The sequence below is a fragment of the Daucus carota genome, chromosome 7 (genome assembly GCF_001625215.2).
Source record: "Daucus carota subsp. sativus chromosome 7, DH1 v3.0, whole genome shotgun sequence".
NCBI lineage: Eukaryota > Viridiplantae > Streptophyta > Magnoliopsida > Apiales > Apiaceae > Daucus > Daucus carota.
The window spans coordinates 1,402,218-1,620,902 of record NC_030387.2 but is presented as its reverse complement, the minus strand read 5'-3'; the positions used below and the strand labels follow the sequence as shown (position 1 = coordinate 1,620,902).

The window sequence follows — 218,685 nt, the reverse complement described above, 5'->3', positions numbered from 1 at the left end:
GTTCTAGAATCGATGCGAGTCTTATAAATCATCCAAAATACCGTATGAATCCTTTTTAGAGAAATCTTCGACAATGATACGAAAACACACACAAAACTCAAAACATGACATACTAACATCCCAAAAATATGGGCACGACAAACAATCTTGATAACAAGATACTCAACAAGATCTCACAGATCTTGGTTTATTGGAAAACTGAAATACGGGAGAGCGAAAATGATTTAATCGGTGAAGGGATGAAGATATAGAAGATGGAGAAGGGGTGGCTAGAACCCTAATTACCGGAGTCGACTTTCAAAAACAGGAGAGGCGGAGGAACCCCCTAACAACTTTTGCATTTAAGTGAAATAAAAGAAAATTAATTTTACCAAATACTAGGGTTGAGCATTCGGTAAAAACCGAACCGAATTTAAATTCGGTTAACCGAAACCGAAATAGCAGAAAAAATGCTACCGAAAACCGAAGCAAAATTAATTCGGTTTTCAAACCGAACGAAATTGATATTTCGGTTATTACCGAAAATCGAAAATTAAAACCGAAATTTGCAATCTTCTGAATAAACAAACACATAAATAATAAGTTTGCAGTTCATGAATACGATTAGTGAATTAGAAAATTCAAATACATACCGGCTTTAAAAACCAAAACAACAAGTTTACAAGTCTAAACTTGTTTATCATTGCTTCACAGAATCACATACTCCACTCTTGTATACTGCATTCCTGCTCAGTGCTAACTGCTAAACTTCTGGCTGGTGAATGGACTAATTGGAGAAACACAGGCTATTGGTTAGATTCACGAATTAGGGCTTCGAATGGTAGATTTGCAGGCTCGAATCGGGAGACGTAATCCCGGATCTCGTTCAAGAGATGTAATATCCACTTCAATTTGTTGAGTATCCGGAGTGTGAACATAAGTTGTTTGATTATTACTTGCAACATTACTTGTTTCTTGCTCATTTCTTGATGATGTAGGTGTATCCGGAGTAACATGACTTGGCTGAGCCTGATCATTCTTTGACTTAAAAAACAAAAACAATGTTTTTTTTTTCTTTCGATCCTGACTCCTGCAATAAATTAAACAAGCAATGAATGTAAGCTCTGAAAGTAATATGCTTGCTAAAACAAACACAGAAAACCAGCAATCAACAAACAATCAAAATCATCCACATCGTCCAATTAATTACAAATAAGCTGAATTATCTAAAGGTTGCTCTGTGTTTCAAATTGAACTGCCTAAAATTGGGATCACAAAATAAATTCATCTGACAAATTATTTAAACTATACAATCGATGACTTCTATATAAATTATACAATATAGTATAATTAGAAAGCATAAAACATAAAACCCTTTAAACTTTTAAATTTAGCTAATTCACTGAGAATTTCGTATGAAAATTAAACCTAAAACCTGTGCTGCTGCACATTGAATGATTTCTACTTCTATAGGCTCGTGGTTGCAATTTCATATACATAAAAATTATAAAAATCAAATTATTGAGAAATAGCCATTACATTTCGGAATGCAGAGCAAGTCAGCAAGCGCCAGGACTTGGAGGCTGGAGCAGGGGCGCAGGGCGGTGGAGGTGTGCAGCGGCGAAGCCAGGCAGCGGAGCGGCGGCGGAGCAGCAGGATGGGAAGCAGAGGCAAGACGCAAGACAAGAGCACTGAGTGTTTGAGTGTGTATACGCCAGTTTAGATATTGGAGATGTATAGTATAATTAGGTTTTGTTTTTTTTACTGACCGGGCTGAAATTCTGTTGGGCCGGAAGATACATATAAATATTTTATAAATTTTTTTTTTGGGCTGGGCTACAGCCCACCCCAGCCTTGGGCTGGTTACACCCCTGATCGTCACCATAACATTCTCCATATAACCATTATCATATAACGTTTTATTATTATCAAAAGATCTGTAAATCTATAATTTTATAATGCTATTATAATGTATACAATAATAAATCTTTACATGCTTTATAACTATTATGTTTCTAGAGTTACTGAAATCATCAGTGATTCGGTAATATGCATGTAAATTTCTAGAGTTACTAAAATCATCAGTGAATCGGTAATATGCATGCTGCAGCTATGTTGACCAGTTGACATCACTTAACACATCCGATGGAGAATTAAGTTCCCGGACATAAGGATGTGGTCACCGGTGTCATCTGGATCAAATATACAAAGTAGTACAGTAAAAATCAAATGTGAAATGATAGTAATCAGGATATATGAAACAAGAAATATGCAATTAATATAATGACAACTAGATATTTAAATCTCTAACCAGTATCTTCTTCTCAGCAGCTACATAGATTTTTTCAGCTTTTGTCTTAGAGAATCCTGTGATCGCAGTCAATTCCTGGAAGATTGTATTACAACAATTAGTGGGATTATAAAAATTTAAAGAGAATGAAGTTCTGATCCCAAAATTCTCATTTAAACCTTTTCCCAATGGGTCATGAGGCAAGAGCAGGTATAGATCCCTGCATCCTGAAGCTTCTTGACATCCTCAGCATCAATTCCATGTTTAGTCACTACAAAAACAAAAAAAATGCTTAGCTAAAACAGAAAAAAAAATAAAAAGAAAGAGCACAATGTGCCGAAAAACTTTCAGTTCAAAAACTAACTATGAAATTAGCACTTGTCATAGACAACATGTACTTGCACAGACAACATGTACTTAATATCTGAAATCCAAACACCGAAGAGGAAGATAAAAATCCTATGCATATTGGAAACATTCTAATGTAAAGTTGACATTGAACTGTAAACTAAGAGGAATGTTTCCATAACAAATTGAGTACTGAAGTTAATTTTCATAAACTCCGATCCAAAAGTTAAAATCAAACTGAATGCAGTTGTCCTCAAGTTTGCGAACTATTAGAATAATGATAATATGAAAATGGCAAAGATTGGCAGACCATATTCAGAATCGATAGCAGAAATAATCAGAGTTGTACAAGTAGCTAGCGCTTCTCAAATCTAGGCATACATAATCTTCAGATATCAATAAATAGTAGCACTATCTGTAAAAATACACAATTAGGAAACAAAAGTCTGAATAAGAATCTGTAAGAACATCAAATTTGTTGCACTTCTCATCAAAACGAATTTGATCAATAAATGATCAACACAACAACCACCTAAACTTCAGATATTAACACAGCAGATCAACGGATCGCTCCCCCCCCCCCTCTCTCTCCTCACACATAAACATTACTAGATCAGTGAATTCCGAACTTAAGTGTACACTTTAGTGCTAGAATTATCAAAAAATTAAAAACGTATCCAGTTTTGGTCAATGATTAATTGACTCGGTACTCAAATCCAGAAGAATAACAGAGAAGTTCAACAAATCTCTCTCTCTCACACACACACAAAATTTCAAACAAAAACTTTCCAATAGAAAGTAGAATAATCATCAGGAAAGTTAAAACAAATTCGAACAACACAGTAACATAAATTTCTGAAGAATATCTCATGAATTCAACCAATCTCTGTCTCTCTAAACACACAAATACTCAATTTCAACCGCAATATTCCAAACAACGCAAAATCATCAAAAAAATTAGTATGAAGTTCGAAACAATAATCTGGAGCACAACAATATCTAATCAACTACACATCTTTAACAAACAAGTCAAATCAACACTCAATCAGAATACAAAGCCTGAAGAACACGGTAACATAAATCTGAAGAATAATCACGAAAACAGTTAAAATAAATCTGAACAACACAGTAACATAAATTTATGAAGAATATCTCTGGAATTTAACAAATCTTTGACGGACTGTTTCTCTTTAAACACACGAACACACAATTTCAACGCAAAATCATTAACAAAAAACATTAATACGAAGTTTGGAACGAAATCTCAAGCACATCAACATCTAATCAACTACACATCTTGATTAAACAAGTTAAGAACAAACTCAATCTGAATACAAAACCTAGCCTGAAATACAGCTTATCATCAAGCTTATACATATAATCACACACAAAATTATTTAGTAAAAGCATAATACACAAAATCAGAGACGAATATATGATTACTTACAGTTGTCAACGAGCTCTAGCTGATAAAGCTCTTCACTAAATTACATACACAACATCAACAAATTATAAAAATTATTAGATAGTATCAGAGATGATGTGGTTAAGTATTTATTGAAACAGTAAAGTGAAATTAAAAATTATTATAACTTACTCGAATGCTGACATTTTGAGCATTGTTGATTGTAGAGAGAGAAGTAGTTTTAGAAAAAAGGAGCAAAGTGATTTGAAATTTTGAAGAGTGATGGTTTGCGTGTGTGCAATTATATATATATATATATATATATATATATATATATATAGAGAGAGAGAGAGAGAGAGAGAGTTTTACTCCAATAGAAACCTCTTTAGTCTAGAAACTAAAAACTAAGCTGAAATATCACTAAATCCTAAAGTAAATACCACTAAATTCTTAAACAACCCCATCTCCACCTCCATCTTCACCAACCCCACCTCCACATCCGCCACTGCCACCACCTCCGTCTCACCTCCTCCATAACCACCACCACCTCTATGCCGCCCGCCCCCTCCATCTCCACCTCCATTATATCTCTAACAACACAATCTCCACCTCCATCTTCACCAACCCCATCTTAGTCGCTGCTTCAACCTTCTTCAGCCCCGTTCATACTTCTTTCTCCACCTCGGCTCAACTTCAAAACGCGGCGGAGCCGCCACTATTCCGGCGACGCTCCAACCTCCTACTTCAAGCCACCCACACCTTCGCTACAATCATCCTTCCTCCATCTCCACCTTCACCTCCATCTCCACCACCGTCACCACCATCTGAATCGAAAACGTGAACAGATCTGGAGATTTGAGCAGTTTTTGGAACATATATGGAGATTCTGGGCTGTTTCTGCAAATTTTCACTAATTTTTGCAATACAGATCACTAAATCCTGAAGAGAATATCACTATATTGTACTGCGAATATCACTAACTTGTATTGGTTTCTAGTTTTTATTTTAAAAATGGTTTCTATTTGATCATGAGCCTATATATATATATATGTATGTATATGTATTTGAGGGCATGTTGTTGCGCGCAAGTAAAAGAATAATGTTTGAAACCATGAAATTACTTGCCGCTGTGTCAAAAAGAGGGGGGTATTCATGTCAGAGGAGTTGTTTCGGTTTTGAGGTCAAAATGAAACAAAATTTCAAAAGTTAAAGTTCTTTTCATTCTGATTAAGACCTAAGCTTCACTACGTGTCTTAGGATATCCCTTGTTTCAATTGAATTGGAGCATCTTTTATCTTCAGAATCTGATACCTAATTACAGCTACACTCCCAATGCGGCATTCCCAATGAGTGTCAGATAATGATCTCAATGTGATTGTATGAAGTTCGACTGATGTTATCAATACACCCTATCGCTTTGTACATGAAGAAAACATGCAATAAACACGACGCAACAATCCAAAAGAAGAAGAAGAAGAAGAGCTAAATCACACGAATTAGCCTTAGCACAAAGAGTCAAGAGTATAACAACAATACGTAATGTAAAATGCTCTAAGATTTATTTCAAGTAACCTTTTCTGCCCGCTTTTGTTTCCCCCTTCATATTTGCTCCATTGTCATATCCTTGCCCCCTCACATCATCGAGATTGTCAATATTAAAGATTAAGCTCATCCAGTGCATTTATAATTACATATAAAAATCATCTCCTGTTGTAAGGTTGCTTTTCATGAATTGTAAAAACAAAATTCTCCTACCCTAATTCTCTGCTTGTTTCTTTTTATTACTGTTTTGACCTCCAAATGCTTGTCTTTTCTTTGAAAACATGAATTTTGTTCCAATCAAATATATAAAAGAAAATCAGACATATAACCAATCAGTCATAACCAATAAGATAAATAAACAAATAATATGGTTGCAAACTATAGTTAGTACTTCAACTCAATAAAAGAACCTATTAATTATGTAAGTTAATCATTTAAACATCAATACATGTAAAAGAAGGACAAATCTTGTGTTGAGTAAGGGAGAATGTGATAAGTAAATCATTGTGACTCGGTATAACTGAAAGTGATTCTTTCTTTTTTGTTTAGTCTTTGTTTAGTTTAACCTGTTTTGTGAAAAGGACAGATCATACCAACAATTTTTTTTAAGAACGATTTAATATATTTCTTGTTTGAAATCTATTAATTTATTTCTCTTTTCATATTTTGAATTTTTGATAATTTTTTTTATTTTGTACTTTTAATTCTTTAAACAATTCTCTAAATTAATTTTCTTTTTTAAATCAACATTTTTAAAATTTTTGCACTTCTAAAATTTTCTCAAAAATATACTTTTCTAGAACTACTTTCAAATTTTTTTTTTTATAAAGAATTTGCCACCTACTAATGGCCGTCTCATACTATAGCTTGTCCAGCTTGCATTTAAAGCTAATCTTGCCCCTCATAAACCAAACTTGAAACAAGTAAAGTCACAGAAGGTTAATCCCATCCGCATAAACCAAACTTGAAACCAGTATTAGTAGTAACGAGAACCAGGTTGCACTTCACTTTATTTTGTATCGTGTTCTGAAAATTTATGATTATTGAGATTTTTCTGATTAATTTGTAAAATATATATTCCCGGTGTACCGTTTTAACGATTATATATTAAAAGTTCTTGATAAATTGAAAAATCTTTGATAAATAGTAGAATAAAAAGTTGGACCAAACTTCTCCTCAGTTTCTGGTATAAATATTGAATCATTATCCAATTAATTTTGATTTCCAGTTTCTACCATCATTTTTTTGTTATGTTTTTATTTCTACGGTTTGGTTGAAAAGTTTTTAGTTTTACCAAAAAAACTTACAAAAAAATGAATACACGTGGGTTAATTTTTCGGTTGGTACAGTATAGCGTGTTTGCTTATTGGGCTAGGGCCCAACACATAACAGTCCCATTTTGTCTTTCTACACGGCCTCATAACATCTCTCTCCAATCTCTCTCTCTCTCTCTCTCTCTCTGTAAATTCGATACAATTTTCGTATCTCTTTCACGCACTCTCCGGTTAATTTTCCGGCCACCTCTTTCCTCCAGAGCAATTCTAATCTCTCCGAGCTTCAGGTCCCGATCGAGTCTCTCAATAGCTTGGTTATCGAAGGTTTTGCAAGGCGCCAATGGCTGGAGGCCGTAGACGAGGAGCGAAAGGTGCGAAAACGAAGAGTGAATTGAACTTAGGCGATCTCGTTCTCGCTAAAGTCAAAGGTCATCCTGCTTGGCCTGCTAAGGTTTGTGTATATATATATCTGTATCTATTCGTTTTCATCATATTTGTAAGTGTTGTTATTGTTTTTGCTTAATTTATATATCTGTGCCTGTTTACAGTTGTATTTGATCACGAGAAATTAGGTTTTGTTTTCTGCTTATTTTGCTTCTAGTTCGTTGCAATTTCTCGGCGGTTTTTAGAATATTGATAAATTTGCGTTTAATGAATTGATGGATTTTGAAGAGGAAGTGGCGCGTTCTCGACGTCATTTACTAATTGAAAAGCTGGGCTGCCTTGTTCCCGTATTTCCTGTATACATTTTTGATATGTTATGCTGCTTATCTAGCACTTAAGGAATGGTTAAAAAAAAATTAGTTAAAAAGGGAAGGCCATGTTTGGTAACGTATTAGCCTACTAGGGTTTACTTACTTTAGAATACAAGAGTACAAAATGACGTTTATTTGGAGGACAAGATGCGGAAATGACCAGAAAAAAGCAAGTTGAAATCTGACGTTGGGATTTGAGGATGAAACTTCTTGTCGTATGTATGAATACATAGAATGGGAAAAATATGCTCTACTTCCAAATGAAATAGATAATGGTTCACCACTGATGCCAAATTCATCTCATCCACAATTCTACTTGACCCGTCCAACTTGAGAAAGTAATATTTAAGATGTACTTTATCTTTGATATTTAAGAAAAGGCTTATGATGTTGGGATTTTTTTTTTATAATATGTAGATTGTAATAGATATATGTAGTACGTTCTGATTTTGTCTTGAAATTTTGTTGTAAGTTTATGTTTTCGCTTGCAAAGAAGAAATGTGGCCTGCTCTATACAAGTCTAAAGGGCCTAAAAATTAATTGCTTCTTTTTGGTTGATTACATAGATCTGAAAATATCTTGTTTGACTGATCATCATCTGCTACATGCACATGACAGCTTTGTACTCAATTTTGTGTGTGTTGATAAGAATAGCAATAGTAATAGTGTCCGTGTAAGTCGTAACTAATAAATGATATATTTTAGCTCAAATGCGTTGATTTACTGTCATTAATTTGTAATTGAATTCTTTAGATTGGCAGACCTGAAGACTGGGATAAAACTCCTGATCCTAAGAAATGTTTCGTACACTTCTTCGGAACAGATGAAATGTAAGTTCCTTTACTGTAAAAAGATTTATATGATCTATGTGCCACATGTTGCTTGATTTTCTGATGCATTCTGTTCTATTTTTGGTATTGAAATTAAACAAAAAAATTATTGGAAGTTGGTTTGATGGTTTTAGCCAGATGACAATATGTGGTTGTGACTGTTACTATCTTCCTATAGATTAAGCTATCATCCTAAGTTTATATATTGACCTATTTTGTTTTTGAAAGTAGTCATTCTTGCAATATTAGTATATATAAGATTCAAATAAAGTCAACTGTGGTCTCCGGGTTTATAGTTTTGTGTAGTCATAAATCTAGAAGTTAGGTGCATAAGAGATTGCATAACCAAAAGTTAGAAGTCTGATTTTACACTCGACCTTGAAGCTGCCACAATGATGTGGAGGAACTTTTTCCTTTAAGTTTGAAGATCTGATATTTTGTTTTTTAATAGATCTAGAGGCTTTAATCAGTTGTGATTGTTATTGATCACGACTACTTGGCCGTTTTTAGTAGTATCTTATGCTATCATATTTTACATTGCATACATGGACCTGAATTTGGCCATGTTCAGTAGTATCTAATGCTATCAAATTGTATCCTTTGTCAAAGCAGTGGATACTTTTCTAATTGAATATTTCCTCGTTTTGTCAGTTATCAAAATTGGGTGCCTTTTCCTTTGTTTTGGCTTTACACGGTTATGGTTTTTAATGTGAATCTAGCTTGCATGTATGATTTTACTACAACATATGATTTAACCAGTTAAAACTAAATTAAACGTCCTACTCAAAAATCTTGATATACAAAATTGCATATCCCCCACTCCCCCATTCTAATTTGTGAAGTAGATGAAACGATATTGCCTACACAGGCACACACAAAATGGTTATGGTAATCAGTGTAAAGGTTTTATTTGCTGGCTTTTGAATGCAGTTTACTTCGTCACATCGACAGGTCAAGTCGAGTGGGGTCCAGCTTGTTGACCAGTCAGTCGAAGACCAGTCTATAAATTAATGATAATTTATTGAATAATATATATATATACACATATATATACATACACACACAAACACACACAAACACACACACAGACACACATATATAATTTAAACATGTGGTTTCTCCTAATATAAGTCCAACATTCCCATTTGTATATTAAATACACGCATCTCCTTTATTTCGTTCCACACATAATATATAAGCTGACTATACATATATATATATATATATATATATATATATATATATATATGTTGGGCGAGCTAAGCGAGCCATAACTCCACAATAGTACGATATACTCACAGACCATACATACATATGTACACGTATTGCAACTGGCCAACATTAGTCTACAAGTTGACCCAACCAGTCTCTCAAGTTGACCAACTTTTCAACAATTTGCAAGTTGACTTCTATAGTGAATGTTCAACAATTTGCAAGTTTTCTCTTCTGTTGTATCGAAATTTGTCAAGAAATAACTTTGTGACTGTTAATTAGAAGTCTAGAATTATTCCTAGTCTGTTATCAAAATTTGTTGTCGAATTTGACCAACATAAAAAAAAGGTAAGACCATCAGGCAATGTCCTCTTGTACATGTAGTCTGTGTTGTTGCTTTGTATTTTAATGATATTACTTAGTTTAATAGGAGATTCTGGATAACTATATACAGTATAAATTTAATGCATACACATGGCAATTATGGTAACTGGGGTGCTCTGCGATCTTTCTATGGTACAACAACAATGTTGCTAACTTGCTATCTCAGTCATTATTTTCTGTTACACTTTTATCGGTAAAGCTTTTTTTTTTTTAATGTGCGGTACACATGGAGTAAGTAGTATCCGGATATGCCTTAAGTATGATATGCATGTTAGGTCGCTAAACCACACCAAACAGAATCATAGTATACTGCTCGTAGAGCATGGTCTGGGAAGGGAGGGTAAGATGTACACAGACCTTGCCTCTACTGATTACTCTGGGAAGGATAACATGAAAATATATCGTGATTTTTCCTAATCCAAAGTTTGAGTAAGATGCTTGCTGACCTTCTTTGAAATGGGTTTTTTGTAGGCTCCGAGTGATTCTGATCGCTGATTCACATTTTTCATTGTGTTTTTTGTTCACAGAGCATTTGTTGCTCCTGCTGATATTCAGGAATTTACCAGTGAGACAAAGAATAAATTGGCAGCTCGATGCAAAGGTAAAACTGTTAAATACTTTGTTACTGCTGTGAGGGAAATATGTGCAGCATTTGAGGAGTTGCAGGATAAAAGTTCAAGCGGCAGAGGAGCTGACACTGATGTAGATGAGCTGCATAGAGACAGGGTGCAGAAAGTCACAGAGGATCACAATTGTGAATTGGATCAATGTTCACACAGACATGGTGAGATGGATTACCAAGACATAAAATCTGATATCTCGAAAAAGAACAAAATTTTCAAAGAGGAAGCTAATTATACGAATAAAGATAAATTACCAGTATCTAGTCCAGGCAATTTAATTGGTCCAAAGAAAGAACCCATGTCTAATGATAGTAGCAAGGAGGACACTGTAGTTCCGTCAAAGCCCTCTAAGATGATGACTGGTACTGAAGGCGGTAGTAAGGATAACAGTTATTCGGAGGCAAAAGGGCACTCTTCGGGTGGAGGTGTACGGGACGGTTCTTCACCTCCGCCTTCATCAGTTCATCCCAAGTACCTTGACAGTGGGCTTAAAGAATCTATAAATGGACACAAGTCAAAGAAGATAATCTCTGGGTCAAGGAGACTGCTACAAGATGATGCTCAAGTGCAAAAAGTTAATAGTTCTGGTGCTGTCAGATCATCTTTACCTATTGTTTCTGGTGGTAATGTTGATATCAACATATCTGGTGAAGGTGTACAAAATAGATCAGGTTCAATTGGTGGCATAAGTCATTCATCTCCAAATAAGTCAAGATCTAATATGGATGCTCCTAAGGATCAGAATAAAAAACAATCATTGAAAGATAAAGTGCATCTTAAAAGGGCTGAAGATTTGCCAGACAGCAAGGGCACATTTAGAAAGCTTGAAACTGGTGACCTTACTGGGGAAACAAAGTCCCATCTTGGTCATGGAAAGCATAAATTGGCAACTGATGAGGTTTCACATCATGCTAAAAGTTTCAAATCTGCAGATATTGATATGACTAAAGGGTCTGTTCAGAAAACCAGGAAAAGTGGCCATCTTGAAAATAAAGCAGGTAGTGCAGAGTTTAAGAGGTCTGTGTTGCAAGGCAATGCTGAAGACTGCTTAGTGCCCCGGGATGAGGACGTTTTGCCGCCTGCCAAGCGGCTTCGTCAGGCACCTGAAATTGTTGTTAGCTCTTCCACAAGGATGTTTGATAACAAATTGGGAAAAGCTTCTGTTCATAGAAATGACCCTTTGTCTTCTGATAAAGCCAAATCACCTGTTGGTCAATATCCCAAAAAGCGGAGAGCTGTTCGCCTATATGACGATGATGATGATAAGCCAAAGACTCCAGTTCATGGTGGATCTATCTTTAAGGGTGATGCACCTTCATGTATCTTGGGTCCTGTAAAAAATGGTTCTGCTCATAGTGGAAAGGCATCAGATACTCTTGATGATGGTGGCTCATCGAAGGTGTCTTTGCCAACTGTCAAACGACTAAATGAGTCGTTGCCTTCAATTTCATATAAACATTCAGAGGTAGGAAAGCGGAGACAATCATCAAACTCACATATTTTCACCAGTCCTGTGAAATCAGAATTTGCTAAGAGATCTTCTGAGGAGGTTAGACCAGTTAGAGTTTCTCCAGTATGTTCTCCCTTGCCGGCTTCTACTGTGAGACCTGTCTTAGAATCTCCAAAACCCAATATACCCTTAGTCAAGGTATCTGATAATACTGTTCATCAGAATTCTCAAGCTGGGTTGGACAAGAACATGGCTGTTGTCCCTGATAGCTTGGATCGTACTATAAATCAAGGAATACTTGACAGAAATAAATCCATTCCTTCTGTAGACAGAAAAAAAGATGCTTCAAAATTAAGCTCAAGAGCAAGCGACTCTGTTTTATTAACGGAGAAAACCCTGGATGTTCTTTTCTCCGATGGTGACAGGTATGCTTAAACTTTTAGATATCCATAGCGTGACATCTGTTTATGGTAGTCTTATGTTTCTGTTTTGTTTTACCATAGGGTGGAGAAAGACAAAGAAGCTAGCCGAGAAGATAAAACTTTTTTACCCTCAGATTTGAAGAGTGAGGACTCTGCTTTGTCTATGAAGCATCTTATTGCAGTTGCTCAGGCGAAAAGAAAAGAAGCTCATTCTCAAAGCTTTTCTCATGGCGATTCTTTTCTGGATGTATCTGGAGGGAGTCCCAGCTTTATGTTTGCTGTTCCACCTGTTCAACCAAGCTCCAGTATTCAAGCTGATATGCAAGGATCTTATAGTTATTCATCATCAACTTCTCCAGCTTCTCACATTCGTAAGCCGTCCTTAGATAATAATCATGACATTGAGAACTTTGACGATCGAAGAATTGGTTCTGGACACCGAGCTGTGGGGGATCCTCTTAGTGGTAGTACTGAGGCCGCTGTTGCTCGTGATGCATTTGAAGGAATGATCGAGACATTGTCACGAACTAAAGAAAGTATTGGACGTGCAACTCGCCTCGCAATTGATTGTGCCAAGCATGGTATTGCCAATGAGGTAGGTACCAGCTTGTATTACTACTTATCATTACTATGGTCTTGTCCAAATCAATTGTTTTTGAAATAAGATGTGGCTGTATCATACTAATAATTTGCATCCCTCGAATCTTCTCGCGGAAATTGAGATTTATGCTGTTACATTGTTACACTCTTATTGATTAGAGTCAAGAACGTGATTTTGTTTAGCAGGAGTTTGTTGAATGTTAAATTCTTTCGTTGTTTTTGTGTTTGTTTGCTTCCCATTAAGTTTTATATTTATTGTCTATTATTTACCACAACCTCATAAAGCATGAAACTTAAATTTCTCTTTTTGTATTATTTACCACTTTTTCTTCATATATATTTAATCAAAAAAATTGTTACTATCATTCATATTATTATTTTTATTGTTATTTTTTTGATGAGGAACCTTTAGAAACCCCGGGTGTGGACCACCCTACTAGACCCAACACCAGGATATCGAGTGCTTGTGCACTAGTAGATGCCCCCAAGAAATGTATGCTGCTCATGGGGATCAAACCCCTAATCACAAATTCTGCATCAATCTCCACAACCACTAGGCCACCTCTTGGGGGTTCGTTGATATTATTATGTTCATGCTATATATATCTTAATAGGCTATGTTATGTTTTGGCTTGGTGTTCTGTTTTATTGAATTTCGGAGAGCTATTTTGCAGTTGCAGGCCTAGCATTTAAAATAGTTACAGTGTCTATAACTGAAAATGATTGCTATGATATTCTCAGGATTTAGACGTCAAATGAGTAACCTTTTATGATAGAGGAGTTTAGAATATTAAAATAATTAAGTGCTTTAGTAATTAACAGTTTTTGCTAAATAATTAGGTGTTGCAGTGTACTTTTATGTTTCTTTCATCAGCTTGCACAATCACTAGCAGTGTTTAGTTATTTGTCTTGCTTCAACATGCATCAGTAAATGGTAGGGGTAAGCAGGGTACAAAATGTGTGTTGTACTCTACCCTCTAATTCTTGTAAGCAAAAGGTATACTAGAAGCCCCAACTGGCTAGTGCGATGGTGACTTCTGGTAAGAACGCTTGACTTGTCGAGTTGAATTTCTTGGGGCTGGTTCTATGTTCAGTTAGTAATAAAAGGGTACACTTAAAAGTTTGAAATTAAAATGTCTCAGTGCTATACTGGAAAAGGCCTGGTGGTAACTGATCACATGGTATGACTGTTGTCCAGTATCTCAGTTTCACATTTTATTTATGTCTAAAATGAATTTGTGTTCCATCTTTGAAGGGGATAGCATTGTGATGTAGGACAATGCTAAGAAAAGGGTTGAAAGTTCACCAATATATAGTTGTCTAACTTGTTTTTGTCCTCTAACTTTAGTCATAAAGTTATCATTGTAATATTCACATAAAATAATTAGTAATACATATAATTCACCAAACAGAAAAAGGTCATTATTTGGTGATTTTGTTAAGGTGTTAGCTAATGAAGGTATAATTGTGTTTTGGCTGATAAATACCGGAATGGTTTGTTCTTCTGTTACATGATTAGTCATTTTCCGCCTTTCATTTGAGCTCCCTCTTGTTACTTGTATTTTTAATCTTCTACTGAATATGGATGTGTCGAAGAAGAAATATGAAATCAAGGATTTAAGGCTTTTTGCCCTTTCAGCTTATGACTCTTTATTCAGTGGGCACTTCTTTAAATTTTTGGCTACTGTTTTCCTGTGATGCACAGAGATGGTTGGATTAGATGCTTGATTTTTCCTTTCTATAGGTTCAGATGTCTTACTGAATACCTAACATTGCAGGTTGTGGAACTTCTAATTCACAAGTTGGAAACCGAGTCTAGTTTGCATCGCAAAATTGACCTATTTTTTCTAGTGGATTCCATTACTCAATGCTCGCATAGTCAGAAAGGTAGGAACCTCAGAATTTTATCGGTTTATGACTGGTAGTACAATTGTCTGATTGTGTAGCAGTGTAATTTTTCCTCTCTCTTTTCTTTTGTATATGTTTTGATATTTTTGCGTATTTACTAGCGATGAATGTTTATAATAGAGCTAACCCTAATAAACTAAATGGCAGTCGGTTCATTGAGAATATTAATACTAATAATTCTTATAAGAATATAGCAGATTCCTTTAAACTTCATGGAAACACTGACTCAGATACAGCGACACTGGACACGGGTATGGGGACACAGGAAGTTGTTAGTTATCAAAGAGTCCTGTATATAGGAATCGGCAAAAAAATTAAAATAATAATAATAAAACATATATGAAAGCACATATCTGAGATGAAAAAGTATATATAGGTGTTCTATATATGTGTGTGTGTGTGTGTGTGTGTGTGTGCTGGTGTATTATAATACTCTCCCTGTCCCAGTGGGTTGTTTACATATGGGACAGAGGGCTTTGACACACATTTTAAGGTTCTTATTAAGTATACTTTCATAAATTATTTTATTTTCTTCTCTTCTGAATAAAAATTCAATGTTTTAAATTTTTGTTAAGAAAAAGAAAATTTTAAAAATAAATTATGAAAGTATACTTTATACACACTTTAAAATGCGTCCCAAGCAGTGAAAAAAACCTCTAAAGAAATGAGTGGGACGGTGGGAGTATATGGTTATATATATGGGCATCGATGAGAGAGAAGATATGAGAAAGAGGCTGCTTGTTCTCTAAGAAAATAAAGGTGAAACTAGGTTAAAAGCAGGTTATCGGGCTGTTTGTAAGGTGGGCCGAGTCTGTGGTTGTGTTGCCCCATGCAGAAGACGAGTCCATTGCCTTATGCGTGTCGACACACCACATTGGAAGTCAGTGCCGAGTTTCTTAGTCGGGCGAGTTAAACACACATATGGCACCCGTTTTGAAGAATCCGTGCTTCCTCGCCCTGACTATAAACATGTCAGGTTAAGATTAGTTTTTTGTTGATGTGTATTTTTGTAGAGTTTTGTTCATAAGGAAAGACCGATATCAATACTAATTTCAAGTACTTCGTTCGTTATAATAATAAAGTGTATAAATAGATTATGGGGTTTTATTATTAACTTATTAATCTAATAAATAAATAAAAGATATATAATAAATATGAGAGAAAACAACCCAGTAATAAGAGTTCTTCAATGGATATCATGATTGTCTAATATGTGTCTTCACTGTCTTGTCTTGCTAAAATCAAGCCTTTTAAAGTTTATAAAGTCCTGTCCCAAGGTGAGTTATAGTGCCTACAAATTATTCCTTGAGCGCTACTCTCTTGGGCAATCAAAAGTACAATTGTAGAACCGACGATTTTTACTCTCACAGTTCTCCTATCAATCTCCTGATCAATACTGTTTGGCCACTTCTAAATTGTTGATACTTCTGTTTTCTTCAAGTGGGCTGTAAAAGCATCTAATTCTGATGTCCTGATGTTATGGCTCAAAGAGTGTTGTGTGCGCTAGCTGTCCAATAAATCCGAATTTCCTTCTAATTCAAGTCCAAATTAAGCTCCAAATGCTCAATTCCTTCCAACTTTAGGATTTTTATATTATATGTCATAGAACATTAAACTCTAATTAATAATACTCGATGAATTACAAAATACTATAAATATGAGAAAAAAATCCTACAGAACGTATATAAATATATACTCTATCAGTTTTTCCCACTATGTAGCTTTTGATGATTATTATTTCTTTTCGATTAATATCATTGCCTTTATTTTATTGTGTTCCAGTGTTTATAGTGCTCTACTCAGATTAACTCACAAGTTTAATCACCCAAACATAAGAGGTGAAATACTTCTTTCTGTAGTTAAACTTGTCATAGATATTTAGTATTTAATCTGAAACAGGCAGTAAAGGTATCACCAGAGGCGGATCTAAGTGGGGGGGGGGGGGGGGGGGCAACTGACCCCCTTTAATTTTTATTTTTTTTAATATTATACATATTTTTAGGTTTTAAAATTGAAATTGACCCCCCTTAATTTTTTTGTGACCCCTCTTAATTTTTTTTACAAAAAAATTGACCCCCCTTAACTTTATAGTTAGATCCGCCACCAGGTATCACCCTTTTGTTAACATGCCGAATGTTATATAAAATATAAATAAATCACAGTAATTTAATTTTCATACTATATTGGATTCCTATCTATATGGGAGTTTGTTTTATTATTAAATGTGAGCTTTTTTTTAGTATGGTATAAACTTAAAAAGTAGGACTACATAAAATTAAATGCATCTGGCGAATGTACCCAAGATACAAGAGGTGGAACCCTAGTTTGCCTTTCTGCTCATAAAATTGGCGATTTTGATGTATTTTCTGACCCTCTTGGTCTGATCTCTTCGTTTCAGGCATTGCTGGAGCTTCATATATTCCTATAGTTCAAGCTTCGTTACCTCGCCTCTTAGGAGCTGCTGCTCCTCCTGGAACTGGTGCGCGTGAGAACCGACGACAGTGTCTGAAGGTATTATTTTACTGTAATATAAGATAATAGGAAAGCTTTTACGTCGTTTTTAGTAATTAATTGCATTTTCTTGCATCAGGTTTTGCGATTGTGGTTTGAGAGGAAGATCTTACCGGAATCTATTCTTCGAAGATTTATGGATGACATTGGAGCTTCAAATAATGATGATATATCTGCTGGATCTTTCTTAAGGCGTCCATCTCGAGCTGAGCGGGCAGTAGATGATCCTATTAGAGAGATGGAAGGCATGCTTGTTGATGAATATGGAAGGTATTGATCAATTTATGTTCTCATTTATGTTTACTTGAATCTGGTTTGTCGGTACTTCTGCAATTGTGTGATATCATATATTACAGTTAGCTATGTTGGTAATTATTTAGATTTTTATTAGGACTTACTAGGCTAATCTTATTATGACTATAATCTGTGTTGCCCACTTCAATGGAAAGATAATTTATCTATCAAATTAGAAAGACCTCAAATATGTATTAACTTTCTCATTAATTTAATGTGACGTTCACTCAGCATAGTATGTGGATCTTCAAGTGTCTGCTGGTTCTATTAAAATTTTTAGTTAGTCAGCTGAGGTCAGATGTAATATGCATTGTCACTATACTTAATACACTATGAAGTTTCCAGTGTTACTGCAAGTTCTTTTAATGCTTGACTATGATTTATCACCTACTATTCATTTGTCAGTCACAATTAAATTTTTCAATCTTGTACTAGTTTGTGTATATTACAGTGTTATTTCTTTATCTTAGCTATTTTTCTGGTGTAAAGTAATTTTACCTGAGTGATGTTTTGCATGGTCGTTTTAGCAATGCGACTTTTCAGTTGCCGGGTTTTGTGACTTCTCATGTTTTCGACGAAGAAGAAGAAGAGGAGGAAGAACTTCAAATTACTCAAAATTCATGTAAAGAACGTGCTGATAGATCACCACCGGAGCGTAATACTCCAGTAGAAGAGGCTGAAAAGTTCTCAATCACCCCTAGTGACAGGCGCCACTGTGTCTTAGAGGATGTGGATGGTGAGCTTGAAATGGAGGATGTCTCAGTCCATCAGAAGGATGAAAAGGTTTTAACCGAGGATGCTCCTTTAGAAACTGTTCCTAAAGAGCAAGGTTTAAACAGAACTTTTGATGCTGGATTGAGCAGTTCTGAACAATTCCCTTTTCCTATGGGTTCTCCACCATCACCTCCTGGTTCTCCTCCTCCAACTCCCCCTTTGCCTGATTCACCAATACCAGTATCACTACCTCCTCCACCTCCATCATCTCCATCACCACCTCCTCCACCTCCACCTCCACTTCCTCCACAGGTACAATCACATCCAACACCCCCTGCAGGCATGCTCCCATCTGTGATTCCTCATCCATCTGTACTGCCCCCACTTCCTGTGTTGCCTCAACATTTGCATTCAATTCAGTCATCAGCACCATCCTCTTCGTCAAATTTGGCATATCAACGTCAGGTACCTATGTTTCGGTTCTATTTAAGAATACTGAATGTCCATTTCACTCTTTTCGTCTTTTAAATAAAATCATTGACTGTAATTTCTTCTTTCTGTTTACAGGATGCTCAGCTTCCCCAGTTGGCTGGAAACAATCCTCATGCAGCTCATTTAGATGTCAATAGCAGGAATGAAATGTATCCTCAGCCACATCCATACACAAATCCTCAAGCTCCTCAACCCAGTCAACAATTTCAAACTGTGCCTTTGTCACAAAGATCTTTCCATCCTGCTCCACCTCCACAAGTCCCTTCAAGTCATTTTTCATATTCAAATCCAATAGTTCAGCAACGTCCTCAGCATCCATACCCTCAACCATACAAATTACCATCACATCCTGATGCACCAAGACAATATCATACTGATGACAAATGGAGGATGCAAGCAAATGAGTTTAGCACTAATAATCAGCATGGTCCATGGATGAATGGAGTGAGAAGTTCATTGTTACCAGTCCCCTCGTATGGTCATGAAGGTACGTCGGGATTTCCCATAGTGAATTATAACTTTTTCCATAACTGACTTTATCTGTCACTTAGCTCTATTGCATATAGTGTTGGTCCCTCAGAAAGAAGGTCTATGGGGTAATTCAGAAATATTATGTCGAACTTCTAGTACATGATTTCACACAACCAATCTAAATATTTTTTAAAAATTCTACTATTTAATTTGAATCAATCCATCCAGGCTCACACCTATTATGTACTTAACATTTTTTTAGTGCGCAATACAATTATGTTTCTCATGTCTTTGGGTGATATCAATCTTTAGAAGTTTTTTTGGTTATGGTTAAGTGTGTGTATGAGGGTTCTAAAGATCCTGAGCGGTGAACCTCAAGTGAGGGGTCTTTTAATGTAACTTTTTGGCACGAGTGCCTAACTGTGGATTGACTCAGATATTAATTTTATTGCTTTTGCTAGTAGTCGTTAATCTTTTAGCTGGCACCCTTAATAGATTTCATAACTTAATGTGAATTCTAGCTAATTGTGAACTTGCCTGCTTTTTGTTTATGCATTTCCTAGTCAAACTACTAGATCTAGGCCTAGATCTTTATTCCGAATTCGGGGATAAAAACCTACAAATATACAAATTTCTATAGGATTTGCATAAACTAACCAAATATGACTAAGATTCAGCAACTCCTTGTAGAAACTAGTAATGTTTATTTGATGGAAACAGGGTGACCAGTACAAAATTAGCATATGAGTATAGATGTCAAGTTATTATTTATATCTAATGGCAATGGTCAATGTGAAGTTCACCATTCCAGGATCAGGGTATATACTATATACTCCCTCTGTACCATTTTAACTGCTTTTTAGAGAGACGCACACAAACCAATTTTTACATTTATTGAGATTTTTATATGAATACTTTTACATAGCTACCCCTAATAAAGTAAAACTAAACTACTATTTATATTGCATGGAAAATATAAGCCGCATCAATGGGGGGCAAAATTGAAATTCACCTACTAAATAATGTATGAAAACAAGGAAGTCACTTATATTGGGACAACAATCAAATTCTAAAAAGGCTGTTAAAATGGGACTGAGGGAGTAACACATAAACTTAAGGTTCATGCAGTTTATGTGTTAAAGAACTTGGTTGGTTCCACTTCCTATATTTTTATTTATTTTTCTCCGCTAATTATCCCATAACTTTCTTTTCTTGTTATAGATATTTGACTTGAAATAACGAAGTTTTGGACCCTTTATAAATTTATTACAATATCTGTTACATTAGGATTTGAAAAATCAGACAGGCATGGATATATTATCTCCCTTGATTTGTAGGGGGATACATGTGAAAGTAATTACATGTAGCATATTTATTTCGTAACTCCAGAACATGTACCTCTTGCTAAACATATTTATTTTTAAACCTTGTGGCTGTCTGTTTCTGTTATAATGCTTAACATGCCCATTTACTGAACTCCGTATTCTTGAGCAGGGCAAGAATTAGTCAGTCTTTACTTGATCATTTGACGAGTGTAAATTGATACAGGCAGTTATGGCTCTTTAACTAATATAACAGAACTAATGTAAAAGATCAACTGTAACAGGTTATTTTCGGCCACCTATGGACAGGCTGCCGCCTCCAATTCCTACAAGTTTCCAACAATCTGCTGTTAATGCAATTCCAGCTGGACCCCCAATTGCAGGTGGTATCTTTAAGTAGGAATTTGTTTTACCTACCTTAAATTGATTCTGGCTACTCAAATTACTTGATATGTGCTTAATTTTGTCTCGGGTTTTCGTCAGGCCATGTTGGTCCCCAGATGATGCCTCCTAGACCAGACTTGAGTTCTCTTGGACCCTGGAAGCCAACTTAAACCAACTTTGAGCTTTGGCGATCTCTTGTAAGTTTCCAGTTCTTCACTGCTTTATTTAGATCTGTACAATTCCTGTGGTCTTGGACAATATAGACCTAAAATAAGGATATTGTGTACCTTAGTTATGTTGACATTGTTAATTTATTTGGGTTTGTGAATTATAAAGGCCGTCCATATCAGTTGCATGTCTGTTACTTGCTCTTCTTTTACGTGTACATATTCTTGTCATTTGATCTCTATAAATATGACAGTTATTTAGTTAATAATTTTCAGTACTTCTAAGGATTGGGGCTCAAGAAGTCAGCTGATTTGTAGTCATTCAATGATATATCTAGCAACAACAGAATGGAGATGTTACAAATTTTCAAGGACCCTTGCAGCACTGTATATTTTGATTTTCCCCTGCACATGATTTCAAAGAGGTTACTTTAAAGTGTAAGCCCATGTTTTTTTAGATACATCTAATACTAGAAGTTGTGTAATTATATCGATAGTAGTTCATTAACATGCATTTTACCCCTTGAATCTTCTCATTGAACGTAACTTTATAAGAACCAAAGATTAACGTTTGTCATTCTGCGCTGATGCACTTCTGTTAAATGTTGAATGAGTGTTGGCATTGTGTTTTATCAAGTCTGCTATTACATGGAAACTGGAAATATGTCTTTTGTCTATATTACATGGTTTATGAATTATGAGAAGGCTGAAGTTTCATTTTTGGTGTTCTGGGTGACGAGTGTAAAGTATATGATATCCTTTGCGAAATGTTAAAACCGGGTAATATGAATGGGTAAAAGCATCTTTTCATGAAATAGAAGTCTCTAATGAGAGTGGAACGATTGTTGTCAAAAATGGATTATAATTGCTTAATTACAGTATTTATTTTGGAATCTGTATATTTTGTTGTGATCGTGTTGAGAGTATTGTGTTTCTGTTAGTATTGTCCAAGAAATTGTCTATTAATGACGGAGGTATATGAACTTCCAATGACTGTTCAGAGTGAGAGATTCCTCTAGTATGAAATAATCTTTCCCATTTCTTTTAGTTCTAATCAGTATTTAGATGCAAACAGGAAAATGTTATATTTGGTGCTAAATTTAATAAGTTTTCTTCTCTCTTTTTTTCCTGTTATAATTGCGTCGGGGAAATGGAAGGTAATGAGTATTTGAAGCGATGATATAATTGTGCTCTCCAGTGTTTAAAATATGACTAAATTTAGATCTATATCGTGTCATTCTAAAAATTATCCATCGGTGAGTGACATATATAATTGTGCTCTCCAGTGTTTACAATATGACTAAATTTAGATCTATATAGTGTCATTTTAAAAATTATCCATCGGTTTATGGGTTATATTCTAACATTAGCCGATCTTACGAATGGCGGAAAACCTTATCAATCCAGGTTTTTTAGTTCTGTTGACGGCTCTTCCGGTACAAATCAAAATCTCAAGTACCGAGTAAATCAAATGGCTCGTATTCTTCCTTCGGGTGATTTGCTCTTATCAGTCTATCTCTTCCTATAGTTTTTATATGACTGCAAAATATGAATTTATAGTAGGCAATACGAATAGCAACTTATATTAGAGGGATCTCCCAGATTATAGTATCGTAGTAGTTCAATATAAACTGCAGTATCGTGTTCTAGCACAAAATAAATCAGATGTTAAGCAGTATACAGGACCAGCTCCAATGGAGTTATCAAATCAAATACATAAATCTCATGCTCCGATTCAAAATGGCTAAACCAATTCCAGTATTCAAGTATAACAAGAACATAGTTCTGTAAATTAATAGCTATACACCGGTGAAACATCATGCTTTCATTTCATTATAATACACTATTTTGCTATCCACATGACCTTTCCAAAATTTGACTTGAATTGCAAATCTTGTAGGAAAATGAGGATACTATAGATGACCAGAACTTACATAACTTATTGCCCGCCTTTGTGTTTTCCGTATATTCCCATCTCATCTGAGCGATGGACAGGCCAATGAATTATATCAAATCAAATTGTAATTGGCTTCTTTTTTCTTTTCTTTTTTATAAAGAATCTTACTAATCGAGTGCTGTTTTGTTCCTTCTGCCCGTAATTGGTTTTGGCAAGCCGTCAAAGATTGGTCTTGTAACAGCTGCAGGGGATGGGGCCTGAAAATCTTGCATCAAGCTCCAATTCATTATTGGCCAGATGGAAGAACTGTTGTCTGAGTCCTGCAAACTTGGTGTACTATATGATTTTTTCACTCCACTGAAACTGTTAGGCAAAGAAGAATCCCCAACAGCTGTAGATACACAATCCTGGGCTACTGTTTCTAGATCAGCTCCAGACACAGTCCTAGCAGCTGATTTGGGTCTCAGCGCTAGACCTTTTCCAGCAAAAACCGAAAATCCATTGTTGGTGGGATCCTCCTTCAGCAATCTTTCAGTGGCACGAGAATTGAAGTCAGTTTCAGATTTTGGACGTCTTCCTGCTAAGTTATCAGATTCTGGAACTAATAGGCCATCAGCTCGACCTCTGTTTTCCAGCTTAAAACCATTAGCTATGCTAGATTTGTCAAATGGTCCATCCTCCAAGTACTGAGATCTTCCTTTTTGATACACAGCCATTTCACATCCTCGAGGACCATTACCATTTTCTTCAGCTGGTGAATTAAGATGATAATAGCCTTGTAAACTTTGCATGGCTCGGGAAACTTCTCGCTTAGGAGATTGCAACTTTAGTGATTGCAAGGATTCAAATAAATCAGAATGCCTTCGTCTAGGAGGAGTTCGTTCAGAGCTTCTTGGCCTACAAAACATTTGTGAAGATAAGCCGAAGAACACAAAGAGGCTTATACTTAAAAGGCAGTTACATGGAAAGACTAAAATAGGGGAACACATTCAAATCCCAACTCCGAATGGTGTAGTTGAACAGCATAAAGCACATCATTCAAGTCTCCTTGTTTAACAATACTCACAGAACAAGATAAAAGTTTGATTAAGGACAACTAACTTTCTCAATGATTATTCTATATTCTGATATGATACAAAAATCAACACCATAAAATGCCTATGGTAAAAAAATGACCATTTCCTGACCTCCATGTTTACACTCTGACCCTGCTATTAAACCAGGAGAAACTCACTGATCAATTTAATGCAACTCAGTTTCCCAATTTATACGCATTTATGTGAAGTTTGTAAGAAAAATTAATTTTTTTGCTGAGAAGAGCCTGGATATACAAGTATAGCAAATAATACAATATTAAAGACTGTAATAACCTCTATTATTTTAGTATCTGCCACAGGACATTGAATCTGGCATATGACATTGTGCTAGACAAAAGTTGCAAGGGTTGGATTAGATTCATGACCTAAAGCATTCATCAGAGATGCCACGAGTCATAAAGACGTGCACCGCCAGGATGGAGATGCCATATAAGTGAAGATAAAAGGACCTACCAGGTTCTCTCTTAAAATTAAATCTCTTAAGCGCAATCTAAAAATTCCGAGTTTCCCCATTAAGCAGCCATAAATATTTATGCTACATCTTTGTTAGCTCTACACAAATACTCAAAATATAAACTTGGTTTTAATGTTTGCCTTGAATAAAATCTGTACATAAAAAATGGCATTAACACAGGTTAATATATATTAACCAATGTCTATAAGCCGTAACCCCTGTAAATATCATGACAGCCTAAATTGTACCAACAATTAATGCTACTCTTCACATCATTGCCTACTTACATGATATCAGTAGCATTTCCATTATCACTTTATATTCTATGCACCATCCCCGATGGCATCATTTTACAGTATCATTCAAGTCCATCTACACCAGCTACATACAAGCCCTGTCCTTACAATTAGACCCCCATCCCAGGCCCCACCATCAACATTTAGTTTATCCTGAGTATCTAGAAACAACACAAAAAGAAGTATATCACAGATGAACTAGGAGATGTGATCTTTATCATACCTCTGTGATTCAGAACCGTTAGTCAAGATAGGAGATGGAGGATGCCTCCCTGGGGGTATGTAAAGAGTCTTCAGTGCAAACATTTGGAGATCCGACACCAAATTATTTACCTTCTTAATGTCAGACACCTAAGATATCATAGTATAATCAAAGTCAAGAACAGTACGGAGCAAAAATGAATAAGTATAATACTCATATATAGTATTTGAGATTTTAAAAACTTTACCACATCTTGTACAATCAAAAATACAAAATCATGGACCAGCTTGCACTTGCATAATTAAATATATAAATCAGCTTGAAGTGTGCGTGAAATGCATTCATAAATATGGTATAGACTGAAAGGCATATAGGCTAGCAGTAATACCTCTACTCCATATTTGATAGCAACTCCAGCTAGCGTATCAAATCTGGACACAGTGTGCTCAATGTAATTCGCACCAATAGAAGAGAAAGGTGAGCAGGAAGAAACTGACACCGGAGAAGAAGAATGCTTCGAAGATGACGACGATGACGATGATGAGGATAATGACGATTCAAACAACCAATGATCTCCAAATCCACTGTTGTTTCTCCACTCCTTTTCCATTGCACGTTTTTTCAACAAATACAAACCCTGGCATATGATGTATGTATACATTACATGAGTCCTGTCATTAATTACACAAAAAGCATATGTATGTTCGAGAATATCATTTAGATACAGACTTGGCTGGTATTCATAGATCTATGTGTAGTACTGGGAGTATTTGTACATATAAAGACAATATCTTTCTATAGCTTAATTAGTGTTACTAAATTAACGCCACTCAAGCTCTACATGACATCCAATTTTTGTAAAAGAGTACTAAAAATTAAATCCCATATAATAAGGCTACTGTTATCTAAAGTACATATATACTTGACCACTACAGAAGATGCAAAGACGATGACACACACACACACAGACACACACACGCACGCACGCACGCACGCACAGAAGTAAATAAAAGACATTGAATAAACAGGAAGAATTCATATATAGCACACACGTGTGTTTTTTATTTTACATAAAATGATTATAAATTGTCCATGTATTTAACAGGTCGTAAGCTAGTATAAAATATAAAACTAAGAATCATAGTATTATTACAAAATATTAGGTACATATATTAAAAAGCAGTCTGATCAGTTTTACTTTTCTAACTCATTTCCCCCACGAGCAATTCTAAGACCTGGCCCAACAGTATTATTAGTACCGGCTTGTGGAGGGGCTGCTCCAGTTTTTCACTACTATTCTGGTGGCTGTAATGTCTTCAGGAAGCTATAAGAAGTTCTTAAGCCATCTCTGGAATCTGTGACAATGCTGAACGTCCTCGTCCCATGTTCAGGTGTCCAACTAAAGTCCTCATCCAATCGTATTTCATCACCACTCCGCCAAAGGTCCTCCTGATTCCCAACTATTCTCATCCTGTTTTCAGTGAAGGCCCTTAGTTTTCTAGTGCACAGTGGTGAAGTCCCAAGCCAAGATGCTTCTATTACCTTTTCACATGCCAATCTAGCAGAATTTACGCTATTGACTAGAGTTTATCCCTTAAACAATTTGTCATCATCATAACAATGTTGGTAATATATAAGAGGCATTTTATTCAATCGTTTCTAACTCTGAAAATATTTTAATGCCGCTTCTATATTACCACAGGTATTAGAATATACTCAACGACACAATGTAGCAATTCATGCGACAAATGTTTAGAGATAACCACTGGTCAATGGCATGGGGTAGAAAGATTTTAGTCACCTCTAGATGATTCGTGATTTGCTCAATGTAGCAATTCATGCAACTCATGTTTAGAGATAAACAGTGGTCAATGGCATGGGGGTCGAAGGATTTTAGTCACATCGAGATGGTTCATGATTTGCTGGGCTGGCATTTGAAAATTTATGAAAACCTTTGCTTGAGACTTCATGATTTAATGCACGGAAGCTGAGAATCTAGCTAGGAATCTGGCAAAATAAGATGAGAAGCAACTTCAAGGGACTTCACAAAAGGGCATGATGGCTTGCATAATGTGTAAAAGACGGGATTAGGACGTTCAGCATCAGCACATGCACTTAAAATGGCGATAACTTCTTTGGAGGCATTACAACCATCTAAACAGTCCTAAAAACTGGTTTAAAATAGCATTACTGAGACAAACAATAGTAAACATCCCAGATGCTATCATCCCCTTGTTTCCTCAATAAACTGAGAGTTCCAAAGATTAATAACACAAAATCGCCCCTAAACTCGAGTGATCCAACTCTAGCCCCACAAAAAAGACAAACACACTTCACACAAAGCCTTTACCAAAAAACCCAAATTATTAATTCATCAATCAACCACACAATTATATTCACACAAAATGCTACCTCACTTGATCTTGCAATACAAAGCTAAAACTGATCAGACTGTCATAAAAAACACAAACAATTACTACTTAAAAGCAATAACAGCAAACCTATAAAAAATCAAGTAAAAATAATAATAGAATCAGCTGCAATAATACCTCTAGTTCATATCTGATAGCAACCCAATTAGCCTTATTTCTCAATCTATTTCACACCACCGACACTCAAGACGATGATGATCGAAACCCTTATATAAGACTACTCTATATAAGACCCAGGTGTGTGTTTCTGTGAGATCTGAAAAACAAAAAACAAAAAAAAATTATAAAATTGGTGTAATAAATGAGCAGAACGTTGAAGAAAGAGACGCGAACTAAGAAACATACATGGGAAAATAGGAGGATAGACAGATAGATCTGTGTGTGTGTGTGTGGAGCTGAGGTTAATGTCGTGTCCTGTGCTGCTTACACTTTGGCTTTGCTTTTTATTAGCAAGACAGAGAGAGAATCTCTAGTCTTTTATTGTCTTTGTTTTTACCCTTTGCTTTGCTGTTTGCTTCCATGTAAGATTTCACAAAATATCCTTGTTCCGATCCAACTACGCGTTTGCAAGTTCTGTGCTGCTTAGGCATGAGCATGGTTCGGTTTGGTGCGGTTTTGAGTCAAAACCGCACCGTAACCATATTTATTCGGTTTCTAAAATCAAAAACCAAAACCAAACCATTCATAAATGGTGCGGTTCGGTTTTTCGAATTCGGTTTCGGTTTTAAATAATGCGGTTTCGGTTTCGAAACCAAATATGTATAAGATTCGTTGGGTCGCGCAACACTCGTTAACTCCGTATAAATACGATATTGTCCAATTATGCTATATTGCTATATCATTTTTCATTCAAAGACTTTCTCTCAATCCTCCACAGTCTCTGATGTTTGCTCATCCATGTGCTGTTCTACAATAATCGGAAAACTTGATCCAGATTCAGTGTAGAAACCGTCAGGCTCCTGCACCGTGATTCAATGAACTAACCCTCCAATCAGGCTCTTGCACCACAACATTATACATACTAGATTTGTATAAAATTATTAGATTAATTATAAACTTAAACTAAAATATTATTATATATATTTACAAAATATATAAAATATTATATAATTAATTTCATTCGGTTCGGTTCGGTTTGTATTCGGTTTTAAAAAATTTAAAACCAAACCGCAACCATATTATTGGTTCGGTTTTTATTCGGTTTGGTTATAAAATGGTTCGGTTTTTAGTGGTGCGGTTTTGTTCGGTTTTTCATGGTTTCGGTTTCGGTTGCGGTTTGTGGTTCGGTTTTGCTCCTCCCTAGTGCTGCTGTTTTCGCGTTTTGTAAAATTTTTAGCTAAGTGCTTTCCGGGTTGGAGATTATGGCGACAATTTCGAGTAACGGGTCGTGTTCGTGTCAATAATTAGATCAATTTCAGCTAAAATCACTTGAAATTGAATGAAACTGAAAAATTGAAGTTACTGGAAACGAAATTCTAATTTCGGGTCCATTTCGGGTCACTTTCGGATTTTGTCTCAGTAAATCGGGTTGTGGGTTCGAGTCGGGTTCGGATCGTGTCTAAATATTTTAATAGTTTTATATGTTTTGTTGAAATATAAAGGTTGAGTTTTTAGTTGTGAAATTTATTCTTTCAAAAGAAAAATTATGAATTATTTTGATTGACCTACATCAATAATTATTTTAAGTTATGAACGTTTTTTGTTCACTCTAATTTTATTAATAATGATAACTCTTCGTACATAAAACGTATCGTCAACAAAAATATTTCATATAAATAAAAAGTAATTGTATAATTAGATTACGAGCCCACACTAAATAGTCTTTATAATCTAGAATGAACACACCTAACTAATGATATAACACATTGAAATTATTAGAAATAATCGTTTTTTCAGAAAAAAATTTCAAAGACATGAATAATCTCTTCTTTAACAATCTGATAATTTTTTAACACATTTATGGGATTCCATTTCCTCATAATTTTTACCGTTATATTTAATTAATTTAAAATAGACTGTTAATGACATTCACACCACAAAGTAGATGGCTTCATTAATGCATCAAAATTAGTTCAGATTTGTGACCAGCCAGGAAAAAAAAATACGTGCTTCTTATTTAATTATAGGGTAAAATGGCTTGATCATAACTAAACTGAACTTGAATTTGCAAGTGGATAACTAAACTCAAAAACCTTGCATTTGACTCACTGAACTAGTTTTTACTTGCAATCAAATAATTAAACTAACTAAAATCTGCACATCCATTAGATGATGTTAATTTTTAACGGAAGATCGTTAACTTTTTACAAGCCAACTGCCACGTAGATTCATCTGACCCAAATTCATCTGACCTGCTCGATTATTTCATAACTCACCCCAATTCAGTTAACCCACTACCCTTAGTTTAGTCGATCCAAAGCACCCCCAACTTAATCATACACGTACGGCTTATACACACGCGAGGGAGAATAACAATCATGAAAGATGAAAGAGAAGGGTGAGCGTAGTATTTAAAGTGGATCAGTGAAAAAAGTACATATGTTGATGAAACTGGACAAATTTTGGGTTCCCCCAGAGGCTGCAGTGACACTTGCTCTCGTTTATGTTGTCCCATGTAGTTTGTTTTTCATTATCACATTCTTTTGCCTTTAAATGTGATTGCAGGATTTAATAATGATTCAAAAGAAGAAGGTAGTATATGCAGATCTGGTTCCGTGGCATTCATATACAATTGTCCGAAAATAAACTAATAATGTTAGGTTTGGATCAGATCCAACTATTCTACACTTTAGACAGTAAACTCAGTGCCATGTCATACTATTTGCTGTTAGTCACGTTAGTTGATTTAACGGAAGTTATCTGATTGCAAGTAAAAGCTGGTTTAGTGAGTTAAATGCAAGGTTTTTGAGTTTAGTTATCCACTTGCAAGTTGAAGTCCAGTTTAGTTATGATCAAGCCATTTTAACCTTTAATTATACTAATTTTCAAGTCAAGTACCTGTCTCTCTCTTACCATGATGCTACTACACAACAAGAAAATAGTCAAATAAATCAATATAGTGGACTTTCCTTGTGTGGTGAGATTATAATAATAATAATATTATGCTTAACATGTAGGGTGGAGTCGGCTTCCACCGACGAAGAAGAATCTCAAACCAGAACCCTGTACCTACAATTTTTCATTACATGTTTTAATAAATAAATTATTGCTTGGTCTACCTTTTTCCGTATTCTATTATATTTATTAAGATATATCAAACCACGTTCTCATTATTAAAGATTTTAGTACTATTGTTCAACGTTGGTTAGAATTCGGAACCAGATTTTATTGTGCAGATACAGTCACACGGAGCATGTATATGTAGCAAAATCTTGAGGGTTTCAAAAAATATTCCAAATTCTCGAATTTTACTACTGTACATGATAATTTAAGATCTGATACATTAAAATTATACAAGATGAATGTCATACATGCATATAAGAATTAAGAATTAAATAATCTATACTGAGGAAACTTTAACATAAAGTTTTATAAAAAATTTATAATTGGATTTTTACCTACTAATCGGTACGATGAAACATGAGATTTTTTTAGAATTTATATAATTGGAATTTTACCAGTAGGAAACATGAGGACATGGAATTTTACCAACTCATGGCTATCAAAATTCAATGCTCTAGATCATACAGCCATACAGGTTCTATCATTTGATTTCACTTGTACTAAACAACAGACCTCAATTCGACATGTATTAAACAGCTTGAATAAGATTTAATTCGCTACCAAATGCCCCGTCTCGAGGATGCTAAATTAAATGCTAACCCAATACTCAGATGCCTTCACCTCCCATTCACAGTGACAGAAACATATCATAAATTTACCTTCGCATCAACTCACAATCCCATCTTGCAAAACCAAAAACTCAGACATCCTAAGCCTATTTGACTTTATTTGCACAAGTATGTTGCATAACAGGACGTGGAGATTTATAGAATTTTTGGTCATTGAACTCATTTCGATATCAATGGAATCAAATTTCTTTTATTTTACTGCTGATACGTTGAAAACAAGATATAAGCCAGGCAACCTAGAAAAATAATTAAGCTAGGTTTTTAAAAGAAACAAAAGTACACCAAGGCATAAAGACTTGTTATTCAATCATCAAATACCGTCTTCTTTCCTGCATCAGTGGAAATTGATATAAGAGAGCATTGAGGGAATAAATGTGCTTGCAACAGGAGAGCAGTCAAGAAAAAGAAAAAAGAGGGAACAATGTTTACCGGAGAGGGACATACCTGTACCAACTGTAGCCATGCTAGGTCTGGCAGGTCCTCCACGTCCTCTACCGCGAGTCCCTCCTCGGACACTTCGACCGCCACGCACACCTCTAGATCTATCACCACCATCATGACTGCCAAACTTGTCGCCGCCACTTCTATTCCCAAACCGACCACCGCTCCTTCCACCTCTAGTTTCACCTCCGCTGTCACCTCTCGGCTTTGCCTCTGCCACAGTCAAGTAACTTTCACCAAATTCAGTATCATTAAGTCCCAGAGCTTTTTTGAAACCATCACTGTCCTTGAAATCCATGTAGGCAATCCTGTTGAATGGGAAAAATAATCTTCAATGCAATATATAGTACATGTTAGTTCTATCATGATGAATGCTTCGACTGGTGAGATCTAGATGCATGCATTAGTCTATAAACACATCGAAAATTAGTTTTGTCATGTCCTGGATATTTTTTTACAAGGCTTTCAGCTTGGTAAGGGCATTAAAACGTATTCACAGTTAACAACATACCTAATATATAGCAACTAAGACTAACAAACAAAAAGAAAAAAACTAATTTATAAGGTCAGGATTATGTTACAAACCCTTTCACAGCACCACTTTCATAATCTTTGGGAACTGAGATTCTTGAAATATCACCACAAGTTTCAAAATGTTGTTTTAGTGCAATGCGGATCTGCCATACAAAATATATCAGCTCAAGATGATGACTACCAGTATGTCAAAAGAAACCTGTACTTCTGGTGCATATAAGGACATATAACATACTTTATTCTCATCACCACTTGTATCAAAACCTCGTACAAATATAGTATGCACTTGCGTTGGACCTCCCTTTTGATAAGAGTTTTCTTTGCTAAATACGAGCATGAGATATACTATATTAGTTCCTGAAATTACAGATTACTGCACTAAAATCATTGATACAAATATTTGAGAAATTTAATATACCCGCTGCTTGGAGTGTAAGCACCCCTTTCCCGAGCAAAGTCCAGTTTAATGGGTCGACCCAATAAAGTTTGACCATTTAACTCCATCGCCTGCAATCAGTAATATCAAAAGGATAGTTATCTGGAGGGATGATGAATGAAACTACTACGGTTCAACTCAAAAGCTGCTACTATTGATTTATCAAGTCAGCAAAATTACATTTGACTAAAAAGCTTATATTATTATGTGCTTACTACTTACTGTCATCAAGTAATCTACATATACAGACAGAAATAAAATTCTCGGGATTTTGACTCAAATATATATCGATGATCATATTACAAGCGAAAATATATAACTCAGATATGCCCAGGTACTAACAAATTCATCATAAAGGTAAAAGATACTATTTATGTAAAACATAGGCATACCTCTTGAGCTACCTCAATTGTGGAAAATTCAACATGACCAAAACCCCTAAAATTTCCATCTCCATCTACAGCAAAACGGACGTCAGCAACTTCACCAACATCTTTAAAGAAATCCTCCCTGTTAAGGTAAACGATGTTAGACAATAAACATTGGTATGTAGGAAAATTCACAAATGATATACATACACATCGGCTCGTTCGACAGAGAATGCTAAATTGCCAACAAAAAGTGTTTTAGTCCCTGAGGCTTTAACTTGTAGAGCGCCGGGGGTCTGAGGCTGCAATGCGTAGGATATTGACTTTCAGCATATGTTATCAATACGGCACATGGATATGGGAGACACAACAGACAAAAAATTATCTTACAGTTTTCTTGGTTTCTGTCTTGACAGATTCTGCATCTACCACGACTTCATCAGCATCCTGTTAAACAATATTTCTAAATTAATCTTGCAGTCATGTAACAGTTATTTAAACTTGATGATTAACATGTACAAACCTTTAACAAAAACTTTCTACTACATATATTTTAATTTTTGGTCTTTACCTTTTGTCTTGGAGTCTTCGGAACTTTTTTCTCTTCATCCTTTGAAGTCCCATCATCTGAAGATTCCTCAGAGCTGCTCTCCTTTTTAACAGATTTTAAAACAGTTGGATACAACTCATATCACAAACTCAGTAACACATATTATGATGAACCATACATATAAGTATGTATATACCTGAACTTTCATCTTTTTCTTCTTAGGCTCCTCTTCCTCACTTTCTGAAGAGCTATCTTCCTCATTGTCAACTTTAGTGCTCAACTTCTGCAGTTCAGGAAAAACATGAACCAATCAAATAGAATTTTAGAATACATGAAAATCAAGAAGAATATCGTACGAAAAATGATGAAATGAATCAGTAACCTAATGTTTACTGATAAAGTGATAGTATGTAGCTTGCAGAGGGAGGCAAAGGATATATACCCTTTTGCTTGCAGTTCTTGAAGATGCCTTTTCTGAGAGAGCTGCATTAGGTACCGGAGACTGCAAAACCATGAACACCATTGTAAATTAATTCATTGAGATAAGATTGTGCATTATGAGACTAACTACTGCTTAAAAGGTCTATCACGGATAGTTCTACACTCACATCATCATCTGAGCTACTGCTATCACTCGACTCAGAATCATCACTTGACTCATCTTTCTTATTACTTGTAGCAGAGTCCTTCTTTAAAAGAGCACCAACAGGGACCTGTTTCCGGCGAGGCTTGGCTTTTAGTTCCTATCAAGGGATAAAATCCGGAAAACTATTGAAAACTTCATAGGCTGTAAAATCCCAGAAGAAAAACACTAGCAACTATGTGAACATCAATATGAACCAGATTATTTACTGACATCATTACTAGACCAGCTCAAGAATACAAATTAATTGGGAATGGGCTAACTGTCATACATGTAAGAGAAATGGAACCTTGAACTGCTAACCATTCACTTTACTAGTAATGCCTTAGCGGCAGTATTAGACAAAAATAATTGCCAAACTAAAAAGGCCCCTAATATATAACACAGTTACACTCACATCATCATCTGAATCGCTGCTATCGTCTGAATCAGATTCCTCACTAGACACGTCCATCTTGGCTGCAACAGCTACCACAGGTGCTTTGTTTTTCGATCCCTATAAAGTTTAGAAAGCTTAGGACAAAAAGAAGAAAATTATAATCACACAGAAAGTGCCCCCCACAACACCCGTCCAGAAACAGAAAGGAAAACATAAGACACAAGGAACCTAGTATACAGAAAGTTCTGCAGCAAAAAGTACAAGTGTAAACAGATAATAATCATTCAGTGTTATTAAACGCGATATGCGCACCGAAGCGCAAAGGCCTTACGGGGCATAAGCGCAACGCGCAATGCGCAAAGCGCGGATTCATCGAAAACACGTAAAATATACATATTTAGACAATATATATTGTAAAACATTATATACTTATAGATAATAAAACATTAATAAGCAAAAGTCAGTCATCAAAAATGATAATGCAACCAGAATACCTAGAAATTCAAAGCCTAGAATAGTTTAAAGGCAGAGTGGCAAAGAAATGCGAAGTTATCCGCTAAATCACTAATCATCTTCTTCGTCTTTATCAATATTCACAAAATCATCTTCTTCACTATTATGATTTGGATCTTCAACATATTCAATTTCTTGTTCGTCATTCTCAATGATATATATACCCTATGTATATGCATGTATATATATGTATCCTATGTATATATATGTATATAGCTTATGTATCTGCTACATATCTATATGTACATATATATATATATATATAGAGTTTTACTCCAATAGAAACCTCCTTATCCTAGAAACTAAAAACCAAACTGAAATATCACTAAATCCTAAAGCAAATACCACTAAATTTTTAAACAACCCCATCTCCACCTCCATCTTCATCAAACCCACCTCCATCTTCACCAACCCCACCTCCACTACCACCACCTCCGTCGTCGCCTCCTTCATAACCACTACCACCTCTATGCCGCCCACCCCCTCCATAACCACCACTTCCATCTCCATCTCCACCTCCACCTCCATTATTTCTTTAACAACACAACCTCCACACCTCCATCTTCACCAGGCCCATCTTAATCGCCGCTTCAACCTCCTTCAGATTCGTTCATACTTCTTTCTCCACCTCGACTCAACTTCAAAGGCGGAGCCGTCACTATTCCGGCAACGCTCCAACCCCCTATTTCAAGCCGCCCAAACCTCCGCTACAATCATCTTTCCTCCATCTCCACCACCTCCACCATCTCCACCACTATCACCACCATCTGAATCGAAAACATGAACAGATCTGGAGATTCTAAGCTGGTTAATATCTGGAGATTGAGTTTTCACTAAATTCTGCAGCACAGATCACTAAATCCTAAAGAGATAATCACTAAATTGTACTGAGAATATCACTAACTTGTATTGGTTTCTAGTTTTTATTTTAAAATTGGTTTCTATTTGATCATGAGCCTATATATATATATATATCATATATGTATGTATATACAAGTATAAGAAGATGAGGTATATGTATGTTTATCGTATGTAATTAAGAGAGAGAGTTCAGAACAAGAAAAAAAGTATAATTAAAAGAGAGTAATTATAAGAGAGAGTCCAGAGGAAAAAATAAGTAGATTTGCCCAGTTATGTTTGTTTCTCGGCTGCTAGGTAGTGTTTTTAGGGTTTTTTTATGACCCGTGTCTATTTAAAGAGCTTAGTCAATGGCCCAGTCAAGTCAGTCAACCTCCTAGTGAATTGTTACAGAAAAGCGCGCTTTTTTTGCGCTTTTCGCATCTCGCTTAATCCCAAGAAGCGCAGAAATGCGCTCGCATCATTGAACTCGCATCGCATATACAAAGCGATGCGCATCAGCTGCGCTTCGATGCGCTTCTCGCTTATGCGCGCGCATATGCGCGCTTTTAACAACACTGAACTAATGTAAGTTGAACAAGTTGACTCACTTTGCCCCCTTCAGAGTCACTACCCGAGTCATCTGAACTGCTATCTGCCACCTTACTAGTAGCATGTTTTCCACTGGTGCCATTTTTTGCAACCACCACCGATGTAACAGTACCGTTCTACCAGAAAAAAATAAACTAAAAGTCAAAGTACTAAACAAAATGTACACAGATCTTGTAACCCGAATTTTATGAATTCACAATTCCGCGGAGGAAGAGCTATCTTCGTCACTACTACTATCATTGGGCTTTTGCACTGCTTGATTGGCAGCAGGATTAACCTGAATTTATAACACAAGTATGCTTAGCCATAGAAAAATCTTAATAGTAACTTATGAAGATGGTGAATACATACGACATATGTTACTAATGATATAATAGTTAGTCATCATCATCCGGGGATGAACCGGATTCCTCTTCTATATAATAGTTAGTCTCACTGTTTTGCTTTGAAACCCTAACCCAGGTTGTTTGGCAACAGGTCTAGCCTAAACTCGTAAGACACATAAGTATCAGAACCAAAAAACACGTATGGCATAGACATTACTGGGAAAGAGTAAAGACGCATATGACTGTAGCTAGTAATACAAAAATACATTTGGTTCATCCTCTGATGAGAATCATCCTCTGAGGTTGAACTAGGTTCCTGTTTGTTACTCTTAGTATCAATTTTTGGCTTCACAGATTCCCTGCCAGCAGGATAACCTAAACTAATGATATACATGTGTATTTAAATTAGCACAACAGAAAAACTCAACCAAGTGTAAAAAAACATACATTTGGTTCATCCTCTGAGGAGGTACTGGACTCCTCTTTCTTACTCAGCTTAGTCTTACTTTCTGAATTTTGTTGTGCAACCTTTGGTAGAGGTTGCTTGGCAGAAGGTTTACCCTGAACCCACAATAAAAAGAAATAATTTATTTTTAAAACAAACATGGAGTCCATGATACTATAGAGTAAAGACACATAAGGTTGCTGCTCATAATAGAAGTTATATACCTTTGGTTCGTCTTCGGAAGAAGAATCATCCTCTGAGGATGAACTAGAAGAACTAGATTCCTGTTTTTTCCTTTTAGTCTCAACTTTTATCTTTGCAGATTGCCTAGCAGCAGGCTTAACCTAAACTTGTGTGATATGTTTTTATTCTAACATAACGTATATACAAAATTTAACTAAGCATAAAAAAGATTAAAAACATACATTTGGTTCGTCCTCTGATGAGGAATCATCATCTGAGGAGGTACTGGACTCCTCTTTTTTACTCTGCACGCTCTTACTTTCTGTCTTTTGTTGTGCAACTTTTGGCACAGGTTGCTGGGCAGCAGGTTTATTCTAAGATCATGAAAAAAACACATTACATTTTGAAAAAGTAAGAAATATAATGGAGTATGATACCATAGTGTACAGAAACATAAAATTGCGGCTAGTAATAAAATTTATACCTTTGGTTCGTCCTCAGATGAAGAATCATCCTCCGAGGATGAACTAGAAGATCTAGATTCCTGTTTTTTACTCCGAGTCTCTATTGTTGTCTTTGCAGATTGCGTCGCAGCAGGCTTAAACTAAAGTCAGTGAAACAAATTTGTACTTACTCTAACAGAACATGAATATGAAATTCAACTAATTGTAAAAAAAAATTAAGACATACATTCGGTTCTTCCTCTGATGAGGAATCAGACTCTGAGGAGGTACTAGAATCCTCTTTCTTACTCTGCTTGGTCTTACTTGCCGTCTTTTGTGGTGCAACCTTCGGCAAAGGTTGCTTGCCAGAAGGTTTAACCTATACTCACGAAACAACACATCTTAATCCTAAAAAAAAACATATATAAAATCCATAATAGTAGAGTGTACAGACACATAATGTTATTGCTAGTAACTAAGGTAATACCTTTCGTTCGTCCTCAGATGATTCATCCTCTGAGGATGAACTAGATTCCGAGGAACTGGTTTCACCTTTCTTACTCCTAACCTTCGGCAAAGGTTGCTTGCCAGTAGGTTTAACCTGAATTCATGAAACAACACGTAACAATATATAGTTTTGGCTTTGCAAATTGCCTAGCAGCAGGCTTAACCTGAACTTGTGTGATATGTTTTTATTCTAACATAACATATATACGAAATTTAACTAAGTACAAAAAAAGGTAGAAACATACATTTGGTTCGTCCTCTGATGAGTAATCATCATCTGAGGAGGTACTGGACTCGTCTTCTTTACTCTGCATGCTCTTACTTTCTGCCTTTCGTTGTGCAACCTTTGGCACAGGTTGCTGGGCCGCAGGTTTATTCTAAAATCATGAAAAAAAACACATTACATTTATAAAAAAAAAACAAATATAATGGAGTATTATACTATAGTGTACAGAAACATAAAATTCAAAATTGTCACTAGTCATATAATTTATACCTTTTGTTCGTCCTCAGATGAAGAATCATCCTCCGAGGATGAACTAGAACTAGATTCCTGTTTTTTACTCCTAGGCTCTATTGTTGGCTTTGCAGATAGCCTCGCAGCAGGCTTGACCTAAAGTTAGTGAAATACATTTGTACTTACTCTTAACAGAACATGAATATGAAATTCAACCAAGTGTAAAAAAAATGTAAAACATACATCTGGTTCTTCCTCTGATGAGGAATCAGACTCTGAGGAGGTACTAGAATCCTCTTTCTTACTCTGCTTGGTCTTACTTGCCGTCTTTTGTTGTGCAACCTTTGGCAAAGGTTGCTTGCCAGAAGATTTAACCTGAACTCATGAAACAACACATCTTAGTCCTAAAAAATTCATATCTAAAATCCATAATACTAGACCATACAAACAAATAATGTTATTGCTAGTAACTGAGGTAATACCTTTTGTTCGTCCTCAGATGACGACTCATCCTCCGAGGATGAACTAGATTCCGAGGAACTGGTTTCGCCTTTCTTATTCCTAACCTTCAGCAAAGGTTGCTTGCCAGAAGGTTTAACCTGAACTCACGAAACAACACATCTTAATCCTAAAAACAATACATATATAAAATCCATAATACTAGAGTGTACTGACACATAATGTTATTGCTAGTAAATGAAGTAATACCTTTCGTTCGTCCTCTGATGAGGATTCATCCTCCGAGGATGAACTAGATTCCGAGGAACTGGTTTCGCCTTTCTTACTCCTAACCTTTGGCAAAGGTTGCTTGCCAGAAAATATAACCTGAATTCACGAAACAATACATCTTCATCCTCAAAAAAATACATACATAAAATTCATAGTACTAGAGTTACAGACACATAATGTTAGTGCTAGTAACTGAGGTAATACCTTTCGTTCGTCCTCAGATGAAGATTCATCCTCCGAGGATGAACTAGACTCCGAGGAACTGGTTTCGTCTTTCTTACTCCTAACCTTCGGCAAAGGTTGCTTGACAGAGGGTTTAACCTGAACTCACAATACAACACATCTTAATCCTAAAAAATATACATATATAAAAGCCATAATACTAAATTGTATAGACACATAATGTTATTGCTAGTAACTGAAGTAAACCTTCTGTTCGTCCTCAGATGACGATTCATCCTCCGAGGATGAACTAGATTCCGAGGAACTGGTTTCACCTTTCTTGCTCCTCTTACTCTTAATTCCATTTGTTTCTTGTGATTTTTTTGGCACAGGTTGCTTAGAAGCAGGCTGACCATAGATTCACGGAAAAGTTAAGTATTAAGCCTCATAAACACAGAAAGCATCGACTCCAAAGATACCGTAAACAACACTTACGAAACAGATACTAGTATAAAGTCTATACCTTCCGTTCTTCCTCTGAAGAATCATCTGACGACGAAGAACTAGATTCCTTCCTTTTACTTCTCTTCACAGTTTTATTCTCGATTATCATTTTGACAGCCTCATTCTTCAATTCCTTTTCCTCTTTCTTCGGTTTTTTGGTAACCACTCGCATCTCTACTTCAGCTCCTCGCTTACCTAATAAATTGTCCGAACATAATTCAATAACAATTTGAACCACCGCAACAACAACTCGAACACTTCAATCAAAAATTTACCTCAACTCAACCACAACCTCAATTCAATACACAAAATCACACACACGTAACGATATATACCTTTCGTCATTGTTTTTGCAGCTACAGATGGAGCTCCGTCCGCCTGACAATCACAATCAATCATAAAAACATAAAATTTCAAATTGCATATATTTATCCACACATACATACACTGACAAGCACATAAATTATCACGATCAGCTAAAAAATCTACCAATCACTATATATACACGTAAATCAATCTACACTACACACACAACACACAATTTACAGAAAAGGCACTATATCATTGTGTGTGTGAAATTATGTTATTGAATTAAATGAAAAAAAGTAGATTTTTTCACTTACTGTAGAGGATGATTTCTTCGTAGATTTGGCCATTTCAGAGTGCTGATTATGGTGCTTACAAGAAGCGGAAAAACCCTAGGAAATGATTTATAGGGGAAGTGAGTGATCTCTCAATCTCATAATCTCATTGCCGCGGTGTTTGCATTGCTAGCTCGGTCACGTGAGATTTATAATATTTATTTTATATTCTTTTTACTGAAAATATTTTTTTTTATAATTTTTTTTTTTGCAAATTACGTTGGCATAATCACAAATTCTACATCTTTTGGGAGTCGAACCTATGAAGCAAGAGGATACTGATTACTCTTTTTAACCAGCTGAAACAATCCTTGCAGGCTATTTTATGTTCTTTACTTCTTTTTATTCGGGTTTAATAATAGTCTAAATATTTTGTTTTTTAAGAAAAACGAGTCTAAGGAGATGTATTCGATTGGGATGTTAAAAGATTTTTTTTCATTCATGAATCTGAGGATATTTAATTAAGATTTTTCATAATTTATAAAAATCTAAAGGCATTCAATTAAGATTTTAAGTTATGCTACAAAATCTGGTAGTATTCGATCAGAATTTATAAATTATGCTTTAAAATCCGATAGTATTCAATTGAGATTGTTTAAAATTCATTAAAATCTCATGGTAAACAAATGTTGATGAATTTTTTTGAATTTCATAAAACAATGGATTTTGTGAGAATTCTCTATGTATTTTAAATTTTTTAGAATCCCACCAAAATCCATGAGAATTTGAAAGCATTGTGCTTAAATCTTAAAAAATCTATATCAACTCTACCATATTTTATCAATAATTCGCACAAAATCAAAATCACATACAATTCATTAAAATTTATCAATAAAAAAATAATCCATTAAAATCCCAATCATTATTTCATAATAATATTATATCGTTTGATGTTGGAGTTAGTTTTGCAAATAATATGATAATAAGAGCATCTCCAATGATAAAAATTTAACTAAAATTATCTAGGTGGCATATATTTGACATCTACGTGTCCCTCTTAAATGTCATGTAAAAAATTTAGAATTCCAACACTCTCCCCACTTAGCGAAAAATATAGCCAATCATGTTCAGTTGGCTATATTTGTCGATCCAAGAAAGTTTTTAGGTATAATTTTACATAAGTATGTACATTGATGATCCCATTAAATGACTATTGATCCTCTTCTTGACAAAAATTTTACATAATCAGTATAGCCAACAAAAATAGCTAACCATTATACATATTATCCTTGGAGATAATGTAAGAATGAGCATTTTTACCATATTCACTAGTAATTAATATACTTGAAATTTGAGAATTATGATAATTATCAAAAATTATAAATCTTATTATTAACTCTCATTTATTACTTTCCATAAATATACATGTATATTAATAGTAACATAAATATATAACAAATAATTAATATCATATCTTGACCACACAATATAGGCTTCTACCGGTAGTATTTTTCAAAACTACCCAACTTCCCCTTAAAAGCTCTACATTAAATACCAGCTTGCAACTGCAGAGTAACTTATGATATAAAAAATTTATTATGCATAATGGGTATTTTTTATTATATATTTTAATATTTAGTTTTAATTAAAATAAATTTTAATTATTTAATAAACTTATTAGAGTTAATATATTTTATTAAATTTGTTAAATAAGTATTCTTGTCATATAAATAAATTTGTATTACTTTTAAATTTTATAATTAGAATATATATATATATGTGTGTATTATTTTTTTAAAATGAAATACATTATCACATATTGATATATTATAAACATGTCCAGCAATAAAAACACCCCCTTATCAACCAGAAACGAGTACCAGACCCTTGAAAATTTGACTTTCTTCGTCCGTTTCTAAAAAGAACTGATATGTACATGCATCATACTATACTGTACGGTTACAAGTGTTTTAATTCTCATCACCTCATGACACTCAGTGTATATCTCTGTATATCCAGTCTTAAATTTTGTGGGTTGGTAGTTGATACCTTGGAAGTATTTAACATCAGCAAGCATTGCATTTTTCTGATAAGAACCAAATTTTCTCTCTTTGATAAGAACCAAATTTTCTCTCTTTGAATTTCCCATACTTTGATAGTTATAAGCCATGTCTCTCCTCAACCATCTTCTTCACATTGATCTTTTCAAGAATCCAAATTCGATCATTGCGGAATATATATGGTATCTAGTTTCGAATACTCCTCTTCTCCCCATGTTGAACTATTATTTCTTGATGTTATCATATTATTATTATTTCTTGATGTTATCATATTATAACATTTGGTTTTGTTATTAATGAAAATAGATGATAGATGCTCTTGTTAGTGGTTGTTATTGATTCTCATGAAACTGATGTTCAATCATTTTTAGTTTTTAAAGTTGTTATCATATTAATTTTAAAATTTTATTATCAATGAAATTTAGATGTCGTTATTATTGATTCTCATGTAACTTTGAGTCATTTATTCTTTTCTTAACAAAACTTCTCGAAAAATAATACTTATTAATTAATATTCTAAAATGATCTGTTCATTGTACAATTGGAGACCAAACTAACTAGAAAAATTAAGGAATAATAATATTCAACAAGTGTTGTATAAGGATTCATTTGAAATAATCAGTCCATTCGAAATGTTCTGCAAGAATGATTGATTAATTGTACAGTTGCCGATTTAATCACCCATTTGAAATAATCTGCTCATTTAAATGTGCTAGAAGAACGATTCATTAATTGTACCGTTGCCGATTAAACCGGCGCAGATATATGTGTATTATCTGAAGGCCAAATAATATTCTAACACTCTTGTTAACAAAGCTATATTTCTTGTAACTGCAGGATTGGAGGTTCTGGAGCAGATTTAAGAAGCAAAGCAAGGGTTAGTATTTTGGAAACATGTTAAATCTTTTTTTTAGCCCAGTTAAAATTTCACTTCTACTTAAGACCAAACTCATTTGTAGTATTTCTCTCGCCGCTAGTTTAATTAGCGATTTTTGTTACTATAACATGCGATAATTTTGTTAATTAGACTTTGGAGGGACCCATATCCGACCCTGCAAAACTACCAAAGTGGAACTATGATGGATCAAGCACAGGCCAAGCTACAGGCAAAGACAGTGAAATTGTCATCTAGTATGCATTTTCTTCACAACTCTTGTGCAAATATATAAATCTTGATTATTTATGATCATTTAGTTAATTTTTTGTCTGTATGAAAAATTTCAGTCCCCAGGCAATATTCAGGGATCCCTTCCGGAAGGGCAAAAATGTGCTGGTAATTAGCTAATTAATTTGAAACAATGTTATCCATCGCGTAGCATTTTTGTTACTTATGATAGAAATAACAAGATTTTGAAATGAAATGATAGGTGATGTGCGATGCCTACTCCCCTGCTGGAGAACCGATACCAACAAACAAAAGATGCAAGGCTGCTGAGATTTTAAGTCACCCTGAGGTGGTTGCTGAAGCCCCATGGTATAACACGAAATTTTTCACTTGGCATTCGTTTGTTTATTGTTATTTTTTGTATTGTAAGGTTGTCATATAACTAAGTAAATGCTGACACTCTCGAGTCTGAAAAATTTGCCAAATGGTGTACTGAAATATGTTGGGACAGTGAAGTATCCTGTTGATGGTTAAAATTGGCTTATTCTTAAATCTTATCAGAGATATAGAGAATAATGTTATGTTCTGTGTTTTGTCATAATGTGAAAAATGAAGACTAATACGTCGTTTTAATGCTTTCAATAGGTATGGGATCGAACAAGAGTACACTCTTCTGCAGAAGGATGTCCACTGGCCTCTTGGATGGCCAGTCGGTGGTTTCCCTAAACCACAGGTGCACCTTCTTATCTATTTTATTACATTTTGATCATTTGTTTTTGCGTTGTTTAGGTAAATGATCTGCAAATTGTAAACGGGTCAGAGAACTATCTTAATACTTGCATATATATACTATAGTACTAATGAATTTAAAACCAATTTTTCCAAAATGCTCGTTATTGATGCAATATAAATTATAGGGACCCTACTATTGTGGAATTGGAGCAGACAAGGCATTTGGTAGGGAAATCGTAGATGCACATTACAAGGCTTGCCTTTATGCTGGAATCAATATCAGTGGCATCAATGCTGAAGTTATGCCTGGTCAAGTCTGTATTGTGATTGCCTCGGTGAATGTTTCATTAGTTATTTGTTTGGATTTTCCAAAATTAACAGGATTTATGTGTTATAATTAGTGGGAATTTCAAATTGGACCTGTTGCTGGAATTGCTGTAGCTGATCAAGTATGGGTTGCTCGTTACATTCTTGAGGTATCTATCCCTGAACCTCAATTTACACTATCCTATCAATATGTGGAACCATATAGTAATGTATATCATGTGTCAAGTGTAAATATTTTTTTGCCTATAACTTTGAAAATGTTTGTTTTTATCAGAGGATCACAGAACTAGCTGGAGTTGTTCTCTCGTTCGACCCAAAACCCATCCCGGTTTGTCCTAATATTCTATCCTGCTACGAGTTTCAGGCTTTCAGCTTCCTAGTACAATTTATATATGTTTTTATATTTGTGCGCGGTCCAATATTTCATGACAACACTGTTTTAAAAACAATTAGCTGCAGTAAATTAAATACTCACACGTCCATTTTCCCACTAATTAAGCCTCAAACTCTATCATCTGTATGACTTTCCAGGGTGATTGGAACGGTGCAGGTGCACATACCAACTTCAGGTACTGCCATGTTTCCAGAATTCTCAATGGATTCTGATTAGATGTTTAAGATATTGATCCATCTTGAATCTTCTTAGCTTAATTTTTATATGAACTTTTCAATATTTTGTATATACCACAGCACCAAATCAATGCGAGAAGATGGTGGGTTTGATGTGATCATGAAGGCGATAGAGAAATTAGGTCTACGTCATAAGGAGCACATGTCAGCATACGGAGATGGCAATGAAAGAAGGTTAACTGGCAAGCACGAGACGTCTAACATGCACACTTTCTCATGGGTAAGTCGCTTATGTAAAATCTTTCAGTTCTAAGTTGATTTCAATTCGAAAATATCTAGACTGTAGGCTAAGTATTTTAAAAGAAAAATAGATTCTGAAAGATTTTGCTGGAAATAACTCGAATTTATTTTATACATCTCAGGGTGTCTTGGACAGGGAAGCTTCTATTCGTGTTGGTCGTGATACAGAAAGGGAACGAAAAGGTTCATCACTTAATCATTTGTATAATAATAATAATATATAAGTTTGAAATAGCGAGACTGAGGGAAATTACATGTCATCGAAGGGAATATTCATACGTTCCCTAAGTTATTTTTAAGAAAACTTAATAACCTCGTAGTTATAAAGTCATTCTCATGTCCGAATTCTTGTTAAGTTAATAGACACACAATTCTTAAATCATTTTCTGCATGATGCATAGTTTTACTGAAACAAAAACTTATGGTGTTTTCAGGCTATTTTGAGGATAGAAGGCCAGCATCTAATATGGATCCATATGTTGTGACTTCCATGATTGCCGAGACTACCATCCTTTGGAAGCCCTGAAATACCGAAGAAGATAACCATTGATGAGAAGTTTGATGGCTGCTTTCTCTTAATTCTAAGAGCTATGATAATAATGTGTTGTTACTATTTTCTTACCTATGTTGTGTTTGGATTGAAAGCATTTCAAACTGTTCTTCAAGACTTAAGTATGTTATTTAGACTTAAATCAAGATTAAATAAACCCCTTTAAGTTTGGTTAATTAGATTGTTGTACTGTCAAATTGTCTTCATGTCTGATGATTTTACAAAAGAATTAGGCCTTTCGAGTTTTTTGAACCAGATAGAGACAACCAGAAAGGAATGGAATGATCGTTCACTGCGGAACAATGTTTTAGTTGTTTATTTGCCAGAAAAATGACCAATTTTTTAGCACATCCTATTGTAATGAAGTGCTTGTATAGTTGTCTGGTTCAAAAATTTTACTGGAATCAGTCAATGCAAGTCTGGTTCAATTAGCAGCATGATCACTAATCGGACACCTTAAAATTGCAGTAAGATCGTGTCGGGTAGTGTTAATGCATTAGACACCACATCTGAGGACAATTCTCCTGTGTTTGAATAATCAAAAAAATTCCATTAGTATCCGGGCTTTTAGGACGCGCAAAAACAAATTCATGCGGGTTCGGCTCTTGGTCCAAAGGTGGACAGTATCAGTTAAGCTTTGCAGATGCTCAGCTATATGCAAGTCCACCTCAGTTGCTCACTTGCTCAGAGAACCAGCATTGTTAACTTGCGTGTTTTTCTGATCAAGTGAGTCACATATACTAAACTCACTAAACAACTCTCTGTCGGTTATACTTATACATATCGGTTACACTTATTTTGATGAATAAAAATATAGATGTTAATTTTTTAATCAGAAAAAAATTTAAAAATAATCTATAAAAGTATGTTTTTTTTACAACTCAAGTTACGTGCACAAATTCAAATCGACTAATCGACTAATGAAAAAGAAGAGAGAGAGTTTACTAGTATGGTTGAGCAGAGAATAGAAAATCTGAATATTTATTATCCACCTGCCGGTGGTAATGCGGTATAACCATAGTTAGTTACAGCGATCAACTGTCGTTTTAGGAGTCTTTATAACCCATTAAATGTGGGGAGTAGCAATAGTGCGTCACTGTAATTAACTACAATGTTCGTATTTGATACTGACTCTTCCTCTGTCTTATTTATTTTTATAGAATATTTTTTTTGAGACGTCCTATTCTATTATATACATTTTAAAAGTAATAAAATTTTATAATATAAAAATATAACTACACTCATTATTTTTTCATTATACTAATTTTATATATTAAATATTAGTTATTCCACCACTTTACTCACACTACACCATTTTATATATTAAATACCTACTTTTATTACTTTTCTTAACTAAATTACAAATTTTTTTTAATCTCCGTGCCACACCGCATATGTATATATCTCATTGGATGGAGGGAGTATAATATAAATAATCCCTTTCTAATCTCTGACCGCCATGAATAACAAAAAATGATAATTACACAATTCTATCAAAAAAATTTGAAATATTTTATATGTGAATGAATATATGTGTTTAAATTTGAAATAAAATGAGTATTATCATATTCAAAATAAATATATATATGAAATAAAATATTATTATATTCGATCCAAAATTTTTAGATATAAATACGAATTTAGATAGACAAAATATCAAATATCAAATATTTTATAATCAATTATTAATCGATTTGTTCATGAGCATATCGTAAACATTAAATTCTATACATTTAATTCATTTTGATTGGTGTATTTTTAATATCTGTTGGGTCCACTGTTATTAAGATGTACAAGCCAATCAAAATATCCTTAGATCTATTCAATTGAGGTTTTAAAAGATTTCTTTCTATCGGTGAAATCCGAGTGTATTCAACTAGGATTTAAAAATGTATCACAATCTTAAATTATACTTATAATCCGATGGTATTCAACTAGTATTGTTTAAGATCTGATATTATTCAAACGGTGATGAATTTTTTGCAATCATAAATGATGGATTTTGTGTGATTGTTCAATATATTTTAAGTTTTTTGAATTCTCACCAAAATCACTAAGATTTTGAATCAATGTACTTAAATTTTAAAGATTATGCGCCATTTAATGTAGATACCGTATAAAATTAAAGGAAAATGATTGGTACCCAAAAAAACTGTTTTCAAATTTTTTCTCAAATCTAATTCGCAAAGTATGATTAGTTCAACTCACATTAATAATAATGGACCCATGTATTCAATAAATTCATTAAAATCTCACTTGAATACATCCCCTCACCTCTAGAATTCTATACATACTAGAAAAACCAATTTAATGAGTATATGCAGTTTTAAGTTTCTTTCAACATAAATTTTGGAGCAAAAGTAGTAAATTTACCAACTTTGACAAATATGGATTGCGTCAATTTGTCAGATACGTTGAAAGCTACATGCATTTGTTACATTAGCAGCATTTAAGATTCACACAACACTCAAGACTTTCGCATTGGCCTAAACTATCAGCCAACAGCGTTGCGTTTCAAAAGCTGTGAATTGAAAACAGAGTATTTTTCATTCCAACTCCACATAAAAAAATTCTTTAACTCTCTTTATATAGTGATACTGATCAAGAAACCTCCTTCCTCAGATCACTAATTTTAATCAAAATGGCTAGCATTCGCGACGATGAGGCCTACCCGGATGGAGCAAGAAAAAATGGACCAGAAAAAGATGATCATGAGAAGAAGGAAGTACTTTCAGTTGAGATGATTTTTAAGGACAAGGAGGTTCCGACATGGAGAAGTCAGCTGACTGTCAGGGCCTTTGTTGTTAGCTTTGTGTTGGGGATTTTGTTTAGTGTCATTGTGATGAAGCTTAATTTGACTACAGGGATCATACCTTCTCTGAACGTCTCCGCGGGGCTGTTGGGATTTTTCTTTATTAAGGTATGGACCGCGTTCTTGGATAAATCAGGATTGTTGAAGGTACCCTTTACCAGGCAGGAAAATACAGTGATTCAGACATGTGTTGTCGCGACATCTGGTATTGCTTTCAGTGGTATGTCTTCGTAAATGCATTGATCCTGTCTGATCAAGAATTTATTTTTTTATAATTTGATATACTTTAGTCTTTCCTATAATGTATTTGTTATGTTTAATTTAGGAGGATTTGGAAGCTACCTTTTTGCAATGAGTGAGACAATTAGCAAACAGGCAACAGAAGCTAATGATTCTCAGAATACGAAGACTCTGAGTTTGGGATGGATCATTGGTTTTCTGTTCGTAGTTAGTTTCATAGGCCTCTTCTCGGTTGTGCCTCTTAGGAAGGTAATTTAGAGAAATATGATATGAAATTATTATACGACTCGTTTCTTTTTTTATTTAACACTGCAGACTTGATTTGCTGTTTCAGATTATGATCATAGACTATAAATTGATATATCCAAGTGGTACTGCAACTGCTCACCTTATCAACAGTTTTCACACACCTCAGGGTGCAAAGCTGGCTAAGTAAGATTCTTATCATTCCCAGCTGTATAGTTAGTCTTTCCTTGGTGTTAAGAACTCTGTTGTTTTCGACTTTGATGAATGCCTAATACATATACTAGGAAACAAGTCAAGGAATTAGGCAAGTTCTTATCCTTCAGCTTCTTGTGGAGTTTCTTTCAGTGGTTCTTTACTGCTGGAAGTGATTGCGGATTTGGAAGTTTCCCCTTTTTAGGGCTTAAAGCATATGAAAACAGGTATGCCTTGGTACTTCTTTTTTTAAGCATAATATAAAAGTTGATTTTGATCTTCTTTGCCATTCGACAGGTTTTACTTCGACTTTTCTGCTACTTATGTTGGGGTGGGAATGATTACTCCGTACATTATAAACATATCCTTGTTAGTGGGAGCTATTCTCTCATGGGGTATCATGTGGCCTCTCATCGAAAATAGAGAAGGAGACTGGTACAAATCTGGCCTCCCTTCCAGCAGCCTTCATGGAATTCAAGGTTACAGGGTAATGCAAGAAAAGAAACTTTTATTGTTTTGTTGCACAAAATCCTGCAAAGGTTTCATTATCATCAAAAACTAATAAATTAAGCTTAAAAACTGCAGGTTTTTATTGCAATTGCCATGATCCTGGGAGATGGACTTTACAACTTTGCTAAAGTTTTGGGCAAAACTACAACAGGATTAGTAAAACAACTTAAAAACAAGGAGCCTAGCACAATTCTCCCCCTCGCGGATAAAGCCTCCCCTGAAGCAGAAGCTGCTTCCTTTGATGACCAGCGCAGAACTCAACTATTTCTCAAGGACCAGATACCATCATGGCTAGCCCTTGGCGGATATGTATCAATTGCCGCCATCTCTACAGCAATCCTTCCTCAAATTTTCCATCAGCTCAAATGGTACCATGTATTGGTCATCTACATCTTCGCTCCTGTACTAGCTTTTTGCAATGCATATGGATGTGGACTGACGGACTGGTCACTTGCTTCAAACTATGGGAAGCTTGCAATTTTCACAATCGGGGCATGGGCAGGGAAAGATCAAGGTGGAGTTCTTGCAGGTCTTGCTGCTTGTGGGGTGATGATGAACATTGTCTCAACAGCTTCGGACTTAACACAGGTACAGAGTTTGTATTATAATTCTTTTCTTCCCACATAATATCAAGCAACCTTCAATTTTTTTCAGAAAATCTTGTTTGATACATGATTATTAAAATCAAACGCGTGCAGGATTTCAAGACAGGGTACATGACCCTTGCTTCACCAAGGTCCATGTTCGTCAGCCAAGTCATTGGAACTGCAATGGGATGCGTAATATCTCCATGTGTATTTTGGCTCTTCTACAAGGCCTTCGACGGTATAGGGACTATAACATCCGACTATCCAGCACCCAATGCACTTATATACAGAAACATGGCAATCTTAGGAGTAGAGGGATTTTCTTCATTACCAAAAAATTGCCTGACAATCTGCTACATAGTCTTTTCTGGAGCAATCATGATCAATGGGGTTCGTGATTTTGCTCCCAAGAGATGGGCCAAGTATGTTCCACTTCCAATGGCAATGGCAATTCCTTTCTATTTAGGATCATACTTTGCTATTGACATGTGTGTTGGGAGCTTGATTCTTTTCGTTTGGGAGAAGATGGACAAAGTTAAGGCCGATGCATTTGGCCCTGCAGTTGCGTCGGGATTGATCTGTGGAGATGGGATATGGACGTTGCCAAGCTCAATACTAGCTTTTGCAGGAGTGAAACCTCCGATTTGCATGAAGTTTCTATCAAGAGGGACAAATGTGAAGGTTGACAAGTTCTTAAATTCCTAACTAATTATCCCTTCATTTTGGTACTTCTGGGAACTCAGGTCACTAAGTACCGTTGCAGTTCCATTTTAGTATGCAGTTGCATTTCGATTTCTTTAAAATTTCAATTTGGATTTCAAGCTTGGTTTTCTCTATATCTGAATTCTGATAAGCAAGTATCCTTTGTTGGAAAAATTATAAATGTACATTGATTTCTTTTAATATCTGTAATTCTGTATAACAATGTCCGAAGACTCAGAAGTTGTGGGTTCATGTGAACCATTAGGCAGGAAAACCTGAAAAATATAATGCAATAACTTTAGTAACACATATAAACACAAACAAAAAGAAAAATAATTTGTTTTCATTTAGAAAACATCTATTTCAAGACTTGATCTTACAGCATTATCAACATGCTGGATTGCTGGTCACTTGCTGGGTCTGTTGGGACACGATTTGGTTCATCTTGATCACCAAGTAGCGGAACATCTTTCTGTTCCATTTTGAGCATGTGAATTTGGAATTCTTGGTCTAGGTAGAAATTTTCAAAGAATCCTTCATCAACAGACTGGGGTACCATGTAGACTTTTACTTGTCCGGGCTGTAGTTTGGCCAAATGATGCTCGTAATCCCCAGCATTCATTCCCGCAATATATGTGTTTCAGGTACTCTTTTTGTCTCTTAATCGGTGGCGGAACCAGGACTAATAGTTGGGGGGGGGGGGGGGTTGAAATATTTTTTTCATCCATACTTGCTTAAATAGCTTTCTCAATAAATATCATCATACTATCATTCAGTCATGCATCTCCCATCCTATTACGCTTATAAGTCTTGATTGTTTTCATAGCGGAAAAAACTCTCTCAACAGTAGCAATGACAACGGGTAAAACCAGAGTTAACTCAACCAGAAGATAAACTAAGGGATAAGCAGTGTGTCTGTGTTTCTTAACAATCATGACATAAAGATTTCATATACTTTGAAATCCATATTAATCTTTATCCGCTCTCACATAGATAAAATTGTCTAACTGATTTGACAACAACTCCAAGTCTAGTAAAGAGAAATCCTTTGGATAAAATTGTGTCAATGTGTGCGTATGACTTATGAGAGCATGTCCAAAAGCTTCTTCATACGGGCTCTTTAGCTAAAATTTGAAGAATACAGAGTAACAGAGATGAAATGAACTCGAACAAGCTCCTAGCGCCTCTTCAAAAACTTAAGAGTGTATAGATAGATAAAGAGCGTATGTAGGGAATATTGTTGGAGATATTGTGCAATTTTACCTCTTAGATAGTTAAAAGTTGATTGCTTATATTTTATTTAGAGAAAAGTTAAGGAGTTTGTTGGAGTTGCTCTTAGTGTATCTATTTGAATGTATTTGTTTATTGGACTCTCTTTACATTAAGTGCCTTCTCTTTACTTCTTTCACAATAAGTCTTTCTCTATGACTTTTAGAATTCAGCGGGGGCTAGAAGAAATTATATTGACACCACTAATTCAGCGGGGGCTGGAAAAAAAATATACACTGTTTTTTCGAGGTTAGGGGGCTCTAGCATCCCCTAGCCCCCCTCTGGTTCCGCCACTGCTCTTAATGGCTGTTACAATGCTTCAATGCATAGCTCCTCTGGTTCATTGTCATCTTTTCTGCATTATACAAGTGTTGGGAAAATAGCTAATCTAGTGAAGGTTTAAATGGGATGAGTATATTATAGATAGGAAAATGTTTGGTGCACATAAATGTGAACAAAATTTTGTATATAATGACATGTGTTGAGTTTTAATTGAAATGGACACAATAATTGTGCACCTAAGGCTACTCATTATAGACATGTCTTGTTTTTAAATTGCCTTTACTGTTCTCTGTACTAAGCTTTGCACACATATAATTTCTAACATTTGTAAATTTATCGTCTACAACACCTTATATATCAAGGAGACCCTTCTGTACTAAGCTTTGCACACATATAATTTATCAAGGAGACCCTTAGAATAATTCCTTCGGATAAAACTCGTCCGACCTAAAAAATAATTAATATTTTGGTTTTAAGTATAGTATAAATAGATAGTATAGATCTATGATATTACTTTTAAAGTGATAATATATATGGAGTAATAGAAAATAACATTAATGTATTTAGTTGAAACATATCATCGGTCATATATTAATAATTATATATAATAATATTATCTTTTTTATATGTATGTTACATGTTTTATTTAAAAAAATCGGTTTTTTAGTTAGGAATCTGAAAAAGATAATGCGTTTTAGTTAAAAAGGATATAGTTGCTATGTTGTCCAATATTATTTTTAGAAAATAAAGTTTTTTTAGTTAGAAAATATTAAATGATAGTAATTATAATTAAAAAAGATAATTGATTATATAAGTAGGTCTATAATTCGGCCCAGGTACCAACCGATCAACCAAATTTTTGATATTTTGATTTAATTATATAATATAGACATGTTGTTATTCTCTGGTGTTGCACTTCAAGAGACTATTAGTAACCTGTGCTTTTATGAGTATGCATTTGTTATATGTAAAGTTATCGGTCACATTTGACCTTACCCTAATTTTCTAGATTAGCAACATGATCGGTATATGAAGCATGAGACTATAGTTTTTTTCTTGCAGTTTGTATAACAGCTAGGTATGTATTTGCATTTATGGCTGCAAGTTGAAAATCTTTTGCATATAACGCATTATTTGATTAAAATATTAGTCTGAATTTCTAATTTTAAATTCACTGTGAAGATTTCAGTGGCGGAATCAAAAGGGGTCTAGGGGATGCTCCCTGTGCCCAATTCCCACAGGCCTGCAACCTACTCTCTCCGACTCTCCCTCTCTAGTTCAATCAGTCCTTTATATTTTGCTTCCAAATTTGAGCTCCCCTAACATTTAGTTCTGGTTCCGTCACCAGGAGATTTAATTCCGCAGCCATGATCATTGCCCTGTTCAATCAAACATTTGTCTTTCTGAGATACCACATTCATTTGTGTACTTGCCTCAGAATAAGTAGTGAATCTCGTCACAACCGAAGGATAATGTAGTACATAAGAGTGATGGGTAACGCTATTAACATTCCGAAGATAACCCTGAAACATTATTCCAAGAACTAAAATGAATTCGACATCACATATAAAAAAATAGAGTAAATGACAAAGTGGTGGTCGTAATTTTCCAAATTTTTCAAAATGTTGGCTGGACTTTAAAAATTACATAAAGGTGGTCGGAGTTTACTTTCGCCTTTTAATAAGGTGGCGGCCGTGAATTTCCGTTAATCTTCATCCGTTAACTCCAAAAATAAAAGTGTAAATGAAAAAGTGGTGAAAATCCAACCAACATTTTGTAAAATTTGGAAAACTACGGCCACCACTTTGTCGTTTACTTTTTTATTTTTTAAAGTTAACGGAGGAAAATTAACGGAGGTTCACGGCCGCCACCTTTTTTAAAGGCGGAAGTAAACTCCGGCCACCAGTTTGTAATTTTTAAAGTCCAGCCAACATCTTGTAAAATTTGGAAAACAACGGCCACCACTTTGTCATTTACTAAAAAAAATATAATTGGAATCATGAATTTAGCTCTTACGCGGTGCTAAGTATGGCTGGATATACATTGTATTCTTTCGCAAACACGAATGGAACAATCCCTTGTGGAAGTGCAGCCTGTCAAATTTGAAGTCACTTAAAAGATTTGAGAAGCATATGGCACCTAACTTGCCGTATCATACATTATGTGAAGGCACTCTACATATCTATTGCTCACCTGCACAATTGCAACACGAAGCAGGGTACCGCGAAGGCCAACAGCGACGGAAGCTGCTGCCATCACCGCAGGGCCTGTGAGAAATCTCACAGCCATAGCATAAGTAGCCACTGAGTTACCACAAGCAATTATCTTGGGCTGAAGGGCCATGAACAAACCTTTAAGAAAACATCGAAAGAAAAGGGAAATTCGTAAGACACGATTCTAGATAGCGTTGGTCCCTTGTGTCGGATCATGATTTAGACATGAAATTGGATTATTGGTGCTTGAAATAAAGATTCTCTGAATGAAGAAAAGATCAAGCATTTTTAAATAGTTACTGATAGTTAATCAATTTTTCACCTAAGCTAAACATAGCCATTCCAAGACCAGCATCAGATATGATCGAGATGGACTTATCCACTATTTTTGGCATCGTAATATCCCACCTACAATAAAAAGACTTACATTTATGAATTTCTGAGAACTCATGATGTAGTTTATATGTATGTGATGTTAATTTTCGACTTTGATAAATCTTGACGTACATCCTTATTCATTACACAAATCATTTACAGAGTGAATGATGTATGCCAAAGTTTATTCTTTCAACTTACCGGTAGGAGACTAGAGCCCAACTCAGACCAATAAGACTGGAGTAAGTATTGGGGTTTCGAATAAGCTTACGCCACACCATAATCAATATTAAACGGGTGACAACGCTTGTCGGAGGCATTATTTTTTCGGTGCCAATACCATGTTCCATAGGGACTTTAGGATGGAGTCCAGAACTAGAGCTTGATACTGATCTCGTGTGCCCCTTCTTTTCTGTCTCCTCGTCGTCGCCTCTACCAGCACGGGTAAGGCTCATAGTATCGCCAATAAACTCCTCATTTTCTAGAGCACGATCAAGAAAACAAATATGAACTCCTTGCATAAGTATTCATTGTACTACATGAACTAATTAAAATTTGTTACTACCAGTTGAGCTAATTTCTGGCTGTGCAGGATGAAACCCTAACCTCGAAGCAGCTACTGGCAGAGCACAATTTTCCTCAACATTCGAGGGTCTCGGAGATGGACCTCTGGAAGATTGCGCCGAATACACTTCACCCGGGCCAAAATTCGTCATCGAGTAAAAATCATTGTCTCCGTCTCTAGTGAGATTTGAAGGCCTTGGAGTCATTCCAGATATCGAACCTAAACCTAAACCTCTTCTCGAAGAATTAGATTTTCTCACCGTAACATGTAGCTTCCCATCATTTCCAATCTCCGCATCAGTCTCCAAAAATTCATGCCCGTCTAATGAAACAACATCTGAATCAACTTTAAATGAGACGATGGAAGCAGCCGTTTCGGGGAACTGTTCCATGATCAGCATCTTAGCGCCCCGAAATTCGAACAAAAAGAGTAGCAATGTGTACCAAACAATGCATTGTAGAACTACTACTTGAACCATCAAACTACCTGAGTAGTCACCATACATAGCAATTAACAGAGGAATTCCCATGACGAGTGTATTAGGAAGTGTCGAAAGAGAGAAAATCGTGATCATCCAGTCCAAATTTCCTTTCTTGCTCAACTTAGCCCAGAGGCCTAGGACAACAAGCATTATAATTTTTTGTAGCGTGTCAGCCGCGATGAAACGGAAGTTCATTTCATAAGGATTGTTGGTGGAGATGAAGTGGAAGGACAGGGAAGGGACTGCGAAAATCGCGACAAAACGGTCAATGCCAGAGCACTGTTCTGGTGTGAAAATCTTCCACCACCGGACCGAGCCGTAGGCCAAAATCATAGCAACATAAAGAGGAAAAACCGCGGTTATGACCGTGTAAAGATCATGCCAAGAAATCATGGTTAGTTAAAAGCGCTATATAGCCACCGTACCAAAGAATTTATACAAGTACTGTTATTGCACAGCTGCATGGCTGAGATTGAGGGAGAGAGTGTTTGTGTTTTTAATTTTATATGAATCTGAGAAAAATAAAAGAAAGTTTGCCAAAGCAAAACAAACAGTTAGAAACCAGGAACTATATTTCTGGGAAAATATAGAGTCTGTGTTTATTATTACATGTCTTCCCTACAATGACGATCCACAACTAAATGACCAGGTCAATAGCTGTTAACTCCTAAAAGCATGCAAATCGAAAAAACAGACATATAGTGCCTGTTTGTTTAACAGACATATCCAACTCCAATCACTACTTCATCTTATAAATAAAGCAATTTTTGCATTTCTTCAAGTTCAACTTCATATATAGAGTAGGATAGTGCATAACTTTATATATAAAGTTAAAAGTGAAGAAATATGAAGTTTAGAGTGATGGTTGGAGATGCCCTTAGGTTGCGGGCTTAGGTACCACCACTCCAATTAGGGCTGTTCACGAACCGAGCTGTTCGCGAACAAGCTCGAGCTGAGCTCGATAAAAGCACGGATCTGTTCGGTTAGTTAAGAACTCGAGCTCGAGCTCGAGCACATAAATGTGTTCGTTAAGAAAACGAGCTTGAGCCGAGCTTTTAGTGTGTTTGGCTCGAGCTCGACTCGTTAAATCTCGAAAAAATGCAATATTTTCAGGATAATTTCGTAATATATATATATGTTATTGAATGCCGAATTCAACATATAATATATCAAATCGATCAGGAGAATATTAACTATAATATGGTACTATCAAAACACACTAAAAATTTTATTTGGCTTGCTATTTTAAGAGTAGGTAGTGGTTTGACCTTATTTTTTCTGGCTCGGCTTGGTTCGACTCGGCTCGTATTTGTTCGTCAACAAGTTCGTGTTCGGCTCATTAGTTAACGAGCTCGAGCTCGAACACAATTTTTTGTTCGATAAGAAAGCTTGGCTCGGTTCGATAGGAAAAAATTTAAAGCTCGGCTTGGTTCGATCAAAACTCGGCTCGGCTCTGTTCGTGAACATCCGTAACTCCAATATTTAAAGTCCATGTTTTGTGTTATATAAATATTGAGATATTATGTTCTCTAGTATAACTCATTAGCATAATAATAATCTTAATGCTCCTTAAAGTTAAAAGGATATTAATAATTAACTGATTATTATGTTTAAGACTACTTATAAATGATACTCATTCCATCCCAAATAAAATGACCTGGTTGACTTTGGGCACAAAATTTAAGATTTATCGACCGCATAGCTACCCGCCTTATTTTTAAAATTTTATTTTTACAAATAAAAATTAAAATATGAAATTTTCATTCACAAACTAGGCAGTCGATGCATCTAATTTGGGATGAAGGTAGTAATTAAATTATATATACACTTGGATAATCAAAGATATTATTTATGATCAAACTAAAAAATTATATTCGAAATTAATATTGAAACTTTTAGATTTTAAATATATTACACCTCATTAAAACTATTTGTAATTTATTGTTAAAAATTATTAAATTAAATTAAAAAAAAAAATTAAATTATTTGATCTAATATAACATGATTTTGATGAAAACTTGTCTTGATATTTGAATTACGATATCCTAAATCTTGATTAGATGAAGATGTGTGGTCCGTGTTATTTTACATTTATTTATTCTTTTTTGAGCGTAAGTTTGCGTAATAGTTAAGTGATATGTTCATGATGGTGTAAAAAGACCCGTACCTTATTTTATTATAAAAGCATTAATTGAATTACTAATCTTATAATTGTACCTAAAAAAATTATGACACTTTTGATGTGGCTTACCCTTTTAATTTTCCTATCAATTATATAGTATTTCAATATCTTAGATTTTTATTGTTAATTTATTATATTAGATGATTATTACTTTGATACAGTATGTTATGATATTGTCTCATTATAAAATTTCAATTTTTTATCATTAGTTTTTTGAGCTTGTTGATTAAGAATTTTAATGATTTATCATGTAATTGTTATAAACCTGATCTCAAAATGATTTTATGGAATTTCAAAATCGCAAAAAGAGAGTGGATATGAGTTAGACCCCATGAAGTTCATGAAAACATGAAATATTTAGTTTAATTAGTTTTGTAATTATTTTTTTAGCTTTGTGCAATCTCACATTTTTAAATATTTTGATACTCGTATTTCTTGGTTGAGCAACGTAGCATATCATGTTAAATTGCTAAAGATCAAATCAGGTATTCGATATTTTCAATTATAGAAAAACTATTCTTGTTCTAGTCCCGTTTAGTCATATATTGGTTTTCACCATATCACGTCGGATTATCCGGTTCATAATTAATTATATTTTATTAATTTAAATTGTAAAATATTAATTAATTTAATTGTAGTTTGAATCATTTTATTTAACTATTATGTTATATATTGATTGATGACATATTAAAATTATAGTTATAAGACTTTAATATATATAACTTATTTCTCTGTGTTATTTTATTTTAACCAAGTAAAATTTATAACTCAATTCTTTTTAGTAGGTCTCATAAATGCTTTTTATTAATATTTAATTGACTTTATATTGATAATATAGAGTTTCCCTCCAATTCACCTTTATATCACAAGTTATAATATTTTGAATTCATATATCATCAAAATTACATCATTTAGATACATATTCTAACACCAAATTTGATGTCTTTGTCACTAATCTTATATCTATAATTTTTTTAAGAAGATTTAGTTACATGTCGAATTCTAAATTAATAAGTTTAAAATAAAAAATATTTTAAGTAAGAATATCCTTTCAGTTACCTTATTCTGTGTTCTTCAAAATATTGCAATCTCTTTATAAATATTCACCTTTTATAATAATAAAAAGTTAATATAACATAGTCCATGTTGAAAGTCCATCATTTTTTCCTTTCAAAGATGCTAACTGAAATCTTAGTTTTTGTGCTTATTTCTCACATTCATGACTTAAAATTTCTATAATATTGTATTGGTACTCGTTTAGACTATTAAGCTGGATTTGAATTCTTTTATGTTTATTTGAATATGAATTATATCTATTTTTAGAAATCTGAATCATGGTTCGAGCCCGATTATTCAGATTCTTTTTCAATTTTAAATTTATTTACATAAATAATTTATTTATAGAAATTAATCTATCATGTAAATAATATATGAGACTTAGCTGAAGTAATAACTTATCTTAATTAAATAAGATATTGAAAAAAATATAAATACAATTGTTAGGAATATGCGATGCTTGATGATACAAATCAATTTCAATTTTGTACTTAGAATAATTTCTATCATAGCTGATCAACGGCTAGCATACTTATGTATTACCAGTTGATCAGATTACCCATCAACGGATGATGTGGTGCTCTAACAAAACTATAGTACCTTAACAGTTGATAGATAAATCTTATGATCTTTAAATTAGCAGTTGATTCTATCAATGGATGAACGGTTGAACTCTTCTAGCAGTTAATGACTACCAATTGGTTCACACGATATTAAATATATTTTTTGAGGGGTGGTCCCGTCATAATAGCTTGCTTTTGGGGGTTTCAAGCGTTGCCTTGGTGTTGCACTATTGCCTTGGCCTGGTACACCCCACCAAATCCAAGTACAGATTTTGCTGCAGTTTTGGTCACTTGGAAGTGGTCTGAGGAGCACATATTGAGCCTGCAATCTTGAGCACAGAACACGCGGCTAATGAATGAATCGAATGAAAAATGAGTGTGGAACGGTAAGATGAGAAAAAAGTAGAGTACAGTCAAATGAAACTTCATAATGTACTGGTATTACATTGTTGCCGATTTCAAGGAGGTGAACAAGTTTAGCTTACAGGGATAAACCAGATTCCTCGTCCTCATTAAGGTCATGGCTTCAGGGCTCGACATATATAGCTGCAGCCATCAATGATGCTCCCATATCCGCCTTAGTGCTGCCCTTTTGCGATCCAGTGTTGGCTTTCATTGAGCATCTCACCTTCCGGCCGACTTTTGGCATGACCGGCAATCCTGCACAAAGAGTACAATACATGGAGCTACATTAGTAAAACTGAAACTAAAACAATCTAGCAATAACAATTACTAAAAAGAAACATGTGCTAGTTAGCTTCATAACTAATTCACTCATTAATTAAGTATGCTAACCAATTTGATATGTGTAGGTAAGTACATCTTATTTGCATGACATAATTTATGAATAATTATGTACCATAAACAGATCAGTTACTTGTACATCTGTTGAATCTTACAAGTTTACACAGTGTGAAATTTGTAAGATAATTAGCCGTAGAACGTTGTACATAAAAGTTTTTCACTTAAGGCTCTATTTGCTTGTCGAAAAATAACTTAATTATGAAAAGGAAAATACTAGATACCCAAAAAATTGTTTGCAATTTTTTTTCTCAAATCCGGTTGATGATATTTGATTGGTTCCACTCACATTATATACTTATATATACGCTTTGATATTGTGGCTAGTGTATGACCCAAAACTCCGAAGTTAAGTGGACTAGCTTAGCTTGCCCAGGCGCTGCAATGCTTGGCCTGTTGCCGCTGATTTCTACAAGTGAGAAGAAGTGAACTTGTACAACCGGGACGTTACTTTTGTATTAAGCAACACTTGAATACATCTCTCCAAACTAGTTTTACCACCATGTCAGCAAATTGTTCACATGATTTTTGTTTGTTATTTTTTACTTATCCTACTAACCTACCCAAAATCAATGTTCATATATGATGACGGGAAGAAATCTAAAAATGGATCAGAAGACCTAACGCATCCCAGCAAAAGTATACTAAGGACATAAATGATAATCAAGTCGAATTAAAACACCATGCCCCAATATATATTTGGTAATCTGTCACCATATATGTTCGTACCAAAACATGTTCCTAGTCGTTCAAAGATTTTCTGAAAAAAAATAATCAAATAGATTTGCGCAGAATATAGCCACCATATATAAGAAGAAAATCCAAGTCAAACATACAAACCAAATAATTTTGCATCACTTCGTCATACTACTTAACAGTTTTGCATAAAATTATCAATAAGATCCCAAAACACAGAATGTTGAGCTGGAAACTATATCAAAATGTGTTGTTGTCTAAGATAGAGGATACAAAAGCATCCACATCATCGATTGCATTGTCATCTGCGGTGGCATCTTGATTCCCTTCCACCATCGCAAACATGATTTTCCTATAAAAATATAACAGTGCATGTTAGTGATAATATAAAAAGAGTAGTGCTAGGTACACAATATTGTGTAAAGAAAATTTGTACATAATGATGTGGCAATTGATGTGGTGGGTTTTAATAGGGGTTGTTGATGTAAATACAGGGGGCCATTCCAATTAAATTTACATGAAAACTAGTACGTATGTCAAGTGAAAAAAAAGGATCGAACTTGAGTTACCTGATGCAAATAAAAGTTGTTTCCATCAAAGAAGTTACTTCTGGTCTGCACCGGCCCAACATCAATTGATTGCTCAGAGTTAAAGCGGATGCTTGAAGGTGCAACAATATTTGTTGGAGTAAATATATTGTTGTTCACTGCTCCAACTAGCCCTCCCATTGTAAAAATGTTTCTTTCTTGGGCCATGGTGTTTTGACTATAATAGCCCATTTGATTACTCCAACATTATCAGCTTTCCGTAAACTGCCTCCAATATTGTACGAGTAATTTGGGTTTTGGGCAAAACTGGTTTATGACAATAATAGCCCATTTGAGTTGTCATATTGCAACAGGCATTATAGACAGAAGATGTCTTGCTTCCAACAGTATCCCCCATGGTTGAATAATTTTGTTTCTCAACCACAGTGTTTTGACGATAATCGCCTATTTGATTGGCATTATGAATAGAGGCTCTACTCCTTCCAAAAGTAATCCCATGTGTGCACTATCATGATTCCGTGAAGTAGCATTGCTCAACCCTGTTGAAGCTGCATTCACAAAAGAAGATGCGTGGTTATTTGGCATCAAGGTTATATACATGCTCATGTTTGAAGACACCTCAAAACAGAGGACAAATAAAAACAAATTCTAAATAAGAATAAAACATCTTTAATTTAGTTTTTGTCTATGAGAACATTTAGCTTACCAGGTAGAGTTAATGGTGGCAACCGTTGGGGGGCATGCTGAATTTGATCCATTAGGAGCTCGAACGTGTGTCCTCGTACTATTTTCTCGCCTTGGTGGTCGTAAAGTATTATGGGGGTCCAACTTCCCCTTTCTATTATCCTCTCTAAGTTGATTAATCAACATTAGGGTTGGATTTCCTGCCACCATACTTGTGTAATAGTTGAGATCTCCCCAATGAGAAATTTCAACATCCGGATCGTCATTCAGTACACGTCGCAGGAATATTTGAAATTTCTGCAATTACACATTATATAATTAAAAATCACAAAAAAAAAATACAAATCTAAAGTAATTACTTGCACATTGTAAAAAATTTAATATTTCATTTTAATCTTTTAATTAATACTTTTTCATTAAAAAAACATTAATGTCCTATTGATGTGACATACAAAATTAATATTTCTCAAAACCAATTCACCTATGAATCAACATTATATTTTTTTTGATTGGTCAATTTTTTGACACTTGAGAGTGGAAAAACTCCTATTTAATCATTGAAAAATGGGGCCAAATGTATGTGGAAGTAAATTTTCTAGTGAACAAGAACTAACTATCAGTACTACTACAATCAAAATCGCATTTTTCATACCGTTGTGTCACATTATTTTTAAGCTGCATCTTGATTCATTGTTATTTATACTATGTGATACCTTTTGTCTTCTATTTTTGAACATATTATATAAGAATTCAATATGGAATAGTATGATTTGGATTTTTTTTTTAAGTCAGCCTCATATAGAAATTTGAATGAAAAGAATCTTCACTTACCAACCATTGAGCAAAGATTTGAGATTTTGTAATTTTGGAGCATCATCTTCATTGCTTGGAGAATTGACCCTTCTGTATTTGTTTATTTAAGTAAGTAATATAAAATTTATATATGTAAGGAAATACAAACTTATATTATATATATTGAATTTGAACAATCCATTGATCATTACTTACCGATCGGAGACAACAAGTCGGATCCAACATCTTGATTTGAGAATACGAAAATAAATTGAAGATAATATCAATTCCAGTACCTGTTATAATATTTTAATAAAAAATATCATATCATAAATTATGGTAAATGATGTACATTACTTTACAAATTTTATACATGCCAGGATACATCATTAATCTCTAACAATGACATTGAATTGTTTAATATGATTGCGTTGAATGTAAATAGATCTATGAATCGTGTTTGATACAAATCTAAATTACATACCTGGGCTTGAAGTCATTTTGTTGAAAAATTTTCTAATTCGGCATCCCGGGCTAAGGTATTACAACTAGTATGCAAGACATGTGATATACAAAGGATGAAACCATATCGGAATGGGGTATATGAGAAGAAGATTTTATGCGTGCGAGGCGGCGGTGTGCGAGGCGGCGGTATGCAGAAGTATTACTATAGGTTTATGATCATAGCTAAAAGGGTTTATAATGATATTTATAAGCTTAATTTAATATCTATGATCAATAAGCCCAAAACCAAAACCCAATCAGCCCAATAACCACACTATAACAAATAAATTTATATTATATATGGGCCTAACTCCTAAGCAACCTTATAGTTACAACATGATCAATTTTGCACGTTTGACTAGAAATGATGATTTTTTTTATCATATAAATATAATTAGTTTTTTAAAATTATCTAACAAAAGGAGTTGTTAGATAATTCTAATCAAAATTACTATGTACAATATATCATTTTTTTTCGAACATTATATTTTTAATATAAAAAAATCATCACAAATTATCATACTTAATCAACTTTTCAGTTTTCATTGATATATTACATTTGTTATTTGCGGTATCTTTCTTTAAAACTCACCGAGTTTCACTTGAAGAGACATCCTTTAAGACGGTCCTTGGTATTTTTAATAATTATATATAGGGCTGAGTATTCGGTCGGTTCGGTCCAGAACTGAAAGAATCAAAAACCGAATTGACATTTTTTTCCGGATCGAACCGAACCAAAATTAACATATGGACCGAACCGGAACCGAACCGAAATAATTCGGTTCGATTCTTTCCCTGAGAACCAAAATTTTTTTAGCAAAAAAATAATAAAAGATAATAAAGCTCAAACTCTTGAATGTTTGTCAAACACATGTCTGTTACAAAACTTAAAATCATCACAGTGGACAGTGGTGTCTAATGAGCTTGTTCAGAAACAAAACACTAAAATAGGCCAGGCAACCACCAGAATTTAAATTCCCATTCAAAGATTTATATATAAACTAAGTCCTTAATTTTATTAATCCCATTAGCTGTCAATGATTCCAAAATGTTCCTAGATATTAGAAGTACTTGTTGAACTTGTACATTAGAAAGAGACAGTATGCGTATGCTGCTTGGTTAGAACTTAGGGTTTAGGCGGCTGAAGAGAAGTGGGAATTGGGTCTGTCATCTGTGGGCTGCGGCTAAAATGTATAAAATATATTATATTTAGTATATTAAATAATTAATATAATTTGTTCGGTCTATTCGGTCCGGAACCAAAATTTATCCAGAAGGACTGGACCGAACGGAAAAACCGAAAAAACCGAATTTTTGAAAGAAAAAAAAGAACCGAGTTGGACCGAATTTTCACGGTTCGGTTCTGGTTCGGTTTTGCTCAGCCCTAATTATATATGTATTGTTTATTAATTAGAAGTCCTAGTTGAACATCAAAATTCTTGTGCTTATTGCTTGTTAATTAGAAGTCCTCATCACTTAAAAAGGTTACTCAAAACTTCTTTCCCACAATGACTAATTTTTTTTTCTACCCTAGACAATAAAATTACTCCAAAACACTTAAAATCGTATCTTACCATCAGTTGTTCATCACCATCAATAAAACAAATTTTGTCGAGACTCTGATATATTTATTTTTTGTTTGTAGAATTTCTTTGAGAAATAAATCTTTGTGAACAAAAATAAAAATTAAAACTTGAAATTGTATACCTAGAGGGGGTGAATAGATGTCTACTTTTGAGTTACAAACAATATTTATCAATCAAGTATACTGATACATGCAAACAACTTTGAATTATTATAACAATTGACTCATACTAAAGCAAGTAAGGTAAGAACACATGATAACCAGGTTTGACCCTTAAACCCCATTTTGTACGTCCTAGTCCCTTACCCACACGACAAGATAATATAATGGCAATTACATGATATAATATATATATATATATATATATATATATATATATATATATATATATATAGTATAACTAAATCACATAGCTTTCAAGAGTTTGTATATAAGAATTAAAATCTTTTCTGTGTTATATCACGTTGTGTTTGAAGGACACAAGCAGATTATAAATATTACACATACAACAATAGTTTTTACAGACACACACTTGCAATGATCTTGAATCGCACATCACCCGTTCAAGCTGTTATGGCAAAAAAATTGTTATGTGCACTGATTTTTCTTTTGATAAAACATAGACGTTTAAGATAAATTATTGAAAATAAAGATGTTTTTGTTTGAGATGAAAACCATTTTTAAAGATATATTCAATCTTCTATAATTAAGGAACTAATTTAAAACGATATTTAAGACTACAAGGTCTGCTGAAATATTCGTGAAACAATTTCCTGTTGATTCCTTGTTTTTAATAATTTAGCAAGCTAATAACAGAGAAATATACATATAGCAAAACAAATTGTAATCATCGGAATCAAAAGAGTTTCAGTATCCCCTTTTTGATGATTACCAATGTTGATCTAGGGAGTGAAAAATTCCCCCTAAATTTCTGCATCCCTTGACTTGGTTCAAACAATTATTCAATCAAACTATTATCATATAGAAAAATCAGTAGATAAAAATAAAGCATGAAGACATCATATAGAATAAATAACAACCAAGTTTTTGATGTTATGGGGCCATCACATCTTTGATTAACTGCTCACCACCAGGAGCACATATGGAGCCTGCAACCTAGAGCACAAAAGGCAATGCCATACATATACCGTAAAATGGCAGGAGCCCAAAGGAAGAATATGGAGAGAAGTAGTTAACAATTTCGTACTTGAGAGAGATAAAAGTGAAGCTAGTTAGTCACATGGAGATAATAAGTTTCATCTTAGATTTATGTTCAGTCAAAATATTTAGTTTTTTGGCATTTGCCAGATAAGTCGAGGAATTGAGCGGACATTGATCAACTGCATTATCATAAAAAGGAGTTACACATGTGTGGCTGATTAAGGGCACATGAGAATAGACTAAAAGAGGACATACATGAAATCAAATCGTCTGTTCATATGAAGACAGACTATACAGAACAGGGTATGCCAACCCAACTTGAAGGAAAACACTCGCTAGGACTCCAAGCTTTAAGGATACAGAATAAAGGATACACATGTTCACAATATCTTTTTCTATTGTGTCGTATATATAACACAAAGCAATCAAGTACAGAATAACACGATGTAAGAAACATTAATGAAGATGGTATTTTGGACTCCTGAAACCAGTACTTTGCATAATTTTGAGATATCAGCATTTGAAAGAAAAATAAAATTGGTGGACAGTTATATCTATTTAACTGTGATGCATTGGACCCTTGATCAGATACTTTTATCCTCAAATGTGTTACTTCTTAACTAGTCGATCAATAGCTCAATTTTGTTCGAACTTATCCTGGTGTATTCCAAATCTAATGTGACAGTGTACTTTAACTTTATCTTCAGTTTCTTGTATTGGCAGATAGCTTCACACATGCCACATTAATATATTTCAGACTGAGTTACAAGCAGGTTCATGCCATTATATGAGCTTGTTATATATTAAACTTATTTTCCATTTATTTGCTAGTTCTAATATTACGTTATAATTTTGTTGACGGCATATCATTGATTTCTGAACTGGAATTGATAGCGTTCTCTGTGAGCAATCACTGTGTAGTGACTATGAAGATTGTTGAAAATAAAAAACACTAGAATGATAAATATAGGATAAACAAGATGGAAGAGGGATATTTATAAGAACAAACTTATCTCAAGTACTACATTGTATTGTCTCTCTTGTTTTTGTGTAGAATGAAAAATACAAGCAATTTAAAGAAAACCCACACAGATTGGCTAAAAACCAACCACTACGTACTTCCTACAAATTCTCTAGCAGTCCACCTTATTCAAAATACTTCCTAAAAACACTCAAACAAACATCTGACTACCTTTATCTAAAACTAACATAGACACAAAAAATCAAATTAGATCAATATAAATAAATAACTAAATAATTAATAGCAACTAAATTTAAGATTATTCTAACAATGACCCCCATAATCTTGAATTTATTTCTGCAAGTCTTTGATCTTTCAAACTTCACTGTTGACAAGATTTCAGCGAGCTAATCTCCCATTTAATTTAAAATTTATGAAGCACTTCTCTTCATCTGTGATGCACTTCTAACCACCATCAATTTGTTGATGCAATTCTCACCAACACCAATTATTTTTGTTGATGCACTTCTCATCAACACCAAATTGTTGATGCACTTCTCATCAATACCAAAACACTTTGGAGCACTTCTCCCCATCGTCTTGAGCAGCCAAAGCTTCCGCTTCTTTCTCTAACTTTAACTTCTTCTGGGCAGTGCAAACAAAATAGAATAGTAGCCCCATATGCATCCCATACTGCACATGATGATACCTCCCACTTGCCCACACTGCATCACATCTTTCTCGGCACCTTGTCAGCTAGAATTGCTTCTTGAAAATCATATTATTATATGCCACAAAGAACCTGGCTCTGATACCATGTTGAAAATAAAAAACACTAGAATGATAAATATAGGATAAACAAGATGGAAGAGAGATATTTATAAGAACAAACTGATCTCAAGTACTACATTGTATTGTCTCTCTTGTTTTTCTGTAGAATAAAAAATACAAGTAATTTAAAGAAAACCCACACAGATTGGCTACAAACCAAACACTACTTCCTACAAATTCTCTAGCTCTCCACCTTATTCAAAATACTTCCTAAAAACACTAAAACAAACATCTGACTACCTTAATCTAAAACTAACATGGACATAAATAATCAAATTACATCAAAATAAATAAATAAATAAATAATTAATAACAACTAAATTTAGGATTATTCCAACAAAGATCTCATCGCTGCAACCAAGATGCTCACACCTGCGACGAATTATCTGTAGAATATAATACATATATTAACCCAAGTTTACAAAGTTTAACTAGAATACAAAATTTTCACTCTAAACTAAACTATGCCGCACAACTTTGTCTTATGCATGTCTTCTGTAAAGTCTTCGTCTTTGACAATATTCTTGATTTGATCCAGATTGCATTGCATGAGATAAAAATATTTCTGGTTCTTCTTTATTGTCCTAATCAGGCTTCCATGTCCATTTTAGTATAATTCGATCCATGTGACTTGTCATAATTGGGCTCTTGTCACTTTCAATGGCTATTTGCTTCATCCGTTGAAAGTTTCCTCATCCATCGAACGAATTACAGACTTTATCGATAGAACATTGTTCCAGTCTCATCAGTTGAAAACTTTGTCTTCATTAGTTGAAACATAGTGCACTCTTCATCAGTTGAATTGCTACAACTCATCTGTTGAATATCATTCACTTAGACAAAATTACATGGTATTGGATATTTACAATTAGCCATCCTATTCTATCCATCTGTTGATAATTCCCAAGACAAGTAACATAACAATTACAACGGATAAAATGATAAGGATTCTAATTTCAACATGTTACAAAATGTTTATGTTATCATCAAAATTATTGATCCTAACGGGAACATTGACACACTTAAACACGTCATGTGAGCATGTATAATGATGCATTATATTATTATTGAAGACGAAGAGATATGCAAGATACATATTGTGATTACGAGACATATGATGAAACACCATCTATTTTACTTTCTTGTGAGTACACATAAATAATGAAGGAATTGAAATTTTATCATTGAATCTGTAATAAAAGTGCTCATATTTAGCTTCAAAACGATCTTGTGGAGCATTTGCGGTAAAAATGATCTTATATATAGAGCACTTGTGGCAAAAATATAGAAGAAAAATGAAAAATTGTTCGAGCAAGTCTAGTAGGATAAACAAAATTAATATTAAGAATGAATTAGAGATCGGTACGTTTGAGTAGCTAGTAGGGATGAGCTGTGGAAATTTGAGATATTTGAAAATTTCATTATTTAATTCTGATTGCGTGAAGAATTGTGAATCAGGATTTGACAAGAAAGTCCAAATGAGGCTTTCTATTTCAATGGTAAAAAAACAAAGGAGGCGACGCGAAAAATAGAGGGAAAAGAAGTGTGGAAAAAGGTGGAACAATAATATTTTATTACTCCCTCCATTTTAAAATAATAGTCACTTTAACTTTTTGCACCTAATTTGAGATGTAAAAAAACATATTTTTACATATTATTTTTCAAATTCTGAATTAAAATTTATGATATACATTTTATTTAGATAAAAAAATTGAAAAATAATATGTACAAATATGTGTTTTTTCCATCTCAAATTACGTGCAACAAGTCAAAGCAGCTATTCTTTTAGAATTGAGGGAGTATTAGAACAAAAATAACACTTGAATAACGAACCTTAAAAATAAGGTTGATGAAATATGTCCCGGCAGTTTAGGACATTTTTAGGACATTGTTGGAGTTTTTAGTTTTGTCCATTGTCCTAAATTTTGATTTAGGACGCCAAATAAAACACTTGTTTGACTTGTTTTTATGATTAATATAATTTATTAATTAATAAACATTTATTAAAATATGGATTTAAGGCAAATTTTAATGGACTCTTTTGGTATTGCTAGCAACTTATTCTATCATTATAGTCATTGATAAATAAAAGAATATCATAAAAAATGAAAAAAATTCTTCTATAGAATATCTTTTGAAATACACGAAAAATAACATTACATAACAAGACACGGAGAAAAAAGTATTGTCCGAAATTAAGAAACCGTCGCTTTTGTCAAAAAAAAACTGCCGCTTGTCTCAGATTTTCAGAAAATATTGTCTAATTTTCTTTTGTGACCATTTACAAAAACTTTTAAATCGAAGTGAATTAGAAAAGTCTTTCCATAGTCCATACTAGTATTGTGCAAATGAGCAAAGATATACAAATATTTGTATCACAAATTGTTTGAATAGTTTCAAATAGTATTTGCATTGATCACCGTAGACATGGGGTTTTGTTAGAAACGTTGTTCAATTATTGTTAAAAAAAACTGAACGAAGAATCATATCATATACCATATCATCAAGAACCATAATCACATGAAGGCGGAACTTGTTACACTCTGTTAAAAACTTGATAGAAAGTTGACTAATCTTGGTGTCTTGACATAAATGCATCCATCATGGCATGTACAGTGGTCTGAAGCAGCATTTTGGTTAGTAACTGACTACAAACTTCCAATAAGGTCATCAAACTGAAAAATTTTTAATTTAGGTCAGTGATCATAATATCTGTTAAGGGTTAGGTATCAAGTTGGTCACCAAAGTGAAGGCAATATTTCATTTCTTTCAATGATCTTTTAGATGTATCATTTTGATCACTAAAGTCGTATAAAATATCAAATGGATACCTCTAAATATGTGTTGAGAAAGTAAAATTTGTTTTTGTTAAGTTATACATATTTTTCTCCAACGCTACTATAACCAAATGAAAAGTGCTGAATTCTAGTATTTTAGATAATATATCTAGATTTTTTAAAAATATTTATTATTTAATTTAAATTTTACACTTATTTAATCATATTTAAATAAAATTATTTAGTAAATATGTTTTTAAAAATCTAGATATATTATCTAAAATACTAGAATTCACCTCTCTTCAACTAGTTATAGTAGCGTTGAAGAAAAATATATGTAACTTAACAAAAAAATATATTTACTTTCTCAACACATATTTAGAGGTATCTATTTGATATTTTATACGATTTTAGTGATTAAAATGATACCTTTGGAAGATCAATGAAAGAAGTAATATATGACCTTCACTGATCAACTGGATACTTAACTCTATCCGTTAATAATTTAAAAACCTCATTAAATTCTTGATGGACTTTTTCATAATGACCGAAAAATATATAAAAAGACAATAGTATAAGGATGAAGTTTTTGTGAGTGAAATCATGATGATAATGTGGGTATTTTGTTATAAAGAGGTGTTGTAGGAGAGCACTTGGCATTGTTGTAGGAAAGCTCTTCCTCCGGTTCTTTTTAATTTTTAACGGATGTAATGGTCACTCACCTGAATGAAAGTTTCATCACTTTAATGACCACATGGTAAATTTCGAGTCAATTAAGTGATCAAAATGCCATTTCAAGTGACTATACATGCCATGGTTGATTTATTGAAGCCAGGTAACAGTTTTAGTTTAATGAGCTTTCCCTCAAATTTTTAACGGTGTATAACAGTTGGTGACCTGAATGAAAATTATTAAAAGTAAAATGACGTAATTGAAAGCATTTTGAATCGGATGACTCAATTACAAGTTTCCGTAGTTGAGTGACATGTCATCATTAGAACTAATACAGTTACAATCTTTTCCTTTTTGATGATTACACACCAATATTCATGAGATAGATGCCCCCTTAATTTACTCTTTCTCTAAAAAAAGATTAGCATTAATCTATGCATGGATATAAGCATTACTTAAATATGTCTGATGGCATGATATATTCTAAGAACATAATATAAACGACACACAGTAGTCATCATAAAAACATCAAACTAATAATCTCCCCCTTTTTTTTAATGATGACATACGTGAATATATCTGGGAGATCATATTGCTACCATTGAAGTTGATTCCCAAAGCTTGAATGTCTCGAGACATGTATATCTCGCTTCTAATTTATGCTTTCAGCATACTGACTTGCTTGAGTAGTACATCATTTCTATTGACAGTGGCTTTATTGATTCCTTCCATTGATGTAACTTAATTCCTAAACTATTGTAGAAGCCCTTGTGAGGTATGGGCTGGTTATTTATAAAATATTTATAATATCGTATATTTGATTAATAATTTAATCTAAATCTTGATTATATGTTTGATTTTATGAAATTTTTAAATATAATTTAATTTTATGAAATAATTAAATATAAATTTTTAACCCAATTAGGACAGGCATACGAACATATTTTGATATAATATTGATTCGAACCGACAAAATATAACATTGGTCGGTCCAGTAAGTTATTTAATCAAAATTCGTTGTATCCTAACTCGATCCATAAAATATATGAATAATTAACTAAACCTCGAAAATTCAAGTACACTATCATGTGTTAGGATGATCAAAAATGATAAAGTACAACGTTAAAGGTCACATGTTACACATACTTATATTTTAGATACACATTACACTTGTCTACTCCTGGCCGCCTCGATACTTATTTTTAAAAGAGTGATTGACACTTTGCACCCCTTATGTTTAGGCGCTTTTTCGGTTTGGTCTCAAACAATTATTTTTGGCACTATGCACCCTAAAGTTTAAAAAACGCTTCACTTTGCACCCCTTTGACCACTCTCCGTTTAATTGACCATTAAAGTTAACAGATGCGGGGTTTACACTTTGCACCCCACACTTTGCACCCCGCATTTGTTAAAATTTTTTCATAAGTATTTTTTCATGAGTATTTATATATAGTTTTATCAATTAATTTAGGCTTATTAAGTTCTTAGAATTAGTTTTCGGGTTCTTAGAATTAGTTTTCGGCTTCTTGGCTATAATTATAGACAAGGGCTTCATGTGGTTGGAGTGCGGTTTTTCGTAGACATTGGCTATAATTTTTAATTATGGTAAACCAGCTGGACTTTTAGCTAAGGGCTTCTGGTGGTTAGAGATGTTCTTACAAAGTAATTTTATTTTATGGAGTATTCTAGGGAAGTCATGATTAATACTTAGTACTTGGTTATAGTTACACTTAGAGAAGGTAGGGATTTTATAGGAGGAAGTACTAAATTTAGTTCTTCCGATCTAGTCATTGAAAAAGTTCTGTTGTAATTGATATATGTAAGAAAGTTAAGAACAAAGGGAAGAACGGGTTAGCCATTGAGGGAGGAAATTTACACCGAATATATATCTTGTTACTTTTGGTGAGGAACTGATGACAAGGCCCAATTTTGTGTTATCAGTTTTTAGGGTCGGGCCGGTCGGCAGATTTGACAATTGACATTTATGGCGTTTCTACTTAATTTGACATTCGTTTTCACTTCTGCAGGTTTTTCTTCTGCAGGGATGATTAATATTTTGTCCAGATATAAGATCGATCTTCATGACTATATTCCTTATAGCCACCCCTGTAGCCATCTTTTGTGGCTTCATTGGCAGAAAACTAATGGCTAAATATTCTGATAGTTTTGGACAGTGGGTTATTGTTGTTGCTGTTTTATTCACGATATATGTAAGTCCTGCTTTTTATTCTCCAGTCCCATCGCATTTCATACATTTTTACTTTGTATTGTAGATATGTATCATGTACTTGCACCGGCATGCTTGTGTATTTACATAGTTTACATTAAGTAGCAAATGCCTGGCTTCTTATCAGATTGTGATTAGAGGTAATTTATTCAGGTTGGTTCCCAGTCAGTTATGCTAGTTGAGGATAATGGGTGGAATGAACTCCTTTGAATATGCCTAGCTCAATAACCATTAGATCTTCATTATAGAGAAACAAGAATGCAGGAACAATATTGACTTGTTAGATCGAAGTGATATTATAGGTTACGGTTATAATATATGAACTGAGACGCTAGTTTCCAGGCACATTATGAAATTTGTGACAGCAAAATTGGAGTTATACTGATTCTCATTTCTAATAGCAGATACAAAATAATGTACTCATGAAAAAAATTAACAGATGTGGGGTGCAAAGTGCAAACTGTGGGGTGCAAAGTGTAAACCCCGCATCTGTTAACTTTAACGGTCAAGTAAACGGAGAGTGGTCAAAGGGGTGCAAAGCGAAGCGCTTTTCAAACTTTAGGGTGCATACTGCCAAAAAAAATTGTTTGAGACCAAATCGAAAAAGCGCCTAAACATAAGGGGTGCAAAGTGTCAATCACTCTACAATTACATGCATCCATTTTCACTTACTTCAACTCCACTAGACGATCATCTAAGCCTTCATATCCGAACAACAAGTAACTGGACATCACAGCTGAAAAAAGTGTTCTCTCAGGTACGTACTTGAACAAATCAAACTCAAACTGCACTTGTTAATTACTCTAAATGTTTGGTTGACTGCTCTACTTCTATTGTGGCCTACACCTGCTTAATTTGTAAGGCTTGTGTAGTACACCTCATTTGCCAGTTTTATTATATCTGCTTGTAGTAATATGTTGTCAAAAAATTCTGATTCAAGATAAAGTAGTCAGCCCCTTTCACCAATATTCACCAACTCTGACTAATATTTCTCGTAAAAATTAGCACTGTTCCAAGAAAGAAAACGTTTTCAGATTTCAAGAGTTGCCAAATAGAAGAAGAGGCTGTGATATCTGCCGTTCGTATTGTTCCTATCGTAAGATAAAAAAACAATCAGCATCACCGCTAATGACAAGAACAGTTTACATTCATGAAAAAAAAATTCAAAATACTCATGAAAAAGAATTAAAATTTTGGGGTGCAAAGTGAAAACCTGAAATCTGTTAACTTTAACCGTCAATTAACGGACAGTGGTCAAAGGGGTGCAAAGCGAAGCGCTTTTCAAACTTTAGGGTGCATACTGCCAAAAAAAATTGTTTGAGACCAAATCGAAAAAGCGCCTGAACATAAGTGATGCAAAGTGTCAATCACTCTACAATTAATTCAAATAACAAATTTGAAGAGTACTATAAGATAAATAAATTTTAAAAAAAATCCCAAATATTGAAATATGGTACATATAAATCAATTTCAATTAAATTTACCTTAATACATTATTTTTTTAAACTCAGTCACATCACTTTCAACAAATACCGTACTATATAATTATGAAGGACAACAAGTGTCAGGTTCATCATCTCATCATTTGATTCATCAACAAAACATCTATTGCCCATATTTGTTTAATTACTTATTATGGAAGATTTCATATAATTATGAAATTGGTAGATCACATCTTAGTTTAAGTATTCTCTCATATTAAAAATAAATGCTAAAGATTATAATCATTATAACCTACACACACTAATCTGTATATGTCAAACAAATCTAATTAAACTTTAGAAAAAATATACGTAAATAGTTAATTAAATAAAAGAACATATATAAGTATATTTCTCACTTGCGGGGAGACCGGCTTACCTTTTCCACTTTTGTAGAGGTAGTTATTCTAATATAAAAAATTATTTTATAATAGAACTAATATAAATAAGACAAATAAAATATTAAAATACGATCACAAATATTACAAATAACACATGTCTCGGACAACCTAAAAATTATTTCATACTCGAACTAATATAAAGTCATTTGATTGACGTTTGGAAATCTGTACATAATTAATTAAGTGAATGCGCTTATTTAGATTATTTTCATAGTTAATATACTATTATATATAAAGAAAAATATAAATATATTATATTTGATTAAATAAAAGCACTATAAAATAAAATTTATTATAAAACTATGAAACATTTATCTAAATATATTTAAAAGAACAATAATAATCCACTTTTATTAATTATTAGACAATATCTATTTTTATTACAATATCTTCATAAAATCTGTGGTTAATCATAGTTATTAGTTAGAAGTAGGATAATTATTTTTGAACTACTTTTGGATATATAAATATTAAAAATCGATAAGTTATATATATATATATATATATATATATATTGTGTAATTGTATTATTGTAACAAATAGTCCCTATTTTCTAATTAAAAACAAGTGTGCCTTATACCCTCGTTAAAATATATTTCAAAAATATCACATATGTCTATAAAAAAATGAGGGATAGGAAATTGTTTTGAAGTTTTTCACATAAATAGCTAATTTATATATTTAACATATATAACAATAAATTGAGTTGGACCTTATTTTTTTTAGAGGCCAACGAAATGACACAAACATACATATATTATATAAACATTGTTAGTTTATTAATAAATATATAAGTAAGCTTTAAATTTGAAACAAAAAATGTCAATATTATTAAAACCCTAGACCCTAACCAGGCCCACCATATATATATCTCATTAGTCCGGTCCCCTTCTTACACATTTCAAATCTGATTGTTTGCGGCCGCCTTCTTACCCATCTCAAATCAACCCCAAACATCTCTTACACATCTCAAATCAGCCCCAAACATCTCTTACACATTACACATTTCAAATCTGATTGTTTGCGGCCGCTTTCTTACCCATCTCAAATCAGCCCCAAACATCTCTTACACATCTCAAATCAGCCCCAAACATCTACACATCTCTAATTCTGGGTTATTAGCTTAGTCACCTCTAGAACAAATCAATTTACAAAATGAGCAACGTCGGTAAAGGTATACTTATTCCTAACATTTCATATGTTGTATCTTTTTATGCAAATATAGTAATATTTTGATGTTGTTTGTATGATGTTTATATCTTATATCACTAAATTTAATCTTCATTTGATATAAATTGTATCTCATTTTATGTAATATATTAGAATTTTGATGTATATACTTGAGTTTCGCAATTGACATGTTCCATATGTTTTATATACGTATAATCATCATTTTTCATTTCATCATATAATTCTTACATCTGCTATGTTGCTGTTTGAGAAAATTTATTAATATAAACAAACTGGTTGAGCCATTTTTTGATAATTATATAGCGAATGAAAGTGAAATATGTTGAATTTCTTTTTGTCAAGAAACTATGTTAGATCTACTAGAATAGCATTTTATGCTTTTTTGGGCCTTTTTGGGTAAGATTAACTTACAACTACCCATTTCTTGTCTTTCTATTATAAGTACTATTATAATAATAAAATATTTAAATGATAATATTTCTTTTGTGATATTCTCAGTTATGAATTATATTTAAAGTAATCTTTCCAATCTTTCATGTACTTTTATAATATAAGCAGATTTCTTAATAATTCTTATTCATGAATAGATTCGTCATTTGGTTATATATCAATTGTATTCATTAATATATATGTGTATATATATATATATATATATATATAAATACTAGTATGTATTTCTGAATTTACGTATAATCTCGTATATTTTATCTTCTCATCCCATAACTAAAATGTATTTTTAAACTTCAAAATAGAATTATAAGCCTTAGATTTATTTTATTATACTAGTATGTTTAGTTAACATATAAGATACTTTTTGTTTAAATTAGGGGCAATTTTTTCATTCATGTTGATTGGTTTATATATAAGAGATAAATTAGGAAATTGGTAATTAAGGACACTGCACAAAAGAAGATGATATATAGAGAATAGTAAAGGAAAATTTATAATATACTAATTTCATTTAAACCTTCACTGGATTATTAGCTATTCTCATAAGAGTTGTGCAATGCAGTAAAAATGACAATCAAGAAGAGTGACTACGCATGGAAGCATTGTACTACAACCATTAAAAGACAGAGAGAGTATGTGAAATGCATATATTGCGGACATGAAATGCTGGGGATTTCGAGGTTGAAACATCATTTGGCCAAAGTAAAGGCCGGGCAAGTAAAAGCCTGCCCTTTGGTACCCCCGTCTGTCCATGAAGGATTCTTTGAAAATTTTTACCTTGACCAAGAATTGCAAGTTTACATGCTCAAAATGGAACAAAAAGATGTTCCCCTGCTAGGTGAAGCGGCTGAACCAAGTGGTGTCCCAACAGACCAAGCGGCTGACCAACATGTCAATAGTACTGATGTAAGATCAAGGCTTAAAAAAGATGATTTTCTAAATGAAAATTAATTCTATTTCTTTTTGTTTGTGTTTATTTATGTTACTAATGTTGTTACAATATTTTTTTCAGGTTTTTCTGCCTAATATATCAGAGGAACCAATCAGTTTCAAGTGTATTAAAACTGATCTCGAGATAATGAAAGATAGGTTGAAAAAGATTCGGGAAGAAGTCGCTCAGATCCGAGAAGAACTTGTCCAAGAAGAAGAAGGCTGAATGATAAATGGATGTGAAGGACCAAAGTATAAGTAGTATACCAGCAGGTCTTTTACTTAGTTATATGTTATTTAAAATCTTCTAAACAGTGGCACTTGTTTGTTTGAGTAAAAGTTATGTCTTTGTTTGGATGATGTTTTTCTAGGTGATGTATTCTAAATTTCATTTGTGATGTGTGATGGAATTATGTGATATGATGGGATTCCAAATCATGTCTTAGGGTATTGTAATAAGAAGTTGTTTGCAAGGTGGAGATGGAATTGAAATGTTGGGGTACCTTATCTAAAATTTAAGACGGTAATCCATTGAAATATAGATATGTTAGACCGACTAATAACACTATATAGATGTATATAGTGAACACAATCAATAATAGAACACACAAATAAGAGAATAAATCAACTAAACTCTTATTCACTCAAACACAGTAGCTTACAAATAATCCCTTAGTGAGCTGCTAGGTTACAAGAATAATTTACTCCATTGCTCAACTCATCTAGAGTAAACCCTAAGCTGTGTTTATATACACAGTTACATGATATCTACTAATTGATTCTATACTGATCTGCTTCCCAAAATAAATCAATCATTAGTTATCTTCTGCTGTCCCGATTTGCACAATCTTCCTTAATCTCTATTTGTCTTGTTTATCCAGATCTTCTCCTAGAAATCAGGCGCCTTTATCCTCTGATCAGCATAAACTCTCATATCGTCTGCAGGCTACAAACTCTGATTTCCAGCTAAACTCTGATCTTCATTTCTGCACACTAAACAAGTCAGTTAGATAGGACATCATCAAATATGTAACAATCTTCCCCAACTTGTTCTTAGGCTCAGTCTCAGACTTTGCTTGAGACCTTGTTCTAGGTCTGTTGATATCAGAATAATTTATTTCTCCAATCACAATCCCCTTTTCTTTTGGTCTGGATTGTTTCTGTATGGGATCAGAAATTGGCTTCTCCTTGTCAGGCTTTAACTTGCTGATCTTCATCTTCTCAGTAGCCAATCTTTCTTCTTCTAGTCTGATGGCTACGATGTTGACACTAGGATTCTCTCTTTGATGAATCTTTCTTGCAACACTTCATCAATAAGCTGAAGAGATGGAGATTTATAAAACAGAGTGGTCTCTTTTCCTTTATATTTCAGAGTTTGGCAAAACTTATGAGATTCCGGATTTCCAGCTTTAATTAATTTCTCTGCCTCATCTGTCAGATTTTGAATCGGAGAAACAACCATTTCCAGAGTTTGCTTTGTTTCTTTATCAGAGTTTACATCCTTATTACTCCTTTGATCAGCATTTGACTTATCAGAATTCACATTTGTGCTGATCTTTAGTAATGCCAGTTGGTTTTTAACAACGGAACCACCAGCTTTCTTTCTTCCATCTTTACCATCATTATCATCTGGCTTCTTCTTCTGTAGTGGCTCGTCAGATGAGCATTTGTCCTTTAAAATTTTCTCCCCTTTTTTAACATCAACAGAGGTGAGAAGTTGAACCAGCTGAGCTACTGAAGTGCTTAATTCTGCCAGAGTAGATTGCATGGACTTCTGAGTGGCTTCTATACCAGCAACTCTGGTTTCGAGAGATGGATGTTGATCTCTGCACATACCCTGATGATATTGCACTTGACAAACCTTGACCTTAGAAGAGGGTCTGGGAGGCTCAGAGTTAGAATCCTTGGCTGGAGACTGAGAAGGATCAGAGATTGCAATTTGAGTAGGAATTGAAGTGACCTCTTCAGCATCATCATCAACAACAACAGAGATGCTCAGAATATGAGAGGCCAGAGCTTCTATAGCTGCATCAGAATTTGCAGCACAAGAGATGCTCAGAGTATGAGAGGCCAGAGCTTCTGCGCGTTACTAATTTTGTGATTTCTAGGGTTTTCTTTAATTTTTGCTTTGAACTAACAATTACTCTTGATATGTTCTTAAATGATTTACTAATTAGAGAGTGTTGAATACCGAAGGAAAAAAAATGGATAAAACTAAAAAAGGTATGTGAATTTAGGGTTTTTGATTTTTTCACAATTATTGTTGTTATGTGGATTATGATTTTAGTGATTATATTCTGTTGGTCATTATATGATTCTGTGATTGTTGATTTTTGTGTTTACTAGATTCTACTGATTAGATCTAATTTTTTTAAAATCTGTTGATTAGTAATATATATTATATTGATTTTTGATATTATGTTATTATCTCACATAAACGGTTAATAGAAGATCCACTCAATCAATTTACAATCAAAAACAGTTAATACGGAGGTCTGAATTTGAAATAAAATATGCTCCCATCAAGTGAACTTGCTTATAATAAATGGTAAATTATATATACTTTTTGGTCACCAAAGACATTTTTTACGAGAAAACTAAAAAGTTATAACTCGTACTCCAAAAAACTTCAATTTAAATGTGGATTCCATAGAATCTATCAAGCAAATATATCCATAATTTTGAAAACTATTGTCTTCAGACCGAGATGACTAGAATTTAAAATATTATGATGATCGTTAACGGGAGAAGTGAATAACAATGATTCTAGAATTTAAAATATTATGATGATCGTTAACGGGAGAAGTGAATAACAATGATTCTAAAAATTTGCTTGAATATTGAAAAGAGATCACGGAACATATGGGATGAAAAGTAATGGAAGATGTAGTTGATTTTGTATTTGATCATGTATTTGATCCTTAAGACGATAAGAGATAATGTTCTCTAAGTACTAGTCGAGAATCATAGAAGTGAAGTGATACAAAAGCTCTACGTACCCTTGATTTATAGAGGTTATTAAAGGTATCACCTAGCTAGTTCTTGGAAAATAAGTTGGCGGGCCGGCTAGGTTTGGTTTGGTCCATCCGGACCTAGGTTCATTGGACTCTAAAATCTACTATCAAGAAGCCCATAACCTTCCTAGCAGAATCCCATTTGGGTGTAGAGCCTCTCATCAATGAGTAACACAAAGTGCATAGTGATCGAAAGAGAATATAGGGACACGTTGGGGATATATTAACAATCGCCCATGAGGAGGTTGGTCACTCAAAGGGACTTTGAACACTTAATTATGGAGGAAAGGAGCCCAAAAAAGGCTTACAGGATCATTAGAATGATGCCTTCACAGCGAAGATGGCCAGCGAGTCCAAATCCCATGTAATGATTCCACTAATGTAAAAAATTTTGGACAAGCCTAATTGAATCTCTTCTTTGGGATAGGCATGTTTAGGACCATTATACATGTTGAACCATAACATGTGGGGATGGTCCATTCTATTCCCTTGGCTCAGACAAATATTTTAAATTTTCATTCTGACAAGAATCATCATTTGGTTCATACCAAAATTCCTTCCATGTGAGGGAGAGAAGAATAAGAAGAATAATGGTTCGTGTTTTGGTGCTAGTAAAGGCATCCTGCATTCAAGGTTTCATCTGAATTTGAAATAGCATATGCTTCCATCAAGTGCAAAGACTCTCCATAATTTCTTAAACAATCTTAATCAAAATGGTTGACATTTGTGATGAATTGAGAACACTGGTAAATGGCTAGCTACCTCGACAGAGCTAGCCTAGTTGGTCCTCAGAAAGGTACATGCACTGTACAGAGATAGAATGAGATTAATTGCATAAATCAGTGTGTGGTGTAGTTTTGATGCTGCAGGGGTGATATATGACATTTTTCGTATAACACACACATCAAGATGCATAGTTTTTATGCATCAGCTAGCAGGGATTTCTTACAAAGGCTACTCACTGGTGGGTGTTTCTAAAAGCACATGTTTTAGTAAGGGATTTGTACTGCAATTATCGAAAGTATGTATACTAAAGTGCATTTTACCCTAAGTGTTGGGATGCAATTTGCGAATAATCCTATTTTTCCACAAGTGGATATCAGTCTCTAAATATATAGATTCAGTGAGGCCCCTCCTTCCTCATCTTCTCCATAATTTCTTAACCATTTATTAATCAAAATGGCTTCCATTCGAGAGGATGAGGCCACTGGAAATGGCTACTTCGAAGGCCTTCGACAGCCAGAAGAACAAGTTTTGAACCAGAGGATGAAGGGGATGGTGCAACAAAAAAATGGACTAGAAGATGAATATGGTAGTGAAAAGAAAGAAGTGTTGTCCATTGAGATGATTTTTAAAGACAAGGAAGTTCCTACATGGAGAAGTCAGCTGACTATCAGGGCCTTTGTTGTGAGCTTTGTGTTAGGAATTTTGTTTAGTGTTATAGTGATGAAGCTTAATTTAACCACAGGGATCATACCTTCTCTTAACGTCTCTGCGGGGCTGTTAGGATTTTTCTTTATTAAGGTATGGACCGCGTTCGTGGATAAATCAGGATTGTTGAAAGTACCATTTACCAGGCAGGAAAATACAGTGATTCAAACATGTGTTGTCGCGACCTCTGGTATTCCTTTTAGTGGTATGTCTTTGTATCATATTTTTGCTGTAATGATCCTGTCTGATCAAGACTTATATTGATATATGATTTGTAGTAGTGCAGTAAACCCTAGTACAATGTAATTTGTTATATATTGTTTGTTAACAATGATTTGGAGATTAATCTTAATAGGAGGATTTGGAAGCTACCTTTTAGCAATGACTGAAATAATTAGCAAACAGTCAACAGAAGCTACTGATCCTCAGAATACGAAAAGTCTGAGTTTGGGATGGATCATTGGCTTTCTCTTCATAGTTAGTTTCGTAGGCCTCTTCTCGGTTGTTCCTCTCAGAAAGGTACTATAGTGGGATTATATGAGATGGAATTACAAACTTGATTCATTTCTTTTGAAGATACCTCTGATTCATTTCTTTATCAACATTAAAAACTTGATTTCTTGTCGCAGATTATGATCATAGACTATCCAAGTGGCACTGCAACTGCTCACCTTATCAACAGCTTCCACACACCTCAGGGTGCAAAGCAAGCTAAGTAAAGATTTTAAGCCCTTTGGTTTCGTCAATCACAAGTTTCTGGTAAATTTTCAGGCTAATTTGCAAGTTTAAATATTCAAATTTGATTGACAAATATTGTTTCTGCTAGGAAACAAGTGAAAGAATTGGGCAAGTTCTTATCCTTCAGCTTTTTGTGGGGATTCTTTCAATGGTTCTTTACTGCTGGGAATGATTGTGCAACAGGTTTTACTTTGATTTCTCTGCTACTTATGTTGGGGTAGGAATGATATGTCCATACATAATAAATATATCTTTGTTAGTTGGAGCAATTCTTTCATGGGGTCTCATGTGGCCTCGAATTGAAAATCAAGAAGGTCACTGGTACAAATCCAGACTTTCTTCCAGCAATCTACATGGAATCCAAGGGTACCGGGTAATGCCAGGAAAAAATTAGTTCATTGTAGTTTTTCAATTTTTTATTGTGCTATCAGCAATTCAGCATCAGAATCTTTTTATCAACTTTTTTTAATTAGAGAATAATGTAGCTTACATAAACCGCAGGTCTTCATTGCAATATCCTTGATCCTAGGCGATGGACTTTATAACTTCATAAAAGTTCTAACCAAAACTTCAGTAGAATTAGCTAAACAACTTCAAAACAAAGACCCTGTCACGATTCTTCCTCTGGCAGATAAGGGCTCCCCTGAAGCGAAAGCTGCTTCTTTTGATGATCAGCGCAGGACACAATTATTTCTAAAGGACCAAATACCAACATGGTTAGCCCTTGGCGGCTATGTAATAATTGCTGCCATAGCTGCAGGAACCCTTCCTCAGATATTTAGTCCACTCAAATGGTACCATGTCTTGGTCATCTACATCTTCGCTCCAGTGCTAGCTTTCTGCAATGCATATGGATGTGGACTGACTGACTGTTCACTTGCTTCAACATACGGAAAGCTTGCCATTTTTGCAATTGGAGCATGGGCAGGGAAAGATCACGGTGGAGTACTTGCTGGTCTTGCTGCTTGTGGGGTGATGATGAACATTGTCTCAACAGCTTCAGACCTATCACAGGTACATAATTAGCATTATAATATTATACTCTTCTTCCTAAAATCAGAAAATATGCAAAACTATAAAACGCTGTCCAATGCAGGATTTCAAGACAGGATACTTGACCCTTGCTTCACCAAGATCCATGTTTGTGAGCCAAGTCATTGGCACTGCAATGGGATGTGTCATATCTCCTTGTGTGTTTTGGCTTTTCTACAAGGCCTTCGATGATATAGGCATTCCAGACTCCGAATATTCAGCACCATATGCACTAGTGTACAGAAACATTGCAATCCTAGGAGTAGAGGGATTTTCTTCATTACCAAAAAACTGCTTAACAATCTGCTATATTTTGTTTGCCGGGGCAATTTTTATCAACGCTATCCGAGATTTTGGTCCCCAGAGATGGACCAAGTACATTGCACTCCCAATGGCAATGGCAATTCCTTTCTATTTAGGACCATACTTTGCCATAGACATGTGTGTTGGAAGCTTGATTCTTTTCATCTGGGAGAAGATAGACAAAGTTAAGGCTGATGCGTTTGGCCCGGCTGTCGCATCAGGCTTGATTTGTGGTGATGGGATATGGGCATTGCCAAGTTCAATCCTGGCTTTAGCAGGAGTGAAGCCTCCAATTTGCATGAAGTTTTTGTCAAGGGCCACAAATGTTAAGGTTGACAAGTTCTTGAATTCTTAAGTGCATCTTCATATCAGTTGCTTTTGCTTTTGCGCATCTTTGTCATTGATAGTGGGACTCCAAATATGCAATGGCTTAAAGGGATGGCAAGACAAAGATAATGCATGTACTAAGAATGCTTGTGTTTAATATTCTACTTGAATTCTCCAGAGAAACATGTGGATGTTAAGGATTTATTTTACCAGGTTGTTATTATCTTGTGAAGTTAAAATTGTTATTAGCTTGTTAAGTTAAAATTCTAGTGTGTTGCATGGTTATTTGATAATGCAAGTGTTATAGTATTTATTTCCCCTACATCCGAAATTTACTGTGACTCTGCGAAAAAGTATTAGAATAGATACTCATTTATAAATCACATCAGTCTAAATTGTCAAAAAAAAAAAAAAACTCATTCCAAGAATGTCTAAATTATCAAAAAAAGGAAAAGAAAAAGCTAAGAAATATCTTGAATATTCAATCAAGGATTTTAAGTTTATTCTTATAATTATAGAAGTAGTGGTTAGGCTTTTATAAAAATACTTTAAAATCATATTTAAGCGCTGACGAATTTTTTGTATTTAATATATGGTTCGTGTATTTTACATTTTTCGAAATCGGTCCCAAATCTATAATATTTTAGTGGTTTTATGATAAAGTCTCTACGTCGACTCTATAATATTTTAGATCTACATACCCTGATTATGCGTAAAAATAAGTGATAATTATCAAAAGTACTATCTTCTTAAAAAATGTTACAAATTTACTAATTATTATTAATATTTGCGAAAATACTCTTGGGAACTAAAAAAACTTAGATGTACCTTTTTTCTAATTCAATTTTTAACTAATTAAGCTCACAGCCTCACAAGGCACATCTTTGGTACATTTTATGTACATGTTTCTCAAAAAAATTTATCATTTCATTTTTTACTTAAAATAATAATTAAAAATATAAAAAATGATGAAAAAATATTAATTTAATTATATAAAATAATTAATTAATTTAAATTTTACCATGTCCCCGTACCCTTATCCAAAATTCGGACGGTGTCCCCGTGTCCTAATTTTTCAAGAATATCTAGTCCAACACTCGGATGTGTGTCGGATCCGACACTCCGTACCCGAGTCTGAGTAACATAGTATACAATTGTATATAAATATAAATATATATATATATATATATATATATATATATAGGGTCGAGTTCCAGGGAGACCTCACATCTTGAGAGACCCTAGAGACCCTCTAACAGCCGTTGATTACATCAGTAGAACGTGAGTACACTCAAGGGCACGCTCGTCAGAAACCGTGACAAAATACAGGGCTAAAAACAAATACGAATTTTATACGAATTCTAAAAAGGGAAGTTTCTGAATTGATTATACACCAGCGTCAATCATGCGATACTGTAATATTTGGAAGGTTTGATTTCAGTTGACAACTACATTATTAGAACAAAACGAAAAAAAACTACAGACGCGGAAGAACTCTCCATAGAACCCTAGAAGAGACGACGACTGAAACAGCCATGGATGAAAAAAGGTCCGTTTTTATGAAACAATTCTGCATACTGTTCCTTTTCATGACGACTTGTTTATGGAACCCTAACTAGAATCGCTTATGTTACTTTTCCGTTTTTTCCAATGTACAGGCATTATCGATCGATTGTTAGAGTTAGACCTTGTTTGCTTGCAGACGTTTTGTCCTCTCTGACCCAGGATCAAAAATCATGGATTTGCTCGACGGGTTTTGGTTCTGTACTAAGTTTTGAACTGAAGGAGTATCCCCTTGAGATATCCAGGTTCTTATTAATGGCATTTGAACCAAATCCCCCCTTGTTGAGGTTGGATGAAAGTACTTTCCCTCGAGTAGTAAACTAGGTCTTTATTAAGCGTATGATTTTCAATATGCTAAACATGAACTTAATCAAACACGTAGTATAATGTTTAGACTTGAAACTGAGATACTCTATTTGCTGCAGGCTGAGTGACATGATACAGTTGTTGCTACACGCACTTCAAGAACTGATAACAAAATTCATATTAATGGTTAGTTGACAGTTGACATAGCAACTACAATTCCTCTATCTCAATTACGTTTCATATTCTTTCTAGAACTAGCTACAAGATGCCCATCAGAACTCTTCGCGGCTGCATATCGGGTCTTTTCAGACTAAATCTTGTCTAGTGTTTTGATTGATGTGTTAATTTTTGCTTATACAAATCTTTTATAATGATTATTATGTAAAATGTAATTTATTATAATAGGAAAATCCTTTAACCATGTATAAAGCTATTCTTTCCGGTGTTTAGTGGATTTTTAAATTAGTCATACACAATATCGAACATCTAGTATTATCTCAACCAAAAACCCAATATTCGATTAAACTGGACTGTGTTTGGCCATTATGAAGTTTTCTGTATTCAAATGTAGTTGTAGTCTAATTTTCATATCTTCTAGAGCTTCTTGAATTCTACAATGTTCTGATCTTTTTATTTCCATATCATATTTAGGTACAAGCTCACATATTAATCACAAACATGATATCTAGGTTGCTGTTATCAGTTAATTTTGGCTACTAATTGCTATTATTTGCTGTATTTTCTTGTGAGGGAAAGGTTTTTTATTTGCAAGGTTCAGCACAGGGCTGTTTTTTGCATGTTGATTTGTTGCTGCAGTTGCTTTAATTTTGTTCAAGATATGCTTAATCGGAAGATAAGTTCCAGCACTTGTTTATGCTGAAATATATGTATCTTTATTTTTTTTCCTGCATGATTTCAGTAAAGGGAGGAAATGTTTGTTCTTGGTGGGGCTGTCTTCAGGTGGTGATTTATGCAGGGGAATCAACTGGAGTAAGAGGCCTAATTGGTGGGTCTGTTTTCACAGATTTGTGTGTCCGATGCACCTGTTGGTTTTAATTTGCACTGCAATTGGGAGGGATCATGTTTTTTAGTATTCTGCATATATGCTATATAGGCTGCTGGGCAATTTGAATTCTAGACTAGTTTTATGATTCTCAGCGGTGTTTGAGAAAAGGGAGTAGAATGTGGTTTGTGTAGTGCTTTTATTTGGAAACATCAGGATTACTATTCTTAAATTAATATATATTCATGATATATTCATATTCATATAATTACGATTTTTTTACATGTGTGAATGTCATAGTTCTAAATCTTATTCAAAGTCATTGAATTTATCAAAGCCGGACTTAACATATAGATGATCCTCTCACATCCAAAAAATTATATGTGAACTATATAGAAATTAAAAAACTAAGCAACTAAGATTAATAAAAACAACTTTGATATATAATTTGATTATTGAGAAGAACACAAGTAAAATAAGTGTTTGATCTAATAAGTGTTCTTCTAACTATCTTTATTCTAAGTTTTGTGTATTCGTGTAATTCTTTACGTGTTTGATGTTCTACTAAAATATTGTTTTATTTTAACACTTATTATAAAAAAAAATCAATATTTCATCGTTCTATTAAATTATTTTAAATAATATTCTATTTTTTTGAATAGAACACATAACAGAATCATATATATATGATCGACTAAACGAAACACCTAATAGTTTTTTTAGTAGAATCTTAATGTACTTATTAAATATACTTAATAACCTATTCTTGAAAAATTAGTTGAAATATGAAAATTTCCAAAAATCATATGTTAAAAGTTTGAAATTCCTTAAACATAGATCGTAGTAGGTGTTATCTTGATATTAATAAAAATATACTAGAACAGTCGTTTTACTTTGGCAAATGAGGTGACGGGTTTGGCTTCACTGGTATCATAATTAAAATTTAACATTTTAATTTATACGAAGATTCTATAGCGTGTTCGTAAAAGTGATCTAAGAAAATACTAAGGTTCCAAAAGAGATCTAGAAGCATTTTTTTCTCTTAATATTTAGGTTTATGCATAATATAAAAAATTTTCTAATATAAAATTTAATGTAATTGTTTTGAGTAAATATTTTGAATTTTCAGTTACATTTTTTCAGTTTTGTTTTTATATTCACTTATCTTTTCATGGATTCATTTAGGTGTTCTCGTGTATGATTCAATATTTAACTATTGTATCTGTTGCTTCCTTATTTGTTAAACTATAACATTTGCTCTCTGAGTTAAGAATTTGAAGAGAATCATCAAAGAATGGAAAGAAACTTACCGGCGCCAAGCAAATCAAAGGTTCTAAAAAGAGATCTACTCGTACTATTTAAATTTTTTAAGACATTCTCAATACTGTTCTTTAATGTGAACTATTAATTAGAAATTTAAAATAGAAAAAAAATTCTTCATAATGAAATTAATATAGATAAAAATTCACTTTTCTTAGAATTTATTTTATTTACCACGAGACATCCTATTGATGTAGAATCTTTTTCCACACCTAGTGTTCCACTGTATATTCATGCAACAAATAACAATAGAATATTTTTTTTCTCCAAGATTCTTCAAGGTGTTCCTTACACACAAGTTAATAATTTCATGATAAAATATCTTTATTTTATTAAAAGTTAGATAACAAGGTATAAAAATTTTAAATTATTTCATTTATATTGATCTATGAGTTCTTCATCAATGTAACATATCGTATTGAATAATTATATTTTTTTACTGGTTTTATAAATATTCTTTAAGATGCTACTTACGAAGTTATGCATATGATAAAAGTTGCACCTTTGTGTTTTATTCAATTTTAGATGATAAATTTTAAAATAGAAATTATTCATTAAGTGTCTTGCGTGAAAAGTGTGTGATATCTTTATAAATTATTTTAAATACTAATTTAAAATTTTCAAATATTTATTCAATATGTTCTTCAGTAGAGATTCTTTATGGTGTTACGTACCCATATAATAAAAATATATGATTGTATTTTTAAAAATTTATTAATAGAAATTTATTATTTGATTCATATGGAGATTCATTAAGGTGTGGTTAAAAATATTAAGATCTAATGAGAGATCTAACAACATTTTTTTGATCGTAAATTCGTAATATTGAGGTTTGTGCAGAATATATAAATTATTCAATTTTATGCATTTTTCATATTTGTTTATATTATATAAAATTTAATATAATTTTTTATATTAAATATTGTTTATATTTTCACTTATCTTATCATGGATTAATTTTAGGTGTAAGATTCAATATTTAATTAAACAATATTGTAGTATAAGATTAAATTATATTTTATTATCTTAGAATAAAAATTCTATTAAGCTGTTGTTTCTTTATTTGTTAAACTGTAGCTTGAAGGTAAGAATCCGTAGAGAATCCTGAAAGAATGGAAAGTAAATCGTACTATAAAAATATAAATAAGGAAACTTGTAAAGGAATTATTAAAATAACTTCAATATGGAAATATGTAAATTGTACCATTCAATGCAAGTTTTACATACATCGAAATAAATTGGTTGAAAATCCTTGCACATCTACATGTTCTGTAATGAGATCTTAATAGTGTTCTTGACCGTGCTTAGTATTAGCGAGTTCCATTCACAACACCATTGATGCTTATAAAATAACTACTGGTGATAGTGATAACTCTAAATTCTTCTAATTTATTACACTCCTTAATTAGTTTCAGAGCCAAAAATATGTAATAATGGATGAAGATATAACAAATCAAAGCTGAACAAAATTTTGAGTTGATTATGGGTTCTCCATTAAAGCTCGAAAGGTGAGCAGATGTGTACGATAATAAATGCATGGATGAAACGATTCTCAAGGAAAATAAAGGTTCCTTAATTGCATAGAAGCGTGAATCATGATATATTTGTTTTGATTTACTTATAAAAGGAAGCTTATGTAATCTGATTTGATTAAATACAGTACACGTATGTATACAAGTTTAAATAGTTTTGCATTATTCCTTTATTGTCCTTGTACAGATCTTTAATTAATATATTATTTTAATCAGATGAACTATGACCTTAGGATCAAATCATATCCAATGGTTAGATGTATGGTCTCTCGAGTCTCTCCTGAGCACTGGTCTCTTTTGAACCTCCCCCTATATATATATATATATATATATATATATATATATATATATATATATATATATATCACAAAGATCTTCCATCTCAAATAAGTACTTCACTTACCTTAGGTCCGAGCTTTCTAAAGTTTTGATTGATACACTAATCTTTGTTTCAAGAGTATCTGTATGGTGCACCTAAGATATTATTTTAACGTATTTTCCTTGTGTGGTTACTAAACACGAATATGTATATGTTGTTGCAGTTTTCTAAAAACACGTCATATGAAGTGGATAAGCTGGATGAAAATTCGTATGATGGCACCAGTGATAAATGCTGGATATGCAGGAGCCGTTCTTTCTTTTCGGAAGTCTTTTATCATACCGCATTTGGTTGATCCACCATATAAGACTTCTACTGAGACAAATATTAGCCGTTTTTTACTAAAAACTGAGAGTTTAGTATATTCCCCTTCTCTATCTTATCATTTCAGTAGCGGATCTAGCTCTGAAAGTAAGGGAGGTCGTGTACAATATTTTGTAACGATGATTAACCGGAATAAACACAGGGGAAAAAATTTTAATATTTAATTATGTAATTTTTTACCATTCCACAACATAAATAATTCATGTCCACTTTAATTAGAATGGTGGATACCAAAATGATAAAATAGAAAATAAAAAATTTAATATTCAGATTATGTAATTTTTTACCGTTGCACGACATTATGTAATTATTTAATTATGGACAAAAATTTAAGGGGAGTCGACTGACCCCTCTTGCCCCTATCAGGATCCGCCTCTGTGTCATTTATCAGTTGTCGAGCAAGTTTGCCCTATTGAGCTCTTTTTCAGACGGAAGCTGTCAGATTTTAAATGAACTCCGAGTGTATCATTGGAAAACTTAAAAGAAGAATGGTGGAAATCAATCAGTCATTGCTTTCAGAGAATTTTTTGGTAAGAAGTTTTCACCTTTTCGATTAATAAAATTGTCTTCCCACAACAAATTGGTTTTGTTTTCTTTATCTAGAATTCACCGCATACAAATCTAATGTATGGTAATATTTTGTTAATTATGTGTAGGGGAATACTATGTGGTTTGTTCACGATACATTCGGAACAGAAGATTTGTGGTGATGTAAAAAGTTCCTTATATGTCACAGAAGATGGAGAAGGAAGTATATTCTACGTCAATGGTGAAATGTTTTCAGCACGTGGACCTCAAAAAGATATGGATGATCTGTTGATTGTGATGGAGACAATTTTGGCTTTAATCAAACCAAAACACAGACAAAGACAATGAAATGTGTTTTGGCTCCAAGAGTTAAAGAGAAGAATACAAACTTCCTAGTACTCTGCTGCACTTTTTTAAGAGTTCAAGAGTGAAAAACACGTAAGTTTATAATATAAGTTTCTCATACTTTTCTCTCATTTTCTTCCTTCTATTGAAATTTCGTAAAAAGTGCGTATATGATGATCCAAAATAGTAAAGCGTACAGCCGCTCAAGCGATAATTCAGGCTTCTGGAGGAAACTGTGGAACCTAAAGGTTCAACCTAAAATTAAGAACTTCTTATGGATAGCTGCAACGGGATGTTTATTAACTAAAGATCGTCTGAGAGCTAGAAAGGTTGAGGTAAATGTGTCATGTGTTCAAACTGGAATGATAATCCTGAATCCATAACTCACACGCTGGTAACCTGTTCATTTGCATGAGTGTGCTGGGACAGAGTGAGTATGACAGTAATGGCAGATGAGAATACACCTTTTGCAGAATGGTTAGATGCAGTATTTGCAGAGTACAATAATAGTGAAGCTCGAGAAAAGGTAATGATTTGTTGGGCATTGTGGCGAGCCCGGGATGAGTTAATCTGGAATCAAAAAGGAGGGGAAGTTACTGAGGTTATAGCATCTGGTATATCGGTCCTTAATAACTGGATTAGTGCTCAAGATAAAACTTTTGACCGTTCCATGGGGTTCATGTCTCAGTAGGATGGGGACGAGCATCCAACTGTTATAGTTTCGCAATAGTAGCTCGGAACCACATAGGAGAGTTAAGAGAAGCTTTATCTTGATGTCTGCAGGGTACTGTATCTCCTAACATGGCAGAGATTATGGGAATTCGAGGCCCTTAGCTGGGTTAAGGAGTCAGGTTGAGGCTATGTGATAGAAACAGATTACTTAGTCGCTGTTCAAGCTCTTTGTAGCTCTTGAATTAAGCTGTCGTACCTGGGCAGATTTATTGATGAATGCAAAAGCTTGTTAAATGAGTTGAAATATAGAGATATATCTTTATGGTTTGTTAGTCGATTCGCAAACTCGGTAGCTCACTTTATGGAGAGATACTCGAGTTCTCCTGCTGATCGTAGTTGGCGAGGGGATGTTTCCCGCTCGGAGTTTATTTTGTAGAATATAAAATTGATTTATTTATTAATTCTTGCTCTTCTATAAGAGAGATTATATGTCATATTTAAAAACAAGTGTACTTGACTCCTAACAGTACTCTACTACATCTAATAAATCCCCTAAACGAGATAGACTCAAATAGACTCATACCTCCTACAAATTCTCTAGGACTCCAACAAACATCCAACTACTTCAATCTAAAACTAATTCTCAAAATAAATAACTAAACAAATAATAATAATAACTAAATTTAAGATTATTCCAACAATCACCCCCATAATCTTAAATTTACTTAACAGAGTTTACGAAGCACTTCTCTTACTCTGTGATGCACTTCTCACCACACCAATTTGTTAATGCACTTCTCATTAACACCAATTTGTTGGTGCACTTCTCATCAACGCCAAATTCACTGGAGCACTTCTCTCCAAATTCACATAATCACCCATAATTTTAATGTTCTCTCCAGGTGCACATAATCACCCATAATTCTAAAGGAGAGGTTCTCCCTCTACTCCGTCAAAAAAAACACAAGATCCATCTCGTTCTGCATGGCACTCTCTCTCATTTTCTGCCTTCAACACGCTTCTCCGACATCGCCTTGTCTTTCTCGGCAGCCCCATACAACACTTGCATCCCATACTACACATGTAGCTTTGCCACCATCCTCCCGCAACGCCAACCTAAAACTACCTCGTCGGACACTTATTCCGCGCCTCCACCACCGGCGGCGGCTTCACCACCGCCTGCGGCGGAACAACAAAACCTCGCTCTGATACCAAGTGTAGAATATAAAATTGATTTTTTTATTAATTCTTGTTCTTCTATAAGAGAGATTATATGTCATATTTAAAAACAAGCGTACTTGACTCCTAACAGTACTCTACTACTTCTAATAAATCCCCTAAACGAGATAGACTCAAATAGACTCATACCTCCTACATATTCTCTAGGACTCCAAGAAACATCCAACTACTTCAATTTAAAACTAATTCTCAAAATAAATAACTAAACAAATAATAATAATAACTAAATTTAAGATTATTCCAACATATTTCTGTTCTATGCAAAGATTTGGAGAATTAATGAAGCTTATCTTTACTGGAAAAAATAAAGTAAAATAAATTTAATATGAACTGTAATTGATTCCTCTCTAGTTTAAAAAGTATTTGCATCATAGTTATCTTGTATAATATTGTTAAAGATGGAATATTGAAATTTGCACAAAGAGATAATTGTTGTATTATAATTATAAAATATATTTTTTTTATTACAGAGCAAAGTATCAGATTCCGACTACGTGGACCATTGACCATCCATGGTCCTGGCCAGTTGGACATGGGTCGCATGTTTTGAAGATTCTGAATGAAGCTTTCAGGGAGGGGTTAATCAACTATTAATTTATTAATTTATTAGTTACCGATTTTTTTTCATACTCTCTGTTTAACAGTGATAACCTACCTTTACTTTTGGAAGTTTTGAGAAGGTGCTACAGTTGTGACCATAAAATTTGGTGAGATTCCAAAGTAATATATTCTCTTTCTGATGTTCATGTTTGGAGAAATTGGGGTGATTAAAACAACTATATCAACAAATGATAAAGACTAATTCTACAACAATATATCGGTATAATACACCTAAGATTGACTATTATGTGTAACTAATATAAGATTAAATTGCATTTTGATGGCTTATAACTTAAAATTTTTTCGCACGTTAATGGCTAAAACAAATAACTAGCCAATATGGTAGTTAAATATGGTAGTTATATTTAGATGAACTGTTAGGTATCCTTCTCCAGTTCATTGTATATTTAACATATATAGTGTTCTATATGGATGATGTTCCGCTTTCTGTATATGTATTTTGAGTTTTGGGTTGTGCAGTAATGGGACCTTGGATTCTGTTCTCTTATAGTTTGGTCTTGAATCTCAGGTTGCAAAACTATCTCAAATCTCAATATGTATTAGTGCATGTGCTGTTTTTGTTTTTCTCCTTTTGCTGCTGGTTGGAATGATTAGTGGAGTTCCTGGGACTATAAATTCAAGATCTGATGAAGTACATTACATTACAACATAAGTAATGGATCAATAATCACTTAATCAGTGATAACTGATAAGACAATAACAGTGTATTCAAAGGACGGCTTCAAATTTAGGTTCACGCCTCACGTGTATCCAAAGGACGGCTTCAAATATTAAATTTGAGATCTTCCTATTTAATTGCAATAGATATTATAATATAAAAGCGAGAATATTATATCATAAATAATTAGACAACTATGTCTATATTTTAATAACTGGGATTTTGTTTATAATATTGAAAGTGTATGTGAAATTCTCATGTGTTGAATATAAATTAAAGAACTTTTTTAGATATTGAGCTTGAATCGGAAAGGAATTTTGACAAAAGTGTCAAACGTGAGATGTTGAGTTTGGATTTTTTGACAAACAATAAAATAATATACTTGTAAGTTACATTTGTCTAGAAGATTTATATTTTATCGAAAAGCACTAAAGATAATTGCTGCCAAACAAACGCATCCAAAAGCATCTTTGCATTTTGTGTATAAATTCAGGTCCATTATAAATTTTGATCATGCAATATTGCCAATTCTTCACCAGTGTCTAAAGTAGCTGGGAAGTCTTTTTCAGTTGGTTAGTTGTATGTATACTTCTGCATACTGCTATCAGGACTTACTAATTAACTAGCTTAAGATTCTTCCTCCTTGCATAAATATTCAGCGGCCATATTAGAACGCGACTTATCAAGGATTTTCTTAAATTACTGGATGTAATCAATTTTTTCCCTCCAGTAGTTTAAAAATATTGAACATATTAAAATTTTATTATAATTCTCGCCGTGGGAAGCTAGTACCCCTTATAAGTATACGAATTTAACATTATTTGAAGCCATTTTTTACTTCCTATCATGACAATGATGATACGGAAGAATAGATACTAGAAACTCCCAGATAGATTGTAATATACTCCCTCCGTCCAGCTTCCCAGCAGCTTGAAACTTATATAAAGTGTAGTTTCATAATGTTTTCTATTTTTATTTTTTTAAATAAAAATTTAAAAATCAAACTTTATTTATGGAAAAAAATTTATAGAAATGTTTTGAAGTTATACTTTATATTAGCCTCAAAATATGTGCCAAAACGTAAAGTAGAGAACCTGTTGTAATAAATTATTTGATTTCAACCGCTTAAATAAAACTCATATATTTATTTGAATATTTATATATGGATTTACAGCTACTCGAAAGAGAAGTAGAATCACTACAAATACTTCTATATTAAACCAGAAAAAAAATGGCATAAACCATTAGTTATATTTATATCATACACTGCTATAGTACTGCTTTGAGATGATTAGCTAGCTTTTTAACAAGTTTGCCTACCTTGATGTTTGGTGTAGGAAAATTAAATATTTTCAACAACACGTAGTACTTATTATATGTCACATAATCATTTAATGTCTGAGCAATAATATCCACAAATCCTTCGAACATCAATTTTAATTCTTCCCGTCTTTGTGGAATTATTTTTGGTATCGAAACTTTAATTATGTGGGTCAAGAGGAACTAGCTTCCAGTCTTATTTTTAAAGCGACAAAACGTGTTATGCTAGAATTTTAGACTTTGTTACTTAACTTAGCATTAATTTGAATACTCATGTTCTTAAGTTATAAAATTATGAAAAGCTTTGTACTCTGGAAGGAATGGGTTTAGTAATACTGTTTAAAAAGAGTATGTGATTATTATTTTAATAAATTATAAATTAAATATGAATGAATTGATATAATAATATAAGAAGAGGTGGAATCTATAAAAATCGTGAAATATGACATGATTCACTTCATTTTTAGCTAATGAAAATGTCTGTTAAAATGAAGAATATTTTGCATATACTTTTTTTTTTTGAAACCTTACATATTTTTTATATATAATTGTATTGTATGTATTATAGATTTTCTTAAAATATGTGCAAAATCAAAATGACTATAATTTAAGAAGACATTCTCTCTTTTCGAGTTACCTGTCTTGTTTTGAATTTTATGTTATTAGATTGACTGAAATTTCAACTGAGATTAAAGATTATTCTTATATTATCTAAAAGATCTAGCAAAACTATATATTATAAAATGTTTTTTGTATATTTAGTTAAATTATCCTTTTAATAAAAATAAATCGATTTAAAGTTGGTTCACTTTAATTATAAAATATTCAGATAATTAACAAGAAACACGAACAGACACCAAAACCCTAAAGAAAATCCTCACTTTAATTAAAAATATGATTGTCATTTAATATGACTGTCATCAGTAATATTTAATGGCACTCAAATTTATCTAGTCATATTTAACTTTGACTTGTAAATTTCGTGATTTGACTTTAAATATAACGGTGAGCAATCATATTTGTAGTCGGTCATATTTCGCCGTTCATTTTTATCCGTTTTTCTTGTAGTATTAGTGATATGATCTGATGTTTGTTCGACTCGATTGTTGTTGTAGAAACATAGAAACGTGAGTTAAGATGGTGGAATGGTTGAAAGTAAACTTAGCAATTCGCTGGCTGGCTTGTGCTGTTTACTTTTCGTCTAGGGCAATTTCACGTTTCAATAAAATGTTAATCGAAAGTTGAAACACAGACTCACTTGCGAATTATTATTTACGTTTTTATATTATTATCATTATGTTGTCATGGGACAATGTATAAAAACAAACATGTTAATTAATAACTAATTATATATGCAAAAATATCATATTTTTAATACTTTTTAAATTATGCATTAAATATACATATTAGTATTATATTTATACATAATCGCATACAAAAGAATACATAATTTATCCAAAATATATATTAGCTTTTCAAATATTAATTTGTCTTTATCATATATATTTTATGTCATATATTATTTTTGTCAAGATTTTATGTCATATATTGAAAAACAAATTTATACATAATAGTAAGGCTTGAGTTTAAGTATTATGAATAATATCATACGTTTGGTTTGAAACTTTATGTTCCAAAAAATTTCATAAATAATGTGTGAAAAAATTAATTTATTTTAATTGGACAGTTAGAGATGAGTCTGTAGGTGGAATCAATCAAATAAAATTTGATGAAAAAATGATAATAAGTTTTTAATTACCAGCATTACAAGAAAAACTGTTAAAAATGACCGATAATATATGATGGTTTTAGTTAAAAGTGACCGGATGTGGTCGCTTTGATCAAAAGCGACTAAAAAGATTCGGTAACTTAAAAGATTCGGCAACTTATAAAGAGGTCGCTTTTATCATTTCCGCGACTTTTATGTAAAAGCTGATGTGTTGGTCACTTTTATCAAATTTTAAGCTTGAGAATTTTCACTTGAAAATTGCAAATTTCTCGTTAAGTGACAATAATTTCTATCAACTTTGGTGGAATTTGTAAATCCACCAAATTTCTTCAGATCGCTTTTATATGATTCTGGACAAAAATCTGCTTATTTCAGTTGTCACATTTAGTGCCCGGATAGTCAACAAAAATATTATTTAATCTTAAAATTAACGACCAGAAAACATTTACAAAGGGTCACTTTTATATGATCGCTTTTAACATTTTTTTTCTTATAATGAAAATATTTTTCAATTCTATACTGAAATTTCGGTGCAAATAAATCTTTTTATACACGTAGCAATATCAAATGTCACATAACCACTTAATGTCCAAGTAATCCGCAGAATCTTCAAACATCTCAATTTTATTTCCTCCCATCTTTGTGGAATGACAACTTAATTATGCGTGTCAAAGTGAAACTGATTTGAAAGCGGCAAAACATTTTTGTTTAACTAGAAAAAATAGTTTCCACCGTAGTAGTTTTCACCTTGTCCTGTACTGATGTTGATCCATTCCCATTTGTAATTGTTATTTATAATAATAAATATCACTCCAGTGTTGTAAAAAGCGGGAATCGGACTTAATCGGTGAAATCTCGGAACAGGGATTAATTGGTGATTAATTGAATTGATCAGGGATTAATTGGATTAATCAGTGATTAATCGAAGATTTAATCAGTTCGACGAGCTACGGAACAGAGATTAATCGGTGACTAATCGTGATTAATCACCGACTTTTAGAACAGAGCACCTGTGAGTTAATAACAAGTATGTTAGTTCTTTCAAGTAATAAATTCATTTGTTAAAAATGATTAGCTAAGTTAGACTAAAAGTGATTGGCTAAACTACACTGCAAGACATTATGAATCTTAAAAAGACATTGTATTATTAATGGTTAGTTATATCTTAAAAATAGTATGGTATTATTGTTTTAAGTTGTTAGAACATCTCCGGGTGTTAGCTATAAACGTTGGCTAAATTGGATCTGAAATACATTATGTAAAATTTGTTGAACTTGTAAGAGCATATCCAACGGCGTTGGCTATAATCGTTGGCTAAATTGGACCTGTAAGACATTATGTAAAATTTGCTGAACCTGTAAGACATTTTGCTTCAATGGTATTGGCTATATTGGTTGGTTATAATTTAAAAATAGTATGTTATTAATATTTTAAATTGTTAAAATAGAATATATCAGTTCAATATGGTAATAAATGATGTGCAATCTTCTTACAGATTTTCTTACAGACCCGTAGAGGTTCGACAAATTTAGTCATCCATAGGAGGTTGGCTAAAATTATAAACAACAGCTGAGTGTGGTTGGAGTATGAGTTTTTAGAGAGGTTGGCTTAATTTTTTATTTTTAGTATGTCAACTCACATTTTACCTAAAGGCTTTTGATGGTTGGAGATGCTCTAAGACATATTGTGCTTCAATGGTATTGGCTATATTGGTTGGTTATAATTTAAAAATAGTATGTTATTAATATTTTAGATTGTTAAAATAGAATATATCAGTTCAATATGGTAATAAATGATGTGCAATCTTCTTACAGATTTCTAATTACATACCTGTAGAGGTTCGACAAGATATAGTCATCCATGTGAGGTTGGCTAAAATATAGACAACAGATAGGTACGGTTGGAGTGTGAGTTTTTTGAGAGGTTGGCTAAATTTTTTATTTTTGACATGTCAACTCATGTTTTAGCTAATGAATTTGTATGGTTGGAGATGATTAGCGTTGTAAAAAGCGGGAATCGGACTTAATCTATGAACAAGGATTAATCGGGAATTAATAGGATTAATTGGATGATTAATGGAATAATTGGATATTTAATGAGTTCGGCGAACTACTGAACAAGAATTAATAATCTCACTGGTAGCGAAATATATTATTAACTATATAAAGTAATATATTACGGATATAACCAGCATCAAGAGGAATACTATAATTATCAACAAAATCTTTTTACCATTTATAAAATTCATACATACTTTGGGTAAATTTTATCTTTGATACGTCACTTTGTTTTTTTGTTAAAAGCTTGACAATGTTGCAGATGCTCTGAACAGAATACTGTAATTTTGCCTCAGGCAAACAAACTACAAAGTTGTATGAACTTGTGAACAAACTACAAAGTTGCTAATACAAGATACACTTAATCAATTAAAATCAAATTTTTATTTTGATTTTAATGTAATCCCTTAATGACATACTTAACCAAATCAATTTGACAAGTACATGATTGATTATCATGCAGCTGTAACATTTCTTTGAATCAAGAATCTTGTAATGTAAATTTAGTAAAAAAAAAAACAAGAATCTTTTTCCACAAGAGCATATCAGTCTCTATATATAGATTCACTGAGGCCCCTCCTCCCTCATTTTCTCCATAATTTCTTAACCATTTTTTGCTCAAAATGGCTGCTACTAGAGAGGATGAGGCCACTGGTAATGGCTACTCCGAAGGCCTTCGAGAGCCAGAAGAGCAAGTTTTGAACCAGAGGAAGGGGATGGTGCAACAAAAGAATGGACTAGAAGATGATGAGAGTGAAAAGAAAGAAGTGTTGTCCATTGAGATGATTTTTAAGGACAAGGAGGTTCCGACATGGAGAAGTCAGCTGACTATCAGGGCTTTTGTTGTTAGCTTTGTGTTGGGAATTTTGTTTAGTGTTATAGTGATGAAGCTTAATTTAACCTCTGGGATCATACCTTCTCTTAACGTCTCCGCGGGGCTTCTGGGGTTTTTCTTTATTAAGGTATGGACCGCGTTCTTGGATAGATCAGGATTGTTGAAAGTACCATTTACCAGGCAGGAAAATACAGTGATTCAGACATGTGTTGTCGCGACATCTGGTATTGCTTTCAGTGGTATGTCTTCTTTTCTTCGTATCATATATGATTTGTAGTATTGCTGTAATCTCTAGTACAATAATTTGTTATATGTAGTTTTGTTAACAATGAGTTGGATATTAATCTTAATAGGAGGATTTGGAAGCTACCTTTTCGCAATGAGTGAAACAATTAGCAAACAGGCAACAGAAGCTAATGATTCTCAGAATACGAAGAGTCTGAGTTTGGGATGGATCATTGGTTTTCTGTTCATAGTTAGTTTCATAGGCCTCTTCTCGGTTGTTCCTCTCAGAAAGGTACATATGAGATGAAATTATAAACTTGATTCATTTTTTTTTCAACACTAAAAACTTGATTTTTTTGTCTCAGATTATGATCATAGACTACAAACTGATATATCCGAGTGGCACTGCAACTGCTCACCTTATCAACAGCTTCCACACGCCTCAGGGTGCAAAGCTAGCTAAGTAAAGATTTAAAGCCCTTTGGTTTTGTCAATCACAAGTTTTTAGTAAATTAACATGCTAATTAACATGTCTAACTTTTCAAATTCAATTGACAAATATTGTTTCTGCTAGGAAACAAGTGAAAGAATTGGGCAAGTTCTTATCCTTCAGCTTTTTGTGGGGATTCTTTCAATGGTTCTTTACTGCAGGGGATGACTGTGGATTTATAAGCTTCCCTTCTTTCGGCCTCAAAGCATATAAAAACAAGTATCTCTTAAAATTTCTCTCTCCTACGTTCGAAAACAGGGTCTTGTTATGAGTATTGCAAGGAAAAATAACTTGTTAGCCAGACAGTTTACTTAGCAGACATAAAAATCATAATTTATTTATTAATAATTGTTTTGACTTGCCTCTGCAACAGGTTTTATTTTGATTTCTCTGCTACTTATGTTGGGGTAGGAATGATATGTCCACACATAATAAACATATCTTTGTTAGTTGGAGCAATTCTTTCATGGGGTCTCATGTGGCCTCTGATTGAAACTCAAGAAGGTCACTGGTACAAATCCGGCCTTTCTTCCAGCAATCTTCATGGAATCCAAGGGTACCGGGTAATGCCAGGAAAAATTTAGTTCCTTATAGTTTTTCAGTTTTTTATTGTGCTATCGCCTATCAGCAATTCAGCATCAGTATCTTTTTATCAAATTTTTTTAATTTACAGAATAATATTACATGAACTGCAGGTTTTCATTGCAATCGCTGTGATCCTAGGGGATGGACTTTATAACTTCATAAAAGTTATAACGAAAACTTCAGTAGAATTAGCTAAACAACTTCAAAACAAAGACCCTGCCACAATTCTTCCTCTTGCAGATAAGGGCTCCCCTGAAGCAAAAGCAGCTTCTTTTGATGACCAGCGCAGGACTCAATTATTTCTGAAGGACCAAATACCATCATGGTTAGCCCTTGGCGGCTATGTCATAATTGCTGCCATAGCTGCAGGAACCCTTCCTCAGATATTTAGTCCACTCAAGTGGTACCATGTCCTGGTCATCTACATCTTCGCTCCTGTACTAGCTTTCTGCAATGCATATGGATGTGGACTGACTGACTGGTCACTTGCTTCAACATACGGAAAGCTTGCCATTTTTGCAATTGGAGCATGGGCAGGGAAAGATCAAGGTGGAGTTCTTGCAGGTCTTGCTGCTTGTGGGGTGATGATGAACATAGTCTCAACAGCTTCAGACCTATCACAGGTATATGATTAGCATTATAGTATTATACTCTGTTTCCTAAAATCAGATTACACGAAAAACTATAACATGTTGTGCATGCAGGATTTCAAGACAGGGTACTTGACCCTTGCTTCACCAAGGTCCATGTTTGTCAGCCAAGTCATTGGCACTGCAATGGGATGTGTTATATCTCCTTGTGTGTTTTGGCTCTTCTACAAGGCCTTCGACGATATAGGCACTCCAGACTCCGAATATTCAGCACCCTATGCACTAGTGTACAGAAACATTGCAATCCTAGGAGTAGAGGGATTTTATTCATTACCAAAAAACTGCCTAACAATCTGCTACATATTGTTTGCTGGGGCAATCATTATCAATGCTCTCCGAGATTTTGGTCCCAAGAGATGGACCAAGTACATTCCACTCCCAATGGCAATGGCAATTCCTTTCTATTTAGGACCATATTTTGCCATAGACATGTGTGTTGGAAGCTTGATTCTTTTCATCTGGGAGAAGATGGACAAAGTTAAGGCTGATGCATTTGGCCCGGCTGTCGCATCAGGCTTGATTTGTGGTGATGGGATATGGGCATTGCCAAGTTCAATCCTGGCTTTAGCTGGAGTGAAGCCTCCAATTTGCATGAAGTTTTTGTCAAGGGCCACAAATGTTAAGGTTGACAAGTTCTTGAATCCTTAAGTGCATCTTCATATCAGTTGCTTTTGCTTTTCCACATCTTTGTCATTGATAGTGGGACTCTAAATATGTAATGGCTTAAGCTTAAAGGGATGGCAAGACAAAGACAATGCATGTACTAAGAATGCTTGTGTTTAATAATTTACTTGAATTCTCCCGAGAAACTTGTGGATGTTAAGGATTTATTTTACCAGGTTGTTATTATCTTGTGAAGTTAAAATTGTTATTAGCTTGTAATTTAAAATTCTAGTGTGTTGTATGGTTATTTGATAGTGCAAGTGTTATAGTATTTATTTCCCTTATGTCCGAAATTTACTGTGACTCTGCCAAAAAGTATTAGAATAGATACTCATTTATAAATCACATCAGTCTAAATTGTCAGGAAAAAAAAAATCATTCGAGAATGTCTAAATCATCAACAAAAGAAAAAGAAAAAGCTAAGAAATATCTTGAATATTCAATCAAGGATTTTAAGTTTATTCTTATAATTATAGAAGTAGTGGTTAGGCTTTTATATAAATACCTCACACTCGTATTTAAGCGCTGACGAATTTTTTTGTATTTTATATATGGTTTGTTTATTTTATATTTTTCGAAATCTGTCCCAAATCTATGATATTTTAGTGGTTTTATGATAATGTCTCTACATCGACTCTATAATATTTAGATCTACACACCCTGATTATGCGTAAAAATAAAGGGGTATTTATCAAAAGTACTATCTTTTTAAAAAATATTACAATTTTACTATTTATTATTAATATTTGCGAAAATACTTTTGGGAACTAAAAAGACTTAGATGTACCTTTTTTTTCTAATTCAGTTTTTAACTAAAAGCAGTCCCCGTCAACCCTTTTTTGAAAAAAATGGGGTTTGCTTTCGATTACATTGGATGCTAGTTTTCTGTAAATTTATAAGAAAATCAAAATATCATATTTTTCAAATTTTTAAAAAATCCTACATATCCGGATTATATTTTTTGGGGGAGATTTGATATTCTATTCTTTGAATTCAAGCTGTCATTGAACCTCATGATCCATGCTTTGTGCAAAGATATAATACCGCTGGAATCCCAAGACTATCATCATTTCAAAAATTAACAGCTGCAATGACAACTATTATACAGAGTATCCGCAGGTGTTGTAAATGATTACATTCGTATTGGCAAAAGCACAGTTATCAAAAGTGTTAGTAAATTTGTGATGACAATTGTTTAAATATATTGCGAGAAATATTTAAGCTATACCCAAATAATGTTAATAATCAAAGGTTAATGGATGTGGCTGAACAATAAGGATTTTCTCGAAGGCTTGGCAGTATTGATTGGATACATTGAAAGTGAAAGTCTTATGTAGAATCTGTACCAAATGAAGACCCTACTTGTTCACAAGTAGTTTCATAATAAAGAAACTAGTAAAGCAAAACATATATCTTAAATTTCCAAAAGAGTTAAAACTATTACATCAAAATAGATCACCATTCTACTAGGAATCAAATAGATCAGGGAATATCTCCCGACAAAGCTGAATTACATTTAACAATGGTGCACAAGATAAATATTGTAGCTGCTGAATTTACAGGTAAAAAAAAATTGCATACAAGAGCGTGCTATAAAAGGCAAATAGTTGCCATGTGACAAGAGGATCACTTTTGACATGAGAACATCCCGAAAAAATTGGGGAAACTCATTTATCCTCATCCATGGTAAGAAGTAAGAAAAGTTAAATCGGAGAAAATTATAAAAAGTAACAGTGAAAAATAAACATAATTACACTCAAATCAAACTACATAAATGATATATACAAGAATTTGTATTTAGGTTCAGAAAATGGCGTTGATATGGAGTGTTTTGAGCAGTGAGGTAGCCATCTGCTTCACCAAGACTTGTCCACCAGAACTTTGGCCATCTCGACGCTCCTCAATTAGATTCCGAAGCTTTTGAGGCAAGTCATTCTCCACAATCAATTGTTTTGGATGTGGATGGTGCTCGTATACAGCCTGAAATAATACTCAAGATAAGTAGATTGGACTGGATATAACCATGTGAAGCACTATAATTCAAAAGTAGGAAAACAATGGATAATTAAACAATCCTTTAATTTTAGTGCTGCAAGATGGAAGTGAAAACAATCCTTTCACATTCTCCAGTATTCACAAACAATACGTAACCAACAGCTTCTTTAGTAACTACATTTTCAAGAACATTTGAGGCTTAATTATAACTACTAACCCTTATCCCGATTCAGAGCAGGATGCGGCCAAATTCCTTTTTAAATTATTAGATCTATGATATTTGAAGCAACTATGACCAAAGTAGACTTGCTGCAACAATACCTCAATGTATATGTGGTGCACAATAACAAATGCTAAATATAAAGATATGCGGTACACACTTACTAATCCCATAAAATTGAAAATGTATTTGGTTACTAAAACCTCACTAGATATCAAACCAAAAAGACTCATATATAAAAAATTAAATTTCTGACCTTTATTAGTCTGAGCAAGTTCAGACGAGCGATAGCATCCTGATGATCAAGCCTTGATATGAGTAAAGGTGTTAAGCCGTTAACAGTTAAAGTAATATTTATTTCTCGCGATTTCCTGAAACAGAATAAATGTGGTTTTAGATAATTATGCTGCATCATGTCCACTATTTACCACGAAGAGCTTAGAAACCATATGGACAAATTTATATATGATCTATCCTTGACATATCACAAAAAGAGAATAAACCTCTCCTACAATCAGCTATGCTTATTCTGAACCCCAAACATGAAAGTTCAAAGATACAATTCAAGTTCAAAATAAGTTAACAAAGTTTGTAGCCTTTCATGATACTAGAGTCATGCCCACACAAAAAACTAGTATTGGAACCATATTACAATGTAAACTACTTGTAATAGGATCTGCTATATCATACTTGTAGATTTTAAACCATGCAAGTGATGTATGAAAAATTTGACTGCAGCCATGATGTTAAGCAAAAGCAACACAGGTGTGATTAGGACATACGATATAATTTTCAAGAAAGGCTCCAAAATATGAAGAAAATGCTGTTCTGGGCATGACTTAAAGAAGTTGACCAACTTTTGAACAGCATCCTTTCTCAATATAGCTTGCTCTACTTTTTTGTTGTCATTGTCGTGTGTCAGACATATAGCAATAGAATCTAATGCCGTAACAGACCAAATATCATCTTCAAGTAGGCTCAGGTACACATCTAATCCTCCATGAGCCCTCAACAGCTCCCTTGAGTTACGTGATGCATGTGCCATATCACAAAGCAGAGGCAATGCATATTGTTTTAAAGGAGAACCAGTCATGACAAAATGCATCAAGTGTGGAATAATCCCATTTTCTGCTGCTTGTTCTTGTCTCCTTTTATTTATCTTGCAGAGATTAAATAGTGCATTGAGGACCTTCAACAAATAATTCTAGTCAGAAAGAAATCCATAGTGATTCACATTCATATTGGGCAATTATAGAAATCAGGTTCATTGCACAAGAATTATCACCAAGTTTTATCCACTTGCATTCAGAGACGATATATTGCTCAACAGAATCTCAGTACACACACATACGCAACTCCTGAAATAGAAAAAGTGGTACTTAGTTCAAACACTCACCTCATGGTGGATGCGGTATACAAGAGGGCCTTCCCTGAGATTAAGATTTGGGATCAAATGTTTGATTGCATCTGCTCTCTGAAGATTCTCTAAACAGTGTGGGTCGGTTGAAAGATGATTAATACACTTCAGCAACTACGGAACGATACAAGCAAAAGTGAAAGATAATTAGATTACATTAGAGAGAGAGAGAGAGAGAGAGAGAGAGAGAGAGAGAGAGAGAGAGTTAAACTATTAGGAGCTTAGGCAAAGTATTCTGAAGGTACATTGTACCTTTAAAAGAATAGCTGGTTTTATCTTATTGAACAATTGAAATATACGACTCAGCATGCTTTGACTACACATGTAGGACTTCACCGTTGTGTCGGATAAAGAAAATTCCAGTAGAAGGTCAGCCACTTTTTCAATGTATTCAAGCGCAAGATCTGCATTCCAAGGCGGAATCATATGGTAAAGTAATCCAGATGATGTCGAACTCCCAGGTCTAGCATTTAAGACGCCTGAACCAGAGAGTACACCAGATTCTCTCTGGGATGCCATTCCAGTTGTGGAGGCAGCTCCCTCATTAGATGGAGGTAGTCCTACCTTCTTGTTTGAAACTCTTTGAGTACTTTTCGGCATAGAATCCAACTTTGCATGTTCTCTTCCACGTCCAGAAGCCTCTGTGACATAATGAATTCCTCTCAGAATAATCAAGCAATGTGTTGGAAGATGGATACTATCACATTAGTATTTATTATAGAAATATTTCTCAATCTTGATTTATATTAGTACTGATTTTAGTCTATATAAGGTTATACGACGCAACAGGGTACGAAGATTTTTTTTAACAGGGCACTAAAAGTAAGATGGACAAGGGAGAGAACCAAGAAATCCGCTTCTGCTGCTGTTTTATATTTGGGTTTCCGCTATTCCTAGTTTAATAGGTTCATTTGTCATTTATGCATATAATTTTTAGTTACATTACAGAAATTTAAATACACACGCAACCATGCCCCCACCGGGGTCCAAACAGTTGGTGTATCTGACTAGAATAGAAGACAATATATAAAAAATAAAAGATTTAATAGTAATAGAGTTGCATATTCAAAACTTCCTGCAATGCTCTTCATATAGAGCTTATTAAAACGACTAACAGGTGATATAGTTATCCAATTTTGTTGCAACTTATTCCTAAAACCAAAAATCTGAAAATTTATCTAAATTACACTTAGTTTGATCACTTATCCAACTACTTGGTATTAAAAACACTCCCACTTGATTCAAGGTTTTAGTATATTATGTACTTCTCATCATCACCACATGTAGTTGGAGCACTTCTCTCCACAAATTTCTTATAGGTGCACTTCTCACCAATTTCATATGTTGATGCACTTTTCACAAACTTACAACATTGGACTATAAGCCTCCACTTATAGATTTTTAAATTTTGGAGAGATGAAAGTTTTGCCTCGGATCTTTAGGCAAACTCAGAGCTCTACAATTTTGTTGTCAGGTATATCTTCTTCCAATAGCTTCATTTTGTACATACAGCCGTTTTTATATTTTGACGTATGTACATACAGCCGTTAATTTGTCACAATCTTGCATGGTGTCTTTCCCCATTAAAGGATAAATTCTCAAAATACCTTCTGAGATTTAAGACTTCCATCTTCGTAGTTCTTTCATTGCCTGGATACAATTATTTTAATTTGTCCAAAGCCTCTTTTCATGTTTCACTCGTCATGATTCTCGTGAAAATTGCATCTAAGACATCAGCATGAATTATTGAAAAACTTTAGGAGCCTTAGGTAATTCATCTTTTTGACCCTAATTTGACTTGGCGGTGTATTGTTTCTAAGAGGTTGTATATCCCTTCACAGCTTCAATCCATTTCCATAAACCCAAACCTCTTAAATGAGTGGATTGAGGTCATAGCAATGTTCTCTCAAATTCTCATAGGTTCCCGAAGATCATTGAAGCTCTTGATACCATTTGTTGGTATTTATGACTAAAATAGAAGAAAAAAATTCCTATTTTGTCACAAGTTTTTCCTAGAATCTTAAAACCATCTATAAGTTGACTACTAATCCATGTAACAATTTTGAATTGATTACAACACGAACGCTTAACCTCTTGATACCAAGAGAAAAGGGGCTAAGGCTTGCAAATTGCATTTAATTTACAAAAGCAAGTGCCATAAAATTTGTGGAGATTTGAGTCTCTTCTACTGAGTGTTGTCAAGGAAGTCATGAATTTACTCATTTTTTGGGCTTAATGACCTTTTAGCCCTCAAAGTTTGGATGGATGTTCCGATGCGGCCTCGATATTTAAAGTCGTTCGATTCAACCCTTAAAGTTTCACTATTGTACTTTTTAGCCCTTTTTTCAAATAACGGTATATAACGGAGGGTAAACTTGACAATTCATATTCAGGGTAAAGTTTGGGCGTACCTTTTAACCCCTAAAGTATACATCTCGTTCCTTTTAACCCCTAAAGAATACATTAAAATACATTAGATGTTCCTTTTAACCCTCGATGTTTAATGCCCCTTTTAACCCTCACGTGTGAAATGTCAACTTTGTCCACCCCGTTATATACCAGTATACGCCATAAGGGCTAAAAGTACATTCGGAAATTTTGGAGGGTTGAATCGAACGACTTTAAACATCGAGGCCGCATCGGAAGATTTATCCAAACCTCGAGAGCTAAAAGGTCATTAAGCCTAACTTTTATTAGTAATGGGTGCTCGTAATAACCTTGGGAACTTAATGCACAAGGTTATATATTAAGAGCACACAAATTGCCTTCAAGCGTGATTGTCAAAATTGTATGATTAGTTTTATTCATATATTTTTACATATACATGATTGTTAAAGTTGTTTGCTTAGTTTTATTCATTTATTTTTACATATACGGGGAGAAACACAATTGGAAGGAAGAATTTTAAAGCCATTAAATTATTAAGTTTTAGTAAATGAAACTTTTCAACATGTTTCTAACAAGTTGCAAATCATGACAAGATTTTGAGCTTGACCTCAAGTATTGGTATTGGGACACCATCTTAAAAATTAAAGACACCCAACTTATGTTTCCCATTCGATTTCTAATCAGCTTAGGCTATACCCAAACACAATCTCATATTCTAATTTAATTGGACATAATAATATTAATTTTTAACACAAATGGCCTATGTTACCTACACTCGGTATGATGCCAGACATGGTTGCGGATCCAAGTGCTGAATTAGCAAAATTAGAATTCTTAGATATGGATCCAAAATTGGACACAATGAAGGTGGCATGTAATTTAACACGTAAAATTTTAAATAATTTAAAGACACTGTACATTTTCAAAGACACATGTTCTTGCCAATAAATCATATGCAATCAATTTTATGGAGCTTGTTTTCCATGAAAAAGTTGTCCACAGACCTTACATTACATTCTTAACTGGAACGCTGAGAAATAAAGGATTCAATTTTTTTGTCAAAAAAAAAAAAAATGATTCAGTTTTAGTATAAAGAAACCCCCACAGATCCAAACCCGCACCCATGTCTTGTCCGGTGGAAAGGTCTATGAGGACAAAATGGCAGTCCAGGTATAAGTATATGAGCACACAGCTAAGTATTTAAGAATTGCCATGGAAACAACTACGATAAAACAGATGGGATGTGGCAACAAAAAGTAAAATCAAAATTGAGAAACTAACTAATATACACACCTGCAAATTCAGCCATCAGGAAGTCAAGGCCATTTGTTTTTCTTTCATTAGACGTTTGTAGAAGTGGCAGTATACTTTCATGTTTTTCCAACCCAGTGAAATGACGCACATACTCAAGCTGACCAGAGAAACGTCGAGAAGGGGGCTCCTTATCCAACAAACTAAGAAGAGGTCGTACATGTTCTTGCTGACTTGTAGCAGGCAGTCCATTTTGGGAACCATCTACCGGTTTCATAGCCCTGTCGGTTGAAAGTCTGATACCATTGCTATCTCGTTGCTGCCTCAGATCAAATTCTGCTCGTGTAGGATCACTTTTCCACCTGTCAATAGTTTCTCTCTCTTTCGGATTAGGTGGTGGAGTTTCCAGTGATCTCAGGGAGGCTGTACTTGGTTGGGGTTTAACGGTACTTAAAGAGAATTTTCTTGAATTGGCTAAATTAGAATCTGAATCGCATGACAATTTTTTGGCTACAGACATCATTGAATTGTCAGCTGTTCCATCTTTAACCTTGCCATAATCAGGAAGATTTATTTCGGAAACCATTGCCTCACTTGGAGTAAAAGCAGAATTTCCAGAAATGGAAGCTAGTCTAGTTGCCTCATTCAAACTATATAGAGTGTTGATAAGTCTAAGCAGTATTCCATTTTTTGCAGCAATACGACAAAAGTCATTTCTAGGAGTTGACTGCTGAAGCTTAAAAACCTGCCACATTCCATCAATTGCAAGATGAACCATTTCCCTGCATGTCATTGATGTTTGAGTTATACAGCACAAAATTTATAAGTACAAGCATGTCCGCTATGAACAGCCATTATGCACAGAGGCAGACTTATAGTGGGGGCCATAGCACCACCAAATTTCTACCCGGTATACGTTATGTCGTTATGCATTTATTGTATTTAGTTATTTATTGACATTACTCATATAGTACACAACCTGTAAAAAGAAAATGCTTCTTCGATATATAAAATGACTTCAACTTTTATATTCTCTTCCAATAATTTACCAAAAACTCTACCGACTATAGAAATGATTGTGCGCAAGATTTTAATTGGCTTAAACTCTTAAAATTCAAAATAAAATAGTTGGAAAAAATTGGGCCAACACGCCGTTACCACCAGAGACTGTACTTTCTGCTTAATAGTTGAAATAAAGTTGTGGCCATTGACTACCTATCTTTTTTTAGCATTTAACTTTTTAAAAAAAATGAACCCAGAATCTAAATTTGGCATGTCATAACTTAATTACTTCCACATGCGGCACTGACCTGTGTTTCGCATAATCAGCCTCAAGGAACCCCACAAGAACAGGAATACCACGGCAAGCAATAAACATATGCAAAGTCAAGGAGCTGTAAAAAGTGACGGTAAATTGGTATATAAACTATTTTCGAAGGTGAATATAATCATGTCAATGGAGTCGGTAGCAAAAAATTATATACCTCGACTGACAAAGTTGCTGCAGGAAATAAGCTGCTTCCATACGAATTTCGCGAGGGCGGTCAGGTACAGCGAAGCTCATGACTGATGGAATCTGCAATAATGTAGAAACAGTCTCAATTAATAAATTATGTATATATTTGGAAGAGTGCCAACTAAAGCTTTAAACTATCAAGACATAGCTTTTCTTTGCTCATCAATGTTAAATTCTCATTCAAAACCTAGTCACACTAATCTAGTTCCTTGAGATCCTAGGGTTGTGAACCATTTTATAGGGTTAAATATTGTTGGGAAGATGATGTTCCTTGATGACAAGACAAAACACTTAGCATAATTTTGTTAAGTAAATGTAGTTGATCAACGGATAGCATACTATCTGTAGTATCTGTTGATCAGGTAGCCTATAACAGATGAGGTTTTTGGAACACAATAGGCGCTTTACATGTTAGCAGATGATAGTATAAGTTGATCAATTGATAAAGCTATGATCTATCAATAGATGTGTAATTAGGGTGATAAATTGTAAATATGTTAAGTCATGTAAATCACCTAAGTGAAGTGAAAATCAACAGATAAATCAAAGTTATCAATGGATGAAGAATAAAGGTCCATCAACTGCTATTCAAACCCATCAACGGCTAGTAAAGAATGAGCTATCAATTGATAATCAAGGAAGCTATCAACGGCTAGTCAGAGAAGCTATCACGGCTAGTCAGATGACTTATCAACGGCTAAACTAAAGCTTATCAGTTGCCGGCTACTGCTCAAAATAAGACAAATGTCACATGGGTTGATCAATTAAAGTAAAGCCTATTTTGGGAGCTAAGCACATATTTGACTTAGTACCATATTGGAGCACTTGAAACTTGCCATTTCTAGTTATACAACATGGGAGTATACAATAATACAATTTGTCACAAGACCAATATTTCCAAAAATGTACAAGCTAAAGGAATAAGCATGGAAGCAACTTCTACTATATATAAAAAGCTAGTTTATTTGGTTTCTAGTAAGATGTAAACTTGGGATATTTTACAAGTGTTGTAATTCATTTTAATGTATCTATTGAACTTAGAAAAAAGAGTATTGCTTAGAATTGTTCGAAAAACTTGTACAAGCAATCTCTTCAATCTTTGTAAGCAGCTGTGTTTAAAACACAGAAAAGTTCTTAAATAAAAATCACGCATGACTTACCAGGCCTACTAAACAAGCATTTTCCTGGAATTCAGTGTTATCCTTGATTATTTGATTTAGAACTTGTAGCACAGCGCATGTAACCTGTTTAGAAAACATGGATAACATTACTCTCAAAGCTGTGATAGTGTATCAAGATGAGTTATAACATATGAACAGCCCATATAGAACAACGTACACGATTTTTGGGAACCTCGAGTAACTCCACAAGAGGGAGTAAACCATGCTGGGTAACGAAAACAAACTTTTGCTCAGGACGTTGTTGAAAGAAAGCTGTCAATTTCTGGCAAGCAGATACAATCACATCTTCTGGTTCATCTGGCCTCAGCGACGAAACTAATTTGCTATATTCAACAGCCTACATATGCAGAGGAAAAACCAATCAGGGAACCAAAGTTAACATCGTTAGCAACTGTGATATATTTAATAATACTATGCTTAACATTATAAAGTTTAAGTCATCTTGAATAATAGGTCAAACCAGGCCAAGTTTGTAGAAATAATAATTATGGAGTAGTTTTGAATTGTAGGAGATTAAGTATTATTTGTTAAAATAGTTTGCTCTGTATAAAGCACATTTGCATGATTATGAATAATATGCCCAATCGGATTTTTACATCAGTATTGTGTCTTCTTTTATATATAGATATAAAACAGCAACAATATATCAGCTAACTTTGTAAGGATGAAGCCATGCAAATTCAGAGATGTCATCTAAATTATACATATAGGAAACAAATTAGAATTGGTTTGGGTCCATTTTCTTAAATGTGTAGTTCTTTTTGTAGCAAAAAATTAAAATAATCCAATCTTGTATATTCCCAACAAATGAAAGTATATTAACGATTAGGGGATGTCTCATGTCAAAGTACGTTGCAATTAAGCCCAATCACATAAGATATATCAGTTATAAATTTAAATACAACTGCCTCAGAAATAAGGGCATGTGATCAGTTTTATCACACATAGATCCTGTAGTCTTTTAAATGAGAATTTGTTTATGTTGAGATCAGGCCTAAATCCTCATCATCAAATTATAGTGAGGTTTTATCTAGCCTTCATGTTGGGTCAATCATCACGTCAACCGTCCAAACGATACCTATAAATTACTCATGGAGCCATACAGAGAATGAAGAGTACCTGTATATGAAAAAGATTATCTGTAGGCAATCTATCATCAAAACCCTGCAAACAAAAACATCCAAAGAAAACAAAGAAATTTACTACCCACAGTTAATACATCTGACAATAAATCACTAATTATCCGTATCTTTGCTAGTGGGAAAAAATTACTCCCTGCAATCCAAATCTTTTGGCTTGTTTCAATAAATGATATATATTTTAAAAAATATTTTAATCTCTTTTCGATGTGATTTTAAATAATGAAGTCAAAGTTCAGTCAATTCGACCAAAAAATTCGAAGATAGAACAGACAGTTTGGGATGGAGGAAGTGCTAATATGATAAAGTTCCGAATCCAGTACATATCGAGTTTACCTCAATGGAATCTTCCTTCAAAACACCAATCATTAAATGTATTAAATCCTCATCATTTCTCTTCCCAGACTCAATTTCCGTTTGCTTTTGAATAATAGCATCCCTTAACTGTTTTGCCAGGTCACTCCTACCATCTGTTGCAACTGTGCTCCCATGATTCAAAATTGGGGAGGGTTTAGGTGTAGATGCTTCAGTTACCCGCTCCTCCAGAGTTTTATCCAGTGGATGAAATAAGTCTTCTAAGGAAGCATCACCAGGGGTGTCACTAAATCTACTCAGCTCATTTTCCCCAGATGTCATTGGGGCCTTCAGAGCCTTTATCAAAGAAGATTCCAAGAAACCATATGATCGATGTAGAACAAATTTTCCATCAACAAGATGCTAACTTAACTATATACATTATCAGACTCGGCAGCATTGTGGACAGGTAGAGAATAACTATTATATCATCAGCAAAAGAAGCAAGAAGTTAATCTTTTCCCACTTGCCCCCCAGAATAGTCCTGTGGGTTTATTTAAAAAATCTGAATTTGGAGTTAGATATTAATGTAACTGAGTTTTGAAACAACTCTTTTTTCTTATATGTACCTTTTTCCGAAATTGCATCAACATCATATTTTGAAACAATATATAAAACGATTTGGTAAAACAAACTCTTAATCTTAAGGAGAGCATACAAATTAATGTAGTTCATAAATTAAAAAATCAAATTCAGATGTGTTATGCTACAATTAATATATATAACTTCACCTTTTGAGGACTCTGATCTTGATCTGTTGGTGCAGGAATAGATGGACCATATTTGATAGAGCTATCTCCTACTTCAACTTTTCCACCAGAGATGCTTTCCCTACTAAAATTAAGAGACTCAGCCTCATCATTAACCAACACTTTCTCATGGGCAGTCAAGTGAGATGGCTCACAAAACACTGATGATGCATCAGCTTCATCATTAGAAGATAGTCTAAAAGAAGAAGCATTTATTTCTAATTTTTCATAGATTGCTAACGTCGGAGATTGATCAGGGAAGATATCTTCCTCAGGATCACCAGATATTTCCTCAGAAAGATTATGCTCGGAATCCTTGTCCTTGCTACACTGATTAATATCGGCAGCCTCAACCAAAAGCAAATCTTTAGAATCCTGAAAATTAAATTGGAATATCTAAATCAAATTACCTACTGCAATAGCACAAAACAGTTTTGAAAGAACAGCACGTATTCTGAAAGCTAGATGAACTCCCAGTTGCTTCTTTTTAATCACTCTGTCTTTAATTTAGGGATATGTTCTTGTCAGATGTAAAAGTAAAATAATTAATACAGGAGATGAAAGTATACTCTCACTTTCTGAATGTCCTTAATACAAAAGGCAATATAGGACGCATGTAGCGAGTTTAAAATATTTTTTTAGCAAGGAGTAATTGAGTTGCAGGGCCATCTGTGTCCAACAAAATTCATAGGTATCAGTACTCTCAATTTCAATAGATGAAGCATGCATCCACCCCAGCTCACAATCAAGAAATTAATATGAAACTATTTTTATGGGTGAAATCAAGGGCCTTATGCCGAAACCCAGAATCTTAAGCTCCCTGTAAACTAATAAAATTACTTGCATGTATGATACTAAAAGAAAGTGTAAACTTCAAATGAAACTAAAAGGTTAAAGTTACGAGCAATCACTTCAGCATAATTGACAGGTAGATTTTCAACAGAGCCCTGATCATCTCCATTTGATGTGATCACATCCACCAAACATTCTTCCTCATTTCTGCAAACAAAAGGATTCCTTAGAAAGTAAACAAAAGAATACAGAAACACATGTAATCTTGTTCACTAGAAAATCCATTTTTAACAGGATATTCATTTTATAATGTCATTAAAAGGTAGGCACTAATTGAAAGGGAAAAAATATAAGCACTAGTTAATCAAGTATAAGGGTGTGCTATGTAGTAGTAGACCTTCAAATAAAATCCTCAAACTTAAAAGAATAGCAAGAGACTAATAAAAATCAATAATTACAAGCAAACTCCTAAACTACATTCAAAAATGGAAAGTAAAACTGTAAAGGCAAACAACAAGTATTTTTTCTGTTTTTACAGTAAAATGTGATTGAAGGAAAGTGAAAAGATGAACTTTAAGCCGTCTACCTCAATTTTCCACTATGACGAAGGGAAGAGTGTAAAACGCGTCTTGAGTTTAGTATCCAAGGATGAGAAAGCAGAGATTTCGCATCTGGCCTCTGCCTGTGATCCTGAAAATTAATAAGGTATTACTAGATAGTAGAAAGCCAACATAAAATTTTAAACTGGATCCAGGACAACTTGGTACTCAGAACAGTGTATACATATATATACATAACATGTTACTGGGAGCTCTATATATTATTTCTCACTATCATCATGCATCTTAGATATATAATTACATATAATGTGTGTGTGTGTGTGTGTAAAGAGAGAGGGGGGGGACATGGTCTACACCTTTTAAGTAGCCTAAGCAGACGAATGTCAACACCACCAAACTCAAAGTCCTGGTAATGTATATACTATATTCTGTAGATTTTATTGTACATTCATAAATAATTTGTGGACAAACAAGATAAAATTTCTACTGCTTATGTAGAAGGTGAGTCGCAAACCCAGATCTGACCCCTAACTGGATTGATAAATTGATATTTAAAAGATATATAAGATTTTTATGAATCATAGAAAACTTTATTTTCCCTGTTTGGCTATTTGCACCGATACATCGGTTTCATGAGTCCAACAACTCAGCACACGATCACCCAAATACAACTGTACATGGTCCACAATATTTGAATGTTGAGAATATCCAAGCACTGACGAGTCTAGATTGAACTAATTGTATCTTGACTTTTTCAGTGAGGAGAGCAAGGCAAGGAAATAGATGTTTATCTACAGAGAAAAGGCCCATAGTATCACAGTTTGGAGTCAAGTGATCCAAACTATATAACTCATGAAAATGGCCCTTATCACACAAAAACGCAACTTCCTCTTGGGTTATTGAAAACGCGACTTATTTTTGCGTTCTTTTAAATTTATTTTATAAACAAGAATTTAAAAATAATATAAAATAGAAATTGGAGAAACGTATTTTCAACATGTATTACCAGTGAAAACACATTTTCAACATGCGTTAGCAGTGAAAACACATTTTCAACATGCATTACCGGGGAAAGCGCATGCCAAGACTGCGTTTTGAACACCAAAAATGCATAGCTAACATGCGTTTCTCAAACAAAAATATTTTTTTTTTATAAATAAACAAAAAAACGCATGACGCAGAAGTTAAAGATGCATTTTTGAGAGATAGAAAGGGCCATTTTTAGGGGGTGTGATGTTTTGGGCCATTTCACTTCAAAATGTGATAGTAAGGGCCAACACCCTTATATACATATATACACAGATTAACAAATATATATGGGTAGTCGGTAGATATAGACAGATGGGAAGAGAGGTAAAGAGCAGTATCTCTGGAAAATAGATTCCTGCCTTTTGCCGACTCAAAAACTTATAATTGAATTATTTTAGTAGTACTTCCTTTCCCAGGTTATTGCTGGTCAAATAGATCTATAGTTCCAGTCGATTACTGCTTGGAACATTCAAAACCATATTGGTACTGACGGGTGATCTGGTATCTCGAAAGCTACAAGCATTACATCCTATATTACATAACACAGTTTACACTACTTCAAAAGATATATACTACTCCATATCATCAAGATTTCAATACTGGTCTCAGACGAATATAAGATAATGTAAGGTGCAAAGAAGAACCTTTTTAGTGAACCTATATTTTTGTATCTGACTGATGGTCTCTCTAGACTCTAGAATTACATCCTATCTTACCCCAATATTTCCTACTCCGGTCTCTAGATCATAGATTTCCAGGTAACACCGTGTCAGTACTGCTAGTACAAAGAAAGTTTTACAATGTCTAAATAGCCGGCTTTATAAAAATTGACATTATGAGAGCAACAATATGAATTTGATTAACTTTTTCTTAGTCCCTCGCATTGTAGTCTAGTCATCTTTTCTTAGTAATAAATGGTCTATGGTACGAGCCTTAGTGGAGGCATGTGTGCATTAGTCCATAAATTTCTGAAATAGACCATATGCAGAAATCAAAAGGAAAAAACTTAACCTTTTTAAAACACTGTCGCAGAAAATCAGTTATAGCTGGAGAAAGACTATCTGGTATAGGTGGCTGCTCATCCTGAAAGGATTTAAAGGAAAACTAGATAATGTTCGCCATCCAGAACTGATAGATAAACGTCAAAGAAATTCCACTTAAACAGTCGTTATTACTTAATGATAATTCTGAAAAGGCAGCATTACAAGTTTCTTCTACACAAAAAAATAACAATAATTTACTAGCTTGAAGCTTCCTTCATTGCTTCTTCAGGCTCATATACTTATGATCATGTAACCTCCTGTATAAAGGTCATGTGTATGGTGGAGTTGGTATTATAACAATTCCCCACAGAACACCGTAAGGTTGTAAGTTTAATTGTTTCTTGTTTATTAAAGACAGTTCTAATAAGGTGGCCGTACAAGTTTTTCCTTCATAAAAGAAGAAATTTGCTTACTACCTTTCTTCTTTGCTTCTTCAGGGTCATATAATCATATTTTTATGGTCATGTGACCTGCAGTGTAAGGGTCACATGTATGGTGGAGATCATATTACAATATCTCATTAGTTTTGGTTTAGTCGGCTTTTCTTTCTACTAAAAGACACACTGCTAATTAATGTTGCACATTATAATTTTGCAAGGAAAATATAATTCTTTTACCACTCTTTCATCTGCTATAAAGATCGACATCTGCCATTTTAGCCTTCAATACACGTTACAGTTTTTCTTTATATATAGAAAGATACCCTGCTAACAAATGAGGTTATGCAAGCATTACATGTTTTTTAATTTTGTAAAGGAAAACATATATTTTTTATATTGGTAACTCATCCGCTATAAAGGCCAATTTTGTCAAATTTGCCATATACCCCCCCCCCCCCCCCCCCCAACACACACACAGACAGGACGATTAAAAACTCTGTTATGCCACCACACGAAAATCTTGTAGTTAATAAGCAGTACTACTTTAGAAGAGAAGCCCATAAAAAAGTTCAAAAAGAACCTGCACAATCCGAAAAAGAGCTGGCATGGGCTGGAGATCGTAGTATGGAGGTGAGCATGTAAGAAGCTCAATCACAGTGCATCCAACACTCCATATATCAGATGCCACACAAACTCCAGACATTTCAATCACCTAGAAAAGCAGATATATAAAAGGGCTGCGGTACACTTATCGCCTAAAAGGTTTCAAATGCTCTTTCTATTCTGTGATGCATAAGTAGAAGAATTACACACTTCTAACTCAAAACGGCATAAAATAGGCAATGCAGGGCTATGTCCTGGATTGATCACAAGACAGAATTTCTGAAGATATTATATTCATTTCATGTATATATCTTAGCAAACAAGATTACATATATTTCAGAAATTTAGCTGCATTTCATCAGATTTGGACTCAACGAGTCATGCCCAAAAAGATTTGGATTGTAAAACAAGGCACTTGTGTGTCGATAGTTTTTAAAATTACAGAACGCAGAATTTATTTTCACACACAAAACATATACAGCAAATGGACTTGCAAATAGCAGTACATTGCTCAGTCATTCTCCAGTCTCAAGTCAAGTCTTAGAAATAGAAGCTTGCGTCATCACAGTTCAAAGTCAAAGTATCAAAAGAATTATTGGGTCTTCAGTATTGATGTGATGTCCAGCATCAGGATATTTACAACATTAAAACTATATGCTATTTTAAGAAAATGAAAGAAAAAATTATAGAAAAGATAAGGTAGCTTGATACAACATTATTTCAAGCCAATAAGATGCTTTTCACTTATATGTTTTGCTGTTCTCCAGCAGTTGACTGTAATAGTCGCTTGGCATAGGTCAACAACAAATACCTTGCTGATATATAGCTACCAATCAAACAAACCATTATTCTTTTCTTCCTTGCAACAGTATCTTATATAAGCAGATATATAGAGTCAAGGGTGCTTAAATGAAATTATAAACCTGACATCTGAAAAGGCTGAAAGGCCAGTAGTATTTTCTCGACACAACCAAAAAGGGTTCCTTCAGCCCCATTACTTATTACAACTCTCAAGTCCACATAATTAGTAACAATACTCAATACTATGTGATTTAATCTGATTCGAAGATTGTTCTAAAAGTACATTTGACATTATATAAGATTATTCATAATTGAAATATTAACGTATGGATTACATATAGATTAAATTATAGGGCATATAAATAGATGTGCAGATAAATATTCAATAATGGATGAGTTTTAGCTTTCCATTTTATGAAATTAACTTATAACGAACAAACGATTACTTCCCAGGTGAAGAACACATTTTCATAGCTTGTATTATATCAATGAACATCACACATGCTTTTAAGGACATTTCAAATGGCTAAAATGTCCTCAATAAAGAAATAACCAAAAACAGATCTTTTATCACCACCGACTCACTCACTCCCAAAAAACAAAGCTTTAGGCCATGTTTAGAAGTTAGAGGCTTGGGCAAAACTTGTAGGTTTGGGCTATATTAGCGGTAGTTAGCGGATTGAAATAGCGGTTTAGTTTAAAGAGATTCAAAGTAGTTGCTTATATGTTTTGCATGTGGGGCTAGTAGGTTATTGAATATGTAGTAAGTTACATAATAAGACCAATTAGGTTATTATTAGGGCCTCAGTCCATTAGGGTATTATTCGGATTTTCTTTTCTTATAAAAGCATTATAATCCCCCCATATATCATTAGACTTGATTATTATAAAGTGATTTTGACATCATTATTGAATTAAGTCTCTTTCACGCAGTAGTGGGTTTTTGTTAATCTACCAAGTTCTATCTTTCATATTGTTTTTATTCATATATCACAAATTTTACGAGATTCCGTGCATCAGCATCCAAGAGCTTCTTTTGTGGGAGAGAAATTTTGAGGGTTATCCCTAGGTTTTAGCCTGGCTAACGCACATCTCGTCTTAGTAATAAGCACGTCTCAGTAGAGATGGAGACATGTACATGAAAGTATTAAAACTTTGGTCCTTGATTATTTTTTTCATTAAAAGAAATTATAAATATTTAATCATTTCCAAACAAATAAAAATAAAAAGATATGTAATTTTCAAGTATCGGATATTGTTAAAAAGTTCATTCATATTTTATATTTGTTGTTTTGTATTGTATTTTTGAGACTATTTCACAAATTATTACATTGTTAACTATTTCGACAAGCATAAAAGCCGTATGAATACAAGTATTGTCATAATTATTATTAACGGTTCGTTTTGCACATAAATTAAATTTAATTTTTCTATTTTAAAAAAAATTGTAGAAATATGACAATCACATCATCTCGTGTAATAAATCAAAGGTAACTATTCCACTGAAAACAAATGCTTCTGAAAAGATTCATGGTGCAATTAAATTTTAAGAAATACAAAATCACATGATTCAATTGTTTCTTATAGTTGTGTCACCTTGTCTCCATAATAAGTAATATACCTCGGGGGCCATCCAATATGGTGTTCCAACAACCGAATGAGTATTAATATTAGCCTCTGTTAATTTTGTAGCAACACCAAAATCTGCAAGTTTCACGAGACCCTGAAAAGCATATATTGTACATTGTTCATGAGTAAGCCAAACATAATATGCTATTTTGAAGATACTTTCATTAAACAAAAGAAGAAAATTGTAATCAATATAAAGCACAAGAAGTCACATATATTGGTCATTGCCCTAACCCTATACAATCACCGCTGTAATCGCCACCCCTTTTAGCAAAATTTACAAGTTACACGAGTATAATAATGATGTTAGATATTAAATTTCAATCAATCATACGGCCACCAAAATAAAATGAATAGAGATAGAAAGTAGCCAGTGGGAAAAATAATTTTAACACATCAAGAGGCACAATTTTGGGAGCCTATTATTTTGATGTTAAGAATGGTATGTGTATACTTGTGTTAAGTGACCAGTTCCCCCTAAACCTTAAGGTGTTAGGTGAACCGCTTAGGTGTTAAGTGACGCACTTAGAGCATATGCACGGGACGCATTGATTCATTAGTTAAGCAACCGAGTTGATGGGCCAGAGAAAAAGATTGATGCACCGCTGGTTTTTTGACTCCATCAATTCTTGGTGCTCCATCAGTTCATTACAAAGGCCATCAATATTTGATGGAGTTGGAAATGGCCGTTGATAACGTGGAGCCCACATTACTTTTGCTTTTATGTCTCTCTTTTGAGTTATCATTTCTATTGCAATGGATATATTAGCAACGGACGAAAAATACACAACGGCTATATTTTTCCATCTATAAATATGATCTTTCTGTAACTATATTTTCACACAAAATTTTAGCACACTTATATTTATCGATTTGTTTTTGTCTTACAGTATACATATAAATATATAATGGGTAGTAATTGGCTCCCTTCCGAAGAACTACAATTATGTGTTTCGTAAGCTCGACAATCGGTTGATCCGATCACCGGTCGATATTCGAACGAGAATAACTTATGGGGCGAATTCATGAGGATTATGCAAAAAATTGGTGTGGCACTCCAGAGACATGCAGAACCTCGTTCAAAAATTGCTCTTGAATTACATTGGGCACCATTGAAGAGAGCATTAAAAAAGTGGCAATGTGCAAAGAATCAAGCTAGTAGATATAGGGCAAGCGGAACCAATTTGGTAGATGAGGTAGTATATGTGTGTGTGTGTGTGTATTAAATATGTTTTTATATTATTTATGTGCTGATTTAGTATCTAATATCTATTATTTTTTCAGGTAACTCAGGCTCACGAACTATATTACAAGGAAATGAATAAGACATTTGACAAATGGGAATGTTATGAAGCAGTTGCGGCACATCCTCAATTTGTAAACGTTCCCACTACTTCTCCATTTCAACGGAATTTTCCAACACAAACGGAATCACCAATCAATTTGAATAGTGATGATTGCGTTGATGAAGAAGGTTTCACGACTTCAGAGTCTAACCAAGAAATAGAAAGTCCTTCTAGTCCAGTTAGACCGACGGGAGTAAAGGCGTCCAAACATGAAAAAAAATAAAGGAAAGCAACGGATGACCGAAAAAGAAGAAATGTCTATGGCTATTTTCAATAGTATGCAATGTCACCAAAAATAATTAGTGGAGGCCAACATCAAAAGAGATGAGGAACCCCTTCAAATGTCGGGGGAGATGCTAGAACATGGAAAACGAAAAGAAGCAGGACAGGCAAGACTTGATGCACTTGAGGAACACAAAGAAGCAAGATTAGCAAAGGTATGCAGAGATCTCAGGACAGATGATCAATTACCATAAATCTGCTCTTACTTTTTCGTCAAATACAAGTATTGCGGATCGAGAGGAAGTGTGTGCACAGTTGCAAGTACAGCAAAAGGATGACCCTGGGAGGTATTTAGGAATGCCTATGAAGGTGGGGCGTAATAAAAATTCTGTGTTCAATTTCTTGGTGGATCGAGCTGAGCAGAAATTGCAAGCGTGGAGTATGCAAAATATCTCGAAAGCAGGAAAGGTGACTTTGCTTAAAACTGCAGCGCAATCCATCCCCAACTTTTGGATGAATTTACTGCTAGTTCCTAAAGAAATATGTGATAAAATAGAGAAGAGTATGAATGCATATTGGTGGCGAGGAGGAGGGGAGCAGCGAGGCATTAAATGGATGAGCTGGGATAAGATGTGTGAAGTGAGGGAAATGGGAGGATTAGGTTTTCGTAAACTCAATGATTTTAACATTGCTATGCTAGCAAAACAGGCATGAAGGCTAATCAATAATAGTAATCCATTGGTGACAAAAATTATGAAAGCTAGATACTACGCTCATACAGATTTTCTTGATGCTACGTTAGGTGCAAGCCCTAGTTTCATGTGGCGCAGTATCATGGCATCGCAAGAGTTAGTCAAGCAAGGGTGCAGGAGGAAGATTGGTGATGGAAAGAATACTAGAGTATGGCAGATTACATGGTTACCTTGTGTGGAAAATGGTTTTCTTACAAGTGAATTTCATAATAAACTGAAGGACGTAGTAGTTCATAATCTTATGGAGGGGAGTCGTAAAAGGTGGGATGATGATATATTAAAAGATTTGTGTAATGATCGCGATAGGGAATTGATACAACAAATACCTATACCTGGGAGGAGTAGACCAGACTCGTGGTACTGGATATTGGAGAATCATGGAGACTTCACAGTTAAAAGTTGCTACAGAAGAATTCGGGGGGAGAGTACAGGGGGGAAGGTGGTTTCTGGAAGCAGCTCTGGGCAATTAATCTACCAGGTAAAGTACTGAATCTGCTATGGAGGGCATGTAAAAATATATCACCTACTGCAGTGGAGTTGATAAAGCGGAGAGCTAATATTGAACCAACATGTACCTGGTGCCATGTTTGTGCTGAAAATGCTACTCATACCCTGTTTACATGTAGTTTTGCTTGGGATCTATGGAACCGAGTGGGTTTGCATGACATTATTCCGGTAGATGAGAATACAACGGTGCTTCAGGTGTTAAAAGAAGCTTTTAAGAAAAGTACTCGTGAGCAGCGTGCCATGATGGGGTTAATTTGTTGGTGTATATGGCTGAGACGGAATAAATGGATATGGGAAAAGAAGAATTTGTCGGTTTTGGGATACATTCAATGGCTTTGAGTCTGTGGCAGGAGTGGAAACAACGTCAGGATGAAAGTGTAGGTAGTACAAGGAAGACCCAGGTGGGTAGGAAACGATGGTGCAAGTCGCAAGAAGGGTGGGTGAAGATAAACGTGGATGCTACTTGTCAAGATCAGTTGGGGCTATAGGAGTGGGTTGTGTTATCCGGGATGACAGTGGGAATTTTCTGCGCACTCGAAGTGCCAGGATAAGGGGAGCTATACAACCAAGAGAGGCAGAAGCCTTAAGTCTTAAAGCAGCATTAGAATGGATGAGAAATTGGATGACTCAGAGATGTATATTTGAGCTGGATGCGAAGCTGGTAGTTGATGCAGTACGTGAGAATAGAGGAAACTCTAACTTTCATAACATTATAGAGGAGTGTTAGGAAATTCTTAAACACTTTGAGGAAGTGTTAGTAGTGTTTAAACAGCGATCTGCGAATAATGTAGCCCATTTGTTGGCACAGGCTGCTTATTTTGTGTTTGATCCAACGGAATGGTTAATTGTTGCTCCGGGTTTTATTATTTGTAACCTTAGATCGGATGAAGTTTAATATGTGCAAGTACGACATTTTCAAGGAAAAAAAAAAGCAAGATTAGCAAAAACACGAGGCTGTTGAAGAATTAAGGGAGCAAACAAAGATCATGACATTGGATACTAGCCAAACGACCCCTAATACAAAAAGATGGTTTAAAAGAAAGAAGGCGGAGATCATGGAACAAGTGAATGAGACTATTACCGACAGAGCTTACGTTCCTCACTTTGATGATGATTTTTATGATTAGATTTAGCTATTATGTTTTTAATTTAATTATGTTCCATGTTTTCTAATTTTAACTATGTTTAGTACTTTCGAATTCAATAAAATAAATTTATTATAAATTGTCAAGTCATACATTTCATGAGATAATAAATTGACAACTACTGATTAGCTTCCAATGCCCAGTTGTGCTCCACCAAATCATTTTGAATCATTGTATGGATGTAAGCTGATTCCAAGTTCTCGATACGATCCCAAAATGCTTGTTGATTTCTACCATTTCTTTGTACTGGTGCAAAGGGTATTCGAACTCCATTACTATTTCCTCACACATCATAAATTTGTTTTCCTCCATTGACGTGAAACACCACCGTTGGGCTATTTCCAGCGATGACTATCAAATACAAGAGACTGGCCTAGAACATTAATATCATCCTGAGCTCCAGGCACACCAAAAAACGCATGTCAGATCCAAGTGTCATAGGAAGCAACCGCCTCTAGAATAATAGTAGGTCGTCCTTTTCAACCACTAACTATAAGCTCCTCCCCACCCGCTTGGACAATTCTTCCACTCCCAGTGCATACAATCGATACTTCCACTCACACCTGGAAATCCCCTTTGTTCCCCCCTTGTTAAAAGCCTTTGTAAATCTGCTGATGTCGGAGCACGAAGGTACTCTTCAGCAAAGAGCCCTTCCACTTGTTGACAAAATGTTTTCATACACTCAAGTGTGGTTGATTCTCCATTCGACATATTTCAGCACACTGATCAGCCGCTGAACCATAAGCTAGCATTCGTAGTGCAGCAGTCATTTTTTGTTGTGGTAACAACCTCAATAATCCAATTGCATCTGTTTTTTGATGCAAATAGAAATCTTGAGTACAAAGAGCGGTCATGATGCGATTGCAAACATGAGGACCCATTCGATACCTCCGACGAAAATCATCCTCATTTAATATTGGACAATCAACGAAATAATCTGTCATGAGATTTTTTCCTCTTGATAGCCTTTCTCTAAGATGATTAGAAGATTTTACAGGTCTTGAGCCTCGTCCTTGTGGTTCATCTGGGGTATCGAGCAACTCCTTCATCATCGCCGCTTCGGTCACCATGGTATTCATAATTTCAGACTCTTCTTGACTGTGCTTTTGTCTCTGACTCAATTATCTTTTTATTGTATTGATTTTGAAAAGACTATGAAAATCATAATATTATCTATAGACAATTTTCTATCTATAAATCTAGATCATGACACGTGTCATAATGTGATTCAACGAAAATCTTATCAAAAAATTAAATTTACCCACTATCTTATCAAAAATCTATAATTATCCAGCAATGTATTATTGGATACTATTTGTGGGCCATTAAATAATAGAGATGAAATTAAATTTATGATATATTATGCAATTATTTATTTGATGAAAAGTAATTGATGGAGTTATGCAGGTGTATAAAAAACAAGGAAAAAAGTGATTCTAGCATGAATAGTAATCAACTCCATTGATTGAATTGATGAATTGATGGACTTGAAGGGTGCATATGCTCTTACTAGGATCATATCATATTTCTTAACGACTCCTTTACTCAAAAGCCCATTTATGAGTTGAAGAGTAGATCAATTGGGGTTTTGTCCCTTTCGGGGCCTAGTGTCTAGTAAATTTTCAATTACTGGATGGTGGTCTCGTCTCATTCTAGCCCATTATAGCACGCAATTTTAAATACCAAGTGGGGATCCCATGCCGTTTTTCGAGCCCACCATAGTACTATATTCAATATTTCAATAAATAACAATAAGGGAGGTCACAAGCTCAAGTCCTCCACAACCATACCTATAAATCCATATTATTTAAAACCTTAAGGTGTTAGATTACCGTTAGATTACGTGGATCATATCATATTTTCTTAACAACTTGCACATAAATAACTAGTGTCTAGAGATGAACATATGTTAAACTAAATTGATAAAATCCTTCTAAAATTATTTATGTTACCCTAGAAATATGGGTAGCAATGGTGTGATAAAGAGTACTAAATGCCAAACAAATAAAAGATGTAAAGGTCGGCTATTTATAGATTATATATAGTTTTATAGAAAAGAAAATTAACAAACATCAGACAAGGCAAAATAAGCACTTCATAGCATTACACTGGATATAATTGATTGATCATGATCGAAAAATTATTGTAATTTAGTTGTTGGATTTGTAGCGGCTACATAAGAGATGCCATGAGATATAAGAAAACATAAATGAAAGTCGTGTCATTCATGATGCAGAACATGCACAACAAACTTCTAGCTCCTTATACATATATAACAAACTTCTAGCTCAGAAGAACATTAACATACTTTTCGACTCGCAAATTCTCTAAGATTCGAAACAAAAATACGGAGGTGGGCTAGGATGTAATATTGATACAGGGAAGTTAACATAACAATTTTTTTTTAAAACCTTTCATATACTTTCTTTAACACATGAAGAGACCAGTTACACTAGGAGCAAATGAGATGGCAAAACTGCTAGTTAAATAAATTTTTCAAGTGATGATAAATTGATCACAAAATACTATGGCTACTTACTTGCATTGGTTTTCTTGATCCCCATAATTCATTTTCAAATTTCGATCATGCAAATCTCTTTGGTTGACCTCATTTATTATAAAGACTTTTCTTTAATAGATCGGGAATTATTGGGAAATTAGTTAAACAACTTATCTTGGATTTGGAATTAATAAAAGTTTTTCTGAACTTCGAGATTTAGAAGAGCTTCGCGATGAAAATTGTTAAAACTCCTACTTGAGTAATTGGATGGGAGATGAGTGGCTCAATTAGAATACGATGGTGGTATATATTGACAAAAGTGTATTTGCAAGTGTAGATGAAGAAGTTATTTTATAACATTTTTAATATATGCAAAAGCGTTGGACTCAATTGTCATCTATTAATCTTCAAGCAAGGTAGCACTAACACAAGTGTTGGTACATGAAAAAAGGTGGGCTTACTTTTTTCACATAATAATATGAACTTTGCTGTTAAAAACTTAAGCCCGACTAATTTAAACATCCGGTTCCCCCACTGATCTCAATTGCTAGACAACAAAACGAAAAATACAACAAAAAGTGTGGGAATTGTCATCACTAACCATAGTGGTGACCTTGTAAAAGCCGTCACATGTACTACACAAGTCCAACAATATGTAGGTTATAGTATGTCTTGGCTTGAAAAGGGCTACCACACCCGTGTTACGTAATAATGTGACTTGATGGGCCATAAAAGGACCAAACTCCTTGTTGGTTGATAATGAAGTCAAACTAGAAGGATATGAATTCTACCATGTGAGAATATGGTTCAGTGATGCAAGGCCTGACCCAATTTCTAGTAAGGTGATAACAAGGCTAGATTACAAGAATCCATGTACCATTTCACATGTACTAAAAGGGTTGCCTGTCATATTTTTAGTTGGTAATAATGCACTTGAAAGGACCTGAGCACACTTGTGGTAGGTAAAATATAGCTTGACGTTCAAAAGCGGTGAAACTTCAAGTAGGTGATAATGATGATGGGCTCGTTCATATTTATAACAATTGGATATGATCTTTACCATTAAAGGGCTGAACAAAATTGTAGATGAATCTAGACCCGGCCATGATTTAGGCCTACTGAGTCAGGCCACGTAATTAAAGAGGCCTACAAATTAAACATAACTTTAGAGCAATATTTGTATATCATTTTGTTTTTGAGTTCCTTAAATAGACAAGTAGTTCAACTGATAGTGGGTTCTTTAAGATGGAAACTATTGGGAGACATGGAGTGTCTAATGCAAAATAAAATTACAACTCTATCATTAATTATATGTAAATTTTTCATTCTTTTTATGTAAGAATAATGATATTTTGCTAAGTAGTTAAATATAACAATTAACTGTGGTCTTGAAGATATAAATAACAACATGAATATAATAATTTTATCTTACTGGTTTTTAATGTTAATAATCATTTTCTTTAAAGAAGGAGAATCATAAGATCTTATGGAATAGGGAAAAAGGTATAAGATATTACGGGAAGGGGAAAAAGTATAAAATTCCTTGTAGATAATAAGATCTTACGGAATGGGGAAAAAGTATTAAAAAATTACCTATTACAGGCTATTAGCTTGTACATTAATGTCTTGTAATTTATTAATTTTAAAAAATAGGTCCTAAAGTTGTAGTGTGCCCATGGGCCCCTTTTGGTTTGGGCTGCCTTGGATGATGGACTCATTGTTGAAAAGAGATGGGCAGAAATGACCAAGGCCTAGTATTTGAGTGGATCCGTCACCTCTTTTAAGATGAATGATGTCAGATATTTCCATTCTAAGCAGATAAACCAACCTAAGACTACAAAAAGTAGTTTCTCACCCAATAGACAACGGTGTTGAGATGCACAATTTAATATCAGTGTATGGACAAACATAATGTAAAACATAGATTGTTACATATACAATTAAGAGTTTTCAACTTGAAGACACTACAAAATAGATGCACTGGATGATCATAGGCGATGAACACAAACAAACATTTAATTACCTGATGCCATTTTGTTAAATATGGAAACTGACTTTACATTTTACGAAATTGATCTAGAAGATACCTCTTCAGTTTTTGTTTTTATGTTTTTATTGTCTGGAGAGATACCTCTTTAGTTGTCAATATATTTGCACCCTTTATATCTCGATGAATAACGCCTTGTTCGTGTAAATAGACTAAACCTTCCAAAACCTGGTCACAAGTGTCGGGTGTCAAAACAAGATTAAGAGTGGGATTAAAACAGTAAATAAGAAAATTACACACTTGAGCTATATACACGGCAACAAGGGACTCCGGAAATGGGCCAAATTTAGTCGGCTTGATAATATTCGCAAGTGAACCATTTTCCACATACCTTTGCAAAACCATCAAAACAAAGGAAACAAATTATTAGAAAAGATTAATAATGGATTGCTTTTTGCCAAGTCTTTAGTACTTTACTAGTGACCAGAACTACAGATTTAATTAATATACAGTCCTTGCATCCTTACTCAAGAATTATGTGAAGATGACTCTTGGTTTTAGAGGATCCAAGATACTTCACGATATTTTTGTGGTTGAGATTCTGTAACATACGAAAGAAGAAAGAATGAGATTATTTTATAAATCACTCAAAGATATAAATGCAAGTGCTTTTCATAAATGTTCTTATAAGCATATGTTGATTAATAATAATGCAAAACACACGCTGCTATATTCAAATATGTAACCCCGCACATAAAACTGCATGGAACATGAGAACGTGAGAAGGGGCTTGGGTAAGGGAAGACATATAGTTTGGAACCATTCAAATTTATTTTTATGCCACATTTGGAGCTCTTCAACAGCCAAACTTAACAGAAACAAATATAAGTAACAAATGGTCTGCTTAAGCCAATGAATATATATTTGATCATCTTGAAGTTAAATGGTACGCTAATACATGGAAATAGAATATGCAGTCATTAGCAGGAAAGGATGCGAGTAGTAAACCGGCCAGAACCTTTGCAAGTGCAACATATTTACAAATGCAACTATTGAAAGGGAGGGGAAACAACTCACCTTTAACAAATCAATTTCTTGCTGTTACATTCCAATACCCCACCGGTGGCATAATAACCGACAATGAAACATCAAGAGGTCAGCGATTCTTCGAGGGGGAGAATACAGAACTATAAGGGTATGTTGAAACAACAGATGATAAGCACAATATCGCTACTCAATCACGCTATCATTACATGACCATTAAAGTTACATATCCATGGATACTACATATCAGAAAGGACAATAATAAAGATACTGAATACAGTAATGTAATTTTTCTTAAGCTAGAAAGGAATAAAACAAAATTCAGTACTGCTATATACAAGTAAATAGTAGAATATATAGATCACCAACTCAGATATTTTTAGTGTTTGCAATATACGTCACATTGTAGAAGGAGAGAATACAAATTTGTAGAGATGATAGTGGAATCACAACCATTATAATGTTCAGATCCTCCTGAGGAATATTTCCCAGAGAAACTTGCTTAATTGCAACAAAGTCTCCGTTCTCCAAATCCAAACCTTTATAAACTCGACCATAGGCTCCTTTCCCAATCTCATCACCAAGCATCTACAAAAAAATGCACAATGATCAATTAGGACTAAATCTAGTTATGATTAATATATAAAATTTAAATGAACCACATGCAAACTTCTGTCTTTTTACTCAAAGCATGCAAATACTCGGGTCCATCATCTTCTGTGAAACTACTATATACATAATTTCTTTTGGTGCAATTACTTTTGCCAGAAAGGCAAAAAAAAAAAAAAAGATAAACAGCAAGATCGGTATTTTTAGCAACCAGAAAGATGGTATACACACATATTGGCATATACCCAAGCAGAAAAGATTTCCAAAAACAAAAGGTGGTGTTTCGAAAAAGGAAACAAGTGTTCTCACAGCACACAGTTTAACAACATTAAGCAAGTTCACACAAAAAAAATTAAACTAGCATCAGCGCAATTTATTTCAAGTCTGTTAAAGGTTACTACGACTAACAACTTATACGGAAGAGGTGTAGTTTGTGTCCTGGAGGACTAATAGATCGGAACCCGGAGGTGCATTAAACAATCAATAAACAATTAGTTCTCAAACCCAAATCAACTTCATGGAGAGAAACACAAAATTGACACTTCAACACTCACTCAGATCATTCAAAACATGACACTGGATGATCCATTCATCTAACTATAAATACTTTACACTTATAAATTCATTTCTATCAAATTCCATCACTTCCAATAAGAACGACAAATTAGTCACGCTTACAAACCCAAACACATTCACAAACCCGAACATGTTCCAAGTCCGACACCCCACATATACATAATGCAGTATAAACAATCTTTACGAAAGATAAAAAAAAAGAAACAAATGCGATCATTTTAATGAATTAGTAATTTAGTATGAGTTTCAACCACCAAATGAAATGAGCCTTCAATTCAACCAAGTCAAACTGACTACTGAAGCGCCAAAAATCAAAATACATAAAAGCATACACTGATAAAAACATAAACATATATTGTACATAAACAGAAACTTATTTAAACATATACTACAGTTTAGATCAGTGTATATGTAAACACATTCAAAGCATTCAATTAACAAACATTAACTTCAAGCTACAAAAAAAATTGCAAAAACATAAATAAAAAATATAAAATTATACAAAAAAATAATTACATATTTATTATCGAGAGTCTTTGATTTGTGAAAAGCCGTTGACGGAGATTGACGCGACATCTTCGCTTGCTTGTGACCAAAATTCAAGCTAGAATCCTTTCATTTGGCGCACGAGAATCGAGACGCCGGAGTAGATAGTTCCGGCGGTCGGATTAAAAAGTCCGACCAGGTGGGGCCCACGTTTTGGAGGGTTTGGATAAACAAAGGTTGTACGTATAGTGTGTTGTGTTGTGTAGTAAAAATTGACAGAAATAGACTGTTGTACACTAATTGTTGTTGTATATGTTTAAGTGCCAGTCAGATCTGTGTTGGACCGTGTTTTGTTACATTTATGCCCTTTTCTGGTGTAATTTTCTGTTTATTTTGATTGAACTTTTTAGTATTGTGTTTGGATCGATATATTTTATTTTTGATATTAGATTTTTAGAGGTATTATTTTTCGTTTGAATGTATTTGTTTTATTTTTGATATTAAATCGGGAAAAGGCTTCCTGTATCATAATTTTCATATGTAATGTCCAGAATATGGTTGTGAATAAATGATCAAAATACTATTTAATAATGCCAGATAATCCGGTGTTTCGATTTTTGGAGAAAATATTGTATCCTGTTGCATTTAAATTGAAAATCACTATAAAACGACAGACAATGTGACATTTTATGGTTGAAACACGACATGAAATAATTTTTAGAATTGCAAAACGCAAGACAGTCTAATATTGAATAAGGGATAACGTTGTTTGGGACCTTTCACCCCAAAAAAAATAGCAGTGAAAGAAAATGATAGTGAGGACCATACGTTGTCAAATTTCAAAAAATGGTAGTGAAGACCATACGTTGTCAAATTTCCAGGACATCATATGAATTTTCAATTTCGAGTTTCCAAACAGCTCGATAATGACCTAATTATTTATAGGTTAGGCAAATCAATCAACTAAAACCAATTCAGTTGTTCATAGTTACATTAGAGTTAAATGAAAATGGAAAAGTGTCAAAAGAAAACACTGCTTGAAACAATGAAGGAACTGAGAAAATAGCCAATGGTGAGAGAAAGGATGCTTCTGTGAAAAACAAATAATATGCATAAGGTGCACATTTCTGTAATATCTCCATGTTTTGCTTCTGATTCTAAAAGCTCGTTTATTGCTATGCTACAACAAATGTACAGATCCTCCATTAAAATGGTGTTTAGAGAAACCTTCTAAAAAAGGTGTACATGAAACTCTTCTAGGATTCACTTCTTGTGTTTCTTCCTCGTACTCCAAAGACTTTGAAGAACTCTTGATGCAGAAGAGGGGCAGTCGAAGAAGCGTATAATATTTCGAAGATCTTTTTCTTCGACCTCGTTACCAATTCCATCTTCGAGGGATTGTGACTTTAAATTACTCAAGTACGTCTTTCCTTCGTATATGAAATACAGTTGCTGCCAGAGAAGGACGCTTAATCCAATCTGCAGTGCAACACTTGCAATGAATAGGTAAACGAGAACCACGCCTCTTGGGGATATAAACACTGCGGATCTCAAGAAAGCAAAAATAACTCCCTTCAAAGTCCCAAAAACAAAGTTTTTTCTAGCTAAGTCGCTAAGATGTGTAGATCTGAAATCTAGCGATGGCCAAATCTTGGTGGCTGCGTACGCAGATATTATGGAAATATATATAGTACTCATCACTGCTGATATGAGGAATAATATGAAGCTTCGATGATTTGCAGCCCCTACACAGTTACCAATCTGCAGATGAAAAAGAACCAAATTATTACTATGATATCCCACAACTATAATACAAACTCCTTAAAATTAAAATATAAACAAACCATGACTCGCTACTTAAAATAGTATTCCACATCCAAGTTCTGATGCTCAAACTAATTGAACCAGAAACGTAGAAAATATTGATAGGAATTTGATTATTTTTTTTTTTTCCAGAACACTGACCACTCCAATTCAAATGTTAAACAATTTAGGTGTTTGCACTTAAAAGTTATTTACATATTATAAGTACATAATTTTTAGATGAAGTCTTTACACAATAGACAAAACCAACCAAAACTTACAAAAGGGCAGTGATGATCCATGTCCAATACACACTTTCCACATGATCTACAGTGATGAGTCCTAGGAGACTTTGGCTTTGAACAAAAGCTACAGAACGTATATTTTGCAAGATCGCCTCTTCCAACTGCAGGATAGCTACCCCATGGTATAATTGGTGGAGAACCAGCAGACCGGAATGCCGAAAAGCAGTACATAGAAATAGTGCTTACAGACAAAATTGTTGCTATGAAGCAGTTAAAAACGCCAAAAGAAAAATTGATGGAAAAAACAACTGGATATATTGCCCACAGACCGCCACCTGTAGTTAAATAAAAGTGATCAGGAACCAACAGTGCATAAACTTCTCGGGGGGAAAACTAGAGCAAGCTGGAAAAAATATAGACCTAATCTATCATACAACTTTTCAAATATCTAGATACAGAAAATGAAATCAAATTTCACAAAAAAAGATGTATAAAGGGGGAAAAAATGAATCTTAATTCTAGCACAATCTAACAGTATTCATTTCCCTTCCAAATGATCAAAATTTTAATCATATTAGTGCCTCCGATCCAGGTAGCATGTATAGTCTTAATTCTAGTATGTTTTCTTATCCGTAACTAGTTGCAACTTTCCCTGTATTTGCACTATAGAGGGCGTGCCAGGTTTTTCACCAAATTGAGTCAGCTAAATCTGATTTATCAATCATTTGGAACCTTATTTAATTTGTGTTTATAATTTTTAGGTTCCCATATAAGAGTCTGGTAGTGAGCGAGAACTGAGAAGCAACTTCAATCTTTTCAAAAGAGTGAAACTTTGGTCATAGATTTACTTGCAAAAAGATAACACAATAAAAACAAAATAAATAAGCATAAAAATTTAAGAAATTGGTAAACATCAACCACAGTCCCTTCCTCCTATTACGTGTATCTGCATAACAAACATCAAACAATGCAAGTGATAGAGACATAAGAGACTACAACTTACAAGAAGCCGCAGACAGCCAATTACTAACACATATCTTAATGGTACTATTTGGAACTAGAATCAAGCCGCCGTCAATAATACATTTAGGGGCAAAAGAAGAGATACGAGTAATATGGAAAAATATATATATAGATGACTAGCAAAAAATATATAGAAAAGAGCAGCAGTCCAATACGCCAGACATATACAAAATTATAAAGAAAGACAAGTGGTATACACAAAACATTATAAAAAAGAATTAGACTAATAAGTAATAATAACTGCAATTCCAGTCGATTCTATACCAATCATCTGTAGACATTCTCATATATTTGCCACACTTAACATAACTTATTTTCAAATGGTTCAAGTACATTATTTCTTATAGATGCCTGTATGATTTTCTGAAAAAATGTCTCATAAAGTGATGCATCAACATAGTTTTTATAATTCGTGACAAACCTAAAAAGTAGTAAATATGAAGTCAGAGTAAGTGAAGTACAGGCATGTTCATGGTATATAATCTGTGTTTTTTGAGTCACTACTTTCACGCTGTATTTAATTGTGGAAAGACTTACATATCAAGAAGAGCATAAATACAATGAGGAGGCAGACAAAACAACGGTCTTGCAAACGTCTACACCAGAAATATTTGTTATCTTTTTTACTGGTCGTCTTGTTACTTATAGCTCCACACCAACCACATATATAAGCGGATGCATGAGATGGAACGATAAGCCGCAAGCCACAACCCCAGCAAATTGTTTCAAAATCCTCAATTGCAGCTGCTACATGATGCTCCTACATATAATTGAAAAGGACCACTTATTCACAATTTCAGATAAGATACAATGTCCTACGTCTTACAAACCATACTTAAACAGCATGTGTATTATAGTCACTCGAAAAATTATAAAATAACAGATATTGTGCTCAGCCAAATTATTTATGGAATGCATACAGGAGAAAGAAATGATGTTTACTGGCTAACAGTATTAAAGATCTGAGCTAGATTAGCATTTGTCTACTTCTTTGTTCAAAAAAGTGAGCGATATGGGATAGTTTACAGAGGTGAAGAAGATTAACAGAAAATAATCAAGGATGTGTAATTATGAGTTGCAACTGCTCTCTTATGCGACTTATATAGTTTATAAATGCCTTTCCATATCTTGAAGGCCCTGAATATACTATGATGGCATTGCATAAATGTTATTGACAGCTCTAAACAAAGGCTATATAATGAGCAGTAAAATTTCCAGCTTGACATATTGATAATGGTGGTGTAAAACCTGCCAAAAAAATACTTTTTAAAGAGAAAGATTCATGATGTAAAATCATCTAGCAAGTGTTCCGAAAGTCAAAGACATTTGGACTGAAATAATAGTTTGGATGACTAGGAACTTAAGCTAACGAGGCAAGTGTCTTCAACTAAAAATGATCATCATAACTTTCCCTGTTCCACCAGAGTCAAAGCAAGTTTCAGGTGTCCTGTACATATCGAGGTAAATATATATCTAATGATTTTTGGGGTACCATAACAGAAGTTTCAGTAAGAATACCGACCCAATTATACTATCTAAGTTGACGACACTGTCAATCTATACTACCAAAAACTAATTTGGGACAAACAAATTACAAATTTAACTTTGTTTTATCCAATTATTTGCATGAGTAAGGTAAGGAAGATAATCCAATCACAGTACGGTACAGTGGCTTCTTGTAATTAAAGAATCATCAGGGTAGTATTATTTTATTGCAAATCCATTAGTACTTTTCTCTGCGTATATGAACAATTACTACTTTTGGAAGTATATTATCGACTACTGCACTTGGATAAGCAATTAAGGTATGTAGACATATTCATCTATTAGTTCTCAGCTTATTACTCATTATATTCCAAGCACAGACGCACTGACTAAGCGTAATTATTTGATACTATTGACAATACTGTGTATTATAGTCATTCTTAAATCAAGCCATATGTGTGCGTGTGTGTGAAATGAGTAAGTTGCAGAAAGAAATAATACAACTTAGTTAAAGCTCATTCTACCTGGCAATGCTCAAATTAGGAGTTGGGGCACTTAAACTACTCGCTACTTTAATCATGTTCACCCATTTGGTAATTATTATTACATGATTCAACAAAATCTCCATCAGTCAAACACAGAATAATGAACATCCAATATTCGTAATATCGAGATTAACAAAACCCCTGATCCTTGATCACCCATTATACCGCTGACAAAATATAACAAGCTCCCCCCCCCCCCAAAAAAAAAAAAAGAGCAAAAAACAATCTAATGAAACAGGAAATCACTAAATAAACAACACTTTATCATCAACCTGATTGCATATAGTAGAACATAACTTCAAGTTCAAATTTCAAAAGCCCTCCAATCTTTTCTCACAAATAAACATAAACTTAACACAATTCAGATGAACTCAAGATGGGTATTCTTAAAATGAAAAAAGATGCAATCTTTGAAAAACCCAGTTCAAGAAAATGAGTTTTTTTTAATGCAAATCAAAAAAATACCTGACAATCAGCGGCAGGCGGTGGTGGTCGATAGGTACTTGATGATTCCATCAAATTTCAAGCGATAGGAGTGCCGCCACCCCGCGATTGTTATAAGCCAGAACCCCAGATAAATATGGAGAGATACGAGTTTGAAGTTGCAATGAAAGTAGACTACAGACTTTTTGTTATATTCTGTGTTTGGTACTTTGTCTTGGAAAATAGGAGATAAACGATTACCAATTTCCCAAAGAAATTGGTTATTGTCTGGTCAGTGAAAATACCGATTAAAAAAAATACTGTTACAAAAATTACATAACTATCGCATCTTATGATTCTTATCATCCACAAAATCTAAGTAAATATACCATATCAAAAACAGACATTATTATTTTCAAAAAAAAAAACAGACATTATTAAAATAACCCGCAAATCTGTTTTCAAAAATATCTAATAAATTTAAGTTAGATTTATGAAGGCCCATTTATATAAGCGATATAAATGATAACAAATTTCTAAGAAGAAAAATGATATCCTTAACATTGTTCATATAACCAATTTTAGAAAAATACAGTCACAAACAATAAGAAAAATTATTTCGGATATACACCCTTATTATTTACACCTAAATTTTTAATAATAAATAGAACATCAATTTTATATGTGTTATTGGTGAAGACCAACGGATAATGTTTCATTCCCTCCCTTGTGCTGGCTAAGCCTAGCTGGTTCTCTTCCTCAAAATGCCCATATGCATTTCTTCTTCCTCTTCCTCGCCCCTTTCTGTTCAACTCCCCCTAAAAGGTAAACCCCATCATATTTTTACAGCTTTTCCCTTTTTATATGACTGTATATTCAAAGTTTTTCAGGTATATAACTTTTGAGTTTCATCTCATTCTTTTACTTTTTTATTATGGCAGGTTGCTCATCATCTGCGTGTTACACTCGGCGGAGCTTGTGTTTCCCTGTAAGTTCTGGGCTCTTGCCATGTTTTTTGTATGTAAATTCAGTAAGTGTGTTTGGGCTAAATGAATCATGTATACTTTGGGCTGCTTTTGCTAACTTGCTTATGAGGAAATTTTTGCATTTTTTTTATTGACAATACAATTTAAATTATTAGCAAAAAGGGCTTGTATTGAGGTTTTCACAATTTGGGGGGATCGTAATTCGTAAATCTTGTGTCCTTTGATTGTAGCATGGCCATGTCTGAGTGTCGAGTGAAGGGATTGTTTGATTGTAGCTTTTAGCAGCCATGTCTGAGTTTCGAGTGTCGAGTATCTGTGACTGACATTAAGGTGAGACAACATAGTCTTTGCTATAAAACTTTTTAGGGTCTGAGGGACATGGGTAAATCTACAGACGGCTAACAAAAGTATGAGATAGTCTATGGTTTTTAGACTAATGTCAAACACAATAAAAATTAGTCACAAAAACTGTGAACAATTGGGTATGGTGCAAGTGAAAATCATTGGTAAGTGGATATGTATTACACTGGATTACCTGATAACTGTAATGGAGTTGAGGACAGCAGTTACTGTTGGAATCCAGAAATCCCTGCAGTCTAAATAATTCAAGATATGTATATTCTGGCTGACTAATATTTGAGTGTGCAAGGTGCCTGAGAAAGAAATGAATAAATTAGATTTGTGAGTGTGAACTGGATTTGTTGGATGCTCTATTCCTGCAACTAATACCGTGGCTACGCGCCAACTCTAGGAAGAGTTGATGCACCTTGTGTTGTTCCGCGAAAAGGAACAACAGCTTATATAGAGAAAAGATAAAGAGTGCTTCATTTCTGCACATCTGCACTAATGACACACTCAGTGGCGGACCAGAAATTTTTTACAGTGGGTTCCTATAAATATAAAAACTAAAAGATTTAGGATATTAATAATAATGTGCAAAATTCATACACAGAGAAAATAATTTACATTTTAAAGTTGTTCCCTACTATGATTTTAGTGTTTTGGGCCTCAAAGTTTGGGTTGTATTGAATAAAATTGGGCTTTTTAATTTTAGTTGGATCCTGACCAAATTTAGTTGGTTCCAAATTTAAAATTATACGATATTAATCCTTGAGTCCAGGAGTGAGTGGGTGCCTAGGCACCCTCTTGCAGCTATGTCGGTCCGCCCCTGGACACACTCAATGAGAAATTCTAATCTGCCGAAGTTTATATAAAAGTATTTGTCTAATAATATTTGATGATCAAGTGATGATTCTTGTTTAATGGTACGTTTGGTAACATGAGCAATTTCATATTGCCATATTGGATTGCATTGCAGTTTTTACAAGCCAGGAAACTCATGTATTTTATAGCAAGATTTTCACAAGCAGTTCTCATTTGTGGCGGATGCATTATCAAATTATGTGTTTCGTCTCCTGGAATGTTCATCAATGAAAAATAAATTAGTTGGCAATTCATCTATCTGTAGCACTGCAGCTGCACTTGTTTTCTCATGTAACATACATTAAAGCTGTTACCTTTTTCCGTTTTGTTTTACAGAACAGGGTAAACTTTATTGCGAAAAGAAACCATAATCAAGGTTCACGGAATACATGCAGGGCATGCTGTTTCCTGGGAGTCACTGTTCCACCCAGTACCCAACTCTCGCTAATAGATGTGAGTACTTCAGCAAAGCCATTTTATGTAAATGAAATCTCTCAGAGCGACACTGTGTCAGAGTTGATGCGAAGTCTAGTCCTGGCAGATTTGGACCCAGCCACAGCAAAGCTGACAATCACTTTCCTGGGTCCCTTCCTCTCAGCATTTGCTTTCTTGTTTATTGTAAGAATAGTTATGTCTTGGTACCCCAAGCTTCCAGTTGGGAAATTCCCATACGTGTTAGCTTACGCCCCTACTGAACCTATCCTTAGCCTGACCCGCAAGGTGATTCCACCCCTTGGCGGTGTAGATGTAACCCCAGTGGTGTGGTTCGGATTGGTCAGTTTCCTAAATGAAATACTGGTAGGTCCTCAAGGCTTACTTGTCCTCTTATCCCAACAGGTTTAGCATTATTATAAATTTTGTGAGTAAAATACATTGATATACTGCAATAAGAAATAATTTGTTTCTTACTTGCTTTTCGACATCACATTAGAAAATCAGAATCTATCTGAAAAGCCTTATGGTGTTCCAGGCAACCAGTTTTGCTGTCCTGGTTTGGCAAATTGCAAATTATTACATATTCAATACGAAAGGAAATGATTGCCCTCTCAATATTTACATTATACTTATAGCTACTCGTGCTTTATTTGTTTGAACAAACCAGAAATAAAAAGATGAAATAATTGTCGAACCCATGATCGGGGACAACCGTAATTTGAAAATAATCATTCCTATTGACGGGACATAAATTTGAAATACCATTGTCATATTTCATGTAGTAACAAAAAATCTTGAAGTGGATTAATTAAGTAGTACTGCCAAAATGAGCTAAAATATTAATAAATTAGAATTTTTTTTGCCTCGGATTTTGCAAAAATAAATAAATAAATATTTTCCTAGTTGGATTGAAAAATAATTTGTTGTGTAGCATAATATATCAGGAGTGGAGTAATAAAGAAAGTAATGGATGGGTGGGAATTTAAAAGCTCCAAACCAAAGCTGAGGCCCTCCTCTCTCTATCCTTAACTATCTTCACCCAGTACTCTTTTTCCCATCCACCATTTATTATTTTATATATGTAAATATTTTTATTAATTTTCATTTTTTTCCTTTCCAAGAAAAAAGTGATCAGTAGCTTGGTATCAGATTCATTACATCCACCAGGTTAGCTTTCTGTTTCTTGGTAACTAGTTTACTATGATTCTGTCTGCAGCATTTTGTGTAGCTTTCTGTTTGTTTGATTATTTATGGTAGTGCATGTGTGTTAAGTTTTCTTGTGGTATGATTGCATGTGTGTGTGATTTTCATGTGATATGTTAGTTCTGAGTTCTTGTATCTTCTAGCTGTGTTCTGTCCCTCGTGTGTTGAATAATATATGATCCGGGTAAGGCCGAAGTTAGGAACCTGCAACATTCTTATGAGCTCTTTATAGATGTGTATTGTAGATGTGAGATGATTAGGTGCAAAGGGGAAGGTGTTTCAATTTGTTTGATACGACGACATCTTTTGTTTAGCTTATGGATTCGCCTAATCGCGTATATGTCAGAGGGTACTTATTTGTAAGGATCTGGAGCTAGGGGGCAGCTAGGAATTTTGACTTGGGGACCAAATCTGGCCTTAAATATACAAATCTTTTTAAATTGGGATGTAATTCATTGGAGCTTTGATATGTGCATACAGAAACCTAAAGAGGAATCATGAAAACAAGAGAAGAAATGATAACAAATTAATAGGTTTGGTAAATGTGTCTAGCGGCACTTGAACTGAGGACGTATGCCACGGTATACCCACAATTGTACTAACTAGTGGATGAACTCAAAAATAACCTAGAAGGGAGGCTGTGACATCCCTGCTTTTGTTCTGGTCAAATTCTAAACAGTAGAGAGCGTCAAATTGTTTATTCATATTAGTCAACAGATTAAGAATTGAAGTCCATGCTTGTATAAGGAAAATGCTCTTTTGACCAAGCTTTTTTTATAATGGTGTTATTGTATAGTAATCAAGGAGACTTGAGTAAAACTTCCTTTTGTTATGTATTTGTAAAGATATACCTTTGCACCCAGTGATTATGCAGCCAGTCAGCCACTATCAAATTATCGTCAAAATATAACGTTTTGTGCAAATTTAAGGATATGAAGATACATCATTAATAATTTAATATATACTCGTAATTTTTTTTTGAGAGTGGAGCTATATCATATCTGATACTTCTGCAATTCTGCAAGTATCTACCCCTTGAATAACTTGGTACTAAATTATGTGAATGCAGCAGCAGTGATTCTGGATGTAATGAGTATCCAAGTGAGAATCCCTTGTTCTTGGTCTCTAGGTGTTCGGGAACATCTTTTTAGGGGAAGGTGTTGTAATATTTCATACATTGGATATTCAGGTCCTGCGTCTTCTTCTGAGGTATTAATTTTCCTTCAAGGGCGCTACCTTGTAACTGGTTCTGGTAGAAGTACCAGAAAACATTGGTCCCCTATATATTCTAGTGCAGTAGATGACGGGATGGATTCAGATGACTCTGACGACGAGGCTGATAAGGATGAAACTTCTGAAAGCAAATCTAAAGAAGTAAGTCTCACTAGGCTTCGTGAGTTTTGCATTCTCTTTTTCTCTATTACACAGTAATCATCACCTAAACCATCTCAGGATGCTTCAATAATTGGACAATGAATTTGTCATTGCTTTTAAGATTGCTAAAGCCTTTGACTGCTTTAAGTTTCTAACCACTGATAGATGCACACCGCTTTATCGATTATATGTATTTATTAAATTAGCCAACTTTGGTTTTACTTTTGACCCCAAAACTGTTTGAAACGATGTGAGTGTTCTCCTCTTGATATGCATTTGAATAATATATTTTCCTGGAATGTGCTTGTAGACTCATTCCTCTTACATATAGTATCTAGTGTTGTCCTTTACATGAGGGGAATCAATAATTTTCCCATTACCTTGTTTGCAGGAAAATAGCAGAAGTATTAGAGAAAATCTTGAAAGAATCGTCGGGACTGATGACTCCGCTTTCAGTGGGTTGGACCTAGCAACCCTTATTAGGAATAAATATGGAAGATCCTATGATGTCCAGCTGATAAAGAAGGTATTAAATTAATAACACTACTCCACTGTTTTATGTTGGCCTAACCTAGAAGACATCCCCAAAATTACTTGCGACTTTGTGCAACATTTGATACAACTTTGTTTAATGATGTCCTACTCACATACTCAAAACCATATTAAACAACTTGGGTAGTGTTATATCCCTGTTTTGGAGTGCTTGTGGGATGACAATATAGTAACTGCATTATATATTTTTATTATCTATTTATCTCCCATATATCTTCTAATTTGGTATTTGGTTCCCAGGACTAGAACCCAAAGCCTTTCTTTAACTACTTACATTGTGTTTCAAATATACGTGTAGGAATTCATGGGAAAAAATCTCCTTGCTATGAATGTCATGTGGAAGTATGTCGAACAGGTGTGAAAATCCTTTGATAGAAAAAATCTTGGTTTCTCGTATTTGCATCATCTATTACATTTTTTGAGAAATTTCAAGTATTACACAGTTGACTAAACCTAAAGTTTCATATTAACTCAGAAATCTTTTCCACTAACTGAAGAAGAGTATCTACTGAGACTTGATGACGTTGCAAACACATTGAAATGCTGGGGAGCTGTCTCCCATATTCGAGATAGCCTAATAAAGTCTAAAGAGAGGCCTCGCATAGGAAAGGTAAAAGTTTTAGTCATCCTTTCTTTCGTTTACAACAGAAAAACAAGTATATATGTTGGCAGAAGCTAGTTGAGACGCTAAATTTACTAACTTCTGTTTAATATGCGACTCTCTCAAAGTTTGTCATGCAGTGTTACCCAGTCGATCTCCACTGACCAAACATTTCTCTCAAGCTTTCTGCAGGCTGTCAGCATTTTTATAGACATGGACGAGTCTGGAGGCCGTGCAAATGAATGGATATACAGATAGTTACTTTGTGAATTCTTAGGTTGAAAATATGCATTTTTGTAAGCCCTACCATTCCCCAGATCCCACTTCACTGATGAGCTACTGAAAGTTTTAGCTCGAATCATGATTCCTGTTTAATTAACAAGATGTTAATCAGAAACCCTGATATCGCCTTGTACATGCTCTTAGTTTTTGTTCTCAACTTATTAGATATGCGGAACATAAATCTACATCAGAAACCGCCTCTTGTGCATATGGAAGATCTTATTTCTTGACATTTTTACGGTTTTATACAGTACAGCAGGTGTTGGTTAGTTTTGGTAATATGTTCAAGTACACTCTTCTAAGTGGCAATATAAGATCTATTGAATTTTTACACATACATATGAGCTAATGTCACACTCTTTGTATCTCTACTTTCAAGCTTAATACCAGTCACCAGTGTGAGTGGATTTTGTTTAAGATGATTTATTCAACTACCATTGGAGTTGCTCAGACAAAGAAAAGCAATTCACAAATCCAGTTGGTAATATTGCTCACTGAAATTGCTGTTTTCATTAAAAAGTGAAAGGAACTTGTGTTATAATCAACAATCTCTTGTTTCATTCATTTCTCTAGCTTTTTTTTACGGGATGTCGAGAGTTTAAATCTTGTCAAATACAAGACGGGTGCGTGATTTAATTATCAAAAGAACAAAAAACCAATGTTATAAACTATCTTAGACCAGTCGAAAACAAATTGATTAATTTTAAGTTTTCATATTTTAACATAAACATAAATTTCTCCCAATCAATTTTTTTTCATCTGATTTTAAAAAGAATTAAAAAAAAAAAGAATATACAGTACTGTATTTGAATTTGAAGAAACTTGCTCAACTGTTGCTCTGGGTTGCAGGGTATAGAAAAAATTCAACCTTTTCTTCACCTTTGAGGTAATCCATGCTTTCTTTATCTCATTTCATTTCATTTTTGTAATTTACAATGTGCTTTACAATATGAACCTTAAATCTTGCAGAAAAATGGGTGTCATTGATATATGTTGTGGCTCATCATGTTTGATAATCAAGATTAAATTTACCCATTTAGACACAACACACAATTCTTGTTTGTTTGAAAGAAATCAGAGTAATTGGGTTTTCATGTATGGCGTCTGCTGCACCTTTGAACAATGTTAAAGAGGAACAACAGCGATTGACTGGCGATTCTTTTATCCGGCCCCATCTCCGTAAATTGTCACCTTACCAGTCAATTTTGCCTTTTGAGGTGAACTATCCTTGTCCCGTATTAATCGTGTATTTGTTTTTTTAATTTGATTGAAGTTGCGGTTTTTGTTTTAGGGAATGTTGTATGTCACAAAAAGATTTTTGATTTGCGATGCTAATATGCTGTGTTCTTGAATTGTTTGAATTAGACTTAATAATGTATCGAATTTATGTAAAGCGAAGGTTGAAACAAGTGTAATCAAACAAAACCAAACATATGTTGTTGTGTGTCTCTTAAAGTAAGGTTTGGCAACGGTAAGATGTCGGGAGACCTTACTTATTCACAGTTGTGGAGCTAGCTTGTTTTTGGCTGCTTCGGCCAGCTCTAAGTGATAATTATTATATTTGCAGTTTGTACTATGACTAAATAAATAAATCAGGGAGTTTGATTTTCCAGTTGGTGAGTGAAATGGATCATTGAGCACTAAGAACTACTGAGATACGTAACACATAATGCATAATACACATGTAACTGTATAAGCTATATAATATATATACTGATATCGCTGTACTCTCTGAGTCTCAAGCTCCCAACTCCGAAGTGTAGAATAACTTTTTCCAGTAGAGAATCCCGCCCTTGATGATGCAGATAGCAGTAATAACACACAAGCTTCAAATAACATATAGATACTTGTGTTTAATACATTGATCAAACTTAAGAGTCATTGACACTAATTGCATAGGAAATCATGAAAATGGCTTATATATAAACTTTGGGTTTTTTACAGGTTTTGTCAACGCATCTTGGTAGAAAGCCAGAGGACATCGTAAAGTTGGATGCGAATGAAAACCCATATGGCCCACCTCCCGAGGCAAGTTACAAGTTACTGAATGCTGTTTATGAGTTGTCTTACTAGCTCCGTGTGATAATTGTAATTTTGTAACTGCTTGCTCCTTGTCTGCAGGCACAGTTTTTACACTTAAAACTGATCTTGGCCTTAATGTCCCTATTATAATTACGGTTTTTCTATGGTGTGCCCATGGGCACACATTAAGCACAAAAATTTATGAAATTGGAGGGTTTCTATTGGCTTACCTTCTTTAATAATGGTGGACCCCCCTGCAGTTACAACAACCACACCAATCAAAACCCTCCATTTTTATTAATGTTAGTGCTTAGCATGTGCCCATGGGCACACACTAGCCAAACCGTTATAATTAATGTAGGTCGTTGAGGCTTTGAGGTCAATGAAATTTCCTTATATATATATCCTGATCCTGAAAGTCGTGGACTGCGTGCTGCTCTTGCTGAGGATTCTGGTCTCGAATCTGAATATATTCTGTAGGCTGTGGGGCAGATGAGCTTATAGACTTAATCAGGCGGTCAGTTGTTTACTTGTTTGGTATTATGGTCTACGAAATTTAGCATACTAATCTAGTTCGTCTATGCTATGAAATGCATACAAATAAGTCCTCCTAAACATTTTGTTTGAATTTCCCATTCATTTGGTTTTTTAAATTACAGATGTGTACTGGAGCCAGGTGACAAAATTGTTGACTGCCCTCCAACATTTGCAATGTATGAATTTGATGTAGCAGTCAATGGTGCACTTGTAATTAAGGGTAACAACAGCATAACTGCTTCTCCAAACTTGAACTCTATAGAGTAAATTTATCTATAATCTGGAGACAATTTCTCGATTATTCACTCACAAGGTTTTCTCTTCATTTATATTTGACTTGCTCCTTAACATTTTTCTTATAAATTGGCTTCTTAGGCTAGTGTGCTTCATTCATCATCTTCCTCCTTTTCAAATGCATCACTTCAATTGCTGTCATCTAACTTGCAGTGCCATGAAATTTTCATAATTTATTATACCCGCATGGTAACAAAAGCATAACAAGCATTATTGCTTCTCTGAACTTGAATTGAAGTAAATTTATCTGTAATTTGGAAACAATTCATCCATTTATTATACGCACCATGGTTTTGTCTTCATTTGTTACTGACCTGCTCCTTAACATTTTTGTTATAAATTGGCTTCTTAGGCTAGTGTACATCATTCATCATCTTCTTTTTATGCCTTCCCTTTCCATCTCGTTATGTGTAATTTACCTTCTTCGTTTTGACAAATGCAGTAATTTACCATCTAGTTATTTGCAATTTACGTTTTTCTTTGGTTTTGTAAGGCTACATGTTTAATATGGGGCGTAAAGTATAAAAAATAGGTTCATATGGGTGTTACTTTGAGCCTTTTGTTTTGCGGTACCAACTAAACTAAGCATTTATATATACAAAAAAACCCGGAAATAATTATAAAAAACTATGTAGAAAACATTCTTGAGGGACTGTAAGAAATCAACAGTGCATAACGATCTTGGTATGAAGATTTTAACTATATATGTGAATCTTGGCTGGGTGGTCACTGGTCAGTATGTCTGGTTTATAAAATGTATTATCTTCTTCTTGAACAGTATAATCCAAGACGAAGCTCTCTTGAGGATACTTGATCTACCTATTCTGGTTGTATTGGATGAAGCATACATTGAATTCTCAGGAAAGAATCGAGAATGCAATGGGTGAAGAAGCATGAGAATCTAATCATTCTTCGGACATTTAGCAAGAGAGATGGTAAAGTCCAAATATATATATATTTTTCCGTCTTTCTTTTTCCTTGTCCAGCATCAGAAAACATGAACTGCCTGTACTTAATATCAGAAAACATAGACTGCCAATACGGTTTTAATTTTCAAATACTGAAAAGTTTGATTTGATCAATTCTTTGTTGATGTGACATTGTTGAAGTCCTAACTTATGAATTAAACATGAACTAGCTTTGGCAGGGCTTCGTGTTGGATATGGAGCATTTCCAATCAGCATTATCGAGTACCTCTGGAGGGCCAAACAACCATATAACGTGGCTGTTGCTGCTGAAGTCTCTGCGTGTGCAGCATTAAGCAATCCCGCATATTTGGAGGTATCTTATACCTCGCTGCTATTAGGTCTTCTTGCTTTGCAAAGTAGTTGAACATTGCTAATTATCTTTAACAGACTGTGAAAGTAGCTTTGGTGCAAGAAAGAGAGAGGCTATTCAGGCTACTAAAACAAGTGACCTTTCTGAATCCATATCCAAGTTACTCAGACTTCATTCTTTGCGAGGTGACCTCATGAAAAGATGCTAAGAAGCTGAAGGTATGGTTTCTTAATGAATACTGCATTTGATCCTGATTGCTTCATGTTTATATGATCAAATTAGCATCTCATGTCTAGTAATCCTCAAGAAGTCATGAATGCTTAAAATCGGGACCTTCAAGAACTTCAATATTGATCCCAGTCGTAACTGTTCATACTGAATTGCAGGAGGATCTCTCAAGAATGGGTGTAATGATTCGCCACTACAGTAACAAAGAATTAAGTTGTTATGTTCGTGTCTCTGTTGGTAAGCCGGAGCAGACAGATGCTCTAATGAATTGCCTCAACAGCATGTCTTGATCCTTGAGAGCTCATTTCTGATACAGAAGCAGATACTGAAGGTAGTCCACATCCGCTCTGGCGTGGTATCGGTTGGCAGGGCCGGTTTTGAGGGAGTGCAACAAGGGCAACAGCACAAGGCCCATGAAAATTTAGGGTTTCATGGGCTCTCAATTTATGACTACTTCTTTCGATCTTCTGGTATATTCATGATAAATATAATATAATATTAATATCTCTTTGATTTTTACTATTATTTTATTTAAACATTAATCAATTCTCAATTGCCAAGACCCAGCCACGCACGTGTCTCCTTATTCCTTCTCTCTCCCCACAAACTACACTGTACAAGCAGTAAATCTCACACGGCCATACACATATTTAAGTCTAACTACATAAAAAAACAAACAATTTTTGAGTTGTAGTAGTCTAATTTGTTTATGATATCTTGTTATTTTAAATATATTAAATTTTTAAAATTTTGTCATTAGGGTTTGCCGTTTTGAGAGTCGACTCCAAGTTCTAGCCCCCACTTCTCCGCTCTTCATCCTTCATCCCCTCTATTGATTAATCATCTTCGTTTTTCCATCTTCTCTCGTATTTATTAGTTTTATCAATAAAACCAAGATCTAATCCTTTTGGGTGAGTTCTTGTTGAGTACCTTGTCATCAAGGTCGTGCCCATCTTTTTGGGATGTTTGTGTTTGTTTTGATGTTTCCGTGTGTTTTGTTATGGGTCTCGGTAACGTGTCTAAGAAAGAGTTACATGATATTTTGGGTAATCCGTAAGGCTTGTATCAGATATGGTACGGTGATGAATATCGTAAGAGTTCACCTTTCACGACATAAAATTGTTCATCTTTTGGAGTCATTTGTTGATCCAATATCAGTTGATGTAACTGATAATTTTGAACAATGGGCTACAGATGCTGCTGCTAATGTGAAGGTCAATTGCGATACTACTATGTTCACAACTGATGTAGGTTGGATTGTTCGAGATTTGATTGTAATACTTTTTAGTTTAAAGAATTTAAATATTCTATTTGTTGAGCGATCTGAAAACAAAGCGGCTATATGTTTAGCTTGTTTTTTGTTTCTTAATCAGGTTGTAATTGACAGTTCGAGGGTTTGTCTCAGCTGGGTTTCAATTATTTATTAAATTCTTCGTTTTTCGTCAAAAAAAAAAAATATTAAATTTTTGTTTTGTCATTTGGAGGGTCTCATTCTTAAAGTTAGCACAGGGCTTCAAAAAAGTCTCAGACGGCCCTGGCGGTTGGGATGATAAACCTACATGTGTATAGAACCTCCGACACTTCGATTCATGATAATCGAATAATCGATTAATCGAACCTACATGTGTATAGAACCTCCAACATTTCGATTCATGAATAATCGATTAATCGACATAAAATTGTGTTCATCTTTGGTTCTTGTTTGTTTACATACAATATACATGTTCCTGGCAATTTGAATGCTAAACAAGCTATGAACACACCACCAATTCTTCTTTATATATATAAGCTTTAACATAAACCGTTACATAAAATGATGCAAATTACAGTTGTATCCATTTCATTTTCTTTGTTTCTCATCTTGCCCAACCCTAAAATTTTCCAACACAACATTGCGTGTACTCATAACGTTACGGAACATTTCACTAACGCCGTTACTCAAACGGTCCAGACCCTCGGAGAAACCACTCGTTGACGCCTCCAACTCCTTAACGGCGTTCGCTAACGGTAACTTCTTCGCCTCGATATTCTCTCCTGAATCAACGGCCACGATTAAGTCACGCACGACAGTCGCACGCGTTGCCACGTCAGCTAACTCCGTTAACGCAACTTTTCTATCTCCTCTAAAAATCGACGACTCGAGACCGTTGACCGAGTCAGCCCACAAAAACTCGGACGGAACTCGGATGTTCACGATCTCTGAAACTCCGTGCAGCGCCGATACCGCTACTCCGGCGACGAATATCGTGACTAATCCAACGGCGTAGATCGTGCGAAGCACAGCTTTTCCGACGGCGGTGGTTTTGCCACGTGGCGGAGAGATTTTCGCAATCGCTGCGGCGAGATCGCGGATCAACACCTCTGGATCGCGATTCTCGAAGCCTCTACGTTTAGGAGCGGCTTGCTTGTTGCTGTTCCACTCAGTAATTGAATCGCTCGCTTTTTTGAGCTTCTCCGGCGCCGGAATATCCGATTCGCTCGAAACCTGAAGCAAACGAACAACAAGACTCATCAACAAGCGACGATGACGCAACTTCTCCAGATCCGAAGAAATCGCGTTACAGATATCCAAAAGCTTGACGCTGTAATCCAAATAAATCGCTTTCGAACCGTCGTCGTGCGAACCGGACGTGATTTTCGAGATCAACGCCTGAGCCTCAGCGTGCGTGGTGGAAACGAACTCAACGGCGCGCGACAGCCACGTCAAAGTAATCGCCGGAGAAGAAGCAGTGGAAATCGCGAGCGGCTTCAAACGACGGAGGATTGATTCATCGAAGGATGTGCAGATGCTGTCGTAGTCGATCGGCGGAGGCCTCTTGCCGGCGGTCTGGAACGGCGAGAACGACGGGAAGGTTGATTTCTTCTCGGTGAGAAACATGTTCAAGTGATGCTCCGTTGAGAATTCCGGTGAAATGTTAGGTTGAAATGGTCGGAGTTTATTGCGTGAAATGGAAAGATTTGTTTTTTTTTTCTTTTTTGTGTTTACATGAGAGACTTGTGAATCGACGGTGTGCGTGGAGAGAGTTTATTTTAGATTTTTGATTATTCTTTTGGGCGTAGTGGGTGGACTACGTGAAAAGACGGGTATAACCCTTATCTTTATTGTTTGGTGAATTCGCAAACCGAGCGTTTGCCTCGACCGGACGTTAGTTTAAAAAAATAAAAAATAAGTCAGAATTATAACGAATTGGAAATTACATAAAATTCTTGTTGGTCCAGAATTAAAAGAGAAATTCGGGATCTGAATAAATTTGCTGATTTTGAAAATAATTCGAAACAGAATTTGAGAAAATATTGTGAACAAAAGTTGTGGAAAATTGAAAGAGCTTTTCGAAACATTAAGAATCACCGAAATCTGATGATAATTGAATTTACTACAAATTTTATAAGATAACTGATTTGTGTGATAAAAATCCTACGAATTTTTTAATAAACGTGAAGAAAAAGGTTGGGTGGCTTTACAAAAGAATATAAAAGAATGAGGGAGCACAATCAATATAAAGAGTCTCAAAACTCTCTTAAGACCTTGATTCTAGACTTACCAGTTATTTGAATACAAGTCTCGTCCATATCGTAGGTCACTATCTTAATTCAATTTTAAATCATAATCATAATCTAAATTTTAATCCTTTTATTATTATTACTAATCCACCGTTTTCTGGACACTGGTGTATATCTAGCGAGCAAGATTATAACATACATTTGACGCTTAAAAAACGCTAGACGAAATATGTTCAAAATTTTTAATCATCGGACGCAATTAAATAACTCCTTCCAGCAATTGAAAAATACTAGACATTTTAAATTTTATTATACTTCTTACTGCCGAATAGAAAATGATAAACTGATTAAGAGTTCTCTCACATGAAAGCATGCCTTTAGAAATAGACACTTTGTTTCAAGTTAGGTGAGAATGACTAAAAGTAAAAATTAATTATGATAAAAAAATAAAGCAAAATAAATTAAATAGTCGAATTATTAACTTAATACTTCTACTTTCAAAACTGAAAGGATTAAATATTTTCAAAATATCTTCTAGTTCTGAGTACAACAACAAAAGAGGGGATAAATTAAGAACTTTTTTCGCATGCTCTCACTTGGGCCTTACAAATTTTAATCCCTTCTGGGCCTTCCTTTCATGTTTTTACTACACTGCTCAGTATCTTCAGCCCATTTCCATTTATTTTGGGCCATAATTGCAGGTTGCAGTTGTTTTTTCTGACAACGGAGGCAACCAAAGTGTAAATGCGGATAGAATTATAGTTCAATATGAATTTAATTCCATTTTTCCTAAGTTGTCCTAGAGTATTCTTCGAAAAGTTATTTTATAATTTTCTTCGGTTGTTCATTCACTTGAACTACATCATCATAATAGTTATATACAATCTTCAAAGAGCCACGCGGTGCTGGGACGATTGTATTTTTTCCCCAATAATTTAAAAATTATTTGAAAATGAACAAATACTATTTATATATCCTTTATGATAATGTACAAGATACTATTCATTTGATCAATCAATTAATTTTTTTTATTATAATACAGGAATCAATCACATCATTCACTTAGGGGTTGTTTGATAACACTTAATAACCTCTTAGTAACCATTTAACTTGTTCGGGCAGAGGTTTGGTTTTTTTAATTCATTATCAAACACTCTTAATGAAACCAAAACACACTTATTGGATAATTGTGTGGACTCTCACTTATTCGGTAAGTGGGACTCTGAATAGGTTTTTTAATATATATCCTCAAACTCATTACCCTTTATCTCTATTCTCCCCATTCTTTGTGCGGCTGCTGCACTGCTCTATTCAGATACACACCACTTTTCTTGAAAACAATGAATTGATTAATCTTGATATATGGGCTATGCTATGTGTACAGGTTCTTATGTCTTGTGTAATATTACTTTCTGTATATGCTCCTCCTTGTGTGCCTATTTGTTGTTAGTGTGAATAGCCATGCATGCATATATAACAACTATACCGCTTAAAGTTTTTCCAGATCACGAGCCTTCTTTTACTTTCAATCTCATGGTATATTCAAATTAATAATATGACACTACTATTTGGCTTGACTTCGTATGTATTATATGTCTTGATAATATGTATGTTCATTATATAAAATGCTATCAAGGAGTATAGCTCTACTTTTGTGATTATATATTAATATATAAATCAACTCTCTCCAACAACTAGTACGTGCTTTGAATAAGAATGGATTAAAATGGGTCTCAGGATACCACTTGAATTACAGAGTGTGTTTAGACTCCTCGATAAAACAATTAATTAGAATTTATGTAGCTTTAATAATATATAGTGCATTAGGTATGGAAACTCCAGCTAAGACTCAAAAGAAGCCTAAAGTGGTTTGGAAATATGAAAATGTTCAGAAAACATTCCTATAAGCTTGTATTCGTGAAGCAGCTGAATCGGAAAGACATGGCAGTAGTCTTAGGCCACAGTCATTGGAAATTTTGCATTGATATTATGCATTGAAATTATTATAGGCTACTCAATCTAATTTTGTTTAGACATTTATGTTTCGGTTTTTCCGTTAGATTTATTTTTAGATCTTTGTATGAATTTAAATTCTGCATCGATATTATGTGATTTATAATTGATGTATTGCTTTCATTTATATTTTCTTTGCTAGGTTGAATATGAATATTAGTGATATATTAATGTGCATGATGATATATTATTATTTGACTCTACATAAAAAACAAAGAAGATCAAGGAAAAGAGATCTCACTTCGGCTTTTACGGGACATGCTTATACATTAGAGTTGTTGACAGGTCCAGGCACATAATGTCATGATTTAATGCGGCTTTCTCGAACTGCATATGGGCGATTATTTGATCATTTTAGACAAAAGAATTGGTTACAAGATAGTCGATATATCACGGTCGAAGAAAAAATGGCGACATTCTTGATAGTCATTGGACATGATGAACGCTTCCGGGTGCTCAAACATGATTTTCAGCACTCTTCTCAAACTATTCATAGCTGTTTTCATGAGGTACCAAATGGAATGATGGAATTTGCAAAAGAAATTATAGTGCCGACCTCCTTTGATCCAAACCCAGATATTCCAAGCAGCCACAAGGCATTAAGAAGAATTTTTTCGGTAAATAAATGTTCTTTATACAACTTCATAGATATATTATATTTATATATTTATATATCACTATTTTTTGTTAATATAGGGAGCGGTTGGTGCACTGGATGGTACACTTATACATGCAATTATTCCTAATGATCAACAAACATGCTATAGAGGAAGGGAAAGGGGTGAATGCTATCAAAATGTTCTAGGAATATGTGATTTTTTTTATGATTTTTTACCTTTGTTTGGGCTGGTTGGGAAGAAGTTGCACATGATTCAAGAATTCTAACAGAAGTTGCATTTGATCCGGACGCTGGCTTTCCCTTTTCCTCCACCAAGTACGTAATATGTATTCATTTCAAATTTCTAATTTTCGTTATGTGATATTTAAGTAGTACTTGTTTATAAATACAAATAAATATTATCTATGTGATGCTGCATATACAAACACAAGAGGATTTTTGGTGCCATTTCGCAATACAAGATATTGGGCAGCAGATTTTAACGGTCGTCGTGCTTCGACAAGGCAAGAAAAGTTCAACCATGCATATGCACGACTGAGAAATGTTATTGAAAGAGCATATGGAGTGTTAAAATCAAGATTTCCGATCTTGAAACTAATGGCTCCGTATCCTTTTTCCGTACAAAGAGATATAGTCGTAGCTTGCTTTGCGGTACACAATTTTATTAAAATTGAGAAAATTGATGATACTTTGTTTGCTGAATATGACAATGCTTCAAGTTCAGATGAGGAAGAAGGAAATGATCAACATGAAAATCAGTTGAATCGAGAACAACACTATAGACAACAATGAGGTACTCAACGAGTGCAGTATATAAATAATCTACGCGATCAAATCGCAAATCAATTAGACTAGATTTCATTTTCAGTATTGTTATTCTAAAACTATGTTGTATTCAATTCATTTCGGATGATTTATGATGTATTTTGAAATTATAGCTTTCAAATTGATGATTTAGAATTAATAGTTTCCTCACGTCAAATGTTAATCATGTTAATCACTATTGAGAAAACTAGTTTAAGGATAAAATAGTAAATATAAATCATTCAGATATTTTAATATGATTGTTATCAAAGAGCAATTTTCTTTCAGTAATTTTTTATTTAGTTAAATTTTGGGAAATCTACAAAACTACCTACCTTTTCTTTTATTGTTTTCAAAAATACTACCTTCCAGAATTATTTTTAAAAATACCTTTTCATAATTTTTTTTTTCAAAAATACTGTTTGCAACTTTTGCAACCTCATTTGCAACTACAGGCAGCGCCAGCCGTATTGCAACCTGATTTCAAGTTCCAGTTTTCAAATGTCATTTTCGACCTCATTTTCGGAATCGATATATATATATATATATATATATATATATATATATATCGATTCCGAAAATGAGGTCGAAAATGACATTTGAATACTGGAACTTGAAATCAGGATTTGTAATTGCATATATGGTTGCATATGGTTGTATTCAGTTGCATATGGTTGCATTCAGTTGATTCTATTGTAATCTAATGGACCCGCCAGGGGCACACCAAACATCTGTTGTTACTTACAGTTTTCAGTTGCATTTAGTTGCAACTGAGGTTGCAAAAGTTGCAACTGCAGTTGCAACCTCATTTGCAACTTTTGCAACCTCATTTACAACTATATATAGTTTTCAGTTAGTTGCAACTGAGGTTGCAAATGAAGTTGCAAATGAAGTTGCAAAAGTTGCAACTGCAGTTGCAACTTCATTTGCAACCTCATTTGCAACTTTTGCAACCTCATTTGCAACTTTTGCAACTTACAGTTTTCAGTTGAACCAGTTGCAATTGCAGTTGCAACAGTTGCAACTTTCCATTTTTATTTGCAACTTTTACAACCTCATTTGCAACTTTTACGGCTGCGCCGCCCAAGGTTGCAAATGAGGTTGCAAAGGTTGCAAATCGTATTTTTGAAATTTTTTTTTTATGAAAAGGTATTTTTAAAAACAATGAAAAAGATGGTAGTATTTTTAAAAAAATAATTTTACAGATGGGTATTTTTAAAAAGATCCCTTAAATTTTTCATTCAGTGTATTCAACAAATTTAATGACTCAGCATTTTTTATTTAGATTTATCAAACAATCCCTTAGTCAATTACATTTTAATTTCTAAATTAATTTTAAACAATTAGATAGCATACCGAAATTTCAGATCAATCATATTCGTTATTTAAATTTCTTTCTAACACCTAAATTTTAAACCAACCATATCAATTTTTTCATATCTAAATTTTACACGAGTTATATTAATTATTTCGAAACTGAATTTTATAATAATCATAGTTAGACTTAACAACTAAATTTTAGACTAATCATATTTATTCTATCAAATTTTAATTTTAGTCCAATCATATGTATTTTTTGATTATCATTCAATGAAAATTCTAACCGAGATGTCAAATCTTAAAATATGCAAATTATTTATTTTAACAACATGTATTCAACCAATCAATGTATCATGAATTTTGATTTATTTTAATCAATTTTGATTTATTTTTAGTAAATTATAAATTAAAACTAAATTCTAAATCAATTATATTTATTATCTTGAACCTAAATTTAATATAATCACATTTGTTATATTACATTTTTTTTAAATTTGTAACTAATTTGTGCATAGCACGGGTTAAATGCTAATTTAATTTTAAAGATAGTTATCTATTTATAATTTATATTTCCCTCCGTCTCTTTTTACGGGGTGTATTCGATTGGGATTTTAATGCATTGTTTTTAGTCTATGGATTTTAATGGATTGTATGTGATTTTGATTTTGTGCGGATTCTTGATGAAATGTCGCAGAGTTGATAGGATTTAGGTACAATGCTTCAAAATCCCATTGAATTTGGTGGGATTTCAAAAAACTTAAAATACACTGAAAAATGCCACGAAATCCATCATTTTATGAAATGAAATAAAATCCATCAGCATTTGAATACCATCAGATTTTAATGGATTTTAAACAATCCCAATTGAATACCATCGGATTTTAAAACATAATTTAAAATCCTAATTGAATACCACCAGATTTTGTAGCATAATTTAAAATCCCAATTGAATACCTCAAGATTTTAATTGATTTCAAACAATCCCAATCGAATACCCTCGGATTTCATGAATGCAAAAAAATGCTTTAAAATCCCAATCCAATACACCCCTCTTAGTTTAATCGTCACGAGTGAATATAAAATATATTCTGAATTAAGATTACTGACCAAAAGCAGAGGCGGCAGCCGCAGGGGTTTTGAATTTTTTCCCCAATTCATTCGATTCAAGCATCTGGCCAGGTGAGATTCGCGTGCTTATGTGTAATCATATATATACACACACCTGTTTGTTAAATTGCGTGCTTGACTGCTGTTTGTTAAATCATTTCTGAGAATCAGTTTTAGTTGCGGATTGCATTTACTTATAAATTGTTGTGATTGTTAATGTTTAAATTCCGGAAATATTGTTGATTACTAATTGTCGGCTCTGATTAATTGATGTTGAATATCATGCTTAGCTATAGTCTATAGAGTCTCTTAGGGTTAATATTACAACCATTGATTAGTGGCTTTGAAACTGTGTTTCCAGCATAATTCTTCGACCTTCTTCCCGGGCGAAAGTAATGGAGCTTTATACTACGACTAATACTATTATAAATTGTAACACCCCAGTCCCACATCGAGGAGTGTGGAGACTTTAGTTCAGTTTATAAGCATAAGTACTACTACCAATTGTACCAACAAATCATGATCTTTTGGGGGCCTGTGGATTACCCAAGTTGTTGCAGTTGGGCCAGTATATTTAGACTTATTTTCGGATTCGGATTTCGGGACTTGACCCGATTTTCGAAAAAGGCTCGGGATTTGACCCGGGTTGTCACATATGGTATTCAGAGCAGGCTCTCGAAAGCTTGATTCGTCAAGTTGCCGAGCAGGCCCTCGAAAGCTTGATTCGTCAAGTTGCCGGAGGTGGGGACACGAAGGCTGGTGGTATTATCCCGCAATGGACAGAGATCCGGAGGCGGGGACACGAAACCAGCCGGTATTATCCCACAATGGCTAGAGAGGTTCGATCTGGGCCTATGGGCTATCCGTTTCGGCCTGACGAGGACGTCAGGAATTTAAGTGGGGGAGTTTGTAACACCCCAGTCCCACATCGAGGAGTGTGGAGACTTTAGTTCAGTTTATAAGCATAAGTACTACTACCAATTGTACCAACAAATCATGATCTTTTGGGGGCCTGTGGTGGGCTTGTGGATTACCCAAGTTGTTGCAGTTGGGCCAGTATATTTAGACTTATTTTCGGATTCGGATTTCGGGACTTGACCCGATTTTCGAAAAAGGCTCGGGATTTGACCCGGGTTGTCACATAAAAAGTGCTAGCAAATTGGTATACATTAGTTATTTGCTTGTACTTATAAAGGCCCAAATACTCTTTTATCTAACCGATGTGGGATGTTACAAACAACCCCTCTTATATGCTCGACGTCCTCGTCGAGCCGACAAATCAAACTTACGGAACCCGGGCAGTGCCGTTGCACCTCCGGCCGGGCAGAGCTCTGATGCCATTTATAACATCCCAAGCCCACAACTAGATGCATACGTCTTTTTCGAAAATCAGGTCAAGTCCCGAACTCCGAATCCGAAAATAAGCCGAAATAAACTGGCCCAACTGCAACAACTTGGGTAATCCACAAGCCCACCATAGGCCCCCAAAAGATCATGATTTGTTGGTGCAATTGGTAGTGGTACTTATGCTTATAAACTGAACAAATATTCCCACTCTTCTCGATGTGGGACTGGGGTGTTACAAACTCCCCCACTTAAATTCCTGACGTCCTCGTCAGGCCGAAACGGATAGCCCATAGGCCCAGATCGAACCCCTCTAGCCATTGTGGGATAATACCAGCTGGCTTCGTGTCCCCGCCTCCGGATCTCTGTCCATTGCGGGATAATACCACCAGCCTTCGTGTCCCCACCTCCGGCAACTTGACGAATCAAGCTTTCGAGAAACCTGGCTCTGATACCATATGTGACAACCCGGGTCAAATCCCGAGTCTTTTTCGAAAATCAGGTCAAGTCCCGAACTCCGAATCCGAAAATAAGCCGAAATAAACTGGCCCAACTGCAACAACTTGGGTAATCCACAAGCCCACCATAGGCCCCCAAAAGATCATGATTTGTTGGTGCAATTGGTAGTGGTACTTATGCTTATAAACTGAACAAATATTCCCACTCTTCTCGATGTGGGACTGGGGTGTTACATAAATGCACACACTCTTAGCTTCCATGTTATCCATTCCCACGGAAACAGTTAGATTGTTGCATCGTAGCTATTCATTAAATTACCCTAAGAGGCCGTTTGGAAACCTGCATTTGATTTCAAATGGTGGATTCAAATGACAGGAATTGAGTTTTCATTTCAAATTCTCAGATTTATACTAGCATTTGAATGTCTGGATTTCAAATGAAATCCGAATCCATATTCCCAAACAGGTTATTTGATCAAATCCAGAATTTGAAATGAAATTCAGGTTCCCAAACAGGCCATTAAGAAACTTGCTTTTAGTAATACTATACATTTTATCTTTTTTTATTTCAGTTAATGTTGTTCTCATGCTCAAGGGAATGTTATTTTGATGACAATATTCTTGCAATCTTGTTTTTGATTTCAGGTTTAAATATGGGTAATCCGCTTCAACTCACAACAACAAATTTATGTGCAAGAGAAACCCCTGGTTTGTTAACATACAACTACTTTACTTGGTAACTTATTTTTCTTGTCGATGTGTCGTGTTCAAACTACCATGGTTTTGTACTTCTATACTATACTGTTAAAGCTGAACCCATGTTTATTGGTAGTTGAGCCTGTGACCACTAAATTGTGGCAGGTGGTAGATGAAAGTAGGAGTTGGAGGTAGCATCTCCTTGACGTTGATGTTATTTACAACATTTCTTGAATTTATGTGTTGATTTTTCATGTGTCAATATCGTGTATTGTTTTTATTTTTTGGTAATGGAACAATTGTGGTATCATATGTAGTGATTATCAAGCTTTATGATTTTCTAGAAGATGTTCATCAACTCATGGTTTCCATCCGCCACCAATTACCACATTTTTTTTAGTGATTTATTTTAAAATTTCGCTTCTGCTGACTATCGAACTTGTTATCCTTTTATTTAGGATAGATCTGTGTTTTACTTGTGTCCGTATATAATGAATATTGATTTCTCATGTTTGAACATTATAAGTAATTTGTTGTCCTGGTAGTTGAACTAGTAATTTATAATTTGTGATTTTGTCCCAATGTGTTCGCTAAAAATCATAACAATATTGATGCATGAAGTATCAATATTGAATGTTATGCAGGAGGCTCCCAAACTAGAAACACAATCATCAAGGATAGTATTCTCAGGGAAGATAGGAAGAAGAAATATTATCCATTGTGCAACAAAAGTTTCTGCTACTCGCGGTGAACATGAAGATAGTAGGCCTTTAGTGAAGATGTGTGGGATTACATCTGCTAGAGATGCTGCTTTGGCAGCAGAAGCAGGTGCTGATTATATTGGAATGATTCTTTGGCCTAATTCAAAACGTTCAGTTTCAGTCACTGTTGCAAAGGATATTTCAAAAGTTGCTAGAGAATATGGGGCAAAGCCTGTTGGGGTGTTTGTTGATGATAATGCTGACACAATATCAAGGGTTTCCAATGCAGCAGAACTTGAGTTTGTGCAGGTGACCATTGAATTTAATTAGCTGAAGAATAACCATTTAATATTATTGTGTTTCCTTCAGCTGGTAACTGGGTTCCACTTTTGTAGCTTCATGGAGATGCTTCAAGGGCTGCATTTCCAGTGTTGGTCAAGGAAAATCGGATAATCTATGTCCTTAACGCCAATGAAGATGGAAACCTTTTAAATTATATAACTGAAGATGACTGTTCTTTAGTTGATTGGATACTTGTGGATAGCTCAAAAGGTGGCAGGTAAGAACCTTTATTTGTTACAACAATTCATGAGCTTCATTCTACTTCATATGGTGTTTGTATTTTATGACTAGAAAATAAGTAAACTGTGATGACCTCTTACATTAAATCCTTGCATTTCGAATTGTAAATTCTTATAGGTCAATTTTGAAATACATTCACCTTTATTTTCGAATGGGCAGAGTACTCTATAGTGCAAAGTCAAAAAACACAAATTGTTTGCAGGATTCATACCATTGAACAATAAAGAATGACTTGACTATTATGTTCTTGTATGTCATAAAGAATGTCTGGACTTTTTTTTCTCGCATCTTACACCAGTCCTTTTTGCATGTACGTGCAGTGGTAAAGGGTTCAATTGGTCCCAATTTAAGCTACCTTCAATAAACAGTAAACATGGATGGCTCCTGGCAGGAGGGATATACCCGCACAATGTATGTGAAGCTCTTGAAACTCTAAAGCCAGATGGAATCGACGTTAGTAGTGGCATTTGTGGTTCAGATGGCATTCAAAAGGATAAGTCACGGATTTTATCCTTTATTAATGCAGTGGAATCTGTAACTTACAATAGCTAAAAGCAATAACTTCCAATTTTTTATAGTCTCACATTGCTTCCGAAAATCGGAATCGAGCTTGATGCCGTTTTTCTCTTTTTGATATCCTTCATACAGTAATATCACTTGGTTCAAAATCTTGTTATGCGGGTCATTTAAAACCATGAAGTGGCAGGCTTGTTTAATGATTTTTAAGAATTATTACATAATTGTGTTAATGACTTGAGTAATTCCCTGGATTGGTAATGTTACGTTATCACATATGATTATATACTATCAGATTTCAATTGTAATTTTTGGTATATGATTGTTTAAATGAATATGCAAGCAAGTTCTAGCAGCTGTGATTTTTCACAGAGGGTTTGGGTGTCTTCATCTAAATGCCCATGTGAAAAAAGGCTTAAATTTTGTCCATTACATGGGTTTTCTAGGAGGATGAAATTGTGTATGACCCATAAGAGAAAAAGATGTGTTCTTGAAGCATGTATGTGGTCTGATGGTGGAAATAGTAATTTAGATTTTGCAGATTTAGCTACTAGGGTTGCTAAAAGTTCTGTGGCTAATAGATTGTCAAATGAAGTGGATGAGAGAAATGTTTCTTCTGATGGTGGAAATAGTGATTTAGGTTCTGCTAATTTAGCTACTAGGGTTGCTAAAAGCTTTGTGGCTAATAGATTGTCAAATGAATTAGATGAATGAAATGTGCCTCGAGATTCTGGTTCGATGGGAGCTCCTAAATTAGTTAGCTTTGAAGAGGATCCTATTGTAGATAAGCTGAGGACACAACTAGGAGTTCTGCACCCGATTCCGTCTCCTCCGGTTAACAAGAACATTGTTGGGTTGTTTGTGTTCTTTTTCTTTGTTGGGGTTGTTTTCGATAAGTTTTGGACATCAAGGAAGAGGAAAGGATCAAGCAATGACAGGAAGGCTGGTAATAGGCCACATGTTCCTACAAGCTTCTGTTCGTTTCTCGAAAAGGATTTGCAGAGGAAAGAGTCGGTGGAATGGGTTAACATGGTTCTAGAGAAGTTGTGGAAGGTTTATAAACCAGGGCTTGAAAGTTGGCTTACTGGATTGCTTCATCCAGTCATTGATGATTTAGAGAAACCTGATTATGTGGAGAGGGTTGAAATAAAGCAGTTATCTCTACGAGATGAGCCTATATCGGTTAGGAATGTTGAACGCAAAACTTCATGGCGTCTTAATGATTTGCAGTAAGTATATTGTTTAAGTTGTACTGATGTCTTTTAATAAGATTGTTTTTTCTTCATTTCTTATTTAAAAAGCATGCTCGTTTTTATCTACTGTCTTCAATCTTTTGAGAATTAATTTAGTTTTCTGTTAGTTTTTGTTCCGGTCCCCAAACTTTGGAGTTAGTATTTACGTAGATTGTAGTGTTCTTCCTTGAGTCCAGGGTCTATTAGAGGTACTAGATTCTAAGAAATATCCACTGCAATGATTTTAAAAGAAATATCCACTGCAATGCAAACAATATTCAAGAATCTTCATAGTGTGAGAGAAAAACAAAGACATGTCTATTGATTATGAGACATGTCTTGTTTCTTCCTCACATCCAAGAAGATCATCTTACTTTACCCTTATGAGCTATAAGGAGTGGATAAGAAGACACTAATCAAGTCTCCTTTCAATATGAAGGAACAATATCCGTGACAACAATTGCAACATCCATGATAACTGAAGATAAAAGAGTATAAAAGATCTGATGAGATGAACAAAACTATGGCCCTCTTTGGTTCATATAACGTGATTGCCTTGTAGAACTTACCATTTTCTGCCACACTAGTACAGCTTCCGAAGACATTCTCACTAAAGCATATTGTTAGACTTAACCTATATATTATTCTCTATTCCTAAGTTTTAATTCTTTCATATTAGTACTCTAGTTTTGGTAAGGTTCATTATTTGACTGAAAATACGAGCTGCATGTTTGTGCTTCTTGTATGGTTCAGTTGAACCTCCATTCGTTCCGAGTAGTTGGAGGGTTTCTCAAAAGAGTTATAAGGCTTTGCATAAAGCTTTATAGTGCCATATATATGGCATGTTGTTTGATTTATGTACTTTATTTTGTTATCTTTTCTGCTACAATGAAATCTCACAAAGCAGCAATCATATCTTATTATTGTCATCTTCGATTGTCTTTATTAAGGTATCAGATAGGCATCTGTTACACTGGTGGTGCCCGCATGTTGATAATGCTGTCCCTTAAATTTGGAATAGTACCCATTGTTTTGCCGGTGGGTATTTGAGATTTTGAGATTGACGGGGAGCTTTGGGACAAACTGAAATCAATTCCATTCGAGCCTTGGGTGGGAGCTGTCCAGTGGGCCTTTGTATCACTCCCAAAGATAAAGTTTGTGTTGTCTCCATTTCGTTTGTTCAATTTAATGGGTATGTCTTAGCCTTATATCAATTAAACTTATATATTCTTTGTATGAACTGACCTATTTCCAATTTGCATTAATACTCTAAATCTTTCAATTGAATCTGCTAGTATAGATATTGAATTTCATCGATTTTAAACCAGCTTGATGACAGTGTTACCCTTTTTTGAAGCATGCTTTATGTACAATATTCTATAGAGGATGACCATGGTTCGCATTGTATTAAAAGGACGAGGCAAAATTTGATTTTTAAGCTATAAGAAAATGGACAGAAAGCTTAAGAGATGCTTTGCATCACTTTGGTCTCTATCTAGCTAGAGAAGATAACACATGCACCTGATTCTCTACACTAATGTTTCTGAACTCAGTTCCCTCATGAATTCGTGTTGAAGTCCAAAACCTAATATCTAGGATTGTGGGTTATATGCCAAAACGCATGATGAAAAGTCTGTAATATACTGGAAGGTTGTACTGGCTACTACAAGTAAGAGTCATGCTTTTGGTCTACTGTCATACTGTAACTACTGTACCCTGTAAGGAAGCATGTGCAGTGCTTTGGCCACTACTAGAGATTATATACAACGCAAAAAATCACAATTTAGCTTCTAAAGTTATTTAGCAAAAAAAAAAAACTTCTAAAGTTTACCAATCCTATCTACAAACTGAGATACAGGACGGCTTGCATTGGGTGCATTTTAATTTTACTTTTTTGATGATTACTAAATGCAATTTACTAATTTCCTAATCATTTTAATGTAGTGTTCTAGTATCCTGTTTATTTTCTTGATTAATCAAGATCTTGAATTTTTACTGATACTTCTTTTTTCATGCCTGCTTTTTTTACTTCAGGAATTCCAGTTCTTTAAATATAAGTGAAATTATAATTCCCTATCTCTTAGAGAACAACCTATCGATCTTGTTGGCACGTTTAATATCCATATTACTCCCTCTCAGTGCTATACAGCTACAAAAGTTTATAGTTTGACTAATTTTCTTATTTAATATAAGATTTTAATTTAAAAGTTGCATCTTGCAAAAACAAACCCACGAACATCAGGCATCAGGATGCTGTCATTTGCACCTGATTTAAATAAGCATCTAAAGAGTAAAAAATCTCTTCCTCAAGTTGATGCAAAGTTTGTCAAACTAAATCTAGGGACTCGCACCATATTTTTAATAATTTTGTACTTGCTTGTTCTTTTGTGTAAGACTCATATGTGATCATCCTCTCTTCTCGAATCGATCATATGTACCCGTCAATCCAAAACCAAGCATGGCAGGAGTTACACATATAATAAATAATTAGTTTTATATTAACCTCACATGTGTTTATGGTATTACTGATGCTTGTTCCAGTGATGTTTTTCTTGTTAAACTTTATTCAAAGAAATTGACTGGTGCCATACAGGTTTCTGACTAGGCTTCTGACTGAGGAATGTATCAGCTGGAGAAATCTTGCTTAGACTGACATATAAAGCATATGTTGAGGATGAAGAAGATGAAATGATTGGGGAAAGATCAATAGATACCAATGTATCAGATGGCGAATATCCGAATCTGATGAATCTAGTGCTACATATGTGCAGCCAAAAAAGAATTTGCCTAATGGGACAGAAACATTCATGGATGTGTTGGCAGCTTTAATTGTAAGCGAAGATTTTCAAGGGATTGTAGCATCTGAAACAGTAATACAGAATCTTCAGACAAAGTCACGAGCAATTTATCAGCATCAAGACCGAGTGGTCTTGAAATTGAATCAGCATCAAGATCCCAAGGTTCAATCAGCATCATCAAATTCTGGGAGTGACTCTGAAGGTTTTAAAGGTTACTTTGTTCTAGACACTTTTCATATATGTACTCTTTCTTTAAAAAGACGTGTGAAATGTCCCTTCCCCTAGTTTACTTCTCTTTGATAATGATTTTTCGTGTGTAGGCTCTGCTTTATTTTGGCTTTCCGTAATCACATGTATCTCAGTGCTTATCGCTTTCAATATGGATCATTCTAGCTTATTTAATCCTTAATACTTGCAGAACTTGTGAAGAATTAGATATATGCTCAAACAAGTAAGTCCATAAAAACCTATGTTGCTTCACTTCTGATTCAAAATCACCATGTTCTTAGAGTAGTGTCTTGGTGCATTATTGGTATTCCCAAATATCATATTTTTACTGCACTTGGCTTGTTATAAATTATAATGTTGTTCTTTTGCCTCTTCAAGGTTCCCCCTCCGTAAATTAGATGAAGCTTTTGTTAGAGTAAATATGAATTGCAAGAAATAAGTTTGAGTTTGATACTTTGTTATGTCCTTGTATCTCTCAATTGAATGAAATAGTTTAGGTTGAATCATCTACGTTATAATAGGTCATCCACTTTGCAGTCCTCTATTTCTTACTAACAATATGAATGAAAATTATTTATTAATGTCTTCCAAGCCATTTTATGTTTCGCTCATAGCTTTTGAGAATTTGCTGCTAAGCATAGGTGATTAAATTAGAGCTAGTTGCACGTTTTATCTGACACTCATTTTAATCGAATATTATAGTAGAATAGTTTTTCAAGTGCTTAGTATTAGTTAAACATTTTTCACTATTGACCCCTATACTTGCGTCAAACTTTCTTTTTTTTACTTGAACATATTGCATAAATTATCTTTACATTTTTCATTATATGGGCATAAATGTGATCATATTCTCATTTCAACTGGTGATTCTATCTTGCTCTACTCGCCTTCATTTTTACCTCTGGTTAACAACCTTCTATTGTAATGCTAATTGGATGAAGTTCCTTGGCAGATTCGACAATATCTTGTATATTGCAAGGACGGGAGCATCTGATCAAATAGATACAGTACTTTTTATCAAGAAAAACTGCAGAGGTGAACAGTATTCCTTTTGCACAGCACTCGAACCCAGAGTGATATAAAAGGGTAAGTAACTATATGAGTTTAGAGCAAATATATAAAAAACTAGTAAAATAAAAATAATAATATACCTTGCTTTGTTTTGTAGGGGAGACAACAAAAGGGTAAGTAAAGATTATAATGTGATTTTAAACTAAAGTTCAGCAATTTCATTCGAAATAAAGCACGAGGCCCATGAAATTAAGAAACTAAATACCAAATTGTAAATTTTAAGAAGTTGAACTGTATACCAAATTCATAAAATTTAAACTTGCTCACATTTGAGCCACTAGAAGATTCTTTTTGGGATAAAAAGATACCCTCTCCTGCCAAAAGAAATGGTGAAATACTTAAATAATAACATCAGCTTCATCCACAAACATTTTATAATCAACTTGTTTGAGAATTATTTAGCTGCTTTTTCTGCACTCTCATGTATGTTATAAAAGCACAAGCTTGCGAGACCATTTTTAAAGTCTCAATTTCGCCATAAGCATGGAATTTATCCCTTGGATCCAGCTCAGTAATTCTTCCATCCATCTTGTTCACATAGAGGGTTCTTATGCTCTTATCATCTGGAGGTTCCAATGGAGGCCTTTCAGCTCCCCTGGTCCATAGTAGCTTCAATACTTCCGGATTATTGGCCCTGATTTAAAAAAACAAAACGACATTATTTCGGAGAAATGCGTACTGCAAAAGGCATTTAACTATATGAGTTTAGAGCAAATATATAAAAAACTAGTAAAATAAAAGATTGAAATATAGAACTGATTGAGTAAGCTTACAGGTAAAGAAAAGTACTACTAGATTGTGTGACATATCCCTTCAAGGCATGTATAATCCTAGCTAGACAGAAATAGTTAATTTGTAGCGGAATAGGAGAGAGAAAAACAGCTGGTAAGCTCATCAAGTTATTAAAAGTACTAACCAATTAAAATTATGACTTAATGGTAGCCCATAAATGAGATAGTGAGTGTTAAAGTAAGTGTATTATATGAATACGTGGTTGTGATAATCTTAGTGGGTGTTTGGGAATCCACGGGAAGCGTTTTTTTTTATAGAAGTCGGGTTCAGCTTCTTAAACGACTGTTTGGCAAAAAAGTTTCCACACTTCTGTAGGACTTTTTAACAAAGAAAAGAGAGGAAAAAAAGAGCTCCAAGTTCTAACTTCTTGTTCTAACTTCTGACTTCTCATTAATTTGATTAACATATTTAATATATTTCTTTCACATTTCAGATATGTGATAAATTATATACATTTATCAATATCATTTATTAAATAAATTGTTAAAATGAATATACTTATAAATTTAAATTACCAAAATTTTCACCGATTTATTATTCACATTATCCAAACACTTTAAAAACTTATAAGTTATGTCTACTTATCATTTATAATCCACTTATCTACTTTAAACAATAAGTAACTTCTTTTAAACTTAACCGAACGGCCTCTTAAATGTATGTTATAAATTGACGATTCATTCTTTTTGGGACATCCAAAAAAAGAAAGGAGGTCATATAAAATGGGATGAAGGGAGTACAAATTATTAAAAGTTTTGAGCAATTCACTTCGCTTAGAATTTTACAAAATACAGAGATAATCTTATAGGTATGATGGGAGCGGTGGTGGCTGTGATTGTGAAAGGGGAAAGACGGTGGAACCACCGTCGTCAGTCACGAGGGGAGAGAGGAGAGGGATATAGAGGAAGAGGAACCGAAGGACACTACACCATATGTGACCTATTGTAACAGCCAAAAAAGTGTGAATAAAGGCTAGAAAGTATTGCTGAAAGTGAAAAAAAGGGCTGTGGTAACACTTTTTCAAGAAACAAGATTGTAACTAAAATCGGTGATACCATAGGGGTCATGGGTAACACTTTTTCAATTTTCAGTTACACCTGAAAAAATGTAACTATATACCTCTATGCTTACACTTTGTTTTGTTTTGGTAACACTAAAAGAACTGAAACTATAAACCTATGGTAACAGTACCGTGGTATTTGCAACATCATCTATGGTGTAACCATAAGACCTATGGCAACACCTTAGCAACTGAGAAATATGAACCATTACAAAAACATGAAATAAAACAAAAATATGAAGAAGCATGCCTGATTGAGAATACAAATAAACCACAATACCTAATTGAGATAGGCCCAACACAAGCCCCAAATGAGAAACACCAAAACCCCTAAACAAAATACCCTGACAAAAGCCCTAAAGTCCCAACACAGATACCTGACTCAGAGTTTGAAACACTCGTAATTGAAACCCGCTTGCCTCTTTTAGACCCAATTTCCTCTAGGTCTGAGCTGAAGACCCGATGCTGAGTGTTTGTGAGCGGGGAGAGTGTTTTCGTGAGTGTCTTTTTGTGTTTTGTGGGAGTATTTCTGTGTTTCTTCAGCTTGTTTAGTTTCAAGACAATTATTCCCGCATTGCTTTTCCTTTAGATTTAAAAGCTCGCCCATATATTTTTTATTCAACCGCCTAAAATTTCAATTATTAATCACACTATTATTTAACACCAATGGTAACATCACTTTGGTGTAACCTTAGATGTCTTATTTTATCTATGGTTACACTGAATGACACCAATAGTTTCAATGAAAAAAATTTAACCATAAATGGTCTAAAATAATTTTATGACCGCTATGGTCACACTTTAGCTGGTTACACTGAAAAAATTTGTTACAACAGGTCATATATGGTGTAGTGGGAGTAACGACGGTGAAAGAGTCGCCGGAATCACTTTAGCCGACGGGAATGACTGAGTTGGTGAAGGGAGAGACGTAAGGGCAGTTTTGTAATTTCACAAGTATTAGACTGAAATACCCTTTAAAACTTTCCAATTATATCAATTAACGTTAAGAATTTAATGACACTTTAACGGGGGCCACTCTTTTAAATAGCGGAGACAAAGTTTGGCCATCTTTTGGGAAATTCAGAAACCTGACCAATTTTTTGTAATTCGGTATAAACTTTGACCATAATTTTGAAGTTTACTCTTGGACTATTAATGGCCACACATATTATGTGCCTGTTTGACAAATAAGGCTTCTGGCTTTTTTTGCCAAGAAAATAAGAAGTTGAGAATGCTAGTTTTTGTTTCAGGACTTCTACTTCTTTCCCAAACAGTTTAATCACTTGTAAGTTTTAATTTACTTCTCAATTCTAGTCTACTTTACTTTAAGTAATAAACACTTTTTTAAGTTTACCCAAAGGGCCCTTATATGTTCGTGGTCGTGACTGTGTGAGACAGAGAAACAAGATGATTCACATACTGATAATAAAGCTCTCATTGCTTCAATAATCCTCCGAGAGGAGGCAATTCAACCGCATGAGGGCAGTCGGCACCTCTAGGGCAACCCCCGTCGTGTAAAGCCTACAAGTATGACCTCGAGAACTTTTGTAATATGGTGCTGATCTACGATACTTCGAAATAGTATTGTCCTAACGCCATTTCAGATGGGAATCCATAATTTCAAAAGTACAACTTCTTGGTTAACCGGATATTGGTTTCAAATTAAGAGAATAATCACATCTAATCTAAAGAAATTGGTCAAATCAATAACAAATTATACATGTGTAGGAAACAAATTGGCATGCATCGTAAGTGGAACATATAGGCGTACAGTTGCATATATATGCACTAAATCATTCAGGGACTATCGATATTGATCAAACCTGAAATCGTGAACGGCGATGCGCAACAACTAACATTAAATCTCAATCGAAAAATCGTTCGGCTCCGCAAATTAAGGTAGGAATCGTTTGGTTTTCCCTCGAAAGCCTTAATATGTGCACCCCAAAAATTGATTTTTATCCAATCGGGTCGGGTCTATCATTCAAAATAAGCTTTTATATTTTAAATTTATCTAAATTAAGTCCTCCTTGCCGGATCTTAAATTTCACAAATATAAAATTCGTATCATTTATGGGTGAAAATTTCGGCTAACAGTTTCTGTTTGTTTCAGCAATTGATCGATTTTGGGTCAAGTTAAAATAACTTAAAATTGAATAAAATTGAAAACTTTAAGCTTTAAGGAATGAAATTCTAATTTCGGGTGGATTGTGGCCAATTGGATGATTTTTTGGTCATTTTAAAATTTTATATCTATAATCAAGTTGCGAGTTCGGATGGATTTGAGTTGTGTCTGATATCGTGCATGATTATTTGCACTAACTCGATAAAACATTTAAGATATATCTACTATTCAAAATATTTGTCATCAAGAATTCAAGATCCAACCATTTATCCTCTTCTTCCCTGTTTATTAACACAAGCAGAACAACCAAGAACACAAGAAAACACACAATTCAAAAAGATGAACGAGAACTCTGAACCTTCTTCCCCTACACTCTTTAATCTTAAGCCCCCAATTGCCATTCACATTGATCCTGAAGATGTTAACATACATTTCTGAAGAAGTGATTGGCTTCGATAGAAGAGGGGCCAAAATCTTCAAGGGCACTCTGTTTCTGTATGAATACCTGCCCGTGTGCATTGCTTACAAAAGGTTTAATCTTCAACTGCAAGACTTCTGCGCTTTCATGAAAAAAATCAACCAGAATCGTATTGCAAGAAACCCTTATTTAGCAGAGATCAAAGAGGAAGTGAACGAAGGGGGTCCTTTTTGGGTTTCTTTTGAGTATGTTGGTCCGTTGCGATTTACCTACGAGCGGATCCCATAAATGAGATTGCGCGAGGTTTATTACTGTGATGGCGTTAGTGTCGATGCATGACCAAAACTTTGTTCATGGTGGGGTGAATGCGGGACATGTTTACATAACAAAGGAAAATGTCTGGAAATTAGGTTTTGGAGCAACAACATATGAGTGTCTAGAGGTAGAAGAAACACCCTCTAAATACTTGCCCATAGACGATATCTGTTATTGGGGACCAGCTCCCAGAGTTTATGATGATAATATCCAGACATCTGATTTAAATGTTTAGCATGTGGGAATTATGACACTGGAATGGGCTATTGGCAAAATATGGGTCAAAACTCGCAGGGACATGTTTGAAATAATGACTGATGCATCTTGGTCTGGACTGATGACGTTTTTGGCACTGAAGATTTAAAGAGCTTTTTAGATGATTGTCTCAAGTGGGATGTTGACTTGAGGCCAAAATCACTGCAGTTACTGCATCACTATTTCTTTCTTAACAACGATTTCGGACCTACACAGTAGTGGCTGGCTGGAAAAGGATTTGCAGATGACGTTATTAAAATTGTTCATATCATTGATATTCCATGTGTTTTGATTTTGTCTAAATGTAGCTCAGGTTTAACGGTGATATGATTCAGAGTGTGTGTCTGATTTTCTTATGTTCTACAAGTTTAATATCTGATTCATTATTCTGATGAAACCCTACAATGTAATAATTGGAGTTTACGGACCAGTGTTTTGCTAACTTGGTTGTGCATCGGTATATCTTAATTCTTGACATTTGCTTAGTTATAATAAGAACTTTATTTCTTTTGACATTTGCTTAATTATGATAAGTATTTTATTTCGTTGAGTGTTATGATTCACTGTGTGACTGGTTGGGGAGGATGGTATGTAACGGTAGAATGAGTAAAAGTAAAAAAAAATATTTTGATAAGAAGTTATTATTAAAAAAAGTGGATGTAAAATTGTTCCGATGAAATTAGAGAAAAAAAATGGTAATAGAAGTGAATGGAGCATTCTTTCCTAAATTGGTTGCCGAACCTAACATCCCTTTTATTTATAAGTCTCTTAATCGATTTTTCTTATGTCCCTGTTGTCTATCGTGATTAACACAAATAAAGATTTGAGAAAAAACAATGTTATCACTTTTAAAAATTACATGATTACACTCTATAACTAATACAATTAGTGTCTATATAAGGCTTATACTGCAGTAACTAGAATGAGAAAAACTAGGATCAATTACACACTAAGTACACCTTAGTTCACCGGGCTTACCATTAAGGCAATATTACATGATATTAATTAGGGCTGTAAAATGATCCGAGCGATATCGGGTACCCCTCTGCTCTAATATCGGATCATATTATTTTTAGATTATTCAGATTTGGGTTCGGGATCATTTTATTCGGATACAAACCGATCTCGGGTATTTGAGATCCGGATCTGAACCGAATATGATCTAGTATCGTATTTTCTATTTTTTAACCGGGTAGTTTATGAAACATCAAATATGAGCCGGATATGATCACTAAAATTAAATATCATTATTATTTTAATTATTCAAATAATTATCATTTAGTCTAAGTAAACATACTATTATAAAATGTAATAATTTTAAATTAAAACTTATAATCATATGTTGGTATATATCATTTATTAAATATATATGAAGATAATAAGTATTATCACATTAAATAAATCATATTTTATGAAGATATAAAGTTAAGGGTCATGTTCCAGAGAGAACCATTAGGGAGAGAACCTTTAGAACAATTACCTTATATCTAGTCTAGTATTAGTCAGGGTTCTGTAGCAGAACTTCAAATGAAAAAGGTATTAGTTAGGGTTCCGCAGCAGAACTTCAAATGAAAAAAATGTCTTATTTATGTATTATATTTAAAAATTACTTTTGACCACAAACAACGATTGCAAAAACATGTATTTAGATTTAGATCTTGAAAGTTTATGAAAAATATAGAGATTTACCTTAGTGGTTCCATGGGGTTCTATTTAAGCATTGGTTCTCTCTTGAGCGCGACCCATAAACTTAAATAAAGTACTAAATTTTTATAAAATGATGACTATTTAATTATAAATGTGATGGATTTAAAATATAATATGTATATTAGTTCGAATCGAATATGAACCGCGTGGATCATATTCGGCTATTCAGGTAGGATCATATTACGAAACATTAAATGAGATCGAATCTGAGCGGGTATAGGTGTGCTCATATCCAGGATCATATATTATACGGGCTTAATTTTTTCGTCAGATTTGGATCATTTACTTATATTTTCGAGTCGGACATAAGCCGAGACACCGGATAGTCTGTACCGATTTACGGCCCAAATACTAATGAGTATGAACCAGTTTAATAGAGGATTGCAGTTGTTTTTTTTTAAACGTAAAACCCTTCTTCCGAATACATGATTATTTCATAATCACCAAAATAATTTCTCAAAACTTATATTAATAACATACCTTATCAAAATTCATCTAAACTTAAACATAATTGCACTTACGAAAGAAAAGTCCGGCGGTAGCCGGGCTGGTAAATATATACTCCCTCCGTCCCTCTCAAATCTTAATATTGGGGGACGGGGGCGTGACACGGAATTTAACGTTCTTATAAAGTATAGTTCGATAATTTTTTTTAATTTTTTTAAATAAAAGTTTGATATTTAAATTTTTATTCAGGAAAAAAAAATCTTAAAAAAAGGTTATTTAATTATGTTTTATAGACGCATTAAAATGCGTTGACAAAGAAATGTTAAGAAATGAAAGGTACCGAGAGAGTATTTTCTAAGCGCAGTCAAAAGCAGCATTTTCTTGATTATCATGGATCCAATATGTATGAGTATATAGCATTGCATGTCTAAAATGCTCAACATGAAACTGCATTTGGTTTCAGTAGTTTGATCCATTTGAGTTGCCAGGCTGTTGGACCACTTTCACAAACACAAAAATGTCAGCTTTGTCATCTATGCTCTGCAACTACATGAAGAAAGCCTCAGTTGACTTTAACACGACAGCCAGCAGCTGCCAATGAAAACATGGAAGGATCTATTTATGTGTGGCTCTGAAAGAGAGAAGGCCCCATATTCATCATAATCATTTAGACAAATTTTTCATCTGTCAAAAAACATATCTAGCCTTATTCAGACATTTTGATTCAGCAATAATCCAAAAAGCTGGCGGGTTTCATTTAAGAGACTTGTACAGTGATACAGTAAAGTACTTACAAAGTTTTGATTGATCAATTTTTAAAAGGAATTGATAAATAAACTTCAAACTTTACTATTTAAGTTCCAGTTCAATTTTTTCATTTATCCAAATCACATTATTACAACTAATATGGATGAAACATGTGGAGAAGACATGGGTAAATATGGTATAAATTTTGGATTTGAAGCTTAAATAGTAAAATATGGAGTTTATTTATCAATTCCCTTTTTAAATAGTGTTCATGTTGTATCCATCATCATTATGACACACATAGATCGTGGCTTTGCCCCACAATTTTAAGCCATTTTTTAGCTTAAAAAAATGTTTGTTAGATATAAAATATAAATCAGCTTCATTTCAGATAAGACTTAAAAAAAATTTAAAATAAGAAGTAGGATGTATTTTTTTATAATTTTTTAACTAAAATCAATTTCAATACTAAAATAAATAATGCATCAAATTTATTTTTCAATTATTATTTTCATAAATAATAAATCATCTATAATATAAATTAAACCATCAAATTGTTTGAACACCTATTATATAAATTTACGCTCAAAGTCATAATTTTAAGATTACCCAACGCCTTCTATTAATAAAATAAAAGAAGTATTCCTGAAAATCCGGGCATATATTGGTGTAATGATTAACATTTATAAATTGTTTTCCTACATACCATACGCAGTCACGGGAATGAAAATATTTTGGCGTATCAAATGTCACGAGAAGATTCTAGCCATCTTTTCATAACAATATTATACATCAGTTTTGACGTATTTAATTATTAGTAGTATGAATTATGATAAGACTAGAATATGTTTTTTTTAAAAGGAATTAATTCAATAATGAAAAATAATACGATATCCATAAAAACAATTAAGTTGAACAAATATAAAACATATCATATCACTGATTAATCTGATCTTTATGAAGATACAATCAAGCAACTTGTTGAATTGATGTATGTATGTGTATAGCATTCACCAAAACCAATTTGAATTATTGATCGTAATTGCATTGATCACAATATCCTGATCCGCTGGACACATAATAACAACTATTTTGGTGAAAACTTTTGCTGAGACTAATTAACTGTTGTTATTATTCACACTAAAAAAACCGATCTTAAAAACTCCATTCAACTTAATTTTCAGATATCTCAAGCAAAAATGCATATACTCACAGATTAAGCACCTCCTTCATTTACACCAGAAGGGAAATTACACAAGTTCAAAAGAATACTATACTCACAGATGCACAAGAAAAATTCAAAAATATAATGTAGCTATAACTAGCAGAGTCTTGGCAGTACTTTACTCCTGGCATGGGACATCATGGGACTTGCATTCTTCCCCATTCTTGACATTTTACCTTTCATTTTTCTGCAAACTTTCTCCAACTCCACCACCCTCCTTTGCATTCTTTGCAGGTCTATTCTCATCTCATCATTCTCTTCTGCTGCATTGTTTTTATGGTCTTGATGATCATAGTCTGTCGTTTCGGTATAGTTCTTGTGAGTGATCATGGACTGATCACCAGGACTACCATTGTACATGATCCTTTGGTTATGGCTTTTAATGGGATCATTTGTCGAGGCTTGATTATAAGAAGAGTAGGAGGAGGACTGATATTCATGATCATGGTCTTTTGGAGAAGGATCAAGTGCAGGGGAGTTTGTTATGATGTCATAAGTGGTTGAGCTGGTTTGAGCAGCAAGAGCTTCAACTGAAACCCTAGGGGGGACTCTAGGGTTCTTGGCTAAATCTTTGCATGCTTCTAGGCTTAGCTTTTTGTAGTTCAAACATCTGCATAGCCTTGATCTCTCTTCTAAAGATAGACTAGGATGTGACTGCATGCAAAAAATAATTCATTTATTCAAAGTTAAGAAATTTATCAATATTACACGAGGCACATCATGTCTGTGTGAGTATTTAAATTTCAGCAATCGATCAATTTCAATATATACACACATTATGATCAGAATTCTCCTCATGAGATCGAGCTCGGGGATCGATGCTATATATGATTACTGCAATCTGCATATATAAGTTATGGATGGGAACATGACCACATATCTACCTGCAGCTTGCTACATGGTCACAGGCACTACATGCATTATCTAACAAGAAATAAACAGCTATAATTTGATGCTGACTTTAAAGCTAAATAATTGCCCCCTTACATCTAGCATTGATTTCAGCTTGGGCCCATCTTTTACAATGATTCAAATCTGTATAAAATTTTGCAGTAAAAGAAAACTAACTGGTTTCAGACTTGAGAGTATGAAGTCTCAAATTATCAAGAGGTTACTTTTAAAAGTTTGATAAACTAACTTATTGAGTCTATTAGCTTATAAGCATCATGTGAATGAACATTTCTTGTATGTATAGATGAGGACAAGATGATTTTTTGACCAAAATGGATAGAGGCAATAATATTCTAGTAGCTAGCCAAATGCAGAGAAGAAAGAGGACAAATTACAGATATAATTTTAATTAGTGGCCAAGGATAAACCTTGGCCATTACAGAAAGACCAAACAGATATGATGACCATACATGCCTAAAACTTCAAGAAAAGGATTACTAATTGTGACTAATGTAGTTCTTGATTATTTCCAAGGAAATTGTGAGGAAATTTAAGAACACATAACAGAGTTAATTATGCAGATTAGACTGTAATCAATTATAAGTATGGAATAGTTAAGTACCTCAAGATAGATATCAACAGCTCTGTAAACCCCATCAAAACAATCTCTTGCACAATCTGATAAACTCTCTGCAACTCCAAGAAATCTTGAAATCTTCAAGTTCTGATCAGGAGCGATTTCGCGTAGATAGTTGTCAAGCAGCCAACCAACTTTCTTCATCTTCTGTGTGTACTCTTCTTTACTATAAGTATGAACAAACAATCTAATCAATCTCACCACAAGATTGACATCATAGACACTGTTACCATCATTTGCAGAAACCAATAAGTCATCCAATTTCGCTTGATCAAGAACCGAAGCAATTAGTCTCTCCAACCCTGTTCTGCAATCTCTACTTATGCCAAAAGTTGTGACAAGTCTCAAAATCCAAAACAATCCTCTACATGAAAATGTGGATTTTCGGACAGTAAGTACCCCGTAAACAGCTATATCTGCTAATCTTGTGTACTCTGATATTGTGCAAGGCTTGATCATTACATCATGTTTGGACTGAACACTGGTTTTTAGGTAGTTGAGGATGAACCTTGTGAGGACTAAACTGGTGTCATCAGTTCCATAAGCACCAAAAATCTTGACAAATCTTTCGATAACCATTGGGGGTAAAACAGTTAATTCATCAAACCACCAAAACTTCTTTGATGAACTTTTTGTGAGGCCAAGAACTTCAGGGGTCATGCTCTTTGTCGACGAAGACAGCCTGAATGGAGTTGCAGTGGTTTCCGGAGAAGAAGAGGAGGAGGAAGAGCAAACAAAAACATCTGAATGCTGTGCAATTTTTGCAAGAAGGGTGTTCAAGAGCTTTTCAATTAGGCCATGGGAATCTGCATACTCAAAGAAAGATTCACAGCTCCTTAGACAAGTTAAAACATCGGTCCGCGACCAAGAAAACATCTCTTCAAGAAATGCTTCAGTTTGTTGCAGAAGATTGCAAGCTGAGACCTTCTCTGTCATTACAAGAAACAGGCCACAACAATGTAGCAGACAGACATTCGAAAAATTCACTACAAAACTCCCATTGCTGTAACAAAATCTCGAAACCTGCTCGAACCCGAATGGCCCTCCTGGGAAACCATCAATCTGAATCCCAGAATTCTTGATTTGAGTCCTCCTCCTTTCTTGCTTGATGATTCTCCTCAGCTTCCCTGAAAATCTCGAAATAATTTTCTGAAAAAATAAAATAAAAAATAAACATAAGCAGCATGAAGACTAATAGATTTATTAGCAAGTGCTGAAAATCATAAATACCTCATTCAGAAAGAATGTTTGTTGACCATTAATATGAATTTGAAGATCACAGAGCTCTGTCATGGCTGCTAATGTTGCATTGAAGTGCAAACCTCAAATTTAGTATCAAGAAACAACACTATTGGATATAAAAAAAAAGATATAGTATAAAAGTGTGGTGTATTGGCACAGGACATGTGAAAGAAATTTGGTTATATATGAACGGGAGAAGTGATTAACAATCTATTTCTAGCAACAAACTTTCAATGATATAATTTCCGTGCTATTAAAGGCGGAAAGTAGGGGGATGAAAGACACATCTTTGCTCAATTATAGAATAGTTTTGTTTTCAATGTGTTTCGGGATCAATATATTCGGACATAACTGAAACTGATCATGGTATTTGAAATCCGAATTCAATTTAAATATGGGCCACTATTGTATTTTTTTAGTTTTCACCAAGCTCCAATCATTTATAAAATGGGTTAATTATCTAATTGGTCACTCACTTCACACCAATATATCATTCGGGACACTCTCGAATTTTCAGTCTCATTTGAAACACTGTTTTCAAAAATTGTATCATTCTTAAAAATATAATGTTAAATTTGAAAATAAATCGATAGTTTGAGAAGTGTTACTCACGGGGCTTTAACACAGTATGCTATAGAGATTATGTAGGCACGATTAATTGAATTTCCCTGTCCAAAAAATGACTATATATGGATTATTAAGGTTCTTCATAACCCATCTCTTCCACCATCAATTTTTCCCATTTTTTGGACGCATAAATTCAATTAATCGTACCTACATAATCTCTACTGCCTACTATGTTAAAACCCCATGAGTAACACTTCTCAATCTGTCGATTTGTTTTCGAATTTATCATTTTAGTTTTAAGACTGAAATTTTTTCCAAAAAATGGTGTTTCAAATGAGATCGAAAATTCGAGAGTGTCGCGGATGATATATTGGGGTGAAATGAGTGCCCAGTTAAATAATTAACCCTTTATAAAATAGACATAAGACATAAATCATATTTTCGAGTCAAATATAAATCAGGTAAGACAGTCCGAATCAATTTTCGGCCATTGACCAAAATTTTAAAGTGAATGTATAAATCATGAACGACAATGACCAACATCCCCGTAAAAAAACGATTGTCACGTACCGGATCCACGTTGGTAGGGTTAATATATATGCGAGTCTGTGTCTGTTTAAAAAACTCATAATAAAGGACTGGACTAGAAGGTGTCGTGTCATTTCAACAGTATTCACGGGAGTTGCTACTTGTATTTTAAAACAGTTAAGCAACCAACCAAGACCTGATTTCTTTATTGAATTTCTAGACTTGATTGATTGTTGCATGATTCCAAATGTCTCCTTATTGATAATATCACAGGTCTCAGACAGATTATAATCAATTATTTTTCTAATTACGACAAATATCCAATGCCATAATCATACCACTTGTTGGCTTCTTTTTTTTGTGTGCTTTTTTTTTTTTTTTTTTTTTTGCTTTGTGACCCAGTTGTGTGCGGACACATATAGTAACAAGGAAAATCATGAAAATTATATAATTTTAAAAGGATTACATATGTTTTAGAAATGAAATGAAAAATCATATGATCGGTTTCTTATTGAATTTGAAAAATTATATAATTTTAAAAGAATTAAATATACTTACATTTTATCTCTCTTAAAAATCAGGGTTTGTAAAGCCACCTCACATCTCTTGTCTCGTCCTTCTTCAAGCTAGTTGAGGGGTTTTTATTGGGTTTTTTTCTGGTGAAAAGTACTGACCCCCTGTTTTCGAATATATATATTATTAGTTAATTTTATTTCTGGTGAAATGTAAGGAATATATATTTTATTAGTTAAAAATATAAGAAAGCCCAATTATGATTTGTATTATTTCGAATGATTGTGTAAGTATTTTGTAATATAACGTGACAATAAAGGAAATATACAGGACACACGACACGAAAGAGAAGATTAATATATGTAGTCCAGTACGAGCAGACTGCAGGTCAAGTGAAAGCCCATAGCATTGAATATAATTAGAATTCCATCGTCAGATAATTTGATCATATGTGTTTATTGAGCTTTGTATTTATACGTTGTCAGTGGTTTTGTGACATGTGAAATAAGGGGCCCGCTATTTCTTTTTTGCTAGATTTTGTCTTCAAGTCGGTGCTTCTCTTTATGTAGATACATCCATACGTATGCTAAAAGCAACTCAAGATGTTGCCGATGTTATACCGCTTCTTGGTGTATAAGTCTTAAGTCAAATAACCCGGGATGTGTCGGGATGTGTCAGATAGTTGGACAGTGGCACTTAAGGTTTGTTCTCTTGAGATTATAAATTCGATTTCTTGAGTACTTCGGAAGTAAGTGAGTTATCATGTTTGGAGTCGGGGGTATGAGTGCAACTTTCTCATTTAGTTCAAACAAAATTAATATCTAAAAATTATATTTCACTAACCCTATCTATTTATGTAACTGAAATAAGTATATAATATTTATGTAGCAGACCATATTGACAACTTTTATAGCTGCCAACTATTGGATTGTATTCCGTAAAGTTGTCAAAAGTGATATAGAGGAAAGATAATATAAAAACTAATATATATGTATTGAGTTGGCAAGATTCAGGTTGTGCTCGAAATAAGTTATGCGGCTCGAAATAAGATTTACGTATTTTTTTTAATATATTTGGAGATGGTTTCTTTCAATTGATTATTGACAAAAAACTGTTTGCCGGTTTTTTCCGCTGAGAAAAAAAAATGAATGTTTAAAACGCGGATGGACTTTTGGACCCGAAAATTAAACAAGAGGAAATGTGAATCTCAGTTCTGAGATGGTGGTATTTATATGACAATATCAAGTCAGAGGGTCTGTGTTGTACTGATCGACAACTATTCATGAAATCAAAGCACCAGGCCACCATCTTGACAAGAAACATCATACATTATAATAAATGCTCAGATCCACTTGAATAGCTTATACTGTATTGGTCTGGCTAGTGTGTGCCATGAGCACATGCTAAGCGCGGAAATTTTTGTATTTAGGAGATTTTGATTGGTGCGATTGATGTATTTGCAGGGGGATCCACCATTATCATGAGATAGGAGCCAATCAAAATGATCCAAGCACAAAATTTTCCGCGCTTAGCATGTGCCCATGGACACACCATAGAAAAACCGATACTGTATATATGTTTTCATGAATGTAAACTGCAGCAATATTGCTCATAGTCGTGCAAAAAGTATATTTGATCAATAATCTAAAAAATATTCACCTGGCAATAATCCTCGTGGGCCATGTTTGTTTGGAGGAATTATAATCCCTGGATTATTATTCTATGTATCTTAATTTTGGGATTATAATCCTTTCAAACAAATATGGCCTCGGAGTTTAATCTCCCTTTACGATAACTTTTCAAGAGAGCAAATGTTTTCATGTCTGTATTCTGAATTGTTGTCCTCTGGTATCAAGGATTTCTCCCACAAGGGAATTAGGGTATTGTTACAGATTTTGATTACCTATCTTTCCTACCCCTTTTGCCTTCTCCCCTCCAAAACGAAGCAAGGTATATGTAAAACCAAAAAAAAAAAAAATGATACCTGTGTGTAAAAGACTATGCCTGAGAACTAATATATACGAGTGCAAACTATTCTAAAATTCTGGTTTGCTTCCTGGGGAAAGACTCGTCACCGTATCACCTTGGGTTCAAGTGCTGTGCAGAAGGAATACTGTGTCTACTCTGTAGATTTTTTTCAATAAAAAGTATCTATTTGATCAGATGCTCTGGTCCTCGCGATCTGCAAGATATTGCCGAACCTGCCAAGAAACTTCAACTACTAAGCATTAGAACAGGAGGTTGTCAACCAGAGATAAAAAATGAAGGTGACCAAAGCAATGTAGAATCACCAATTAAAATGACAATGTGGTCATACGCGAACATATAAAAAGTGTAAAGATAATATATGCAATTTGTTCATGGAAAAAAAGAAATGAAATTTTGAGGCAAGTATACGGGTCAATAGTGAAAAATGTTTTGACTAATATTAAGCACTTGAAAAGTTATTCTACTCTAATATTCTTAATTACGAAGAGTGTCAGATTAAATGTGCAGTTGGCTTTAAAGTCTAAAGAAGTTATGCTTAGCAGCAAACCTCAAAAGCTATGAGCAAAACATCAAATCACTTGAAAGACATAAATAGATGGTTTTTATTCATTCTCTCAATAAGACACTCCTTCCGTCCCATTCATTTCTATACAATTTCCTTTTTGGGGCGTCCACTCAATTGTATATATTCCAAAAATAGTAAAATTTTATAATATAAAATTTTAACTACACCCACTTTATATATTAAATATTAGTTGGTCCCACCACTTTACCCACACTACGCCCATTTAATAAAGTGAATATTAATTGGTCCACCACTTCACCCACTTTTCTTCACTAAATTACACTTTTTCTTCACATTCGTACCACTCCCCATACGTATACTACTCAATGAGAGGGAGTATAGATTGCAAAGTGGATGACCAATTATAACGTAGGCAATACAACCTAAACTATTTCACTCAACGGAATACAACTATACAAGGATGCAACAAAGGATTTAACTCAAACTTATTTCTTGCTATTGGATTTACTCTAACAAGTTTCCAGTAATCAACAGAGGGGGGGGGGGGGGGGGGGGTACCTTGTAGTGGGAAAAACACAAAATTATAATTTTTAGCAAGCCAAGTGCAGAAAAAATATGAAAACTGGGAATACCGTTAATGCACTAAGACGATACTATTAAGTACATGGTGATTCTAAATCAGAAATGAAGCGACAGAGGTTTTCCCGGACTTACTTGTTTGAGAATGTATCCAATTCTTCAAAGGTTGTGCAAGTATTAAGGATTGAATAAGCTAGAATGATCCATATTCAAAGCGATAAGCACTGAGATACTTGTGATCACGGAAAGCCAAAATAAAGCAGAGCCTACACATGAAAAATCCTTATCAAAGAGAAGTCAACTAGGATAAGGGACTTTTCACATGTCCTTTTTAAAAAAGAGTACATATATGAAAAGTGTCTAGAACAAAGTATACTACCTCTAAAACCTTCAGAGTCACTACCAGAATTTGATGGTGCTGATTGAACTTCAGGACCATCGGATCTTGATGCTGGTTCAACTTCAGGACCACTCGGTCTTGATGCTGATAAATTGCTCGTGACATTGTCTGAAGATTCTGTATTTACTGTTTCAGATGCTACAATTCCTTGAAAATCTTCGCTTACAATTAAAGCTGCCAACACATCCATGAATGTTTCTGTCCCATTAGGCAAATTCTTTTTTGGCTGCACATATGTAGCACTAGATTCATCAGATTCTGATAATTCGTCATCTGATACATCGGTATCTGTTGATCTTTTCCCAATCATTTCATCTTCTTCATCCTCAACATATGCTTTATATGTCAATCTAAGCAAGATTTCTCCAGCTGATACATTCCTGAACAACCCCCACCCACCTTGCAAGGCCACAATCCTATCTGTTGGCACAGTGTCTTCAAGAGATGTCAGATCAACCTGATATAAGAATTATGAAGGTGGCTATTCAAGGTTATCAGTTAACAGTGAACATCAGAATGTTGAAATGAGAGTTAGGATGATGTGAGTCTAATTTTAGTGTCATTATTATAACTACGGGCCGGCCGTGGCTTTATTTAATAGATCTACATAAAGGAAATGGAGGCTCCTTCATGCTTGTACATGCATTATAGTTTATACAAGCAGCAATAGTTAAAAATTCTATCAATGGTACCATTTACAACCTCTCTTAAAAAAAGTGAACTCCACGCTAAACCAATTCAAGATTAGAAGTTTACAGCTTCATTCTTAGTCCATGAGTGACATACAGTACACATTTTTTCAAGTTAAAAATTTATCTCTCAACGAAAATCATTACATTATACATCATGCTGAGTAATGCCATCTGCTTCATATTCAGGAGAGTAGTAGTTTACCTCTCCTGTACCAATAGTCAGATCTGTAAAACCCAGGGAGTCTATTACTTGTATATACAATTTTTGTTTTAGTGGGTTTGCAACCAGCATTGAAAAGTCCTGCCAAAATGTATGGGTTTGTTAGTGCAAGGTGAAACTGAATACCAGACGTTAACAATACATCAGGTCTACATGACAAAAAATTTTACCTGATTCCAAATTGGCTCACCAGGAGGACCGATAACAGTTGTTTGACTGTTCTTTTTACTATGCATTGCTTGATCCCCCAATTTTAGAGTAACATATGGATCAGTCTTTCCTGATACAGAAACAAATCTATTACATAATAATAGTAACAAGACAAGACATAAGTTTCTTCCAAAGTGTCCCTGATTAGCATTTGGCATATCAAAGATGAATTATTACATAAAATAGCGGCAAGAACTAATGCAGATCAAAGAATATAATGGGAAGTTGTTTCAATATTTAAAAGTAAAATACATCAAAAGGAGAAGCAAATGGTACCGAGGAAAACATAGGAGAGTTTTCTAGCATCTACAAGGGTCACCGCGAGCTCTCCTACAAAATCTTTGTTGCCTTCTTGCATTTCTCCAGACTTAAAATCAGTTGGAGCGGGACCAACGGCTTTTCCCTTCAATAAATCTAAAATGATCTTCTTTGGACGAACAAATAAACTTGGCAAATCCTCAGTCAGAAGCTTAGTCAGAAACCTGTAAGGAACCAGTCATTTCCATTGAATAAAGTTTAACAGCAAAAACATCACAGGAACAAGCACTAATAATACCATAATCACTTGTGAGACTAATATGTAACTAATCATATTTTATATGTGTAACTCCTGCGATGCTTGCTTTTGGATTGACAAGTACATATGATCAATTAGAGAAGAGAGGAAGATCACATATGTGCCTTACACAAAAGAGCAAGCACCTACAAAATAATTAAAAATATGGTGCGAGTCCCTAGATTTTGTTTGACAAACTTTACACCAACTTAAGGAAGAGATTTTGTACTCTTTAGATGCTTATTAACATCAGGTGCTAATGACAGCATCCTTCATTTCATGGGTTTGTTTTTGCAAGATGCAAGTTTTAGATTAAAATCTTAAATTAAATAAGAAAATTAGTTGAACTATAAAATTTTGTAGCTGTATTGCACTGAGAATGAGTAATATGGATATTAGATGTGCCAACAAGATCAATAGACAGTTCTCTAAGAGGTAGAGAAATATAATTTTACTTACATTGAAAGAACTGGAATTCCTGAAGTAATAAAAGAAGGCATGAAAAAAGAAGTATTAGTAAAAAATTCAAGATCTTAAATAATCAAGAAAATAAATAGGCATACTAGAACACTACATTATGATTGCTTAAAATTGCATCTAGTAACCATCCAAAAAGTATCTCAGTTGTAAATAGGATTGGTAAACTTTAGAAGCTATAACTCTTTACTAAATTGTGATTTTTTGCCTTGTACAAAATCTCTAATAGTAGTGGAGACCAAAGCACTGGACATACTTCCTTACAGAGTACAGTAGTTACAGTAGGACGGGAGACCAGAAGCATGACTCTCAGTTATAGTAGTCAGTAAACCTTCAAGCAAATTACAGATTTTTCATCATGTGTTTTGGCATATATCCCACAATCCTAGATATTAGGTTTTGGACATCGACACGAATCATGAGGAAACCGAGTTCAGAAACATTAGTATAGAGGATCAGGATAAACCTAGATATATAGAGCAAATGTGTTATCTTCCCTAGCTAGATACAGAGACTAAAGTGGTCATGTGCAAAGCACTCTTAAGCTTTCTCTCCTTTTTCTTAGCCTAAAAATGCAATTCAATCCCTTCTTTTAATACAATATGAACCATGGTTATCCAGATCCTCTATAGAAATTAGAGTGCTTAAAGCATTCTGCAAAAAAAAGGTAACACTGTCATCAAGCTGGTTTAAAATCGACAAAATTCAGTCTCTATCCAAGCAGATTTAATTAAGGGATTTAGAGTACTAATGCTTGTCAGAAACAGGTCAGTTGGTACAAGAATATATAATTTCCATTGATATAAGGCCGTGACATACCCATTAAATTGAACAAACGAAATGGAGACAGCACAAACTTTATCTTTGGAAGTGACACAAAGGCCCACTGAACAGCTCCCACCCAAGGCTCGGATGGAATTAATTTCAGTTTGACCCAAAGCTCCCCGTCAATATCAAAATCTCGAATACCGACTGGCAAAACAATGGGAACTATTCCAAATTTGAGGGACAGCATTAGCAACATGCGGGCACCACCAGTGTAACGAATGCCTATCTGGTACCTTTATAAAAACAATAAAAAACAACGATAATAAGATACGTTTGCTGCTTTATAAGATTCAATTGTAGCATAATAGATAACAGAATAAAGTACATAAATCAAACAACGTGCCATATATGGCGCTATAAAGCTTTATGTGAAGACTTATAATTCTTGAGAAACCCTCCACCTACTTGGAAAGAATGAAGGTTCAAACCATACAAGAAGCACAAACATGCAGCTGCATTTTCAGTCAAAATTATGAACCACATAATGCCAAAACTAGAGTACTAAATTACTATATGAAAGAATTAAAATTTAGGAATAGAGAATAATACACAGGTTAACAACCAACAATATGATTAAGTAAAAATGTCTTTCGAAGCTGTACTAGTGTGGCAGAAAATGAAAAGTACAAGCTATGATCACTTCATATGAACCAAAGAGGGCCAGAGTTTTGTTCATCTCGTCAGATCTTTTATCCACTGTTTTTCTTTTTCATTTATCAAGGATGTTGCTATTGTTGTCACAGATATAGTTCCTTCATATTGAAAGGAGAGTTGATTTGTGTCTTCTCATCCACTCCTCATAGCTTATAAGGGTAAAGTAAGATGATCTTCTAGGATATGAGGAAGAAAGAAGACATGTTTCACAATTAATAGAAATGTCATTGTTTTCCTCTCACGCCATGTAGCTTCTTGAATGTTGTTTGCATTGTAGTGGATATTTTTTTAGTATGTTTAAACTTTGAAGTGCATGTAATAAGACCCTGGTCTTATGGAAGAACACTACAACCAACATAAATACTAGCTACTAAGTTTGGGAACTGGGGTACTCTTTAGTTATCCCTAGTCATCTTAAACAAAAACTAACAGCAAACTTAATTAAATGTCATAAGGTTGAAGACAGTAAATAAGAAGAAGCATACTTTTAAAGAAGAAAGGAAGAAAAAACAAGCTTATTAAAAGACATCAGTAGAACTTAAACAAAATACTTACTGCAAATCATTAAGACGCCTTGAAGTTCTGCGTTCGACATTCCTAACCGATATAGGCTCATCTCCTAAAGATAACTGCTTTATTTCAACCCTCTCCACATAATCAGGTTTCTCTAAATCATCAATGACTGGCTGAAGCAATCCAGTAAGCCAACTCTCAAGCCCTGGCTTATAAACCTTCCACAACTTTTCAAGAACCATGTTAACCCATTCCACTGACTCTTTCCTCTGCAAATCCTTTTCGAGAAACGAAGAGAAGCTTGTAGGAACCTGTGGCCTATTACCAGCATTCCCATCATTGCTCGATACTTTCATCTTCCTTGATGTCCAAAACTTATCGAAAACAACCCCAACAAAGAAAAAGAACACAAACAACCCAACAATGTTCTTGTTAACTGGAGGAGACGGAATTGGGTGCAGAACTCCTAGTTGTGTCCTCAGCTTATCTACAATAGGATCCTCTTCAAAGCTAACAAATTTAGAAGCCCCCATCGAACCAGAATCTCGAGACACATTTCTCTCATCCAATTCATTTGACAATCTATTAGCCACAAAACTTTTAGCAACCCTAGTAGCTGAATTAGCAGAACCTAAATTACTATATTCACCATCAGAAGAAACATTTCTCTCATCCATTTCATTTGACAATCTATTAGCCACAAAACTTTTAGCAACCTTAGTAGCTGAATTACCAGAACCCAAATCACTATTTCCACCATCAGAAGCAACATTTCTCTCATCCAATTCATTTGACAATCTATTAGCCACAAAACTTTTAGCAACCCTAGTAGCTGAATCAGCAAAATCTAAATTACTATTTCCACCATCAGAACTCATACACGCCTCAAGAACACATCTTTTCCCCTTATGGGTCATACACAATTTCATCCTCCTAGAAAACCCATGTAATGGAGAAAATTTAAGCCTTTTTTCACATGGGCATTTAGGTGAAGACACCCAAACCCTCTGTGAAAAATCACAGCTGCTAGAACTTGCTTGCAAATTCATTTAAACAATCATATACCAAAAATTACACACCCAATATCCAAATTTCAAAAAAGGGGCATCAAGATTCAGCTTAAAAGTACCAATAAACAACATTAAACCATTCATCAGCACCAAACAAAACATATGTTCATGTGCTATATAGAAGCCCAACAAGTAAAAAAGCTTAAAGGGTATCCAAGAAACAACCTGAATTGTTGAGAAAGAGACAGATGATACAGCTTAAATGAATGAACACAAGTCTTTCTTAAATGTTCAAATCCAAGAAAAAGTGGTGGGGTGTTATGAATTTTAAATATGAACGATAAAAAATGAGACTTTTTTATATAGAGGCCAACGTGGATAATCTACTCTGCACATGGCTGCGAGTTGGCTGCTTTGGGTTGGTATGGTGTATTTTTATTTTTCTTTGTATGAAAAATATCTATCAACTTTCTATTTTCAAGTCGACTATGAGAAATTACAAAGTGGTCATTTGAATTTGCACGTGTGAGTAATCTGACCACTAAGTTATAGAAGTATTGTTTTGACTATTGATGGTTGGTAGAACTTCAAAACAGTGGACACCCTTGTTACAAATTTTATTTAAGGTTAAGAGTTCGAATTTGGCATCGAATTTCGGATAAAATTGATCGACAAAAATTGGTTTGGCTTTAAAATATGATCGGATATTTTTGAATTTTATGAAATGACGATATAACGGATTTGGTGAATATTTAGAAATAATTAACCAATCGTACAGCAAATTTACTACAATACTTTTCCGCTTCTCGGGCCGGATCGGATCGGTTCGGATGAAGCCTCTGCCCTTGCAGTTGCCGAACTCAAAAACTTTTTCTAGCACTATGAGCAATGAACTTCAACACTAGCCTAGCAATCTTCCTCGCAACTTGATCATGCGTCAGCCCCTACTGCCACTTCGTAGCATGTTCTTGACTTGTAGAGAGACTTGTACGCCTGTTTTCATTTGTTAGAAATCACCCATCAAATACCAAACTCGCATTTCATTCGTTGGAGGTCATGCAAGTCCGGCCACATATTGTGTTTTCTGGCTTGTGCTTCTTGGCAGCTATCTGGCACTGGACGTATTGGGATCTAGCAATCTTTTGTGATGAACGTACAGGAAAACCTTCTTTAGATTTGCCCAAGATCTTTGGAATTCATTTATTTCTCGCGGGGTTAGCTTGCTTTGGTTTTGGTGCATTTCATGTAACAGGCTTGTATGGTCCTGGAATATGGGTGTCCGATCCTTATGGACTAACGGGAAAAGTACAATCCGTAAATCCAGCGTGGGGCGTGGAAGGTTTTGATCCTTTTGTTCCGGGAGGAATAGCTTCTCATCATATTGCAGCAGGTACATCGGGCATATTGGCGGGTCTATTCCATCTTAGCGTCCGCCCGCCCCAACGTCTATACAAAGGGTTACGTATGGGCAATATTGAAACTGTACTTTCCAGTAGTATTGCGGCTGTCTTTTTTGCAGCTTTTGTTGTACACTTCGACTGCAACAATCTTCTTTCTCAACCCGGATTTTTCTCGGAATTTCAAAATGCACATAAAACAGGAGGTCGTAAATGCATGTTCTGTCACAATTCCTGCCTAATACATGTTTGCGGTTTACCCTTGCCAAGGCCGATACTCATAACTAGTATGCAATGAAATGATACAATCAAGTGTAGTACAATACTACAATGTTATCATCCCTTGATACTACAATGTTATCATCCCTTGATAAATGCATGTTCAAAAGAAGAATATGACTATAAGGCATTCATATCTGGGACTCGCAATAAAAGAATTACACTGCCTTTTTAAATTACAGACATTTAATCACTCACCTGAGCGTATAAAAGATGCCCGGAGAATGGAATTATTCTGTTGCACTCCAAGAATTGGGAGTGATAGTCTTGATGTTCGAAAGGTAATACACTGTAGTCATGAATGAGTGTCAAAAATTGCCACTCCCTTTGCAGGAAGCAATGCAAGATGATAGAAAATAGGAGTAAAATTTGATTGTCACCGGAGAGAATTTGAATGGAACTATCTTTGAGCAGAGAACAGTGCTTCCAGGTAATCATCTATATACGCTAGGCACGGCCAGTGATCAGTTCTTATACGAACCAGTGTAGCAACATCTGTCACTTCCATCTGGAAAAGGAGATGGAACCTTGGAGGAAGGAATATCAAAATAAGAAAGCAACCCATGTTTTTCTTATTGACATTGATGTGACCTCCTCTGTCATCTTCGTCTTCAGTGTACTTGAGATATAGGGGGCCACTATCCATATTTGTGCCTGAGGTAGTAACATCAGCAGAAGAATCTGAATCAACATCTTTCCAGAAAATATCACTTATGATTCCCCCGTCTTTTACGATACTTACAAGGGGTCCTCCAATTATACTCACAACAAAAGGCGCCAAATGCCGCTCCACAGCTTCAATTACAAGCTGTGCAGGAACTTCAAGCAACTTGACAGATCGGGTCCCACTGATTGCTGTGACCCCTTTGCCTCCCTTTAGAGAGAATGTCTCCCGTCCAGTGCTTGCAGAAGTGCCACATGCTTCCCACAGCGCACTAAACAAGGCAAAGTAATAATCAGATACTGCATGTCCCTTGACTTCCTCTGGAATAATAGCTTTAAGGAACATGTCTTCAATACCTACAGTAATACTTTGAAGCTGACCACGGATGATCTGTCCATTTTCTGTATTTGATTCAATGGAAACGTCAATCATACCAGGTACTGGTTCCCGTGGTTCCAATTCTATTGTTACAGAAGCTTTGAACCTAATTTCTTCTTGAGATTTATCCTCGATAGGGATGATCTCTTGAGAACCAGCTTGACCCACAGGAGACGCATTCCTAGAAGGTTCACCAAGAAGGAAAGGTATGTGATATGATGGAACAATTCCATATGGTGCTGAAGAAGAAAATATGAGAACAGTTGCATATATCGCTGGAAGGGAGTCTTCTTCATTAAACCCATTAGCAGGCACATTGACACCCCATGTACGAGCAAAAGGCTCTGATTCAAATCGTAAAGTACACAATATCCTAATTTTGAGCCCTGCCATGTGTCTGTAATCCGGTATAGACAAAAAGTGCTGCCTCAGTATTCCAACAATCTCTGAAACCTTAGAATCCATCACGCGCAGCGGTTCCTGTGGGTGATATACTCTTTCCGTTTCTGACAGATTTTGGGAATCAACTTCTGTTTGCTCAGGTGGAGGTTCACTGTCTTGAATGCTTTCAATATAAGAAGGTTTTCCACTACCAAAGCTTAGAGTTGGCAAAGACAGGGACCAAGACTGCTTGACCAACAACGGAAATACTCGTTCCAGGTGGATGTAGGAAGAAATGGTTTTAGACTTCTTAGGATCATGCAAAATTTGAGGTGCCTGATCACTGAATGGTGAAATACCTGGAACTCGGTCCCCAAAGTTCAGTATGTGCCTAAGCCTTTTTCCTGGTACACAGATCAGCAACCGCAGGTATATCCTGTAAATTGTCATAAAAAAGGCTCTTAATATATTTTGCATTTCTACACTCCTTTTTTACACTCATTTGTCTATGCAACCACCCCACTAAAACAGCTTCTATTCATTCTTTTGTAGAACACTTTCTAGATTCCAACTCTGCACTGGTTATGACTTTCAAAATCTCAATAAATAAAAATAATGCTTTTATCTTTGTTAGTTAGTGGCAAAACTGTATGACTCAATAAATTTGTTTTCAGTGTGCACTTGGTGAGAATGGAATGGGGAAGGAATGGAATGAAAAATTATAAACATATATTATGGAGAAAGTAGGATGTATGAGAGAATAGTGAATGAACATGAGGACGTCTAAATTTTCTATGATAAAGATTGAAGGGAAAGTGGTAAAGAAATGGAATGGAGCATTCCTTCCCGAACACGTGGCGATATAATTGTAGTTTGAATAGTTTGGAATGGAATGGAAGAAACACGAAAGAATAGAAATTATAAACATTTTCCCCAATCTCCCCCATATAAGAGTACAACTTTCAATCCATTTCATTCCATCCAAGTGAACACAACAAGTGGATGTAATGAACACTAAACTATATAGGATGCCTAAAGTAAGTTTGCTTGGACAATAATATACAATAGGGCAATGGCTTCTTGAAGCTAAAATACAATCTTTATGACGAGAGCAGCAAAAGAGAAGAAGAAAACCCCCAAGGGATTTGACCCTTGGGTTCCACTAGAGCACTTCCCATCTATTTCTTAACATAATGAAATTTTTGAGACTTACTAAATATGTTTTAATATCTCAGAAACAACTAACCCCTAACCACCAACAAAACTTAACTAGACAAGTATGGGACGTGAAATACAAAGTACGGTCTAATTACAGCAACTATCCCAGCAGAGTCGCCTTTTTTAGAAGCTTGAGTCGGAAAATTTAAATAAGCAAAAGTGATTTTCACGTAAAGTTCTAACTAGCTCGACTTATAGTAGATAACGTCAACTACTTCTCTCTTGTAATAAAAACCTTATAACATATACATCATAAATAAATTTTAAATTGTGCCTTTTACGAGTATGAAATAAAACGAAAAGAAATATCCAGCGAAGCAAAAACATAAAAAAATTTACCTGGCACTGTCACGAACCTCCAAGTCAGGAAAATATAGGGAAATGAAAGCCAGGAGACGGGATAGTCCAAGAAACAGTCTAGAGCTATGATGGTGTAACAGCATAGTTCGACACATTCCAAGAACTTTACTCCCCTGAGACCAGGACTTCAACCCTGTGTCTGGACCATGTTTCTCAACAAGAAACATCATCAATTTGGCAAAGAGCTCTATTATTCCACCTGGTGGGACCGTATCAGTCCCAGCAATTCTGTCAAATAATGGGAAGTAAGATACCAATCTATAGTCTACCTTGAGCTTTGAAACCAAACTTTTATCAAAAGTCTGAAGCAGATGCTCGCCCAACCACCTGTGCTTATAACAGGCTAATAACCTGTCAATAAAAGCAACTATAACTGGAACCAATCCCTGAAACTCCAATGCCATCTCCACAAGCATGTTCTGCGCAAACAAAAATAGTCTCAGCCCAACCCCAACATCGCAGAGTAAGGGACATAAGATCATAAGCACGACAGATTACTAAAGTCTAATGTAAGAATATTAAATTACCACTACTTATTGTCGAACATCCTGAAACACATACACAAATGTTCTTGTATACTAAATGAGCAGCGGAGAACATATTGAATTGGCTTGGAAAGTATATTGCTGAGCGAGTCCTGACTATCAAAAGGCTGGTATGCAAACTAAGGCAGATGACAACTGAACTTGTCGATGTTTTTAGCTATTCGATGAAACGTCTATTTTTTAGTTTTTTCTTACACCCTTATTCCGTATATACTGTTTCAGACAAATTAATATTCTGTTTCTGATTGTTGTATTAATATTTTTCAGGTTTTTATTACTCCATTAGCAGTTATTTGTTACTTATACAAGACACACATTTACACTTTACACACATTTATGAAAATAGATAAAAACAAGTGTGTACAGATAAGATGTATTAGATGGACTGTATGCAAGTACCTGTACAGTGTGGAAGATGGTGGAGTCTTTCGGAACTTTAGCAGAGGAAGAATCTGTATCATAATGTAAGGAGGCACCGATCAAAAACTTATGGAAAGCACGGAACGCCACTGCAGTTTCAGTGCTCCATGGGGGTAACCAATTGAAACTGGATACTGATACAAGACCATCCTTGAATAAACTCACCACATTGCTTGAGTCCAAACCAAGTTCACCTTTCATATTTATCATTACTTTCGATCTGTCAGTATCAAGTAAAATTGAGCTATAAGCAAGCAAGTCAAGCTTTAAGGATTTTAGAGCTAGTGGATCAAATACAGATGGGTAGAAGCTCAAACTCATTTTGACAACAATTTTCTTCTTCCCGACTTCTTTACTCGACACTAATTCAATAACACCTTGTAACCAGTGTAGCGCAAGCAACCGAAAAACCAAAGAATGTTGAGCTTCTCTTGATATTAGCACTAGGCGATTAGCAATCTCATTTTCTTGCCCATCAAAAGCATCTAAAAATCGAGAATACATCCCTAAAAAAGTATGACATAACAAGGGATCATACGTGTAGATCAGTCCTGAGAATTGCACCTTCAACAACGAAGTTTGCAATTCCAACACTGCTGCCAAAGTCATTATCAAAGTCATGAACTCCAACAACCCAAATGGAGTCATATACTGTGGCCATTCAAGCAAAAAGGCCATTACTCTCCTAAACTCCTTATAATTTGAATCTGAAAATTCTTTACCCAACCCACCATCATTAATTAAAAACTCCGGAACGTTATAAGGTACTAAAGGCATTGAACTATTAACAATAGAAACATTTGCACCTGATACAACAACGCCATGGATCACCTGTAGTTATAAAATTCCAAGTCAAAAAATACTGCAACTACTCATAACTTTAATATGAATATAAAAGAAATGAATGCACAAGGCAAACTCTAAATTTCAATAAATCACATTCCTACAACAAAATGGCATACAGACACTATCAAATTATACACCGACTACAAGATAAAACATAGAGTAAATCGAAACATATTATCATCATCATCGGCCAACCACATTTCTTGGTACAAACCAATATTCACTAGTAACAAAATAAATCTAGACTATCTTTTCAGTGAATCCTGTAAATTACAATACCTGAGCAAGCAAAAGAACATAACTTTGTGCAGCATGAGTCCTCTCACTCTGACACAAACTCCACAAATTCCCCGCAACTTGAGCCAACAAACACGGACAAGCTCTCTCCAGCTCCCTCAAACACTCACAACCCACAGCTCTTGTCTGCCTATCAACCCCGTGATTAGGCCTATTAATCACACTAAACAAAAGCTCAATCAACCCCTCCAACTGCTTAACAAACTGCCCACCTAAATTCCCATCAATCCCAATCACACAACTCACAAAAACAGAAGTAACACAAACCAAGAACTGTTCTTTGAGCAAAAGGGTCACTGAAACACCATCAATCGGAGCTTGTACAACCCCACGAAGCGAATCGACAAGACGGGTCAGTCCCAACGAACAAGCCTCAGATTCTTGATCTTCTTCAAAGCAAGATTGCAAGTACTCCTCAATGAACACAATGAGATTGAGTTTCACAGAGAGACTGAAATCTTTCCGGGAGAGGGACGAGAGAGAGAGGTCAAGGAGAGAGATTCCAGTGTAGTTCAAACTGGCCCATTTCTGGAGACGCTGAGTAGAGTTGGTCTGGTAATCATCAATGAGAGACTCCCATTCTTGAGGTGAAAGGGGTTTGAGTGAAGACATGTATGCATATATTGATTGTATCTATAATTGGGTAGCTGTATTTCTCAACATTTACTTAGATTTTGGTAAAGGGGTGGTGTAATTCATGTGAATTACAGTAGATTGGAACAAGAGTGACAGATGAGAGAGTAGAAATTGGGTGGATTGTGTCATGTGTGAGGGTGATGCATACAAATTTGTGTATCTACTTTGTTTGGTGTTGGCAACTCCTTTTTGGTGATTACCGCTCATAAGTCTTAAGTCATAATATATTTTATTTAATGAAAATTTAAGCTTTTTTGAATATTATGATATTGTATAAATATTTGGATGGAGTTATTTTATTTAGCGAAATTTTAAATTTGAATATTTATCTGAATAATATGATGTTGTATTAATATTCAAATGGATTATCTACAAATTGATTAAATTTTCAATTTTAAATACAAAATGATTCATTAATTGAAAAAATTTAAAATAATAGTTTTTCTAAATTTAAAAATCAATGGGTCCCACCACTTTACCCACTTTTCTTCCTCTTTTCCACTACTTTATACATATTTCTTAACCTCCGTGCCCAACCCATTCGATAAGAAATGGGTGGGACGGAGGGAGTAGTTACCTAAATATATCATGTTATTTTATGTAGTGAGATTAGACTAATATTATTTAGTTTATCATTAATAAAACGAGTATTAAACGAGGAGAGTGGTTATATAATTAAAAACTACAATTTCACATATATATTATTTTAAAAAAATTAAACACTGGGTAAATTATAAAAAAAAATAGACAGTGACGAAATAGGGTGACGGCCCTGAATAGCACAAGGTTTAATAGAATCGGTCCGGATAAATGGCCCACGATATCACTCCAAAACGTCGCTTCGCTTTGCGTTAGGCTATCTGGACTTACTAGTAAAGCATAAACCGTGACTTAGTGCATCAAGCTCAAAACGTGGTTGCGTCTCACACGTCACTTCACTTTGCGTTGGGCAATCTTAACTTACTAGTAAAGCATAAAACGTGACTTCGTGCATCAAGCTCAAAACGTGGTTGCGTCTCATGTTGACTGTGATTCTCAAAGTGATGTTGGTTGAAATCACGTTTTAAGCTAAAACGTAACTTAAAGGCGCGTTCAGGGTGTGGAGTATATTTTTTTAATAATCTAAAATGTTACTTAAAATAACACGTTTAAAGAATAAACGCAACTTTAAGTCGTGTTTTACATGCTAAACTCAACTTAACGTTGCGTTTTGAATATTTTTTTTAAAAAAGTTAAAATTAATTAAATTTCAAATATAAATAAATTATTTTAAAACCCGAAAGTGAACCTTAAAATATTAAAAAAAACTTATCAGACTCAAATAAAATGAATATAAGCTTTATTACTCTTATTCTGAAACATAATATCAGAATAATCTTTAAAAAGTCCGGGTTATGACAGATGGCATAGGGGTGGGTGAGGTCATTTAAATATGGTTTCTCTTGGTTTTCATTTTAGATTTTATTTTTGTGGTTTGTGTTTGATTATTTGTGTGTGTGTGTGTGTGTGTGTGTGTCTATATATATATATATATTAGTTTCTAGTGGAGTAAGCATATATATATATATATATATATATATATATATATATATATATGTTGGCCCAAAAAATTATAAATAATATATAATATATCATTTGGGTTTTTTTTTCGGGTTTCAATTTAAAATTGGATTCGGAATGAATTTGAATTTTGGATTAGATTTCGATACGAAATACTTAATATCAAAATCTAAATTCATTCGGTGTCTAAAAATCAAATCCAAATCTAAAATTATCGGGTTCAGTAAAATCTATTTATGAATATCATTCGTATCGATTTTATGATATAACTTAATTACGTTAAGGGCAGTATTCGTTCAGTAGATTTTTTAGTTTTATATGTGGGCAGCCCAAGTAGGGCTGTTAACGAAACGAATTCAAAATGAATATTTTAATTTTCATGTTTGTATTCGGTTTAAATACATATATTCGGATTTGTATTCGTTTATCATCCGAATAATTATTTGTTTTCGTATTCGGATTCAGTTAGATTCACGAACTATTCGTATTCATTTAAGGTACTCATTTAAAACAAAATGAAACTAAATAACTGAAGTGCTAGCCCGTGACAAAAATTATAAACTCTCATACTTCACCAATTCAAGCAAACTATAAAGTACTAATTATACAGACTATAATAATCCAATTCAAAGAAAATAAAATTCAAATTACAACCAAAATGTAAAGTGTAATACCCCTTAATTAATTCCAAGATCATACAACAGAACTTTCAATGGCTCAACCTTTTATATATATGGACTGGGCTGTTTTAATTTAATATCTGGTCCCAAAATAATCCATAATCTTATTAAATAAGAAATATAATATTTTTTTATATAATATATAACAATATATATATATATACTTTCCGAATAATTAAGCGAATACGAATTTTTATCTATTCGAATTTGTATTTGTTAATGAAGCGAATATTTTTTAAGATTTGAATTTGTATTTGTATTTGTTAATAAACGAACACGAATAATACTAAAACTGATGTGTATGGCTACTCTGGACCGAACCGACCGTTTGCTCGGCCCTAGAATGGGTAATGAAAGGGGTGAATGGGTAATGAAAGGGGGGTCCTAAGGGAAAGCCTAGAACTCAGTGACGTTTTGTACCATATTCCTCAAAATTATAGCTAATCTCTTAGAGATGCTCTTAGTGTATACCAATACCATCACTAACTTAAAATCTCAGGTTTAAAACGTACTAAAATTCTTCTATAATTTCTACTAAAACAACTTGAATCGGCGCGTGTTCTCTCTGTTGACTACAATCACTTATTAACTTTGTTTTCTGCACAATCAATCCCCTGATGACAATAAGGGCCTCGAAATTTTTAGACAGAAATTGTTCCCTCATTAACCTGCCACGAGTAGAGATAAGATTAAAGTGATGTAGCCAGAAGAGTTAACCATAAAACAAAACATGTTATGCGTATCTGATGTTAGGAACATCTAAAAATTCCTGAGTAGCTCTATAAGTTTGTGAAGATAAATCCTTGTTAGATGTCAATATGTAGGCTCCTCTGTAGGGATTCATAATTACCCACTTCTTGGATAATTTAAGTTGCATTTTGTGGCAAGATAACCACACATAGTCAAATATTTAGCAGAATTCATCCGCCACAAAACATACCTCTTTAAGCTCTTCGAGGGTAGAGCTTTCTGAGATTTATTGGTTAATGCCCCTCTTACTCTTATAGGTATTTCCTTTTGCAATAACATTTTCTAATATTGCAAAAACAATAAAAATAAAAAGCAGAGCAAATCATATGATAATTTACCACTAATAATGGTAGTCACAAATTAAGTTGTTAAAAGTTTTACAAGATGGAAACATGATAGTTCATATTTCACAAGTCATTTCTCAATCTAGACATAACTAGAAAGAAAAATCAAAAAATATTGCTGTTTACAAAAAATTTTTGGCGTGATAATAACTATATCACCAACACAAAGGATTGCAGACAAGTTGAACATAACTTCCTGGAGTGGATGATCCATAGATTACCACTCGGATCATATATTTTGACCAATTTGCACCAGACCTGACATTTGCTATACACCTGCACAGGTTTTCCCAACAAAGTAGCACCCTCCATAAGAGCCTTGTCGACAACACTATCAACATCATCGGTAGAGAGAGAGAAAAGAGCTCCATCTCTGCGAAGAAATCAACGAAGAGATGATCAATGCTAAGTGACTATAAAACTAAACTTTATTATCACTATTTAGAAATGCAAATAGCGACTCTCACAAATCACTATAACAATACATGTATGATGTATCTCTCAGTGATCCGATCAAATATTGTTGTCTTTTACAATAAACAACTTTTACAAGTAATCGCATTCTAATTATAGTTCATCATGCTAAAATTTATTATCATGTAGATTAAATTTATTATCATGTATATCAATTCAAAAAATAAAAAAAAGGTCAAGTACAACACGCGTGAAATTCAAAAAAAGGGAGAACACTTAATAAGTTGCAGAGAGATAACTTACGGAGTCAAGTAGTTGTGTAAGGTGCTAAATATGACAAATTTTTGTGCACCGATCTTGAGTATAGCTTCGGTGCTATCAGACTGGTCCTCAGCCCCAAAGGCCTCTATGTAAAAGACTAAAGCTTCGCTGAAATCATCGGACCTGATGTTGAGACAAAGCATTGGATCGAAGAAACTGGGATTCCTAGGGGTGGGCATGTCGGTGGGCAGGTACGGGGGTGGGGGTGGGCATGGGATGACGCCGGAAGATCCGAATTTAGGACTAACATCAAGAGTCCTAAAAAAGAAAAATTGAAGAAAAAATAGCAAATAAATATCAAATATACACGAAAATCAATACGAAATTACTTGAAATATATTTATTGTACTACTTACATTGCAAAACAATCTTCATTTGGGTCAATCGTACTAGGGCACAGCTTCATAAGAATAGGCGGCATCCTTTTTTTCTTCTCAATACTCTCGGCTTTTGCTTGGCGTGCTCTTTGAGTGTGTACCCTCATTGACCTGAAGGCTTCAAATCGCCTGAGTGCAAAGACAACTCCTTTTGAAGACTCGTCATCAGAAGACGACATGTTCTCTGAAAAAAAAAAATAAGAATATTAAAATCAAAACCCTAATTTGAAAATTTGGAATAACAACAGCAAAATCATTAGCAGCCTACATCTATGTAACAATATGCAGATAAAGAAAAAAAAAACAGAGTCAGCATCATAAAACATGTTTTCTGGAAAAAAAAAATAAGAATATTAAAATCAAAACCCTGTGCATACAGAAGAGTAACATATGCAAACACACATACATGTATAAAGATCAAATAAAGATCAGCAGTCTTAAAAAAAAAATCCAGTAAGGGTGTTGATGCTCACAACCTTTATGTATCTATATGCTCTTTTAGTCTTCAATCTTCCAACCCCAGAACAAGCTTTTCTTTCTCTTGTTTATATAGTGCTAAGCGTCTTTGGCCTGACAGGTGGGCTTTTAGGTCCTGGGCTGGGGCCTACATTTAGTCTCTGTGGTCGATCTTTAGATGGACCCGAATATTTTTCTATTCTCTTTGTATTGTTTTGGAGGTCCGGCTTTGTGATTTTTTTTTTATTTTTTGCGTTTTAGGCGCGACTTTTTGCTGACGGGAAAATAGATTTTTTTGCCACCTAACTTATTATTTGTTTAGAAATCTACCACTGAACTATAATTTTTTTCTTTTTTGCCACTAATATTAGGTTCGATTTTTTTTTTTGTCACTAACGTTAGGTTCGGATTTGATTATTAACATTATGTTATTCTTTTTAGAGTTAATTGCATTTGGCACCCCTTTGATTTCAGCATGTTGCACATTGCACCTAATAGTTTTGGAATAAACACTATGCAGCCCCTTACTTTTAACCCGTAGACACTTTGCATCCTTTCCATTATCTTCTGCCGTTATCGTTAACTTTTGAAGAGGCATTTTGGGAAATTTTATTATATTTAATTAAAATCAGTCTTTTATTTAAATTTTCCGACCATCTAAACGATATTTTTCGGAAATCTATTTTTCGGTAGTCTGCAATATAATAGTGGTCTGTGTCTATATCTTTATATGTAGTACTCCATATGTGTCATAGGTAGTTTATCTTAGAGGACGAGAGTACAGATTTTTTTACTCAGAAAGGAAATCTCAAAATTAATTTATGGAACTATATTTATAAAAAGTGGGAACCTTAAAATACGTGACAAGTAGTGGTAAAGAACTATAAAAAGTAAGTGATACTATATATTTGTGGAGTCTTAAAATAATTCATAAAACTAAATTTTTTAGGTTCTTAAAATGCCTGTTAAACTCTCATACTTCAAGGTAAACTAGCTAAGGGTCATAAGATGACTGTATATAATGTTATGAACACATATCATATCACCATAATATTGCAGACTACCACTATATTTTTATAATGCTAAAAAAAATAACATATTGTTAATAATCAAATCAAAACATAACGTTAGTGACAAAAAAAGTCCAACGTTTTTTTAAGAAAAAAAAAACCAACATTAAATTTTATTCAGAAAAAATAAAATAAAATAATTTTTGAAATTTTTTGGAGTCTCAAAATGCGTGTCCAACTCTCGTCCTTCAAGGTAAACTACCTAGGACACTACATAAAGATATAAACACATATCATATCGCCATTATATTGCATACTAACACTATATTTTAATAATACCAAAAAAATAACATAGTGTTAATAATCAAATCCGAACCTCACGTTAGTGACAAAAAAAAGTCCGAACCTAACATTAGTGACAAAAAAGAAAAAAATTATAGTTCAGTGGTAGGTTTCTAAACAAATAATAAGTTGGGTGGCAAAAAAATCTATTTTCCCTTTTGCTGACTGGTTTTTGACTATAGGTCTCCTCGGGAACTGTTGTCTGTGCTTAGGTTGCTTGTGGCGATCAATCTTCCTGTGGCTCCTTATTCCAAAAAATCTCTTCCCTTTCTCGACGTTTTCTTCTTTCTTGCGTTGGACACGGTTTCTTTTTAGGTATTTTCTTGTCCTTTATTCCTTTGTTATCTGTTACTCATATCGCCTAAAGTCCGCCCCTCTTCTCCTTCTCGGATCGAGTTCGAGGTCGTTGGTGATACGCTTTTCGACGACCTTGCTCCTTTGTCGTCTACCCTAGTTCCCCATTCTTCCTCTCATGATTTGGAGTCGTTAGATGATGAATTGCAAATTCTTGAATCGGTTGATCCATTTATTTTGGATATGACGAGGAAAACTCTTGTAAAGGCCGAGTCTTTGACCCCTGCTTCTTTCATGTCGGAGGAGTTGAAGGCATTGTTTCAGTCAAACCCCTCTTTTAACCGGCGAAGTGTGATTACCGCTGATTCTCCTGAGATGGCTAAGTTGGGTGAGTATTGTGGTACTGATGGGGTTTACACTGTTCACCTTCCGGGTGAGGATGATCGGTTGTGGCATATGCCTCAAGAAGGATGGCAGGCGATCCCGTTCATCTCTTTTGAACTCGGGTTTCGCCTTCCTATGCACCCTGTGTTTGCCGCCCTTTTTAAGTTGTTGGGCTGTGGGATAGCGCAGCTTTCCCCTAACGCCGTGGTGCAAATTTGTGGGGTTATTGCTCGCAGTCATGATAAGGGGAAAATTCCCACGGTTGACTTGTTGTTGTCTCTTTACCGAGTGAAGTATGGAAGTGGTCAGTTATATTTGGACAAGAGTAGCCATACACATCATATTGTGGACAAGAAGTCAGTTATATGCGGGTTCGGAGCTATGTCGTGGACTGATCACCCAGCTTAGCTCGTAGCGTCTTATTTGGTTCCAATTCCATAAAGGAGAAACTGTTTTGTTTAAATCATATTGTGTTGGTATCATTATCTTTATATCATTGTCAGGTTTTACATACTGTTTGATTTATTGTTGGTTTGGATATTATATACTTGCTGAGCATTCTTTTGCTCATTCTTGTTATTTCTTCTAACCCCTTTCAGATAATGTTAAAGATGGTTCGCCTATTTAGGCTAAGCATAAGAGTAAGGCTAGGCGAGGATTGCAAGTGACTAAGTTTCAACCTGATGGTCAGGAAGAGTATCCAAGATCGAGTCTTTGGGACTAGTGGTAATTAGAGTTGTCTAAATTTGATTTAGTTGTAAAAACATGTAATAAGATTTATTAGTTTTACTTTTCTGATTTCAATACTACAGTCTGTTTGCGATCCTGTTTTAAAGGGGGTTAAACTTTGTTCTTTTAAATCTTTTATTAAAGCTTTTAGGTTTTAAATTCTTTGATTTTTATTAGCTTTTCAACAATACATGTTTCAAAAGTGTAAATCATTTTTTAATATCCAGGTTTGAAATACTTGTTTTTACTTTCCTTAAAAAAAATACAGGTTTCCAATTGTTTTTCTTTCAGTGGCACCAAATCCAGACCCCCGGATTTGAGGAATGTCACAGTTGGTATCAGAGCTACAGGTTATAAGTTATTGAAATTAGAGTGTAGGTTGTAATAATAGGTTTGATAAAAAGGATTACGTGGTGTGACCTCATATAGAGGTATCGTAAGACTATTTGGGGATAGTCTCTCCGAGCAGAATAAAATGAAGCTAGATGATTAAGTTTAAGTGTTTATAGTTATAGACATCACGATTCCTAATTCTAGTTGTTCTAGTCCCTAGTATATTGACTAATTTAGTATGTCATATAAAGAGGATCAGAATTAGACTATTATAAGAACTTTGAAATTAGAACCACTTGAGGTTGGACTAGTGTTTCTCACACAGTCTAATGTATCCTTTATAGTATCCTCCAAGTGTTGAGTATTATTTGGAGAGTCACCTTTTGATTCTTATCAGAGATATATGGAATTGGTGAAAGAATATAGGTGTTACCAGGTTCGAGTTTAAAACTTTGTATATAGTTAAGTAGTGAGCGTTGGAGCTACATAGAATTCGTGTTAGATTACTCGATATAGTAGTTATGAGTGAGTTAAGACGTCAACGCTCTATGGTGATGATTGTATAAATTTGGATAAGACTTTTGATCGACAACGATATCAATGATGGGATCTGCAGAGGCTATTACGAGTCAACGATAATATATGCAAGTGATCACTAGAACGTCAAGAAGAATCACTGGAATCAGAACGAGTCATCAAAGGAATCTATCAAGAAGACATCTGTGAGAATCCTGACAATACCTTCCTCATTGTTGATTATATTGATTCCTTCCCCATCAATGATTTGTTCTAACATCACTTTCACAAAGATATTTGATAAAGAATATATTTTTACCTTTAACTTGAGTTCTCGAATGATACTTGTGCTTACTGTAACATCTTTAGAATCTATTCAATTTTAATAATTTCAAACGCTTTCATATTCTCTACTCTAACTGAGGTGAACAACCCTACTGATAGGGGACACAAGGACTACCTATCTGTGTGATAGGAGTTGGATGGGACGCCATCACTTGTGTGTGTTGTACATTACAAGAAGGTTAACTACCTTTAGTAGTGTCGTAATATAGACACGCAACACCGAGTTCTTTAGATCATATTGGTCTCTCAGTTATTCTCTCATTCAAATAAGATTTATTCAACAAACTCATAATCATATGACCACAGTCACGTGACATTTGCTTCGATATAGGAAATCAGTCATACTTCTAAATCTTCAAGATTCCTGTTATCTCTAAGACTTTGGAGGTATGCCAACCAAGTTGCCAACATGAATTAAGACTTTGTAGTATGAAGCACCAGGGATGAAAACGGATGACAATGCGGGTATACGGAAGCGATCAACAAAAATTTTATATAAGAAAGAAAGAGTATGACGGATATAGAGATCGTACGTTTTAGTTTGCTTCTCGCTGATTCCGAGGACGGAATCCTTTTAAGGGGGTAGATTGTGACGACCCGGATCTTTGAAAATTTATTTTGTTAGTTTATTTGTGATTCTTCAGAAAATGTGGAATAAAAATATTTTATTCTAGTTTGATAAATTTTAAAGTATTTGTTTAAATTATTTTTCCGGTTCTTTAGGGTATCAAAATTTTATTGTCTGTTTTAAATTGAATATCATGTTGTATTTGTAAATTACTTGTTCTATGGTTTACCTGTATAATCTGGACGTGGTTTATGCTTGTGTGTATATATGTTACTAATTGTTGCGTTTTTTTTAATAAATATTTATGATTTTCTTAAAAATGGATTATAGGAAAATGAATTCCTAAAAATACAAAAACTATTTGAAAATTCTTTTAAATGCTTGGAAATGATAATGAATATCTTTTGAAGTTTTTAAAATATTAAAAATATTATTTTTGTTAAAGTTTGATGTTTAAATATATTTTCTGAATGCAATTAATTTCAAGATTTCGTATAAATTTCGTAAGTACTCGATAAATCTCAAAACTTTTATTTTATTAGTTTTATAACATTCCGGGATTAAAAGTTTTATTTTATTAGTTTTATAACATTCCGGGACTAATAAAATAAAAGTTTTGAGATTTATCGAGTACTTACGAAATTTATACGAAATCTTGAAATTAATTGCATTCAGAAAATATATTTAAACATCAAACTTTAACAAAAATAATATTTTTAATATTTTAAAAACTTCAAAAGATATTCATTATCATTTCCAAGCATTTAAAAGAATTTTCAAATAGTTTTTGTATTTTTAGGAATTCATTTTCCTATAATCCATTTTTAAGAAAATCATAAATATTTATTAAAAAAAACGCAACAATTAGTAACATATATACACACAAGCATAAACCACGTCCAGATTATACAGGTAAACCATAGAACAAGTAATTTACAAATACAACATGATATTCAATTTAAAACAGACAATAAAATTTTGATACCCTAAAGAACCGGAAAAATAATTTAAACAAATACTTTAAAATTTATCAAACTAGAATAAAATATTTTTATTCCACATTTTCTGAAGAATCACAAATAAACTAACAAAATAAATTTTCAAAGATCCGGGTCGTCACAATCTACCCCCTTAAAAGGATTCCGTCCTCGGAATCAGCGAGAAGCAAACTAAAACGTACGATCTCTATATCCGTCATACTCTTTCTTTCTTATATAAAATTTTTGTTGATCGCTTCCGTATACCCGCATTGTCATCCGTTTTCATCCCTGGTGCTTCATACTACAAAGTCTTAATTCATGTTGGCAACTTGGTTGGCATACCTCCAAAGTCTTAGAGATAACAGGAATCTTGAAGATTTAGAAGTATGACTGATTTCCTATATCGAAGCAAATGTCACGTGACTGTGGTCATATGATTATGAGTTTGTTGAATAAATCTTATTTGAATGAGAGAATAACTGAGAGACCAATATGATCTAAAGAACTCGGTGTTGCGTGTCTATATTACGACACTACTAAAGGTAGTTAACCTTCTTGTAATGTACAACACACACAAGTGATGGCGTCCCATCCAACTCCTATCACACAGATAGGTAGTCCTTGTGTCCCCTATCAGTAGGGTTGTTCACCTCAGTTAGAGTAGAGAATATGAAAGCGTTTGAAATTATTAAAATTGAATAGATTCTAAAGATGTTACAGTAAGCACAAGTATCATTCGAGAACTCAAGTTAAAGGTAAAAATATATTCTTTATCAAATATCTTTGTGAAAGTGATGTTAGAACAAATCATTGATGGGGAAGGAATCAATATAATCAACAATGAGGAAGGTATTGTCAGGATTCTCACAGATGTCTTCTTGATAGATTCCTTTGATGACTCGTTCTGATTCCAGTGATTCTTCTTGACGTTCTAGTGATCACTTGCATATATTATCGTTGACTCGTAATAGCCTCTGCAGATCCCATCATTGATATCGTTGTCGATCAAAAGTCTTATCCAAATTTATACAATCATCACCATAGAGCGTTGACGTCTTAACTCACTCATAACTACTATATCGAGTAATCTAACACGAATTCTATGTAGCTCCAACGCTCACTACTTAACTATATACAAAGTTTTAAACTCGAACCTGGTAACACCTATATTCTTTCACCAATTCCATATATCTCTGATAAGAATCAAAAGGTGACTCTCCAAATAATACTCAACACTTGGAGGATACTATAAAGGATACATTAGACTGTGTGAGAAACACTAGTCCAACCTCAAGTGGTTCTAATTTCAAAGTTCTTATAATAGTCTAATTCTGATCCTCTTTATATGACATACTAAATTAGTCAATATACTAGGGACTAGAACAACTAGAATTAGGAATCGTGATGTCTATAACTATAAACACTTAAACTTAATCATCTAGCTTCATTTTATTCTGCTCGGAGAGACTATCCCCAAATAGTCTTACGATACCTCTATATGAGGTCACACCACGTAATCCTTTTTATCAAACCTATTATTACAACCTACACTCTAATTTCAATAACTTATAACCTGTAGCTCTGATACCAACTGTGACATTCCTCAAATCCGGGGGTCTGGATTTGGTGCCACTGAAAGAAAAACAATTGGAAACCTGTATTTTTTTTAAGGAAAGTAAAAACAAGTATTTCAAACCTGGATATTAAAAAATGATTTACACTTTTGAAACATGTATTGTTGAAAAGCTAATAAAAATCAAAGAATTTAAAACCTAAAAGCTTTAATAAAAGATTTAAAAGAACAAAGTTTAACCCCCTTTAAAACAGGATCGCAAACAGACTGTAGTATTGAAATCAGAAAAGTAAAACTAATAAATCTTATTACATGTTTTTACAACTAAATCAAATTTAGACAACTCTAATTACCACTAGTCCCAAAGACTCGATCTTGGATACTCTTCCTGACCATCAGGTTGAAACTTAGTCACTTGCAATCCTCGCCTAGCCTTACTCTTATGCTTAGCCTAAATAGGCGAACCATCTTTAACATTATCTGAAAGGGGTTAGAAGAAATAACAAGAATGAGCAAAAGAATGCTCAGCAAGTATATAATATCCAAACCAACAATAAATCAAACAGTATGTAAAACCTGACAATGATATAAAGATAATGATACCAACACAATATGATTTAAACAAAACAGTTTCTCCTTTATGGAATTGGAACCAAATAAGACGCTACGAGCTAAGCTGGGTGATCAGTCCACGACATAGCTCCGAACCCGCATATAACTGACTTCTTGTCCACAATATGATGTGTATGGCTACTCTTGTCCAAATATAACTGACCACTTCCATACTTCACTCGGTAAAGAGACAACAACAAGTCAACCGTGGGAATTTTCCCCTTATCATGACTGCGAGCAATAACCCCACAAATTTGCACCACGGCGTTAGGGGAAAGCTGCGCTATCCCACAGCCCAACAACTTAAAAAGGGCGGCAAACACAGGGTGCATAGGAAGGCGAAACCCGAGTTCAAAAGAGATGAACGGGATCGCCTGCCATCCTTCTTGAGGCATATGCCACAACCGATCATCCTCACCCGGAAGGTGAACAGTGTAAACCCCATCAGTACCACAATACTCACCCAACTTAGCCATCTCAGGAGAATCAGCGGTAATCACACTTCGCCGGTTAAAAGAGGGGTTTGACTGAAACAATGCCTTCAACTCCTCCGACATGAAAGAAGCAGGGGTCAAAGACTCGGCCTTTACAAGAGTTTTCCTCGTCATATCCAAAATAAATGGATCAACCGATTCAAGAATTTGCAATTCATCATCTAACGACTCCAAATCATGAGAGGAAGAATGGGGAACTAGGGTAGACGACAAAGGAGCAAGGTCGTCGAAAAGCGTATCACCAACGACCTCGAACTCGATCCGAGAAGGAGAAGAGGGGCGGACTTTAGGCGATATGAGTAACAGATAACAAAGGAATAAAGGACAAGAAAATACCTAAAAAGAAACCGTGTCCAACGCAAGAAAGAAGAAAACGTCGAGAAAGGGAAGAGATTTTTTGGAATAAGGAGCCACAGGAAGATTGATCGCCACAAGCAACCTAAGCACAGACAACAGTTCCCGAGGAGACCTATAGTCAAAAACCAGTCAGCAAAAAGTCGCGCCTAAAACGCAAAAAATAAAAAAAAAATCACAAAGCCGGACCTCCAAAACAATACAAAGAGAATAGAAAAATATTCGGGTCCATCTAAAGATCGACCACAGAGACTAAATGTAGGCCCCAGCCCAGGACCTAAAAGCCCACCTGTCAGGCCAAAGACGCTTAGCACTATATAAACAAGAGAAAGAAAAGCTTGTTCTGGGGTTGGAAGATTGAAGACTAAAAGAGCATATAGATACATAAAGGTTGTGAGCATCAACACCCTTACTGGATTTTTTTTTTAAGACTGCTGATCTTTATTTGATCTTTATACATGTATGTGTGTTTGCATATGTTACTCTTCTGTATGCACAGGGTTTTGATTTTAATATTCTTATTTTTTTTTTCCAGAAAACATGTTTTATGATGCTGACTCTGTTTTTTTTTTCTTTATCTGCATATTGTTACATAGATGTAGGCTGCTAATGATTTTGCTGTTGTTATTCCAAATTTTCAAATTAGGGTTTTGATTTTAATATTCTTATTTTTTTTTTTCAGAGAACATGTCGTCTTCTGATGACGAGTCTTCAAAAGGAGTTGTCTTTGCACTCAGGCGATTTGAAGCCTTCAGGTCAATGAGGGTACACACTCAAAGAGCACGCCAAGCAAAAGCCGAGAGTATTGAGAAGAAAAAAAGGATGCCGCCTATTCTTATGAAGCTGTGCCCTAGTACGATTGACCCAAATGAAGATTGTTTTGCAATGTAAGTAGTACAATAAATATATTTCAAGTAATTTCGTATTGATTTTCGTGTATATTTGATATTTATTTGCTATTTTTTCTTCAATTTTTCTTTTTTAGGACTCTTGATGTTAGTCCTAAATTCGGATCTTCCGGCGTCATCCCATGCCCACCCCCACCCCCGTACCTGCCCACCGACATGCCCACCCCTAGGAATCCCAGTTTCTTCGATCCAATGCTTTGTCTCAACATCAGGTCCGATGATTTCAGCGAAGCTTTAGTCTTTTACATAGAGGCCTTTGGGGCTGAGGACCAGTCTGATAGCACCGAAGCTATACTCAAGATCGGTGCACAAAAATTTGTCATATTTAGCACCTTACACAACTACTTGACTCCGTAAGTTATCTCTCTGCAACTTATTAAGTGTTCTCCCTTTTTTTGAATTTCACGCGTGTTGTACTTGACCTTTTTTTTATTTTTTGAATTGATATACATGATAATAAATTTAATCTACATGATAATAAATTTTAGCATGATGAACTATAATTAGAATGCGATTACTTGTAAAAGTTGTTTATTGTAAAAGACAACAATATTTGATCGGATCACTGAGAGATACATCATACATGTATTGTTATAGTGATTTGTGAGAGTCGCTATTTGCATTTCTAAATAGTGATAATAAAGTTTAGTTTTATAGTCACTTAGCATTGATCATCTCTTCGTTGATTTCTTCGCAGAGATGGAGCTCTTTTCTCTCTCTCTACCGATGATGTTGATAGTGTTGTCGACAAGGCTCTTATGGAGGGTGCTACTTTGTTGGGAAAACCTGTGCAGGTGTATAGCAAATGTCAGGTCTGGTGCAAATTGGTCAAAATATATGATCCGAGTGGTAATCTATGGATCATCCACTCCAGGAAGTTATGTTCAACTTGTCTGCAATCCTTTGTGTTGGTGATATAGTTATTATCACGCCAAAAATTTTTTGTAAACAGCAATATTTTTTGATTTTTCTTTCTAGTTATGTCTAGATTGAGAAATGACTTGTGAAATATGAACTATCATGTTTCCATCTTGTAAAACTTTTAACAACTTAATTTGTGACTACCATTATTAGTGGTAAATTATCATATGATTTGCTCTGCTTTTTATTTTTATTGTTTTTGCAATATTAGAAAATGTTATTGCAAAAGGAAATACCTATAAGAGTAAGAGGGGCATTAACCAATAAATCTCAGAAAGCTCTACCCTCGAAGAGCTTAAAGAGGTATGTTTTGTGGCGGATGAATTCTGCTAAATATTTGACTATGTGTGGTTATCTTGCCACAAAATGCAACTTAAATTATCCAAGAAGTGGGTAATTATGAATCCCTACAGAGGAGCCTACATATTGACATCTAACAAGGATTTATCTTCACAAACTTATAGAGCTACTCAGGAATTTTTAGATGTTCCTAACATCAGATACGCATAACATGTTTTGTTTTATGGTTAACTCTTCTGGCTACATCACTTTAATCTTATCTCTACTCGTGGCAGGTTAATGAGGGAACAATTTCTGTCTAAAAATTTCGAGGCCCTTATTGTCATCAGGGGATTGATTGTGCAGAAAACAAAGTTAATAAGTGATTGTAGTCAACAGAGAGAACACGCGCCGATTCAAGTTGTTTTAGTAGAAATTATAGAAGAATTTTAGTACGTTTTAAACCTGAGATTTTAAGTTAGTGATGGTATTGGTATACACTAAGAGCATCTCTAAGAGATTAGCTATAATTTTGAGGAATATGGTACAAAACGTCACTGAGTTCTAGGCTTTCCCTTAGGACCCCCCTTTCATTACCCATTCACCCCTTTCATTACCCATTCTAGGGCCGAGCAAACGGTCGGTTCGGTCCAGAGTAGCCATACACATCAGTTTTAGACTTTAGTGATTTACACTTAAATACTCATTGTACCTGCCATCCAGAAGATTCTTCAGGCTAGTTGCTATCTTCAATGTTAGATGCATGGTTGGGTACAGAACTTTCTTCTTGACCTCTTACCCCATAATAAAATTCTTACAGGCTGCAGGTTATTCACATTTTAAGGTTTCTATACTGCAAGACTCATTTGTGCAGGAATTTTGGAAAAGCATCGGTAAACAGAAATATCTGGAGAAGTTACATCCTATGGTTCTATCGAATTTGTACGGTGTACTTGATAAGAGTACTGCTGCCGCGGCTTCTCTGCTGCTGGTTGGCTCTAGTGAACAGCTTGGTGTCCCAATTACAATTCATCAGGTTAAACAAAATCTAAAGTCATCATTTTATTTAATAGAGGACGCCGTTCCCTCTGGAAGATAGACACACCATGTTTTACTAAATTTCAGATGTTATACAGACAATATTACCTCTGATTCAGTATTATGGGAAGGGTCTCTGCAGTGATGGAATCGACGTTGTGATTAGAATAGGTACTTAACAATTTATAGCTTTTTGTTTGATAATGGTGAAAATGCATCCCTGCCGATTGCTAGTTAATTAATTTGTTACATTTTCCAATTAGGTGTTCATCTTGGGGAAAATTTTGTTGTCAATCAAGTATTACCGGTACTTCGAAGCATTGCTAGCTCATGTATTGATGCGTCTCGTGTTAATAAGCCTGAACCACTTCAGAGCTGGGGTACATTAGCCCTTATGGACTGCTTAATGACATTAGATGGCCTTGTGGTAATTTTGAAGGAGGAGGTGGTTGTAAAAGAGTTGATTGAAGTATAATAATTTTTTCCTTTCTAAGTTGAAGTATGATATTTAACGAACTTTTGTAGAGCTGATTCCTTATATCATTTTTTGAGTAGATATATCTGCATGCTGTAACACTTAACACTTTACAGGAGGGAGATTGCATCTATGTAGAGGTGCTCATGCAATCCACCACAGGAATTCCAGTGCTCCAGGTGATTTACATGTTCTTTTTAGTTCACTCACTTCAAATCATGTGGATTCAATGTCTATCCACAATTCACATATTTTTATACACCTGGTTGTGGCAGCAGCATTGCAGCCCCTTGATTAAACTTTTTTCGCGAATATCAAGTTTCAAAACATTTATATCTTTATTTGCCCAAGTGATAAACAAACAGCTGGGTTATTGTCCGTAGAAAGTGTGATTTTCTCCTGCGGTTCTAGGAAACTTAATAGTCAGAATATATCGCTTATGGTTAAGTTTCAATCTTAATATGCCGTAACATTATCTTGCTCATAGGGTTCATTAATTGCCAAGAGCTAAGATGTAAGTAAGTGTATGGCAGTTTGTCACTGTTTCCTGATTTCTTTTTTTTTTCCTCATTGTTCTCATTCCCAAGCAATTGCCAGG

At 34.3% G+C, this 218,685-nt stretch overlaps 19 protein-coding genes, 1 non-coding gene and 1 pseudogene across 37 annotated transcripts in view; 10 read left to right on the top strand and 11 right to left on the bottom strand.

Annotated features, from left to right (window-relative positions):
• Window positions 1–6,972: 6,972 nt before the first annotated feature.
• On the top strand, window positions 6,973–21,954 carry LOC108194392 (ENHANCER OF AG-4 protein 2). Of its 3 annotated transcripts, none has more exons than XM_064081082.1 (12): window positions 6,973–7,289; window positions 8,347–8,423; window positions 10,547–12,517; window positions 12,596–13,109; window positions 14,893–15,001; window positions 17,421–17,533; window positions 17,613–17,803; window positions 18,355–19,006; window positions 19,109–19,520; window positions 21,111–21,209; window positions 21,310–21,407; window positions 21,654–21,954. In XM_064081082.1, the coding sequence occupies exons 1-11, from the start codon at window positions 7,179–7,181 to the stop codon at window positions 21,378–21,380; spliced, it is 4,320 nt and encodes a 1,439-aa protein (XP_063937152.1). In that variant the 5' UTR covers window positions 6,973–7,178; the 3' UTR covers window positions 21,381–21,407; window positions 21,654–21,954. The 3 variants fall into 3 exon arrangements, with proteins under 3 accessions (XP_063937152.1, XP_063937153.1, XP_063937154.1); XM_064081083.1 differs by having other exon boundaries at window positions 21,640–21,954; XM_064081084.1 differs by lacking the exon at window positions 8,347–8,423 and having other exon boundaries at window positions 6,974–7,289.
• A 1,118-nt stretch (window positions 21,955–23,072) lies between these two features.
• Window positions 23,073–28,324, bottom strand: LOC108195827 (uncharacterized). Of its 4 annotated transcripts, none has more exons than XM_017362795.2 (5): window positions 28,183–28,324; window positions 27,873–28,011; window positions 25,712–25,960; window positions 25,345–25,472; window positions 23,073–24,171 (listed from the first exon to the last, which is right to left on the bottom strand). In XM_017362795.2, exons 3-5 carry the CDS (start codon window positions 25,931–25,933, stop codon window positions 23,442–23,444), a joined length of 1,080 nt encoding a protein of 359 aa, XP_017218284.1. In that variant the 5' UTR covers window positions 25,934–25,960; window positions 27,873–28,011; window positions 28,183–28,324; the 3' UTR covers window positions 23,073–23,441. The 4 variants fall into 4 exon arrangements, with proteins under 4 accessions (XP_017218284.1, XP_017218283.1, XP_017218285.1 ...); XM_017362794.2 differs by having other exon boundaries at window positions 28,101–28,302; XM_017362796.2 differs by lacking the exon at window positions 27,873–28,011 and having other exon boundaries at window positions 28,101–28,285.
• A 3,452-nt stretch (window positions 28,325–31,776) lies between these two features.
• LOC108193286 (nucleolin 1) lies at window positions 31,777–41,456 on the bottom strand. Of its 6 annotated transcripts, none has more exons than XM_017359883.2 (30): window positions 41,299–41,456; window positions 41,011–41,053; window positions 40,695–40,870; window positions 40,439–40,579; window positions 40,214–40,330; window positions 39,989–40,105; window positions 39,763–39,879; window positions 39,524–39,655; window positions 39,320–39,436; window positions 39,069–39,200; window positions 38,804–38,917; window positions 38,564–38,695; window positions 38,358–38,477; window positions 38,116–38,247; window positions 37,915–38,034; window positions 37,693–37,806; window positions 36,919–37,035; window positions 34,976–35,074; window positions 34,544–34,678; window positions 34,378–34,437; window positions 34,132–34,218; window positions 33,957–34,037; window positions 33,776–33,832; window positions 33,596–33,687; window positions 33,410–33,527; window positions 33,000–33,088; window positions 32,817–32,904; window positions 32,633–32,724; window positions 32,051–32,355; window positions 31,777–31,935 (listed from the first exon to the last, which is right to left on the bottom strand). In XM_017359883.2, the coding sequence occupies exons 1-30, from the start codon at window positions 41,329–41,331 to the stop codon at window positions 31,910–31,912; spliced, it is 3,303 nt and encodes a 1,100-aa protein (XP_017215372.1). In that variant the 5' UTR covers window positions 41,332–41,456; the 3' UTR covers window positions 31,777–31,909. The 6 variants fall into 6 exon arrangements, with proteins under 6 accessions (XP_017215372.1, XP_063937864.1, XP_017215373.1 ...); XM_064081794.1 differs by having other exon boundaries at window positions 34,544–34,648; XM_017359884.2 differs by lacking the exon at window positions 36,919–37,035.
• Window positions 41,457–43,344: 1,888 nt separating this feature from the next.
• On the top strand, window positions 43,345–47,074 carry LOC108195175 (glutamine synthetase cytosolic isozyme). Its single transcript, XM_017362129.2, has 13 exons — window positions 43,345–43,498; window positions 44,154–44,193; window positions 44,344–44,447; window positions 44,541–44,589; window positions 44,684–44,790; window positions 45,067–45,154; window positions 45,339–45,467; window positions 45,555–45,629; window positions 45,755–45,808; window positions 46,012–46,049; window positions 46,171–46,330; window positions 46,473–46,533; window positions 46,785–47,074. The coding sequence occupies exons 1-13, from the start codon at window positions 43,425–43,427 to the stop codon at window positions 46,874–46,876; spliced, it is 1,071 nt and encodes a 356-aa protein (XP_017217618.1). The 5' UTR covers window positions 43,345–43,424; the 3' UTR covers window positions 46,877–47,074.
• A 2,306-nt stretch (window positions 47,075–49,380) lies between these two features.
• Window positions 49,381–52,390, top strand: LOC108195615 (probable metal-nicotianamine transporter YSL7). The gene is made up of 7 exons (XM_017362596.2): window positions 49,381–49,932; window positions 50,038–50,201; window positions 50,287–50,384; window positions 50,483–50,617; window positions 50,688–50,877; window positions 50,976–51,488; window positions 51,599–52,390. The coding sequence occupies exons 1-7, from the start codon at window positions 49,542–49,544 to the stop codon at window positions 52,190–52,192; spliced, it is 2,085 nt and encodes a 694-aa protein (XP_017218085.1). The 5' UTR covers window positions 49,381–49,541; the 3' UTR covers window positions 52,193–52,390.
• Window positions 52,391–55,196: 2,806 nt separating this feature from the next.
• Window positions 55,197–57,649, bottom strand: LOC108194391 (auxin efflux carrier component 3-like). The gene is given in 5 exon segments (XM_064081884.1): window positions 55,197–55,263; window positions 55,757–55,833; window positions 55,934–56,091; window positions 56,276–56,361; window positions 56,530–57,649. Coding segments are annotated over 5 exon segments (1,428 nt in total). The 5' UTR covers window positions 57,570–57,649.
• A 25,937-nt stretch (window positions 57,650–83,586) lies between these two features.
• On the top strand, window positions 83,587–87,044 carry LOC108195326 (probable metal-nicotianamine transporter YSL7). The gene is made up of 7 exons (XM_017362287.2): window positions 83,587–84,517; window positions 84,668–84,831; window positions 84,942–85,027; window positions 85,139–85,233; window positions 85,311–85,423; window positions 85,552–86,064; window positions 86,147–87,044. The coding sequence occupies exons 1-7, from the start codon at window positions 84,061–84,063 to the stop codon at window positions 86,738–86,740; spliced, it is 2,022 nt and encodes a 673-aa protein (XP_017217776.1). The 5' UTR covers window positions 83,587–84,060; the 3' UTR covers window positions 86,741–87,044.
• A 15,831-nt stretch (window positions 87,045–102,875) lies between these two features.
• LOC108193956 (probable metal-nicotianamine transporter YSL7) lies at window positions 102,876–105,916 on the top strand. The gene is made up of 7 exons (XM_017360820.2): window positions 102,876–103,382; window positions 103,497–103,660; window positions 103,734–103,831; window positions 103,943–104,077; window positions 104,232–104,421; window positions 104,554–105,066; window positions 105,148–105,916. Exons 1-7 carry the CDS (start codon window positions 102,932–102,934, stop codon window positions 105,739–105,741), a joined length of 2,145 nt encoding a protein of 714 aa, XP_017216309.1. The 5' UTR covers window positions 102,876–102,931; the 3' UTR covers window positions 105,742–105,916.
• A 1,236-nt stretch (window positions 105,917–107,152) lies between these two features.
• LOC108196075 (MAP3K epsilon protein kinase 1) lies at window positions 107,153–136,283 on the bottom strand. The gene is made up of 24 exons (XM_017363172.2): window positions 136,008–136,283; window positions 134,760–134,894; window positions 134,340–134,360; window positions 133,790–133,863; window positions 133,563–133,653; window positions 133,407–133,490; window positions 124,796–124,897; window positions 122,351–122,482; window positions 121,359–121,430; window positions 119,345–119,448; window positions 118,878–118,965; window positions 117,949–118,341; window positions 117,200–117,514; window positions 116,844–116,888; window positions 115,882–116,061; window positions 115,704–115,787; window positions 114,512–114,603; window positions 114,338–114,421; window positions 113,070–113,809; window positions 109,641–110,029; window positions 109,368–109,502; window positions 108,754–109,160; window positions 108,228–108,342; window positions 107,153–107,736 (listed from the first exon to the last, which is right to left on the bottom strand). Exons 1-24 carry the CDS (start codon window positions 136,065–136,067, stop codon window positions 107,560–107,562), a joined length of 4,119 nt encoding a protein of 1,372 aa, XP_017218661.2. The 5' UTR covers window positions 136,068–136,283; the 3' UTR covers window positions 107,153–107,559.
• Window positions 136,284–137,065: 782 nt separating this feature from the next.
• LOC108194035 (protein S-acyltransferase 11) lies at window positions 137,066–141,767 on the bottom strand. The gene is made up of 4 exons (XM_017360926.2): window positions 141,544–141,767; window positions 139,586–139,808; window positions 138,062–138,360; window positions 137,066–137,738 (listed from the first exon to the last, which is right to left on the bottom strand). Exons 1-4 carry the CDS (start codon window positions 141,592–141,594, stop codon window positions 137,241–137,243), a joined length of 1,071 nt encoding a protein of 356 aa, XP_017216415.1. The 5' UTR covers window positions 141,595–141,767; the 3' UTR covers window positions 137,066–137,240.
• A 415-nt stretch (window positions 141,768–142,182) lies between these two features.
• Window positions 142,183–144,598, top strand: LOC108196837 (protein COFACTOR ASSEMBLY OF COMPLEX C SUBUNIT B CCB3, chloroplastic). The gene is made up of 3 exons (XM_017364291.2): window positions 142,183–142,326; window positions 142,443–142,489; window positions 144,027–144,598. The coding sequence occupies exons 1-3, from the start codon at window positions 142,266–142,268 to the stop codon at window positions 144,531–144,533; spliced, it is 615 nt and encodes a 204-aa protein (XP_017219780.1). The 5' UTR covers window positions 142,183–142,265; the 3' UTR covers window positions 144,534–144,598.
• A 492-nt stretch (window positions 144,599–145,090) lies between these two features.
• On the top strand, window positions 145,091–148,369 carry LOC108196836 (uncharacterized). Of its 3 annotated transcripts, none has more exons than XM_017364289.2 (6): window positions 145,091–145,292; window positions 146,401–146,702; window positions 147,094–147,228; window positions 147,553–147,609; window positions 147,730–147,864; window positions 148,048–148,369. In XM_017364289.2, exons 2-6 carry the CDS (start codon window positions 146,418–146,420, stop codon window positions 148,111–148,113), a joined length of 678 nt encoding a protein of 225 aa, XP_017219778.1. In that variant the 5' UTR covers window positions 145,091–145,292; window positions 146,401–146,417; the 3' UTR covers window positions 148,114–148,369. The 3 variants fall into 3 exon arrangements, with proteins under 3 accessions (XP_017219778.1, XP_017219777.1, XP_063937875.1); XM_017364288.2 differs by having other exon boundaries at window positions 146,398–146,702; XM_064081805.1 differs by having other exon boundaries at window positions 145,151–145,292; window positions 146,398–146,702; window positions 148,038–148,252.
• Window positions 148,370–148,878: 509 nt separating this feature from the next.
• Window positions 148,879–153,924, top strand: LOC108194389 (histidinol-phosphate aminotransferase, chloroplastic-like; annotated as a pseudogene).
• Window positions 153,925–154,250: 326 nt separating this feature from the next.
• Window positions 154,251–155,556, bottom strand: LOC108193212 (protein BPS1, chloroplastic). Its single transcript, XM_017359780.2, has one exon. The coding sequence runs from the start codon at window positions 155,372–155,374 to the stop codon at window positions 154,337–154,339; it is 1,038 nt and encodes a 345-aa protein (XP_017215269.1). The 5' UTR covers window positions 155,375–155,556; the 3' UTR covers window positions 154,251–154,336.
• Window positions 155,557–161,797: 6,241 nt separating this feature from the next.
• Window positions 161,798–168,676, top strand: LOC108193442 (N-(5'-phosphoribosyl)anthranilate isomerase 1, chloroplastic). Its single transcript, XM_017360098.2, has 6 exons — window positions 161,798–161,932; window positions 164,308–164,370; window positions 164,980–165,368; window positions 165,455–165,618; window positions 165,962–167,386; window positions 168,340–168,676. Exons 2-5 carry the CDS (start codon window positions 164,316–164,318, stop codon window positions 166,191–166,193), a joined length of 840 nt encoding a protein of 279 aa, XP_017215587.1. The 5' UTR covers window positions 161,798–161,932; window positions 164,308–164,315; the 3' UTR covers window positions 166,194–167,386; window positions 168,340–168,676.
• Window positions 168,677–171,642: 2,966 nt separating this feature from the next.
• Window positions 171,643–174,091, bottom strand: LOC108193444 (uncharacterized). Its single transcript, XR_001801192.2, has 2 exons — window positions 173,716–174,091; window positions 171,643–172,120 (listed from the first exon to the last, which is right to left on the bottom strand). It is a non-coding gene; the product is annotated as an uncharacterized LOC108193444 (transcript).
• Window positions 174,092–180,507: 6,416 nt separating this feature from the next.
• On the bottom strand, window positions 180,508–183,571 carry LOC108194018 (BTB/POZ domain-containing protein At1g50280). The gene is made up of 3 exons (XM_017360906.2): window positions 183,336–183,571; window positions 182,091–183,254; window positions 180,508–181,231 (listed from the first exon to the last, which is right to left on the bottom strand). Exons 1-3 carry the CDS (start codon window positions 183,396–183,398, stop codon window positions 180,674–180,676), a joined length of 1,785 nt encoding a protein of 594 aa, XP_017216395.1. The 5' UTR covers window positions 183,399–183,571; the 3' UTR covers window positions 180,508–180,673.
• A 3,001-nt stretch (window positions 183,572–186,572) lies between these two features.
• On the bottom strand, window positions 186,573–193,998 carry LOC108193146 (uncharacterized). Of its 3 annotated transcripts, none has more exons than XM_017359672.2 (9): window positions 192,642–193,998; window positions 191,424–191,665; window positions 190,587–190,605; window positions 189,848–190,053; window positions 189,532–189,641; window positions 189,344–189,442; window positions 188,429–188,906; window positions 188,185–188,315; window positions 186,573–187,173 (listed from the first exon to the last, which is right to left on the bottom strand). In XM_017359672.2, exons 1-8 carry the CDS (start codon window positions 193,646–193,648, stop codon window positions 188,227–188,229), a joined length of 2,250 nt encoding a protein of 749 aa, XP_017215161.1. In that variant the 5' UTR covers window positions 193,649–193,998; the 3' UTR covers window positions 186,573–187,173; window positions 188,185–188,226. The 3 variants fall into 3 exon arrangements, with proteins under 3 accessions (XP_017215161.1, XP_017215160.1, XP_017215163.1); XM_017359671.2 differs by having other exon boundaries at window positions 186,573–187,167; XM_017359674.2 differs by having other exon boundaries at window positions 186,573–187,156.
• Window positions 193,999–194,698: 700 nt separating this feature from the next.
• LOC108196691 (uncharacterized) lies at window positions 194,699–201,208 on the bottom strand. The gene is made up of 4 exons (XM_017364091.2): window positions 200,377–201,208; window positions 199,231–200,082; window positions 198,266–198,705; window positions 194,699–197,144 (listed from the first exon to the last, which is right to left on the bottom strand). The coding sequence occupies exons 1-4, from the start codon at window positions 201,004–201,006 to the stop codon at window positions 195,686–195,688; spliced, it is 3,381 nt and encodes a 1,126-aa protein (XP_017219580.1). The 5' UTR covers window positions 201,007–201,208; the 3' UTR covers window positions 194,699–195,685.
• Window positions 201,209–204,320: 3,112 nt separating this feature from the next.
• Window positions 204,321–206,108, bottom strand: LOC108195639 (uncharacterized). 2 transcript variants are annotated; one of them, XM_017362619.2, is made up of 4 exons: window positions 205,953–206,108; window positions 205,456–205,660; window positions 205,082–205,357; window positions 204,321–204,737 (listed from the first exon to the last, which is right to left on the bottom strand). In XM_017362619.2, exons 2-4 carry the CDS (start codon window positions 205,653–205,655, stop codon window positions 204,515–204,517), a joined length of 699 nt encoding a protein of 232 aa, XP_017218108.1. In that variant the 5' UTR covers window positions 205,656–205,660; window positions 205,953–206,108; the 3' UTR covers window positions 204,321–204,514. The 2 variants fall into 2 exon arrangements, with proteins under 2 accessions (XP_017218108.1, XP_063937697.1); XM_064081627.1 differs by having other exon boundaries at window positions 205,883–205,982.
• Window positions 206,109–214,467: 8,359 nt separating this feature from the next.
• The window catches only part of LOC108195166 (protein GFS12-like), a 12,907-nt gene continuing 8,689 nt past the window's right edge, over window positions 214,468–218,685 (top strand). For 2 of the 3 annotated variants that reach the window (XM_064082324.1, XM_064082323.1), the window contains exons 1-7: window positions 214,477–214,856; window positions 215,149–215,353; window positions 215,452–215,727; window positions 216,072–217,610; window positions 217,711–217,783; window positions 217,876–218,081; window positions 218,204–218,266. In XM_064082324.1, coding sequence (XP_063938394.1) covers window positions 217,338–217,610; window positions 217,711–217,783; window positions 217,876–218,081; window positions 218,204–218,266 — 615 coding nt within the window. In that variant the 5' untranslated portion in view covers window positions 214,477–214,856; window positions 215,149–215,353; window positions 215,452–215,727; window positions 216,072–217,337. Of the gene's footprint in view, window positions 214,927–215,148; window positions 215,354–215,451; window positions 215,728–216,071; window positions 217,611–217,710; window positions 217,784–217,875; window positions 218,082–218,203; window positions 218,267–218,685 lie in introns of all 3 variants that reach the window. The other variant, XM_064082325.1, reaches the window with a different exon arrangement.

Coding starts and splice junctions, on each gene's coding strand:
- LOC108195326 (XM_017362287.2), top strand. CDS start 84,061: ATGGCTTCCATTCGAGAGGATGAGGCCACTGGAAATGGCTACTTCGAA. Junction 85,234..85,310: donor TGGGAATGATTGTGCAACAG/GTTTTACTTTGA, acceptor TATCTTTGTTAG/TTGGAGCAATTCTTTCATGG. Junction 85,424..85,551: donor ATGGAATCCAAGGGTACCGG/GTAATGCCAGGA, acceptor CATAAACCGCAG/GTCTTCATTGCAATATCCTT.
- LOC108196691 (XM_017364091.2), bottom strand. CDS start 201,006: ATGTCTTCACTCAAACCCCTTTCACCTCAAGAATGGGAGTCTCTCATT. Junction 200,083..200,376: donor ATGTTCTTTTGCTTGCTCAG/GTATTGTAATTT, acceptor TTATAACTACAG/GTGATCCATGGCGTTGTTGT. Junction 198,706..199,230: donor CCATCTTCCACACTGTACAG/GTACTTGCATAC, acceptor TTGTTTGCGCAG/AACATGCTTGTGGAGATGGC.
- LOC108195615 (XM_017362596.2), top strand. CDS start 49,542: ATGGCTAGCATTCGCGACGATGAGGCCTACCCGGATGGAGCAAGAAAA. Junction 49,933..50,037: donor ATCTGGTATTGCTTTCAGTG/GTATGTCTTCGT, acceptor TGTTTAATTTAG/GAGGATTTGGAAGCTACCTT. Junction 50,202..50,286: donor CGGTTGTGCCTCTTAGGAAG/GTAATTTAGAGA, acceptor TTGCTGTTTCAG/ATTATGATCATAGACTATAA.
- LOC108193956 (XM_017360820.2), top strand. CDS start 102,932: ATGGCTGCTACTAGAGAGGATGAGGCCACTGGTAATGGCTACTCCGAA. Junction 103,661..103,733: donor CGGTTGTTCCTCTCAGAAAG/GTACATATGAGA, acceptor TTTTTGTCTCAG/ATTATGATCATAGACTACAA. Junction 103,832..103,942: donor CAGGGTGCAAAGCTAGCTAA/GTAAAGATTTAA, acceptor TGTTTCTGCTAG/GAAACAAGTGAAAGAATTGG.
- LOC108194392 (XM_064081082.1), top strand. CDS start 7,179: ATGGCTGGAGGCCGTAGACGAGGAGCGAAAGGTGCGAAAACGAAGAGT. Junction 8,424..10,546: donor TTCTTCGGAACAGATGAAAT/GTAAGTTCCTTT, acceptor TTTTGTTCACAG/AGCATTTGTTGCTCCTGCTG. Junction 17,534..17,612: donor ACCGACGACAGTGTCTGAAG/GTATTATTTTAC, acceptor TTCTTGCATCAG/GTTTTGCGATTGTGGTTTGA.
- LOC108196837 (XM_017364291.2), top strand. CDS start 142,266: ATGCCCATATGCATTTCTTCTTCCTCTTCCTCGCCCCTTTCTGTTCAA. Junction 142,327..142,442: donor TGTTCAACTCCCCCTAAAAG/GTAAACCCCATC, acceptor TTATTATGGCAG/GTTGCTCATCATCTGCGTGT. Junction 142,490..144,026: donor GGCGGAGCTTGTGTTTCCCT/GTAAGTTCTGGG, acceptor TTTGTTTTACAG/AACAGGGTAAACTTTATTGC.
- LOC108193212 (XM_017359780.2), bottom strand. CDS start 155,374: ATGTTTCTCACCGAGAAGAAATCAACCTTCCCGTCGTTCTCGCCGTTC.
- LOC108195639 (XM_017362619.2), bottom strand. CDS start 205,655: ATGTCGTCTTCTGATGACGAGTCTTCAAAAGGAGTTGTCTTTGCACTC. Junction 205,358..205,455: donor AATGAAGATTGTTTTGCAAT/GTAAGTAGTACA, acceptor TTTCTTTTTTAG/GACTCTTGATGTTAGTCCTA. Junction 204,738..205,081: donor TTACACAACTACTTGACTCC/GTAAGTTATCTC, acceptor ATTTCTTCGCAG/AGATGGAGCTCTTTTCTCTC.
- LOC108193442 (XM_017360098.2), top strand. CDS start 164,316: ATGGGTAATCCGCTTCAACTCACAACAACAAATTTATGTGCAAGAGAA. Junction 164,371..164,979: donor ATGTGCAAGAGAAACCCCTG/GTTTGTTAACAT, acceptor TGATGCATGAAG/TATCAATATTGAATGTTATG. Junction 165,619..165,961: donor GATAGCTCAAAAGGTGGCAG/GTAAGAACCTTT, acceptor ATGTACGTGCAG/TGGTAAAGGGTTCAATTGGT.
- LOC108195827 (XM_017362795.2), bottom strand. CDS start 25,933: ATGGAAAAGGAGTGGAGAAACAACAGTGGATTTGGAGATCATTGGTTG. Junction 25,473..25,711: donor CTATCAAATATGGAGTAGAG/GTATTACTGCTA, acceptor ATGATATCTTAG/GTGTCTGACATTAAGAAGGT. Junction 24,172..25,344: donor AACGGTTCTGAATCACAGAG/GTATGATAAAGA, acceptor AATGTTTTGTAG/GCCAAGAAGCTCTGAACGAA.
- LOC108194018 (XM_017360906.2), bottom strand. CDS start 183,398: ATGACAGAGCTCTGTGATCTTCAAATTCATATTAATGGTCAACAAACA. Junction 183,255..183,335: donor AAACATTCTTTCTGAATGAG/GTATTTATGATT, acceptor TTATTTTTTCAG/AAAATTATTTCGAGATTTTC. Junction 181,232..182,090: donor CTGTTGATATCTATCTTGAG/GTACTTAACTAT, acceptor TTTTGCATGCAG/TCACATCCTAGTCTATCTTT.
- LOC108194035 (XM_017360926.2), bottom strand. CDS start 141,594: ATGGAATCATCAAGTACCTATCGACCACCACCGCCTGCCGCTGATTGT. Junction 138,361..139,585: donor ATTTATGCTCTTCTTGATAT/GTAAGTCTTTCC, acceptor ATTTAACTACAG/GTGGCGGTCTGTGGGCAATA. Junction 137,739..138,061: donor TGGATCATCACTGCCCTTTT/GTAAGTTTTGGT, acceptor TTTCATCTGCAG/ATTGGTAACTGTGTAGGGGC.
- LOC108196836 (XM_017364289.2), top strand. CDS start 146,418: ATGAGTATCCAAGTGAGAATCCCTTGTTCTTGGTCTCTAGGTGTTCGG. Junction 147,229..147,552: donor ATGTCCAGCTGATAAAGAAG/GTATTAAATTAA, acceptor ATATACGTGTAG/GAATTCATGGGAAAAAATCT. Junction 147,610..147,729: donor TGTGGAAGTATGTCGAACAG/GTGTGAAAATCC, acceptor ATATTAACTCAG/AAATCTTTTCCACTAACTGA.
- LOC108193146 (XM_017359672.2), bottom strand. CDS start 193,648: ATGAATTTGCAAGCAAGTTCTAGCAGCTGTGATTTTTCACAGAGGGTT. Junction 189,642..189,847: donor ACTCTCCTATGTTTTCCTCG/GTACCATTTGCT, acceptor TTTCTGTATCAG/GAAAGACTGATCCATATGTT. Junction 188,907..189,343: donor TGACTATTGGTACAGGAGAG/GTAAACTACTAC, acceptor TTCTTATATCAG/GTTGATCTGACATCTCTTGA.
- LOC108196075 (XM_017363172.2), bottom strand. CDS start 136,067: ATGTCGCGTCAATCTCCGTCAACGGCTTTTCACAAATCAAAGACTCTC. Junction 133,864..134,339: donor AAGAAATTGATTTGTTAAAG/GTGAGTTGTTTC, acceptor CGTATGTTACAG/AATCTCAACCACAAAAATAT. Junction 109,503..109,640: donor AACCAGCTATTCTTTTAAAG/GTACAATGTACC, acceptor ATCGTTCCGTAG/TTGCTGAAGTGTATTAATCA.
- LOC108195175 (XM_017362129.2), top strand. CDS start 43,425: ATGTCTCTCCTCAACCATCTTCTTCACATTGATCTTTTCAAGAATCCA. Junction 44,448..44,540: donor GACAGTGAAATTGTCATCTA/GTATGCATTTTC, acceptor GAAAAATTTCAG/TCCCCAGGCAATATTCAGGG. Junction 46,050..46,170: donor GGTGCACATACCAACTTCAG/GTACTGCCATGT, acceptor TATATACCACAG/CACCAAATCAATGCGAGAAG.
- LOC108193286 (XM_017359883.2), bottom strand. CDS start 41,331: ATGGCCAAATCTACGAAGAAATCATCCTCTACA. Junction 38,918..39,068: donor CATCAGAGGACGAACCAAAT/GTATGTTTCTAC, acceptor TCATGAATTCAG/GTTAAACCTACTGGCAAGCA. Junction 33,833..33,956: donor CGAAGACTCCAAGACAAAAG/GTAAAGACCAAA, acceptor ATTGTTTAACAG/GATGCTGATGAAGTCGTGGT.